The sequence below is a fragment of the Bufo bufo genome, chromosome 2 (genome assembly GCF_905171765.1).
Source record: "Bufo bufo chromosome 2, aBufBuf1.1, whole genome shotgun sequence".
Lineage (NCBI taxonomy): Eukaryota > Metazoa > Chordata > Amphibia > Anura > Bufonidae > Bufo > Bufo bufo.
In genome coordinates this window covers 220,766,139-221,054,496 of record NC_053390.1, presented here as the reverse complement: position 1 = coordinate 221,054,496, position 288,358 = coordinate 220,766,139, and the positions used below count along the sequence as shown (strand labels likewise).

General features: G+C 44.6%; 2 protein-coding genes across 2 annotated transcripts; both read right to left on the bottom strand.

The window, feature by feature from the left end:
• Positions 1–90,031: 90,031 nt before the first annotated feature.
• On the bottom strand, positions 90,032–223,118 carry AACS (acetoacetyl-CoA synthetase). The gene is made up of 18 exons (XM_040416232.1): positions 222,924–223,118; positions 215,392–215,495; positions 208,089–208,209; positions 197,291–197,404; positions 192,373–192,470; positions 173,980–174,094; positions 171,428–171,509; positions 161,252–161,402; positions 156,756–156,836; positions 156,291–156,415; positions 136,667–136,731; positions 135,298–135,420; positions 133,538–133,651; positions 125,014–125,139; positions 119,523–119,592; positions 105,190–105,248; positions 104,397–104,599; positions 90,032–91,877 (listed from the first exon to the last, which is right to left on the bottom strand). The coding sequence occupies exons 1-18, from the start codon at positions 223,051–223,053 to the stop codon at positions 91,740–91,742; spliced, it is 2,019 nt and encodes a 672-aa protein (XP_040272166.1). The 5' UTR covers positions 223,054–223,118; the 3' UTR covers positions 90,032–91,739.
• A 26,192-nt stretch (positions 223,119–249,310) lies between these two features.
• Positions 249,311–283,804, bottom strand: LOC120988639 (BRI3 binding protein). The gene is made up of 3 exons (XM_040416231.1): positions 283,463–283,804; positions 257,268–257,370; positions 249,311–250,986 (listed from the first exon to the last, which is right to left on the bottom strand). The coding sequence occupies exons 1-3, from the start codon at positions 283,640–283,642 to the stop codon at positions 250,568–250,570; spliced, it is 702 nt and encodes a 233-aa protein (XP_040272165.1). The 5' UTR covers positions 283,643–283,804; the 3' UTR covers positions 249,311–250,567.
• Between the last annotated feature and the right edge of the window lie 4,554 nt (positions 283,805–288,358).

The following is a 288,358-nucleotide window of genomic DNA, read 5'->3' as shown; positions in this document are numbered from 1 at the left end:
GTGTGCTTTTTCTTTTCTTTCTATTTTTTTTTAATAAAAACTGGGAAAAGGGGCGTTTTTGTTTTTTTACTTGAAACTTTATTTTTTTATTAAAAACACATTTTTTTTAAACTTTATTTCTGTCCCACTCTGGGACTACAACTTTTGGGGGTCTGATCCCATCTACAATGCATTACAATACATCTGTATTGTAATGCATTGCCTGTTAGTGTAGTACACAGAGGCTGCCTTGTCACACTTGGGGTCTCCGCCACAGCAGCACGGGGACCCAATGGCCTCCCTCACCCGCAGCAAACCCCTTCTATGTCGCAGTCAGCGCTAACCGCGGCATAGAAGGTGTTAATCTGCCAGCATCACTGTTTACAGCAGGGGACCGGCTATCAGGGACTGCCGGGCCCCTGTAGTGATCAGGCGGGTGCAGCTTCTGCACCCGCCTGATCAGCCCACTGTGCATGTACGGCGGAATGCGTTCTGGCAAAGCTTCCCCCGCCGTACATGTACGGTGTTTTGCTTTAAGGGGCTAATGAACTGCAGAGCACTCTGTAGTATGGTTATATTCTGCAGGTTGCTATGGGGCCAACAATGTCAGAGGGCCCAGCCTGGCACACAATTAGTCTAAAGAGTGGAGGATACACAGCATTACTTACAGAGTCCTCTTTTTCCTAAACTACCTGGAACTGTCGGGTCAGAGAAGAGGAGGAGGACACAGCCTGAAACAGCAAGTCAGGGCCCAGAAACTGTCTGCAGTGTCTGGTCTGTGCTGGGTCTCCCCCTCCTCTATCGGATTACTGCAGCTGGATCTCAACTGCATTCTTAGTTGCACTGCCGACCCCCTCCATGACTTCCCTGGTATTCGAGGGGGACGTCTAAGGCTGGTTTCACACGGGCGTTGCGGGAACATGCACGATTTTTCCGCGCGAGTGCAAAACATTGTAATGCGTTTTGCACGCGCGTGAGAAAAATTGGCATGTTTGGTACCCAAACCCGAACTTCTTCACAGAAGTTTGGGTTTGGGTTAGGTGTTCTGTAGATTGTAATATTTTCCCTTATAACATGGTTATAAGGGAAAATAATAGCATTCTGAGTACAGAATGCATAGTACAATAGGGCTGGAGGGGTTAAAAATAAATACTTATTTTTTTTAACTTCCCTTAATCCACTTGATCGCGCAGCCTGCATCTCTTCTGTCTTCTTCTTTGCTGTGCACAGGAATAGTACCTTTGATGACGTCACTGTGCTCATCACATGGTCCAATCACATGGTTCATCACCATGGTGAGGGACCATGTGATTGGATCATGTGATGTGACGTCACCACAGGTCCTTAGCCGGCAGCTCAACATTACAGAAGAAGACAGAGATCCACAACTACGCGATCAAGTGGACTCGGTGAGTTAATTTATTTTTTATTTTTAACCCCTCCATCTCTATTTTACTTTGCATTCTGTATTCAGAATGCTATTATTTTCCCTTATAACCGTGTTATAAGGGAAAATAATACAGATCGGGTCCCCAGCCCGATCGTCACCTAGCAACCATGCGTGAAAATCGCACCGCATCCACACTTGCGATTTTCACGCGGCCCCATTCACTTCTATCGGGCCTGCGTTGCGTGAAAAACGCAGAATATAGAGCATGCTGCGATTTTCACGCAACGCACAAGTGATGCGTGAAAATCACAGCTCATGTGCACAGCCCCATAGAAATGAATGGGTCAGGATTCAGTGCGGGTGCAATGAGTTCAACTCACGCATTGCACCGGCACGGAATACTCACCCGTGTGAAAGGGGCCTAACACAATCTGCCAAATGAGGAGACTGTCTGCAAGAAAGGTCATGAACAGAGAAGGTTGGTGTTGTTATAGTAGGAGCAGGGGACTTATAGGGAACCTGTCACCTTGATTTTGGGTATAGAGCTGAGGACATGTGCTGCTAGATCGCCGCTAGCACATCCACAATATCCAGTCCCATAGCTCTGTGTGCCCCGCATCTTCTGAATCTCCTCCTTGCTCCTCAACGTCACAAAGCTAGAGCGCCGTAATATCGCGATGCGTGAGCTAGCGCTAGATCACTGCTAGCACATTCGCAATATTCAGTCCCCATAGCTCTCTGTGCTTTTATTGTGTAAAGAAACCCGATTTTATATATATGTAAATGAGGCAAGTAAGAAGCCCAAGGAGTAACAGCTCCTTGGGCTTCTTACTTGCCTCATTTACATATATATAAAATTGTTTTTTTTTACACAATAAAAGCACAGAGAGCTATGGGGATTGAATATTGCGAATGTGCTAGCAGTGATCTAGCAGCCCATGTCCTCAGCTCTATACCCAAAATCCAGGTGATTTTGGGTATAGAGGGGTTGTCCGAGTTATAAATTTTTTTTATAAATAAAGCACTGTAAATCTGATGGTCAGCAATATATACATAAGCTAAGCAAGTTTTAGACAAAAAAAAATATATTTCCTCATTTTCCTGGTTCTCTTCTGGCCCTTTGTTTACCTGCAATAACAACAATCTGAGGTTTTTCTATGAATATTTGTGCCTCTCCTTCTGCTCTGCAAAGGGAGTGAATAAAAGTGTGGCCCTGAGTGACATGTCTGACTGCTGGGATACTCAGCAGCATGTTGTATGTGTAGGACTACAAGTCCCAGCTGTACAATGACACTGCTGATACACAGCATGTTGTATGTGTAGGACTACAAGTCCCAGCTGTACAATGACACTTCTGATACACACAGGATCTCTCCACTACCTGTTTTTGTGCAATGCTCTGCAGAACTCCTCTAGTCTCTCAGCTCTGTGTCTGCAGGATGAGGAGAGAAGATCCTGTCTCTTCACTGCCTGCAGCTGCTCAGCAAAGCCTCTACACCTGAGTGTGTGCTGCAGAAGGGGTTAAAGTTTCCTGAAGAATCCAGGGAGAGGGGAGACACAGGGCAGACAGGAGGAGCTCGGTCAGTGCAGGGGGCGTGGCCAGCGCAGTGACATCTCGTGCATAGACACAGACCTGCTCCCTCAGGCTTGTGCTCGAAACATCATCAAAGCAGGGAGAGAAGCTGACATCACAGTTCATGTGACCCTCTGTGAAATGTAAGAAAGGAGCCACTGCAGATGAAGTAAGTAAGTTGTAAACCCCTTACATTTGATTAGTTAGAAACATACAAAGGACAACAAAATAACTAGGACAACCCCTTTAACAGGTGAGTAATGGTTAATTTTTAAAACTTATTTTACAGATTTAGGCCTAATGCACACATCAGTGTACATTTTAGTGTGTTATATTCATGCTGAAGGGTAGGGGGCCATTTCAAAAGTTTGCTATGGTGGCCAGCCTTTTACACCTAGTTACCATTTTGAATGGTACTTTTAAAAACCCTACTCATACTATGAAGTTAAAGGGGTATTCCAGCACACTAAAAATGCTGCCCCATAGCCTGCAAAAGGTTTTTAAAAAATGAACCAGCTTATACTCATCTGGCCAATCCCCTAAAACTGCCATTCCAACAGTTCCCTCCCAGATCCCTGAAGTTCTCCACATCCTCCTCCTGTTGTTATCACAGCAGGAAATTATTGGGAATGCCGCTCAACGATTGCAGTGAGGATCTGCCTCAGAAAGTGACTTGCATTTCTCCATAGACATCTATAAAGAGGGGAAAAAAAGTACAGTATGCCAAAAAATGAGGGGAAAAAAGGCACAAAAACACTTGTATGCATTTCATAGCTGTCGTATAAAAAATAAATAAAAAAATGCAACAACAAAAAAATGTGTGAAGGCAGCCAATAACTGGCCTCAGTGGTGACATGCCCCCAAGCAGAACATGGCCAAACAATGATGTGCCACTTGGGCCACTTGGGGACGTGCTTGGGGACGTGCTTCCGCAGGTCCGCAGTGGTCATTGGCTGCAGGGGCCAAGTCCACAAGTCCAAGCTCATGCCGAAAGTTTAGGCTCCATTCAGTCCGTAGAATGGGTCCACATCCGTTCCGCAATTATCTAGAACGGGTGCGGACCCATTCATTCTCTATGGGGCCAGAAGAGATGCGGAGAGCACACTGTGTGCTCTCCGCATCCACATTTCCGGCATTTCTATGGGGGTGCTGGCCGGGTGTATTGCGGATCCGCAATGCACTACGGACGTCTGAATGGAGCCTTAGACACATTTGTCTAACTTGACAGCAACTTTTGTTGGCTTACTATGTGGCAAAGTTTTGAGCAAACATGTTAACACAATTTAGCTCAGTGTGGCATCTTAAGCCACACCTTTTCCTGCTATGTCAGGGATCAGCAACCTTCAGCACTCCAGCTGCTGTGAAACTACAACTCTCATCATGCACAATAATAACTCCCATAAAAGTGAAAGGAGGATTCCTTGGAGTTGTAGTTTCCGAACAGCTGGAGTGCCGGAGATTGCTGATCCCTGTGCTACGTCATGCCTGCTTGTGAAGTTAGGCTCTATGGATTTTTCCGTTGTTACTAAATATCCCAAATTTTGGAGCATTTTAAGACAATTTCTAGGTGTAATCACATTGGCAAATGTGTGCATTTGTGTATCAAGAACTCATGACTTTAAAGAGAACCAGAAACTGCAGTGTATCTGCAGACACAGTGGGCCAGATTTATCATTACTCTGATAGCTCACTCCACTTTCACATATGGCTAAAGTCAGATTTATGATCAGCCCTTTAAGACTGTAATAAATGTGGTTTGACGGTAGCAGTTTATCCGTCAGTAAGCAGCTTTACAAAAGTCGCACGTCTTTACGAAAAAGTCACATGTTCTATTAAAAAGTCTCATAAGATAAGCATGGTCCTCACTGGAGTGAAATTGTGCATTTTTTTGTGACTTTTTTGCGACTTTTTAAATAGTCGCAATAGTAAATCTGTCTAGAGATTCATTTACATAAGAAAACACGCCCACTTTCAGAAAACTGGCGAGCATAGTGCAGAGCACTGCAGTTTTAGCGAAATTTGCGACTTTTTCACTCCATTATTCTGACTTGAGCTAGTGATAAATCTGGCCCAGTATATCTGCAGACACCACAAAATGCAGTGAATCTGCAGACATGTTATAAAGCAGGGCCTCCCACCTGGGGCCTTTGGTTACCCCTATAGTTGTGCCCCTATGTGAACATCATATGACTAGTTCAATAACTACAAGCAGAAAACTATGAGGAATTGATAAACTATGCATGGAATAGCTTTCCTGCCGAAGTGGTAGCTGCAAATACAGTGAAGGAGTTTAAGCATGCATGGGATAGGCATAAGGCCATCCTTCATATAAGATAGGGCCAGGGGCTATTCATAGTATTCAGTATATTGGGCAGACTAGATAGGCCAAATGGTTCTTATCTGCCGACACATTCTATGTTTCTATGTTTCTATAACAACACTCACTGTTCACAAGACTGCAGAACTGGACTTCACCTATAGCAGTGGCTAAGATTACGATTCAGGTAAAACCAAGACTTACAGTAGGGCCAAAATTTGTAACAGCCACATAAAAACATTGTGAAGCATGTATCAACACTGGCAGTTAACAAATATACAAAAGTAAACTCACCAATAGATGACAGAATCCGAAAGATGATGGCACAAACGAATGAAGAAGATGTCAGTCAGGTAATGAAGGAGACAGAAGAAAGTAACATAGTAACTTAGTTTATAATGCTGGAAAAAAGACATTTGTCCATCCAGTTCGGCCTGTTATCCTGCAAGTATATCCAGAGGAAGGCAAAAAAAAACCCTGTGAGGTAGAAGCCAATTTTCCTCACTTTAGGGGGAAAAAATTCCTTCCCGACTCCAATCAGGCAATCAGAATAACTCCATGGATCAACGACCCCTCTCTAGTAGCTATAGCCTGTAATATTATTACGCTCCAGAAATACATCCAGACCCCTCTTGAATTCCTTTATTGTACTCACCATCACCACCTCCTCAGGCAGAGAGTTCCATAGTCTCACTGCTCTTACCGTAAAGAATCCTTTTCTATGTTTGTGTACAAACCTTCTTTCCTCCAGATGCAGAGGATGTCCCCTCGTCACAGTCACAGTCCTGGGGATAAATAGATGATGGGATAGATCTCTGTACTGCCCCCTCATATATTTATACATATTATTAGATCTCCCCTCAGTCGTCTTTTTTCTGAAGTGAATAACCCTAATTTTAATAATCTTTCAGGGTCCTGTAGTTGCCCCATTCCAGTTATTACTCTACTTAAACTCCACAGGCAATAAACAGATTTCATATGAGAACAACAAACTTTAAGGCTGTAAGCAAGGTAAGGTCGAGGACTACAAAAATCAAGCCACACTGACAAGACACAAATCTAGGCTTGGTACAAGATACAAGGAATAACAAGGATTCTGGATATAAATGCACAGAGCTCATGCTATACCCTGCAGCTTAGTACGGCTTGCAATATTTAAGGAAAGACTAACTGATCAGATCTCTTCCCTAAACTAAGCAAGGTGAGCAACGTGGTCAGCTCACCCAGACTAATAGATCAGATGTAATGCAGATGCATAGCAACTTCCAAAAACAATATAGGTAGACAGGAGAAGACAAGACAACATGGAAATCCCTGCTGCCTTGACACTCAGTGGAACTTTTAGGCCTCTTTCACACTTGCGTTGTTGGGATCCGGCATGCACTTCCGTTGCCGGAGGTGCCTGCCGGATCCGTAACAACGCAAGTGTACTGAAAGCATTTGAAGACGGAACCGTCTTCCAAATGCTTTCAGTGTTACTATGGCACCCAGGACGCTATTAAAGTCCTGGTTGCCATAGTAGGAGCGGGGAGCGGGGGAGCGGTATACTTACAGTCCGTGCGGCTCCCGGGGCGCTCCAGAATGACGTCAGAGCGCCCCATGCGCATGGATGACGTGATCCATGTGATCACGTGATCCATGCGCTTGGGGCGCCCTGACGTCACTCTGGAGCGCCCGGGGAGCCGCACGGACGGTAAGTATGCTGCTCCCCCGCCCCCCGCTACACTTGCCATGGCTGTCAGGACTTTAGCGTCCCGGCAGCCATGGTAACCACTCTGAAAAAGCTAAATGTCGGCTCCGGCAATGCGCCGAAACGACGTTTAGCTTAAGGCCGGATCCGGATCAATGCCTTCCAATGGGCATTAATTCCGGATCCGGCCTTGCGGCAAGTGTTCTGGATTTTTGGCCGGAGCAAAAAGCGCAGCATGCTGCGGTATTTTCTCCGGCCAAAAAACGTTCCGTACCGGAACTGAAGACATCCTGATGCATCCTGAACGGATTTCTCTCCATTCAGAATGCATTAGGATAATCCTGATCAGGATTCTTCCGGCATAGAGTCCCGACGACGGAACTCTATGCCGGAAGAAAAGAACGCAAGTGTGAAAGAGCCCTTAGGCTTGTAAAAAAAACACCATAAAATGCATGTGCTTTTTACAAGTTTACACCAGTGTACAAGTTTTTTTTATTTGGTCACACATTTTTGACATGGCGTCTTTCAGGTTTCTTTCCTATAGAGAATTCTATGTGAAAATGGCTGAAAAAATGTTATACCCATAGCTGCAGTTTTTACAAAATACTAACTCAAGCTGGATGATAAATCTGGTGTATGGCTAGACACTAGATTCAGTTTGTCTAATTAGCAAGAGTTCTTCACCTGTGAGGGACTGTCCCCACAGGTGAAGAAGCGAGATGTCCAGTCCTGTTAACAGGACTGGACAACTCTCCCGGTCTTGACAATCTCTCACCGGCTCCACTGTTGCGCTTCCAGAACAGCGACTGTTCAGTCTATGCACTTGTGCTGCTACTCGAAGCAGCAGGGCAGGCGTGAGATGGTCAGGACAGGGTGAGATGTCTGACCCTATCATTCTACAGGCAGGTGGGTGCTTTTTCACCTGTGGAGACAGCCCCTCACAGGTGATGAACTGTTGCTAATAAACAACTTGATTCATTATAATCAATTCGCTTATCCCTTCTAACCACTTTTGTCTAACTCGGTCCTACCTTTGGTTGGCTTTGCTTGAGACAAACTTTTATTGTGGTGAAAAATGTCACGTCTTAGACCACACCCAATTTTCCAAAAAACCACACCCCTTTCGGACTAGGTGCAGAAACTTTCTCTAAACCTAAATGCACCAAATTGTTCCTCTGTTTAGCACACTTTATACCATAATTTAGGTGCACTTTCATTAGTAATGCAGGCCAATGTCTAAAACCAGCCTAAAAGTGGTAATGGCTACAGAGTCACTTTTAATTAAATGGGCAAGTGGTAAAAATAACTTATCTATCTTGCTGTAGCTATTGGTTCTCCAAGCCAGCAGTTACAATAGCAAATTATTAAAATGTAGCAGTGAGGAAGGCAGCAGTGGAATAATGACAGTAAGGCCCCTTTCGCACGGGCGAGTTTTCCGCGCGGGTGCAATGCGTGAGGTGAACGCATTGCACCCACACTGAATCCGGACCCATTCATTTCTATGGGGCTGTGCACACGAGCGGTGATTTTCACGCATCAATTGTGTGTTGCGTGAAAATCGCAGCAAGCTCTATTTTGTGCGTTTTTCACGCAACGCAGGCCCCATAGAAGTGAATGGGGCTGCGTGAAAATCGCAAGCATCCGCAAGCAAGTGCGGATGCGGTGCGATTTTCACGCACGGTTGCTAGGAGACGATCGGGATGGGGACCCGATTATTATTATTTTCCCTTATAATATGGTTATAAAGGAAAATAATAGCATTCTTAATACAGAATGCATAGTCCAATAGGGCTGGAGGGGTTAAAATAAGAAATAAAAATTTAACTCACCTTATTCCACTTGTTCGCGCAGCGCGGCTTCTCTTCTGCCTTCATCTGTGAGGAAAAGGACCTGTGGTGACGTCACTACGCTCATCACATGGTTCATCACATGATCTATCACCATGATGCTGGATCATGTGATGGACCATGTGATGAGTGCAGTGACGTCACCACAGGTCCTTTTCCTCACTGATGAAGGCAGAACAGAAGCCGGGCTGCGCGAACAACCGGATTAAGGTGAGTTAAATATTTTTTATTTATTTTTAACCCCTCCAGCCCTATTGTACTATGCAGTCGGTATTCAGAATGCTATTATTTTCCCTTATAACCATGTTATAAGGGAAAATAATACAATCTATACAACACCTAACCCAAACCCGAACTTCTGTGAAGAAGTTCGGGTTTGGGTACCAAACATGCCGATTTTTCTCACGCGCATGCAAAACGCATTACAATGTTTTGCACTCGCGTGGAAAAATCTCGCATTTTCCCGCGACGCACACGCATCTTATCCGGCCCAAAAACATGACGCCCGTGTAAAAGAGGCCTAAGAATGTTTATATCACAGAAATAAGTGATACATTTTATATACTTTTGCCACAGTGTTGCTTTATTCAGTAATAATACTAGTTATCATTGTTGTACTACAGTCTGAAAACCGTGCGTGTCTATAAATAATGTTCATAAAATACATGCAAATTCACCTCTGAATTAAAGTGTCAATTCTCCTAATTAATGTAACTCATTATTCATTTTCCTAAGCAAAGTTCTTGAAATGTAGTTATTTATTTCTGAAGAATACAATAGAGGATGGAGACTGAACCACAAAGAGGCCATTGAGGACATCACATAGAACTTCTCGCTTCACAGATCTCATTTAATAAGCAGCTGAAACCAAATCAGTAAGAGACTCTAGAGATGTCTGCAAGATACATACCATACAATAATGAACTGCAGTACAAACCATTTCATTTTCACTTGTCACTTGTCCCTCTGCTTCCCCGTCACTCCTGGTTTACCTGAGAAAAGTGGCAAATGGGAGAATATTGTCTCTGTGTTACTCAAACCAGAGATCACACAGGAGATCTTTCACGCCGCTTCAGAAGGCTTCACCTGATATAGAGCCGAAATATCTTAATCATTTCACCTTCAGTTCATTTAAAGCATTGCTTAGTAATGGATCACAGACAATGAACTCTTCTCTCTAAACCTGTTACTTTAGTTAAAATAGCATTTTATAGGCAATGTATCTGCCTATTACAAACCCATTGTGTAATAAGCACTTTATGTCAAGCACTATTGATAAGATCAGACATTTCTATATAGGCAATGTTCTTATATCATTTTTGTATAAGTCCTATCATGGTTTTCAAAAAAATCTGCTTGAAAAGGAAAATTTAGTGGGCATTTATTATCCCTTGTACAAGAGTTCGATGCATGCCATGTTTGCACTTCTTGGGAGCTTAGAGCCGCGCCGAACACTTTTCCAAAAACTATGCATAGCAGGCCTGGCTTGGCTGGCCAATCACATTTGTTATAATCTATGACAAAAAACTGGCATAGATTAAAGAAGACATGTCCACCAGCTCCCTAGCCGTTGTTTGGATTGTGGTTGTGGTGCACAGATGTGCAACAATTATTAAAAGGCATGTGTTGCTTCATTTTGTGGCACATCTTACACCGGCAGGGGAGAGATTCTTTTTCTACAGAAAGGATGTGGGGATGTGGCTAATGAGCAAAAGTACTTGTATGTAGTCTCCATTACCACAGTCTGTCCTGTTCGTGCTCTCTGTACTTCATGTCTCCTCATGAACTCCATTCCTACAGAGATTCAGCTAAAGTTCTTATCAGCTGTATTCAGGATCATAATCCCTGACAAGTAGGAGAGGATGCTGAGGCAGCTCTTTAGCTCAGTGTTGTGAAGTAACTTGTCCTCCTGTGTGACGGCGGCCATTTTATTTCTCCTAATAATTGCTCCCCAGACAAAATGAGCCATTATAACTAATGAAAGATATTGGACTAATATGGGAATATATTTATAATAAAGTAATGTTTAAGGATTTTAATTTTCTTAATTCCCAGAGAACCCTTTTAAGGGGTTGTCTCACTTCAGCAAGTGGCATTTATCATGTAGAGAAAGCTAATACAAGGCACTTACTAATGTAAGTGGCTGTGCTTGCACAGTGTAGGAAAAAGCGCTAGTCTTTCCGTTGGCCGGGACTGTAGGTGCGCACATAGGCTGATGCTTTTTCCTATAGTACCAAATCATGGAAACAAGCAGTGTATAATGCGATAAAAAAACTAATCCAGCCAGCAAAGGAGGCAATATGGACAATCACAATACATTAGTAAGGGCCTTGTATTAACCGCCTCCGGACCGCCTAATGCAGGATCGCGTTCCGGAGGCGGCTCACCCAGGCAGAGTCACGCATCTATGCGTCATCTCGCGAGACACGAGATTTCCTGTGAACGCGTGCACACAGGCACTGCAGGTAAGCGAGTGGATCTACAGCCTGCCAGCGGCGATCGTTCGCTGGCAGGCTGTAGATGCGATTTTTTTAACCCCTAACAGGTATATTAGACGCTGTTTTGATAACAGCGTCTAATATACCTGCTACCTGGTCCTCTGGTGGTCCCTTTTGCTTGGATCGTCCACCAGAGGACACAGGCAGCTCTGTAATAATTAGCACCAAGCACCAAACTACACTACACCCCCCCTGTCACTTATTAACCCCTAATTAACCCCTGATCACCCCATATAGACTCCCTGATCATCCCCCTGTCATTGATCACCCCCCTGTCATTGATCACCCCCCTGTAAGGCTCCATTCAGACGTCCCTATGTGTTTTGCGGATCCGATCCATGGATCCGTGGATCCGTAAAACACATACGGACGTCTGAATGGAGCCTTACAGGGGGGTGATCAATGACAGGGGGGTGATCAATGACAGGGGGGTGATCAGGGAGTCTATATGGGGTGATCACCCCCCTGTGATTGATCACCCCCCTGTAAGGCTCCATTCAGACGTCCGTATGTGTTTTACGGATCCACGGATCCATGGATCGGATCCAAAAAACACATACGGACGTCTGAATGGAGCCTTACAGGGGGGTGATCAATGACAGGGGGGTGATCACCCCACATAGACTCCCTGATCACCCCCCTGTCATTGATCACCCCCCTGTCATTGATCACCCCCCTGTAAGGATCCATTTAGACGTCCGTATGTGTTTTACGGATCCACGGGTCCATGGATCAGATCCGCAAAACACATACAGACGTCTGAATGGAGCCTTACAGGGGGGTGATCACCCCATATAGACTCCCTGATCACCCCCCTGTCATTGATCACCCCCCTGTCATTGATCACCCCCCTGTAAGGCTCCATTCAGACGTCCGTATGTGTTTTACGGATCCACGGATGCATGGATCGGATCCGCAAAACACATACGGACGTCTGAATGGAGACTTACAGGGGGGTGATCAATGACAGGGGGGTGATCACCCCATATAGACTCCCTGATCACCCCCCTGTCATTGATCACCCCCCTGTAAGGCTCCATTCAGACGTCCGTATGTGTTTTGCGGATCCGATCCGTGGATCCGCAAAACACATACGGACCTCTGAATGGAGCCTTACAGGGGGGTGATCAATGACAGGGGGGTGATCAATGACAGAGGGGTGATCAATGACAGGGGGGTGATCAGGGAGTCTATATGGGGTGATCACCCCCCCGTCATTGATCACCCCCCTGTAAAGCTCCATTCAGGCGTCCGTATGTGTTTTGCGGATCCGTGGATCCGCAAAACAAGGACACCGCGGATCCACAAAACACATACGGACGTCTGAATGGAGCCTTACAAGGGGGTGATCAATGACCCCTGTAAGGCTCCATTCAGACATTTTTTTGGCACAAGTTAGCGGAAATTAATTGTTTGTTTTTTTTGTTTTTTCTTACAAAGTCTCATATTCCACTAACTTGTGACAAAAAATAAAATCTCACATGAACTCACCATACCCCTCACGGAATCCAAATGCGTAAAAATTTTTAGACATTTATATTCCAGACTTCTTCTCACGCTTTAGGACCCCCTAAAATGCCAGGGCAGTATAAATACCCCACATGTGACCCCATTTTGGAAAGAAGGCACCCCAAGGTATTCGCTGAGGGGCATATTGAGTCCATGAAAGATTGAACTTTTTGTCCCAAGTTAGCGGAAAGGGAGACTTTGTGAGAAAAAATAAATAAATCAATTTCCGCTAACTTGTGCCAAAAAAAAAAATCTTTTATAAACTCGCCATGCCCCTCATTGAATACCTTGGGGTGTCTTCTTTCCAAAATGGGGTCACATGTGGGGTATTTATACTGCCCTGGCATTTTAGGGGCCCTAAAGCGTGAGAAGAAGTCTGGGATCCAAATGTCTAAAAATGCCCTCCTAAAAAAAATTTGGGCCCCTTTGCGCATCTAGGCTGCAAAAAAGTGTCACACATGTGGTATCGCCGTAGTCAGGAGAAGTTGGGGAATGTGTTTTAGGGTGTCATTTTACATATACCCATGCTGGGTGAGATAAATATCTCGGTCAAATGCCAACTTTGTATAAAAAAATGGGAAAAGTTGTCTTTTGCCGAGATATTTCTCTCACCAGCATGGGTATATGTAAAAAGACACCCCAAAACACATTGCCCTACTTCTTCTGAGTACGGCGATACCAGATGTGTGACACTTTTTTGCAGCCTAGGCGGGTAACTGGGCCCACATTCCAAAGAGCACCTTTCGGATTTCACAGGGCATTTTTTACACATTTTGATTTCAAACTACTTCTCACGCATTAGGGCCCCTAAAATGCCAGGGCAGTATAACTACCCCACAAGTGACCCCATTTTGGAAAGAAGACACCCCAAAGTATTCCGTGAGGGGCATGGCGAGTTCCTAGAATTTTTTATTTTTTGTCACAAGTTAGCGGAAAATGATGATTTTTATTTTTTTCTTACAAAGTCTCATATTCCACTAACTTGTGACAAAAAATAAAAACTTCCATGAACTCACTATGCCCATCACGAAATACCTTGGGGTGTCTTCTTTTCAAAATGGGGTCACTTGTGGGGTAATTATACTGCCCTGGCATTTTAGGGGCCCTAATGCGTGAGAAGTAGTTTGAAATCAGAATGCGTAAAAAACGCCCTGTGAAATCCGATAGGTGCTCTTTGGAATGTGGGCCCATTTACCCACCTAGGCTTCAAAAAAGTGTCACACATCTGGTATCGCCGTACTCAGGAGAAGTTGGGCAATGTGTTTTGGGGTGTCATTTTACATATACCCATGCTGGGTGAGAGAAATATCTCTCTAAAAGACAACTTTTCCCATTTTTTTTATACAAAGTTGGCATTTGACCGAGATATCGTTTTTTTAAAATAAATATACAACTGAAAGTGAAAAATTTAATTTTTTTGCAAAAATTTTGTTAAATTTCGATTAATAACAAAAAAGTAATGTGTAAAAGTAAAATGTCAGCAGCAATGAAATACCACCAAATGAAAGCTCTATTAGTGAGAAGAAAAGAAGGTAAAATTCATTTGGGTGGTAAGTTGCATGACCGAGCAATAAACGGTGAAAGTAGGGTAGTGCAGAAGTGTAAAAAGTGGTCTGGTCATTAACGGTGTTTAAGCTAGGGGGCCTGAGGTGGTTAACTTTCTCTACATGATAAATGTTACTTGCTGAAGCAAGACAACCCCTTTAATGATTAATAACTGTGGCCTGCAGCTGCTCTGGGTGTCTAGATGCAGTGCAAAAACCCCAGAAATGGGGACAACTGCCAGCATAGTTGCCACTGGGCAGAAGCTACAGGCAGCTGACTGCAGAGGGGGACTGGGAACTCCCCCCTGCAACACAAGTCGCCATGTAGCCCCTACAAACGGGGATTACATAAAAAAAAATATTAGAGATGGGACGGGGGATTCGTCGAATCCACAAATCCCTCGAATTTTGCTGGATTCGTGGGATTCGTGGACTCGAATCCCGACGTAATTTACCGGATACGAAGCCGACGAATCCCGGTGGGGCCCAGATTGGCGGTGGCGGCGACAGGGCACAGCAGAAGATGAGCGCTTCGCTGCTGCGACAGGGGAGGGAGAGGCGTTTCCTTTCCCTGTTCCTCTGATAGGCTGCCGGCACAAGGCCCGCAGCCTATCAGAGGCCGGTGCAGGCGGCGCGATGACGTCATACAGCGCGGGACACAGGCCAGAAGAGGCCTGCATCGCAGCAGAGGTAAGTACGTTTTTTTTGTTTTTTTTATCTGTTACTGGCACATTGGCGAGGGGGAGAGGTGAGAGGCACTATGATACTACTGGCACATTGCGGGGGGGGGGAGGCACTATGATACTGGCACATTATGGGGGGAGATGACACTATGATACTGGCACATTATGGGGGGAGGTGGCACTATAATACTGGCACATTATGGGGGGAGATAGCACTATGATACTGGCACATTATGGGGGGAGGTGGCACTATAATACTGGCACATGATGGGGGGGAGATTGCACTATAATACTGGCACATTATGGGGGGAGATTGCACTATGATACTGGCACATTGGGGGAGATGGCACTATGATACTGGCACATTATGGGGGGAGATGGCACTATGATACTGGCACATTATGGGGGGAGGTGGCACTATAATACTGGCACATTATGGGGGAGATGGCACTATGATACTGGCACATTGGGGGGAGATGGCACTATGATAATGGCACATTGGGGGGGAGATGGCACTATGATACGGGCACATTATGGGGGGAGATGACACTATAATACTGGCACATTGGGGGGGAGATGGCACTATGATACTAGCACATTGGGGGGGAGATGGCACTATGATACTGGCACATTGGGGGGGAGATGGCACTATGATACTGGCACATTGGGGGGGGAGATGGCACTATGATACCGGCACATGGGGGGGGAGGAGAGAGGCACTCCGCACTTGATACTGGCACATGGGGGGGAGGAGAGAGGCACTTGATACTGGCACATGATTAGGGGGGCATCTATGGGGGGCACTGTGAGGCCACTTCTTATTGGTACATTATTGGGGGGCACTATGGGGGCATCTACTGAGGCCACAAAGAAGGGGTATTTTATATGGGGGGCTCTGTGTGGTACTAGTATTATCAGGGGTATTATCTGTTTCTGCAGTATAGTATTGGGGAGCACAGCAGCACAGTATTGGGGGTGGTAGGATGATTTGTCCAAAAGATGCGAGAATGATGGAAAAGTAGTAAACTAAGATTATTATTTTTTTGGTCCAACTGTAGAGATGAAAAATGGCTGAAAAATGGTGGTCTGGTCTGAAGGTCTGAAAGGAGAAGATGATGAAAGAGAACATCCACATCAAAGGAGACGTCACTGGATGTAAGAGGTATGGGGCGCTGTATTACCCTGTATGTTCTGTAGTGATAGGAGCAGGGGCGTAACTATAGCGGTCATAGAGGGTGCGACCGTGACGGGGGTGGAGGCGGAGGTTCAAACAAACTGACGCGGTCTGACTTTGTTTCTTACACCGTTCACACAATTATGTACAGGATTCGTAGGATTCGAGATTCGAAAGATTCGATATATTCGAGAACCTTTTCGGATTCGGATTGGAAAAAAATTGGATTCGTCCCACCTCTAAAAAATATTATGAAGCTTTTCTTTAAAGGGAGTCTTAAATTTCACTAAACTAGTAGATCTATTAACTAACTACCAGCGAAGGCCAGCAGAATTTTGTAAAAGCATTATACCCATACTTTTATGTCATCTGGGTGTTTATTCCATGTCCAGAAAAAGCATTTGTATTTCTATGAAAAATAGTGTCCAGCTGGGAGGGCTTTTCTTTTCAAAGTGCCCAAGCCCACCTATCTTCCGCGCTGTCTGCTTCTCCTCCTAACCTCCCAAGGATTCCTCCCTTATTCCCCTGACAACATAGCCATGCATGGTAGGAAGCCTTGAGAGGTTAGGAGGGGAGCAGACAGTGGAGAAGAGCCGCGAGCTTGGGCACTTTGAAAATGAAAATCTACCCAGCTAGACACTTGGGAGACATTTTTCATAGGAATAAAAATGCTTTTCCTGGACATGGAATAAACACCCAAATGACATAAAGGTTTGGTTATAATACTTTTACAATGTTCTGATGGCCATTGCTGGTAGTTATATCAAAGAAATTTACATGAAAGACTCCCTTTTATTCACCACTGTAACAAACTATACACCTATGCATCACATCCTGTGGATGCACACAATAGAGGTTCTTCTATTCAAAGACCACAAACTCTGGTCCAGGGTACAGACATCTATACCACCACCTCCTCCCTGAACAAGAGCATGTAAGACACCATTGTAAAATGATCAAGCTGCCTCACAACCAAACCAAGGACCCTTGCACACTGTTCGGGGGATGTGTTGTTCAATACATCTTCTTTTATTTTTTATTTTTTTTTAAATCTCAGTCGTAATCTGAGTCATAAGTGATCCATCAATGTACAAAGCAGCAAACGAATATCTTAAGCATAATACAAATAAAAATAAAAAAAACAATAGAAGTGTCTCGATAATACAAACCGGATTCCAAAAAAGTTGGGACACTATACAAATCGTGAATAAAAACTGAATGCAATGATGTGGAGGTGCCAACTTCTAATATTTTATTCAGAATAGAACATAAATCACAGAACAAATGTTTAAACTGAGAAAATGTACCATTTTAAGGGAAAAATATGTTGAATCAGAATTTCATGGTGTCAACAAATCCCCAAAAAGTTGGGACAAGGCCATTTTCACCACTGTGTGGCATCTCCCCTTCTTCTTACAACACTCAACAGACGTCTGGGGACCGAGGAGACCAGTTTCTCAAGTTTAGAAATAGGAATGCTCTCCCATTCTTGTCTAATACAGGCCTCTAACTGTTCAATCGTCTTGGGCCTTCTTTGTTGCACCTTCCTCTTTATGATGCGCCAAATGTTCTCTATAGGTGAAAGATCTGGACTGCAGACTGGCCATTTCAGTACCCGGATCCTTCTCCTACGCAGCCATGATGTTGTGATTGATGCAGAATGTGGTCTGGCATTATCTTGTTAAAAAATGCAAGGTCTTCCCTGAAAGAGATGATGTCTGGATGGGAGCATATGTTGTTCTAGAACCTGAATATATTTTTCTGCATTGATGGTGCCTTTCCAGACATGCAAGCTGCCCATGCCACACGCACTCATGCAACCCCATACCATCAGAGATGCAGGCTTCTGAACTGAGCGCTGATAACAACTTGGGTTGTCCTTGTCCTCTTTGGTCCGGATAACATGGCGTCCCAGATTTCCAAAAAGAACTTCAAATCGCTTCTTCTTTGCACTGTAGAATTTCAGCTGGCAACGGCGGATGGCACGGTGGATTGTGTTCACTGACAATGGTTTCTGGAAGTATTCCTGAGCCCATTCTGTGATTTCCTTTAAAGTAGCATTCCTGTTTGTGGTGCAGTGTCGTTTAAGGGCCCGGAGATCACGGGCATCCAGTATGGTTTTACGGCCTTGACCCTTACACACAGAGATTGTTCCAGATTCTCTGAATCTTCGGATGATGTTATGCACAGTTGATGATGATAGATGCAAAGTCTTTGCAATTTTTCGCTGGGTAACACCTTTCTGATATTGCTCCACTATCTTTCTGCGCAACATTCTGGGAATTGGTGATCCTCTACCCATCTTGGCTTCTGAGAGACACTGCCACTCTGAGAAGCTCTTTTTATACCCAGTCATGTTGCCAATTGACCTAATTAGTGTTAATTGGTCTTCCAGCTCTTCGTTATGCTCAAATTTACTTTTTCCAGCCTCTTATTGCTACTTGTCCCAACTTTTTTGGGATTTGTTGACACCGTGAAAATTGGAATCAACGTATTTTTCCTTTAAAATGATACATTTACTCGGATTAAACGTTTGATCTGTCATCTACGTTCTATTACAAATAAAATATTGACATTTGCCATCTCCACATCATTGCATTCAGTTTTTATTCACAATTTGTTTAGTGTCCCAACTTTTTTGGAATCCGGTTTGTACAATAAAAACATTAACATCTCAAGAACATGTTACAGAATCGCACAGGGAATCTCCATAGTAACCAAGACTGTGGCTCAAACCTCAGCCAGGGCTTCCAGACCTGTCTATACTTAACAGAGGATTTTGGTGTTAGAGCGCTAAGTTCTTACAACCTGGCTACTTGTCTAAGTTTATGCAGCCAGTAGAAGACCGGAGGGGTAGTCTGTTGTTCCCAATACAGAGGTACCATTGCTTCAGCTGTCAGCAACATTTTCATCCACAAAGAGCTGTTAAAAGGGATTGTGGTGGGGGGTATTAAGTTCAGGAACAGTATTTTAGGAGTAATGGCAGGGGATTTGGGGCATACTTTAGATACATTTTCTCCTACTTTATTCCAGAATGGTTTAATCAAAGAAAAATCCCACCATAAATGTATATAAGATCCAGAACCAGACATGCAGTGTCAACAAGTAGATGGCAGAGCGGAAATCATAAAATTTAGAGCCACCAGCGTTTTATACTGTCTGCTCACCAATTTATATGAGTTTTCCTGTAAGGTTATGCATCTGGAGGGACCACAGCAATTCTTATATACTCCAGAAACCTCCTCTGTAGATAGTGAAATATCTAGTTCTGTCTCCCAAGTCTTAATATATGGTAGTGGAGGATTGTCCAAAGGTGCTATTAGTGTCTTGTAGATTTTTTTAGATAATTTTTTTCAGAATTGGGGAACGCTGGGTAGCCAACTGTTCAAACCAGGACAGGTTTCTCTGAAGCACATCCCTAATCTGTAATCCCTTAAAACTTGTTAAGAGATGAGAATAGGTGAGATGGTCTACGCTGCACAGAAAGGCATCGATTTCAGGAAGGGCAGATCAGGGAAAGCTCCATCGACCAGTATATCACTCAATGTGTGATTATTTAGTAGTCACTGGGTAGAGGCCCAAACACAGTAGTAAAGGAATCATTTAGTACTAGGAGATCCCCTAGACTCAGTAAGATGGGTGATGGGTAAGCCCACATAGAACGTGTTGAGTTCAGCAATGACCATATACATAGTGGGGCCTTTATTAAATTATTAATCCCTGAAGGAGGACGTCTGCCGTTCTGAACCCAAACCAGAGATTACGTGAGGAAGAAACCTGCTATCTCCTCCTCTATGTGCAAATAGAGTTTTGTATAAGGACACCTATGCCAGTCCAACACTCTACTCAGCTGAAGTGATCTATAAAAGCTTTCAATGTCTGGGAACCCCACTCCTCCTAGGTGTCACGACTATGACTGATCCAAACAGGTCTGGGAGGAGAAGGTCGCAGCGACTTGCTACTCGCGATAGCTTGTGAGTTTGCTCCGTGGTTCAGGGTATGTCATCGGGGTTTTGCCTTGTGAACCTTTTTGTCCTGACTGGGAGTTTGTAGGCATCCTTCTCAGGTGAGTCCTGTCTGCCACTCCCAGCTACTATATTAGTTTCAGTTTCACTTGCAGTCATTGCCAGATATAGTTCTTACTTCCAGTGCTATTCTGACCTTTGAAGGAGATCGTTGGACGGTATTGCTGTGGAGCTCTTGTCTGGCGTGGACTGTCGTCATTGGGATCACCTTCTCTGCTCGTGACTGGATAAGTCTATCTCTGCTATAGATTGTTTGTTTGTTGCTGTCTTCCCCTGTTGTTCTACTAGACACGAGTGATGGTGACTAGTGCTCCCATCTGCCTTTCCCCAGTCTAGTCTTGTTAGGGTGACTGAGGGTTTAGGCATCCTGCTCGCCGCACGGGTTCACACCCCGTCTAGGGTATCAGGGCAGACAGGTGCCAGCTTAGTGTTAGTCAGGGGTGGCCGTTCTATTCCCCATCCGTAGATAGGGGTCCCCCTTCCCCTCCGTCTGGTGCGACACGACTGCTGCTGGGATAGCAGTCGTGACAGTATATCTGGCCTTTTAAAAAAAAAAAAAAAAGTGACATTTCTTTTTTTTCTTTTCTGTTCCACTATGGATCCGGTTACTATATTGTTCTGAATTCCGTAGGTGGGCTACTGATACATTATGGAACGACTCGGCCCTTAGGAGTCAGTTCTGCCAGGGGTTGTCTGAAAAATTAAAAGACGCGCTGGCGGTATACGAGGTCCCTGGGTCTCTTGAGGCTGCCATGTCTCTGTCCATAAGAATCGACAGACGACTCAGGGAGAGACTACTAAATTTGACAGAGGCCTCTATAGGGCAGGGATCGGTTTGTTATGATCCAGTCGAACCAATGCAAATAGGGGGCGCCACTAGACGGATGAATCCTCCTAAGGTCCGCCGTAGGTCAGAGGTTTGTTTTCGTTGTGGGGGGAGGGGTCATTTTGTAAAGGTATGTCCCTCAGAACCCAAGAGACCACAAACAAAGAAGCAGCCGGAAAACTAGAGTCCCCAGATTGTGCGGAGGATAACAGTCTGGGCGTATTCGTTTCCTCCATACGCATGTCTCAGTTTTTGTTGTCCGCTACCGTTGAGGCGGGCAATAAGACTCAGATCTGTTCCGTCTTTCTAGACAGTGGGGCGGGGGTCAACTTGGTGGATTCACGGTTTGCTCAGGCTCTGGGTTTTACTCCGGAACCGGTACGCAGAACTATTCCTGTTTTTACTATCGACTCCTCCCCTCTTACTCAGAGAGAGTTAACTCAGATCATCCATAATATCCATCTGCAGGTAGGGGACCTCCATAAAGAGCATATCTCTTGTTATGTCCCGGACGGTCTTCCGGCTCCTATGGTATTGGGGCTTCCCTGGCTGGTGACTCACAATCCAGTGGTGGATTGGCAGGCCGGGGAGATTGTGGAGTGGAGTGAACATTGTAAGGACAACTGCTTGAGTAGTAGGTGCTCTACACTCTCTGTAAAATCTCTACCTGCCTTTCTGTCAGATTTTATGGATGAGTTCTCTGAGAAGGGTTGTCAGGGGTTACCACCTCATCGTCCATATGATTGCCCGATTAATCTATTACCTGGGGCAAAACTACCTAAAACCCAGTTATACAATCTTTCCGGCCCGGAGAGGAAGGCTATGCAAGATTATATTTCGGAGAGTTTGGCTAAGGGACACATCAGACCCTCTTCACCCGTGGCTGCAGAGTTCTTTTTCGTTAAAAAGAAAGATGGGGGCCTGCGTCCTTGCCTGGATTTCCGGGAAATAAACCGGATAACTATCCGAGATCCCTATCCTCTTCCTCTCATTCCCGACCTCTTTAATCAGGTTGCTGGTGCTAAATGGTTCTCCAAAATGGATCTCAGAGGAGCCTATAACCTGGTTCACATCAAAGAGGGGGATGAGTGGAAGACGGCTTTTAATACTCCGGAAGGGCATTATGAAAATCTGGTAATGCCATTTGGTCTTGTCTAATGCGCCTGCGGTGTTCCAACATTTTGTCAACGATATTTTTAGTCACCTTATCGGGAGATTTGTTGTGATATATCTTGATGACATCCTGGTCTATTCTCCGGATCTGGTTACACATAAGATCCATGTGAGACAAGTGCTGCAGATATTAAGGGCCAACAAATTATTTGCTAAATTAGAGAAATGTGTGTTCGCCGTAAAAGAACTGCCATTTCTGGGGTATGTGTTGTCAGATTCAGGTTTCCGCATTGATCCAGAGAAAGTCCGGGCGATTATGGACTGGGATCTGCCTGAGAACCTGAAAGCATTGCAACGCTTCCTGGGGTTTGCCAATTTTTATAGAAAGTTTATAAAGAACTATTCCTTGGTGGTCAAACCACTGACGGACATGACCCGAAAGGGATCCGATTTTTCCAAATGGTCACATGCAGCCAAAACTGCCTTTACATCTCTGAAGGAGAGATTCACCTCGGCCCCTATTCTCGTACAGCCAGATGTCTCGCTTCCTTTTATTGTAGAGGTTGACGCATCAGAGGTGGGGGTGGGAGCGGTACTATCTCAAGGCCCATCCCCTGGTGAGTGGCGTCCGTGTGCTTTCTTTTCGAACAAATTGTCTACTGCAGAAAGGAACCTTGATATTGGCAACAGGGAACTTTTGGCTATTAAGTTGGCCTTTGAAGAGTGGCGTCATTTTTTGGAGGGGACGGTTCATCCTGTCACGGTGATTACTGATCACAAAAACTTATTATATCTGGAGTCTGCTAAACGTCTCACCCCTAGACAGGCTCGGTGGTCGTTATTTTTTACTAGGTTTAATTTTGTAATAACCTATCGCCCGGGGGCAAAAAATACTAAGGCGGATGCATTGTCTCAAAGTTTTCCTGGAGGGGGTGATATTGATGTACCAGAGCCTATTTTGCAAAAGGGGGTGGTGATCTCTGCATTACACTCAGGTTTAGAGGGGAGGGTGTTGGAAGCTCAGGGGGACGCCCCGGCCTCCTGCCCCTCGGGTAAACTGTTTGTGCCAGAAGATTTACGCCTGGAGATACTAAAAGAACACCATAACTCCACACTGGCAGGACACCCAGGTAGTAAGGCAACCTCTGAATTAGTGTCTCGTCGGTTCTGGTGGCCTAAGTGGCGCCAGGAGGTGTTGAATTTTGTGTCTGCATGTGCTACCTGTGCTCGTTCTAAGGTAGAACATACTCGTCCGGCAGGGCATCTTTTACCTCTGGCCATCCCCAACAGGCCTTGGACGCACCTATCAATGGATTTCATTACGGATCTACCAGTATCAGCAGGGAAGACTGTTATTCTTGTGGTTGTTGACAGATTCAGTAAAATGGTGCACTTTATTGCTCTTGCCGCATTGCCTAATGCTAATACACTGGCTCAGGTTTTTATTGACCACATCGTGAAGCTTCACGATGTCCCTTCCGATATTGTTTCGGATCGTGGTACCCAATTTGTTTCTAGATTTTGGAAAGCTTTTTGTTCTCGTTTAGGGGTTCATCTATCGTTTTCTTCATCTTTCCATCCACAGTCCAACGGTCAGACTGAACGTACCAATCAAAACCTAGAGACATATTTGAGATGCTTTGTTTCCGAAAATCAGGGAGAATGGTCATCTTATTTACCGTTAGCCGAGTTTGCCATTAATAATCGTCGTCAAGACTCCACTGATAAGTCACCATTTTTTGGTGCGTATGGTTTCCATCCTCAGTTTTGTACGTTTAGTGAGGGGGGGCCATCTGGGATTCCCGAGGAGTAACGATTTGCGTCTTCACTTTCTTCAGTGTGGCAGAGTGTGCAAGAAAGTTTGAAGAGAATTGGTGGTAGATATAAACGTGTGGCTGATAGGAAGCGCTCTGAAGGTCCGGACCTTGGGGTGAATGACTTGGTGTGGTTGTCTACCAGAAATATCAAGTTGAAGGTTCCCTCATGGAAATTAGGTCTGAGATTTATTGGTCCTTATAGGGTAATTAAGATCATTAACCCGGTAGCTTTTCGTCTGGAGCTACCTCAGACTCTAAGGATCCATAATGTTTTCCACAGATCTCTGCTTAAGAGATATGTAGAACCTCCTGAACCATTGCCACTACCGCCTCCACCGGTGGTTGTTGATGGCAGTCTTGAGTTTCAGGTAGAAAAGATTGTGGATTCACGATATGTTCGCCGCTCTCTTCAGTACCTGGTGCACTGGAGAAGTTATGGCTCCAAAGAGAGAATGTGGGTGCCAGCATCAGAGATAAAAGCGGACAGACTCGTTCGGGCTTTTCATAGGTCCCATCCGGAGAGGCCTGGTCTTGAGGGTCCGGTGGCCCCTCGTAGAAAGGGGGGTACTGTCACGACTATGACTGATCCAGACAGGTCTGGGAGGAGAAGGTCGCAGCGACTTGCTACTCGCGATAGCTTGTGAGTTTGCTCCGTGGTTCAGGGTATGTCATCGGGGTTTTGCCTTGTGAACCTTTTTGTCCTGACTGGGAGTTTGTAGGCATCCTTCTCAGGTGAGTCCTGTCTGCCACTCCCAGATACTATATTAGTTTCAGTTTCACTTGCAGTCATTGCCAGATATAGTCCTTACTTGCTACTCGCGATAGCTTGTGAGTTTGCTCCGTGGTTCAGGGTATGTCATCGGGATTTTGCCTTGTGAACCTTTTTGTCCTGACTGGGAGTTTGTAGGCATCCTTCTCAGGTGAGTCCTGTCTGCCACTCCCAGCTACTATATTAGTTTCAGTTTCACTTGCAGTCATTGCCAGATATAGTCCTTACTTCCAGTGCTATTCTGACCTTTGAAGGAGATCGTTGGACGGTATTGCTGTGGAGCTCTTGTCTGGCGTGGACTGTCGTCATTGGGATCACCTTCTCTGCTCGTGACTGGATAAGTCTATCTCTGCTATAGATTGTTTGTTTGTTGCTGTCTTCCCCTGTTGTTCTACTAGACACGAGTGATGGTGACTAGTGCTCCCATCTGCCTTTCACCAGTCTAGTCTTGTTAGGGTGACTGAGGTCTTAGGCATTCTGCTCGCCGCACGGGTTCACACCCCATCTAGGGTATCAGGGCAGACAGGTGCCAGCTTAGGGTTAGTCAGGGGTGGCCGTTCTATTCCCCATCCGTAGATAGGGGTCCCCCTTCCCCTCCGTCTGGTGCGACACGACTGCTGCTGGGATAGCAGTCGTGACACTAGGTTTAATCAAGGTGGAATGGGCAGCTCTGCACCTGCCATATCCCCAAGCATTTTTAAGAAGTTTACTCCGCAATCTAGCAAAAAAGGAGCATGGCAAGAATATTGGCAAGATTTGAATTAAACTACCGAAATAGATACCGTAACCATCAATTAAATACACATTAAAGTGCTAACCTAGCCTATGGCAACAAATATAATAAACCACCTACATAGAAAATGCCAGACCGCTGGTACTGAATTAAATCCTTTATTATAAATCACATTATACGACAAACATGGTTAAAAAGAAACAGTGCAGGAGATAAAAGCAAACATCACTGGAGGAGACATGCATGAACGGAGTCCCTATCATGAAAATATGTACAAAGGACATAGTCATGCATATAGAGAATCAGACATGATAAGAAAAGGGACATTTACCCGTGCAAAGAGTCTCCTCCAGGATGGCGCCAACCCCAACGCGCGTTTCGGCGTACCTTCGTCTGGGAAGGTACGCCGAAACGCGCGTTGGGGTTGGCGCCATCCTGGAGGAGACTCTTTGCACGGGTAAATGTCCCTTTTCTTATCATGTCTGATTCTCTATATGCATGACTATGTCCTTTGTACATATTTTCATGATAGGGACTCCGTTCATGCATGTCTCCTCCAGTGATGTTTGCTTTTATCTCCTGCACTGTTTCTTTTTAACCATGTTTGTCGTATAATGTGATTTATAATAAAGGATTTAATTCAGTACCAGCGGTCTGGCATTTTCTATGTAGGTGGTTTAAGATTTGAATTAAGTAGAGAAGCTTAGGTATTATCATCATCTTTAAAAGATTCACCTTGGCCAACCATGATATCTACGTGATTTTCTAGGATTTTAATATATCATCAATTTGATGGAGAATGGGGGTAATTCAGTGAAAACCAAGACACGGGAGAAGGTGACAAATGTAGGACCAAGTATTTTGATACTTTGATGAGGACCACACAAAATTTGCCAGATCTTTGGCAATTTGTACCATTCTGGAGAGGCAAGAAATATTTAATACTGTGGACTTAGTTGGATTAATATTTAAAAAAAAGTTTGGAAGTGATCAAATATGCGAGACAATATGGGGAAGGACACGTCAGGATTTAATGTGAAGATCAACAAATCATCTGCATATGCCACTGTAGAGTGACACCTTCCTCCCACAGTTTAGACCTTTAATATGCTGGATGAGTGTCTCCATGGTTAGGATGAACAGGGAGGGGAGAGGGGACACACTTGTCTAGTCCCATTGGATATAAGTAATCTAGAACAGACTGTTCCAGTCACTCGGACTGATGCTGTAGTGTTATTATAGAGAGCTAGAATGTTCTGAATGAAAGCCTTGGTAAGCCAAATTTTTCTAGAGTCAACATCATATATGACCAATGTATCCAGTCAAAGGCTTTTTCCACGTCAGTGGATAACAAGGCGAGAGTAACCTTTTAAAGCTTTGCATATAGGGTCAGGTGTAATACCTCTAGGGTGTTGATCTTCCCCTCCCTTCCCTTAACAAACTCCGCCTGTTCCGAATTGATCAAGGAGGGGAGCAGATGGCATATAATTTAATGTCTACATTAAGCAGTGATATCAGGCGGTAGCTGCTACATAGTTTAACATTCTTTCCCTCCTTGGGCAACACGTAAAATGTGCTTCTAAAATCTGCATGGGAAAGCTAGTATTGCAGGAAAAGGAGGTGAATGGGGCTGAGAGGTCTTCCCTTTGTTGTGTGGATAGAGATGGTAATTGTAAAGATTGTAGAAATGTCTGTATATTTTCATTTCTATGACAGGTTTTCTCAGCAGCGTTCTCTGCCCGCAAATTATATAGAGAGGCATATGGCAGGCGCGGCACTATGAAGTGCTTTTTGCGCTGTCGCATTAGAAGAATTTTGGTATCTCTGACTTTTAGTCTAACCAGACTGTCTATTACTCTGTAATTCCTCTAGCACCGTTCTATGGAAACAGTAGGTTTAAAGAGCACACCAAATGCTTGAAATAACTTCTTTATTAACTTTAACTTTTCTTCATATAACACTGCCGCCTCCACAGCAGATAGTCCATATACATAACACGTGTTGAAAAGATATCACAAAATGGCGGTATGATTAAGATGGTGGTTCAACTGTTCAATCTTGTCATTCAACATAATAAATTATATATAATATATAAAAATATGGTGGATATATTTCTCTCTTAAGTATCTGTACAATCACTTTAAGTTATTTAAGCACTTTATGATCTCTCTGAGAGGTATATCTGAGGTCTAATTAATAGTTCTGCTTACAGTATGCAGTAAGCAGTGACTATTTGCAGATTGGTTCAGTATGATTTGGTATGGTTGTATGCAATTTGGATTGCAATATGGAATCTGAATGCTTGCAATTTGTATTTGCAATTGTATGGTTGCAATTGGTGGAACTGTAAGTAAATACATATATATCTAGTTCAGTATACAGTTTTAAACACAATACTAACAACAGGAACATTATATAACTGTTTTAAATACCTATTTTGGCCTCTCCTGCTTCCATAAAAACACAGCTCTCAGTGGAGTGAATGTCTCTTCAGCTCCTGTCTCTGGTGAATAATGATTCTAGCAGCAGGAGCTGGGGGAATTCCCAGACGAGCTGTGTGTGAGGCTGGCTGTGATTGGTGAAAACTCTTGATGTGTGAGAAGCTGGCTGTGATTGGTCTAGACTTCTGCCCAGCAACAACAGATTAACACTATACTTTCTGCTGTTTCTGCTGTGTCACTGAGCTTACCTTTCATTACAATATGAATCTTAAAGGCATATTATCTTTTTATGCTTCTGTGAAAACAAAATATAACAGTTATATGACATCCAAAACATGATGTTACAGTAAATAACTCTGATTTTGTCTTCAACACATAAACATAGGAACTGTATTAAGGTTATTAGCAGGTTTAGCTGTATACACATATAAGGCTATACTAGCAACCTAGGACAGGTCTTAGCTGGCCAGCTACAAGGCATAAAATGCCTCAAATTGTGCAGCAATATTTCGAGTCTCCGTAACCAATCTCCCTGATGGTGACTGAATTTACCTGATGCAAGTTTGTTCCCGTCTACGTTTAGCCATTAGAGCTATGATCTAGGAGCCCTTATTGTCATGTATATACACTCACCTAAAGAATTATTAGGAACACCATACTAATAAAGTGTTGGACCCCTTTTGCCTTCAGAACTGCCTTAATTCTACGTGGCATTGATTCAACAAGGTGATGATAGCATTCTTTAGAAATGTTGGCCAATATTGATAGGATAGCATCTTGCAGTTGATGGAGATTTGAGGGATGCACATCCAGGGCACGAAGCTCCCGTTCCACCACATCCCAAAGATGCTCTATTGGGTTGAGATCTGGTGACTGTGGGGGCCATTTTAGTACAGTGAACTCATTTTCATGTTCAAGAAACCAATTTGAAATGATTCGAGCTTTGTGACATGGTGCATTATCCTGCTGGAAGTAGCCATCAGAGGATGGGTACATGGTGGTCATGTAGGGATGGACATGGTCAGAAACAATGCTCAGGTAGCCCGTGGCATTTAAACGGTGCCCAATTGGCACTAAGGGGCCTAAAGTGTGCCCAGAAAACAGCCCCCACACCATTACACCACCACCACCAGCCTGCACAGTGATAACAAGGCATGATGGATACATGTGCAGTAAGCCGGATTGGGACTGATGCACACTGGCGCAATATTAATGGTTTTTAGTTCGTGACGCCAATTGCAATGTGCGCAGGTTATAGTCGCAGGGCCCTTTAAGATGTTATAACTCACGTACCAGGTGAGGAATGCCAGAGGGGGATAATGTCTCTGTGTAATGTCAACGGTGTCTCCTACCTGGGTACGGCTGGACTCCTGGATCCTGGCTCACAAGCAATAAAATGAGTGTTGTTAATAGGAGCAACTGAGGAACTTGGGTAATAGTAAATGAGATCCAGACTGGTGATATAATCCAACTTGTCTTTACTTAATGCAGCTTTGAATCCATACAAGATACAGCAATAGTCTTTAGGTCCCAGCAGGTATTGGCAATGTATGGCAGGGGTTAATGCCTCTTCTGATCCTATACTATATGCCTAGTGAGTCTGGCAGGTATTTATCTTCTGCTCTGTCTGTCGTCTGCTTGATTTGGGCCTGACTAGCTGAGGAGGAATTTGGCTTCTGGACTTTGGATTAAACACTCACAGTTCTGCTCGCAGGGAATGGCTTCCTGGAGATCTGTAGATCCTGAGGTGGCTGCTTGCTTGTCAACCAGCACTGAGGTAGATGACTCAGGCTGGGAAGAGGATCTTTGGGCCTCAACCGAGGCTGGATCCTTGGTTGGGATCCCTGTTTCTGGGAGCTCCTACCAACACAGCCTTCCCCAAGAGGGGGGCTGGTACACACTGGATCTAACTGGTTTCTTCCCTCCCTTGCTGCAGGGCGTGGGACCAGCCCACTTCTGCTCCTAGAAGAGGGGGAGCTAAACACTGGAATGAACTATTCCAGTCTAGCTATGCTAAACTGAACTAAACACATTGCTGCCACTTGTTGGTGTACATGGAAGTTACAGCATAATATATGAAACAGGCATAGAAAATACATATAATGGAAAATGCAATGTTAGATTACACAAGATGACAATACATATGCACCTGACATGTTGTAGCAGGGAGAAAGAGTTTAGTGACATACTCTGGGATGTTACACATGTTCTCATTCTGTTTACACCAAATTCGGACTCTACCATTTGAATGTCTCAACAGAAATCTTGACTCATCAGACCAGGCAACATTTTTCCAGTCTTCAATAGTCCAATTTTGGTGAGCTCGTGCAAATTGTAGCCTCTTTTTCCTATTTGTAGTGGAGATGAGTGGTACCCGGTGGGGTCTTCTGCTGTTGTAGCCCATCCGCCTCAAGGTTGTGCGTGTTGTGGCTTCACAAATGCTTTGCTGCATACCTCGGTTGTAACGAGTGGTTATTTCAGTCAACATTGCTCTTCTATCAGCTTGAATCAGTCAGCCCATTCTCCTCTGACCTCTAGCATCCACAAGGCATTTTTGCCCACAGGACTGCCGCATACTGGATGTTTTTCCCTTTTCACACTATTCTTTGTAAACCCTAGAAATGGTTGTGTGTGAAAATCCCAGTAACTGAGCAGATTGTGAAATACTCAGACCGGCCCGTCTGGCACCAACAACCATGCCACGCTCAAAATTGCTTAAATCACCTTTCTTTCCCATTCTGACATTCAGTTTGGAGTTCAGGAGATTGTCTTGACCAGGATCACACCCCTCAATGCATTGAAGCAACTTCCATGTGATTGGTTGACTAGATAATTGCATTAATGAGAAATAGAACAGGTGTTCCTAATAATTCTTTAGGTGAGTGTATATTCTGTGTCGAGCATGTAAGTACAGTACACCTTCGATGGCTTGCATTTTAGCAGTTGATTAAGCTTCTCTGTGTGTGTTGTAAGTTCCGCCGAGCTTGTTCAGCGAGTCAGCACTTGTTTGCCCTCTAGTGTGGTTATAATATTCAAAAAGTCAGCTCTCTCTTTTTGTCTATGTTTTTTTATATAAATTGCCAGAGAGATAAATTCTACACTAACTATTGATTTATGTGCCTCCTAAATTGTCGTAGGGGATACCCGAGAATCATTATTCTCGGCAAAGTATTTCTTAAGGGCATTTTAAAATCTGCTGCCTATGAGATACATCTTTTAATAGAGATTTGTTAAGTCGCTACGAAAATTCCCTTTTTGGAAGGATGTTAATGAGCATAGCCATACTAACTTCATAGAAGAACGTATATTCCTTATCAGAAGGCTACAGTGTATGCAAGACATCACTAACCTTAAGGGAAACTAACACAGGTTTCAGGGCTCTAAGATTCCTATAGGAAATATAAAGTTTCCTGGAAGTGGAGTCAAATGTAGGTTTCAGAAAAACTTTAATATCCCGCCAACTATACAGATTCCATCCTAAAAGGAGTGGAGCTTCCAATGAGTACTAATCAACTAAGGAATCTGATCAGAATTTGGAGCATATAATCCTGCAATGGTAATAGTTGTGTTTGCAATGGTACCCTTTAAAAACAGGAGTCTACTCCCTGGATCAAGGGTAAATGGAAGAGATTTTTTGATGGCAATGTTTACACCTCTGGATTTGGATTCACCATAACAGGAGTGGAACCATTGAGAAAAGTAAAACTTAGGCAGCGCAGGGGTCTTACCTACAGGGAGTGCAGAATTATTAGGCAAGTTGTATTTTTGAGGATTAATTTTATTATTGAACAACAACCATGTTCTCAATGAACCCAAAAAACTCATTAATATCAAAGCTGAATATTTTTGGAAGTAGTTTTTAGTTTGTTTTTAGTTTTAGCTATTTTAGGGGGATATCTGTGTGTGCAGGTGACTATTACTGTGCATAATTATTAGGCAACTTAACAAAAAACAAATATATACCCATTTCAATTATTTATTTTTACCAGTGAAACCAATATAATATCTCAACATTCACAAATATACATTTCTAACATTCAAAAACAAAACAAAAACAAATCAGTGATCACTATAGCCACCTTTCTTTGCAAGGACACTCAAAAGCCTGCCATCCATGGATTCTGTCAGTGTTTTGATCTGTTCACCATCAACATTGCGTGCAGCAGCAACCACAGCCTCCCAGACACTGTTCAGAGAGGTGTACTGTTTTCCCTCCTTGTAAATCTCACATTTGATGATGGACCACAGGTTCTCAATGGGGTTCAGATCAGGTGAACAAGGAGGCCATGTCATTAGATTTTCTTCTTTTATACCCTTTCTTGCCAGCCACGCTGTGGAGTACTTGGATGCGTGTGATGGAGCATTGTCCTGCATGAAAATCATGTTTTTCTTGAAGGATGCAGACTTCTTCCTGTACCACTGCTTGAAGAAGGTGTCTTCCAGAAACTGGCAGTAGGACTGGGAGTTGAGCTTGACTCCATCCTCAACCCGAAAAGGCCCCACAAGCTTATCTTTGATGATACCAGCCCAAACCAGTACTCCACCTCCACCTTGCTGGCGTCTGAGTCGGACTGGAGCTCTCTACCCTTTACCAATCCAGCCACGGGCCCATCCATCTGGCCCATCAAGACTCACTCTCATTTCATCAGTCCATAAAACCTTAGAAAAATCAGTCTTGAGATATTTCTTGGCCCAGTCTTGACGTTTCAGCTTGTGTGTCTTGTTCAGTGGTGGTCGTCTTTCAGCCTTTCTTACCTTGGCCATGTCTCTGAGTATTGCACACCTTGTGCTTTTGGGCACTCCAGTGATGTTGCAGCTCTGAAATATGGCCAAACTGGTGGCAAGTGGCATCTTGGCAGCTGCACGCTTGACTTTTCTCAGTTCATGGGCAGTTATTTTGCGCCTTGGTTTTTCCACACGCTTCTTGCGACCCTGTTGACTATTTTGAATGAAACGCTTGATTGTTCGATGATCACGCTTCAGAAGCTTTGCAATTTTAAGAGTGCTGCATCCCTCTGCAAGATATCTCACTATTTTTGACTTTTCTGAGCCTGTGAAGTTCTTCTTTTGACCCATTTTGCCAAAGGAAAGGAAGTTGCCTAATAATTATGCACACCTAATATAGGGTGTTGATGTCATTAGACCACACCCCTTCTCATTACAGAGATGCACATCACCTAATATGCTTAATTGGTAGTAGGCTTTCGAGCCTATACAGCTTGGAGTAAGACAACATGCATAAAGAGGATGATGTGGTCAAAATACTCATTTGCCTAATAATTCTGCACTCCCTGTATTCTGAAATGGGTTTCTTGCAGAATTGGTACATCAGCGTGATGAGATTGTAAGGTTTGAAATATGCAAGATCTTTTCAAAGAAGAGTTCAATCCGAAAAAATATAGATTGTTAACTGATAATCCTGACTAATTATATAGAACTAATCAAGAAGACTTAAACATTTTTGAGAGTATCAAGAAAAAAGAAAGAGAATAATAGCAATACCTAACATGTATATTAACATTAGGGCAGGAGGTAGTGTGCCCCCTCTAATATAACTTTAGACACTACTGTAAGGTGACAGTATGGCGAGGTGAGAAGAGCTCTCTGTCTGGCCAGAATGCATATTCGTTGCAGTCCAGTCCGGCGAGAGGTCATCCATCAGACCAGGATCAAAAAAAGAAACCTGAAAAAATACTCTGATCTATTAAGAAAATAATGGAATCAAGCCATTATAGCCTAAACTGACTCAAGGAAAAACAATGAGCAACAGAACCATGAAATAACTCAGTCTGCTAGAATGACCAGCCATTTTCAAGGGTTACGGACCTTGGCTGTCTTCCATAGTATGACCACTGACAGTTTAGTCAGATCGGTGACATCAGTAATCTGTAGCTGCAAAGGAATTTCAGAGGGATTCAGACCTATGGCGACCTATGGCGACCTAAGACTTTCGCTCTGAGCACATCTGTAACAGGTTTCATCTGACAGCGATTGTTTAGGGTGATGGGAGAGATCTTGAAAAAAAAAGATAAAAGAACCCTTGTAGGTGACTTCTTTAGATTCTCTGGCTGCTTTCAGTAAGGGAATTGAGTACTTTACATATTATGTCCCTTAGTGACTCTCACTCATTAGGTTTGGCTCGTAGGGCCCTATGTGCTCTCTTCAAGACTAGATCACCCGCATGTTCTGGGCTCAGTAGTGGTCTCAAAATGTTTTTTTTTTTCTGTTTCAGTGTACAAGCCATCTCTGGTTTTCTCCCCTTCACATATTAGTAGGGATTAAATAGAAACATAGAAACAGAAACATAGAATGTGTCGGCAGATAAGAACAATTTGGCCCATCTAGTCTGCCCAATATACTGAATACTATGAATAGCCCTTGGCCCTATCTTATATGAAGGATGTCCGTATGCCTATCCCATGCATGCTTAAACTCCTCCACTGTATTTGCAGCTGCCACTTCTGCAGGAAGGCTATTCCATGCATCCACTACTCTCTCAGTAAAGTAATACTTCCTGATATTACTTTTAAACCTTTGCCCCTCTAATTTAAAACTGTGTCCTCTTGTAGCAGTTTTTCTTCTTTTAAATATTCTCTCCTCTTTTACCTTGTTGATTCCCTTTATGTATTTAAAAGTTTCTATCATATCCCCTCTGTCTCGTTTTTCTTCCAAGCTATACATATTAAGGTCCTTTAATCTTTCCTGGTAAGTTTTATCCTGCAATCCATGTACTAGTTTAGTAGCTCTTCTCTGAACTCTCTCCAAAGTATCAAATAAGGAGTAAAATAAAATATTGTAGAATGTATTATCCTAATATAATCAATGAGGGTTAACACACCACTTTCTGTGGGCCAAAGACCCTATCTAAGTAGATGGCATAAAGAAGCAGTAGACTCCAGATTGTTGCAGCCAAAAAAATTTGAGCTATGCTCCTATCTAAGTGATATGGCAGTATTGCAAAGGACAGGGGTAATGTGGCACTAGGGTGGTGTAAAGTGCCTGAGGTGTCTAAAATGACATCTACCTCAGTTAATGACCGACCACCATGTGGTCTGGAAGACAGGGTAAAATTTAATGGCAAAATCCCGCTGTATTTTTCATACCACAAAAATGGAATATTTTAAGGAGAAATGTGGGCCTCTGTGTGGCTGTGCTATGAGGATTGCCATGTCGACCTGTCAAACACCAGTGAGGTCTATCATATTCCTGGCTCAGAGTTTTATTTCAGAGCTAGCTGTGGGATTTAAGTCTGCTACTCAGTTATTGTGTATACAGTATGTGTCCTGGCTCTGTGATGTACCTGAACTCAAGTTCTCCTTGTTAACCCTCTGTGTACTGACCATGGCTAGTTTTCTAGATTAACCCTTTGTCTGCTGAATTGGCTTCTACTGACTCTTTTGGTATTCTGAACTTGACTCTAGTCTCTGGATTAATCCCTCATCTGCTGTTTGGGTCCTTTTCTCCTACTCTTTTCACCCCGGTCATTCTAGTAGGTCTGCTTCTAGAGAGTTTGTACCAGCTTTCTACTTCCTTACTCAACAAACATAACTTGGGTCCCTAGCAGTTAAATCCATACATTCTTGCAGCATGCTCTGGTGAAGAACCTAAGGGTAGTCTTAGCTTGCTACCAAATGGAGTGGTTAAGTATGACAGGTAGCAGTTTCTGAGTTGCTGACTGAGGTTCCAGGTGGTGACCACAGTATTTCATTACAGTGTTCCAACAGAAGAGCGAAATGGCAAATTAGGTGAATTGTGAAACTAGCATATCACAATTACTAAAGGGTTGCAAAAGAAGACACTAATTTTTTTCAAATTCATTTCTTAGCTGAATCATTGTAATATACATCCTATAACCAGGGGCGGACTGAGAAGCCTCAGGGCCCCGGGCAAAATAAATCAAGGGCCCCCTTACAGGCCCCACCCATGTTCTGCTGCAACCCCCACCCACGTGTACAGGACCAGGCCCATCCTGAGTTCTATCCTATACAGGTAAATATTATGATTCGCGACTAGGGTGGCCACTTGCTTCACCCCAAAAAGGAGGACATTCTAGCCCACACCCTCAACATGATAAACCACGCCCCTCTCCCAGTAAGTGCCCGGCAAAGGAAAAAAAATACGTCACTATAGCGCTTTTGCTTTACTGGACTCTGCGGGATGGAAAAGCGCTGTATTATTAACCTAGTTCAGCAGTCCTGAGTCCCCCATTCACAGTAGTTATTAACCCCTTTCACTAGTCCCCTCTTCAGTGAAGAGGGTACTGCTGAAGGGGTTAATAAATACTGTGAACAGGGGACATTTGAAAGGGGTTAATAATTACTGTGAAGGGCCTTCAATAGTTATTAACCCCTTTCAGCAGTCCCCCATTCACAGTATTTATTAACCACTTCAGCAGTCCCCCATTCATAGTATTTATTAACCACTTCAGCAGTCCCCCATTCACAGTATTTATTAACCCCTTCAGCAGTCCCCCCTTCACTGAAGAGAGGACGAGTGAAAGGGATTAATAAATACTGTGAATGGGGGACTGCTGAAACAGGTTAATAACTACTGTGAAGGGCCTTCAGTAGTTATTAACCCCTTTCAACAGTCCTTCATTCACACTGGTATTTATAAGACTTTTTTATAACTTATTTTTCTCCCCTTTTCCCCCCGGCCCTGCCACAGCCCACAGCAACAGCAGCGCCGCCAGCCCAGCACAGTCTTTCTATTTCTTTCAGACCAGACACGGCTGAGATGTAATGCTGCCTAGGCTACCACTTAACCCAAAACCACTACCTCAGCGAACTCTGTGCCACGCTCCTCAGAGTTCCCTTCCTTCTTCCGCGAATCCCGCAGCGCCAATGAGTGTGCGAACAGCGCTGCGGTGTGTGTGTGACGTCAGTCCACCCCTGGCAGTGGGGTGCCCCTATGCCCAGCTGGTAAAGGTTTACAGCTGGCACTTCCAACAGTGGCTGTGCCCCCTCGCCCAATACAAAGACTTGCCAGCAGAGGTCAAGGCAATGTATCAGCATGGCACTAGCGCCTCCATTATGACACAGCATGCAGCCACTCTGAACATCCATTCATGCAATACATATAGTAACATGGCGTGAGCTAGACGTGGGCTATCATTTAACGCGGCAGTCGTGCAGTTTTCGGCGGAAATTCTGCAGTAAATAGCATTAGCAGAAGGACTGACAGGAAACCAGGAGACGTCCCTGGATGCAGCAGTGTACATCACGCCACATCCATGATTGTTGCCCTTGGCAACTACTTACAACAGTATGGTGACGCCACACGGAGGGATTTCCTGGACACGCCCCTTCTCCTACCGACTCCCGAACGACCCACCAATCTCAGCAGGTGGAATGCTTCTACATCACAGCCCATCAGTGCACGGAGAGGCATGGCTTAGCGCGCGTCCTCTACTTACTCGAGTCTCATTAATCAGAGAGCCAATCAGCTATGTGGGCGGTGACCAAACGTCTTGTCTTCACACCCACATGGACGGACGGGGCGGGGCCATTAGTAGCGGCGAGAAATGAAGGCTCTAGACGTCTAGGTCCGTAAGCCCCGCCCTTTGTCAGTTCAGTGAAGGTAGCGCGGTTATGCGGGGTGTCTGTCAGGGAAGCCAGTGCCTGGCTTTTCTGGAAGCGAGTCCTCCTAATCGACTGACATTATGTGCACTGCTGCGGCGGGCCCCCATCCCGGCCGGGCCCTTGGACCACGTCCGAAGTGCCTGACCGCTCAGTCCGCCCCTGCCTATAACTGCTGTATCAGCCACTATCCTTTGTGTAATACAAATGTATCTGTATATAATGGTTTTCATTAGTGATGATCAAGCATGCTCGGCCATACACCTGCTACGCAGCCAATAAACGTGCAGGGAGGTACTGGCACGCACTGTAATGCTAAAGCCATGTTGGCTACTGGCATTACAGTGATTGGCTGGCTGGAACGTGTCATCGGGTGCTATAAAGCACCTGAAGACACGTGTTCGGCTCAGTCTTAGGCTGCATTCACACGTCCGTGTGTGTGGATCCGCAAAACACGGACATCGGCGATGTGCGTTCCGCATTTTGCGGTCCGCACATCGCCGGCACTTAATAGAAAATGCCTTTTCTTGTCCGCAATTGCGGACAAGAATAGGACATGTTCTATAATTTTCGGGATTGGAATTGCGGACCCGGAAGTGCGGATCCGCAATTCCAGGTCCCATAGAAATGAATGGGTCCACAATTCCGTTCCGCAAAATGCGGAACGAAATTGCGGACGTGTGAATGGACCCTTAGTCAGGGAGAGCTGAGCATAGGAAGGGAAAGACAGTGTAGGGAGTGTTAGTGGAAGATTTTCATTACAAAAACTTTTCAGAGACCCAAAAGTCCTTTTAAGGACTATTGTGTGTGACAGCAGCAATATGCGCAACCTGTGCTAAATTGCTCAGTCTTAAGGCCTCATGCACACGACGGTTGTGTGTTTTGCGGTCTGCAAATTGCGGATCCGTTGTTCCGTTTTTAGTTTCCGTTGTGTTTCCGTGTGTCTTCCGTTTTTTTGCGGACCACAAAAAAAAAAACAGAAGGAGGAAATTGTGTGATTTTACTATCCACACCCAGGATACAGGTATATATGCTGGTCATCTGAGTGTTTGGTGGCTATTTTCTGCAGTGTTTCCAGGTTACAGAGTTTTGTTTGGTTCCTTGGCTTTGCAGATCTCTGATTCTTATGTTTTGCGTCTTGGTTTCACCATGACGGATGACTCTGAGGATGAGGTCGTACTGCACTGGCTTATATCTCGGCGATGGGGACAGCGGTCCCTTCTGTTGGACGAGGAGATATTGGGTCCATCCCATTGTTTCCCAACAGTACAGGAAAGGACACTTCCATACCCTCTACACAGATCTTCGTCAGCATCCAGAGAAGTTCTTTGTGTTCTGTCGGATGTCAGTGTGTACCTTTGATTGCCTGCTGTCGTCTCTACGTACTGTCCTCAGCTTCCAGGACACCAACATGAGGCGCAGCATTTCTCCTGAGGAAAGGCTCATCGTCACATTGAGGTAACAATATGTTATTTATTGTTTAACAGTAATGTTCACTGCTTCTGTCATGAGTAAGGCTACTTTCACACTTGCGTTCGGGGTTTCGCTTGTGAGCTCCGTTTGAAGGCTCTCACAAGCGGCCCCGAACGGATCCGTACTGCCCCAATGCATTCTGAGTGCAGCGTTCAGGTGTCCGCCTGGCTGTGCGGAGCCAAACGGATCTGTCCAGACTTACAATGTAAGTCTGGACAATATGGTGCAATTTTCTAACGGATCCGTCCCCCATTGACTTTCAATGCAAAGTCTGGACGGATCCGTCTGACTAACTTTCACACTTAGATTTTTTTGTGAAATATAATGCAGACGGATCCGTTCTGAATGGATACTATCGTTTGCATTATAGGAGCGGATCCGTCTGTGCAGACACCAGACGGATCCGCTCCGAACGCAAGTGTGAAAGTACCTTGTCGCAGTAAGTGGGCCTATGCTCTTTGATCAAACTGTATACTAATTGCCTCTTTATAGTGCACAGCAAATGATTGATAACAGTGCTGTATAGCCATGTTTTATCAAAAGAAATGCTGATAATTGAAAACAGTTGTTATATCAGAAGCATAGGAATGAGGATGTGCGATTTAGATTCACTCTACATATTATAAGAATTTCCACTATAACTTCTTTTCCCCCCCTCCCCTGAATCAGCACTCCTCCCCATTTTGGCTCAGGTGCTTTTAAATTAGCAGAAGTCTGCAAAGGGTTTATAAATTCCTACCACATCTCAGTTGGAGTTCCTTCGAGGCTGTGAACAGGTGAACTTTTTGCACCAGTTCACATGCGGCGCTGGACGGCGGCCGTCGCTGCTTCTGTGCCCTGCCGGTGGAGTGATGGGACCTGGGGCCCAGGTGGCCTCACTGTACAGTGGGGCTGCTGTGCGGCTGCTGGGTCCCATTGCCTGCTGGAGCGGTGTGGAGGCGCGGTGGTCGCCGCACGGAGCCGCGCCATGATTAGAGTAGGTTCCCACTTAAACAAGAGGCAACCTTGTCGCGGTAAGTGGGCCTATGCTCTTTGATCAAACTATACTAATTGCCTCTTTATAGTGCACAGCAAATGATTGATAACAGTGCTGTATAGCCATGTTTTATCATAAGAAATGCTGATAATTGTACACAATGGTCATATCAGAAGCATAGGAATGAGGATGTGCGATTTAGATTCACTCTACATATTATAAGCAAGTGTGAAAGTAGCCTTACGTGTGAAACATGGTTCTTAAACTGGCTGGTATTAGACATGTGCTAATGTTAGCTGAAGTTATCAGTCTTTGTCCCTTTTTTATTTGTGCCATTGTCTATTTCCTCCCCCCCCCCCCCCCTTCCCCAGACAAATAACATGCAAAGATTAAAGGTAGTCCTGTCTTTAACCCCTTCACGCAACATCACGTACATGTACGTGGGGGAATGTGGTGCCTCACCGCATCCCCACGTGCATGTACGTGATCGGCTTTCACTGTTGTCAGCGCAGGGAGCGAAGCGCTGAAGCTTCAGTGAAGCCGGCGTGCTGGGGTTGCTAGGCAACCAGAGAAGCCGGCAGGCACTGTATAGGCGCTCTGACCCGCCCGCGATCGCTGTGATTGGTCCATTACTGCAGAGGGATCAATCGCAGCGCATCGGGGCAGGTAAGGGGGGGTTAGGGAGGGACTATGTGCTTCTCCTTCTCTGATCGCCCCAATTCCTGTCAGGGAAGCGATCAGAGAAGGAGATAGTGTGAAAATCTTCCCGACCTATGACGAGTATACTCGTCATGGCGCACTGCTACTTAGTGCGCCATGATGAGTATACACGTCATGGCATTTAACTGTCACCATGTCTGCAGACATGGTGACAGCGCTGAGATCCCGGCTGTCACACACAGCCGGGCACCTTGGGTCAATGCTGAGGGGGGTCCTGTGACCCCCCCCCCCATGTCGGCGATCGCTGCAAACCGCAGGTCAATTCAGACCTGCGGTTTGTAGCGCTTTCTGCAGTTTCTGATCGGACCGCGGGGATCAGAAACTTTAGTATGTCTAAAATAAAGCTTTTTCACCCCCCCTGCACCCCTGAATGATATTATGTGGGCGGGTGGTGCAGGGGGGGTGTCGCAGGCGGTGGGGAGGTGCGGTAAGGTGCGGGAGGCGGGCGGTGCGGCAGGCGGGATCGCAATCCCCCGCCCGCCTCCCCTTGAATGATCGTTGGTGGTAAGTGGTTATACCAGGGTGCCAGCACATTGCTGGCACCCTGGTATAAACGGCTGACATCTGCGATGCGATGTCAGCCGTTTAACCCTTTCCATACAGCGGTCCGTACGGACCGCTGTATGAGCGCAGGGAGCTCCCTCCCTCTCCCATCGGGGGGCTGCTGTGCCTTTGCAGCCCCCCGATGGGAGAGGGAGAGAGCCCCCCTCAGCCCTGTAGTTCTGACCAGTACTGAGCAGACGGGGAAGGTTCCCATGGCAACAGGACGCCTCTCAGGCGTCCTGCTGTCCATGGTGCTGAACAGATCTGTGCTAAAAGCATAGATCTGTTCAGTGTAAGTAAAATACAGTACAGTACAATATATATTGTTCTGTACTGTATTATACAGACATCAGACCCACTGGATCTTCAAGAACCAAGTGGGTCTGGGTCAAAAAAAAAGTTTAAAAAAGTGAAAGAAGTAAAGTTTCAAAAAAACACATTTATCACTGAATAAAAATAAAATACACTACACATATTAGGTATCGCCGCGTCCGTAACGACCTGATCTATAAAACGGTCATGTTACTTTCCCCGCACGGTGAACGCCATAAAAATAAAAAAATAAAAACTATGAGGAAATTGAAATTTTGCCCACCTTACTTCCCAAAAAAGGTAATAAAAGTGATCAAAAAAGTCGCATGTACGCCAAAAAAGTACCAATCAAACCGTCACCTCATCCCGCAAAAAATAAGCCCTTACATGAGACAATGGCCCAAAAAATAAAAAAACTATGGGTCTCAGACTATGGAGATACTAAAACATGATTTTTTTTTGTTTCAAAAATGATATTATTGTGTAAAACCCTGATAAATTATAAAAAGGTAGACATATTAGGTATTGCCATGTCCGTAAGAACCTGATCTATAAGAATACCACATGACCTAACCCCTCAGATGAACACTGTAAAAAAAATTAAATAAAAACGGTGTCAAAAAAGCTATTTTTTTGTTACCTTACATCACAAAAAGTGTAATAGCAAGCGATCAAAAAGTCATATGCACCCCAAAATAGTACCAATCTAACTGTCATCTCATCCCGCAAAAATTATACCCAACCTGAGACAATCGCCAAAAAACTGAAAAAACCATGGCTCTCAGACTATGGAGACACTAAAACATGTTTTTTTTTTTGTGTCAAAAATGATATTATTGTGTAAAACCTAAATAAAAAAAAAAGTATACATATTAGGTATCGGCACGTTCGTAAGAACCTGCTCTATAAAAATAGCACATGATCTAACCTGTCAGATGAACGTTGTAAATAATAAAAAATAAAAACAGTGCCAAAACAGCTATTTTTTGGCAAATTGTCAATTTTAATTCATTTTTTCCCATAACAAAGCAAGGGTTAACAGCCAAACAAAACTTAATATTTATTGCCCTGATTCTTTAGTTTATAGAAATGCCCCATATGTGGTCGTAAACTGCTGTATGGCCACACGGCAGGGCGCAGAAGGAAAGGAGCGCCATATGGTTTTTGGAAGGCAGTTTTTGATGGACTGGTTTTTTGACACCATGTCCCATTTGAAGCCCCCCCGATGCACCCCTAGAGTATAAACTCCAAAAAATGACCCCATTTTGGAAACTACACCCCTCAAGGTATTCAAAACTGATTTTACAAACTTTGTTAACCCTTTAAGTGTTCCACAAGAGTTAATGGCAAATGGAGATGAAATTTCAGAATTTCTATTTTTTGTTACTCTGCCTCACAAAAAAGTGTAATATAGAGCAACCAAAAATCATATGTACCCTAAAATAGTACCAACAAAACTGCCACCTTATCCCGTAGTTTCCAAAATGGGGCCACTTTTTTGGAGTTTCTAACCTAGGGGTGCATCAGGGGGCGTTAAATGGGACATGGTGTCTAAAAACAATCCAGCAAAATCTGCCTTCCAGAAACCATATGGTGTTCCTTTCCTTCTGCGCCCTGCCGTGTGCCCGTACAGCAGTTTACGACCACATATGGGGTGTTTCTGTAAATTACAGAATCAGGGCCCTAAATAAAGAGTTTTGTTTGGCTGTTAACCCTTGCTTTGTTACTGGAAAAAAAATATTAAAATGGAAAATCTGCCGAAAAAGTAAAATTTTTAAATTGAATCTCTATTTTCCATCAATTCTTGTGGAACACCTAAAGGGTTAACAACGTTTGTAAAATCAGTTTTGAATACCTTGAGGGGTGTAGTTTCTTAGATGGGGTCACTTTTATGGAGTTTCTACTCTAGAGGTGCATCAGGGGGGCTTCAAATGGGACATGGTGTCAAAAAAAACAGTCCAGCAAAACCTGCCTTCCAAAAAACGTATGGCATTCCTTTCCTTCTGCGCCCTGCCGTGTGCCCGTACAGCGGTTTACGACCACATATGGGGTGCTTCTGTAAACTACAGAATCAGGGCCATAAATAATGAGTTTTGTTTGGCTGTTAACCCTTGCTTTGTAACTGGAAAAAAAATATTAAAATGGAAAATCTGCCAAAAATGTGAAATTTTTAAATTGTGTCTCTATTTTCCATTAAATCTTGTGCAACACCTAAAGGGTTAACAAAGTTTGTTAAATCAGTTTTGAATACCTTGAGGGGTGTAGCTTCTTAGATGGGGTCACTTTTATGGAGTTTCTACTCTAGGGGTGCATCAGGGGGGCTTCAAATGGGACATGGTGTAAAAAAAAACAGTCCAGCAAAATTAGCCCTCCAAAAACCAAACGGCGCACCTTTCACTCTACGCCCCGCTGTGTGGCCATACAGCAGTTTACGGCCACATATGGGGGGTTTCTGTGAACAGCAGAGTCAGGGCAATAAAGATACAGTCTTGTTTGGCTGTTACCCTTGCTTTGTTAGTGGAAAAAATGGGTTAAAATTGAAAATTAGGCAAAAAAATGAAATTCTCAAATTTCATCTCCATTTGCCAATAACTCTTGTGCAACACCTAAAGGGTTAATGACGTATGTAAAATCAGTTTTGAATACCTTGAGGGGTGTAGTTTCTTAGATGGGGTCACTTTTAGGGAGTTTCTACTCTAGAGGTGCATCAGGGGGCTTCAAATGGGACATGGTGTAAATAAACCAGTCCATAAAAATCAGCCTTCCAAAAACCAAACGGCGCACCTTTCACTCTACGCCCCGCTGTGTGGCCGTACAGTAGTTTACGGCCACATATTGGGTGTTTCTGTAAACGGCAGAGTCAGGGCAATAAAGATACAGTCTTGTTTGGCTGTTAACCCTTGCTTTGTTAGTGGAAAAAATGGGTTAAAATGAAAAATTAGACAAAAAAATGAAATTCTCAAATTTCCTCCCCATTTGCCAATAACTCTTGTGCAACACCTAAAGGGTTAACAATGTATGCAAAATCAGTTTTGAATACCTTGAGGGGTGTAGTTTCTTAGATGGGGTCATTTTTGGGTGGTTTCTATTATGTAAGCCTCGCAAAGTTACTTCAGACCTGAACTGGTCCCTAAAAAGTTTTTGTAAATTTCGGAAAAATTTCAAGATTTGCTTCTAAACTTCTAAGCCTTATAACATCCCCAAAAAATAAAATATCATTCCCAAAATAATTAAAGCATGAAGTAGACATATGGGGAATGTAAAGTCATCACAATTTTTGGGGGTATTACTATGTATTACAGAAGTAGAGAAACTGAAACTTTAAAATTTGCTAATTTTTCACAATTTTTGGTAAATTAGGTATTTTTTTGTGCAAAAAAAATAAATAATTTTTTTGACTTCATTTTACCAGTGTCATGAAGTACAAAATGTGACGAAAAAACAATCTCAGAATGGCCTGGATAAGTCAAAGCGTTTTAAAGTTATTAGCACTTAAAGTGACACTGGTCAGATTTCCAAAAAATGGCCTGGTCCTTAAGGTGAAAATGAGCCCGGTCCTTAACCACCTCAGCCCCCAGTGCTTAAACACCCTGAAAGACCAGGCCACTTTTTACACTTCTGACCTACACTACTTTCACCATTTATTGCTCGGTCATGCAACTTACCACCCAAATGAATTTTACCTCCTTTTCTTCTCACTAATAGAGCTTTCATTTGGTGGTATTTCATTGCTGCTGACATTTTTACTTTTTTTGTTATTAATCGAAATTTAACGATTTTTTTGCAAAAAAATGACATTTTTCACTTTCAGTTGTAAAATTTTGCAAAAAAAATGACATCCATATATAAATTTTGCTCTAAATTTATTGTTCTACATGTCTTTGATAAAAAAAAAATGTTTGGGTAAAAAGAAAATGGTTTGGGTAAAAGTTATAGCGTTTACAAACTATGGTACAAAAATGTGAATTTCCGCTTTTTGAAGCAGCTCTGACTTTCTGAGCACCTGTCATGTTTCCTGAGGTTCTACAATGGCCAGACAGTACAAACACCCCACAAATGACCCCATTTCAGACAGTACACACCCTAAGGTATTCGCTGATGGGCATAGTGAGTTCATAGAACTTTTTATTTTTTGTCACAAGTTAGCGGAAAATGATTTTTTTTTTTTTTTTCTTACAAAGTCTCATATTCCACTAACTTGTGACAAAAAATAAAAACTTCCATGAACTCACTATGCCCATCACGAAATACCTTGGGGTCTCTTCTTTCCAAAATGGGGTCACTTGTGGGGTAGTTATACTGCCCTGGCATTCTAGGGGCCCAAATGTGTGGTAAGGAGTTTGAAATCAAATTCTGTAAAAACTGACCAGTGAAATCCGAAAGGTGCTCTTTGGAATGTGGGCCCCTTTGCCCACCTAGGCTGCAAAAAAGTGTCACACATCTGGTATCTCCGTATTCAGTAGAAGTTGGGGAATGTGTTTTGGGGTGTCATTTTACATATACCCATGCTGGGTGAGATAAATATCTTGGTCAAATGCCAACTTTGTATAAAAAAATGGGAAAAGTTGTCTTTTGCCAAGATATTTCTCTCACCCAGCATGGGTATATGTAAAAAGACACCCCAAAACACATTCCCCAACTTCTCCTGAATACGGAGATACCAGATGTGTGACACTTTTTTGCAGCCTAGGTGGGCAAAGGGGCCCATATTCCAAAGAGCACCTTTCGGATTTCACTCGTCATTTTTTACAGAATTTGATTTCAAACTCCTTACCACACATTTGGGCCCCTAGAATGCCAGGGCAGTATAACTACCCCACAAGTGACCCCATTTTGGAAAGAAGAGACCCCAAGGTATTCGCTGATGGGCATAGTGAGTTCATGGAAGTTTTTATTTTTTGTCACAAGTTAGTGGAATATGAGACTTTGTATGAAAAAAAAAAATATAAAAAAAATCATCATTTTCCACTAACTTGTGACAAAAAATAAAAAATTCTAGGAACTCGCCATGCCCCTCACGGAATACCTTGGGGTGTCTTCTTTCCAAAATGGGGTCACTTGTGGGGTAGTTATACTGCCCTGGCATTTTCCAGGGGCCCTAATGTGTGGTAAGTAGGTAAATGACCAGTGAAATCCAAAAGGTGCTCTTTGGAATATGGGCCCCTTTGCCCACCTAGGCTGCAAAAAAGTGCCACACATGTGGTATCTCCGTACTCAGGAGAAGTTGGGGAATGTGTTTTGGGGTGTCTTTTTACATATACCCATGCTGGGTGAGAGAAATATCTTGGCAAAAGACAACTTTTCCCATTTTTTTATACAAAGTTGGCATTTGACCAAGATATTTATCTCACCCAGCATGGGTATATGTAAAATGACACCCCAAAACACATTCCCCAACTTCTACTGAATACGGAGATACCAGATGTGTGACACTTTTTTGCAGCCTAGGTGGGCAAAGGGGCCCATATTCCAAAGAGCACCTTTCGGATTTCACTCGTCATTTTTTACAGAATTTGATTTCAAACTCCTTACCACACATTTGGGCCCCTAAAATACCAGGGCATTATACCTACCCCACAAGTGACCCCATTTTGGAAAGAATAGACCCCAAGGTATTCGCTGATGGGCATAGTGAGTTCATGGAAGTTTTTATTTTTTGTCACAAGTTAGTGGAATATGAGACTTTGTATGAAAGAAAAAAAAAAAAAAATCATCATTTTCCACTAACTTGTGATAAAAAATAAAAAATTCTAGGAACTCGCCATGCCCCTCACGGAATACCTTGGGGTGTCTTCTTTCCAAAATGGGGTCACTTGTGGGGTAGTTATACTGCCCTGGCATTTTCCAGGGGCCCTAATGTGTGGTAAGTAGGTAAATGACCAGTGAAATCCGAAAGGTGCTCTTTGGAATATGGGCCCCTTTGCCCACCTAGGCTGCAAAAAAGTGTCACACATCTGGTATCTCCGTACTCGGGAGAAGTTGGGGAATGTGTTTTGGGGTGTCTTTTTACATATACCCATGCTGGGTGAGAGAAATATCTTGGCAAAAGACAACTTTTCCCATTTTTTTATACAAAGTTGGCATTTGACCAAGATATTTATCTCACCCAGCATGGGTATATGTAAAATGACACCCCAAAACACATTCCCCAACTTCTCCTGAGTACGGCGATACCAGATGTGTGACACTTTTTTGCAGCCTAGATGCGCAAAGGGGCCCAAATTCCTTTTAGGAGGGCATTTTTAGACATTTGGATACCAGACTTCTTCTCACGCTTTGGGGCCCCTAGAATGCCAGGGCAGTATAAATACCCCACATGTGACCCCATTTTGGAAAGAAGACACCCCAAGGTATTCAATGAGGGGCATGGCGAGTTCATAGAAATTTTTTTTTTTTGGCACAAGTTAGCGGAAATTGATATTTTTTATTTTTTTCTCACAAAGTCTCCCATTCCGCTAACTTGGGACAAAAATTTCAATCTTTCATGGACTCAATATGCCCCTCACGGAATACCTGGGGGTGTCTTCTTTCCGAAATGGGGTCACATGTGGGGTATTTATACTGCCCTGGCATTCTAGGGGCCCTAAAGCGTGAGAAGAAGTCTGGAATATAAATGTCTAAAAAATTTTACGCATTTGGATTCCGTGAGGGGTATGGTGAGTTCATGTGAGATTTAATTTTTTGTCACAAGTTAGTGGAATATGAGACTTTGTAAGAAAAAAAAATAATAATTCCGCTAACTTGGGCCAAAAAAATGTCTGAATGGAGCCTTACAGGGGGGTGATCAATGACAGGGGGGTGATCAATGACAGGGGGGTTGATCAATGACAGGGGGTTGATCAATGACAGGGGGGTGATCAATGACAGGGGGGTGATCAATGACAGGGGGGTGATCAATGACAGGGGGGGTGATCAATGACAGGGGGGGTGATCAATGACAGGGGGGGTGATCAATGACAGGGGTGGTGATCAATGACAGGGGGGTGATCAGGGAGTCTATATGGGGTGATAACCACAGTCATTGATCACGCCCGTGTAAGGCTTCATTCAGACGTCCGGATGCGTTTTGCGGATCCGATCCATCTATCAGTGGATCCGTAAAAATCATGCGGACGTCTGAATGGAGCTTTACAGGGGGGTGATCAGGGAGTCTATATGGGGTGATCACCACAGTCATTGATCATGCCCCTGTAAGGCTTCATTCAGACGTCCGGATGCGTTTTGCGGATCCGATCCATCTATCAGTGGATCCGTAAAAATCATGCGGACGTCTGAATGGAGCTTTACAGGGGGGTAATCAATGACAGGGGGGTGATCAGGGAGTCTATATGGGGTGATAACCACAGTCATTGATCATGCCCCTGTAAGGCTTCATTCAGACGTCCGTATGCGTTTTGCGGATCCGATCCATCTATCAGTGCATCGGTAAAAATCATGCGGACATCTGAATGGAGCTTTACAGGGGGGTGATCAATGACAGGGGGGTGATCAGGGAGTCTATATGGGGTGATCACCACAGTCATTGATCACGCCCCTGTAAGGCTTCATTCAGACGTCCGGATGCGTTTTGCGGATCCGATCCATCTATCAGTGGATCCGTAAAAATCATGCGGACGTCTGAATGGAGCTTTACAGGGGGGTAATCAATGACAGGGGGGTGATCAGGGAGTCTATATGGGGTGATAACCACAGTCATTGATCATGCCCCTGTAAGGCTTCATTCAGACGTCCGGATGCGTTTTGCGGATCCGATCCATCTATCAGTGGATCCGTAAAAATCATGCGGACGTCTGAATGGAGCTTTACAGGGGGGTAATCAATGACAGGGGGGTGATCAATGACAGGGGGGTGATCAGGGAGTCTATATGGGGTGATAACCACAGTCATTGATCATGCCCCTGTAAGGCTTCATTCAGACGTCCGGATGCGTTTTGCGGATCCGATCCATCTATCAGTGGATCCGTAAAAATCATGCGGACATCTGAATGGAGCTTTACAGGGGGTTGATCAATGACAGGGGGGTAATCAATGACAGGGGGGTGATCAGGGAGTCTATATGGGGTGATCAGGGGTGATTAGGGGTGATCAGGGGCTAATAAGGGGTTAATAAGTGACGGGGGGGGGGTGTAGTGTAGTGTAGTGGTGCTTGGTGGGACTTTACTGAGCTACCTGTGTCCTCTGGTGGTCGATCCAAACAAATGGGACCACCAGAGGACCAGGTAGCAGGTATATTAGACGCTGTTATCAAAACAGCGTCTAATATACCTGTTAGGGGTTAAAAAAAACACATCTCCAGCCTGCCAGCGAACGATCGCCGCTGGCAGGCTGGAGATCAACTCTCTTACCTTCCGTTCCTGTGAGCGCGCGCGCCTGTGTGCGCGCGTTCACAGGAAATCTCGCGTCTCGCGAGAGGACGCGCCGGCGCGTCCAGGAGGAATGAATCAACCACCTCCAGGACGCGTCTGTGCGTACAGCGGTCCGGAGGTGGTTAAGGGGTTAAAGCTTTTAAATTTAGTGTATGCCAACGCCATCATCATGCAGAGTGTTCACATCATCCTACATTGCACATACATTCAGCATGGAAGTGGCGTGACCACAGTAGGCGTAACATTGCTTGTAGGAGTATGGCCCACACCCCCATTGTTGCAAGTCTTTTGATGATGCTAATCAATCTTGTGGATAAAATGATAGTATACAAAATGGACATAGAATGTTTAACACATGTCTACTAACAGCCATTATATGAACCATGTTTATGATGTAACAAATTTTTGGAAAATTAATGATGTCACCTTTTTTTTCAACAGATTCCTGGCAACTGGGAACTCATTTGCATCCCTGCATTTTGAGTTTCTTTTGGGAACCTCAACGATTTCTCGGATTGTGCGTCACACTTGCCATGTCATCTGGCATCAACTCCGAGAGACGGTGATGCCACAGCCCAAGGCGGACGATTGGGTTCGAATCGCTGAGGGCTTCAATCTTGCTGTGCAGTTTCCAAACTGCATTGGGGCAATGGATGGCAAGCACATTCGTGTGAAGAAGCCTCCTCACTCAGGGACCCGTTTCTTCAATTATAAGCATTATTTTTCAGTAGTGCTTTTGGCTGTAGCTGACAGTAACTACCGGTTTATAATGTTTATGGGAGAGGCTTAACTGTGATGAGTGGGTGAAGCGCTTCCCCTGACCTAGCTGGCTGTGTTGTGCCGGAAGCCAGGAGCGAGGGTAAGCCTAGTAGTGGGCGTACCCTAAGGGGAGTGTTTGAGAACAGGGGGGGGTCGGTGGGTGTGAACAGAAGCGCCCTGAGGAGCTGAGGGCTGGAGCTTAAGAAGGTAAGATGCCCCTCCCACAAATTCAGGCTGACTTTTCAGCCTTCCACTTATGGGAGAGGCTTAACTGTGATGAGTGGGTGAAGCGCTTCCCCTGACCTAGCTGGCTGTGTTGTGCCGGAAGCCAGGAGCGAGGGTAAGCCTAGTAGTGGGCAAAATAAACGAGGAGAGCAGAGTAGTGACCAAAAGCCTTTAATTCCACTTAGAGAGCAAGATTACAAAATGCCTGGGCAATCTCAACATGCGGGTTCGGGATGTATCTCGTGAAGCAAGAAGAGCGCCACCTACCCATGCACTTAATCACGTGCGCCGGGACCCCGTTTTTTGATGCTGAGGACGCGGCTCCGATTCGGAGCGAGTGTCCTGTGAAGGCCAGTGGGTTATAACCGAGACCTGAGGCCAGCGTTCTGATGTGGGACACAAACTGGATTGACGTCAGGGGCCCCCCACGCCAAGGAAGCAGCGGGGCCTCTGGGGAGGCATCTTGCAACAGTGCTAGCAATTGACGGAGGACCATGACTGGGCACCAATCGTTGGAGGTTTAAAAAAACCTGACCTCCGAGGGTGGTCCATGCTGGTTGGCCTTCGTGGAAGGGAGCCAGAGGACAAAATGGTCATGGGCCCAGGACAACTGTCGCACCTGCAACCCCTGACGTTTAGGGGAGGTGCTGGTGAACTCACCTGGCCTGAGGAACCCGTAAAACCCGAGATACATGGCTGCTTTAATAATCAAACTAGGAGAGTGCCCAAAAGGAAGTCCATCCAGCGCGGACGAGAGTCGCCTAAACATCTCGCCGGAGACAGGCTGCCTACGGGCGGGAGGGACGTCCCTGCACTTCTGGATCTCCCTAAGGGCAGCTTTTACCGCCTGCACTGAAAAAATGGAACCTCCATTCGGGTTATGAAGCATTGCGCAGTGCTGTATCCCCGCTAGGTACAGCTTGATGGTGTTGAATAACAGCCTGAGATTGCGGTGACAGTGGGCTATAAACGCCAGGGTGTAGGAGACATCGTCCAAGCCTCCTTGCAGGTGGGACCTGGCGAAACCTTCGTAAACCTTGACACCGGCTTGGTAGTTCCTGATGGTATTGGAGGAGAGGGAGTGCTGAACCAGGTTCCTGGCGTGAGCGAGGAGGGACTCTAGTCCATCACTAGAGACTGGAAGACCGGAAGGGGGAACCCCGAGGGGTCCGCTCCTGGCAGCACCTGAAAAAAGAGGGGGAAATTAAATCGGGACAGGGCATCTGCCGCCACGTTCTCGACCCCCGGGATATGACTGCAGAACACATGGAAATTATAAGTGAGGGAGAGCCAAACTAGTCTGCGCAGGAGGGACATGATCCTGGGGGATTTAGCCCGACCTTTTGTGATGATGTCCACCAACGCTTGGTTATCGGTGATGAACATCACCGGTGTGTTCGCCCAGCGATGACCCCACCTCTGGGCTGCCGCCACGATGGGGTAGAGCTCCAGGAGGGAAGATGAACTCAGATTTTCGGCGACTGACCAGATTTCTACGGGCCACTGGCCAGCCATCCAATGGGACCCAAAAATAGCGGCATACCCCCGGGACGCAGCAGCGTCCGAGAAAACGGTGGGGTATGACGGTGCCCATGATGGTACAAAAAGGGAGATCCCGTTCCAGGAGGATAGAAACAGGGACCACATGGCCAAGTCCACCCTGGCATGGCTGTCCAAGTGGACAATGCTGCTCTGGTCAGGAGCCGAAGGCAACAGCTGGAGCAACCTGGAGGTGAAAGCCCTGCCCTGGGGCATAATTCTGGAGGCGAAGTTGAAACGCCCCAGCAGGGATTGGAGCTCCACCCTGGACAGATAGCCCACGGACATGGCGTGGGAAATTGCCGCACGGCAACTCGCCAGTTTTTCCTCCGGGAGGCTGGCCTCCATCCGGATGGAATCCAGGGTGATGCCGAGGAACGTCACCCTATGGGCGGGGCCCTCAGTTTTTGCGTGGGCTATCGGGACCTGCAGGCTGGAAAAAATCTGAAGAAGAGTAGCCAGGTTGCCCGACCCGCCTTGTGGACCCTCGATGATCAGGAAGTCATCGAGGTAGTGGATGACCGTTGGTAATCCGCCATGGTGGACGAGGATCCAGTGCAGGGCCTTGGCAAATTGGTCGAACAACCAAGGGCTACTCTTCGACCGAAACGTGAGCCTGTTTGCGAAATAATAGTGATTGGCCCATCTAAGCCCGTAGTAACCCCATAAGTACGGTTTGACGGGGAGGAGCTTGAAAGCGTCTGAGATGTCCGCTTTTGCCAACCAGGAACCCCTGCCGGAGTTTACTATACCTTTAATCGCCTCGTCTATAGAGGAATATTTAATGGAGAACTCCTCGGATGGGATGAGCGAGTTGAGACTGGGGACGGCAGAGGCATGAGGCGCGGACAGGTCATAGATTAACCTTTTTTTATTTGTATTTTTTTTGGACACCAGGCCAATGGGATTGATGCGCCAGGAAGGAAACGGTATCGACTCAAGCGGCCCAATTAGGAACCCTTTGTAGACTTCTGCTTGGAGCAACTCCTCAACCGCTGCCGGGTCTTCATGTCACGGAACCATGAACCAGACGTACAACAAGAGATAAGTGAAAATAAGAAGGCTTTATTGAAAATAAAGCTGTAAAGCAAAAGTCCAAACGGATGGTGAAACCGAGCAGAGTCTTTGCGAAGCCAGAGGTCAGGAACCAGAAGGGTAGTCAGACGAAGCCAGGATCAGGAACCAGCAGGGTAGTCAGACGAAGCCAGGATCAGGAACCAGCAGGGTAGTCAGACGAAGCCAGGATCAGGAACCAGCAGGGTAGTCAGACGAAGCCAGGATCAGGAACCAGAAGCAGCAGCAGTCTTAGAAGCATGTGAACACAAGAGGACCAAGCAAGGAACTGAAGCCACAGACCTCCTATATATATGAGCTAGGCATCCAGCTCCTCCCAGGGGAAGGAGGAGCCGCAGGGTGGAAGGCTACAAGAAACCCAGAAACCAAGATGGCCGCCAGCACATGTCAAACGAAGGAGAGCAGCAAGCAGGTAAGACCATGACAGTACCTCCCCCTCAAGGGCCCCTCCTCCGCGGAGCACAAAACGGTTTCTGAGGGAAGCGTGCGTGGAAGGCTCGGAGCAAGGCAGGAGCATGGACATCTGCGGAGGGAACCCAGGAACGCTCCTCTGGACCATAACCACGCCAATGGACCAAAAACTGCAACCGACCGCGGACCAGGCGTGAGTCCAGGATATTGCTCACCTCATATTCCTCACGATTGCCCACTTGGACCGGACGAGGCCGAGGAACCGAGGAAGTGAAACGATTACACACCAGTGGCTTCAACAGGGAGACATGAAACACGTTGGAGATCCGCATGCCAGGAGGAAGCGCAAGGGCATAGGCTACCGGGTTTACCCTGCGAAGCACTCGGAAGGGACCAACAAAGCGAGGCGCCAGCTTGGGAGTGGGCACTCGAAGGTTGAGGTTGCGGGTGGACAACCATACACGGTCTCCGACCTGGTAGGAAGGAGCAGGCGCTCGTCTGCGATCAGCCTGGAGTCTCTGGCGCTGCGCAGAGACCTCAAGGGACTTCTGGATCTGTACCCAAGAAGCACGTAGGACGGAAAGGTGATCCTCCACAGCCGGAATATCCTGGGGAGAGAATACCTCCGGTAACACGGCAGGTTGGAACCCATAATTGGCCATGAAGGGAGACGTCCCAGAGGAAGAGTTCACCGCCGTGTTCCTGGCAAACTCAGCCCAAGGCAGGAGGTCAACCCAATTGTCTTGGTGGTCGGAGACATAGCAACGAAGGAATTGCTCCAAGGCCTGATTGGATCGTTCTGCGGCCCCATTGGACTGAGGGTGGTAGGCCGAGGAGAAGGAGAGATGAATCCCCAACTGGGAGCAAAAGGCGCGCCAGAACCTGGACACAAACTGACTCCCCCGATCCGACACAATCTCCTTAGGCAAACCGTGCAACCGGAAGACCTCCCTGGCAAAAATCGTGGCCAACTCTTGTGCAGAGGGTAACTTCTTGAGAGGAACACAGTGGCACATTTTGGAAAACCGATCCACAATCATGAGAATGACCGTATGGCCTCGGGATGCAGGGAGGTCCACAATGAAATCCATCCCCAGGTGTGACCATGGGCGCTCCCCGGTGGCTATGGGTTGCAGAAGGCCCAACGGAAGGTGCCGAGGGGACTTACTCTGGGCACAAACGGAGCATGCCGCTACATATGCGGCGATGTCGGAACGTAGGGAAGGCCACCAGAACAGACGTGAAACAGCCCAGGACAGCTGATTCTTTCCAGGATGCCCCGCGGTCTTGGAGTTATGGTAAGTTCGCAACAACCGAGTGCGCAACTCCTCAGGCACAAAACATCTGCCGTTGGGTCTCCCAGAGGGAGCACCAGATTGAGCCGCCAAAATCTGCTCACCCAGGGGAGAGGTCAGGCTGGTGCGAATGGCGGCCAGGATCTGATTCGGAGGTATGACCGAAGTCGGAACCGACTCCTCCCTGGACAGCTCGGAGTACTGCCGTGATAAGGCATCCGCCCTGATGTTCTTGGAACCGGGTAGGTAGGAGACCACGTAATTAAAACGTGACAAGAACAGAGCCCATCTGGCCTGACGTGGTGTCAATCTCTTGGCCTCAGAAAGGTAGGTCAGATTCTTGTGGTCCGTCAGGATGAGAACCGGAACCACCGAACCCTCAAGCAAGTGCCTCCATTCTTTAAGGGCCTGCACGATGGCCAATAACTCCCTGTCACCAATCTGATAGTTGCACTCCGCGGAAGACAGTTTCCGGGAGTAAAACCCACAAGGAAGCAGAGGACCCTCTGGTGTTCTACGCTGAGACAGAAGGGCGCCTACTCCCGTCTCAGACGCGTCCACCTCGAGGACAAAGGGCAACCCAGGGTTGGGATGCGACAGAATCGGAGCCGACACAAAGGCGGACTTTAGGGCCTCAAAAGCTCGGATGGCCTCAAGCGGCCAGACCTGGGAATTACTGCCCTTCCTGGTCAGATCCGTGAGAGGCTTGGCCAGCATGGAAAAGTCCCTGATGAACTTCCGATAATAATTGGCGAAGCCCAAAAAGCGCTGCAGGGAACGAAGACCACTGGGCTGGGGCCACTGTAAGACAGCGAAACCTTCTCAGGATCCATGAAGAACCCCTCAGCGGAAATGATGTAACCTAAGAAGGTTACCTGGGATCGGTGAAATTCGCATTTCTCAAGCTTACCGAACAGCTTGTTCTCTCGTAACCGTTGCAACACTCGTCTGACATCCAGAATGTGGGCCTCCATGGATTCAGAATATACCAAGATGTCATCCAAATAGACTACCACACACTGCTGCAACAGGTCACGGAAAACATCGTTGATGAATTCCTGAAAGACTGCGGGCGCATTGCACAACCCAAAGGGCATAACCAAGGATTCGTAATGACCGGTCCTGGTGTTAAACGCGGTCTTCCACTCATCGCCCGCCTTGATCCTTACCAGGTTATATGCCGCCCTCAGGTCGAGTTTGGTAAAGACCGTGGCCCCTTTAAGGCGATCGAACAGCTCGGAAATCAAGGGTATCGGGTAAGCGTTCTTGATCGTGATGCGATTGAGACCCCTGTAATCGATGCAAGGCCTCAACTCACCGCCCTTCTTTTTCACAAAGAAAAATCCAGCCCCTGCCGGGGACGAAGATTTGCGAATGTGTCCGCGTGAAAGCGCCTCCCTCACGTACTCCTCCATGGCCTCATTCTCCGCTACCGACAGTGGATAGACTTTGCCACGAGGAGGAACGGCACCAGATTGTAACTCTATGGCACAATCGTATGGGCGGTGCGGAGGTAGGGCAACCGCGCGCACCTTATCGAATACATCCCGGTACTCCTCGTATTCAGGAGGCAACAGAGAGTCCGAGGAAGTACACAGCAACTTGACAGACCCATGGATGCAACTAGCCCCACACTGCGGTGACCACGAGAGGATCTCGACCGATCTCCAATCGAAAGTCGGATTATGCTTCTGGAGCCAGGGGTACCCCAAGACCACCGAGTAGTGTGGAGACGAAATAACCTGGAGGCAGACCGACTCTCTGTGAACGGCACCAATGGCTATCCCCACTGGAAGGGTCTCATGAGTCACGTGTGGCGGCAGAAGGGGTCTGCCGTCTATCGCCTCAAGAGCCAGTGGGGAACCTCGAGCCTGCAGAGGAATGGAATTGGCGGCAGCGAACACACTATCAATGAACAAACCACCAGCACCAGAGTCCACCAACGCCTGGGTCGTCACCGAGCCCCCGACCCAGGAGAGGACAACAGTGATCAGTGGTTTGTCAACACGGGAAACCGGGGACAAGGAGACTCCACCCAAGATCTGCCCCCGACAGGATCTCAGGGTACGAGCGTTTCCCGGACGGTTCGGACATGCCAACCGAAAATGCCCACCGAGACCACAGTACATGCATCGGCCCTCGCGTCTCCGGAGTGCCCTCTCCCCCTCGGACAGGCGAGCAAACCCCAGCTGCATGGGTTCACCCCCAGACAAGTCATCCCCAGGAGGCGTGGGAGGAGAGGGAGGCACGGGTGGGACAGCAAACGTAGGCACCAATCTGTTAGAAGACCTCCGCAGGTTCTCCTTAAAGGAAGGTCTCTCCCTGAGTCTGGTGTCAATCAAAATCAGGAAAGAAATAAGAGACTCGAGCTCAACTGGTAGGTCCTTAGCTGCAACCTCATCCTTCAAGGCATCCGAGAGACCATGAGAGAAAGCAGCGACCAGAGCCTCATTATTCCAGCCCACCTCTGCTGCCAGGGTACGAAACTCAATGGCGTATTCAGCTACGGATCGTGAACCCTGTCTGATGGACATAAGGAGCTTCGCAGCAGAGGCAGCACGAGCCGGCACATCGAATACCTTCCGAAGAGAAGCAACAAAACCGGAAAACTTGGCAACCACCGGATTGTTGTTCTCCCATAAAGGGCTGGCCCAGGCCAAGGCCTTGTCCGAGAGCAGCGAGATCAAGAAGCCCACCTTTGATCTCTCAGTAGGAAAGGCATGTGGCAGCAACTCGAAATAAATGCCCACCTGGTTAAGGAAACCTCGGCACTGAGTTGGCTCTCCCCCAAAGCGCTGTGGAAGAGGGGCAGAACCGGTCATACCCCGAAACACCGCAGGCGCAACAACAGGTGTCGGGGTAGACTCTGGCGCAACAACCGGAGCGGCAGTAGGAGCGAGCCCAGGAGCGACAACCGACCCATCGGCAACGGGAGCGAAATGAGCCGTGCGTTCAAGCAGGGTTTGCAACGCCACAGCGAACCGACCCAACAGGTGATCCTGCTGATCAAGTCTGGCAACCAGCGTGGGTAGCGAGGATGGCCCTGTACCGTCAGAATTCATGGCTTGGTCCTAATGTCACGGAACCATGAACCAGACGTACAACAAGAGATAAGTGAAAATAAGAAGGCTTTATTGAAAATAAAGCTGTAAAGCAAAAGTCCAAACGGATGGTGAAACCGAGCAGAGTCTTTGCGAAGCCAGAGGTCAGGAACCAGAAGGGTAGTCAGACGAAGCCAGGATCAGGAACCAGCAGGGTAGTCAGACGAAGCCAGGATCAGGAACCAGCAGGGTAGTCAGACGAAGCCAGGATCAGGAACCAGCAGGGTAGTCAGACGAAGCCAGGATCAGGAACCAGAAGCAGCAGCAGTCTTAGAAGCATGTGAACACAAGAGGACCAAGCAAGGAACTGAAGCCACAGACCTCCTATATATATGAGCTAGGCATCCAGCTCCTCCCAGGGGAAGGAGGAGCCGCAGGGTGGAAGGCTACAAGAAACCCAGAAACCAAGATGGCCGCCAGCACATGTCAAACGAAGGAGAGCAGCAAGCAGGTAAGACCATGACACTTCAGAAGCCGACCTCAGGTTGCCGCCTTCCCAAGGCGTCTGCGGCAGGGCGATGAGGCCCGTGTGAAATCCCTCTGTGAAGCCGGACAGAAAGAACTGCACAAACCCCCAGTCGGGGTGGCCCTGCAGAAGGATTCCAAGGAGGTCGAGGTCAATGTCGGCTAGTCATAGCTGCTTCGCCGACCTCTTGGGACAGGCGGAACGCAGGTGAGCCCTGAAACACTGCGAGCAGATATGGAGGGCCCTGCAACTGTTGAAGCCGCAACCGTTCATGTTATAATTATTGCAGACCTGGCTCTTGCCCAGGTACACGATGGGCCTGCCCAGTTTGTCCACTCCGGACCTATCCTGGACAGGGTTTACCGCGTTCGGACACCAGTCCGCGGAATGGAAGATGGACTGGCACCCTGAGCAGGACGGGGCCCTGAGACCCGCGAAGTGGCGGCAGAACAATTCCATGTCTATATTTGCCCAATTGGTGACGAACTGGAATTGAGCCAGGGCAGCCGCAGCCTTCGCAGAGAAGGAGCGGTGATAGTCATAGAATGACGCGCCACCGTACTTATGCCCCAGATCGGTGACCAGATAGAGGTAGGAATCTAGTTCCTCCCTTCTTGTGGGCTGGGCCGAGCACACGATATCCCTGAACAGGCTGAACGCCAAAGCAAATTCCGGGATGGTGAGCTTTCGGTTCAGCCTTGCGTCCTTGGCCCTCAGGACAAGGGAGACGTCACCACAGTTGATGACCCTGTTCTCAGGGAGGTCCTGTGAGGCGATAAGGATGGACGCCAAGTTCACATCCTTTCCCGCCAGAATATCTTTCTTAATGCCGTCCGGGATGAAATGAGCCGGGGCCACCCTGGGAGTGAAAATGGCCGTACCTACGGAGGCCGTCTGAGGAACCACGGACTCGGCCGGAGGGTATGAAGCCTGGGGGGGTCGGGGCCCGGGACTCCAGTACCGAAACCCTGGACTGGGCATCAGTCACCATGCCGACCAAGGAGTCAATGCTGGCTTGCAGATGCCTCAAAGACTGTTGAGTGTCCGTGGTGCCCGGCTGGACGCCTGACGGACCCGGGGTGGTCATCAACCGCTTGTATGAGGGATGCCCCTTTTATTGAGTTCCGCGATGAGCCTGGGAACCGTCCAGCTTCTCAGGGACGTGTTGCCCGGCTGGCCTGAGACGGACGTTCCAGGGAGAGACATGGTGTCCTCTATGTCAGAAGCATGTGACATGCTTAAACCTGTAAAAAAAGAAATGGTCCCGAATGACTATATGAGATCGGAACGTAGTACGACTGGTGCCTACGAGAAGGCTTGAGTCGGTCTGGGCAACGTACCTGGCTTAGAGGCTACTACCTGTATCGATGTGTTGGGTCACCTGACCTTGATCCAAATGTCGCACAAGTGAACGATCAGGACACGTTCCTGAGAGGGCAAATCATAAGGTTCGGAAGGAAAAAGAGAACATAACTGAGGAGGGTGACGGGACTGGGTGAACCAGGAGATCGAGGTAGGTATGAGCCTGGGCGATCCAGGAGACAGAAGAAGGTGCGTGCCTGGGCGATCCAGGAGGCAGAGGTAGGTATGAGCCTGGATGAACCAGGAGACAGAGGTAGGTGCATGCCTGGGCGATCCAGGAGGCAGAGGTAGGTATGAGCCTGGACGAACCAGGAGACAGAGGTAGGTGCGTGCCTGGGCGATCCAGGAGGCAGAGGTAGGTGCGTGCCTGGGCGATCCAGGAGGCAGAGGTAGGTGTGAGCCTGGGTGATCCAGGAGACAGAAGTAGGTGTGAGCCTGGGTGATCCAGGAGACAGAAGTAGGTATGAGCCTGGCGAACCAGTAGATGAGACAGCAGCATATAACGTGAAGTACATACATATAACACATGGCACTGTCGCCACCATAGAATAGATGACTGCAGTGAGCGTTTATTGACCGCTGAATGGGTATGGCGTGCAATGATGACCTGGCCTACTCGTGGTGAGACCCCGGTTTCTTTGAACACCGTGCTGAAACTAGGTCCCTTCCACCCAGCAGGGACCCCGGGGCCCTCCCCCTAAATGAGGAACCGAGGATGACTTGCCTTCCTCCTGCTGCGGCACGGCGGGAGTGCGTATGAAATGGCTGGTGATTGGAACCTACCGATTTAATTGTATATATATATATATTTTTTTTATTATTATTATTATATTTTTTTTTTTGGCTGTTTGTGGGCATGGGCCGTCGTTGCCCAGGGGCTAGATACCCCTGCTTGCCGCGTGTGGCCTGTTTCGACGGGGGTGCCGGTCTGGGGGCCGTAGACCTAATAGTGAGGCCAGAATCGGGGTGTAATAGAAGAAGGGGAGGGACCCAGAGGGGACAGGGATGACCCAGGTAGGAGCCAAGGCACCGGAGCCGCCATGGCATGAATCGGCCGGGCCTGAATGGCGATTCCGGCGTGCGCTCCACCCTGGCGTGCGCTCCACCACCGGCTGAGGGACTCCGGCGTGCGCTCCAAGCTGGAACGCACGCCGACCACGTGACCCGGCTCATGCCTGGCGGCGAACTTCCGGCGTGCGCTCCACCCTGGAACGCACGCCGAACATGTGACCCAGCCCAGGCCCGACGGAGGCACTCCGGCGTGCGCTCCAAGCTGGAACGCACGCTGAATACGTGACCAGGCCCAGGCCTGGCTGAGGGACTCCGGCGTGCGCTCCAAGCCGGAACGCACGCCGACCACGTGACCCGGATCATGCCTGGTGGCGGATTTCCGGTGTGCACTCCATGCTGGTACGCACGTCGGCCTGCAGCGGAGCCCGAGGTAAGGACGGGGGAGGCCGTGTGGAGGGGGGAACCCGCGGGTCAGACCCTGTTCCCCCTGCTGTCTCGGGAGGGAGTTGGATGGGAAAAGACAGGGGAGAAACAAGAAAAGAAAAACAATTTTGGGCAGAAGTGTGTATCGGCACGCGTTCCACGCTGCAACGCACGCCGACTCAGGGAGCCGGAGGTATGTGACCGTCGCTGATGGAGCCCTTGTGGCGCATTGTTTGCACAGAATTACCTCACCTGAAGACGTGACGGCAGTGTATGAAAACGAAACGAAATGAACCAGATGAAAGCAACTCACGACGTGCACGGATGCAGTACCAGAGCAAGCGACTCCTTATCCAGACTGTGAACAGAAGCGCCCTGAGGAGCTGGGGGCTGGAGCTTAAGAAGGTAAGATGCCCCTCCCACAAATTCAGGCTGACTTTTCAGCCTTCCGCTTGATATCGGGGCCTATAGAAGCACTTTAGATGCTCACATCTTTAGTGCTTCTAGAATGGGTGAGCGGCTTTGTGCCAACCAGCTTGCCCTGCCCGAGTCTAGAAGACTGCCCGGATATGCAGGTCCACTGGCTCCATTTGTGATCGTGGCGGATGAAGGGTTTGCATTGACTCCCCATGTTATGCGGCCCTTCCCAAAGTGTGGTTTAGATGTCAGGAGGCGTATTTTCAACTAACGGTTGACTCGTGCCCGTCGGTATGTTGAGTGTGCTTTCTGAATATTCTCTAGCAAGTGGAGGGTGTTTCTGTCATCCATACAGATGGATCCGGAGAATGCTACCCTGGTGATTCAAGCTTGTGTTGTGATACACAACTTTACCAGGATTCACGAGGCTTCCTCTTCTGTTGACATGGAAGAAATTCCTGCGTCATCAGGTTTGGGTTTGGATAGGACCCTGCATAGACGAGCTGGGACTGCAGGCATTGCCATGGCAGTGTTTGATTTCTTCTGTTCTCGTTTTTTTTTTTTTTCAGATTATATGATATGATGTTTTCAAATAGATTTTATGTTGTAGTTGAGTGTAGGGACTCGCAAGAGAATGAGGAACCTTGACGTGGGCTTGCGGGCAGTGCTTTAAGTGGGCCAAAAGAGGTGCCGGTACTCTATTAGGCGCCGGTGCTCCCCCCCCCTGCACATCAGACCCCCCCATCACACACATATATATTAGTTCCTCTATGTACCAGTACAGTACCCCCCCCACCACCGCACATTCGTTCCTCTCTGTACCAGTACCCCCCTGCACATCAGACCCCCCCCCCCCACTCATCACACACACACACATTAATTCCTCTCTGTACCAGTACCCCCCTGCCAGGGGGGTACTGGTACAGAGAGGAATTAATGTGTGTGTGTGTGTGATGAGGGGGGGGTCTGATGTGCAGGGGGGTACTGGTTCAGAGAGGAACGAATGTGCGGTGGTGGGGGGGGGGGGGGGTACTGGTACATAGAGGAACTAATATATATGTGTGTGATGGGGGGTCTGATGTGCAGAGGGGTACTGGTACAGAGAGGCACTAATGTGTGGTGGTGGTGGGGGGGGGGGTACTGGTAAAGAGAGGAACTAATGTGTGTGATGAGGGGGGGGGGTGTCTGATGTGCAGGGGGGTACTGGTACAGAGAGGAAGTACCCCCCCCCCCCCCCACCACCACCGCACATTCGTTCCTCTCTGTACCAGTACCCCCCTGCACATCAGACCCCCCCCCCCCCCCCTCATCACACACATTAATTCCTCTCTGTACCAGTACCCCCCTGCCAGGGGGGGGGGGGGTACTGGTACAGAGAGGAACTAATGTGTGTGGGGGGAGGGGGGGTGCCTGTCACTCACCAGTACTCTTCAGAAGTTGGATTCCAAAGCAAAGTCGATGTTCTTTGCTGCACCGTCCGACTCCTGACTCCAAGGAGGACCAGTCACTGGTCGCCGCACTGATCGCTCCTCAGTCACAGGCGCGCGGGAAGGAGTTGACGTCACCTAACGTGAGGTCAACTCCCTGCCTGCGCCAGCCTGAGCCGTACTCTGCAACGACCCGCCCCCCTCCACTAGCTGCCCAGCCAACGACATTAGGGAGGAGATACTGCCAGCTCTCCGCTGCGCTCCGGTACCGGAAACCCACGTACTGGGCGCACGGAGAGGTGCTGGTACTCTCCAGGGCAATTTTTGGAAGTGGCGGTACTGAGTACCGCCGCGTTCCGGCCCACTTCAAGCACTGCTTGCGGGCTTAGGTTTTGGGCCGTAAAAATATTAAAGGTGAATATAATTAATAAAGATGCTTTTAAAAGTCGACTGTTTTAAACATCAATAATCGAGTTGATATATGGTCCTAAAAACCTTCTAATATGGAAAAAGTACACTGGATTTCCATAGACGGTGTCTGCTGCGGACAGTTAAATTATCCGCGCCACATCTCCTGTGTAAAGTGTGCGCATCCCTAATATCAGTGACATCCAGTGTACTTTTCCCGTAGATGGTGTCCATCCATAGACAGTGTCCGCTGCGGACAGTTAAATTATCCTCACCACATCTCCTGTGTAAAGTGTGCGCATTCCAAACATTTCCAGTGTACTTTTTCAATAGACGGTGTCCGCTGCGGACAGTGAGATTAGCTGCGCCACATCTCCAGTGTAAAGTGTGCGCATCCAAAAAATATCTGTGACATCCAGTGTACTTTTTCAACAGACGGTGTCCGCTGCGGACAGTGAGATTACCAGTGCCACATCTCCAGTGTAACGTGTGCGCCCCAAAATTTTATCTATCACATACAGTGTACTTTTTATGTACACGCTTTGGACAGTGACATTACCGGTGGTACCTCTCCTGAATAACTTTCCTCATCCCAAATACCTGTGGCATTCCCTGTAATCTTTTTATTAGCGGCTGGTGACAGCATTGACATTATCTGCGGGATATCTCCTGTGTGACATTTTAACATCCCAAATACCTTTTTAAATTTTTTTGCGCATACACTTCAAAATCCTACGCTACTGTACGTGTGACATACTTTCCAGAATATATCACATTTAAAATGAAGAAGGCGAGCAGCAAGGGACGGGGAAGTGGCCGTGATGCTGATGGTGCACGCAGAGGCCGTAGCCCTGGGCGCGTTCAAACTGTGCCTTCTGCCAGAGCACAAGAAAAACAGTCATCCACGTTACCTAGCTTCAAGTCACAGTTTGCAGGGCGGCGCAGGACACCAATCTTGAGGTCAGACTAGTGCGGTTGGTTGGATTGTAGCAGATAATGCTTCCAGTCGGTTAAACACCACCCTGTCCACCCTGTCTTCCACCAAGTCCAGTCTTGATACTCCTTCCTCCCACCATGGAGAATCTGGCCAAACAAGTGATCCCATACTCGGATATTCCGAGGACCTCTTTTCCTCGCCATTCCTTGATTTGGCCCTCTCGCTAAGCACGCTTGAAGAGGGACAGATCTTGTGTCCTGATTCCCAAACTCTTGAGCATCCACAATCACAAGAAGATGACGGTGGGGAATGGCAATTACTGTTTAATAAGGTGGATGATGATGAGACACAGTTCCCAATAACTCAACAGCAATTACTGTCTTAAGAGGTTGAGGAAGAGAATGAGACACAGTTGTCAATCACTGAGGTTGTGGTTAGGTCAACAAGTCAGGAGGATGAGCAGAGTGAGGAAGTGGAAGAAGAGGTGGTGGACCATGAAGTCACTGACCCAACCTGGGAAGGTGGAAAGCCGAGTGAGGACCGCAGTACAGAGGGGGAGGGATCTTCCGCACCGCAACAGGCTGGAAGAGGCAGTAGGGTGGCAAAAGGGAGAAGGTGGGCCACACCAAAAAGGCCCGCAACTGTTCCCTGAAGCACACCCTTGCGGAAATCTCCCTTGTCAAGGGGTGGTTGTTCCGCAGTCTGGCGCTTATTTGAGGAAAGTGCGGACTACAAAAGAATTGTAATCTGCAAACTGTGCCATACAAAAATAAGCAGGGGCGTGAACACTAGGAACCTCACCACCACCAGCATGATCCGCCACATGGCATCAAAGCACCGTAATAGGTGGGCCGAACGCCTGGGTCCAGAATCTGTGTCTGCGGGTCACACTACTGCCTCCTCTTCCCCTGTGTTATGTGCTGGCCAATCCCCTGTCGAAGGCGCATGCCCAGATGCCTCCCGCCCTGAACCTGGACCTTTGCAAGCACTATCAGCGACCATATCCACTTCCGTGTCCCAGCACAGCGTACAAATGTCCTTACCCCTGGCATTTGAACGCAGCTTTTCAAATTACTGGCCCTGGAAATGTTGCCATTTAGGCTTGTGGACACTGAGGCCTTCTGCGGCCTCGTGTCAGCGGCCGTCCCACGTTACGCAGTCCCCAGCCGCCACTATTTTTCAAGGTGTGCCATGCCCGCCTTACACCAACATCCTGTAACATCACATGTGCCCTGACCAACACAGTTACTGGGAAGGTCCACTTAACCATGGACACACGGACAAGTGCATTCGGCCAGGGATGCTACATTTCCCTGACGTAACACTGGGTGAATGTTGTGGAGGCCGGGAGCGAGTCGTACCCTGGGATTGCACAGGTGCTACCGACACCAAGGATTGAGGGCCCTAATTCCATCAGGGTTTGCGCCACCACCTACGTTAGTGGCTCCAACCCCCACTTCTCCTCCTCCACTTCCACCTCTGAATTATCCGCGTGTAGCACCAGTCAGTCATCAGTCGGTAGCTGGAAGCAGTGTAGCACTGCAGTGGGAAAGCGGCAACAGGCAGTGCTGAAGCGGATATGCCGCAGAGCTGTGGCAGGGGATAAGAGACCAGACTGAGCTGTGGCTCTTGCCACTCAACCTAGAACCAGGCATGGTTGCGTCTGATAATGGCCGTAACTTGGTGGCGGCTTTGGAGCTCGGAAAGCTCACACACATCCCATGCCTAGCCCACGTCTTAAACTTAGTGGTTCAGTGGTTGCTCAAAAGCTACCCCAATTTGCCTGAGCTACTGGTGAAGTTGTGCCGCGTGTGTGCACATTTCCGCAAGTCATCAACGATGCAGCAGCGCTTGAAATTGCCAGTTCACCGGCTGTTGTGCGACTTGAGCACGCGCTCAAATTCGACGTTCCACATGTTGGCCAGGCTTTGTGAGCAGCAGAGGGCAGTAGTGGAATACCAGCTGCAAAATGGTCGTCGCCTTTCCAGTCAGCTTCCGCTATTCACAAGTGAGGAGAGGGCATGGATGTCTGACCTCTGTGAGGTTTTAAGAAACTTTGAGGAATTAACACAGACGGTGAGCGTCGATTACGCTATTATCTGAGTAACCATCCCACTTCTGTGTCTACTCAAACGCTCGCTGTTCACAATTAAGGACGACGCTTCGCATGTGGAAGAGGTGGAAATGGGGGAAGACATTACACAGGGTGATAGCCAGACCACCCTCTTTTCATCTTCTCAGTACGAATTGGACGATGAATAGGAGGAGATGCAGGAGACGGTTGCCTCCGCTACAGAGGGCACTAACCACGGCGAACGCGGATTTCCGCAAATGTTCGCGAACGGGCGAACCACCATAGACTTCAATAGGCAGGCAAATTTTAAAACCCACAGGGACTCTTTCTGCCCACAATAGTGATGTAAAAGTTGTTTCAAGGGGACTAACACCTGGACTGTGGCATGCCAGAGGGGGATCCATGGCAAAACTCCCATGGAAAATTATGTAGTTGACGCAGAGTCGGGTTTTAATCCATAAAGGGCATAAATCACCTAACATTCCTAAATTGTTTGGAATAACGTGCTTTAAAACATCCAGTGTGTGTATACCATCAGGTACGATGTTGTATCGATCAGGTAGTGTAAGGGTTACGCCCGCTTCACAGTGACAGACCAAACTCTGACAGACCAAACTCCCCGTTTAACGCACCGCAAACAGTCCATTTGCACAACCGCAAACTCTCCATTTGCACAAGGTTGGATACCAAGCTAGCCATGTCCTGTTCCTTGTCCTCACTGATGTCATTGAAGGTCTCTTCCTCCACCCAGCCACATACAACACCAAGGGTCCCCGAAAGGTGACAACAAGCCCCCTGGGACGCCTGCTGTGGTTGGTCTTCCACCTCCTTAAAGCCACCTTCCTCCTCTGACTCCTCTTCTTCAGACTCCTCTCTCTGCGTTGCCGCAGGTCCAGCAATCGACGACGACAAGGCTGCTTCTGGTGGTGATGGTGACCACAACTCTTCCTCTTCATGCTCATCTACGGCCTGATCCAGCACTCTTCGCAGGGCACGCTTCAGAAAAAACGCATATGGGATGAGGTCGATGATGTTGCCCTGGGTTTGACTGACCAGGTTTTTCACCTCTGCAAAAGGACGCATGAGCCTACAACCATTGTGCATGAGCGTTCAGTAACGCGGCCAAAAAATACCCAGCTCCGCAGAGGCTGTCCTCTTTTTTTTAAATTAAAAAAAGCTGTTCTTACCAGTTTAATCTCTGTTTTGTCCCCTATCAGGGGCCGGTGTATGGAATAGATTTTAGGAACCGGGAGATGGAAAAAGATGGTTGGTCGGTCCTCTTACTTCCAATTTGGGGCACTGCGCGTGCGCCGTGCAATGTACTGTGCCACCCTATAGGAGTGGTGTGTTAAGTAGTACTATTCTTATCAGTTTAATCCATGTTACGTCCCCTATCAGGGGACGTGTATCGAATAGATTTTAGACAACCGCAAAGAGTTGTCAATAGTTGACACACTCATGACATAAATTTTATTCCTCTATGTGTCAATCTTGGTGTAGTGATGACTGTGCTCGTGCGCACGTTTGGGAGATTGCAGGCGATGGGGTTTTTTCAAAGCCTATGGTCGTGCTCAGGTAGTTCAGTGACAGTTAAGTGACCCAGAAAACAATGATTCTGCAGTGTGGGCCCATTGTTGGCCTAGTAGGCTTTAATGATCACCTTAGATGATCACAAAGAAAATTTATGTTTTTTCTATGCAAAATTTTCCAGCCGATCGCTTTTGGTCTGTTCACAATGAAGCAACGACCTTATCATCTGGGGTGTGCCAACATTGCCAACACACTCATAGAGGTGATCGCTTCATTGTGATACGCAAGCCCCTTCACCACAACAAGGTAACGATCACGAAGGGGAATTGACACATGTATGTGCCTTTTTTTTGTTTTGTTTTTGCAGCCCCAGTGCAGCACCAGAGGCCAGAAAAATTAGGCATGTACACATGCCTGAAAAATTAGGTATTGTTGCAGCTGCTGCTGTAGCAGCGGCCGGAAAAATTGATGTTTTCCAGGCAGAAAGTGCACTAAAACATTGCGGCTTGAACCCTAGTTGGTGGCGGAGAAGTCACGCAAGTCATCCGGCATGCAGAGATTAAATACAGCAGCGTGTGGACCATTTTTAGCCCAAGGCATCTCATCAGGCCTTTTTTAGTCAAATGCATCCCCCCACTGTCAGTCCCTTCGGGATCCATGCCTCATTCATCTTAATAAAGGTGAAGTAATCTAGACTTTTTTAACCTAGGCGACTCTTCTCAGTGACAATACCACCTGCTGCGCTGAAGGTCCTTTCTGACAGGACACTTGAAGCGGGGCAGGCCAGAAGTTCAATCGCAAATTGGGATAGCTCAGGCCACAGGTCAAGCCTGCATACCCAGTAGTCAAGGGGTTCATCGCTCCCCAGAGTGTCGATATCTGCAATTAAGGCGAGGTAGTCTGCTACCTGTCGGTCGAGTCGTTCTCTGAGGGTGGACCCCGAAGGGCTGTGGTGATGCGTAGGACTTAAAAAGCTTTGCATGTCGTCCATCAACAACACGTCTGTAAAGTGTCCCATACTTTTTAACTTGTTTTGGAACTGCTGCATCCTTTCCGACTTCCGGTAATTCGGTAACATTTCAGGCACTTTTTGCTTATAACGGGGGTCTAGTAGCGTGGCCACCCAGTACAGGTCGTTCTCCTTCAGCCTTTTTATACGAGGGTCCCTCAACAGGCATGACAGCATGAAAGACCCCATTTGCACAAGGTTGGATGCCGAGCTACTCATGTCCCGTTCCTCATCCTCACTGATCTCATTGAAGGTCTGTTCTTCCCCCCAGCCACGTACAACACCACGGGTACCAGATAGGTGACAACGAGCACCCTGGGATGCCTGCTGTGGTTGGTCTTCCTCCTCCTCAAAGCCACATTCCTCCTTTGACTCCTCTTCCTCATACTCCTCTTCCAGCGTAGTAGCAGGTCCAGCAAGCGATGATGATAAGGCGGTTTCTGGTGGTGATGGTGACCACAACTCTTCCTCTTCCTCTTCCTCTTCACGCTCATCTACGTCCTGATCCAGGGCACGCTCCAGGAAGAAAACAAATGGGATGATGTCGCTGATGGTGCCGTCGGTGTGACTGACTAGGTTTGTCACCTCCTCAAAAGGACGCATGAGCCTACAGGCATTGCGCATGAGCGTCCAGTAACGTGGCAAAAAAATACCCAGCTCTGCAGAGGCTGTCCTAGCACCCCAGTCATACAAATACTCGTTGACTGCTTTTTCTTGTTGGAGCAGGCGGTCGAACATTAGGAGTGTTGAATTCCAACGTGTCGGGCTGTCGCAAATCAAGCGCCTCACTGGCATGTTGTTTCGCCACTGAATATCGGAAAAGTGCGCCATGGCCGTGTAGGAACGCCTGAAATGGCCACACACCTTCCTGGCCTGCTTGAGGACGTCCTGTAAGCCTGGGTACTTATGCACAAAGCGTTGTACGATCAGATTCAACACATGTGCCATGCACGGCACATGTGTCAACTTGCCCAAATTCAATGCCGCCAACAAATTGCTTCTGTTGTCACACACCACTTTGCCCATCTCCAGTTTGTGCAGGGTCAGCCACTGATCCACCTGTGCGTTCAGGGCGGACAGGAGTGCTGGTCCGGTGTGACTCTGGCAAGTCAACCCCAAGACGGCGTGACACTGTCGTATCCGGGATGTGGAATAGCCCCTGGGGAGCTGGGGGGTGCAATTGATGTGGAGCAAGACGTAGCAGCAGAAGAGGACTCAGCCAAGGAGGTTAGCGAAGAGGATAGAGTAGGAGGAGTAGAGGAGGTGGCAGCAGGCCTGCCTGCAAGTCGTGGCAGTGTCACCAACTCCTCTGCAGAGCCACGCATTCCATGCTTGTCAGCCGTCAGCAGGTTTACCCAATGCACAGTGTACGTGATATACCTGCCCTGACCGTGCTTTGCAGACCAGGTATCAGTGGTCAGATGGGCCAGGTACCTTCCACTGCAGTGTCCCAATAGCAACAAATTTTTTGAAGGCCTCAGACTCCACCAGCTTGTATGGTAAAAGCTGGCGGGCTAAGAGTTCCGACAAGCTAGCTGTCAGACGCCGGGCAAGGGGGTGACTCTGTGACATTGGCTTCTTACGCTCAAACATTTCCTTGACAGACACCTGACTGTGGGCAGATGAGCAGGAACTGCTGAAGGTGAAAGGCGGAGGGGCGGGTGGTTGAGAGAGGGCAAGGAGGACAGCAGTGGTTGACGTCGCTGAAGATGCTGGACCAGGAGGAGGATGGTGACTTTGAGTTTGTGTGCTGCTTGTACTCATCATGTGTTGATCCCATAGGCGTTTGTGATGTGAGATCATGTGCCTTCTCAAAGCAGTTGTACCTAGGTGGGTGTTGGACTTCCCACGACTCAGTTTCTTTTGGCACAGGTTGCAAATGGCATCGCTGTTATCAGAGGCAGACACACACGAAAAATGCCACACTGCTGAGCTTTGCAATGATGGCATTCTGGTGGTGGCAACAGCATGCGTTGATTGACGTGCTGTCTGGCTGACCCCGGGTGCCGATACATGCTGTCTGACTGTGCCACTAGCTCCTTGCGACGACCTCCCCCTGCTTACAACTCGTCTCCTCCTCCTCTCTGTCTCCCCATCTGAACTTTCCCTCTGTTCTTCTTCTCTTCGAGCGGGCACCCACGTGACATCCACTGACACATCGTCATCATCAACCGCTTCACTTGTATCTGACAACTCAGCAAAGGAAGCAGCAGCGGGTACAACATTATCATCATCACACCGTACGTCCATGTGTGTAATGCTGCCTGACTGAGATATATCCCTGTTATCTACATCCTCTGGCAATAATGGTTGGCAATAATGGTTGTGCATCACTCATTTCTTCCAACTGATGTGTAAATAACTCCTCTGACAGATTAAGTGAAGCGGCTGTGGTGCTAGTGTTGGTGGTGGTGGCGGGCGGGCGAGTGGTAACTTGAGAGGTGCCCGAAGCTGAGCTGGAGGAGGATGGTGCGTCAAGGTTCCGAGCGGAAGCTGTAGAAGATTGGGTGTCCTGTGTAAGCCAGTCAACTATGTCCTCAGAATTTTTCGAGTTCAGGGTACGTGGCCTCTGAACACTGGGCATTATTCTAGGGCCAAAGGAAATAACAGCACCACGACCACGACGGCCCCTGCGGGGTGGCCTGTCTCTGACTGTCATTTTTTTTATTTTTATTAGTGGTACTATGCGTGCAAGGTACTGTGCCACCCGATATGAGTGGTTGGCAGTGGGCACAGTACAGTCTGTGGGCCTGACACTCACTGGCAGGAAACTGCAATTATATAACAGAGAAAAAATTAAATGACTTTATTATCTGCAAGGTACTGTGCCACCCGATATGAGTGGTGGGCACTGGCAGTGGGCACAGTACAGTCAGTGGGCCTGACACACACTGGCAGGCAACTGCAATTATATGACAGAGAAAAAATTAAATGACTTTTTTATCTGCAAGGTACTGTGCCATCCGATATGAGTGGTGGGCACTGGCAGTGGGCACAGTACAGTCAGTGGGCCTGACACACACTGGCAGGCAACTGCAATTACATTACAGAGAAAAAAATTAATGACTTTTTTATCTGCAAGGTACTATGCCACCCGATATGAGTGGTGGGCACTGGCAGTGGGCACAGTACAGTCTGTGGGCCTGACACACACTGGCAGGCAACTGCAATTATATTACAGAGAAAAAATTAAATGACTTTTTTATCTGCAAGGTACTGTGCCACCCGATATGAGTGGTTGGCAGTGGGCACAGTACAGTCTGTGGGCCTGACACTCACTGGCAGGCAACTGCAATTATATTACAGAGAAAAAATGTAATGACTTTTTTATCTGCAAGGTACTGTGCCACCCGATATGAGTGGTGGGCACAGTACAGTCAGTGGGCCTGACACACACTGGCAGGCCACTGCAATTATATTACAGAAAAAATTAAATGACTTTTTTATCTGCAAGGTACTGTGCCACCCGATATGAGTGGTGGGCACTGGCAGTGGGCACAGTACAGTCTGTGGGCCTGACACACACTGGCAGGCAACTGCAATTATATTAATGGGTAAAAATTAAATGACTTTTTTATCTGCAAGGTACTGTGCCACCCGATATGAGTGGTGGGCACTGGCAGTGGGCACAGTACAGTCAGTGGGCCTGACACACACTGGCAGGCAACTGCAATTATATTACAGAGAAAAATGTAATGCCTTTTTTATCTGCAAGGTACTGTGCCACCCGATATGAGTGGTGGGCACTGGCAGTGGGCACAGTACAGTCAGTGGGCCTGACACACACTGGCAGGCAACTGCAATTATATTAAAGGGTAAAAATTTTATGACTTTTTATCTGCAATGTACTGTGCCACCCGATATGAGTGGTGGGCACTGGCAGTGGGCACAGTACAGTCTGTGGGCCTGACACACACTGGCAGGCAACTGCAATTATATTAAAGGGTAAAAATTAAATGACTTTTTTATCTGCAAGGTACTGTGCCATCCGATATGAGTGGTGGGCAGTGGGCACAGTACAGTCTGTGGGCCTGACACTCACTGGCAGGCAACTGCAACTATATAACAGAGAAAAAATGAAATGACTTTTTTTATCTGCAAGGTACTGTGCCACCCGATATGAGTGGTGGGCACTGGCAGTGGGCACAGTACAGTCAGTGGGCCTGACACACACTGGCAGGCAACTGCAATTATATTAAAGGGTAAAAATTAAATGACTTTTTTTTATCTGCAAGGTACTGTGCCACCCGATGAGTGGTGGGCACCGGCAGTGGGCACAGTACAGTCAGTGGGCCTGACACACACACTGGCAGGCCACTGCAATTATATTACAGAAAAAAATTAATGACTTTTTTATCTGCAAGGTACTGTGCCACCTGATATGAGTGGTGGGCACTGGCAGTGGGCACAGTACAGTCTGTGGGCCTGACACACACTGGCAGGCAACTGCAATTATATTACAGAGAAAAATGATATGACTTTTTTATCTGCAATGTACTGTGCCACCCGATATGAGTGGTGGGCACTGGCAGTGGGCACAGTACAGTCAGTGGGCCTGACACACACTGGCAGGCAACTGCAATTATATTAAAGGGTAAAAATTTTATGACTTTTTATCTGCAATGTACTGTGCCACCCGATATGAGTGGTGGGCACTGGCAGTGGGCACAGTACAGTCTGTGGGCCTGACACACACTGGCAGGCAACTGCAATTATATTAAAGGGTAAAAATTAAATGACTTTTTTATCTGCAAGGTACTGTGCCACCCGATATGAGTGGTGGGCAGTGGGCACAGTACAGTCTGTGGGCCTGACACTCACTGGCAGGCAACTGCAACTATATAACAGAGAAAAAATTAAATGACTTTTTTTATCTGCAAGGTACTGTGCCACCCGATATGAGTGGTGGGCACTGGCAGTGGGCACAGTACAGTCAGTGGGCCTGACACACACTGGCAGGCAACTGCAATTATATTACAGAGAAAAATGTAATGACTTTTTTATCTGCAAGCTACTGTGCCACCCGATATGAGTGGTGGGCACTGGCAGTGGGCACATTACAGTCAGTGGGCCTGACACACACTGGCAGGCAACTGCAATTATATTACAGAGAAAAATGTAATGACTTTTTTATCTGCAAGGTACTGTGCCACCCGATATGAGTGGTGGGCACTGGCAGTGGGCACAGTACAGTCAGTGGGCCTGACACACACTGGCAGGCAACTGCAATTATATTAAAGGGTAAAAATTTTATGACTTTTTATCTGCAATGTACTGTGCCACCCGATATGAGTGGTGGGCACTGGCAGTGGGCACAGTACAGTCTGTGGGCCTGACACACACTGGCAGGCTACTGCAATTATATTAAAGGGTAAAAATAAAATGACTTTTTTATCTGCAAGGTACTGTGCCACCCAATATGAGTGGTGGGCAGTGGGCACAGTACAGTCTGTGGGCCTGACACTCACTGGCAGGCAACTGCAATTATATTACAGATAAAAAAGTAATTACTTTTTTATCTGCAAGGTACTGTGCCACCCGATATGAGTGGTGGGCACAGTACAGTCAGTGGGCCTGACACACACTGGCAGGCAACTGCAATTATATTAAAGGGTAAAAATTAAATGACTTTTTTTTTATCTGCAAGGTACTGTGCCACCCGATATGAGTGGTGGGCACCGGCAGTGGGCACAGTACAGTCAGTGGGCCTGACACACACTGGCAGGCAACTGCAATTATATTACAGAGAAAAATGTAATGACTTTTTTATCTGCAAGGTACTGTGCCACCCGATATGAGTGGTGGGCACTGGCAGTGGGCACAGTACAGTCAGTGGGCCTGACACACACTGGCAGGCAACTGCAATTATATTAAAGGGTAAAAATGTTATGACTTTTTATCTGCAATGTACTGTGCCACCCGATATGAGTGGTGGGCACTGGCAGTGGGCACAGTACAGTCTGTGGGCCTGACACACACTGGCAGGCTACTGCAATTATATTAAAGGGTAAAAATAAAATGACTTTTTTATCTGCAAGGTACTGTGCCACCCAATATGAGTGGTGGGCAGTGGGCACAGTACAGTCTGTGGGCCTGACACTCACTGGCAGGCAACTGCAATTATATTACAGAGAAAAAATGTAATTACTTTTTTATCTGCAAGGTACTGTGCCACCCGATATGAGTGGTGGGCACAGTACAGTCAGTGGGCCTGACACACACTGGCAGGCAACTGCAATTATATTAAAGGGTAAAAATTAAATGACTTTTTTTTTATCTGCAAGGTACTGTGCCACCCGATATGAGTGGTGGGCACCGGCAGTGGGCACAGTACAGTCAGTGGGCCTGACACACACTGGCAGGCAACTGCAATTATATTACAGAGAAAAATGCTATGACTTTTTTATCTGCAATGTACTGTGCCATCCGATATGAGTGGTGGGCACTGGCAGTGGGCACAGTACAGTCTGTGGGCCTGACACTCACTGGCAGGCAACTGCAATTATATTACAGAGAAAAAATGTAATGACTTTTTTATCTGCAAGGTACTGTGCCACCCGATATGAGTGGTGGGCACAGTACAGTCAGTGGGCCTGACACACACTGGCAGGCCACTGCAATTATATTACAGAAAAAATGAAATGACTTTTTTTATCTGCAAGGTACTGTGCCACCTGATAAGAGTGGTGGGCACTGGCAGTGGGCACAGTACAGTCAGTGGGCCTGACACACACTGGCAGGCAACTGCAATTATATTAAAGGGTAAAAATTAAATGACTTTTTTTTATCTGCAAGGTACTGTGCCACCCGATGAGTGGTGGGCACCGGCAGTGGGCACAGTACAGTCAGTGGGCCTGACACGCACACTGGCAGGCCACTGCAATTATATTACAGAAAAAAATTAATGACTTTTTTATCTGCGAGGTACTGTGCCACCTGATATGAGTGGTGGGCACTGGCAGTGGGCACAGTACAGTCTGTGGGCCTGACACACACTGGCAGGCAACTGCAATTATATTACAGAGAAAAATTATATGACTTTTTTATCTGCAATGTACTGTGCCACCCGATATGAGTGGTGGGCACTGGCAGTGGGCACAGTACAGTCAGTGGGCCTGACACACACTGGCAGGCAACTGCAATTATATTAAAGGGTAAAAATTTTATGACTTTTTATCTGCAATGTACTGTGCCACCCGATATGAGTGGTGGGCACTGGCAGTGGGCACAGTACAGTCTGTGGGCCTGACACACACTGGCAGGCAACTGCAATTATATTAAAGGGTAAAAATTAAATGACTTTTTTATCTGCAAGGTACTGTGCCACCCGATATGAGTGGTGGGCAGTGGGCACAGTACAGTCTGTGGGCCTGACACTCACTGGCAGGCAACTGCAACTATATAACAGAGAAAAAATTAAATGACTTTTTTTATCTGCAAGGTACTGTGCCACCCGATATGAGTGGTGGGCACTGGCAGTGGGCACAGTACAGTCAGTGGGCCTGACACACACTGGCAGGCAACTGCAATTATATTACAGAGAAAAATGTAATGACTTTTTTATCTGCAAGCTACTGTGCCACCCGATATGAGTGGTGGGCACTGGCAGTGGGCACAGTACAGTCTGTGGGCCTGACACACACTGGCAGGCAACTGCAATTATATTACAGAGAAAAAATTAAATGACTTTTTTATCTGCAAGGTACTGTGCCACCCGATATGAGTGGTGGGCACTGGCAGTGGGCACATTACAGTCAGTGGGCCTGACACACACTGGCAGGCAACTGCAATTATATTACAGAGAAAAATGTAATGACTTTTTATCTTCAAGGTACTGTGCCACCGATATGAGTGGTGGGCACTGGCAGTGGGCACAGTACAGTCAGTGGGCCTGACACACACTGGCAGGCAACTGCAATTATATTAAAGGGTAAAAATTTTATGACTTTTTATCTGCAATGTACTGTGCCACCCGATATGAGTGGTGGGCACTGGCAGTGGGCACAGTACAGTCTGTGGGCCTGACACACACTGGCAGGCTACTGCAATTATATTAAAGGGTAAAAATAAAATGACTTTTTTATCTGCAAGGTACTGTGCCACCCAATATGAGTGGTGGGCAGTGGGCACAGTACAGTCTGTGGGCCTGACACTCACTGGCAGGCAACTGCAACTATATAACAGAGAAAAAATTAAATGACTTTTTTTATCTGCAAGGTACTGTGCCACCCGATGAGTGGTGGGCACCGGCAGTGGGCACAGTACAGTCAGTGGGCCTGACACGCACACTGGCAGGCCACTGCAATTATATTACAGAAAAAAATTAATGACTTTTTTATCTGCGAGGTACTGTGCCACCTGATATGAGTGGTGGGCACTGGCAGTGGGCACAGTACAGTCTGTGGGCCTGACACACACTGGCAGGCAACTGCAATTATATTACAGAGAAAAATTATATGACTTTTTTATCTGCAATGTACTGTGCCACCCGATATGAGTGGTGGGCACTGGCAGTGGGCACAGTACAGTCAGTGGGCCTGACACACACTGGCAGGCAACTGCAATTATATTAAAGGGTAAAAATTTTATGACTTTTTATCTGCAATGTACTGTGCCACCCGATATGAGTGGTGGGCACTGGCAGTGGGCACAGTACAGTCTGTGGGCCTGACACACACTGGCAGGCAACTGCAATTATATTAAAGGGTAAAAATTAAATGACTTTTTTATCTGCAAGGTACTGTGCCACCCGATATGAGTGGTGGGCAGTGGGCACAGTACAGTCTGTGGGCCTGACACTCACTGGCAGGCAACTGCAACTATATAACAGAGAAAAATTAAATGACTTTTTTTATCTGCAAGGTACTGTGCCACCCGATATGAGTGGTGGGCACTGGCAGTGGGCACAGTACAGTCAGTGGCCTGACACACACTGGCAGGCAACTGCAATTATATTACAGAGAAAAATGTAATGACTTTTTTATCTGCAAGCTACTGTGCCACCCGATATGAGTGGTGGGCACTGGCAGTGGGCACAGTACAGTCTGTGGGCCTGACACACACTGGCAGGCAACTGCAATTATATTACAGAGAAAAAATTAAATGACTTTTTTATCTGCAAGGTACTGTGCCACCCGATATGAGTGGTGGGCACTGGCAGTGGGCACATTACAGTCAGTGGGCCTGACACACACTGGCAGGCAACTGCAATTATATTACAGAGAAAAATGTAATGACTTTTTTATCTGCAAGGTACTGTGCCACCCGATATGAGTGGTGGGCACTGGCAGTGGGCACAGTACAGTCAGTGGGCCTGACACACACTGGCAGGCAACTGCAATTATATTAAAGGGTAAACATTTTATGACTTTTTATCTGCAATGTACTGTGCCACCCGATATGAGTGGTGGGCACTGGCAGTGGGCACAGTACAGTCTGTGGGCCTGACACACACTGGCAGGCTACTGCAATTATATTAAAGGGTAAAAATAAAATGACTTTTTTATCTGCAAGGTACTGTGCCACCCAATATGAGTGGTGGCAGTGGGCACAGTACAGTCTGTGGGCCTGACACTCACTGGCAGGCAACTGCAATTATATTACAGAGAAAAAATGTAATTACTTTTTTATCTGCAAGGTACTGTGCCACCCGATATGAGTGGTGGGCACAGTACAGTCAGTGGGCCTGACACACACTGGCAGGCAACTGCAATTATATTAAAGGGTAAAAATTAAATGACTTTTTTTTTATCTGCAAGGTACTGTGCCACCCGATATGAGTGGTGGGCACCGGCAGTGGGCACAGTACAGTCAGTGGGCCTGACACACACTGGCAGGCAACTGCAATTATATTACAGAGAAAAATGCTATGACTTTTTTATCTGCAATGTACTGTGCCATCCGATATGAGTGGTGGGCACTGGCAGTGGGCACAGTACAGTCTGTGGGCCTGACACTCACTGGCAGGCAACTGCAATTATATTACAGAGAAAAAATGTAATGACTTTTTTATCTGCAAGGTACTGTGCCACCCGATATGAGTGGTGGGCACAGTACAGTCAGTGGGCCTGACACACACTGGCAGGCAACTGCAATTATATTACAGAGAAAAAAAAATTATGACTTTTTTATCTGCAAGGTACTGTGCCACCCGATATAAGTGGTGTACACACAGTAGAGTCTGTGGGCCTGTGGCCTCTCACACACGGGCAGGCAACTGCAATATATATATGTAAAAAAAATTAAAAAAAGCAGACTGATGTACCAGCCCTAAAAAGGGCTTTTTGGGGTGCTGTCAGGGTGCTGTCCTTACAGCAGATGAGTCTTTGAGGACTGGAGTGGACACAGATTACTGGCCTAGCTAACGATTTCCCTATTAATTCAGCAGCAGCAGCACTCTCCCTGCTCTAACTAACACTGCAGCTTCAGAATGAATCTAAGATGGAAGCTGTCCTTGCTTTTTGATAGGAGGTGGGAGGGTCTGGAAGGGAGGGTATGCTGATTGGCTGGAATGTGTCTGCTGACTGTGAGGTACAGGGTCAAAGTTTGCTCAATGATGACGTATAGGGGGCGGACCGAACATCGCATATGTTCGCCCGCCGCGGCGAACAAGCGATGTTCACGGGCGAATAGTTAGGGACATCTCTAATTGAGAGTGATCCTCCTGATGATGACAGCGAAGTCTTGCCTGTTGGTACTCTGGCACACATGGCTGACTTCATGTTAGGCTGCCTTTCCAGCGACCCGCGCGTTATACACATTTTAGACAACACGGATTACTGGTTGTTCATCCTTCTCAACCCCCGCTACAAAGTGAACTTCTCATCTTTCATTCCTCTGGTGGAGAGGACGAGCAAAACAGTGCAATACCAGAAGATACTTGTTGACAAATTGCTCCAAAAATTTCCATCTGACAACGCTGGCAGCAGAGTCCGTACTTCCTTGGCCATCTGAGGAGGAGAGACAAGGGAAACACACAGCAGTTCCAACAGAGGCAGGGCAACACTCTCCAAAGCCTGGGACAGTTTCATAACACCACGCCAGCACCCTCACGCGCGGCCTAGTGTCACAAGGAGGGAAAAATTTTGGAAGATGGTGAAGGTGTACATAGCAGACCGTGTAAGTGTCCTCAATGATCCCTCAGTGCCTTACAACTACTGGGTGTCCAAGCTGGACATGTGGCACGAACTGGCGCTCTACACCTTGGAGATGCTGGCCTGCCCTGCCGCCAGGGTTTTGTCCGAGCGGGTATTTATTGCTGATGGTGTCATTATAACAGATAAGCCTATCCGCTTGTTAACTGAAAATGCTGACAGGTTGACTTTTATAAAAATGAACAAGGCCTGGATTGACCATGACTTCTTGACTCCACCAGAGGAAAGCTGATGAACATAAAGGCACTTTAAATGTGTTGTTTATAATGTACTGAATACACTGTATTCCCATGCACCTCTTCCATCACAAACAAGGGTAGATAGTTGAATCTTCCTTTTCTCATCCTCCTCCTCCTCCTCTTCCATCATATCAACATGCTTATTCGTCGCATATATGCCCTTCACATATAATGTTTTACAGGGTCAGCTCAGCTGCAGGCCCTTGTATATAATTTTTTAGAGGGTCAGCTCACCAGCAGGCCCTCAACTACAATGTTTTACAGGGTCAGCTCACCAGCAGGCCCTCGCATATAATTTTTTAGAGGGTCAGCTCACCAGCAGGCCCTAAAATATAATGTTTTGCAGGGTCAGCTCACCAGCAGGCCCTCGCATATAATTTTTTAGAAGGTCAGCTCAACAACAGGCCCTCGCATATAATTTTTTAGAGGGTCAGCTCACCAGCAGGCATTCACCTACAATCTTTTACAGGGTCCGCTCACCTGAAGGCCCTCGCATATAAGTTTTTTGAGGGTCAGCTCACCAGCAGGCCCTCGAATATAATTTTTTACTGGGTCATCTCACCAGCAGGCCTTTACCTACAATCTTTTACATAGTCAGCTCACCTGAAGGCCCTCACATATAATTTTTTTTAGAGGGTCAGCTCACCAGCATGCCCTCGCATATAATGTTTTACAGGGTCAGCTCACCAACAGGCCCTCGCAAATATAGTTTTTACAGGGTCAGCTCACCAGCAGGCCTTCACCTACAATCTTTTACAGGGTCAGCTCACCAGAAGGCCCTCACATATGATTTTTTAGAGGGTCAGCTCACCAGCAGGCCCTCGCCTATAATGTTTTACAGAGTCAGTTCACCAGCAGGCCCTCTCGTAGAATTTTTTAGTGGGTCAGCTCACCTGCAGGCCCGCACCTACAATCTTTTACAGGGTCAGCTCACCAGAAGGCCCTCACATATAATTTTTTAGAGGGTCATCTCACCAGCAGGCCCGCACCTAAAATCTTTTACAGGGTCAGCTCACCTGCAGGCCTGCACCTAAAATCTTTTACAGGGTCAGCTCACCTGCATGCCCGCACCTAAAATCTTTCACAGGCTCAGCTCACCTGCAGGCCCGCACCTAAAATCTTTTACAGGGTCAGCTCACCTGCATGCCCGCACCTAAAATCTTTTACAGGGTCAGCTCACCTGCATGCCCGCACCTAAAATATTTTACAGGGTCAGCTCACCTGCAGGCCTGCACCTAAAATCTTTTACAGGGTCAGCTCACCTGCAGGCCCGCACCTAAAATCTTTCACAGGGTCAGCTCACCTGCAGGCCCGCACCTAAAATCTTTCACAAGGTCAGCTCACCTGCAGGCCCGCACCTAAAATCTTTTACAGGGTCAGCTCACCTGCAGGCCTGCACCTAAAATCTTTTACAGGGTCAGCTCACCTGCATGCCCGCACCTAAAATCTTTTACAGGGTCAGCTCACCTGCAGGCCTGCACCTAAAATCTTTTACAGGGTCAGCTCACCTGCATGCCCGCACCTAAAATCTTTCACAGGGTCAGCTCACCTGCACCTAATAGGTAATTTGCACGCATGATGCCTTGTTTGGATGTGGTAGCCGTAACCGTTTCTCAGGCTCCCTCTCTGGAATAACATCGAAAGTTAATATGCCAGACATCCGAATGGATCATCGCCGTCACGGGGACATGTGATCAGCCCCAGGTTATCTAGGGTCACCAAAGCGGCAGCAGGCCCTCACCCATAATGTTTTAGATGGTCAGATCAGAAGTCCCTTGCTCCAAATGATTTTGAGGAACACCAGCAGGCCATTAATCATAATTTTTGAAGGATGTGTATGATGCCCTCATTTATCCGTAACAAAGGGTGTATTGGAGTGCCGGTTCTTTGTAATTTTTAGCAGCCCTTTCACTTAGTGCATAGGCTTTATGAGTGAAGTCCGACTACATGAACAATTGTACGACAATGTGAATGAGGCCCTCCTTTATGTGATATACAGGTTGCATCGGAGTGCCTCTTCCTTGTAATTTTTGGCAGTTTATATACAAGTACATATACAGGAAATAATGTTTCCTAACAATTTTTCCTCTAAAATCAATATTTTTTTCTTCGGTTTTGTGCGTATTATTGTCAGTCTGTAAAAGTGGCATACTACTTGGACAACATCAGTCGAAGATGCATCCAGACATCCTCCCCATGCTGTTCCTGAACCATTTCGGTGGTGTTTCCATCAATTTCTGACCTTTTCCTATGAAAAGGGCACCTCTGATCCTCCTTTTCCATCATATCAACATGTTTATTCGTTGCATATAATGTTTTACAGGGTCAGCTTTCAAGGCTGTGTATGATGCCCTCCTTTATGTGTAACAAAGGGTGTGTTGGAGTGCTGGTTCCTTGTAATTTTTGGCAGCCCTTTCACTTAGTGCATAGGCTTTATGAGTGTAGGAGTCCCACTACATGAACAATTGTACCACAATATGAATGAGGCCCTCCTTTATGTGATATACAGGTTGTATCGGAGTGCCTCTTCGTTGTAATGTTTGGCAGTTTATATACAAGTAAATATACAGGAAATAAAAAAAAATTCCTCTAAAATAGTTTTTCGGTTTTGTGCATATTATTGTCAGTCTGTAAAAGTGGCGTACTACTCGGACAATATCGTTCCCAGCAGCGACCTGGGAGTCCAAGATGCATCCAGACTTCCTCCCCATGCTGTTCCAGAACCATTTTGATGGCGTTTCCATCAATTTCTGACCTTTTCCTATGAACCAGGCACCTCTCATCCTCCTTCCTCCTCTTCCATCATATCAACATGCCCTCCCCTCTTCAGAGCAGTGGGTGCCTGGTTTAATGCTCGGGTTCTCCCATTGACTTCCATTATACTCGGGCTCTACCGAGCACCCTGATGTGTTCGGCCCGAGCCCCCGAGCACTATGGTGCTCGATCAACACTAGGTTTCAAGATTTCTGTTTGGAGTCAAATTGTCCTTTATGCAAGAACCTAAATTCAACAAAGTAAATCACATTCACCACTTTGTAGCTAGATATGTACTCAACACGTCTTTCTACTTACAACGCACAGGTAATATATGCACAGCTACTGTTTTGACATTACAGTAATTCAGAAATTAGAGCATGACGTAAGTCATTGAAGCAGCTAAGTGAAAAATGTAACATTTGGCACCTTAAAAGGACTAACATAATGACAAAATAACTGTTTCACTAACTAAAAAAGCCATTAGTGAACGGCAAGGAATAACATCCCAGTTTTGCTGATATTACCGTAGGCACAATTTGCAATTTGTTAGGGCAAATATAGCATGCTAATTTTCTCTTTATAACTTAGCTCTTAGGAAATGCAAATATTGATTGTGTTCAGTCCTGTATCCAGGGAAAAATTTTCGCACTCATGCACAATTTTCAGCCTGGGGCCACGTGCAGCCTGTGATACGGCTATGTATCGATCAGTGGCAAGATTGAGCAATGTCATTTTCGTTACATGTACTGCAAAAGAGAAGCTCACATCAGGAGGACGGCCGGGAGGGAAGGACAGTACAAGCAGATGGGGAGCTCACCTGTAGCAGTTGTGCTGGAGGCACAACACTCTGCTGCACGTATCAGTGTAAACCACCACGGGCTGCTGCTCACACGATCGCGGTCAGAGAGCTGACAGAGCATAAAATCTAGGAGAATGATGAGAAAATAGTGGCGCTGCTCATCTCGGTGAGTCAGAGGAACAGAAATCGTTATGTAAGGCCTCATGCACACGACCGTTGTTGTGTTCCGTTCCGCAAAATGGGGTTCCGTTGTTCCGTGATCCGTTTTTGTTTCCGTGTGTCTTCCTTTATTTTTGGAGGATCACCAGACATGAAGGAAAGTAAAAAAAAAAATGTAAGTCAAGTTTGCCATGCAAATGATGGGAAAAAAACGGACACGGACGACAATCTTGTGTGCCTCCGCGTTTTTTTAACGGTCCTATTTACTTGAATGGGTCCGCGAACCGTTTTCCGTGAAAAAGAATAGGACAGGTTATGTTGTTTTGACGGACTGGAACCACGGATCACGGACGCGGATGACAAACGGTGCATTAGCCGAGTTTTCAACGGACCCATTGAAAGTCAATGGGTCCGCAGAAAATCACGAAAAACGGAACAACAGACACGGAATAAAACAACGGTCGTGTGCATGAGGCCTAAGTTAGGGATTCTTTATTGGCAATAATCTTGCCAATAAAGAATCTTTAACTTACACAAGAATCTCTGTTCCTCTGACCCACCGAGATGAACAGCGTCACTATTTTCTCATCATTCTCCTCAATGACATCTTCTGGCATAATGAAAACTGGCATTCATTTATAAAGTACCCTCACCTTCTTTTTCAGAGACCTGTGATTTCTTTTTTCCTGTGTTGGAATAGGGATGTGACTTATATTTCAGTTATTCAGTGGCACATGCTACATTCCCCAACAGTCTTAGGGCATGTTCACATCTGCATTGGAGGTTGCATCCAGGGCCTCCATCACAGATTTTGTCAAGAACAGCAGAGAGAAAAGTCCAGCAAGCAGTGATTTATCTTAGCTAAAAAGCTTTCACCTGGCTGGAAACCAAACTGATCCCATTATAGTCAATAGGAACTCTTTGGCTCTGTTCATGTCCGTTATGTACCAAATTTGGCACTGCTCTTATTTTCATTGTTCTGCTCCTATACTGGTATCAAAGAATCCTTACACTGTGCTGAAGAATATGGTGTGTGTTTCTTAATTTTTTCACTTTAGCATATCATGGGGTACAAGACCAAAAGGTGGCTGTTGTTCTAAAATAACATCCCTGGCCAGCTACGGAGAGGCTATAATTCCATTAGAAATGAAACTGAACTATATTTGCAACAATTCGCTGAGACCTCAGTCTCTACGACCCATGGACCCAGGAAAGAAGAGGGGTTGTTTTAATGGCAGTTACAAGCCCTACCTTTGTTTATCTCCTGCAGCCAAGTTAAGGTGACTTTTACATTTAGGGCATTGTGATCCAGCCGCCAGTTCTGGCAGAGAATGCGGGAATTGTCCAGACACAAACCATGCAACAGTTTCTGTCTGGCCATTTCAGGATTGCGGAAGGATCTCCGCCGGACCCCATTATAGTTAATGGGGTTGGTGGGCATTCCGGTTGCTTCTGGCAGTGCCGGATCCGGAGACTTCCGGACAGGTGTTCTCTGCTGGAACAGCCTGCCAAAATAGCTGCTGCAGATGTGAAACTAGCCTAACAGTGGCAAGCAATCCAGCCACAGAAATGGGACAGCTTATTTGTAGTTTTAGTTGGTCCCACTTATGATAGCATGTGTCCTATTGGCTACAGTGTCCCATTGTGTTGCTGCTCACTTGTTTGTAGACTGATGTGACGCAATGCTTAGCATGAGATATCCCTATAGGAAAGAGGTATCTAATCTTTACCTTTTGAGCCACATTGAAATTAGACATCATTACATTCAATTTAAAGAAAAATGGAGAAACATTAATCATGGAGAAATTTGCACAGATTTAGTTTAATATTTGACCTACAGATATTATACCAACCACACTTACACTGTTAGGGTCCATTCACACGTCCGCAATTTCATTCTGCATTCTGCGGAACGAAATTGTGGACCCATTCATTTCTATGCGGCAGCACGATGTGCTGCCCGGATCCGGAATTGCAGATCCGCACTGCCGGGTCCACAATTCCGATCCCGAAAAATATAGAACATGTCCTATTCTTGTCCGCAATTGCGGACAAAATTAGGCATTTTCTATTAAGTGCTGGCGATGTGCGGTCCGCAAAATGCGGAACGTACATCGCCGATGTCCGTGTTTTGCGGATCCGCAAAACACACACAGACGTGTGAATGGACCCCTATAGAGTTCTAGGTTGGCAATATATTGTTAGTGTGGATGGGCTACTGAAACCCAAGCATATAGCCGTATCTGAGAGCTTCTATGGTGAGCCTTATGTGGCTCTTGAGTCACTGGCTGGGGTCTACTGCCATCCTAGGTCACCATCTTGCTTTGGATTGCTCAAAAATCCAAAACAGCCATAAAGGAAATTTTATGAAAAATGTTCATTACCCTAGAACTAAATTAATGCAAAGAAAGAGCCCTATACATGCTCATTGCTCAATGTACACTGTAGTCCTTTAACCTCCTAACAGTCAGTTAAAATTGGAAAAACCCTCCCAAAAATGTTTTTTTTTTTTTTTTTGTAGACTTTAAATATGTGTCTGCAGTAAATCTTGTTTACGCACAACTCAGGGGACACAATTGACATAATTAATTTTAGCCTTAAAGGGGTTATCCCACTTCGCCTTTTTATACTTACCTGCTGCCACCACGCCGTTCACTTCCTGGATTCTGGCTGGGGACGGGCTTTATCTTGATTGAAGTCTTCTCCTGGCCAGGCCGCGCGCTGGACTGAACGCGCACGCCGCCGCGCATGCGCCATGGTGACTTATTTATGGCCAGTATAGTACAGAGCCGGCGTGCGCGTTCGCAGCTCTGTACTATTCTGGCCGGGAAGAAGTCACCGTCGCGCATGCGCGGCAGCGTGCGCGTTCAGGACAGGGATTCTGGAGAAGAGCGGTGGCCGTAACCAGGGGAGACCGAGTCACAACAATAAGGTAAGTGGGGATGAACTTTATCCTAAACGGTGGGAATTTGTTAATCAAGTATATTTACAAAAATCTACAACATGTTGCATAAAATTCATACATTCAATCAATGTTAAAACTCAGACTAAAAATTACACTTCTATATACTAAAAGTCCTTAGGGGGGGAAGGGGGCTGTTGAGCCAATAAGTCCAAAGGCAATAATAACCCTAATATGTATTAGCAGCTATACTTGTGGGAGAGCACAATGTTCAATGGAGCAATGTCCAAAGAGATCAATATCATCCCCAGATTTTGACAAGTTGCAGTAATCCAATGCTATACTTTGTATAGGATATATAGAGTACTTTACCCCTCCTGTGTTCGGCCCGTTTGTGCACCAGTTTGTCAGATGCGGTGCTTTAAGCTTCCAGGACCTGTCGGTAAAGTCTATGGGGTTTACACCCTTGCCTGAATAGCAGTGTGATTTCTTTGCTCTGCTTTGACCTTCCAGGACCTGTGGCGTCCCACGTGGTTGGCTGGAGCGGTCAGATGACTTGAATTTCCAGGCGGGGTTTTCAAATTAGAGAGTTGAAAAGTTGAAAACAGACGATTTCCAAATGTTGTTCCTTGATGTTCCCTCACTGTCTTTACCATACGCGTTTCGGGGTAACAGGCTGAGGAAGGGGCCTGTTACCCCGAAACGCTAATACATATTAGGGTTATTATTGCCTTTGGACTTATTGGCTCAACAGCCCCCCCCCCCCCCCCCCCCCAAGGACTTTTAGTATATAGAAGTGTAATTTTTAGTCTGAGTTTTAACATTGATTGAATGTATGAATTTTATGCAACATGTTGTAAATTATTTTAAAGTATCGTATATAAAAATTATTTCTGATATACCAACCAACTTGTCTGTGTTGCCTGATAAAGAGTGACGCCCAATTTAATTCATTACCTTTTTACTATACCAGCATTAGGGAGTGCTGTCGGGCAGTGCACCTACCCAATAGCGGACCAGAGAGTGAGCCACCAACCTTGTGCTATTTATATTTACAAAAATGATCACTGTCAAATCATTAACAGATTTAACAGTGATCATTATGATGGGATAACCCCTTTAAGGACTAATAACATTTTCCCCCTTTGTGTTCCAGCAGTCATAACTTTTTCATTTTTTTAGGAACCACTTTGGGGTATATGTGTAGTAAGTCACTTATTATTTTATTTTTAGGGGGAAAGATAAAAAAAAAAACTGCAAATTTAACATTTTACAGTGTTCACTGTGTGGTAAAAATAATTTTATTATGTAGGTCACTACAATGATGATAATGATAATTGAGTGATGACAATCTCATTAAAAGCGCTACAGACTATTTTTTAGCGCTATATAAATGAATGAAGACAATATACTGTATACCGCTAAAAGGGTGCAGTATGTAATCTCCATGTACTGTATGTATCACACCCTATATGTAAAAGAGGATGTCCGGTTTCCAATATTGATAACATATCCTCAGGACAGGTCACCAATATCAGATTGTCGGGGGGTTCGATACCACCATTGCTGTGAGTGCTGCATTCTCTTGTTTATCTGCTCGCCGTCGCTATTGCAGCGATTCACTTGAAATGGGACGGGAGTGTAACAACAACTGTTCCTTCCCATTCAAGTGAATGGAACAGAGGAGATGTAATCACATCTGCTAACCGCTAAGATGCTGACGGCGAGCAGGTAAGTGTGCCGAGAATGCAACGCTCCTACAAGCGCCATGTTCTCTTCACACAGCTGATCGTGAGGATGCTGGGAGTCAGACTCCTGCTGATCTGATATTGATGACCTATCTTCAGAATACGTAATCATTATCGGAGACCAGACAATCCCTTTATAAAACTAGTGTATTTGAAGTGGTGAGCTGTAATACAGAGTAGATTCCAATGTTCTCACACATCAATAAGGAATTAGAAATCACTGCTGTGAGTACAAAACGACATAACGCAGAACATTGGAGGTAGGCTTATATCGGATTTATTAATTGCAAGAACAAAAAAGAAAACAATGAGAACTGCTCACTATATACAGGAGAAGCAGGGACAATGCAATATACACAGTTTAATGTACATACAATACATTCTCACACTGTAATCAAAACTCGTAAACGTTACTATCTACACAGAATTAAAAATACAATGGTTTGTAACACTTAAATCATATCTTGTTATAAAGAGCAATGCAAAGAATAATATACAACATCAGTTTAAAAGCATCCAATATCATGGCTTTGACCTGATATTTCCATTGTCAAAATATGACATTGCATTGTTTTGCTTCATGTTATGGTTTTTGGAATATCCTAGAATGTATCCTAAAAATTGTTTTTCCAGTATCTAATTTGTTGCGTCGGAAGCTATTCACAAACTTGCCCAATTGACGCCATGTTCAAACCAGGTTATTGCATCTTGTTTTTTTTCTTTGCCACAGGGCACAAAGGTGATAAAGGCTTCTTTTTTTGTCTTTTGTATCCTAGACATCAAAAGCAACAGGATAGCCAGATATTTATTCAGTAAAGTTGGGAAAAAACATTACCTTTTAACATAGAAACATAGAATGTGTCGGCAGATAAGAACCATTTGGCCCATCCAGTCTGCCCAATAATTAACAGGATGCAAATAAAGTGGTGTGAAGCTAGACAATAAAGAGTGCAACTGCAAACTGTAACAAATGCCTTGAAGCGGCTAGCCGATCGGCAGGACTGACCAATAAGTGGCAGGATGCAGGGGTAGTGCACTTGTGTTTGGCATAGGAAGATTCATCCTGTATTACCCACATTATAGAGGTTCAGTTATATAAAACCTGTAAACAATTCTCACAGTAAAGCAAGCACATCAGTAACCAGAGGACATGCAAGCTCTTTGGTAAAAACAAAAAAATAAAAACATACAACCAAAGCATTGCACTTCCTCAGGTTGGTAACCAGATATTTAAAGGTATAAACAAGACGGAATTGAACCATATAGTGCGGCACCAAGGAGTGCAGTCCCTCTTCTCCATTTAGAAAGGAAACAGCTAGGCCACCTGGCAGCTGACATATTATACAAAAGGGAATGTACTGTAGAGGTTCCTGTGATACAGGAATAGATTCCTTGAAATATGCAGACTATTTAATAGTGGCAACAAAAGAAATACTGTTTATGGTCATAAATGTAATCTGCTATAGAGGTCTACATCAATATAAGGTGAAATGTGAGAGCAACCCTACCAGGACAGCAGGGCATTCATCAGACAGATCAGATTTACTCTGTCTTACAGCTTAATTACAAAACAATCCCTAAAAGGAGTTTTCCAGAACTTAGACATTGAAGACCTATCCCCAGGTCATCAATATCAGATCGCTGGGGGTCAGACACCGTGCACAACCACCGAACAGTTGATTCGGGCAGCCAAAAGCGCTGGAAACCATGCAGTCTACAGAGCATGAAGCAGAAGGCTCCATCCACTGTGCAGTTTCCAGCGCTGGCATGCTGGAGCTCAACTCCCCGTCACTTGGATGGCAGCTGAGCTGCGGTACCCTGGCACACCCTCTACACAGTGTATGGAGGCTCCTGCTTCCAGCTCTGTACACTGTAAAGTTCCCAGCGGCAGGGGCTGTCCGAAACAGCAGATCGGTGGCATGCTTTACAATATAAACTATGTATAATTATAGTAGGAGATGGCCGATCTTCTTAAATGATCCGAGATAGGATTTTCTTGAGCACTAAAAAGTTGTGACATTATAAGATGTAAAAGCTAAACTTTAATATCCAAGAGGTAATTAATTTATTATTACCACTGCCATAAAAAGCTAGGTGTCACACAGCAGCATATAGTCCTTTATGTGTTCTTTAACCACATTGTTGAATTACCTAAGGGGACGTTCACATGGCACCTTTTGCAGATAGAATTTGGTTTGGATTCAGCACCAAAAAGCTGCAGGTCGCTGCACGGACTCTCCCTCCCACTGCCTTCATTGGGAAGTCACGCTACTGTACATGAGGCCACGGTTTATAGCCAAGAAATGACAAGACTTTGTTGGCGCAGTCGTGGCCGTAAACTGCAGTCTCCCATTGAAAACAATGGAGGGCAGATTCCACGCGGCCAGTACGCGAGCGCCCCTTTATAAATGTAATTTTTACCATTTGAACAGGAAGTATGCCAATGACCTCTGAAATGCCTTTAACATGACTTAAGTGATAGATAGAAAGATTGATAGAATATATTTTACTAGAGTTCCACATTGAAGACCAAGCCGGATCCATTTACACACACAGTGCATGTACATTATCGCCACGAGCACGTGCACACTACACACAGCGTCTCTTATGGACAGGGCTTAGTAATTCTGTAGCTCTGGAATATTGCGATACAAATCCAGAGATTGCGGGTTAGAGAAAGCGCCACGGTGAGCTACTTCTTTGCCGGCGATTGTTTGTTTAACAGCAACTTCTACCTTCTTCCCGCTAATAGTATACTGGAAAAAAAACAAAAAAAACTAAGTTAGTTCATATTGCACAACACATGAGCATTTTATATCTTTATATGTCCTATGTTTTACTACTGTAGCAGTTTTTAGACACATCTATGAACGGACTGTCACATGAGCATGTCAATTACAAAGTAGAGCCATGATAACTATTAGATCACTGAGGGTCCTACCTCTGGGACCTCCACTGATTATAAGAACAGGGAATCTCTACTGGGGTTCCCGAAACAGCCGAGTGCAATGCTCACCTATTTCCAGAACTCCCATAGAGATGAATGGGGTGGAAGTGCATATGCCCAACTTGCTGCTCAGCTCATTTCAGAGGGCTCTGAAGGGTGTGGGGTAACCATCCTCGAGATCAGTCAGGGTCCCAGCAGTAGGATACCAACCATTATCAGGTGGATAGTGAATAACTTGTCACAACAGGAATTCCCCTTTAAAGGGATTTTGTCAGGAAACATATTCCAGCACCTGGATCTGAATACTTATGTAATTGCACGTAATAAAAAAATGTAGTATAGCCAGTGAGCTAGCCAATAAAATATATCTGTATAGCGCTGGTCGAATGTGCTCAGTTTAAATCTTCAATTGCCACCAGCCATATGTTTTGTTAGAAGTTGTGGCATTTACAGGGAGAGAGCTGCAGCAGAAAGGACTAGTGTTGGGCTCCATTATTCGAATAGCGAATATTATTCGCGAATATCGGCACTTCGAGAATTCGCGAATATTTAGAATATAGTGATATATATTTGCACCGTATTTTTCGCCCTATAAGACGCACCGGCCAGTGGCGTAGCTATAGGGGTCGCAGCGGTCGAAATTGCGACCGGGCCCCTATGTCAGGGGGGCCCACGGGGCCCCCTCCAGGAAAGACAGAGAGTAAAGCCCTATTTAACTATACCTGCACGGCCCGGGCTGCGGGCGGCTTCACATAGGGGGGCGGAGCCTGGCAGAGCTGTGCGTGCAGGAGAGGGAGAGTTGTACTGGCCGGAAGAGGACGAGTGAGCAGTGAGGTGAGGGCAGTGCGGCGACTTCTACTAATAGGAGGCAGACAGCACCGGAGACAATCATCAGCATGTCAATGTAATAGTTAATTCCATTACATGTGAGCTGTGAATGAAGTGGGGGTGCAGTGCTGGGGCATTTACAGGTCTGTCCTAAACTAGGGACTGATCACTGCAATTTCTACAGTATATGTGCTGGTATGGTGCAATAATAAATGCAGTGACGTCAGAAAAGCGTGATAACACACACTGTGATGTCACCATAGTAAGATGCACAGTGATGTCACAATAGATGGATAATAAATAATGTCACAGTGGTGGAATAATACATACAGTGATGTCAAAATACAATAAAAACAGGCACAGTGATGTCACAATAGCGGAATAATGCACACAGTGATGTCACAATACTGGAATAATGCACACAGTGATGTCACAATAGTGGGATAATGAACACAGTGATGTCCCAATAGTGGGGTAATGAACACAGTGATGTCCCAATAGTGGGATAATGCACACAGTGATGTCCCAATAGTGGGATAATGCACACAGTGACGTTACAGCACAGGGGTGCTGCACCCAATGATGAGACAGTACAAAGATAATGTACAAAGTGATGTTACAGCACAGGGGTGATAGAAACAGCCATGCCACAGGACAGGGATAATGCACAAACCACGGCACAATAATCATATCCAGGGGTGTAGTTACAGGGGGTGCAGAGGTAGCAGTCGCTACTGGGCTCAGGAGCCTGAGGGGGCCAAAAGACCCTTGTGCCACCTAAGAAGACACCAGTATTATAGAAAGTGCATGCTGGTCAAGTTAGGGTACTTTCACACTAGCGTTTTTCTTTTCTGGCATAGAGTTCTGTCCTAGGGGCTCAATACCGGAAAAGAACTGATCAGGCATATCCCCATGCCTTCTGAATGGAGAGTAAGGCTACTTTCACACTTGTGACAGAGAGATCCGGCAAAACGTATGCCAACTGATGGCATTAGTAAGACTGATCAGGATCATGATCAGTCTTAAAAATGCCTGATCAGTCAAAAAAATGCATTGAAATGCCGGATCCGTCTTTCCGGTGTCATCCGGCAAAACGGATCCGGCATTTACTTTTTTCACCTTTTTTTTTCGGTCTGAGCACGCATTACTCTCCATTCAGAATGCATGTGGATATACCTGATCAGTTCTTTTCCGGTATAGAGCCCCTAGGACGGAACTCTATGCTGCGGTTTTATCTCCGGCGAAAAAAACGGAAGACTTGCCTGAATGCCGGATTCGGCATTTTTTCCCATAGGAATGTATTAGTGCCGGATCCGGCATTCAAAATACCAGAATGCCGGATCTGTCCTTCCGATCTGCACATGCGTTTGTGAGACGGATCCGCATCCAGATGCGTCTCACAAATGCTTTCAGTCACATCCAGATCGGCGTATCCGGCGAGCAGTTCCAACAATGGAACTACCCGCCGGCCGCAAGTGTGAAAATACCCTTAGGCTGGGTTCACACGAGCGTGTCCGGATTAGTTCCGGATGCGTCCCGGTGTGTTGCGGCAAACCCGCGCGAGTAGGAATGCAATTGCAGTCAGTTTTGACTGCGATTGCGTTCCGATGTTCAGTTTTTATCGTGCGTGTGCAATGTGTTTTGCACGCGCGTGATAAAAAACCGACTGTGGTACCCAGACCCGAACTTCTTCACAGAAGTTCAGGTTTTGGTTCGGTGTTGTGTAGATCTTATTATTTTCCCTTATAACATGGTTATAAGGGAAAATAATAGCATTCTGAAAACAGAATGCATAGTAAGTAATCAGTTGAGGGTTAAAAAAAATAAAAAAAATTAACTCACCTTCTCCGTTTGTTCGCGTAAGTCCCGGTCTCTTCTTTACTTCTCAAAAGATGAACTATGGGCTAAAGGACCTTTGGTGACGTCAGATCACATGCTCCAATCACATGGTCCATCACCGCGGTGATGGACCATGTGATTGGAGCATGTGATCTGACGTCACCAAAGGTCCTTTAGCCCATAGTTCATCTTTTGAGAAGTAAAGAAGAGACCGGGACTTACGCGAACAAACGGAGAAGGTGAGTTAATTTTTTTTAACCCTCAACTGATCACTTACTATGCATTCTGTTTTCAGAATGCTATTTTTTTCCCTTATAACCATGTTATAAGGGAAAATAATACAGTGAATAGACTGTCCCCTAGCAACCATGCGTGAAAATCGCACAGCATCCGCACTTGCTTGCGGATGCTTGCGATTTTCACGCAACCCCATTCACTTCTATGGGGCCTGCGTTGCGTGAAAAACGCAGAATATAGAGCATGCTGCGATTTTCACGCAACGCACAAGTGACGCGTGAAAATCACCGCTCATCTGAACAGCCCCATAGAAATGAATTGCACCCGCGCGGAATACTCGCCCGTGTGAACGCAGCCTTACACCGCTGGCTGGAGGAAAGGAGTTAGGTCCAAAATTTGGCATGGGAGGGTGGGTGCCGTTTCCATTTTTGCCTTAGGCAGCAGGAAGGCTATGTGCTTCCCTGCCCCCGGCCACAAAGCACTGAGGGAAGGGGGGCCCAAGCTGAACTCCTGCATCGGGGCCCAAGAGCCTTTAGCTACGCCCCTGGCACCGGCCCATAAGACGCACCTTGGTTTTTGGGGAGGAAAATAAGAAAAAAATATTATGGGGGGGGGATCTGTGGATGACAGGCACTGTTATGGGGGGGGGATCTGTGGCTGCCGGGCACTGTTACGGGGGGGATCTGTGGCTGCCACTGTTACAGGGGGATCTGTGGCTGCCACTGTTACAGGGGGTCTGTGGCTGCCACTGTTACAGGGGGATCTGTGGCTGCCACTGTTACAGGGGGATCTGTGGCTGCCACTGTTACAGGGGATCTGTGGCTGCCACTGTTACAGGGGGATCTGTGGCTGCCACTGTTACAGGGGGATCTGTGGCTGCCACTGTTACAGGGGATCTGTGGCTGCCACTGTTACAGGGGGATCTGTGGCTGCCACTGTTACAGGGGGATCTGTGGCTGCCACTGTTACAGGGGGATCTGTGGCTGCCACTGTTACAGGGGGATCTGTGGCTGCCACTGTTACAGGGGGATCTGTGGCTGCCACTGTTACAGAGGGATCTGTGGCTGCCACTGTTACAGGGGGATCTGTGGCTGCCACTGTTACAGGAGGATCTGTGGCTGCCACTGTTACAGGGGGATCTGTGGCTGCCACTGTTACAGGGGGATCTGTGGCTGCCACTGTTACAGGGGGATCTGTGGCTGCCACTGTTACAGGGGGATCTGTGGCTGCCACTGTTACAGGGGGATCTAATATAAAATGTCTTATTCATTTAATAGTTATTAAACATGCCCCCCCAACTCCTAATACTACCTTACATCCTAACCGCTTCAGTAGAATGCAGGCAGGCCGGGCGGCCGGCGCGTCACTCACTGACGTCACTTGCCTGCGCCGCCTGCTTCATTCATAAAGTAGGCGGCGCAGGCACGTGACATCAGGGAGTTACGCTGCCGCCCGCCCGACCTGCCTGCATTCTACTAAAGCAGTTAGGATGTAAGGTAGTATTAGGAGTTGGGGGGCATGTTTAATAACTATTAAATGAATAAGACATTTTATATTAGTATATCGGAGCGGCGGGGCTATACTACACTGACTGCACCGCCCTGCCGCTATTGCCGGCCCCCAGCTGCTCCTCCTCCCAGTCCCTCCCCCGCTCGCTCATACATCGCAGTTTGCGATGTAAAACTGACAGCATTCGCCCCATAAGACGCAGGGGCATTTTCCCCCCATTTTGGGGGGAGAAAAAGTGCATCTTATGGGGCGAAAAATACGGTAATTTCGAATATTCTAGATATTTTTTTTTATCAGTAACCTCCCCTCTTGCTTGTGGGCCAATGAGAAGGCTGCAATGTCTTTGTCTAAGCTTAGCAACATCCCTAGCAACCAATAGGAACGTTGCCTACACCTTTACTATATAAGAACCTCCCCTGCAGCCCTTGTATGCAGTATTTTGCAGATCTGAGAGAGACCGTAGTGTTATTGCTGTGCTCTCTGCTTTCCTGTGTCATTACATTAGATAGTTAATTAGCTTTTATATATATATAATACAGATAGTTAGTGGGAGATAGTCAGTGTAGGTTAGATAGTGATATACGGTTCGGCTGTCCATACATACATGCTACATACATAGTGCTGTGATGCCACAAGTTCACGACAATGCTTAGTGCACCAATCAGTAATATGTAGTCAGACCTGTTAAAATGTGAAGTTGCACGTATTGCACCAAAATATTCACATCAGTGGTGCCGATTTTGCAATCGTGAACATATTGGAGCACTCTATCTGCATATAAAGCTATTGTAATGTTCTGCCGTGCCAACCATTTTCTCCAGTCTCCGGAAACTTCTAGCAGCTTGAAAAATGTAGCTATAGTGACCGATGCCTGTATTTCGAGCGCATTACACGAATATTACATTGACGATTTTTCGAAAATCAAGAAAATAATCTCGAATATATGACGAATATTCTACCAAATATTCGCGAAATATCGCAAATTCAAATATTGCCCCTGCCGCTCATGACTAGAAAGAACATGCCTTCTGAGCTGCCAGGCTGAAGATAATATAGCAGAGCAATTGGAGCAGTGAATGTGGAAATCTCTGGATCCATTTGAGGTACAGGGATTGTTCTAGCTTTGTTAGGAAGGTATTGTCATGTACTAGATGATGTCTGATTTTCATTTTTTACATCAATCATGGCATAACCCCTTTAAAAGCTATGTACACCTTCGGGGCCTTTTTTAATGATTGCATTTTACTCATTTTGGGCTAAAAAAGAAAAAATTTTCAATTGGTCTTTATTGAAAAAATGTAGCAGTTCTATCACAAACTGGTTATCTAGCTGTGTGAATGGTACTTTTTTACTTTTACTTTGTGCTGTCATCTAATAACCCTTACCTGTAAGGGTACTTTCACACTAGCGGTTTTGTTTTCCGGTATTGAGTTCCATCACAGGGGATTAATACCGAAAAAAAACTGATCAGTTTTATCCCAATGCATTCTGAATGGAGAGCATTCCGTTCAGTATGCATCAGTTCAGTCCCTCTTACGTTTTTTGGCCAGAGAAAATACTGCAGCATGCTGCAGTTTTCTCTCCGGCCAAAAATCATGAACACTTGCTAGAATGCCGGATCGGCATTAATTTCCATTGAAATGCATTAATGCCAGATCCAGCCCGAAGTGTTCCGGAAAAACTAATCTGGCTTTGCGGTCTGCGCATGTACAGACCTTTAAAGATGAGAAAAAAAAATAAATACCGGATCCGTTTTTCCGGATGACAACCGGAATCCTCTGCCGCAAGTGTGAAAGTACCCTAAATTACTAAAAGGTCAAACACTTATTTAAGCCACATTCTTATCAGTAAAACTGAGCTATAATGATTGTTTATAATCATAATCATCAGAGATAAGGAGCCTGTCAGCTCCCTGCTTGACAGAGCAGAGAGAAAAGTGAGAACCAGCTACTAGATAAACTCAAAGCTGTGCAGGGAAAACAGCTCAATATTTTTAACAAAGACCAACAAAAAAAATGATTTTTAGCACAAATTGCGTACAATGCAATAATAATTAAAAAAAATGCCACCAAAGCTGTACATAGTCTTTACGTTTCTATTGTCTGGTTCATGGGCTTACATGCAACTCTACAGAACAAGTGCAGGCTTAATAGACAACTGACACTGAAGATACTCGGGTGGCATTCCATGTACTGTAAGACATAGTAAAGGCGGATGTACCAGCTGATAGACAGAACCAACCACTATCAGGTTGTTCATGGTTTGTAGAGTGAAACTAAATCGCACCTCCTCATACCTATACTATTGACTACTGTATGTAATAAGCAGCATTTCTTATGATAAAACATGGCTATACAGCGGTTATATCAATCATTTGCTGTGCACTATTAGGAGGCAATTAGTATACAGTTTGATCAAAGAGCATAGGCCCACTTACCGCGACAAGGTTTCCTCCTGTTAAGTGGGAACCTACTCTAACCGTAGCGCAGTGCCGTGTGGCGATCACCGTGTCTCCACACTGCTCCAGCAGGCAATGGGATCCAGCAGCCAACCAGCCGCCCCGCTGTACAGCGGAGCCACCTAGGCCTCGGATCCCACAGCTCCACCAGCACAGCACAGAAACAACGACGGCCGCCATCCAGCGCCGCATGTGAACTGGTGCTAAAGGATCACCTGTTCACAGCTTCTCAGGAACTCCAACTGAGATGTGGTAGGAATTAAAACCCTGTGCAGACTACTGCTAATTTAAGTACAGAGCACCTGTGTCACATGGGGAGGAGTGCTGACTTAGTATGGGGGGAGAAAGACTATAGAACGAATAAATCATGGTTTGTAGAGTGAAACTAAATCGCACCTCCTCATACCTATACTATTGACTACTGTATGTAATAAGCAGCATTTCTTATGATAAAACATGGCTATACAGCGGTTATATCAATCATTTGCTGTGCACTATTAGGAGGCAATTAGTATACAGTTTGATCAAAGAGCATAGGCCCACTTACCGCGACAAGGTTTCCTCCTGTTAAGTGGGAACCTACTCTAACCGTAGCGGAGTTGTATATCAGAAGCATAGGTATGAGGATGTGCGATTTAGAGATTCTCTCCACATATCCATACAATTTATGCTATAAACTTCTTTTTCCCCCCTCTGAATCAGCACTCCTCCCCATGTGGCTCAGGTGCTTTTTAATTAGCAGAAGTCTGCAAAGGGTTTATAAATTCCTACCACATCTCAGTTGGAGTTCCTGAGAGGCTGTGAACAGGTGAGCCATTTGCACCAGTTCACATGCGGCGCTGGACGGCGGCCGTCTCTGCTTCTGTGCCGTGCTGGTGGAGTGATGGGACCCGGGGCCCATGTGGCCTCACTGTACAGTGGGGCCGCTGTGCGGCTGCTGGATCCCATTGCCTGCTGGAGCGGTGTGGAGGCGTGTCGGTCGCCGCACGGCTCTGCACCATGGTTAGAATAGGTTCCCACTTAAACAAGAGGCAACCTTGTCGCGGTAAGTGGGCCTATGCTCTTTGATCAAACTGTATACTAATTGCCTCTTTATAGTGCACAGCAAATGATTGATAGCATCGCTGTATAGCCATGTTTTATCATAAGAAATGCTGATAATTGAAAACAGTTGTATATCAGAAGCATAGGTATGAGGATGTGCGATTTAGAGATTCTCTCCACATATCCATACTATCAGGTTGTTAGTATGTGGAATAATCTACAATCTCAGAACAGGTCTTTCCGATATTGCAGTCGACAGGATCATGTCACTGGCAGCGATGTTCTGGAGACTTAGTCTTCATTTAATAATGGTGGCCAGGAGAACAGACCTTAACACCAGTGTGAATGAAGCCATATGCCATCACAAAGTAACTTATCAATCAGAGAACAAGCACTGTGTCCCACGTCCAAAATATGTTTTTAGAGCACAATGACCCTATCATAGTGCTAGATTCTGGCCCTGAAATATTTGCCTTGGGCCTCATGCACACGATCGTTTTTTTTTTTGCGGTCCGCAAAACGGATTTCCGTTGTTCCGTGATCTGTGACCGTTTTTTCTTCCTTGATTTTTGGAGGATCCACGGACATGAAAAGTGAAAAAAATAACTAAGTCAAGTTTGCATTGAAAATGATAGAAAAACAGACACGGATCACGGACGCGGATGACTATCTTGTGTGCATCCGTGATTTTTCACGGACCCATTGACTTGAATGGATCCGTGAACCGTTGTCCGTGAAAAAAATAGGACAGGTCATATTTTTTTCACGGACTGGAAACACGGATCACGGACGCGGAAGCCAAACGGTGCATTTTCAGATTTTTCCACGGATCCATTGAAAGTCAATGGGTCCGCGAAAAAAAACGGAAAACGGCACAACGGCCGCGGATGCACACAACGGTCGTGTGCACGAGGCCTTAGAATAAGCTGTGGCTCTACGTATGGAAGATGAACAATTCAACAACAATCAAGTCGCACGTTCATCCACGGTCCCCAAACTCATCTAACAGGGCGCATTCCTATGAAATTAAGGCTCATTTTCTACCAATTATCCTTTCCGGCAGACATGTAATGTTCTCTTCACTGTTTAAAACAATATTGAAAATAACGCTGGAAAAAACCCTCTTAAAATACCATCTAGAAGTAAAGTAACAAATTTAACACGCGCACATAATTAGTTTTCAAAAGAGAAATGGTAAAAGCCTGCAAAGAAATCAACATGTGAATACGGAGAATTCACCTGGGACCTCCCCCCAAAGTGAATAAAATAAAATAGGAAGTTATGAAACAGGCAGAAATAAAGACATTTTCCATCCCACAGATACATTAAAGAAAGCTTAAGAATGCATATCAGTCCCCACTGTTCTCTGCCAAACTCATAGTTCCTTACATTAAATCTAGTGAGGCAGCATTATGTTAAATCCTGTTTTTCAGATGCTTATGACTTATGGGAAGAAAGACTCAGATCATGATGAAACTTGGCAGTTATATAACCATTCAAGGTCACAATTCTTTTCCAAACTTTCCTAACATTATACTTGGTAGTTTTTTATTCTTTTATTCTCCCTTTGACATATTAACACTATCAGAGCTGGTAGGCAGTTTGCAATAAAAAGAAAAAAACATTTATGACTATAATTAACAGGTTTAATTATGCACTACAATTTTATTTAGAATGTCTAATTTAAAGGTTGGACTTGATGAACTGGTGTCATATTCAACTAAGGCTAGTTTCACACTAAAAGGCAGGGGAGTCCGTCACGTGTGCCCTGGGACTGCCACTCGCCGTGCGCTGCCATCGGAACTCCGCCCCCGCCCCCATTATAGTCAATAGGGATGGAGCGGCAGTCCAGGGGCACACGTAAACTAGCGGCAGGACGGACATGAGAGGCTGTTCACCCGCTGGAACAGCCTGACAGACTCCCCTGCCGCTAGTGTGAAAGTACCCCAAGTAAAGAAACCTGTGCAAGTAAAAAAAAAAAAAAAAAAAAAAAGCCACCTTGGGCTGGATGCGGATACCCTTCCCATGTATACTGGCCAGTAATTTGAATTGCAATATAAAGGCTTTATAGTGTATAAATAACAGTGCCAAGAAATATGAAGTGCATACATAGCAGCACTGCACAGAGTCCAAAGAAAACCTCTGTACAGTGCCAACCTTATACCAACACAGTGGCCAATAATTAAAGGGGGTTTTCTGGGACTTTAACACCGATGCTCTACTCTCTTTACTACAATAACTCGCTACAATGCTAGCCTTAGGCCTTGTTCACATGAGCTAGTTTTCCGCACGGGTGCAATGCGTGACGTGAACGCATAGCACCTGCACTGAATCCTGACGTTTCAATAGGTCTGTGTACATGAGTGTTTTTTTTCATGCATCAGTTCTGCTTTGCGTGAAAAACGCAGCATGTTCTATATTCTGGGTTTTTCACGCAACCCTGGCCCCATAGACGTGAATGGGGCTTCAGTGAAAAACGCATTGCACCTGGAAGCAAGTGCGGATGCAATGCATTTTTCACTGATGGTTGCTAAGGGATGTTGTTTGTAAACCTTCCGTTTTTTAGCACCCGCATTAAAAACGCATCAAAACGCATTGCACCCGCGCGGAAACAACTGGACGCAAATCTCAGACAAAACTGACTATATTTTCTTGCAAAATGGTGCGAGTTTCCCTGAACGCATCCGGACCTAATCAGTCAAAGAGGCCTAATACCTACATATACAGTGCCAAATAATTAAAAGGGTTTTACAGGATTTCCTCAGTTTTTAGTTAGCCCCCTAGCATGGCTGACCTAAAGAAGGAATTATACGCAGCTGCTCCAGTCCTGCACCCTGGCTTAGTATGGGGAACTTCCAGTCCCAAGATGGACATTTCCAGCCGGTCTATGGAGCAGGTGACGTGCATAGCTGTAGCCAATGACTGGCCTCAGTGGTGATGTGTCCCCAAGTGGCACGTCACTGCTAGGTCACACGTCATGTGGAAAAACATCACTATTACGACTAGTCATTGGCTGCATTGGCACACGTGACCCTGTCTGTAGCATGGCCAGAAATAAACCAGCCTGGGACCACAAGATCGCTGAACGCAGCCAGGGAGCAGGACAGGAGTGGACCAGCTGAGGATGATTCTTTCATTAGGTCAAACACAGTAGGGGCCAAGTAAAAGCCAAGGCAATCCTAGAAAACCCCCCTTTAATATTGATACTGTCATACCTAAAATACCTCCATACGGTGCCAACCTTATACCTACACACAGTGGCCAATAATTAAAGGGGTTTTCCAAGACTTTAATATTGATGATCTATCCTTATGGCAGACCATCAATATCAGATCAGCAGGAGTGCAACCCTAAACATCCTCAGTGAGCTCATGAGCTGTCTGCAGGAGCTGTTGTACGACGGTTACTCTTGCTGCAACTGAAAATAAAACCCTTTACTCTGCTATGTAGTGCGTAGAGCAGGGCTTCTCATCTTTTTGTACTGGGCCTCACCAGCCAGAACATAGTAATTGCCTGGGCCTCAGTGGTGGACGAAGGGCACGTCAAAATTACAAATGTCACAACTTTTTTTCCTAAACTAAGTATAAACACATAAAATGGGTTGATTATGAGTAAAAATTTCTTCCATCAAAGCTGCCTCCTCAGCCGAACCTTATATCAAGGTCGTCAATATCAGATCAGCGGAGGTTTGACTCACGACACCTCTGCCAGTTAGGGTCCATTCACACTTCCGCAATTTTGTTCCGCATTTTGCGGAACGGAATTGCGGACCCATTAATTTCTGAATCCGTACCCGCACTTCTGGGTCCGCAATTCCAGTCCCCAAAAAAATAGAACGTCTTATTCTTGTCCGCAATTGAAATTAGGCATTTTCTATTAAGTGGCGGCGATGTGCGGTCCGCAAAATTCGGAACGCACATCGCCAATGTCCATTTTTTGTGGATCCGCAAAACACACACGGACGTCTGAATGGACCCTCAGCTGTATACGGTAGATGTTGCAGGAATGATAAAGGTTCATCCTCTGTAATGGGAGTAGCACTGTAGTAACCAGGCATGGCCGCTACACTGTCGACGGAGCTGTGCAGTTTCAGTGCCTGATTCCGGCAACACAGCTCCTCCAAACAGATGATTGGGGTGCCAGTAGTCGGAATCCCGCCGATCTGATATTAAATGACCGATCTAGAGGATAGGTCATCAAGAACCCCTTTAAGCATCCCAAAAGATGGTGCTTATTTCCCTGGTGTGTCCAGTGGCTCAGTACAACACTGTAGAAAGGAGGCTGGTATTCTGGACTTGAAAACGAGAAAAAGCCAAAATGTGTTCAAATTATGATTTTAGTCCACAAATTTTAACACACTCCTCTAATCCGTAATGGGGTTTGTTACAATCTAGTCAGCAGTGATCTACTTACCGGAATGTCTTTTGTTTCGAGGATGAGGGCTGGCACGTGTCTGGCAGACAGAGCTACACGGATGGAATCCCTTATCCTTTTCACCAGATCATTGTTAAAGGTGTAGTTGTTGTTCATTTTAATGAAGAGAATCACTCTTTCCTCCCCATCTTTATTGTACTGGGGGACGCACAAGCTGTCTGAGACATCCACAAATGATTCGACTGCAACAAGACAAAGTCAACCTTGAATACAGATCCACACAATTCCAGCTCATCAATATATTGGACAGTAGGAACATGCTCTATGTCACCATATTTTCACTCAAACCTTCCATTATTGCAAACGATTTTCTTATTGCATTAGTGTATTCTCTTCTTCCATGCGTCTGAACTTTTGTACGCTGGGCTTTCCCACTACTTAGAATGCGGTTGCAGCTCAATGAGGTTTTTCCAATAATGACTGTATGACCTGATCTATCCTCTAAGCCCCAGTAATAAGCAGCAGTTAATGTCTGATGGAGACGCGTAAAAGGGAATTGGAGGGGAGCAGTGGGAGTCTAATCTGTATCCATTCAGGAGACGTAATAATGGCTGTTAGTACAGCCAGTCAGCAGCCGAATGTTGAAAATGTGTTTAATTAGCAAGTCCCAGTAGTGAACTTCTGCATTACAAACCTAGGCTACACATTAGTCATTTCTTCCTACTTAAAATCCTGACAGTTTCTTATTTTACAACCTCCTCTTTACATTATGTAGAAAATTAACCTATTCACAGGCTGGAGGGTCTCAGATTGTTAAGACAGATCATTTTACCTATATTGTAGATCTCCGAGCTCCCAAATCGTACCCCATTTGGATTCAGTGTTCCATCACTGAAAAGTAAAAGCATTGAGCTATTAAAACCTTTATACTATACAGAGAAAGATGTACAATATTTGCACTGTGGCAATTATTAAGACATTTTTGTTTCCACTGTTGAATGCATTTCTAAAAACTGGAAGCCTAGTTAGGCTGTGACTCAGCTACCGGAGACCAGGTGTATCACTGCATACTATTGTGCTTTTTCATAAGTGTATATAACATTATGTAAAATTATCCTAATTATAGTGGATTTGGTATATAATAGGCCATGTGTGTTATATTCACCATTTTGTATGTATTTTAAAGATGGCCGAGAGAGGGTCATGGGAAGGACGCTGTTAATCAGATTTCTTCTCAGGGATGTACCAGTCTGAAAAGAGGCCTTCTTGTCTCCTTATGGATTTATGACAGGAGATAAGAATGTTCTCTAGAAGCAGCTGGTATAGAGTTGTTGCGATACCAAATTTTTGATTCGGTTTCGATACCATGAAAAAGTATTGCGATACTCGATACCATTCGATACCACGCGAAAAAAATAAACAAAAAAAGCCACGTGCATTCCTCATTTTTAAAAATGGCGAATCGCGCAGTTTTTATTTTATTTTTTCTGTTCCGGCATTCACCACCTAGATTTTTTTTTTATATTTTAATAGTTTGGACTTTTCTGACGTGGCGATGTAATATGTTTATTTATATATTTTATATGTGAAATTGGGAAAAGGGGGGTGATTTATACTTCATATTTTAGTGTTTTTTTTTTTTTCACTTTTTATTTAATAACTATTTCCCCCCTTAGGGGCTAGAACCTGGGATCTTTCATCCCTTTTCCTATTCACCCTGATAGATCTCTATCAGGGTGAATAGGACTCCACACTGTCCCTGCTGCTCTGTGCTTTGTGCACACAGCATCAGGGATGTTACCATGGCAACCAGGGCTTCTGTAGCGTCCTGGCTGCCATGGTAACCGATCGGAGCCCCAGGCTTACACAGCTGGGGCTCCGATCAGAAGCTGCCACTGCACCACCAATGAGGGGGAGTGGAGAGGTCCCTGTGGCCACTGCCACCAATGATTTTAATACTGGAGGGTTGAGAGGGGCCGGCGCACTGTGCCACCAATGATTTTAATGGGATGGGGGGATTGAGGGGGGGGGCACACTGCACCACCAATGATTTTACCCCTTTATACAGGAGGCGGGTACTAGCAGATCAGCGGCAGTTAACTGCCGCTGATCGCAGCTCCCTGTCAGGGGCAGGGTGCCGGCAATGCGATTCTGCTGCCGGCACCCGCCTCCTGTATGTGTTAAAGACTGACTACTGTATATGAGTCCAGACTTTCACTATTAGGCCACACAGAGCGGCGCCCAGCGATGTCTCAGCACTCACCATTTAGTCCTGGGCGCCGCTCCGTTCGCCCGCAGTGCCCCATTACTGTCTCCTCTCCTGCTCCACATGCTGCTGATTACTATCGGAGCGATGGGAGGAGACATCAGCTTCACTAGTGGGCGTTCCTTCTCCCTGGCTGTAGCGCTGTCCAATCGCAGCGCAGGGAAAAGGAACGCCCACTAGTGAAGCTGATGTCTCCTCCCATCGCTCCGATAGTAATCCTATCATTGGGGGCGCAGTGCGCCCGCCCCTCCTCCGCCCCTCTCTTCTCATTGCCGCCCCTCCTCCACCCCCTCTCTTCTCATTGCCGCCCCTCCTCCACCCCTCTCTTCTCATTGCCGCCCCTCCTCCGCCCCTCTCTTCTCATTGGTGGCAGCGGCAGCAGCACAGGGGGAGGGAGGACAGCTTCCTTCTCCCCGTGCTGCTGAGAGAGAACATGAGCGCGCCGATAGCAGCGCGCTCATGTTCAGAGATACTAGACTGCGCAGAAGCGCAGCCCAGTATCGAAAAAACGGAAATCCCGGTATCGTATCGATACCGGGACAAAAGTATCGATTGGGTATCGAAATTTCGATACCCGCAACAACCCTAAGCTGGTAGTAATTACCTCTAAAGTTTGGTATTTATTAATACGCTTATAATCAACCTTAGTTTTCCTTTTGGCTAAGATCAAGTGTAGTATCTGTTCTTATCAGTCCGGTGGAGCCTGGCTCCTGGACTGTAAACTCCTGCCGTATATTGTGGTCTGCGGGCTTGCAGTACGGTATGGAGGAGAGCAGTGAACCACACAGCATCCCTAGCGTGTACGGTATGGGCTTAAAGGTGCCCAGCTAGGTGACGAAGGGCTCTGCTGGATCGAAGCCAAGGGGCTGAGTAGTTTGGAAGCCCGAAGCGCAATAGTGCCCCAGGAGTAGTGACCCTGGGGTGCCGGAACTCACTGGGGGTGGGAGCCCTCTGGGTGATGGCACATTAGCACGCACTTCTACTTTCACACTTTTTAGCACACCACTCTTCTTGGCTCGGCTTCGGCCCTGACAAGAGAGGAATTTTTATAATTCCGGCCGAATGACCGGGCCTTAATGGCACTCATTCACTTATTTATTTTTATGTCACTGTGTGCACTTTTACACGTTTGTTTGTCTCAGGACCTTTTCAAGGTTGCGGCGCCCTTACGGGTACCCCCTCCTTGTGGTCTAGGGGGGGTGTGTGTGGCCATATTGGTTCCTCACCCCCCTGCCAAACCCCCTGGGCTCCCCCTCCGGGGAGAGCCCAGACCTTGTGGAAACTACTGGCTGACGCCCTGGGTGGCAGCCTAGGCGAAAGCCGGGAGTATAGATTGGCGTACCCTTGGCTTCGGCTGAGGGCGGCCTTTTGTCTCAGTCCCTTGCAGGAGCTTGACGGCCCCGGAGGGATTGGGAATGGTTTGTGGGGGGCTCTTCTCTTCGGGGAGGGCCTGCGATAGACCGCGACCTGAGCACTATTTTTGTGTAGCACGCTGCACGATTTTGATGCACGGGTGAGAAAGCACGCTCTTCGGGCTTCGGAAAAAAATCTTAGTTTTGTATAAGAAAATCAATAAGACATATGTATCGTTTCATATTGTTACGTATTCTTAAGGACGTTTATGTATCTGTCATCATATATATTTCTCAATAGGAACGCATATATTTCTATTATATAATGAAAACAGTTTAAGTATGGACTTGGTTAAGGAGTATCTGTAACGATGTTATTTTAACTAACCATCAATCACCTGTTGGTGTAGCAGAGGAGGCACAGATATCTCTGTGAGAAAACAAGGCTCATCATATTATCTATAACATAAATCTAGGAGTATAGGAAACATTCAATTGGTGCCCAAATGTCTGTGTTTTAATTGGTAGAAGTGTCAGAATGAATCCCTCTAGCTTTGATTTAGGTTCCAGAGGTCATGTGAATAGAATGTGAGATAAAGTCATACTTGGATATTTAACCCTTAACAGAATGATACTAATAGCTTAGGTAAGAGTGTCACCTAGGGGTAAATGAGTAACATTACACCAACAGCAGAAGTGCATTTTGGGTAATACAATGACATCACAGTCCTTATCATATGTACACGCCTAGCCGACAATAATTGGAAAACTCCAAGCTAGGAAGGTGTGTCTAACTGATAAGTTTGTGATCATACACCACACACACACACACACACACACGAGGGAGGGAAGAAGAAAAAAGGGGAAAACGCAGAGAAACAAAGAAAACCCAGGAGAAAGATCCTAATGACCAGATCGTACCTTAGAGCTGACTTCCCTTAGTCTCTGCACATCATCTGCATTCTCGGTAATGTATAACTAACTATATTTTGTGTAGTATTGATCTAAATTATCAGCCTGATATTCAGCAAATTCCCGCTGTTGGTGGATGTATAGTTGTTAAAAGTGCTACATCAATATTGTCACTATTCAGTAATGATGCATATTAACGAATAAAAGACCTAAATATTGATTTCAGAGGTAACTCTATGATTGGAATAATTTCATTCCAAAGTCAATACCAGGCTTGATAATCTATATTGCTACCCCATTATCCGAGATTTGTCATAGTTTGTGCAGAGCAAGGATTTGTATCTGTTATTAACATTATTGAGTTTTTATATCTGAGAGGTACTGTGTATGCGCTGGTATTTGTGTTGGTGGCGAATTTAGGGTACTGCATATCACTGTGTATCATTGCAGATTATCGAGTTTCACATTGATTAATCTTTGATTGTATTTTAAATTATTGTATAATAAATCATTTATATTTTTGCATAGACGCTTGTACCTTGTTTTACTGATTGAACAATATAATTAAATAACCGATCAAACTCTTTTTGAGGCGTTATATATGTCCACCTCAAGGACCAATAATCTTTTGAAATATTTTCTTTGATCTTTTCTTTTATATAAAGCCTTTTGCTTTATATCCCCGACAATACACTGTAGAACAGGGGATCTGTGGGCTGCAGACGGTTTGCGGTCCCAGTCCTGCTAGACAGAAACAAAGCTGATCATGTCTCTGACCAGACCGCTGGATTGAAGGTCCTGCTCCTGCACTCTAGGAGACAGAAGAGGTTTAATACCACTTCTGCCTTCTCCTCAGATAGGTTCATAGCACACAATGAGCGCTATGCAGTTAATATTGGAAGCTGCTGTGCTGCTTCCTTGAATGCACCCGGCGGTAACGTGATTACCAGCTGTCTCAGGGGGAAGAGCAGAGATGCAGGGTCTTAGAAAACCCTGATGGGCTCTGCGGTAACGTGATTACCAGCTGTCTCAGGGGGAAGAGCAGAGATGCAGGAGACCCCATAGGGTCTGTTTTACTCTGTAACTGGTTTAATTTGAATAGAAAATATGAAAAAAAAAATCAGGGTCCCTCAGAGGTGTTTCAAATACCTCTTGGGGGACATATTATGTGGAAAATATATATATTAAAAATAAGTGAAAACAAAAAAAAAAAAAAAAAAGATAAAATAATAAAATGTCAAAAAAATAATGCCTAAGCCAACCAAAACCATCTGTCTGAACGGATGGTGCTTAAAGCCATGTTAGCTCCATTCAATGGCATTCAAATTCCGTGGCATTCAAGACTGGCAGTTTCTGAGGTGGAGTACGTGGTGAGGTTTGACAGCGCCATAATCCACTGTGTGAAGGTATCCCAATATGCTTTTTAACCTGTAGGATACCAGCGCTGTACATGTACGGCGCTGGAAACAGGATCACAAATCCCAGCGCCATACAGATAATGCGCTCTGATCAAGCAGGCGCAGGAGCTGCGCCCACCCGATCAGCTGCAGGGGTCCGGCAGTCACTGATAGCCAGACCCCTGCTGTATGCGCTGGCATCAGTGAAAACACTGATGCCGGCGCATTAACCCTGCCGGCACGTGCAGTATCCTGCCACTGCCGTTATTAACAAAGAAACTCTGCCACTGCACAGACGCTCTACAAGGCACAGATTGTTCCCTGATGAGCAATTTAAGTATGGCGAAACGCGTTGAATGGTGCTTGTAGGTAGTCGAAAGAGAGGGACGACTAGATCAGGCCCGAGGTTCCTGCGGCTGGGGGGGTGGGGTCACTCTTTTCAGGGCGAGTGCTCCGACTACAGCCAGTCAGCCAATCCCCCCGCTCTAGACGATGAGGCTGAGCTGAGAAGACAGTAGGGAGCACTCTATAATGCAATACTTATCTAGAGAAGCTACCCCCACCGGTAAACCATCAACATCTGAGTAGGGCATAAGACCATTCAAATACCCCCTCCTCCTTCCAAAAGCAATGCGCAGAGCAGTGCGTTCAGAAGAATTTTTACACTAACTTTGTCTCATTTATTTTAACGAGAAAAAAGGAGATTTTTTGTGAAACTCACCTGTAAAATCTTTTTCTCGACTTTTCCATTGGGGGACACAGACCATGGGTATAGCTTAGAGGTATTAGTAGGAGGGACACTATGCAAATACAAAAGAGCTCCTCCTCCTCGGGCTATACCTCCCGACTCCACCAGGAGAAGCTCAGGCGTTGCAAAAGCAGTAGGAGAAGGAGACAAGAAAAAGTAATGGAAGCCATCGGACCAAAGCCTATGAGGTCCAACCACAACATAAACCGAACTGAAAACCCCTCCTGCAACAGGCAGAATGGGTGGGAGCTGTGTCCCCAATGGAAAAGTCGAGAAAAAGATTTTACAGGTGAGTTTCACAAAAAATCTCCTTTTCTCGTACTTTTTTCCATTGGGGGACACAGACCATGGGACGTCCTAAAGCAGTCCATGGGGTGGGAACAATATCAGCACCGCCAGGAGGAACATCCAACGGATGAACAGGAACCACCGCCTGTAAAACCCTGCGGTCAAAGACAGCATCAGCCGAAGGGAATTTTGCTGATAAAACTTCTTAAAGGAATGTAAGGACGACCAGGTGGCCGCCTTACACACCTGAGACGCAGAGGCACAATTGCGCCTTGCCCAGGAAGCCCCCACCTCCCTAATGGAGTGAGCGGTATCCGAGCCGTGGGAACCCTACTACGAGCGCGATCAGCCGCGGGAATAGCCGAACAGATCCATTGCGCCACAGAGACCTCGGAGGCCGCCAGACCCCTACGAGGTCCCTCGGGAAACACAAAGAGGGAATCCGAACGGCGGACGGAAGCGGTAGCCATGAGATACACCTACAAGGCCCGGACGACATCCAGGGAATGCATAGCGCGTTCCTTGGGGATCGCCGGAGAATGGTAAAAGGAGGGCAGGACAAGATCCTCGTTAAGGTGGAAAAGAGATACCACCTAGGGCAAAAAAGAGGGAACCGGACGGAGCACAACCTTATCCTGGTGAAAAAAACAGAAAAGGCTCCTGGCAGGAAAGAGCGGCCAGCTCCGACACCCGTTGATGGAAGATATGGCCACAAGGAAGACCACTTTCCAGGTGAGAAAAGTCAGGAGACCTCTCTCAGAGGTTCAAAGGGGGCCGTCTGCGGAGCGCGCAGAACCAAATTGAGATGACCAAGGAGGCAAAAGGGGAACATACGGGGAAACCGAATGTACCACCCCCTGAAGAAAAGTCTGCACAGGACCTATAAGAGCAGGGGACCTCTGGAAAAAGACGGCCAGCGCCGAAACCTGAACTTTCAGGGAACTCAGCGACAGTTCCATCTCAAGCCCGGACTGAAGAAACGACAGCACCATCAGGATGGAAAAGCGAAGGGAAGGAACCCCGAGTTCTCACAAAAAGCCAGGAAGGCCTTCCAGGTACGATAGTAAATCCGGGAGGAAGTCGGCTTAACTGAATCCGAGAACCCCCTCTTCTCCAGGATGGCGGTTTCAACAGCCACGCCGTTAAACGAAGAGACCGTAAATTACGGTGAAAGAGCGGGCTCTGCGACAGTAGGTCCTTTCTGTCGGGAAGAGGCCATGGGGCGTCCGCCAGCATCCGAGCCACGTTCGACAACCATGCGCGGCGAGGCCAATCTGGGACGATGAGAGCGGTCGGAATCCCTTCTGCCGCAACCTTGCGTAGACGGCTTGGGATCTCGTGCGCGAGTCAGGAACACCGGGAGCTTGCTGTTGAGCCTGGACGCCATCCAGTCCGCGTCCGGACAGCCCCATCTGTGGGGGACGTCTTAGAAGACATCCAGATGCAGAGACCACTCGCCTGGATCCACCAAGTTGCGGCTTAAAAAGTCCACTGTCCAGTTGTCTATCCCTGGAATGAACACTGCCGACAATATCGGAACGTGCGACTCTGCCCACAGCAGAATTCTCGTCACCTCCTGCATCACCATCCGACTGCGGGTCCCGCCTTGATTGTTGATGTAAGCCACGGCCGTGGCATCGTCCGACTGAATCCTCACCTGGTGTCCCGCAAGAAGAGGAGTCCATTGGGAGAGGGAGTGGAAAATCGCCCTCAGCTCCAGAATGTTGATCGGGAGGCGGATTCTGGCGTCGACCAAACCCCCTGACCCGTGCGTGCTTGGAGAACGCCGCCCCAACTCAGAAGGCTGGCATCGGTGGAGACGACCGTCCAGGAGAACGGGAGGAAGGACCTTCCCGACCTCAGGTTCAACGGAAACAGCCACCAAGAGAGAGCTGTCCGAACCCGCTGAGACCGGCGGATGCGATCGTCCAGACCCCGAGAGGTCTTGTCCCAGAGGGAAAGTATCTCCTGTTGCAGCAAACGAGTGTGAAAACTGGGCATATGGAACGGCCTCGAAGGAGGCTACCATAAGACCCAGGACCCGCATGTACTCCCAGATGGCGAGACACCAGGAGCGCAGCAGATGTGACACTGCGTTCTGGAACTGGAACGACTTGGAGACTGGATCAGAATGTCATCCAGGTAGGGCAGCAAGGAAAGCCCCTGGTATGAAGAAGCGCCATGAGCAAGTCTAGGATCTTGTAAAGACCCGAAGGGCGGTTGCTAACACGAAAGGAAGGGCGACGACTGATAGAGTCGACCACCCCCGGCGAAGCGCAGGAATCACTGGTGAGATTCTGCGATCGGGACATGCAGATAGGCGTGTTGAACAGTTTTAGATCCAGGATCGGAAGCACCGACCCTTTCCTCTTTGGGGCCACAAACAGGTTAGACCAGAACCTGTGCCCTGTTCCTCTGGGGAAACTGGGGTAATAACCCCCCGGTCCATAAGGGAATAAACTGACATCAAGAAGTCCCCTTCATGCGGAGGACTGCTTAGGAGCAGCAGGGCGGGTTGACTGGGCCCTCTAGCGCCAGGAAGGCTGGTGCCACGAAAGGACTAGTACCGGAGCCGGATGACCTGGTCCGAAAAGTGCGCTTGGACCCTGGTTGGGGAAGATGAGTGCCCTTGCCCCCAGAGGCGGCAGAGATGAACTCGCCTAGCTGAGCCCCAGAAGGTCTGGAACCCCCAAAGGGGAGATTAGCGAGGGAACGTTTGGAGGAGGAGTCGGCGTCCCACACTTTTAACCAGACCTCTCTGCGCTGAATGACCGAGATGGCCAACATGCGGGCAAAGAGGGAAGCAATGTCCCTAGAAGCTTCGCAAAGAAGCTTAGAAGCCTGAGACATCTGGAGAACCAAATCCAGTGTGTCAGTAGACGCATCTCGTTCCGCCAGTTCTTGGTGGTGGCACTGTAACCACACCGAGAGGGCTCTGGCCACCCCTGCTGAGTCAAAGGCAGGTCGCAGGGACGCGCCTGCCAGTGAAAAATGGACTTGGAAAGAGAGTCTATGCGCCTGTCTACAGCGTCCTGCAAAGAGGAGCTGTCTAAGACAGGGAGGGCCGTATAATTGGCTAGTCTGGCCACCGGGGGATCCACCTTAGGGGGAGAAGACACCTCTCCTCGCCGTCAGCAGGGAAAGGATAAAGTGTATTCATGCGCTTGGTGGCCGAGAACTTTGTTAGGATGGACCCAGGCCCTGGATATGACCGCAGAAAAATTCCTCATGGACCGGAAATGCGGTAGCCTCCGGCGTCCTGGACGGAAAAAAGGGGGAACTCCCGACTAGTGGAAGGAGGAGAATCCCCTTGGAGATTAAAGGTGTCTCGGACAGTCGCCACTAAGTCAGCCACCATGGTGGAGAGCTTAGGCGAGGGGTCCCGCTCCATGACCTGGTCCGAGTCGGACAATTCCCCTTCAGACTTGCGCTCCCTGGGGAGTCGTCCGAATGCGCCACTAGGCGAGGGGGGGGGGGAGAGACGGAGTCATCCGAGGTGGGATGCTGCCGCTCACGCTGCCTCTTCGTAGTCAGGCGTCCACTGGTGGTTGGCGCCACAGGATTTGAAAATGCCCTATATTCCAAAAGGAACATGGCTCGTCCGAGCCGGATAATTCCCCTTCAGACTTGCGCTCCCTAGGGAGGGGGGAGAGTCGTCCGAACGCGCCTCTAGGCGAGGGGGGGGGGGGAGAGACGGAGTCATCCGAGGTGGGATGCTGCCGCTCACGCTGCCTCTTCGTAGTCAGGCGTCCACTGTGGGAACCACTGAGAGGATAAGGAATGGTTGGCGCCACAGATTAAAGGACATGACTGCCTTGGCGACTAAGACCAAATCAGCAGCCGCGCTGCAGGCTCCGCAGGGACGGGGGGGGGGGGGGGGGCTGAATGAGAGAAGGAGGAGAAGGATGAACCTGTCCACATGGGGCAGGGCAGGAGCAGGGCGGGCGGCACAAATACCAGAGACAGAAGGCGCAGAAGACACCTCATACAGGACCCACTGGATCTGAGAAGAGGTCTTGGCCGATTGAGAAGAGGACTTGTGGATTTAAGTAGGGGCCCAGGCTTAGGCATGATGGCCACAACAACAATGTCCCTAGAAGCTTCAGCAAGAAAAAAGAGCTAACAGGTCCTACCATACATGCAATAGCAGCGACATCCACCGGAGGAGCAGAGAGCAGCTCAGAAGCTTCTCAGGAAGCAGGAGAAAAAACACCAGAGCGAAGCGCGAGGGCAGTAAAAAAAGGAAGAAAAAAAGAAAAAGTACACATATTAGTAGGTATCGCCGTGTCCGTATTTCTGCTGTAGCGCAGAGCTCACAGCCTTGGAGGCTATTTTCTCCCAGGCTGTGAGCTCTGCAATGCGATTGGCCAGCGCTACAGCAGAACAAGGGTAGACTCCGCCTACCATAACTTAGTGACTGAAATCTCCGCCTACCATAACTTTGTGACCGAAGATACCGGAGGGCATAGCAGGAGAACGGAGCGGCGCCCAGGGATAATAGTAAGTGCAGTGAGATCCCCGGGCGCCGCTCTCCATGTCTGTATACTTAGTTTACAATGTCAATGGGTGAAAGGTCCTCTTTAAACAGTGCCAAAATAGCAATTTTTTGGTCACCTTGTCTCACAAAAAGTGTAATACCAAGTGATCAAAAAGGCGTATTTAGCCCAAAAATGGTACCAATCAAACCGTCGTCTCATCCCCCCAAAAATTTGACCCTACCTAAGACAATCACCGGAAAATAAAATATATATGGCTCTCAGAATATGGCAACACAAAAACAAGATTTTATTCTGTTCAAAAAGGCTTTCACTGTGTAAAACTTAACAAAAATAAAAATGATAGACATATTAGGTAGCCGCATCCATAACAACCTGCTCTATAAAAATATCACATTATATGCCCCCTCAGGTAAATGCTGTAAAATTTGTTAAAAAAAAGCCAAATCAGCCATTATTTTTCACCTTGCCTCACAAAAAGTGTAATGCCAAGCGATCAAAAAGTCTTATCAACCCGAAAATAAAGCAGACATATGGAGAATGTTGATAACTATTTTATGAGGAATTACTGTCTGTTTTAGGGCTCATGCACACGACCGTGGTTGTTTTGTAGTCCGTTTTTCACAGCTCCGTTGTTCCGTATCCGAGTTATTTTTTTTTCTCTGAATGAAGTCCTCTTCCGTTCCGTTTTTCCACAAAACATATCCATATGGTTTCCGTATGCGATCCGTTTTTTGCGGATCAAAAACAGAAACAGTAACTTATTAATCGCAATATGGGCTGGGCATAGCATTTCTTCAGTATGGATCCGCAAAATACGGATGAAATACAGAAGACATACAGGTGCGTTCCGTGTGCGTTCTGTATTTTCATTGACTTGAATGGGGCCTCGGACCATGATTTGGACATGCACTACTTTTTTGCGGAACGGAAATACGGAAACGGAATGCACACGGAGTACCTTCCGTTGTTTTTGCAGACTCATTGAAGCTAATGGTTCCGCATACGGTCCGCAAAAGAAAAAAAGGAATGGAAGCAGAAAGAAAATACGTTTGTGTGCATGAGCCCTTAAAAGTAGAAAAAGGCTACTTTCACACTCGTGTTTTGGCTTTCCGTTTGTGAGATCCGTCATGGGCTCTCACAAGCGGTCCAAAACTGATCAGTTTTGCCCTAATGCATTCTGAATGGAAAAGGATCCGCTCAGAATGCATCAGTTTGCCGCCAATCAGTCTCCATTCCGCTCTGGAGGCGGACACCAAAACGCTGCCTGCAGTGTTTTTCTGTCCGTCATGGGATGTGGAGCTAGACAGATCCGTCCTGACACACAATGTAAGTCAATGGGGACGGATCAGTTTTCTCTGACACAATCTGGCACAAAAGAAAACGGATCCGTCTACCATTGACTTTCAATGGAGTTCATGATGGATCCGTCTTGGCTATGTTACAGATAATACAAACCGATCCGTTCATGACGGATGCATGCGGTTGACTTATTGTAATGGATCCGTTTTTGCAGGTCCATGACAGATCCGCCCAAAACGGGAGTGTGAAATTATCCAAATTGAGATTTAAAAAATTATACATTTTTCCAAATTTTTGGTAAATTTTGGATGATTTTATAAATAAAGGTGAAATATATTGACTCAAATTTACCACTGTCATGAAGTAGAATGTGTCACGAGAAAAACTCAGAATGGCTTGGATATGTAAAAGCGTTCCAAAGTTATTACCACATAAAGTGACACGTCAGATTTGCAAAAATCGGCCTGGGATTTAAGGTGAAAAGTGTCTAGGTACTGAAGGGGTTAAGGAGTTTGGCTCAACACCACCATATAAAAGGTTGGGGACCTCTGGTAAATAAATAATAAAGGGGAGGAAAAATTTGGGAGACATCAAGTGAGACACCTGTCCACTCAACATTCTTTGAAAAGTCACGCAGATACCCCAAAACAGCAGTACAAACAGCTTCTAGCTGCATTTAATATACATCTACAGATGCCTAAACAATGAAAGTGCTTCTGTAGAGTGCTCGCGTTTCATAGCGACTAGGGGTGCACCGAAATTTCGGCAGCCGAAAATATCGGCCGAAAATGCACCTAATCCACTTCGGCTGATATTGTTACATATCGGCCGAAAATATGGGGTGTGGGATTTGTCACCCACCATCTGCGGGCGGGCGCCGGGCGGGCGGTTTACTTTGTCACTGCATCTTTATTTTACCTTACAATCGTGAGGCTCCAGTAACTAACAACTCTGCAGGCAGAGCGGAGGCCGGCGTAACGTCACTTACTCACGTGACGCGCCTGCTCCGCCTCCTTCATTCATAAAGTGGGCGGAGCAGGTGCGTCACGTGAGTAAGTGACGTTACGCCGCCCTCCGCTCTGCCTGCAGAGTTGTTAGTTACTGGAGCCTCACGATTGTAAGGTAAAATAAAGATGCAGTGAGTGATGCTGTGAGCAGCAGGGCCGGGGCTGTTATGGGTAGGGGGATCGGTCTATGGCACTGCTATGGGGAGGGGGGATCTGTGCACTGTTATGGGGAAAGGGATCTGTGCACTGTTATGGGGAGGGGGGATCTGTGCACTGCTATGGGGAGGGGGGATCTGTGCACTGCTATGGGGAGGGGGGATCTGTGCACTGTTATGGGGAAAGGGATCTGTGCACTGTTATGCCCATAACAGTGCACAGATCCCCCTCTCCATAACAGCGCCACCCACAGATCCCCCTCTCCATAACAGCGCCACCCACAGATCCCCCTCTCCATAACAGCGCCACCCACAGATCCCCCTCTCCATAACAGCGCCACCCACAGATCCCCCTCTCCATAACAGCGCCACCCACAGATCCCCCTCTCCATAACAGCGCCACCCACAGATCCCCCTCTCCATAACAGCGCCACCCACAGATCCCCCTCTCCATAACAGCGCCACCCACAGATCCCCCTCTCCATAACAGCGCCACCCACAGATCCCCCTCTCCATAACAGCGCCACCCACAGATCCCCCTCTCCATAACAGCGCCACCCACAGATCCCCCTCTCCATAACAGCGCCACCCACAGATCCCCCTCTCCATAACAGCGCCACCCACAGATCCCCCTCTCCATAACAGCGCCACCCACAGATCCCCCTCTCCATAACGGCGCCACCCACAGATCCCCCTCTCCATAACGGCGCCACCCACAGATCCCCCTCTCCATAACGGCGCCACCCACAGATCCCCCTCTCCATAACGGCGCCACCCACAGATCCCCCTCTCCATAACGGCGCCACCCACAGATCCCCCTCTCCATAACAGCGCCACCCACAGATCCCCCTCTCCATAACAGCGCCACCCACAGATGAATTTCATTCATGAAAAAGAATTATTAATAAAATCATTAAAAAAAAAGTATTTTAAAAGTATTTGGGCAAAAAGGCAGTTTCGGTTTCGGTTTTCGGTCAAGGGCATCCTGAATTTTCGGTTTCGGTTTCGGACCAGAATTTTCATTTCGGTGCACCCCTAATAGCGACATATCAAAGGTTTTATTGGTGGACGTCAGAATGCTGAGACCCCTACTGATTGCTAAAACAAGCCCTCTTTCCTCTCTGCATGAGATGGACTCAAGACCAGGTCACAGACTTTCATTTTAGACAGTCTTCAGCAGCATGGAGAGAGCGCTCTATGTGAGTGCTTCTTTCTGTGTGAGAGCAAGACAAAAATACACACCTGCGTCCCAGCATAACAATTCCTCCCGATTTAGGATTTATTTTGCAATAGTCTCCATGCGCCCAGATACCTAAAATACAAGACATGGTTGTAGGAACTGTTCAATCTAGTTCTAAGATATTAATAGGTATGTTCTTGTCAAGATGGCTCCCCTGTCTACTGACGTGGAACAGGTGCACCAATCAATGGTGACTCACCCGGTCACCGATGGGTTAACTTTAAATTATACAGTAAATGATGGGCACTCACTATCTGGAATCACCTCAAGCTCGCAATATTTATTTCTATTTAAAAAATTAATTAATTAATTAAAAGGCCATCACACTTACAAAGACAAGTGCTAAAATATAATTAAATAAAAAATATAAAAAATGAGGATAGTAAGTAATCACCAAAAGGATAAGGCAGTACTAATATGATTCTCTGATGATGGCCAAAAACCTATTGGAGAATTACCACCATAGATTGGACAATATCATAGCGCATATATTCACATCACAAATATTATGGCCCTGGAATAGCTCAAAATAGTTCCTTAGGTGCAGTCTATTGTGTACAATTTGTTATAATACTTATATGGTCCTTGATATTCCAATGGACAACTGCTTACTGTCCATAATGCTGTAAAAGTAATATAATACTGTCATGTTATACAGAGTGTTGAGATTGAGTCGCAATCTTAGTGATAGTACTGGACAAAGATGCAAGGTAATTAGATATACACTCACCTAAAGAATTATTAGGAACACCATACTAATACGTTGTTGGACCCCCTTTTGCCTTCAGAACTGCCTTAATTCTACATGACTGATTCAACAAGGGGCTGATAGCATTCTTTAGAAATGTTGGCCCAGATTGATAGGATAGCATCTTGCAGTTGATGGAGATTTGAGGGATGCACATCCAGGGCACGAAGCTCCCGTTCCACCACATCCCAAAGATGCTCTATTGGGTTGAGATCTGGTGACTGTGGGGGCCATTTTAATACAGTGAACTCATTGTCATGTTGAAGAAGCCAATTTGAAATGATTAGAGCTTTGTGACATGGTGCATTATCCTGCTGGAAGTAGCCATCAGAGGATGGATACATGTTTTCATTCTGTTTACGCCAAATTCTACCATTTGAATGTCTCAACAGAAAGCGAGACTCATCAGACCAGGCAACATTTTTCCAGTCTTCAACAGTCCAATTTTGGTGAGCTCGTGCCAATTGTAGCCTCTTTTTCCTATTTGTAGTGGAGATGAGTGGTACCCGGTGGGGTCTTCTGCTGTTGTAGCCCATCCGCCTCAAGGTTGTGCATGTTGTGGCTTCACAAATGCTTTGCTGCATACCTCGGTTGTAACGAGTGGTTATTTCAGTCAACGTTGCTCTTCTATCAGCTTGAATCAGTCGGCCCATTCTCCTCTGACCTCTAGCATCCACAAGGCATTTTTGCCCACAGGACTGCCGCATACTGGATGTTTTTCCCTTTTCACACCATTCTTTGTAAACCCTAGAAATGGTTGTGCGTGAAAATCCCAGTAACTGAGCAGATTGTGAAATACTCAGACCGGCCCGTCTGGCACCAACAACCATGCCACGCTCAAAATTGCTTAAATCACCTTTCTTTCCCATTCTGACATTCAGTTTGGAGTTCAGGAGATTGTCTTGACCAGGACCACAACCCTACATGCATTGAAGCAACTGCCATGTGATTGGTTGACTACATAATTGCATTAATGAGAAATAGAACAGGTGTTCCTAATAATTCTTTAGGTGAGTGTATATCAACAGTGTCAAAGCATAACAGGTTCGTTATTGCGTCTGTTCCACTTCATTTGCATAATTATCTTTCACTTCACTATTTGTCTCGTACCGTGATTTCAGACCCCACTGTTCTTGAATACAGAGTTCAATATTACGTAAATGTCCGTGATGAACATTCGATCCTCCTTACTGATTAATCACACTTTTACTCACTGTTTTATGCAGGAGCGGAGTAGAGTGTCGTCTGTGGTGTCCCACGTGGTGTTCAGCACAAACTGATCTTACCTCTGTGTCATCTGCTAGTGGCGAGTATTACCAATCACGCTGTTTCTTGTAGATGATCAATATGGTTTATTTGTAACATCACTATTGGGACATATTTATGGGCCCAAAATAGGCATGCAAACGCATATTAAGCGCATGCGTTTTGTGTGCGATTTCTGATAGAGACCTTTTATTCAATAGTTGGATTTTTCAGTTATTATGATGTTTCACAGTTTATATCATTCATCAAAGGTATTACTGATTAACGCAATATAGACACTACTGATTAATTACTACTGACTAATCAGTAATAGCTTTGATGAATGATATAAACTGTGAAACATCATAACTGAAAAATCCAACTATTGAATAAAAGGTCTATCAGAAATCGCACTCAAAACGCATGCGATTAATATGCATGCCTATTTTAAGTGGGGAAAATTGGCTTCTACCTCAGTTTTTTTTTTTGCCTTCCTCTGGATCAACTTGCAGGATAATTTTGCGGAAAGGGTGCGGACCCATTCATTCTCTATGGGGACGGAATGGATGCGGACAGCACACAGTGTGCTGTCTGCAGCCGCAATTGCGGAGCGCGGCCCCGATTTTGGGTCCGCAGCTCCGCAAAAAGATAGAGCATGTCCTATTCTTGTCCGCAGCTTGCGGACAAGAATAGGCATTTCTATGGGGGTGACGGGCTGGTGTGTTGCGGACCCGCAATTTGCGGGTCCGCAACACACCACGGACGTGTGAATGTAGCCTAACAGGCTGAACTGGATGGACAGATGTCTTTTTTCAGTCTTATAAACTATGTTACTATGTAGAGGGTATTTAAGGGTACGTGCAGATAGTCCAAAGGTCCGAAACGCATCTGGATGTGAACACCCCCCAATTGCAAGTACCCTCATAAGTACATTTAAAATTTGCAATAAATGGAGTGCTCCAAAACCTATATGTTCATGATTTGAAGGACTAACTATCAAGAGCATTTACATGCAGCCGGCTGTTCAGCTCCGGACCCATTGAACACGTGAGACGCCGACCGATCCCCCAGTTCACACAAGGAAGCAGCGAGATTGTAATACTTACCACTAGCAGATAACACAGAGGTAAGATCAGTTTGTGCCGAACACCACGTGGGATGCCACGGACGACACTCAACTACGCTCCTGCAAAAAACAGTGAGTAACCGTTACATTGCGCAACAGTGTGATTAATCAGTAAGGAGGATCGAGTGTTCATCATGGACATTTACGTAATATTGAATCCTGTATTCAAGAACAGTGGGGTCTGAAATCACGGTACGAGACAAATAGTAAAGTGAAAGATAATTATGCAAATCTAATGGAACCAACGCAATAACGAACCTGTTATGCTTTGGCACTCTTGATATATATCTAATTACCTTGCATCTTTGTCCAGTACTATCACTAAGATTGCGACTCAATCTCAACATGACAGTATTATATTACTTTTACAGCATTATGGACAGTAAGCAGTCGTCTATTGGAATATCAAGGACCGTATGAGTATTATAACAAATTGTACACAATAGACTGCACCTAATGAACTATTTTGAGCTATTCCAGGGCCATAATATTTGTGATGTGAATATATGCGCTACGATATTGTACAATCTATGGTGGCAATTCTCCAATAGGTATTTGGCCATCAGAGAATTATATTAGTACTGCCTAATCCTTTTGGTGATTACTTACTATCCTCATTTTTATTTGATTATATTTTAGCTCTTGTCTTTGTAAGGCCTCATGCACATGACCGTATTTTGTTTCCGTGTCCGTTCCGTTGCTCCGCAAAAAAAAGTGCATGTCCTGTTATTTTCTAGTTTGCGGACAGGGATAGGCATTATTACAATGGATCCGCAAAAAAAAACGGATGCCATACGGAACGTCATCCGGTTTTTTTGCGGATCGCAAAACACATACGGTCGTGTGCATGTAGCCCAAGTGTGATGGCCTTTTAGTATATGTTGTTGTTTTTTTAAATAGAAATAAATATTGCGAGCTTGGTGATTCCAGATAGTGAGTGCCCATCATTTACTGTATAATTTTAGTTCTAAAATAGTGACATTATCTGCACCATTAGCTTCCCACATAGAGAACATACAAACTCCATGCAGATTTGTCCCTGGTCGGATTCGAACCCAGGACCCCAGTGTTAACCGCTGAGCCACCGTTCTGCCCACAATTCATCATTTGCCATTCGGGAGGCCAGCGTACACAGTAGAGGGTTAGCCAAACCTGTCAAAATTGGAGCTGAACATTTCAAAAAAGCCTAAATGGGTTGTGCAAGAATGGTGGGATTTGGGGGGGGAACAAAGTCCCCCACCTCCACTCCACACACTTTACCAGCGCTGGCTCCCCATTCCTTATCCTCCCGGCCTACGATGCTCTGCTGGGCTATCTGAATGTAAACATCTGTTTTGACATCGCCGCAGCCAATCACTGCCCACTGCGCAAGAAGAGTCGCTCACTGCAGTAGCCAGTGATTGGCTGTGGCAATGTCAAACCAGATGTTTACATTAAGGGAGCCCAGCAGAGTTTTGCAGGCCTGGAGGAGAAGGAGCAGGGAGTCAGCACTGGAAAGCAGGTAAGTAATTTTCCCTTTACAGGTCCGGCAAAGTGGAGAAGAGGGGTGCCAAACCCCCCGCATTCCTGCACAAGCACTTTCAAGGTCACATCAGTGCAGCAAGATATTACACTGCAGTCTAAAGGAATTAATAACTATCCCATTCACACAATGTATAAACAATTGTGGGTTTTTTTTATGAAAATTGTTCCCCACCAGCTAACAGTGCCACTGGTAATAAACATTCTGGGAAAACCCATGTAAAACTAATCACTACAGCTCCCACAATCCTATGGGCCTTTTTGTATCTCGTATACTAGACTCTTTTTGCCTGCAGAAATAACAGCATCACACGCTTAACTGAAATATGGCCATTTCTATTACAGAACCAGCTAAAGAAACTGGAAGATAAATAAGTGGTGGAGAGACCCTGTCCAGATTTTACACGTTCACAGCGCCTCTAGCTCCACCGCAGCAGGGGGGCTTCTACAGAAAGAAGAAATCTGACACATTTCACACCCTGAAGGAAACTGATCTGAAAGCATGATGTTTTATAGAGCATAATAAATGCATAGTATGCCACATAAAGGACACAAATAAACAGCAGAAGAGAACAGAACAAATAACAATGCACGACTTATGTGAAATATAAAAGCACTTTGTCATTATAAAACCATTCTATTCTAACCCCTGCCCATTTGTCTTAAGATTATGAAGTCACCCACTTGCTCTATTACAGTAGGTATGCCTGCTTCACGCCTCATTATGTCTTCCACTGCCTGTTGGTCCGATACGACCACTCACTGCCTCCATAGGGATGCTACAGTAATTACAGACAATAGCCCGTGTTTCCAGCATGTGTTTAGCCATTACTTTCCTATGCTAATGTGATACCTGGGAATTTGGAGAAATAAGCTTTCTGGTATTTGCTGCCATCTTCATCGTTCCAGAAGTGCGTGGGCTGAGATGGTAATGGAATCATACAAACCAGCTCCCCGCTTTCTCCCCACACTGCTTTTCCTGAAGAAAACAGAAGACATTAACATCTATCTGCATAATTAGATGATATATATATAGCGTTATACTGAAAAGAATAAGAAGGATACAGATTATCCACTTACATGGCAGACCTGCTGAGCACTGGTCTACAAGTTTTAACTCTTGTTTTTCCCCTAGTAACTACTAAATTAAAACCACACAAACTTGCTTTATTTATTCAGCCGTGTCTGTGTGCTATGTAAATTTGGTGGCAAATGCGTATCTGATTCACAGATTGAAGGTTCTGAAGATGAATGTTTAGTGTGACCCACTTAATTAAGCGTATTCACTGCAAACCTGGCGTTAACACCTTCACAGGGGAGTGGAATGGATTGACACAACAAACGCAAAACTATCACAATGTGCGCTGTTCTGTCAGAGAGGCAGATTATTAACTGTCTGGTCACCAAATTCTTTTATCTTTGGCTCAATTAACTTTTTAAGGCTGTTTATCTTAAGGGCCCGTCACACGGGCCAAGAATACTAAAGATAATCGCTAACGATCGTTCATAGGAACGCTCGTTAGCGATTATCTGGCGGTGTAAATGTACCTGAAGGAACAAAATGCTTGTTCATCGGGTCATCCAATCGTTTGTGCACACACAAAAATTGTCATTTGCCGACAGCAGTTATCAGAATCTGAGTATGGGGAAGAGCGATGGCGTTAGTGATCACTAATACCCATACAGCTGTCTCCGCCTCCAGCAAGCCACAGATTGTCAAGAAGGAACGCTTCCTTCCCGACAATCAGCTGTTCTGTCGTCCGATGTCCGAGGGGTCTTAAAGGAGCATTCCGGTTGTAAGAAGTTAGCTCCTATCCAAAGGTTAGGGGATAACAGAGATTGGTGGGGGTGCTACCTCTGGAACCCACACCGATCATGAGAATGGGGGCCCCGTACCCCCTACCCCTGAAATTAATGGAGAGGCTAGTCAGGCGCATGCTCCATTCATTTCTATGGGAGTTCCAGGGTCTCCAGAATTCCCATACAGATGAATGGAGCGGCCACATGCATGCCTGAATGGCTGCTCCATTCATTTCAGGGGGGGAGGGGGCCCAAGCTCCAGTGGTAGGATCTCCACCAATCTAATAGTTATCCCCTATCCTGTGTATAGGGGATAACTTCTAACAACCCCTTTAAGGATGGGTTCGCATCAGTGCTTTGATTTACACTGTCCTGTTCAGATATAGGAGAAGACTAACAATATTAATGGAAACAACGGAGACATCAAGTAACGGACGCTAACAGCACCTGTTGGACCCCATTGACTATAAATGGGATCCACTGGGTTCGGTTACAAAACCCAGCTACCGTGCAAAATAGTGCAGCACACTGCATTTTTTATGTTAACAAAGCATAAGACATATATATATATATATCTATCTATCTATATATATTATGCATAAATATATATACCAGTATATATATATATATAAATAATCTCCAACAACACTTCAAAGTCTGTGAAATATGCTATATGTTTTACCAACGTGTCGAATGCAACATTTCAGCTTGCCTTAGATTTTTCGAAAGAAAGGCCCAAGACGGTGGGCTGAAACAGTTTACTGTCAGACTTTTGCCTGAAGCAACCCCTTGGATCTGCACTTTGTTTCTTCTGTGCGAATTGTGCTTTGCTGCTGTGTTTCATATATAATATATATATATATATATATATATATATATACACACAGTACAGACCAAAAGTTTGAAAACACCTTCTCATTCAAAGAGTTTTCTTTATTTTCATGACTATGAAGGCATCAAAACTATGAATTAACACATGTGGAATTATATACATAACAAACAAGTGTGAAACAACTGAAAATATATGTCATATTCTAGGTTCTTCAAAGTAGCCACCTTTTGCTTTGATTACTGCTTTGCACACTCTTGGCATTCTCTTGATGAGCTTCAAGAGGTAGTCCCCTGAGATGCTTAGCACTTGTTGGCCCTTTTGCCTTCACTCTGCGGTCCAGCTCACCCCAAACCATCTCGATTGGGTTCAGGTCCGGTGACTGTGGAGGCCAGGTCACCTGGCGCAGCACCCCATCACTCTCCTTCATGGTCAAATAGCCCTTACTTTCAAAGTTTTCCCAATATTTCGGCTGACTGACTGACCTTCATTTCTTAAAATAATTTTCTTGCCATAATACAAATTCTAACAGTCTATTCAGTAGGACTATCAGCTGTGTATCCACCTGACTTCTCCTCAACGCCACTGATGGTCCCAACCCCATTTACAGTCTTGTGAAAAAATTAGGACACCCTTTGAAAGCATGTGGTTTTTTGTAACATTTTTAATAAATGGTTATTTCATCTCCGTTTCAACAATACAGAGAGATTAAAGTAATCCGACTAAACAAAGAAAACTGAAGAAAAGTCTTTTCAAGATCTTCTGTAAATGTCATTCTACAAAAATGCCTATTTTAACTGAGGAAAAAGATAGGACACCCTTGCCCCTAATAGCGAGTGTTACCTCCTTTGGCTGAAATAACTGCAGTGAGACGGTTCTTGTAGCCATCTACCAGTCTTCGACATCGGTCTGAGGAAATTTTACCCCACTCCTCAATGCAGAACTTTTTCAGCTGTGAGATGTTTGAGGGGTTTCTTGCACGTACAGCCCTTTTCAAGTCACCCCACAGCATCTCAATGGGATTCAAATCTGGACTTTGACTTGGCCATTCCAGGACTCTCCATTTCTTCTTTTTCAGCCAATCTTTGGTTGATTTACTAGTATGTTTTGGGTCATTGTCATGTTGCATGGTCCAGTTCCGCTTCAGCTTTAATTTTCTAACTGATGGTCTCACATGTTCTTCAAGCACCTTCTGATACACAGTAGAATTCATCGTGGATTCTATGATGGTGAGCTGACCAGGTCCTGCTGCAGCAAAGCAGCCCCAAACCATGACACTTCCACCTCCATGCTTCACAGTTGGTATGAGGTTCTTTTCTTGGAATGCTGTGTTTGGTTTACGACAAACATGTCCTCTGCTGTTGTGTCCAAATAATTCAATTTTGGACTCATCTGTCCAAAGAACATTATTCCAGAAGTCCTGGTCTTTGTCAACTTTATCGCTGGCAAATGTCAGTCTGGCCTCGATGTTTCTCTTGGAAAGCAAAGGTTTCCTCCTTGCACACCTCCCATGCAAGTTAAACTTGTACAGTCTCTTTCTGATTGTAGAGGCATGTACTTCTACATCAACAGTAGCCAGAGCCTGCTGTAGTTCTCGAGATGACACTTTAGGGTTTTTGGATACCTCTTTTAGCATCTTGCGGTCTGCTCTTGGGGTGAACTTGCTGGGGCGACCAGTCCTGGGCATGTTGGCAGTTGTTTTGAAAGCCCTCCACTTGTAGACTATCTTCCGGACAGTGGAATGGCTGATTTCAAAATCTTTTGAGATCTTTTTAAATCCCTTCCCAGACTCATAGGCTGCTACAATCTTTTTTCTGAAGTCCTCTGACAGCTCTTTTGCTCTCACCATGGTGCTCACTCTCACTTCAACAGTCAGGAGCACACCAAACTAAATGTCTGAGGTTTAAATAGGGCAAGCCTCATTCAACATGCAGAGTAACGATCTACTAATTATGTGCACCTGGTGTGATATACCTGTGTGAGATCTGAGCCAATTTAAGAGGGAATACATGTGAGGGTGTCCTATCTTTTTCCTCAGTTAGAATAGGCATTTTTGTAGAATGACATTTACAGAAGATCTTGAAAAGACTTTTCTTCAGTTTTCTTTGTTTAGTTGGATTACTTTAATCTCTCTGTATTGTTGAAACGGAGATGAAATAACCATTTATTAAAAATGTTACAAAAAAACCACATGCTTTCAAAGGGTGTCCTAATTTTTTCACATGACTGTATAAGGCAAGAAATCCCACTTAATAAACCTGACAGGGCAAACCTGTGAAGTGAAAACCATTTCAGGGGACTACCTCTTGAAGCTCATCAAGAGAATGCCAAGAGTGTGCAAAGCAGTAATCAAAGCAAAAGGTGGCTACTTTGAAGAACCTAGAATATGACATATTTTCAGTTGTTTCACACTTGTTTGTTATGTATATAATTCCACATGTGTTAATTCATAGTTTTGATGCCTTCAGTGTGAATCTACAATTTTCATAGTCATGAAAATAAAGAAAACTCTTTGAATGAGAAGGTGTCTAAACTTTTGGTCTGTACTGTGTATATATATATATATATATATATATATATATATATATACACACACAAAATATTCCTCTACTTAAAATTGCAACACCAAAACAGAAGGTTATACAAATCAAGGATGTAGCAGGTGTCACCAAGATCTGCAGATGATCAAATGTGGGAGGGACATAAAAGCCAGATTGAATGCAAAATTTTTAGCCACGTGAAACCTCAAAAATCGGATCAAGTCGGATGATTGTGCGATGCCTCCTTTGATGACCATAATCGTTGTGTTCACCGTCTCTGCTCTTTAACATCACTCTATTTTTGTCCAGTTGCTTCACTTGGCTCATTACCCTTGTGCTGTGATATCACTCATTTTATTATTTTCGTACAGAGATACCAATTTCTATTAGATTTGTTTTGCGGCATTATTGTACTTTTTATAGCTGTACTGTCATATCACTGTGTGCATTCTACCTCTGATGTGACATTCTACTACGGGGATAATAAACACAGAAGATATTATTGTGTGTATTATCCATGTTCTTTTCACAGGATAATTCTGTGCATTGTGTTCATTTTGGATGTGTGCAGCGTGCACTAGGAACGGACACATGCCACATGGGAAGGAATCGGTACTATAGACTGCATGGAAGCTGGGGGGACCCTATTACAAGGCTTTGCATCTGGACCTAGGAATTTTCAAGTTATACTTCTGGTTCTCATGCAGTGGGCCAATTTACCTGCATCAGATAGCCACGTACAGAGAATGAAGCATGGTTTTGAAGGTAATTCTTCAGCTTCCCCCACAAAACCTTGCAGCTACTGGCCAAGGCACGTGGTTGGGTTTCTTCTGCAGTGTAGCAGCCATCTATTCTTAGCACTAGGCTGAAATCACAATTGTAGTTTTTGAGGCCAAAGCTAGGAGTGGACCCAAAAGGAATGATACTGTAAAGATTACGCCGTCCTGTTCAATCCACGTCTGACTATGGCTGGAAAAACTGCTTCAGAAACAGTATTGTGTGAACTAGCAAAGAATACTGGGAGATTTCAGCAGTGAAGTCAGCAGAAGGGTGAATGCAGCTCTGGACTCAAGAACTGTACAATAAACCGTACGTAAAGCAATGTATTAAAATAAAGAAACTCAACTGAGTATTTATCTTACTCTCAGCTCAAAGAGTGTTCATCTTTGTAAAGTATGTATGTAAAAAGGTAACGCATGGAATGAACAATATGAAAGACTATTTTATAGAATGTTGCACTGCATGGTACAAACTACTGCAAACTATGAACAGTCACAAGCACCTTGACTCTTGCTCGGTAATAAAGCGTACGAGCATCCTGAAATGCACCTAGCTTAAAAATCAATGCAAAGCAAACTTTAATGAGAGGGTCTTCATTAACATGGATGTACAGTTAAAAGTACCTGTCACTGCTTCCTTGGGGATAATTAATTTGCATTCCTTACAATCTTACCAATCAGGTTAAAATTATTCAACCTCCATTAAAAACCTAATTTTAATCAAGTGAAAGTGCTTTATAAAATAAATCGTGCCTAGAAGCAAGACCTTCAGCATTAGGGACTCAATTACCAGGCCAAGGGTTATCAAGCAATTTATTTAAACACTCTAAAGATTGGCCAAACGTCAGCTCACAGTTTTCATATATTAGCAGCAGCGGACGCAGACTCTACCATAGATCAACTATTCATAGAAGAAGCTGGGGATATATATGGAAGTGGAAGACCCTGTATGTGCAAGTATGGCGCCTAATACATGATGGGCCACATCCCAAGATTTGGGTTATAGGTGTTATCCTTGTGCTGTGATATCACAGTGTGCATTATCCCTATACTATGGTATCACTATACGTGTTATCCTTGTGCTGTGATATCACAGTGTGCATTATCCCTATACTATGGTATCCCTATATGTGTTATCCTTGTGCTGTGATATCACTATGTACAGTATCCCTATACTATGGTATCACTATGTGTGTTATCCTTGTGCTATGACATCATAGTGTGCATTATCCCTATACTATGGTATCACTATATGTGTTATCCTTGTGCTATGACATCATAGTGTGCATTATCCCTATACTATGGTATCACTATATGTGTTATCCTTGTGCTATGACATCATAGTGTGCATTATCCCTATACTATGGTATCACTATGTGTGTTATCCTTGTGCTATGACATCATAGTGTACATTATCCCTATACTATGGTATCACTATGTGTGTTATCCTTGTGCTATGACATCATAGTGTACATTATCCCTATACTATGGTATCCCTATATGTGTTATCCTTGTGCTGTGATATCACTATGTACAGTATCCCTATACTATGGTATCACTATGTGTGTTATCCTTGTGCTATGACATCATAGTGTGCATTATCCCTATACTATGGTATCACTATATGTGTTATCCTTATGCTATGACATCATAGTGTGCATTATCCCTATACTATGGTATCACTATGTGTGTTATCCTTGTGCTATGACATCATAGTGTACATTATCCCTATACTATGGTATCACTATATGGGTTATCCTTGTGCTGTGACATCACTATGTACATTATCCCTATATGTGTTATCCTTGTGCTATGACATCATAGTGTGCATTATCCCTATACTATGGTATCACTATGTGTGTTATCCTTGTGCAGTAGCATCACTGTGTGCATTATCGCTGTATTACAGCATCACTATTAGTGTCGAGCGAATCGAGCTTCGGATGCTTCATCCGAAGTCGCTTAGTTCAAAACTTCGGAATAATACTGTACGGAGAATCGTCTCCGTACAGTATTAGAATGTATAGGCTCAGATGAGCCGAAGTTAGTTATTCACGAAGTTGCGCGTGACTGTTGAAAAACTTTGGTAGTTGATTTTTTTAAGTGGAAAACCACTTTACAGCTTGAAACCGAACTTAACTTCCGACTAGTACACTTTAAAAATCAACTACCGAAGTTATTCAACAAAGTCACACGCAACTTCGTGAATAACTAACTTTGGCTCATCGGAGCCCATGCATTCTAATACTGTATGGAGACGAATCTCCGTACAGTATTATTCCAAAGTTTTGAACGAAGCGACTTCGGATGAAGCATCCGAAGCTCGATTAGCTCAAAACTAATCAATATATGTATTATCCTTGTGCTGTGTCATCACTGTGTGCATTAGCCCTATACTATAGCATCACTATATGTGTTATCCTTGTGTTGTGACATCATTGTGTGCATTATCCCGATACTGTGACATCATTTTTTTCTGTTGCATTCTAACATCACCATCTGAATTGTGCTGAAGCTTTGACATCACTTTTCTGACAAAGTACAACATGTGTCCCATTAATAGGGAGCTCCTAAGTGACGGCATCTTTACCAGTAAAGAAAGGGAATGCTCGTGTACATGGCTTACGCCTCGCAGATTACCCGCATAGCACATAGGAACATTACATGAGCATCTTATGGCATGTCTCAGATACTTTATGAATGAAATCAACTCTTCCATTCTCAAGGTCATTCTTCTCATTGCTCAAGAGAAAAATGTCCAGTGTAAAAGTTCACAATCATTCCTTATGACAATAAATCAATGGTAAAGGTCGGTCACAATGTTCTCATGGTAGCAGTGGGAAGCTGCAGGAGAACAGAATTTAAAGACTGAATAAGAAAGAAAAATAGAAAACCTGTGCCTGTCCTCAGAAAAGAAATCCTGAAATTTGCAGGAAGTTACCCCAGCAATGAGTATACTCGCGAGTACACTCGCTAAAGGACTGGGAAAGTTACTGCTGACGACTGCAATATTATACCTGTATGATCCGGCAGAGGATTTCAATACCGGAATTAAACGGATCCATTTTGATTTTGCACATCAGGATGCATCTGTTCCTTTAAAATGCGGTTGTGTGAAATTAAAACGAAAAAATTTATAAAAATACATTGAAAGTCACTAAATACATTAAAAGTCAACGGGTGACTTGCATTGTTTTCAGTAGTGACGGATCAGTTTTTTTCCCCCATTTTTATGACCAGACAAAACAGCAGCTTGCAGTGGTCTTGTGTCTGGTTACAAAACGGAATGCCGATGGAAAGGAAGACAACCTGACGCATCCTGAACGGATCTCTTTCCATTCAGAATGCACGAGGACTAAATGGAAATGTTTTTTTTTTTACGGTATTGAGATCCTCGGTCAGTGAACGTAGCGTGAGAAAAATAATCACCTTCTTCATTCCATGCTTCTATCCCCATTGCTAGATTCCGGGCCTGGATTTCTCCTCTGTAGACTGGAATGCTGACGTTTTGTCCCATGAAACAAGCTATAATATCGGTGCCACCTTGAAAAGAATACACAGTCATTTACCTGGCATACATAAAATAAATAAAAAAGGTATATAAAACTTTCAATTATTATCATATCAGAAACACACAAAGAACACTTAATAAGTGTATGTAGGCAAGTATGAGATGTCTGGTCTATCAGGAGACCCCTACACTGCATAGTCTCATAGACCTACATTATTAGTAATGCATTTTCACCAGGGCTATTGTATGGAAAAAACTCTTTGTGAACTACCTTCCACTGACCCACATGGCCAAGCATGTATGTTGTCACATAGAGGAATAAGCCACGGCCAGATGCCTCTAGTAGCAAGCTTACCTCCTATGAGAAATCCAACATGCTCAATCCTTCTATTCCCCAACATCTATGGTCAGGGAAGGGTCGGGAAACTCAGATGATCGGCCAGTCCCACCAAAATTAAAATCGGTTTGTGGATGTTTTTGTATCTTACAAAAGAGGGATGCGCCTAATTATATTTGCTGTGCAGCTGAATGTACCAGCATTGTGTCCGCCTTGTAAGTGGCCATTCCAAGCTGACTCCAATGTTCTTGATACTATGGTCAGGAAATCCAGAAACATTCCTTACCCCCATGCACAAATATCTACATACACATAAATAAATTATTTTGACTGCTCTTGTTAGAAGCTGTACTTTTATATGCTACGTTATGTTTTTCACTACTTACCTTGATTACATGACAATTTGTAATTAAATTTTAGAAATTGTATTTATTGTAACCAAATCTCTTTTATATCCTTGCATAATGAGCAAGAGAAACTCACGGCTGCTTTTAATTAATGCACTTTTACTGGTGACAAAAAAACATCCAAGTGAAGAACTAATTTCCCAGTTGGAAACGGTTACATATATCCTAATTAATCAGGGGATTTTATTGGTTTTGCTTATAAAGGTTGTCTACACGAAAACTGGAGCAACCAGAGTGTACAATTAAGAGGAGTGGAAAAACTCATTTGTGTGTATGTCCTAATAATTAGACATTATGGGGTCATTTATTAGAAATATGCCAATTTTTGGCGTATATCTGTTGCCAGATAAGCCGAATCTGTGACTTTTCCACGCTCACGCCAGGTCCCAAAAAAAGAGGGCGTGGTGTGGACAGAGAAGGGGACGGGCTGGCCAGCCGGCCCATCTCAGTTATCATTTTCTATGCCTGAGAATCTTCTCAAGATGACTCCTCTACCAGTTCTCCGAGGCCAAAACTGCCTTTCCTCACTACACAAATACACTTGCTGTAGCCAGCAGCTTCCTGCAAGCCAATCAGATTTGATTACTGAGACACGCCTCCGCACTCTGAAGCCTAATGCAGGCATGCAGAGTGGAGGACCGCTCATTCTTCTGTTTACACTAAGGGGAAGACAGACAAGCCCTGGCAACGATCTTTTAAGGGACATTAATGAAAGCTGTTATTATAAGGCAATAACAGATCTTTTGATAATCATTGACAGAGTAACTCAGGTATACATGCCTAGCTCTAATAAACTAGCAAATAAAAAAAAAAAATATGACAGTTACACGTTAAGATAAGAGGACTTTAAACCTTCAGAATATGTTGTAGCCATATATGCAATGCAAAACCTACACATTTGTATGAAAGTGTAAGAAAACATCTTCTCACTCACCAGAGATGGAGCCGAGGAGAACAGTACTCTTTATATGTTCATAGACATAATCATAGCTTTGGGGCTTTAATGGCGATCCCGTTGACAATAATGTATGAAGAGTTTGCAGACTGTGTGTTTCACCTGGTAGGAAGCCATGTAAGTTTATATTACTTCATGCTCGATTACACTAAAAGTGCTGTTAGCAAAATTATTGTAAACCATTAATTTCAAATGCAAGTCCTTGCGTTGCCATCCTATATGTAGACTGAAAGTATCCCCAAGACGTTCCCTATCTTTTCTATTGTTGTGAGAAGCAAATGTGCCTAGTTATACAATGTTAAAGGGGTTATCTCATCATGGACAATGGAGGCATATCGCTAGGATATGCCGCCATTGTCTTATAGGTGCCACCGCTGGGACCCACACCTATATCGAGAACGGAGCCCCGCAATTGAAGGAGGGCGCACTGCACATGCGCAGCAGCCCTCCATTCATTTTCTATGGGGCCGGTGAAAATAGCCGAGCGCTGGCTCGGCTATTTCCGTCGGCCCCATAAAAATGAATGGGAGCGGGGGCCAAGCATGCGCGGTATGCTCTTATTCACTTCTATGGGGAGCCGGCTTGGTGGTGGCCGGACTGGAGTCCTCCAGCCACCACCTTGTGGGGCTCCGTTCTCGATATAGGTGAGGGTCCCAGCGGTGGGACTCGCACCTATAAGACAATGGGGGCATATCCTAGCGATATGCCCCCATTGTCCATGACGAGACAACCCCTTTAAATGTGTCCCTCCAGTATCTTCTGGATTACATCCACATCTAGTCTAATAAATACGGTAGCTGCTGAAACTAGTCCCCAAAAAATAATAAACAGCATAATAAAACTGCACAAAACATTGTTGAACATTGTTGCATTTCAAACAAACGCCTACAGATATGCCTGCAGTTCTCTAACATTTCAACCACTTTATGTTTTTTTAGTTTTTTTACCAGTCTTGACTTTGTGTTCAGTTCAAGATTTTTTAACACTAGCATGCACTGCAAATAAAACCAGCTTTAAAGTCATATTAGAGCATATGGACATTGTAGAGAAGGGATGGCCAACCTGCGGCTCTCCAGCTGTTGTAAAACTACAACTCCCACCATGCCCTGCTGTAGGCTGATAGCTGTAGGCAGTGTGGGCATGCTGGGAGTTGTAGTTTTGCAACAGCAACAGCTGGAGAGCCTCAGGTTGGCCATTCCTGTAGTAGAGGGTCTTACACCCTCTGACACCCACCATCAGCAAGAGTTGGGAGGCACCACGAGCAGCTCAGACTCTGGCGGGCTTAGCACTTCCATACTTTACATGGTCAGCCATGCGTCTGTGAAATATAAGAAAGGAAGAAACTTACGCGGTTTAAGGTTTTTCTCCTCTAGAACTGCCAACCACTTGGCACCAGTCCCCAGAATGGTTATCCTGTAAAAACGAAAGCCAGACAAATCTTGGTTAACCAACTATAGCAGGTCATCAGGAAAGAAAGCATTCCATTTGTGGGCCAGATCTTGTTATATAATACAGGTTCTATCATTATATTGAGACAACACATTTAAGGGACATCACAAAAGTATTACATGCATGTGATACCATAAAAACCTCAGGTCTCCTGTACAGAAAAGAGGTGAGGAGCACCAATTCTGCCTGAAGAAAATAAAGCTTGCTTCTTTAATTTTGTGAAACCACTTTAGACATACAATGGAGGTAAGTTTACTCAAAATGTTATTTCAATTTTACATGCAGAGTGATAGAATTATCTGACCAGCAATTGAGAAGTGACACACATACACTTAAAACTGAGATAACTGGTTCAAGGCTACAAAGCAAACCATTAAAGATTTAGCTTTAACCCCTTAAGGACTCAGCCCTATTTCACCTTAAGGACTTGGCCATTTTTTGCAAATCTGACCAGTGTCACTTTAAGTGCTGATAACTTTAAAACGCTTTGACTTATCAAGGCCGATCTGAGATAGTTTTTTCGTCACATATTGTACTTCATGACACTGGTAAAATGAAGTCAAAAAAATTATTTTTTTTGCACAAAATAATACCTAATTTACCAAAAAATTTGAAAAATTTGCAAATTTCAAAGTTTCAGTTTCTCTACTTCTGTAATACATAGTAATACCCCCAAAAATTGTGATGACTTTACATTCCCCATATGTCTACTTCATGTTTGAATTGTTTTGGGAATGATATTTTATTTTTTGGGGATGTTATAAGGCTTAGAAGTTTAGAAGAAAATCTTGAAATTTTTCAGAAATTTACAAAAACTCAATTTTTAGGGACCAGTTCAGGTCTGAAGTTACTTTGCGAGGCTTACATAATAGAAACCACCCAAAAATGACCCCATCTAAGAAACTACACCCCTCAAGGTATTCAAAACTGATTTTTACAAACTTCGTTAACCCTTTAGGTGTTGCACAAGAGTTATTGGCAAATGGGGATGAAATTTGAAAATTTCATTTTTTTGCCTAATTTTCCATTTTAACCCATTTTTTCCACTAACAAAGCAAGGGTTAACAGCCAAACAAGACTGTATCTTTATTGCCCTGACTCTGCCGTTTACAGAAACACCCCATATGTGGCCGTAAACTACTGTACGGCCACACAGCGGGGCGTAGAGTGAAAGGTGGCCGTATGGTTTTTGGAAGACAGATTTTGCTGGACTGGTTTTTTGACACCATGTCCCATTTGAAGCCCCCCTGATGCACCCCTAGAGTAGAAACTCCATAAAAGTGACCCCATCTAAGAAACTACACCCCTCAAGGTATTCAAAACTGATTTTACAAACTTTGTTAACCCTTTAGGTGTTGCACAAGATTTAATGGAAAATAGAGATACAATTTCAAAATTTCACTTTTTTGGCAGATTTTCCATTTTAATATTTTTTTTCCAGTTACAAAGCAAGGGTTAACAGCCAAACAAAACTCATTATTTATGGCCCTGATTCTGTAGTTTACAGAAACACCCCATATGTGGTCGTAAACCGCTGTACGGGCACACGGCAGGGCGCAGAAGGAAAGGAATGCCATACGGTTTTTGGAAGGCAGGTTTTGCTGGACTGGTTTTTTTACACCATGTCCCATTTGAAGCCCCCCTGATGCACCCCTAGAGTAGAAACTCCAGAAAAGTGACCCCATTTTAGAAACTACGGGATAGGGTGGCAGTATTGTTGGTACTAGTTTAGGGTACATATGATTTTTGGTTGCTCTATATTACACTTTTTGTGCGGCAAGGTAACAAGAAATAGCTTTTTTGGCAGTTTTTTTTTTTGTTATTTACAAAATTCATCTGACAGGTTAGATCATGTGGTAATTTCATAGAGCAGGTTTTCACGGACACGGCGATACCTAATACGTATACAATCTTTTTTAATTTATGTAAGTTTTACCCAATGATTTCCTTTTTAAAACAAAAAAAAGTTTTAGTGTCTCCATAGTCTAAGAGCCATAGTTTTTTCAGTTTTTGGGCGATTATCTTAAGTAGGGTCTCATTTTTTGCGGGATGAGATGATGGTTTGATTTGCACTATTTTGGGGTGCATATGACTTTTTGATCGCTTGCTATTACACTTTTTGTGACATAAGATGACAAAAAATGGCTTTTTTTACACCGTTTTTATTTTTATTTTTTTACGGTGGTCACCTGAGGGGTTAGGTCATGTGATATTTTTATAGAGGCGGTCGATACGGACGCGGCGATACCTAATATGTATACTTTTTTTTAATTTATGTAAGTTCTACACAATGATTTCATTTTTGAAACCAAAAAAATCATGTTTTAGTGTTTCCATAGTCTAAGAGCCATAATTTTTTCAGTTTTTGGGCGATTATCTTAAGTAGGGTCTCATTTTTTGCGGGATGAGATGACGGTTTGATTGTTACAATTTTGGCGTACATGGGACTTTTTTGATCACTTTTATTACCTTTTTTTGGGAAGTAAGGTGGGCAAAATTTCAATTTCATCATAGTTTTTTATTTTTTATTTTTATGGCGTTCACCGTTCGGGTAAAGTAACATGAACGTTTTATAGATCAGGTCGTTACGGACGCGGCGATACCAAACATGTGTAGGGAATTTTATTTTTTTCATTTTTATTCAGTGATAAATGTGTTTTTTGATTTTTACTTTTTTTCACTTTTTTTTACTTTTTTTTTTTACCCAGACCCACTTGGTTCTTGAAGATCCAGTGGGTCTGATGTCTGTATAATACAGTACTGTACTCTATATAGGGTACTGCACTGTATTTTACTTACACTCTGCCTTCAGCACAGATCTGTTCAGCACCATGGACAGCAGGACGCCTGAGCAGGCGTCCTGTTGCCATGGGAACCTTCCCCGTCTGCTCAGAACTTCGCAGACGGGGGAAGGGTGAGCACGGGGCTGCGGGGAGCTGTCTGGGGGCTCTCTCCATCGGGAGGCTGCAAAGGCACAGCAGCCCCCCCCTGATCGGAGAGGGAGGGAGCTCCCTGAGCTGTTAACCTTTTCCGTACGGACCGCTGTATGGAAAGGGTTAAACGGCTGACATCGCATCACGGATGTCAGCCGTTTATACCAGGGTGCCAGCAATGTGCTGGCACCCTGGTATACCCACTGAACACCAACGATTATTCAATGGGAGGCGGGCGGGGGATCGCGATCCCGCCTGCCGCACCGCCCGCCTCCCGCACCGCCCCCACTGCCCGCAACCCCCCCCCTGCACCTCCCACCGGGCTAAAATCATTCAGAGGTGCAGGGGGGGTGATAAATATATATTTTTGCCACACTAAAGTTTCTGATCGCCGCGGTCAGGGACCGCAGCGATCAGAAACTGCAGAAAGCGCAACAAACCGCAGGTCTGAATTGACCTGCGGTTTGTTGCGATCGCGGACATGGGGGGGGTCACGGGACCCCCCCGCGCATTTAGCCGAGGTGCCTGCTCAATGATTTGAGCAGGCACCGGGTTCCGATCACTGCCAGCCGCACGGCAGTGATCGGAACAACACATGACGTACCGGTACGTCATGGGTCCTTAAGGACTCGGGAAACATGCCGTACCGATACGTCATGCGTCCCTAAGGGGTTAAAGGGGATTTCCCATGAATAATATAAAAAATGAAATCAGATATCATATAGTACATGACAATCTCTTTCTAACAAACCTAGAACCAGCCCTGTATCACATGGATCCAGAGATCTCACTGTACATTGCTCTGAAACTGGCGGCAGTTGAAGGATGGATCTGAGCATGTGCTTCTCTCTCAGTGAGCCGGGCAAAGAATTTTAAAATAGAGAAAACAGCAGGTGGCGCTATATAGACAGATTCCAGTGAATAACTCGCTATACCAAATTCTTAATTACATGAAAGTGCAAAAGTATTCAGATCCAGTTGCTGTTTTTAAAAACACAGAAGGTTTTTCGTGGGACAACCCCTTTAATGTATAAAATGTACAGTACATCGTTAAAAAAAATGTAAGAAACAGATACTGTACATAGTGGTGTGCAAAACAGTTACGAAAATAAAAGGATGCCGACTTATAAATGTGGGGTGTTTAGACTCCCTGTGACGCCCACGTTGTACCAAATGCAATTACTACAATTAATAATATGTGCATTGTACCAGAAATGAGTTACAGCTTATGATATATTTTTTATTCACCCTCTGGTACTTAAAGGGAGTCTGTCATCACAGTTTCACCTTTTTAACCCTTCCCATAGCTTTCTAGCAGCATTACAGTTGATAAAAACGTTACCTTTATAAGCAAAAATCATCTTAGTAGGATATGCAAATGAGGGCTCACAAGTGCCCAGGGGCGGCGTCAACCTCGTAGGTGCCCAGGCAGCTCTGCCTCATCGTCGCTTCCCCCCGCCCAGTCTTTCCCTCTGCCCGCCCATCTTCTTACTTCTTCTCTCGCCGAGATCCCGCGCCTGCGGCTGAGTCCGTCGGCCGGCACATGCGCACTGCGATGTCCATTCCTGGTACGGCATCATAGTAATTAATGTGCATGCGCCGGCTAACGGGCGGGGGGGAAGCAACGATAAGGCAGAGCTGCCTGGGCACCTACGAGGTTGATGCCGTTATACGAGGTTGACGCTTATAAAAGGTAACGTTTTTATCAACTGTAATGCTGCTAGAAAGCTATGAGAAGGGTTAAAAAGGTGAAACTGTGATGACAGACTCCCTTTAAAGGGGTTGTCTCATCTCGCCGTTACAGAGGACTCCAGCCAGGAGGTGGTCGGAATGGTGTCTCATCTCTTCTTAGTAACGGCGAGATGAGACAACCTGGGTGCTACTTTCACACTTGCGTTCGGGGCTCCGCTTGTGAGCTCCGTTTGAAGGCTTTCACAAGCGGCCCCGAACGGATCCGTACTGCCCCAATGCATTCTGAGTGGATGCGGATCCGCTCAGAATGCATCAGGATGGCTCCGCTTGGCCTCCGTTCCGCTCAGCAGGCGGACACCCGAACGCAGCTTGCAGCGTTCGGGTGTCCGCCTGGCCGTGCGGAACCAAACGGATCCGTCCAGACTTACAATGTAAGTCAATGGGCACGGATCCGTTTGAAGTTGACACAATATGGTGCAATTTCAAATGGATCCGTCCCCCATTGACTTTCAATGTAAAGTCTGGACGGATCCGTCTGACTAACTTTCACACTTAGAATTTTTTCTGAACTATAATGCAGACGGATCCGTTCTGAACGGATCCCAACGTTTGCATTATAGGAGCAGATCCGTCTGTGCAGACACCAGACGGATCCGCTCTGAACGCAAGTGTGAAAGTAATAAGTTGAAAAACTCCTGGACACATGCTGTGAGAGAGTGCCGCCGTGTCTTATGTATTTCCATGAGGCTTCAGTGTACAAACCCAGAAAACATCTTGTTACCAGATCTAAAGCCAGCCTCATTCACTACCAGTTGCTCCTTTCTGATAGGTTGAGGTTAGTTGGATTACTGGAAGAGTGAATTACAAAGGAGATGTATAGCGGAGGACACTCTTAGCACCTTTAAAGAGGACCTTTCATGGGTCCAGACATTATAAACTAAGTATCAGGATACGTAGGGCATAAGTGCAGGGATCTAACTGCACTTACTAGTTTTTCATTCTCCCGCCTGGTATGCTAATTTTAGCATCAGAACAATGAGGAGGAGACTGAGTCTTTCTCTGTGGGCGCCTCCTCCTTCTGGCTGTAGCGCTGTCCAATCGCAGCAGAGAGCGTCACAGCCACGGAGAAAAAAAACTCACCTTCTCCTTGACTGTGACGCTCTCCGCGGCGATTGGACAGCGCTACAGCCAGAAGGAGGAGGCGCCCACAGAGAAATGGTCTGTGGGACCATAAATCCCTTTAGGGGTCCCTAACTAATATTTAAAATCTAATCTTTATTGGTTCACTTCAGAACATCACCCAAAAAATATGTATGGGGGAAAAAAGAAGACAATTAAAATTTTCAGTTGACAGTGAATTGTGAGGTAATTGTTATTGCTACTGGTTGCTGTCTACAACCAATACTTGCATATTGATGTCAGTGGAATGCAGAGTGCATGGGGATATGTATTCTATATTTAGTCGTGATATATTCACTTTTTTTCTGTGAGGGTCACAGGTTAGTGTATTCCATCCAACTCGTCCTTTAATTAATGTAACCACAAGTGTTGTGATTTCATTTATGCACTATGGCGTATCCTATTCACAGAGTCACAACCCCATAGTAATTGTGTCAGAAATGCAGAGAGTTGCCACTGTCCAGCCCCTATGCTAAGGGCAATTTGTTGACAGTGTTGCCACCCTGTTGGAACCGATAAAATTGACATCTATGATACAGCATTGATGCAAAGATGTTCCTTGATATCTGGAACTGAATCCGCCCTGGTCTGCTTGATATGCAAATGAGGACCATCAAAGGGTTCTTGGGGCAGGACACTGATGAAAGGAAGATCTGCCAGGACTGTCGCATCCTGGGGAAAGCCCGACCCCCCTGCTGGTATTTACTGCCCACACCTGTGTCAGCAAGGACATACATGCTGGGATATGGCAGGGGTATATGATATAACTTTCTTCCTGTGTAATTACCTGCAATAACCTAGCTTACAAATAGGAACAATGGTGACCTTGGTGACCTCTGGGACAAGACAAGTCTTCCTGGACTCTACAATTAGGAATGTGATTCGCTGAGACCTGCTGGAGAGGAGTGTTCTGAGTACAGAGAAAAGCCCATGGCATGTGTGACTGAGAGAGAGAATGGTGTAGCTAGCTAAAGGATCCTGACCCCCTCCAATCCCCTTTCCCATTCCCTTAATTGTATTTAGAATGTAGGTATATCCCTATTTGTAAATAAATCCAACACTGAGTTAAGATACAGTTGTTCTTCAGTAATTTAAGGCACCCGCAAAGCAGAGCACATTCTACACACCCCTTAGGGCTGACACTATTGTAGCAATCTGCAGATGGACACAATTTGCTTATGCGGTTTATACTGTTACCTCCATTTGTGTTTATGGAGGTCACCACTCTGTATCCAATCCCTTATTATATGCGGCTCTGTCTCACTATGCTAATGTTGGAGCACTAGGGGTCAGCGTGACGCCACTCTGTATTTGATCCCTCACTGTATTCAACTCCGACTCCCCACGCTACTCATGAGGCATCCACTAGACTTTTCTCACTTTCTCTGTAACTGTCTAAAATGAATCGCACTATACCACCCCTCCCGACATGTTTCGCCACAGGTTGTGGCTTCGTCAGGGGATGTGGGGTATGAATAGGCGCGCGCGCTCGTAAAGACCTCCCTTTATATTTGTCAACGTCCCTCCCTCCTGTCTCTCCCAGCCAATCACTGACCGTTCGCTTCGGTCAGTGAGTGTGTCCACTGACGTACATCCTCTGGTCAGTGCATGTGTCACATCGTATGACCTCTCTTGTTCCGTCCCATCGCAGATGACGTGAGGTACTCAGTACCCAGTTTTGTTTATATAATAGTATCAGTATATTAACAGCGATTCCGTGCCATCGCAGATGACGTGAGGTAATCAATACCCCGTTTTGCTTAAATGATATTCATATCAGTATGTTAATAGTAAGGGCGATCACCGATGATCGCAGATAATATGAAGTGATCAGTACCCAATTTTGTTTACATGATATTCATATCAGTCTCTCAATAAGAAAAGCGATCACTGATGATCGCAGATGACATGAGGTAATCAGTACCCAATTTGGCTTATATTATATTCATATCAATATGTCCATAAGAAAGGGGGCAATCACAGATGATCACAGATGACATGAGGTAATCACTACCTAGTTTTATTTACATTATATTTATATCAGTCTGTCAATAAGAAGGGCAATCACGTTCAGATTTGCTCCCCCATCAGTGACAGATCTCTTACATGACGATCAATCTGTCGTTCGATCATAGTCATTGTAATCATGTCACTTTTTTATCAATAGACGGATGCATATACAATTGGCTGATATTCTGCTCTCATGTTTAGGGATACATCTATAATTATGCTCCAATTCATTTAGATGACATACATTTTATCTGTCTATACCTACTATTCCACACTGTATGTTTATAATATATCATGTACGCTCTTATAGATAAAATGTTATTAATCTTATAGAGATTACAGAATTGCATGTGATGCATATAATACTAACTAGGGTTACTGTTTTTATTTTAAGATCACCATCTGCAGGTTGCACATGACGCATTGAGATCTACAAGGATTAGATTATATTATGACTGTTTTTTTATTTATTTATTTGACATGGGATAACTCCCATGTATTCAGGGGGTTAGGCTACTTTGGGAATATATTGGGGTCTCTTTATTAATTTTTCCTCCTTTTTATTTTTTCTTTTGTCATATTTTTCTTTCTACACTCTTCTTAATATTGTATATGCTAATTAGATAAAGGCTATATACGAAAAGCCTTCATTTAGGCCTCTTGGGCTTAGGGTCTGCAGTTTGTGTATCCATCTGGCCTCTTCTTGCAAAAGTTTCACGTCTAAATTGCCACTTCTAGGTCCCAGAGTTTTTTTCGTCAATCCTCAGAATTTTAAAACTTCAAGATCTCCCCCATGTACATATGTAATATGTCTATATAGTGACGTGTCTTTACCTGTGTTTATGGCACTCACGTGTCCAGAAATTCTTCGCCTCAACTCGTGTATGGTTTTGCCCACATATAATTTAGGGCAATTGCAGGAAGCGATATAGATGATCCCACTGCTTCGGCAATTAAAATGTTCTCTTATTATGTACTCACGTCCATCTATGGGGTTTTTGAATTTTTTGACTCTGGGTAGATATTTACAAAAAGTGCAATTACCGCAAGGAAAAGAACCAGTAATACTAGATTTTAACCAGGTTGTATTTATTGTTTCTTTTGCAGGTAAGAAACTATGAACAAGCTTATCTTTTAAGTTTTGTCCCCTCCTATATGTCACGCTGGGATATGATGGTAGCACGGATCTCAACTCTTCGTCACTGGTGAGTATCTTCCAATATTTGTTCAGGATTTTCATCACCTGTTGATTGTTGCAATCATAGGTACCTATGCATCTAATCCTTTTTTCCTCAATTTTCTTTTCTTTCCCATAATTATTAGATATCAGATCTTCCCTATTGACACCTTTAGCACGATTAAATGCCTTTTTAAGACATTTACGTGGATAACCCCTGCTTCTGAATCGATTGTAGAGCTCATCAGCCTCCATTTTAAATTGCCCTTAGCATAGGGGCTGGACAGTGGCAACTCTCTGCATTTCTGACACAATTACTATGGGGTTGTGACTCTGTGAATAGGATACGCCATAGTGCATAAATGAAATCACAACACTTGTGGTTACATTAATTAAAGGACGAGTTGGATGGAATACACTAACCTGTGACCCTCACAGAAAAAAAGTGAATATATCACGACTAAATATGGAATACATATCCCCATGCACTCTGCATTCCACTGACATCAATATGCAAGTATTGGTTGTAGACAGCAACCAGTAGCAATAACAATTACCTCACAATTCACTGTCAACTGAAAATTTTAATTGTGTTCTTTTTTCCCCTATACATATTTTTTGGGTGATGTTCTGAAGTGAACCAATAAAGATTAGATTTTAAATATTAGTTAGGGACCCCTAAAGGGATTTATGGTCCCACAGACCATTACAGTATAATTAAACGATATCCCGAGGGTCTCTAAAAGGGACCTTGATAATAACGCCCACAGAGAAAGACTCAGTCTCCTCCTCATTGTTCTGATGCTAACATTAGAATACCAGGCTGGAGAATATAATGGGGGCCACAGCGGGCGAACGGAGCGGCGCCCAGAAAAAAATAGTAAGTGCAGATAGATCCCTGCACTATGTCCTACGTATCCTGATACTTCGTATATAATGTTTGGACCCGTGAAAGGTCCTCTTTAAGACCTAGTACTGTCAAGATCAGTATCACACAATAAGGTAAAAAATATAGAATCACCTAGTATATATTTATAAAAATCACACAATAGATAATATAGACAATATCACACAAAATTTGCATTAAATCATACACAAATGGAGACTATGAGGTAGGACTATCACAATAGGGAACAAGCATTTCTACAAACGCTCATCCCCAATAATCAGCCTGATTATCGGTCGGTGTATAAGGACCTTTAGTGATCCGTTGCTTTGTTATGGAGAAAACGTACTTTTAATGCATATACAAATGACCAGTTAAGTGCAAAAAGCCACTCCGTGCACCCTGGCTCCTCCTGCCAGTTCCTCCCTCTTGATTGACAGGGCCAGGCAAGAGGGCTATGCTGGCCCTGTCAATCAAAAAGGAAGGGGAGGGACTGGCAGAGGAAACAGAAGGAGTGAGGGTGCACAGAGCGACTTCGGCTCACCCTTGGTGCACTTAACTGCCCATTATCATATGGAATAAAAGTACTTCTCCAGAATAAAGCACCAGCTTGCTAAATAAAAGCTCTCATTACATTCAATAGTCCTAAAAGGCATTGTGCTTGGTTTAACAGTGAATTTCCTGATGACAGACTCTTTAAATCTAAGCGAGAATGAACCTACGCTTTAAATTATTGGTTTGCACCTGGTTTACTTGTAATCAATAAAGAATTATGACCATTGCTACCTAAAGCATGCCTGCAGCAATCAATAAAACCATGCCACCAATTTATCCTCAATGGTACCAGTATAGTATGTCTAAAAGTCTCAAAGGCCTTATTTCCTTGATGTCTAATAGGAAGCTGGGATGGCTCCATTTATCTTGCAGACAACCTGAAGCCTCTGTAGTTACTACAGAGATTCAATTAAACCAGTCCAGGAAGTTAAAGGGAATGTGTCATCAGAAAAAGGCCTATTTTTTTAAAAAACACGTATTGTTTAATGCATTTTTTTTAAAGAACTTTGATGATGATATTTTTAATACATGTTAATATCTATATTTAAACAAAACCCATAAAATCCTGTTTTTGCACTGGCCACTAAGCCTAATAATAGCGCTACCTCTTGGTCTATGCAGATCGCTTTCCTGCAGTTATGTGCTTATCTGTCATTCTAATCCTGCCTGTAATGATATCACCTTTGAGTATAGATAAGACAAGATCCACTATTCACTATAGATGACTGTGAAAGCTTATCTATTCTTTCATAGTACAATGACCTCCGCACAGAAAACTGCCTAGAGAACTCTCCCATAGAAGTAATGTAATAACCATTCTAGAGCATCTATTCTTATGACTGTGTTGTGAGATTCCTTACTAACAGTCTGCAATGAAGGTCCAGATAGGGGTCACGAGACACCGGCAACACTAACTGGATAGTGTCACTTTGCAGGGACACGTCCCTAACTGGTAAGGCTACTTTCACACTTGCGGCAGAGTGATCCGGCAATCTGCATGCAAACGGACAGCATTTGTAGACGGATCCAGATGCGGATCCGTCTCACAAATGCATTGCAAAAACGGATCAGTCTCTCTGTTTGTCATACGGACAAACGGATTCGTTTCTATTTTTTTCACATATTTACCGATCTGCGCATGCGCAGACCGGAAGGACAGATCCGGCATTGCAGTATTTTTAATGCCGGATCCGGCACTAATACATTTCAATGTAAAGTAATGCCGGATCCGGCATTCCGGCAACTGATCCGGAATTTTGGAAATTTGGGCATGCTGCGGTATTTCCTCCGTCCAAAACGCCATTCAGTGACTGAACTGAAGACATCCTGAACGGATTGCTCTCCATTCAGAATGCATGGGGATGAAACTGATTAGTTCTTTTCCGGTATTGATCCCCTAGGACGGAACTCAGTGCCGGAAAAGAAAAACGCTAGTGTGAACGTACCCTAACACCCGTCTAGACCTTAATTGCAAACTACTAATTCATTCATAACTTCTTACTGCAATAATAAAGGAATGGCACCAGAATGGATGCTCCAGAATTGTTGTTACATGGGAAATGCAAGTGGTTGCTACAACAGACATGTCAGGAGAGGCGACAGCTCCTCTTTGAGGGATAACAGAACACTAGCATCACATTACCCTGGCGACTTGTATCTCGCACACTCGCCTGCCAAAAATCAAGCCAATTGTTTCTGAATGCCCCACTGTGATATAACTCTGCGATCCTTTGGCCATATATTGAACCGGATCATTTACCTGATGGCACATTACACCTCAGTTATTATAAAACGTCCACTTTCAGAGGAAACCGACAATTTGAGAAAGTAAGATTTGGACTGCTATGGTTAACCTAACAGCATTTTTAAGATTCAATTAACCTTTACTAGAAAAGCCAGCTCTTTAGGACATAACTTTTCATCCAATCTCTCAGTTAAATGTCACAGGGAAAATACGGCAAAGACATCAGGGCAAAACTAAATAAGCACAATGACGCATTTCCTAAACACTTACCATGTGCCGGATGATCATATGGGGAGAAACTTTCTGCGCAGCCCCCAGCACACTGGCTAGTGGTCGCTATCTAAGGGCTCTTTCACACCTGCGTTGTTGTGTTCCGGCATAGAGTTCCGTCGTCGGGGCTCTATGCCGGAAGAATCCTGATCAGGATTATCCTAATGCATTCTGAATGGAGTGAAATCCGTTCAGGATGCATCAGGATGTCTTCAGTTCCGGAACGGAACGTTTTTTGGCCGGAGAAAATACCGCAGCATGCTGCGCTTTTTGCTCCGGCCAAAAATCCGGAACACTTGCCGCAAGGCCGGATCCGGAATTAATGCCCATTGAAAGGCATTGATCCGGATCCGGCCTTAAGCTAAACGTCGTTTCGGCGCATTGCCGCATCCGACATTTAGCTTTTTCAGAGTGGTTACCATGGCTGCCGGGACGCTAAAGTCCTGGCAGCCATGGTAAAGTGTAGTGGGGAGCGGGGAACAGTGTACTTACCGTCCGTGCGGCTCCCCGGGCGCTCCAGAGTGACGTCAGGGCGCCCCAAGCTCATGGATCATGTGATCACATGGATCACGTCATCCATGCGCATGGGGCGCTCTGACGTCATTCTGGAGCGCCCGGGGAGCCGCACGGACTGTAAGTATACCGCTCCCCCGCTCCCCACTACTACTATGGCAACCAGGACTTTAATAGCGTCCTGGGTGCCATAGTAACACTGAACGCATTTGGAAGACGGTTCCGTCTTCAAATGCTTTCAGTACACTTGCGTTTTTCCGGATCCGGAGTGTAATTCCGGCAAGTGGAGTACACGCCGGATCCGGACAACGCAAGTGTGAAAGAGGCCTTACCTGAATTCAAGGTATGATTAGACTATTGTAATTTGTAGATAGCGGCTCACCCCACTCAACTAGTGGACCTAGGTGCTCATGTTCCAGGACTGCCCCACAGTCCTCTCAAAGAGTAAAAATGTAATAGATTATGGTGGAACACGCACTCTATCACCCGGAGCTGTTAGTAGAAAATTTATATTTTATTTCAATTGTTGCTATAGTTATAACCACAGTTAAAATTCCCTAAAAACATGAAGTATATAAAAATATATATAACATAAGTGCATGTAGATATAAAGGATATAATAAGGCTGGATGTATTCCAACAGACACCTCCCGATGGGGGCTGTGTCTGTGGGGATAGAGACAGCAGATAGGTCAGTTCAAATGTTGCAGATAATATCCTCAATAAACATAAAAGAGTCAAAAAGTATAAAAATAATAGATTAAAAATACAGGATACCAAATACAAAAGTCAAACATAGTAAGTTGTCAGTCCTGCGAACCCCTAGGATCATAGAATATTAGAACATGAATCCATATAGTCTATACAATAGGTGTGGATGATACCAAATATAAGCTGGGTTATTGAATTATGTCCCAATGGTCCTCCTTTATAGAGGAGTTATATCATGCCACTTTTCTGTATAGTGCAGGAAACAGGGTGCAATACATTGTGTTGTAGGATACCAAGAACAATGTAGGGTTAATTGATCAGTCAGATCTACTGTGGCCCAATGTGCCCTGATCTGTATCTATTTTAGTAGTGTTAGCAGTTTCACATAGTCCATTAATTAGTGCCGTTTAGTATAATGTACGGTTGTATAAATATTCCTCCTTGTCCAACAAGATTGTGGTTTGTAGGAATAATCTCAACAATGGTTAATTAGTTCGGTTTTACCGTGTCCTCGGCGTCTATTTCAGCAGATATCGGCCGGCTTAGTAGGACTCCACTCGCTGCAATAGTCGAAGGCTTGTCTCGCGGTCTGCGAGTCTCTTCCGAGTGGCAGGTCACGTGTTGTCCGGCGGGTTCGTATGCCGGGATTCAAGTTTTTCAGCGCGCTGTTGCTGGTTTGTAGATAGTATACTTAGTCATAGTATTTACATTAGATGTCAAAGTTCCTCAGGATAACGCAATTTTCTATACGCGTTTCAAAGCTGCCTGCTTCTTTATCAGTGACTATCAACGTTATCCCACATAGTTGCGTCTTTTTATATCCCCAATGGGGTTGTTGACGAATTCCCAATTGGAATTGGATGAAAAAATTGACCGGATTCCCATATCATCATAGATCCCTTATTGTGTATATAATAGACATAGCTTGAATCACACATTGCCTAATGTTTACAACATGAGGGATGGAGTGCTCAGGTGGGTGGGGGTGGGCGCCTCCCCTCGAGGTGACATAGAGGTGCTGATAGACAGCCAGACACTCTGTCTCATCAAGAGAAGGCACCCGAATAACTCCAATTCTGCATTCAGACCATTCGGGATTAGGGTCTCAAACTCATAAATCCTTCTAGATTCTAATCTGGACATTGCCGCTATCGGGTTTCCGCCACTCCAAGGTTTCTTTACCGTACATTATACTAAACAGCACTAATTAATGGACTGTGTGTCACGGTGGGGAGTGGGGAAAAAACCCCACCGTACGATGAGTGGGGGATAATGAAAGCAACTAGTCCTGAACACAAGGATAAGGGAGCAGGTCACTTCCTAATGCATCCCTATACCTAGCCCTAACTCCTCACCGTATGAGCGGACCTGGATGGTAGGACGGCTCATACCCTGGATACCTAAGGCCCTGAGAATCCCTCACAAAGGAGCTGAGGTGAGGCGCCCTGTTCTTCCAGGACACGGAAGAACAGGAGTCTCAAAAGGCCTAGAAGCAGGGAAAGGAAAAGACAATATGCAGCAAGAGAATCGGCAGGTAAGAAAACAAGACAACACACCCACCTGCCGCTGCCACCACGACTGGAACCCGTGAATACGTACCGGAGCCCTAACACCAAACAGGACACCGTACAAGCAACTCACAGGTATCCAGCACACCAGACTCCGCCAGGATCCCCATGCCGCAAGGTGCATGGCAGCCCCAGGCGGCACTGCATTCAGGCTAGGAAGTCAAGCAACCATGCTCGAAGATAACACCAAGCTAGACATAACAACACACCAAATCATAACCCCACACCAAACATACAACACATGTAAGGGAGGGAAGACATCGCTGAAGACCTCGATGTCCCACTAGGAGGCCCCTTACTCTGGGAGATGGAACATGAAGACCAGGAGCATAACTCCAACACACACCATGGCTGGAGTACCACTGACTCCTGGCCTCAAGCCACAGGTAACATGAAGCACCTAGTGACCACGCCCAACAAAGTGGTTAACCCCTCCAGCACCAGACAGAGGAGGAAACAACTGAAAGGGGAAGTGCACACACCAGCATAAAAAGCTACAGGTTGCCGCAGGCAACAACATGCAAGGCAACCATGTCACGGCACACACCACAAAGGCCGTGACACTGCCCACGCATGCTGAAACAGCTAAACGTTGCCACAGGCAACAGCAAGCGTGGCATAAGTGTCACAGCGCACAACAAAGTCCGTGACACTATGTGAAACTGCTAACACTACTAAGTCTAAAATAGATACAGATCAGGGCACATTAAGCCACATTAGATCTGACTGATCAATTAACCCTACATTGTTCTTGGTATCCTACAACCCAATGTATTTCACCGTTTCCTGCTCTATACAGAAAAGTGGCATGATATAACTCCTCTATAAAGGAGGACCATTGGGGCATAATTCCATAACCCAGCTTATATTTGGTATCATCCACACCTATTGTATAGAATATATGGATTCATGTTCTAATATTCTATGATCCTAGGGGTTCGCAGGACTGACAACTTACTACGTTTGACTTTTGTATTTTGTATCCTGTATTTTGAATCTATAATTTTTATACTTTTTGACTCTTATGTTTATTGTGGATATTATCTGCAACATTTAAACGGACCTAACCTGCTGTCTCTATCCCCACAGACACAGCCCCCATCGGGAGGTGTCTGTTCGAATACATCCAGCCTTATTAAATCCTATATATCTACATGCACTTATGTTATATGTTTTTTAATATACTTCATGTTTTTAGGGAATTTTAACAGTGGTTATAACTATAGCAACAATTGAAATAAAATATAAATTTTCTACTAACAACTCCGGGTGATAGAGTGCCTGTTCCACCATAATCTATTAAATGATTAGACTATTGGAGATATCTGCAGTGGATCCCGGGCTTGATTTGTGTACCATTTGCCGAAGATTAAGCGCCCTTTACACGGGCCGTTTCTCGGCCAAATGATAACTAATAAGCGTTCATAGGAAGGCTTGTTAGCAATTATATGGCGGTGTAAGTGCGCATTTCGCTTGTTCATCGGGTAATCACATCATTCATGCAGTCACAAAAATTGTCATTTGCAGGCAGCAGCGATTGCTGTGTAAATAGCATCTTCTGCTGGCAAACAACGAGTCTGTATGGGATAAGCGATTGCATTAACGATTACTTCTCCCCATACTGTGGAGGAGATCGCTGCATGTAATAGCAGCGGTCTCCTCCACTGACAAGTAGGCGCTTGTTGGGAAGAAAAGCTTCCTTCCCAACAATCATCTGCAAAATTGGCCTGTGTAAAGGGGCCTATAAAGGGTTGCCTGGGATTGGGATCCTTAGGATTGGGAATCAAGATGATGAGCACAGGTGCCAGGATTCAGATCCCTATCTCCTAAGGATAGGTTATCAATATTAAAATTGCGGACAACTACTTTAAAGTAGCACTCCCATAAAAAAAAAAAATCTCTGGTCCATTAGAAAGGTGCATGTAATCTGTAGTGAATGGAATCTTACCAGTGACTGTATTTGTGACCTATCCCATCCCTTCTAATTTTTTGCTGTCATGTGACCAACTCAGTGATCGCCAACTGACACAGGACAGGAAGTCAGTTACTTCTCTATTCATTCCTATGAGACTGACATTGAGCCTCCCATAGGAATACATAAAGAAACTGACTTCCTGTCCACACATAAGATGCTGGTCACATGACACAGCTGAGAAGCAGAAGGAAGGGGATAACTCACAAATGTACTCACTGGTGAGAAGATTACATTCACTACAGATTACATCATGTACCTTTCTAGTAGGTCAGAAAATATTATTTTTTGCGGCAGTTCTTCTTTAATATATGTAGCTTTAAGGTGCATTTACACTGCGCAAACGCAATTATCATGAAGGAACCTTCCCAACAATTGTCTGCTCATCAGTGGAGCAGAAGTGCTGCATTTACATGCAGCAATCACCTTCACTGTATGGCATGAGTAATGGCTACTGTCATCGCTCGTCCTCATACAGGTTCATAATTTCTGGCCAGCAGTTCACTGATCACACAGCACAATCTGCTGCTTCTCAGAAACAATGACTGAGATGTCTGCACCATTTAACCCATTCAACCCAATGAACAAGCGGTTTGCCCGATGATGGGGTGATCAGGCACCTTTTCACAGGCCGATTATCCGGAACGAGCGTTCATTGCTAATAACAAGCCTGAAAATTGAGCCATGTAACCCCGACACTACTTTCTGTTACCTTCAGACCTAATATTTGCCTATGTCTCTCAATGGATGTGTTATATCTAACAGCCTCATTTTAAAGGGGCCGCCGCTGCTTCTCCCCGTGCGTGGATGAAAACATCCGGTGTCAGAGGGGGGCAGCCAATGACGGGGACAAGCCTCCCCTTCACTGCCTGCCATTGACTGACCAGAATCTGCCGCACGGGGAGAAGCAGTGGTGGTCGTTTGAGGACCACAAGCGGTGCAGGGATTGCAGGGATTATTATAGCCAGGTAAGTAGAATCATTGTGAGGGGCCCAGGCGTATGGGGAAGGGGGGGCATTTCCAGGCTCGGATAACCCCTTTAAAGATAAAACAGGCTGTGTAATCAGATTGCATTAATTTTTCTGTGTGAAGTGAACTTCTATGCCAAATAATTCCCCTAATTCTGCATCTGTCGATCAAATCACAAGACATTGGGCCAGATTTATCATTCCTCTGACAGCTCACTCCACTTTCACATATGGCAGTTTTAGCCAAGTCAGATTTATGATCGGCCCTTTAAGACTGTAATAAATGTGGTTTGACGGTAGCAGTTTATCCGTCAGTAAGCAGCTTTACAAAAGTCGCACATCTTTACGAAAAAGTCGCACGTTTTTATGAAAAAGTCGCATGTTCTATTAAAAAGTCTCATAAGATAAGCATGGTCCTCACTGGAGTGAAATTGCGACTTTTTTGCGACTTTTTTAAATAGTCCCAATAGTAAATCTGTCTAGAGATTCATTTACATAAGAAAACACGCCCACTTTCAGAAAACTGGCGAGCATAGTGCAGAGCAGAAAAAAGTCGCAAATTTGTGCGCAGTTTTAGCGTTTGGGACTTTTTTTGGGACTTTTTCACTCCATTATTCTGACCTGAGCTAATGATAAATCTGGCCCATTGTGTCTCAGTGTCCAAAAAAGGGGACATTTATCAAGACTGGTCTTCCCATACATGAGTATTGATCCCTGTACACTGGAGTAAGAGGCACCTAATTTATTAAGAGGCAAACGTCTCTTCATAAATTGGTCACATCTCTGGCACTCACGTGTACACCAGACAGAGGCTGGCACAGACTTGAGATATGACGTACGCCAGTTACTGGTGCAAGTTATAGTAAATTAGGATGGGTTATGGGAATGCCCACCTTCTTTCTCTCCTTTCTTTGGCCATAAGTTGCGACTTTTTAATGCCACAATAGTGGTATAAACAAATAAATTAGGTAGGAGCCCCTAGGGAACACTGGGGCCTGAGTACAGAGAACGTGGCAGGGAGGCTCTACCCATAATGCCAGTAACAACATGAATTAGGAGGGTATACGCTTGAACTAGAGCAGGGATCAGCAACCTCCGGCACTCCAGTTGTTGTGAAACTACGACTCCCAGCATGCTCCATTCTCTCCTTTGAGAGTTCTGAGAGCAGCCAAGGAGGTGTGCATGCTGGGAGTTGTAGTTTCACCACAGCTGGAGTGCCGAAGGTTGCGGATCCCTGAACTAGAGGTTGGTCAAGTGGAGCTTTAGTAAAAGCAGTTGTACAGTCTTGGATTACCGTATGTACAGCGTATACAATCTGTAAAAGTAGTGGTCTTATCTACTTTACCCCAATCTGTCCACAAGATCCCATAGCACATTTGGACTTGGTACAAGAGGGGAGCCGTCATACAGCACCACAGAGGCTCCAGTGGCAAGTGCTGACACCAGCCAGTTCCACATCATCCAGCCAGCCTTCAGGGAAAGAAACCGGAATGCAAAAGTTAAAAGTGAACATAAGTCACTAACGTAAGTCGCAAATGTCACAAATTAATATCTAAGGTCAGTGCAGAGATTAATGATCTTCTTACACCCTAGAACAAAGGGGCATCCAACTGTTCTAGAGGAAAGGTTTCTACACCAACACAGAGGGGATTCTTCACAGTAAGAGCAGGGAGAATATGGAACTCTGCTTTCCTTGAGTGCAATACTACATGTTATATGTACTAGACCGATGGGTATTAGTTGTAGACCATAGACAGATACATAGATAGACAGACAGACAGATGTGTTGGGTTGTTTAAGAGATTATTACCGTTGTATAATACATGATGACATCACTGCTGGTAGTACTGCCATGCAAAATATGCTCTGATAAATGTTTTATCAGTGTCCCCTAGAAGTAGAAAAGAATAAAACAAAAATACTTAATACAATGTCAAAAAAACTACGATATCCAGCTCACCCATATAATCTAAAGCAGCTGTGCACAGCACCTCCTGGATTGTCAACCGCCGTTGTTTTAGCCCGCATCAAATCCGCATTTTTTGCGGGTCTGATACGGACCCATTTACTGCACACCATCTGCTGTCCACATCTGTGTGTCCGTTCTGTGACACCCGCAACAAAATAGAAGTGGGGCGGACATTCCCTTCTGCAAAATGCGGAACGCGCACAGTATCCGTGTTTTGCAGATCCAATATTTGCGGACCGCAAAAATGGCAGTGTGCATGAGCCCTAAAAGTAACAGCCAAATATGCAGTCTAGCACTCGCAAAGAGAGATATGTATATATCCACAACTTTATTAATACAAGCACAGAGCCTCCTTCCCCAGTCTACGTGGTTTGGATATTCAGCCATAGCCATGAATGAGGAAAAATAGCCAAAATGCGTAGACCTGGGAAGCAGACTTTTTTTGGATTTTTGTATGTATATTTTCTACTAAGGCTACTTTCACACTTGCGGCAGAGTGATCCGGCAAAACGTATGCCAACTGATGGCATTTGTACCTGATCAGTCCGAAAAATGCATTGACATGCCGGATCTATCTTTAAGGGGTCATCCGGCAAAACGGATCCGGCATTTATTTTTTTCAGTCTGAGCATAAGGACGGATCCGGCATTCCGGTATTTTGAATGCTGGCACTAATACATTCCTATGGAAAAAAATTCAGGCAAGTCTTCAGTTTTTTCGCCAGAGATAAAACCGTAGCATGCTGCGGTTTTATTTTTTGCCTGATCAATGAAAATGACTGAACTGAAGACATCCTGATGCATCCTGAACGAATTGCTCTCCATTCAGAATGCATGGGGATATACCGTACCTGATCAGTTCTTTTCCGGCATTGAGCCCTTTTGACGAAACTCAGTGCCGGAAAAGAAAAACGCAAGTGTGAATGTACCCTAATAGTGCTGTAGACTTTTATACATTTCTTTGCATTGAGCGCTGGACTGTATACAATGTCGTTAAACACATATCCAAGAAAAATGTTAAAATATAACTAAGGCCTCTTTCACACTACCGTATTTTGCGTTCCGTATACGGTCCGTATACGGAACCATTCATTTCAATGGGTCCGCAAAAAAAACGCAATGTACTCCGTATGCATTCCATTTCCGTATTTCCGTTTTTCCATTCCGTTGAAAGATAGAACATGTCCTATTATTGCCCGCAAATCACGTTCCGTGGCTCCATTCAAGTCAATGGGTCCGCAAAAAAAACGTAACACATACAGAAATGCATCCGTATGTCTTCCGTATCCGTTCCGTTTTTTTCTGAACCATCTATTGAAAATGTTATGCCCAGCCCAATTTTTTCTATGTAATTACTGTATATGCCATACGGAAAAACGGAATGGAAACAAAAAAACGGAACAACGGATCCGTGAAAAACGGACCGCAAAACACTGAAGTAGCCATATGGTAGTGTGAAAGAGGCCTTAACGAGCATGCAACCATGTATAGGACATCACTTAGCTCACAGACAGACTGCCTCGTCAGCCTATCCCCTGATTCCTCAACTACTGACGTGCAGAGAAAAAGGAGGAGGACTGAGACAGAGACATGGCTATTTATATGCCATTTGTGACTGCTCCTAAGCTGTCATGAGTGATCATCACTTTGCACCAGTTAAATGTAGATAAGACCACGATAACCGACTACAATATTTATAAGGGCTTCAATACAGACCCAGACCCTATTACCAGTACCTTATAGATTATCCTCATTCTGTTTCAATGCATTCTTGTGCCGCTTTCCTGGGATGTATATTCATGAAAAAAACGACTTATAAAGTCCTCGTCTCCAGCTCCTGAAGCCACGGTAGAAGTCAAGGGGGTAGCCCTTTCCTCACTCCAGGCTGTAACTCCCCTGCCCTAACCTCTCCTCTAAGCAGTGTAACTGACACCCGGCTCAGTCGCCGGGACCGCGCTTGTACAGGCGGCGCATGCGCCGTCGGACTCAAGCGCGATCCTGTAACTGAATCGCGCGTGAGGAAGAGAAGACAGGCAGGCATCAGGGACGGCGCATGCGCGATTCAGTTACAGGATCGCACTTGAGTCCGACGGCGCATGCGCCGCCTGTACAAGCGCGGTCCCGGCGACTGAGCCGGGTGTCAGTTACACTGTTTAGAGGAGTGGTTAGGGCAGGGGAGTTACAGCCTGGAGTGAGGGAAGGGCTACCCCCTTGACTTCTACCGTGGCTTCAGGAGCTGGAGACGAGGACTTTATAAGTCGTGTTTTTTTCATGAATATACATCCCAGGAAAGCGGCACAAGAATGCATTGAAACAGAATGAGGATAATCTATAAGTTACTGGAAAAAGTTTATTAAGTGAAATCCAGGTGAAAGGTTCGCTTTAAATTAAAAGCTACTGTCCTCTTCCCGAATGTTTGAAAGCTTCTGTGACTCTGTAAGTAATGACATGGTTAAAGTCACCCCTGCCGTCTCACACACCACGAGCACCTCATGGAAGTGCTGAAGACACAGCAGCTCTGTAGGTGAGACTGCACGTTGCAGTCAGCAGACTCGTGCGCTTTTCACACATCGTCTGCTCTGCTGACGTTATAGTAAGGCGAGTAAATGGTTGTGATAAACTGTTTGTTTCTGCGTTCAAAGATCTCCAATACAATGGGAATAAGCTTCAATGGCTACGACAGATACAATAAGACGCTGTAACAGAGTCCACAGATACATATACTAGCATATACCTCTGCTCGCTAGTGCTCTCCCAAGTCTTAGATTAGGGGGTCATTTGACCTATTTCAAATCTCAACAGCTAATTAAGAAAGCATATCTTACATCTACTTATTTAATGGGTTGTTGGGGACCTTTAAAAAATAAAATAAAATACACAACAACGGCTGGGCATGGTGCACGAATACAAAAAAATCCCACTCACCTGCTCTTGCCATCCTGGTTCCTGCGGTGCGTCTCCATCCCCGTAGGATCTGGTCCCTGCCGGAAGGGATGCAGGTGGGGGACTGGAAGCAGCGGGGATGGAGCCACACCACAGGAACCAAATCAGGTGAATTTTTTGTATTTTTTATTCACACACCTCATTTTTTCAGGGTCTCAGACAACCCCTTTAGGGTTTTTTTTTTTGTCACCATAACACAAGGGTCAGCCACCCTCAACACTCCAGCTATAACTACCCACATACTCAGTTTACTTCTGTGGCATCTCAAATATCAGCAAAGCAAGTGTGTACGCTGGAAGTTGTAGTTTCACAACAGCTGGAATAGTGGAGGTTGGTGACCCTGCCATAAAATGTGAACAGGGTGGCAAAGGAATTGTACTTGGAGATACCACATTTGTAAGTGGGATTATTCAAATAATTCATAGACTTCAAATCTGGAAAAGAATCTAAAAATCTACTCAAGATGACTTTTCCAGTAATGGAACTGAATAGCAAAGAATACGCCCCACATTAAACCATAATCATCTGAAAGTGTTGCAAGTGTAACGGAGGGCAAAAACCAGTGTATTTATCTAACCTGCAGAGGGCGCATTTCTTCTGCTGACCCCGCGGGGGAAATCATTCTAAGACCGCTCTGAAACAGGAGGTCTTCATATTTCCATTATGACAGCTATGAGGTAATATTATCTTTAGTGGCACCCCTACAGCTGCATTGTCCCTTGCTGCCCAGATTAACACTTCATAATAATCCTCGCCAATGACATTGTCCAACAAGTTTGCTTCACTTTAAGGCCTGGTCCACATGAGCCTACACTTAATGGGGGTCTATTAATATTTAAGAAGACCAGCCTTTTTCGGCTGATTTATGACGAGGTGTGAGTCTCATCATAAATTAGGCAGGCGGCAGACCGTGCGCCTGCCGTAAAACTACTCTTTTCGCCAACATTACGTCTGTTTGCAGGTGTACATCTTAGTAAATTTGCTGGAGGGGTCCCTACTCTACCCCCGTCCCACCCAATTGTCGAACACAGAGTAAAACCGACCGAGCAACTGAATATTGTCACATGGCCAGTCAAAAAAAGAGATATGCAACTAAAAAGGTCACAAGTCCCTTAATAAATGACTCCCAATGTGTGCACACAACTCATCCGTATTTTGGATGATTCTTCCAGCCCAACCACGAGTTTACAGGCCTGAAAGCATCAAAGGGGTCTATAACCCTGTGAGTTCGGGTCAGTTCAAGTTGTGATTGGGCTGGGTCACACATCTGAGATAATGACCTCCAATAATACACTCATGTGGACCTGGTCTCACAGAATAAACGTCGATCAGCTGGAGACAATTCTTCTCCTCCATGACTGACACCTATGTTTCGATAATAGGAACTTTACTTACCCCTGCAGAATGCACCATACACTTGGGGGCACCTGTTGTGCCAGACGAATACATAATATAAAGAGGGTGGTTGAAAGGCAGCTGCTCAAATTCCAGCTGAGGAGATTGGTCTCCAATTTTTCCAGTTGCCAAGAAGTCATCCAGAAATACACTGGTAAAAACATAAGAATATTTATATGATTACACCAGTCTGTGGAGCAACATGTACAAAGACCAGTCAACTCAAAGATCGAAAAAGTTTACCCCAAAAAAATCTGATTTGTGGTCAAGATCAACAAAATATACTAAATCTGCATAAACCCAACTATAAAACATCTGGTTATTAATAACAAGTACTGGAACAGAGAGCCGTTAACACCATACAAGGTGCAGATCTTCTATTCTGTAGGTCCTCTTGTTCTGGCAATTTGTACAGAGAAACGTAGCCTTTACATCAGGCAGTGTACCGAAATCTAACACTGACCCACTCCAGTACAGAAACTCAACCAAGACTGTTCACATCTGGGATGGAGGATTGGAGCAGTGTTGCTGGAGCAGGCTTTAAATACTAAGTATAATTTTTTTTTATATTATTTTAAAACCTTCTCTGCCTTTTACAATTCATTTAAAGGGAATCTGTCACCTGGTTTTATCATTTTAAGCTGTCACCATTGCCATGTTCCATAAACGACCTTATTTCCTGCAGTGGTCTTCTTCCTTCATTTCGTGTTGTCATTTTGATTTTAAAAAAAGCTCTTTTTCTGTTATGCAAATGAACCTCCAAGGTGCCCAGATAGGCGGGGGGTTTTTTCATCTCCGGAGCCCAGTAACGCCCCCCTGCAGTGCCCAGCCCGCTTTAATTTGAAGCCCAAGCACGCCTCCTCATCAAGAAATATCCTCCCACAGCCGAGGCAAACGGCGGCGCCCCCTCCGCTACGTCATCTTTAACCTTGCAGATACGCCCCGTTATTCTTCTTGTCTGCCGCCGGAAATCTGGCGCACGCGCAGTGCAGCCAACAGCCTGCGCGATCATAAAGCTCCTGAGGGCAACATCCTCAAAAGTGTCACTGGGCATGCGCCGAGCCCAGTGACGTAATCTGAGCGCTGTTGCCTCCGGAGCTTTATGATCGCGCAGGCAATCGAAGAATAACGGAGCGTATCTGCAAGGTTAAAGATGACGTAGCAGAGGGGGCGCCGCCGTTTGCCTCGGCTGTGGGAGGATATTTCTGGATCAGGAGGTGTACTTGGGCTTCAAATTAAGGCGGGCTGGGCACTGCAGGGGGGTGTAACTGGGTTCCAGAGATGAAAAAAAAAACACCCCTCTGGGCACCTTGGAGGTTCATTTGCATAACAGAAAAAGAGCTTTTTTTTATCAAAATGACAACACGAAATGACGGAAGAAGAGCACTGCAGGAAATAAGGTAGTTTATGGAACATGGCAATGTTTACAGCTTAAAATGATAAAACCAGGTGACAGATTCCCTTTAAGTATATATCTGAAAATAAGTGACACCCAGCACAAGTGTGAAGGCACCTGCTGGACTTTGGTACAGACTGTCATCAATCAGTACAATACAATGCAACATAGTTATGAAGGAACAAGACGTTAATTTAGATTGAATGAGGACAAACACTTTAAAGGGAACGTAGGCAGAGTGGCCATAGACCCTACAGGGAAATTTCCTGGTAATCCAAGCCCTCCTCTTGGTCGCCAGCCAGGTACATAAAGATTAAATAAATGTAGGAGCAATTATGCTCTTGGCCGGCGGCCACAGGTGTCCTCCTGAATTCATCTGTATTACCGTCCTCAGGGTGAAGATCTAGTTTCATACTGTGGCACAGACGGCAGTAGTTTATGCTGCACTGTGATGGTTAGTTCTGCTGAGGCAATGTATTGTGCTGCATGGTGATATTTGGTTCTGATGGGCGGTATTTTGTTCTGCACGGTGGTATCTGGTTCTGCTGCGGCAGTCATTTGAGCTTCACTGTGGTATTTGGTTCTGCTGGGCGGTATTTTGTCCTGCACTACGGTATTGCTTGCCCTGCCTACTTCTGTTGCCCGGTATTCTGTCACTTTGGACCAGCCCTATAACATGGGGCTAACTTTTAGTTTTCTTTCCAGGGCCACTTGAAATACCCAATCCGCCCCTGAAAGGGGATCTGTCACCTCCACCAAGGCCTGTGATGTGCAGTAGAACACGAATAGTACTGCTGCCCCTGACTCTGGATCACCCCTATTCCCACGAGATGCACCCACAAACTGGCACTGGAATACATCACGAGTACTCATCCTACAGTCCTCTCCATTATATCTTCATGCTCATGAGTCCTTGCAATGTATTCAGGCTCCAGTTTGCAGGTACACAATGAAGGAAAGGGGGCGAGTATGGATATATATAAATTGGTGATGTGGAGTCAACTATTCATGTAGCACTGCGCTTCATGGGGCTTGGGGGAGGTGACAGACTCCATTTAAATAACGGCAGAACACACAGATCGCATTTTCGGATTTACCGTGCATTAAACACAGAGCAAATACTTTAGGGCTAGAATCCCTTTTAGATCTAAGGAAAAGGAGGAAAATGATCTATCACTATGACTTCTACAACAAGACTAAAGACACCGGGCATCGCTCAACTACATACATAGCCCAAGTGCCATCAAATACATCACCTAGAAGCACCGTGAATTATAAAAATGATCCATGAACGCTTCCTCTCCCCCCCCCCCCCATGGCGCCATGATGATAACTCCACCACTTCACGATTACCATCAATACAAATGCCTGACACTCTGATGTCCTTTTTTTGTGAGAAACGTTCCCACTTGGCAGCTGCCAACACAAGGCGTGTACAATGAGAGATGTTATGTAACGCCAACATTACAGTTAATAAATTCTGATATTGTACGCTGCGTCGCCCCCGACAGGCATTGATTGTTTCAGCCGCAAATGTGACTCAGATATAAATTAAACATTTCATTATTTCAACAAAGTGCATTAGGAAGGACAATTACAGAGATAAAAGTGCAAGAAAGAAAAGGTCAGGCACAAGTTCAGACCATGCAATAGGTTGGCAGATTTATGAAATGCATTTCATTTGGCAGATGGCAGAGCACAATCGCACGGAAAACGGGAGACAGATTGTGAATACAAAGGAAGGCTGCATCAAACAGGTTTTATACCAGATGAGAAAAGAATAGCCTAGAAGGTGCAGGGCGCCCTACGCCACAGTATAATGCTCCCTAATATCCACTGCGCCCATTTATGCGCCACGGAATTGCCCACCGTGACCTATGTCTGCATCAATGCACTGAAAAAATGGAGCTTTTTCTATCAAGTCTGCAAGAGGATGAATTATAAATGGGCACGTGCCAAGCACGCTATGAAAAATTACATTTAGAGGGAAACTAATCAAACAAAAAATAAAAACAAGAATACAAAAGAAAAAGAGGGAAAGGCGCACACTGTAATATGAATTTCCATTTTCACTCATTATGAAGAGATAAATCTTCTCCTCCAGACGTTCAAGTGAATACTTGTCCCAGAAATTTACATGAAAAATGTCAATGCATTACCATAATTTAGCAGCTCCTGAAAAATCTGTTAACTGCTCGGTGACCAGGGGTGGAGCAGACAGTATGTGTTCTGGGCTCCAGCGTCCTGGGATTAATCTGTTTCTGCAACTTTTCATACATTATATTTACAACTTTCCACATCAATACCGTCAATGACATGAAGAATATAAACTAGCAGGAGTGATGTGCACGTGTGTTACTGCACTAACAATATAGTTCATCATGGCTTGTCAGAATACACGCAAGAAACTATGGGGGGGCTCCGCGTCTACAAGGCCCTAAGACTTCTGCTGATGGAAAACTGTACACTAAGAGCTAGAAACTATTACATAAAATGATATCCATACACATACTGTACGTAATACAGCCAGCGCAATCTGAAAACATTAAAGGTCTGGTGTCTTGGAAGAAGTTTTACTAAGGTCTACGCCAGGGAACGCCAAAACCATAAAATGAACAGTCTCTGTTTGGTACCCAAACTTTGGATCGGTGTTCTGTAGATTGTATTATTTTCCCTTATAACATGGTAATAAGGGAAAATAATAGCATTCTGAATACAGAATGCATAGTACAATAGCGCTGGAGGGATTAAAAAAAAAGATTTTTTTTTAAACTCACCTTAATCCACTTGATCGCGGAGCCGGCATCTCCTTCTGTCTTCTTCTTTGCCGTGTGGAGGAACAGGACCTGTGGTGACGTCACTCCGGTCATCACATGATCTTTTACCATGGTGATGGATCATGTGATGGACCATGTGATGACCGGAGTGACGTCACCACAGGTCCTGTTGCTCCACACAGCAAAGAAGAAGACAGAAGGAGATGCCGGCTCCGCGATCAAGTGGATTAAGGTGAGTTAAATTTTTTTATTTTATTTTTTAACCCCTCCAGCGCTATTTTACTATGCATTCTGTATTCAGAATGCTATTATTTTCCCTTATAACCATGTTATAAGGGAAAATAATAATGATCGGGTCTCCATCCCGATCGTCTCCTAGCAACCGTGCGTGAAAATCGCACCGCATCCGCACTTGCTTGCGGATGCTTGCGATTTTCACGCAACCGCATTCACTTCTATGGGGCCTGCGTTGCGTGAAAAACGCACAATATAGAGCATGCTGCGATTTTCACGGAACGCACAAGTGATGCGTGAAAATCACCGCTCATGTGAACAGCCCCACAGAAATGAATGGGTCGGGATTCAGTGCAGGTGCAATGCGTTCAACTCACGCATCGCATCTGCGCAGAATACTCGCCCGTGTGAAAGGGGCCTAAGTGTCCAACATCCGGCAACTGCACTGATCAGCTGTTTGAAGAGGCCACGGTGCTCAGGCGAATGCTGTGGGCTTCTCACAGCATACCAATCACAGTGCCGTCCATTGCAAAGTGGCTGTGCTTGGTATTGCAGCTCAGGCCCATTCATTTGAATGATACTGAGATGTGCCTTAGCCTTGTGACCGACTTAAGTGATGTAATCTTTTTAGCTGCAGATCCGCTAATTCTCAGGCTCCTGTTCTGTCATCCAAGATGGCTGTACCGCTACTCAGACTACCTGATGCACACTGTGTTTTAGTAGCCCAGGACACTTCCTGCTTGCCCAGCCGCCCTGCTCTTGGATTGGCCAGCATTGTTCATGTGAGCAGTATGGCTAATCCAAGAGCAGCAGGAAGTGTTTTGGGCTACCAAATGCACAGTATGCATCAAGCAGTCTGAGCAGCAGTGCGGCCATCTTGGCTGGCAAAAGAGGAGACCAAGAATTGTCAGATCTGCAGCTAAAAAGATGAAAGAGAGGTCACCAGGTAAGTGTTCTGTTTGTTAATGTGAATTTTTTTTGTTGAACTGGAGGATCGCTTTAAACCCTTTGCAACATCCGCCGTACATGTGCTGTACTAGCGTGAATGGCATAATGGAAGAAAATTGCCGATTAGCTGTTTTTTCATCACTTTACCTCCCAAAAAAATTCTATAAAAAGTGATCAAAAAGTCAGGCACATCCCAATATGGTATTAACAAAAACTACAGATCATCCCACTAAAAATGAGCACTTAAACATCTCCGTAGACATAACTATAAAAAGTTATGGGGGGTCAGAATATGGCTATGAAAAGAAAACATTTTTTTTTATATTTATTCTTTAACATATGTATGTGGTATCACTGTAATCGTAATGACCTGGAGAATAAAGAGCACAAGTCAGTTTTACGGCATAGGAAACGCCTTAGGGACAAAACCCGTAAACCTGTGGCAAAATTGAATTTTTTTTTCCAATTCCACCCCATTTGGAATTTTTGTTCCAGCTTCATACTACATTCTATGCAATATTAAATGGTGGCATTAGAAGTGCAATTTGTGCCGCAAAAAATAAGTCCTCATACGGCTATGTGAACTGAAAAATAAAAAAGTTACGGCTTAGGGAAATCAGAAAATCACTGCGTCAGGAAAGGGTTTAAACAAAAAGGGCTACAATCCCCATCTGTGGGAAGTTTTAGGATGTTTGGGTTAATGTAGGGAATGCTATAAGCCAGTGGTGGGGAACCTATGGCACAGGTGCCAGAGGCGGCACTCAGAGCCCTCTCTGTGGGCACGCACGCTCTGGAAAAAGTGTATGGTGTACCAATATGCCTTAGACTTCTCCTGCCATTCATCAGCGCAGGGCGCACTATGAACGGCACAGGCAGCGCATTGAATGTAGGCAGGCTATTACCGTATTTTTCGACCCATAAGACGCATAAGTGGGGGGAAATGCCCCTGCGTCTTATGGGGCGAATACTAATGAAGCGCTTCCATTTTGGAAGCGCACATTAGTACTGGAGGACCGAGAAGAGGCGAAGGCTCTGTACTCACCGCTTCCTGGTCCTCGGCTGTCGGCTGTGAAGGCTGCGCACAGTGTGAGGGAGCGCTGTGACCTCACGCTTTGCAAGCCGGATCACAGCACAGCTGACAGCAGGAATAAGACAGAGCGCGCTGGAGGTGAGGAACGGCGGCGTCCAGGAGCAGGAGAGGTACTTGGGTTTTTTATTTTATTTGCTCTGTGGCACTGGGGCTCATACTGGGACCATAATAAATGGCACTGGGTGCATAATAAATGGCACTGGAGATCATAACTGGCATGGGGGCAAATAATGGGGCTCATAAATGGCATGGGGGTGTGATCTGAGGTCTTACTGGGGTCTTATTAACATTGGGGGTCTGATCTGAGGTCTGATTAAGGGGCTTATTAACATTGGGGGTCTGATTGGGGCTTTCAGATGAGGTCCGATTAACATTGGGGGTCTCTTTGCTGGCCTGATCTGAGATCTAATGAAAAACATTTTTTCTTATTGTCCTCCTCTAAAACCTAGGTGCGTCTTAAGGGCCGGTGCGTCTTATAGGGCGAAAAATACAGTATAGCTAAATGATAAAGTACATACTATATTGGTATTCAGGTAAATTGCCGTTTTGGCACTTTGCAATAAATAATTGGGTTTTGGGTTGCAGTTTGGGCACTCGGTCTCTAAAAGGTTCCCCATCACTGCTATAAGCCAATAATAATATGAACAGCTATGGCTTACAATTAGTGATTAGATGTGATAAGGACGTAGCACATACAGCGATGGCAAACACAACTCTGCAGTGCTTTTGTCATGAAATCTTCTCTATCTGTTCCTGTTTGTTTCCCTAGAAGAGATGACGCTGTCATGTCTTCATTCATGTATACAACATGCCGCACCAAAAAAAATAAAAATTTAGGAAACAGACTCGTCAAATGAAATATTGCTGCAGATGTGTTAATGAATACTTAACGTGTTGCCAAGAAGTGTCCCATCTCCTCTTAGTCACCGCAGAACCACAATGTCATTTTATATAAATACGTCATTTATCCCCTAACTAGACAAGACACGCAGGCATCGGATACCATTCTTCTGCTCTATTTCCCTCCTCGCTCAGTCAGACTGGACCAGAGAACAGAGATGAAAATGAACATCCACAGCCTTTTATGAGGACTGCATTTTAATACCTGTCATTCCAATAGAAGTCTACAAGAAAGACGGGGAGACAAACTAGGAACTAGCATTGGTAACCTCAGGTAGGCACTTCAATACGATGCCACGGGAAGGGTTCTCTGAACTGCTTTATATGGTGCTGTCCCAGTATTTGCTCCCTGGTTTACATTTGGGGGCTGGTAGTAATGATGACCAGCGATTTCCCGGATTACTTGTTCCACTGAAACCCCAACAGACAACTTTTAGAAAACTCATATAAGACTTAGGAGTACTTCATGCAAGCTCAAATATGTTGGTCTACACAAAATCACGTGTTAAATGGGTTATCCAGGTAAAGATAATGAAGACCTATGCTCAGGTTATGTCACCATTATCACAATGGTGGGGATCTGAGTACTGGCACTCCCAACGATCAGCTGTTGATCAGGGCGTTGGCATGCTCCCCTGAACTCTGGGCAGAGCAGTCAGCTCCTGAGAGCTTTTCAAGGACAGCACCATACAGAGTATAGCGGCACTGCTTGGTATCTCAGCTCAGCCCCATGCAATTCAATGGGGCCCAGCTGTAACTAGGTTGTGTGACCAATGAACGGTGTCGTCACTTGGCCTAGGAAGAGGCCGCAGCGCTCACGGAGCGATGGCCTCTTCTAACAGCTGATCAGCAAGGGTCCCGGGTGTCTATTCAGATGATAGGCCATCAATATATATTTCCGGATAACCCCTTTAAGGCCTAGTTAGGACTTCAGTGATTTCCATCAGTGATTGTGAGCCAAAACTAAATGTGGGTCAGAAACACAGAACAGGAGGAAATTTCTCCTTTATAGCTTTCAGTATCTCAGTAGGATCCACTCCTGGTTTTGGCTCACAATCACTGGTGGAAATCACTGACCAAATAACTGAAGTGTGAACTAGGCCTAAAAGTGACTTAACCCAGCCCAGTACTTCAATGCTGCGATATACTTCCCTGCCACAAAAAAAAAATAAAACAAAAAAGTGCATGTTCAGTTGCCATCACACACAAGACATGTTACAATAGCACACTTAGGCTACATTCACACGTCAGTATTTTTCTATAATCCGATTTTCTGTCCGTTTTTTGCGGATCCGTTGTTCCTGAAAATGTTTCCGTATGTCATCCGTTTTTTGCGGATCCGCAAAAAAACGGAAGAATGTATAAATTTCAATAAGCAAATAAAGTTGTTTGGATTTCTTGGAAAAAAAATAATAATTTAAATGTCATTTCCAGGAACGGATTCCGTATAAAACGGATAACATACGGAATGACATCCGTATGTCTTCCGTTTTTTGCGGATCCATTGAATTTGTATTGTACCAGGATCCGATTTTTCAGGAAAAGAATAGGACATGTTTTATATTTAAACGGACATGCGGAACGGAACAACGGAAACGGACAGCACACATTGTGCTGTCCGTTTTTTTCCAGGACCCATTGAAAATGAATGGGTCCAGATCTGTTCCAGAAAAAACGGAACAGATCAGGAAAGAAAAAACGGACGTGTGAATGGACCCTTAAAGGGGTTGCCCAGCCTTTACTAAGTGATGGCTTATCCTCAGGATAGGCTGATCGATGGGGGTCCGAAACCCTGCACCCCCAACAATCAGTGTAGCTGCATCAGGAGAAGTTGGCTCCAGAACTGGAGCTGGTTACTACAGAGCTGCTCCCATTGACATGGGTACGGGCTGCACAAATTTCCAGGCGGATTTCTGTGCATTTCCGCATTAAATCTGCACAAAAACCTGCATGTGTTAACTGCGGATTTGATGCCGCACAGAGTATTGACATGTTGTGGGCTTCCAAATTCTCCTGGCGGGTCAATTACCACACAGAACCAAAAAGCAAAGTGTACATGACATTTGGCTAATCTCATACACTTTGCTGGTACTGTATTGCGTTATGGTTTTTCTGCACGAGAATCTGAGTGGAAAAGCCATGTTAATGTTTATGGTAAAATATAATGTTTTTTGGTAAAATATACATCCATTATTAAAGGGGTTATCCAAGAATTGATAATGATAACCTATCGTCAGGACAGATCATCATTATCACATTGGCGGGGGTCCGGGACCCCGCACCCCCGTCAATCAGCTGTTTCAGGCAGTCGCCACACACAGAAGCTCTGGTGAGTGTAGCCGGCTCCCTGATCGGCGGGGTCCCAGGTGTCGGACTCCTGCCGATCTGACATTGAAGACCTATCCAGAGGACAGGTCATAAGTATATATTCCCAGATAACCCCTTTAGGCCTCATGCACACGGCCGTTGTTGTGGTCTGCATCCGAGCCGCATTTTTTGCGGCTCGGGTGCGGACCCATTCACTTCAATGGCGCCGCAAAAGATGCGGACAGCATTCGTTGCTCCGTTCCGTGGCCCCCCCAAAAAAATATAGCATGTCCTATTCTTGTCAGTTTTGTGGACAAGAATAGGCATTTCTACAATGGGCCGTCCGTTCCATAAATTGCGGAAGGCACACGGGCGGCTTCCGTTGTTTGCGGACCGCAAAAAACTGAACGGTCATGTGCATGAGGCCTTAAAGAGAGGACTGGATTTAATAATTGGCAGTCAGTACACGACTACCACTGGAAAGAAACCCAGTATAATGGATTGCAGCCCTCATCCCAACCAACCTGTTAGGAATCTTGGAGATGTCTATTTTATCTTTAGGAAGAACATAAGGGATGACAACAACTTTCTTCAAATCTGGTAATCCTGAGTAAAGAAGAAGCAGAATGGACTTCAGAGAGTGGAATAAGCATGCAGAAAAAAAGACGACACAGTAGGTATTGCATTGTTACGGTATATTCTACTTTCTACCTATAAAAATAGCAAAAACGTACATTATTTTATTGTAAATCAACATTTCTTATGTGCGAGTCACTCAACCGTGAATGTACTCTGGCGGCTCTTTATACACCCCAGCTACGGACAATATAACATCATAAGACCCGGGAATTGGATTTGGATCCAGGAAAAGAGAAGCTTTCCTTTACAGTTTTCATGTTTTCATGATCCAATCCCGGTTTTAGCTTTTTTAAAAAAAAAAAAGTTGCATAAAGCTGCACTGCGTACATTTGACCACAGGCCTCTTTCACACATCAGTCACTCACGGACTGTGGTCTCCACAGACAGCACACGTCCTCATTGACACCGTGGGTCTGTGATGACACTACAGAAGTATGCCCTAATTATGTCCGTGATTACCGCTCCCTCACACACAGATGTTATCCATGTTTGGTTCTTGGTTTTAATAGATTTTTGCTAGGAGATGTTCTGGAGACCAAGTTTCAGCCTAACACGGATTTCACTCTTTACAATGCAGAGGGGGAAATCTGCAGCAAACCAAAGTATGTACGCTATTAATTCCACACCTAAATCCTCACTATATGGTACAGACTTTGCTGCCAAGAAAATTGTAGCAGAAATGCTGTGGATTTTCTCTCCTGAGTAGAGGTATCTTTAGGCTTCTTTCACACCGGCAAGTTTTCCGCGCGGGTGCAATGCGTGAGGTGAACGCATTGCACCCGCACTGAATCCGGACCCATTAATTTCTCTGGGGCTGTGCACATGAGTGGTGATTTTCACGCATCACTTGTGCGTTGCGTGAAAATCGCAGCATGCTCTATATTGTGCGTTTTTCACGCAACACAGGCCCCATAGAAGTGAATAGGGCTGCGTGAAAATGACAAGCATCCGCAAGCAAGTGAGGATGCGGTGCGATTTTCACGCATGGTTGCTAGGTGACGATTGGGACCCGATCTTTATTTTTTTCCCTTATAACATGGTTATAAGGGAAAATAATAGCATTCTTAATACAGAATGCTTAGTAAGATAGGGATGGAGGGGTTAAAAAATAAACTAAAAATATTAAACTCACCTCATCCACTTGTTCGCGCAGCCCGGCTCGTCTTCTTTCTTCTTCTTTAATGACCTGGGAGGAAAAGGACCTTTGGTGAAGTCACTGCGCAGATCACATGGTCTATCACCATGGTGATGGATCATGTGATGGACCATGTGATGAGCGCAGTGACGTCACCAAAGGTCCTTTTCCTCCCAGTTCATCAAAGAAGAAAGAAGAGAAGCCGGGCTGCGCAAACAAGTGGATGAGGCGAGTTAAATTTTTTAATTTTTTTTTTTAACCCCTCCATCACTATTTTACTTGTTATAAGGGAAAATAATAAAATCTACACAACACCTAACCCAAACCCAAACTTCTGTGAAGAAGTTCGGGTCTGGGTACCAAAAATGCTGATTTTTCTCACATGCGCGTAAATCGCATTAAAACGCTTTGCACTTGCGGGGAAAAAAAATCGCACATTTTCCCCATAACGCACCCGCATCTTTTCTCGCACATCACCCGCAACGCCCGTGTGAAAGAGGCCTTAGTGTATAATCCCACAGCAGATTTGTTGCACAAGTTTCTGTGACTACCAGCCATCTGAAAGTGGCTTACAGAAATCCATGCTGCAGAAACAACCCCATGCAGGTGTATGGAAATGATTATTCATTATAACACCTGATCCACCCTGTCTGGGTGTTTGATATCAATGACTAATCCTCAGGATAGGTCATCAATATCTGATCAGTGGGAATCTGACTCCTGGCACCCCCAAGCTGTCTAAAGAGGCTGTGGAGTTCCATGAGCACAGTGGCCTCTTCCTAGGCCAGTAACATCACATTCTTCAGTCATATGGCCAAGGCCCAGCTCAGTCCCACTGAAAGGATTGGGCCTGAACTGTGATACCAAGCACAGCCACTAGCCAATGAACGGTGCGGTGCTTGGTAAGCTGTGAGGAGGCCGTGGTACTCACCAAAGTGCCGCGGCCTCTTCAAACAGCTGATGAGCGTGGGTGCTGGGTGTGGAACCCTCACCAATCAGGTATTGATGACGTAACCTGACGATAGGTCACCAATATTAAACACCCAGGGAACCTCTTTAAGATGCAAGAGTCTGGCCATCCTTGATACACAGATGGTTCTGCAATTGACAACATGACCTACTTACTTACTACAATAATGTGATAGACAGATTGCTGTACTGCGATGGTGGCATGCAGATTACCACACATCACTGCAGATGTGTGGCTTAGCTATAGATCACTGTAGATGTTTCTTACTATTATCCTAATTTCTCTGTACAGTAAACTGATGTATGTAAAGCCAATGGCAGCCAGTACTGTACCTTTTACTACACTGTGCAGTTTCTCCAAATGAGAATGTTCCTTCCCGTTATAGACTACGGCCTCCACCGAGAAGATTAACTTGGGCTGAATCTGAGAAAATCTGTCCAGGACTCCCTAAAGAGAGAAACAGAAGCCTGTAAGTTAGAAAGACAATGAACTTTATGAGGAAAATTTCATAAATGTACCAAAGTACTGTGGTTTCAGGTTCAGTGGCAGATTAAAGGGGTTGTCCCATGACAACAACTTATCCCATATCCATAGCACACATACTTTAATGTCTCCAGCAGTCCCATAGAATTGAATGGAGCATACCTGCTTGCCGCTCCATTCACCCGAGGAACATGGGCCCCCATTCTAGTAATCGGCAAGGGTTTCAGAAGTTAGATCCCTGACAATAAGACATTTATCTCCTAACCTGTGGATGCAGGATAAGTTGTTGTCATGGGACAATCCCTTTAAAGAGGCTGTCCAGGAATAACTAACTTATAACTGAAGCAGCCTATTGATTCATACTTACCTGCTCTCTGTTGCTCCTCCTCTTTCAGTCCCCAGCTAGTTTACTTCCTCCTGAGTATGGTCACCTACTTTGCTGGAGCCAAGGACTAGCTTTAGTGGTGACGTGTCCATAAGAAACCTGGGGACCATCATGGAAGACCAGAGCAGGGGAGTAGACAAGTATGATTCTTTCATTAGTGGAAGGCATCAGTTTGAGGTTAGCTATTCTCAGAAAACCCCTTTAAAGGTGTTGTCTCATCTCATACATTCATTGCATATCACTAAGAAATGCCACCAATGTCAGATAGGTGCAGAGAGCAGCTACACATGCAAACGCTGCCTTGGCTATTATCCGCAGTCCCATAGCAGTGAATCCATAGCACGCTTTAGTGATGAATGGAAAACATGTTGCGCATTAGCGGTGTGCTCTCCTTTACTTTTAGGTGGGACGTACACCCATCTGACATTGATGGCATATCCTAACCTTATGCCATCAATGTATGAGATGACCCAACCCCTTTAAGGGCATGTTCACATGGCAGAAAATACACAATAAAAAAAATCTGATTTGTATTCACTGCAGAATACAGTACAGAAATCCAAGACTGATCCTTGGATTTCTGTAGCAGATTAGTAGTGTCACAGATCAGACCACGGATTAGCTCAATTCAATGGAACAGCAGCGTGAATTTCCATTGAGGAAAAATAAGAGGTAGAATACTGGTTTTGGGTGCAGAACACATGCCAAAATTAACATGGGAAATCTGCCATGTGAACATGCCCTAAGTCTGTTAACAGTAGTGACTTCTCAAAACTGCTGACAGCACCTATAGAGTGCCAAGAAGAGTGATGGTCATGCAAGCATCCCCCCTGAGGGCACATGCCTAAGAGATACTTCATTCATGTTCAGTGCCCGGTCCCTCCCCCTTTGCTCTGTGACCGCTCTAGAGGACTCCTGATTGGATACTAGAACTGTCACTCAGAGCAGAGGGCCTGAGAAGAACCAGTACAAGTTTAGTCCAGTGTCAAAATCCGCCATGTGACCATAGCCTTTGGCCTCTCTCAGAGGAGCGTGTCCAGTGTAGAAAACACTGTGTGTGGGAGCGTGATTTCCTGTTATGGACACAGGACCGCAGGCATTAGAATGATTTATAATGCTGTGTGTCTCTGTCCAACCGTGCATACACTGAATTATACTGTAGAAGTAAGGTCATGCAGAGACACACACTATTATAAATCATACTAGTGCCTATGATATGAGGGGTGTCCATAACAGGAGATCACGCTCCCACACGCAGCATGTTTCCGCTCTGGACACTGCCAGTAGTTAAGCCACACTTCCCTACCCATTCTCCTCCTTTAGATAGAAAAAAGCTAGTCAGTTCTAAACAGACTTTTTTTTGGAAAATATTTAAAAAATTATGTCTGTGTCAAAACCTTATTCTCCCAAATTAGACACAATAGGTCTACTTGGTCCAAAAAAAATTATTAACACTGTGTAATAAAAAGTCTGCATTGAATTGCTCATATTTGTCCAAGAACTCTTCTTGCTGTTAGAGAATGGGAGCACTGTGTTCATTCACAGACTGAAAACCCGTCTAGATGCAAGTAGAAAGGTCGCTCATCAGACGTGAGCGCTGTAATACACTCAATGAGCCGTACAATCATTTCTCCAGGACAAGTCTTTACTTTGGAATGTATAATATGAACAGTTCCATTTACTGACAGCAGACATCAGTGAAATCCTGAAACAAAAGTATATTAGACATTTAAAGAGCACCTGTCTGCAGGATCAGCCCAATCATACAAGGCATACTGCCCGGTAGGGTTGATCCTGCTGATTAAAATGATACCCGTTTTGTGAAAATGGGTTGCGGTGTTCCTGAAAAAAAAAGGACTTATGGGTTCATTTATTAAGACTAGCGTTTTAGTCGCCGGTCGCACATCCACCGCTGGCCTCAATCTGCGCCAGCTCCCCTGCCAGGGTATATTTCGTTTATTTTCTAAAATTAACTAAATCTACGCCGGCAGGGGAGCTGGCGCAGATTGAGGCCGACGGTGGATGCGCCGGTGCCTCTACATAACATAGATGGATGGGGGTGCCAGGGAGCAGGTAAGTATGCTCTAGAGGAGGGGCACAGGCATTCTGGGGGTCATTATAGGGAATAAATAACCCCTTTAAGCCAGCTTTCCCACAAAGGATAAATGTCTGCTCACTGGGGGCTCGACCGCTATCACTAGACTGAAGCCCCTCGTTCCTCCTCACTGCATGACCACAGTGAGGAAGAGATTGAATGGAGCAATGGTCAAGGTTAGGACCCACTGTTGTAGTGTTCGTTGGGGGTCCCAGCAATCAGCCAGTGTGTACATTGATGGCACACATATCAGCCATTATAAGTACTAGCTTTGAAACTCATAAAGTATCCATGTTAGACAGATTGGCACAGCCCCAACATTAACAGCGATGCATTAGCCCATCAATAAAACATCACGGCAGACAGGAACTGTATTACCTTCTGTGCCAATGTCACCAGGAATCTACAGCCACAAATAACATCCTGCTGTAAATGAGCCATCATTTACACATCAGTCGCTGCCAGGTAGCACCTATAAAAATACCTCCCTTATACAACCCAGCAGCTGCTTATGTCATGCCAGGCTAGAAGACATGCGCATGTATGGGTTACAAAACTGAGTCAGGAAGACAGACAGATAAGGAACCAGTAATAAATGGGGTTTAGAGGCTAAACATCAGTGCCAATTATAGAGGCTGCAATTCATGCTGATGACTTCTGTGTGTGCTTTCTGCATCTGTACGTCCGTTCCGAAAAAAGATAGAACATGTCCCATCAGCAAAATAAGGACCTCGGACCCATTGAAGTCAATGGGTCTGCAAAAAAATGCAGACAGAATACAGGCCACAAAATGCTTAGGCTACTTTTACACTAGCGTTTTTTGCGGATCCGTCATGGATGTGTAAAAACACTCCCGTTACAATAATACAACCGCATGCATCCGTCATGAATGGATCCGGTTGTATTATGTCTTCTATAGCCATGATGGATCTGTCTTGAACACCATTGAAACTCAATGGGAGACGGATCCGTTTTCTATTGTGCCAGATTGTGTCAGAGAAAACGGATTCGTCCTGGCACACAATGTAAGTCAATGGGGACGCATCCGTTTTTCTTCGTCAGGCGGACAGCAAAACGCTGCAAGCAGGGGTTTGGTGTCCGCCTCCAGAGCGGAATGGAGACTGATCGGAGGCAAACTGATGCATTCTGAACGGATCCTTTTCCATTCAGAATGCATCAGGGCAAAACTGATCAGTTTTGGACCGCTTGTGAGAGCCCTGAACGGATCTCACAAACGGAAAGCCAAAACGCCAGTGTGAAAGTAGCCTTACAGTCGTGTGCAGGAGGCCAAATGCAGGGAAGATGAGTTGCTGCCACACTTATCTGGTGCTGCTTATCGAAGTAGAAAATCACACATCTGACCAAAGGCTGGAGTAGGGGCGGGCGATATGGCCTAAAATCTATATTGCGATATAATTTTATTTTATTTTTTTACTTTTTATTTAATAACTATTAGCCTCCTTAGGGGCTAGAACCCTTGTCCTATTCACCCTAATAGAACTCTATATGGTGAATAAGACTTCACACTCTCCCTGCTGCCCTGTGCATAGTGCACACAGCAGCAGGGAGCTGACTATGGCAGCCAGGGCTTCAGTAGCTTCCTGCCTGCCATGATAACCGATCGGAGCCCCGGGATTACACTGCTGGGGCTCCGATCAGAAGCTGCCACCCTGGGGCCACTGCCACCAATGATTTAATCGTGTGGAGGGGGGGGGGGGGGCACAATTAATATAAAATACCGTATATGCCGGCGTATAAGACGACTGGGCGTATAAGACGACACCCAACTTTTCCAGTTAAAATATAGGGTTTGGGGTATACTCGCAGTATAAGACTACCCCTCCAACGCTATTTACTTTGGCATTAAGATCTGCAGGTAATTGTTGTGCAATTTTCGTCTTTTGCCTCAGTACCATATTATGCCTTTCCAAGAATCTGGTACACCAGGATACAGTGACCTTAAATCTGTTGCTGTGATCTGGGTTAGATTTGGCCCACTGAAGTGCAAACAAACTTATTTTATTTTGTGTCACTACATAACCGTTTTGGCGATGCTCATTCAACATGTCTGCTACATGTTTTTCGAGTGCCTCTTCTTAATGCACACTTACCCCTTGGTATACTCTTTAATGCTTTTTAATTTGCTTTCCAGTCCCGAACCATCTTTTCTGTTACTCCATATTGTCTTGCAGCAGCGCAGTTATTATGTTCCCTGGTATAGTTTACAACTTTAAGTCTGAAACTGGCTTCATATTTCTTTCTTCTTGCTGGTAGAGCCATGATGGGGTCTTGACTGTTAGCCATTTGTATACTGTACTGTGTATACTGGTGCTGTACTGTATGAACCAGTAGAGATACTGGTGCTGTACTATATGCATAGATACTGGTGCTGTACTGTATTCACCACCACATGTATCTGCTCCACAGATAGACTCTGTTTTTTCACCACAGATAAGATGCAAACCAAACTTCATTAGAGATCCGCCGTTCCAACATTAGAATTGGCTGCAGTGCAGATGCTCCTGCTTCCCCCTGCCTTCCCTCAGAATCGCCAATCCAACCCAGTATACAACAACCAGCCAATCACGGCAAGCGATGTACCGGTATTTTCTGTGCACACTGCATACAAAGCCTGCTTGGATTGGGTGAGTCAGCTCTCCCTGCCTGCCCAGCCCTCCCTGTCTTCAAGATGATCTGAGCGGTAGTGCGCAATGTGATACTGCCGGCACGAGAAAACCACTGAGAGCAGGGAGAGGGGGCTGCTTCAGGAGCGGCTGGCTGGGATGCAGCGCACGGTGGCTCAGCTAGAGGGTGCCTGTCCCTGAAGTTGGAGAAGGACAGCTTCTCCAGTCCGGCTGGGAAGTAAGTTTCAGCATGCCGTATACCGACATATAAGACAACACCCGGCGTATAAGACGACCCCCGACTTTTTAAGAGATTTTCATGTGTTAAAAAGTAGTCTTATACGCAGGAATATACAGTACTTAGAAGAGGGGGAGTAGAAGGGAGGGTCTGTGGCCACTGTGCCACCAATGAATATAGGTAATATGCCTGAATACAAACGTAGCCTGCATGTGCCGGCCATATCCCATACCTGGACTGTATTACTGCACGCCGTGATCTGCCGCAATTAACCCCTCAGGACCTGAGGGGTTAATTGCAGTGGATCACAGCGTGCATGCCATGTTCTACCGCGATATGGCTATATAAACGAAATCTCTATCGTTGGCCAAATTTATATCGTTTATATTGCATATCGTCTATATAGCCCACCCCTAGGCTGGAGCACACGGGATTAATGGCTTAGGCCGGGTTCGCATTGGGGTTATGGAATTCTGCTATACGGGTTATAACAGAATTTTACAACGGTAGCCATCAAGGCCTTATTCACACGTCCGTTGTTTTTTTCCTGATCTGTTCCGTTTTTTGCGGAACAGATCTGGACCAGATCTGGACCCATTCATTTTCAATTGGTCCTGAAAAAAAACGGACAGCTCAATGTCAGATTTTTTTTCAGGACCCATTGAAAATGAATGGGTCCAGATCTGGTCCAGATCTGTTCCGCAAAAAACGGAACCGATCAGGAAAGAAACAACGGACGTGTGAATAAGGCCTAAGAGGCATTTCGTTTTGCTCAGTCCTAACACGTCTAAAAAAATAGTCCTGTCGACAGTATAACTCTGTTATAACAGAACCTATAATGGAATTCTGTAACGCCAAAAACTCTGTAAAAACTCTTGGCAACTAGAGTCCACAATTTATCTTCCCACCACAGTTTGCCGCATATATGGACAATAAGAACATGTCTTTAATATCCAATTTCTAAGTACACCCACTATCTGTCTACTGGGATGCGTCCAGCCATATATAACCGTACAGGCTCTTAGAAAATACAACCGCCACACACTGCTTTCTCAGGATCATCAAATGCAGGGACGGAACTAAACTGCCATACCAGAAACTGTCCTTGGAGCAGCGCTGTTTCTGCAAGAAAGCAACTATGATTTCTTAATTTCATTCAACTTCTGATCATCGATCTAGGGTAACTTCCAAAAATATCTCACAGAATGAAAAGGCAAGAAAAATCCAATTCGGAAAGACCAATTAAAGGAATTAGGTCTATAAATTTTTTTCCCCTACTTAATATCGGAGAATGATTCACATCTCCAAACTCTCTAGGCTGTTTTTATTTTAGAACTGTAGATTTTTTTTTCTTTTCTGTATATGATTATGGGAGCAGTCATCTTGTATGTACTCTTATTGACAGAAAGCTAAAAAAAAAAGTATGACAGCACAACATTTCTCACATATGTGCAATGTTGTGCTGCCATACTTTTATTAGTTCTCTATATGCTCGCTTTATGGATATGCACCTGTGACCATGAATGTGCTAGTCTAAATTTTCTTGTAGTAGATATTGAGGGTAGCGGCCTCTTTTAGACTGAGCAACGGCCATCTGCCTGGGGCTTCTGAGCAGAGTATAAATGTAGCGGGTTCCTAGACTGTAGGCTTAGGTAAGTCCAACAGAGGCAGTTGTGTTAGTGTTAGGTACCCATCTGCAGAAGCCACCTTGACACCTGGTAGATGGGCCCGACACGTTTGAAAAAATAGAAGCTCTTTGCGCACATTTTTGATCATTTATAGTAGGTATAATACCACGTTAATTTAGAATGATCCCCATTTCTCAGTTCTATTGTTTGTATGTGAAATGTTGTGCTGCCATACTGTTATTAGCTTTCTGCATGCTCACTTTATGGATATGCACCTGTGACCATGAATGTGCTAGTCTAAATTTTCTTGTTGTACTCTTATTTACAGCAGCCAAATGGACCACAGGTAAAATAGACAGACAGTACATTAACATCTATGGGAGAATTGTCTCGGCATGCACTTTGACCTGTGCAGAAATCACTGTGCAGGGAAGGGGAGTAGATAAGCTGTGACATCACCTATTGTGAATGTTGGATTCTGTATTATCTACTGTATATATAGATGATACCTTTCTGTGTAATCCTGACTGTGATGAAAATGAGATGACAACTGAAAAGTGATCTCTATTGAACAGTAATTGTCTGCATATTATGCCTAAAAGGGTTTTCTGAGATTTTGATACTTATGACCTATCCTCTGAATAGTACCAAGCAGAGTAGACGGGGCAGCATGTCCTTCAAGGGTTCTTTATTCAAATTGTGTCCATCAAAATGTACAAAAAAGTGCCAAAGATTGATAGTCAAAACGTTGCACTATCAATCTTTGGCACTTTTTCCACATTTTCTGGACCCAATTTGAATAAAGAACCCTTGAAGGACATGCTGCCGTCTACTCTGCTTGGTACTGTATATGGAGCGATCCATGGTTGCTGACAGGCTGAGACATTCCTGAGGGAGCCTAGAAGGAACGTTGGTGCTGCTTTTACTGATCCTGATCTAATTGGTGGAGATCCGACACCCGGGACCCCCGCCTATCAGCTGTTTGAGAAGGCACCGGCGCTCCTGTGAGCACTGCAGCCTTCTCACAGCTTACCAACCACAGCGACGTACATTGTATAGCGGCTGTGCTTGGTATTACAGCTCAGCCTTATTCATTTGACTGAGCTGCGTCTAGGCCACGTGACACATTAACGTGTCGTCACTGGCCTAGGGAAAGCTGCAAGAAGGTCACGGCGGCGTCTCAAACAGCTGATCGGCAGGGGTCCCAGGTGTCGGACCCCACTGATCAGATACTGATGACCTCTCCTGAGAATAGGTAATCAGTATCGAAATCTTGGAAAACCCATTTGAGGTACCCCCCTCCCCGAACATAAGAGTATTGTTGGACAGTCCCACCATTTTTAACGGTGTCCAGCTGACAATCTAAGGTGTATAGGGAGCTTCTGACTCTCTCCCCTGTCCCAGTTGAATTTCAACCCCCGATCCTTGCGTTCTTCTGGGAAATAAGCTGCTGCGGGAGGTGCCTGGCAGAGGCTTTTTTCCGGTCTTCTGAGAGTGTATGTGTATGGAGGAGTTGGAGCGATAGATGTTGGCCAAACAGGCGCTCAGCCAACCCCTACTGAAAGTGTTTGGATCTCTAAGGTCCAGAGTAAAAACTGCAGATTTTATTTTATATTTTTAAATACATATGGACACATGGAAAAGTTAGAAAAACATCACAAAAAATTCTTAAACTATGTAAAGCATGAAGACAGTATTTGAACAATAGGTCATTTTTTGATGACACTTTCCCATTAAGTGACAGAAAGCTGGAATATTGTATCGTTGACGTGTTTTCAGAAAATGCTCAGCAAAGCAAAACTTTATGTAATCACCCTGAAATGCGTACTCCGAAACCAATAATTTGTTGCTAAAACCTATGTAATCTAGCTTTCGGCCCAAACTGCAAGACTCCTTAAGAGCCTTTTTATGTCAATCAAGTAGCTGGAGTATAAACCTCTACAAAGACAATAGTTAAATTAAGAGCAATGACGCCAAAAGAACACAAAATTATACAGTCAGAACCGATACTGTGATGGAACATTACTGTGTAATTGTAGTCTAACAGATGATTTAGTGCAATAACCCCAAGTTGAGTACAAGTGACTGGCCGGCAATGAAGGATTATGGGAAGAGATTGATTTTTAATGAAGTGAGAATTGCAGAACAAGCGAACATTTACAACATATGAAAATCTGGAAATGGGGTTAACACTTTCATGTACGTCTCTGCGAGGAAAAAAATTCTAATAGATTTTGTAAAAGAAAGGAAAATCTCATGCGAGTAGCAAGAAAAGAGTTACAAACTGTGAGGCGCTGCTGCTCTCTGGTGGCCAAATGGAGAAATGCAGGGGAGAAATTAAGCTACGACTGTATATGGGTTTAGAAGAAATATTCTTTGGATGGCCAAGTGGCAGGAGATATAAAGAATAAACTGTATTGTATAATATAGTATAGAATACTTCTGAGCATGATGCCACAAGGGTAAACATATAAATAATTAACATTGGCATGTAGCGCGTTTATTCTATTATATTCTAAGGCTACATCCACATCTGCCTTTTAGCATTCTGGCGTTCTGTTCCGGCAGATGCCAGACAACACATCATATGGGTCTCTCTGATGCCTGGAAATGCACCTTTTCGGCAGGGTACACAAATTATGACTCAATGAAATCAGACAGTTTGAGAGCACTATTCAGTGTTACCTAAAACAAATCCAATAATTAAAGGTTTCATAGTACATGATAATCTATTTCTAACAAACCTAGAACCAGCCCTGTACCTCACATGGATCTACAGATCTCCCCATTCATTGCTCCAATTGCTCTGCTACATTTACAGGTGAAACTCAAAAAATTCGACTATCGTGCAAAAGTCCATTTATTTCAGTAATGCAACTTAAAAGGAATTGCATTAATGCAGCTTAAAATTAGAATTTTGTGAAAAGGTTCAATATTCTAGGCTCAAAGTGTCACGCTCTAGTCAGCTAATTAATCCATACCCCCTGAGCAAAGGGTACCGGAGATTGTGACTTTGGGGTTTCATAAGTTGTAAGCCGTAATCATCCAAATTATAACAAATAAAGGCTTGAAATATCTCGCTTTGCATGTAATGAGTCTATCTCATATGTTAGTTTCACCTTTTAAGTTGCATTACTGAAATACATGAACTTTGCACAATATTCAAATTTTTCCAGTTTCACCTGTATTTCAAGCTGCCAGCTAAAGGGGTGTGTCCTTTCTGCTGCAGGCTAGAGTCGGTGTCCTTCTCATGGGGCATGTCGTTTCTGCTGCTAACTCTCACAACTTCACATGGCTTGTGACAGATGAAGGATGAACCCAAGCATGTGCAACCTCCTATGGAGGAAATGTATGAAACAGTCTTTGTTGCCCGAAGCAACCAATCACAGCACAGCTTTAATTTTCTATTCTTCTCTAGAAAAATGAAGTTGGCACTATGATTGGTTGCTATTGGCAAAAAAGGGTTTTTTTTTAGACAGTTTTCATAACTCTAATGCTATATTGTACGTTCACTTTTGAACAACATTTTAGTAAGTTTGCAAATGTATAGTATTATTAGCTGTGCACAGATACTAAGCACTAATTTAAAAAAAAGCGTACTATTTACTAAAAACATACCAGAATAGACCAGAATTTAGATGGTCATTTATCAATTAAGGGGGCTCCTGCATCACTCCTGAGGCCCGCTGCAAGTGACGCTAGGTGGGCTCGTCCCGTTGCGGCCTGGTGTTGGCTGCAAATCAACCCCCCACCCCCACCAGCGCCGGTTGTTTTGATCCACGTGACGGGGAGATGCAGCGGTGGCTGTGTGGGCATCAGGAGCGACGCAGGTGCTGGGGAGCAGGATAAGTATAATCTGTGTGCGGTGGGGGCCATTATAGGGGTAGGATAACCTATGACAGTTTTAAGTCTAACTTTGCTTTTTGTGGTTGGACCAAATTTATGAAATGATGCACTTTAATAATATATCTAGTATATAATATACTAAATCGCACATAGTAAATGTTTCATAATCCAGGTCTAATCTCACTTTTAGCTCCTAAACAAAGACCACTGTGAAAAGTGGTGAGGATCACGAAATGTCGTAAAAAAAAAAAAAGCTTACAGTTGCCATGACTTGCGACTTTTTTTACACCGCAAAACAGGCATATCTGATTTCATAAATGACCTCCTTAATCTGTATAGCCTTGAGGAAAGAAGGGAAAGGGGGGAAATGATAAAGCTTTAAATAAGGTTCAGGAGGGAAGTTGTCTCAGTAATAAGCTAAACACAAGAACAAGGGGACACAATGAAAGTAGCTGGGGGTAAGATCAGGGGCAATGTCAGGAAATATTTTACTGAAAGAGTGGTTGAAGCTTGGAACAAACTTCCAGCAGATGTGGTTGGGAAATCTACATTAAGTGAATTTAAACAATGTCTGGGATAAACATGTCTATCCTAAGATGACAAAGAAATAATATGAGGGCAGACTAGATGGACCAGGTGGTCTTTTTCTGCCATGACCCCCAGAATATTTAAAATCTTGGCCATTTTATTGAAAAGGGAAAAACTAAAACCTTGCATTGACACAAGTATTAACCCAAATACTCAGTTGTAGACAGTGATCACAGCTGGATTTGGGAATTTTCTTCCATTCTTCTCTGCTTATCCTCTTAAGCTCTGTCAGGTTTGATGTAGGGCTGCAGCTATCGATTATTTTAGTAATCTATCGATCAATCCAACGATTAATCGAGTACTCTAATAAGAAAAAACTAATAAAAAAAGTTTTTCTTTATAAAATGTCATCAGCTCCCCCATGCCATCAGCTCCCCCATGCCATCATCACCCCCCATGCCATCAATCCTCTGTGCCAGTCCCATCAGCTCCCCCAATGCCATCAGCCCCCTCAGTCCTCTGTGCCATCACCATCCGCCAGTGCCATCAATCCTCTGTGCCATCAGTCCACCAGTGCCATCAGTCCACCAGTGCCATCAATCCTCTATGCCATCAGTCCCCAATGCCATGAGTTATCTGTGCCATCATCCCCTCAGCTCCCCCAGTGCCACCATCTCCGCTTCCAGTCTCCAGCAGCCCTTTAATACTTACCTCTCCTGTAGGGGCGCCGCTCAACAACTCTGTCTTCTTCTACGCGCGTTGCACTGTCGTCCTGACGTCATGCAGCGTAAGGTCATAGCGCGTGTAAGCGTGCACTTATGTGTTGTCTTGGCTGTGTGTTGTGCACTTAGGGTCATTGTTTTGTTGGAAGGTGAACCTTTTACCATTGTGAGGTCCAAAGCATTCTGCATCAGGATTTCATGAAGAATATCTCTGTACTTTGCTCCATTATGCTTTCCCTCAACCCTATCCAGTCTCCCTGTCCCAGCTGCTGAAAACCACCCTCACAGCATGATGCTGCCACCACCATGCCTCACTGTAGGGATGGTATTTGGCAGGTGATGAGCAATGCCTGCTTTCCTTACATGACGCTTAGAACTGAGGCCAAAAAGTTCCGTCTTAGGCTACATGCACATGACCGTATGTGTTTTGCGGCCCGTTTTTTTTTTTTTTGGCGGATCCATTGCAACAATGCCTAAAACTGACAAGAATAGGATATGTTCTATTTTTTTTGCGGGGCTACGGAACGGAGATACTGATGCGGACAGCAGACGGTGTGCTGTCCGCATTTTTTGCGGAGCCGTTGAAATTAATTGTTCCGAATCCTATCCGCAAAAAAAAAAAAAATGAACGGACATGGAAACAAACAACTTTCATGTGCATGTAGCCTTAGTTTCATCAGACCAGAGAATCTTGTTACTCCCAGTCTGAGAGTCCTGTGGGTGCTTTTTTTTTTTGTTGCCAATTCCACGCAGCTTTCCTGTGTCTTTTACTAAGTAGAGGCTTCTTCCTGGCTACTCTCCATAAAGCCCAGATTGACAGACTGCTGCAGTGATTGTTGACCTTCTGGAAGTTTCTCCCATCTGAACACAGGATCTTTGGAGCTCAGCCAGAGTGAGCATTGGGTTCTTAGTCAACTCTTTTACCAATGCCCTTTACACCTGATTACTCAGTCAGGTGGGGTAGCCAGCTCTAGGAAGAGTCGTGGTCATTTACACATTTAAAAATTATGGAAGCCACTCTGCTCTTGGGAACTTTCCGTGCCACAGATTTTTTTTCCCTTTCTCCACATCTGTTCCTCCACACAATCCTGTCTCTGAGCTCTACAAGCCTTTCTTTCCTCCTTATGGCTTGGTATTTGCTCTGATGCACTGTCAACTGTCAGACCTTATATAGACAGGGAAGTGTCCAAATCATGTCCAATCAGCTGGATTTACCACAGATGGACTCCAATCAAGGTGTGGAAACATCTCAAATATGTTGAAGAGATATGGGAGGCCCCTGGATCTAAATTTCAAGTGTCCTAGTAAAGGACACTTATGTCAGGGTGAAATTTCAGATTTATTGAATTTTTTTTTATTTTTATAAATTATCAAAAATGTCTCATTATGGGGTATTGACTGATGAGGGGAAAACATTTTATTATATCACAAGGCCACAACATAACAAAATGTGAAAAAAGTGAAAAGGTCTGAAGACTTTCTGAACGCATGTACCTCTGCTGTGTTTTCAGGTCACTCCTTGTTTGGGCTTACAAATGCTGAAGCAAAATGCTGTCGGTGTGAAATGGCCTAAGGCCTCCTTCATACACATTTTTGTGGCACTTTTTTGGGAGTTTGTAAACAATACAATCTACGATTCTTTATTGCTGGTCATCTTGCCCCCCCCCAAAAAAAAACAATAATAATTATCAAAAAGTCATATGTACCCCAAAATGGTACCTATAGGCACTACAGTTCGCCCCGCGAAAAAACAAGCAATCATACAGCTCTGTAGACAGAAATATGGGTGTCAGAAAATGGAGATGCAAAGAAAATGTGTATTTTTTTTCAAAGGTTTTTATTTAGTTGCGCCTTAATCGTACTGACCTGCAGAATAAGGACGTCCTGTCATTTTTAGTAAGTAATAAATGCCGTAATAACAAAACTCAAAAAATCCTGGTGGCATTGTGTTTTTCTTTCAATTTCACCCCACATAGGATTTTTTCCCACTTTCCAATACAAAATATGGTAAATTAAATGGTGCCATTAATAAATGCCTCATGAGGTTTTTTTGCCTTCCTCTGGATCAACTCAGTCGGATAGCAGGCTGAACTGGATGGACATATGTCTTTTTTTAAACCTTACAAACTATGATGGCCATTTACAGATATTGATTGGTGGCGTATATCTGGTGCAGATTCTGTCATGTTGCAGCAGAATCTGCGACTTTATCCCTGCTCACAACAGGTCTATAAAAGGGGACATAGAGTGGGAAGGGGCCGACAGGCCTGTTTCATTCATAATTTTCTATGCCTGTTAAGGCGTAGAAAATGGTCTAAATGTATAGCAGCAAGCTGGCTTACATTTAGAATCGGCGGTGGATACGCTGAAGATCGGCGACCACCACCAGCGCAGAGTCTTATTAAGACCAGCGTCTAAAAATGTCCCTATGTTACTATCTATTCGGGAAAAAAAAGACTGTAAAAAAAATGCCTTTTTTCTTCAGTATGATCTGTCTCGCAGTACACATTTTTGTGCAGCTGCCTGCTTGATTACAGGTATTCACATTGACAATATGTACTATACTTTATCTCTTTTTTGCAAAACTGGAAAAGCATACAATCCGCACAAAACACCTGTAACATATTGACTCTGGCTGTTTCTTACCTACTGACCACACCACACCTCTGTTTAGAGAGCGAACACAGATGTTTACTGTGAAAACCAAGGTGTGCTAAAAGGACCTCCTACACATGCAAGTGAGCAGAAGTGCCAGAACCTTACCAGTAAATTCACACATGGTTGATTGGTTACAAGAATTTTTTTTTACATTTTTGAATAGCCATTCTATACATTTGAATAGGGTTGTTTCTGCAGCATGGTGATGTAGTGGGAAGGAGGGCTTAGTCTATAAAAGAGAGAGGAAAGCTGGAGCAACTCGCTACTGCCTCTCTGAATAGCCATCTTACACAGACATAGCTCCATGTACTCCGATCCTGGCGAAAAGCATTGGAGGAGAAGCACAATATGGTCTACAACTAGAATTAGGGTTCAGACAGGCTAGGGTTTGGTTTGAGTACTGGCTAGGGTTACCATTTTAACGGCGGGTGTTCCACTTCGTCTGTGCTAGGGCAGACTTATGCATGTCCCCCGTAGCCATATTGTGGCCCGGATACGGGGGGGGTCTGCAATACACGGATACCTACCACTGATGAAGGAGCTAGCAGCCCCGAAACGAGTTTGGTTTTGGTGACAGTACTATGGACATTGTTCCGAATATCGAATATTGAACAATAGTTACTTATCCACATTATAACAAATAGGAGCGCTTCGGAGCCGCCAACCAGCTGATCCAACCAGGAAGCATCGAAGGTCCCGTGACACGTAGGACGCCGAGCACGCGAAAACCCGGACATAACAGAGACTGCAGGGATCGATTCAAATGCAGTGTTTACGGCCAGCGATTGGTAAAGTACAAATCTAAGCTGCGAGCAGGCGGAAATCTCGATATACGCAGAGGCTGCAGAGATCGTCTCCAGCACAAAGCCGTCGTGGCCAGCGACTGGTAACGTACATATATAAGCTATATATCTAAGCTGCCATTAACAGCAATTGAATGTGGTAAGTTACACAGTGATTTATGTAAAATTACTAACATCTATCGGCTTGATAAGACCAAACGGACCCCATGTATAGATAAATTGAATTGAACAACTATACATGAACAATCAGCTAAAATATACTATCTTGATGCGCATGGAGACAAACATTGATTCATTTATTTATTTTTATTAATTTATTATTTTTTTACTAACTATTTTGAATAAAATAACTTTTAATATTTATCTGTATAAGGTATAACTTCATTACAACTACCAGATAATTGAGTGCTCTTCACATTATATACATTCTCTAATTTATGAAGTTATTACGCAAAGTCTTGTGAGACTTTGCGAAGCAATAACTTCGACTCATCGGAGCCAATACATTTTAATACAGTATGGAGCTCCTGCTCCATACAGTATTAGGATGAAGTTTTATGCGAATTGACTTCGGATGTTTCATCCGAAGTCGATTCGCTCATCCCTAGACTCACAAACCTTGAGTTTTCAACTTTTTAAATGCTACTTGTGACAAATGTTATCACAAGTGGCTCCTCTGTGCAGGCTTCGCCATTTTCTTAAAAGGGTGGCATGGAGCGGGCAGGAGGTGAGCAGGGCCAGAGGAACCGCCACACTTATCTTCTTTTGCACCAGTTTTCTGGCACAAATGAAGACAGAAATCTATGATAGCTCCGAACTGCCATTGTTGAATGCTGCCATTAAAGGGGTTATCCAATCCTATACAATGCCGGGCCCCCCACGCTGAATATACTTACCCGGAACCCTGCACTGCTCTTGGTCCCCGCACCGCCACTGCTGCTTCTCCCTGTGCACAGATGAAAAAATTCCGGTGTTGGGGGGGTGGGGCGATAGCAGCAAATGGCAAGCTGGGACAAGCCTCCCTAGCATCGCGGGTGACACTAGGGAGGCTCATCCCCGTCCCCACCTGCCGATGGCTGCCCCCCTGACACTGGATGTTTTTTATCCGGGCATGGGTAGAAGCAGCAGCGGCGGTGCAGGGACCAGGAGCGGCGCAGGGAGCGGGACCTGGGTAAGTATATTCAGCCTGGGGGGCCCGGTATATGGCGGAGCATTTTTTAGGATTGGATAACCGCTTTAATTCTGGAGCATGGACTGCCAGAGGATGCACCTCTTCATAAATTAGGCACGTCCTCCAGCAGCACAGTAGACCCTCATTCTCTTTTGATAAATCTCCCCTTTAGTGCGCAACTAAACCAATCATCAGACAACTATACTCTGCTCCCTGCATGGTCTACTGTCCAATATTCAATTGTGACTGACACACATAGTTATAATCAGCAATGTATTAAAAAAATACAGACACAATAGGATAAATAAGACATGAGGATTACACACCATTTTACAATAAATACTTGTATCCCCCATGAAATAATTCTGCATCCTCTTTTATTAAAGCTCTGTATTGTGCAATTCCTCTGTCATCCCTCATGGAAACGCACAAATAAATTGACAACCGAGAACTAACACTTCTCGTCAATTGGGTGTGTCCCCCACTACAGTGTGATACGGTCATTGTGCAGGGACAGGCTCCATTGACAAGGAGAATGATAACACCCAGTTGTAAATGTATACACACCTTCCAGAAATAACAGAATAAAGGCTCATTCACATGAACGTTTTTTGCGTTCCGTATACGGGACGTTTTTTGCGTTCCGTATACGGAACCATTCATTTCAATGGTTCCGCAAAAAAAACTGAATGTACTCCGTATGCATTCCGTTTCCGTATTTCCATTCAAAGATAGAACATGTCCTATTATTGCCCGCAAATCACGTTCCGTGGCTCCATTCTAGTCAACGGAACACATACGGATTGTACTCTGTATGTCTTCCGTATCTGTTCTGTTTTTGCGGAACCATCTTTTGAAAATGTTATGCCCAGCCCAATTTTTTCTATGTAATTACTGTATATTGTATATGCCATACGGAAAAACGGAATGGAACCGGAAACACTACTGAAACAAAAAACGGATCCGTTAAAAACGGCCCGCGAAACACTGAAAAAGCCATACCGTCGTGTGAAGGAGCCCTAACAGAGGGACGGCACAAGGCAGAATTCTAAGAAAGGATGTCCAGAATTGTTATTTCATGGGGCCTGAGAGGATTTACTAAAGCACACATCAGGAGAGGTGACAGACCCCCTCATTTATCACAAGGCATTCTGCAATTGTGCATCATAAAACCTTAACCCTAACCCTAAGTTCACACTTGCGCGTTTTACAGCGCGTTCGAACGCGCTGTAAAACGCATAACCGATGCAAACCAATGCTTCCCTATGGGACTGGTTCACATTTTCGCGTTTTACAGCGCGTTCGAACGCACTGAAAAGCGCCCGACGCATAAACAAGTTCTTGAGCTTCTTTGGGGCGTTTTGTCGCGCGTTTGCGGCCATAGGACACTGCTGTCAATCACACAAACGCGCGTAATACGCGCCTTGACTATGGACAAAAACGCGCACAAAAACACGCGACAAAAACGCGCGTTAAACGCGCATATCAAATACGCTCAGGTCTGAACCCAGTGTAACAGAGCTTCATCGCCTCTTTTAACTTACATTCACTCCAAAATCTGGAGATGTGGCACTCCAAATTGCACCAATACTTGCCGCAGCCAACATAGCTTCCACTGTCTGTATGCAGTTTGGGAGGTAGCCTAAGGAAAAAAAAAAAAAAAACATTGCGTTTGCTTTAAGTCATTTAGTCTTAAAAATAAACTAACAAATTTATCTGCTGGAACTGACCCTGTTGGCAGAATTGAAAAATAATATGCATGTTAAGGCCTCTTTACATGACCAAATGGAGCAGACGATTGTCAGGAAGGAAGTGTTCCTTCCCGGCAACAGCCTGCTCGTAAGTGAAGGAGACTGCTGCTATTACATGCAGTGATCTCCTCCACAGTATGGGGAGGAGTGATCGCTAATGCCATCGCTCGGCCCCATACAGAATCCTTGTTTGCCGGCAGCAGAGGCTGTTTAGATGGCATGATCTGCTGCTGGTAAATGATTTAGGTGACCGCACAAATGTACTTATTACCCAATGAACAAGTATTTTGATCGTTCATCAGGTAATCTGTGGCTCGATAACAAGCGATGTCACCGAAACTGCCACTTTTTAACCTCACTTGAGCAAATAGCATTTATCATGTAGAGAAAGTTAATACAAGGCACCTACTAATGTATTGTGATTGTCCATATTGCCTCCTTTGCTGGCTGGATTAGTTTTCCCATCACATGATACACTGCTCGTTTCCATCCTGCAGTCCAGCAGTGGTGGCCGTACTTACACACTATAGAAAAAAGCACTAGCCTAAGTGAGCTCCCATGGTTCCCAGCCACTAGAGAGGCCAACGCTTTTTCCTATAGTGTAGAAGCACGACCACCACTGATGGATTGCAAGGTGGTCATAACCATGGAAACGAGCAGTGTATGATGTGATGGAAAAATAAATCAAGCCAGCAAAGGAGGCAATATGGACAATCACAATACATTAGTAAGTGCCTTGTACTAACTATCTCTACGTGATAAATGCCACTTGCTGAAGTGAGATAACCCCTTTAAGGACCAATTTACATTTTAGTTTTTTCCTTCCTGCCTTGCAACAGCTATAATTTTTCAACTTTTCTATTCACATTTTAATTTTTTAGGAGACGTTGAATTTTTAATGGTACCATTTAAAAGGGTTTCCCATCTCAATATTTATGACATAATCGCTAGGATATAACTAGGTTGGAACCCACTCCTATCTCCAGAGCAGGGCTCCCAAAGTGAAGGGAGAGCAGTACGTATGCGGTCACCCTGCATTCACTGCTCTGAGAGCTCCGAAAATAAGAGCCTTGGCTCATGTCAAAAATGTTGAGATGGAACAACCAGTTTAATTTACCATATCTTGTATTAAAAAAATGGTAAATAATTATTTGAGGTGAAATTGAAAAAAAGAAAATTCCACCATAGATTTTTGGCCACCCCCGCTGATCAGCTGTTCAAGGAGACGGCACGTCTCCCGTCTCTCTTCCTGTCCGCTGCTGCTGTGCCATAGACATACAACAGAGCACAGGAAGAGAGAAGGGAGACGGCACGTGAGCACTGTGCGTGCCGTCTCCTTGTACAGCTGATCAGCGGGGGTGCCGGGTGTCGGACCACCGCCCATCTGATATTGATAACCTATCCTGAGGATAGGTCATCAATAGAAAAAGCCCAGACAACCCCTTTAACAGGCAGTTTTCTATGGCAGGACTGGGAGCCTTCACAAGGCCCATGGTCGCCATAGCAATTGATCGGAAACCCATGATTTTCTGCAGGGGGTCTGTTAGGAGGAAAGAGCCCCCTCCTTCTGTCTAACCTCTCAGATACCATGGGCTCTTTTTTTTTTTTTTACTGAAAACCTTTCCTAATATATCTGATCGCCGGGGGTTCGAAACCTCGCATCCCCACTGATCAGATGTTCCACAGTAGTTCCTGCACTGGAACTACATAGCTCTATGAAGCACTGCACCCATTCACTTCAGTGGGAACAGTGCTGCAGTAATCAGGGCCGTCCACTACACACAATGGGTGAGTTTTATCAAAACTGGTGTAATGAAAAACTGGCTTAGTTGTCCATAGGAACCAATCAGATTCCACCTTTCATTTTCAAAAGGAGCTCTGAAAAATGAAATGTGGAATCGGATTGGTTGCTATGGGCAACTACACCAGTTTTCCTTTACACAAGTTTTAATAATTCTCCCCCAGTGAATGGAGCTGTAGGGACTATAGTTCAGATACAAGGATAAAATAGGACCAGAAAAGATGGGAGCGATCTCACTGTGACAGGGCGTCAACTGCATTAAACATCCGGCAACTGCCACGTACATCACTTTGGGGTAATATAATGATGAATGCGGATTGTGGGGCAATATACAGAATTTCATATAGTAAGACTAGATCTTTTCACTAAAGATACTTTGTAACCTAATTTATTTGCAGATTTGGTCCTTGAGCTGAGCTATTGATAACCACCTCAATACAGATAGCATATCCATACAGATTAGTCTATGGACAAGCTGCACATATTTATCCAGCAGATGCTCATTTTATTACACTCATCTGGCCAATTCTGTAAACCAATTTCTGAAGAGAAACGACCCTTGATGGCAGTATTAAGGCTTATTAATAGGATCCCCGGAGAAGAAATGCACTTACAATCTGTGCCTGAGTTCTCTTTTTACAGAGAGGTTTCCATATTCTGACCAAGAACCTGTAGCTACTGTACGGTACTGTCCAACCTTACTGAAATCTCGTGACAAGATTACCAATAGTCTCAATTAGGATTAAAGTGTTTTTCTCAGGGATCAGGATACTGATGGTCTATATCAGGATAGGCCATCATTATTAGATTAGTAAGGGTCTGACTCTTAGCACCACCGTCAATCAGCTTTTTAAAGGAGCCATGGCACTCGCACTGTGGCCCCTTCAAACAACTCATCGACAGAGGTGCTGAGGGTCGAACCCCACCGACCTGATATTGATGGCCTATCCTGAGGACAGTCCATCAATATTCTGAGCCCCAAAAACCCCAGTTATAAGCTTGGTCTCGTAGGAGCAACCATTTGAGATCTGGTTTTTTAAAGACTGACATGTGACTTAAAGGGGTTGTGTCACTTCAGCAAGTGGCATTTATCATGTAGAGAAAGGTAATACAAGGCACTTACTAATGTGTTTTTAATGTTCATATTGCATCCTTTTCTGGCTGGATTCATTTCTCCATTACATTATACACTGCTTGTTTCCATGGGTTACGACCATCCTGCAATACAGCAGCAGTGGTCGTGCTTGCACACTATAGGAAAAAGTGCCAGCTTCTCTGGTGGCTGGGACCGTGGGGAGCGCACATAGGCTGGTGCTTTTTTATAGTGTGCAAGCACGCCAACTGCTGCTGGATTGCAGGGTGGTCATAACCATAGAAATGAACAGTGTATGATGTGATGGAAAAATTAATCTAGCCAACAAAGGAAGCAATATGGACAATCACAATACATTATGTGCCTTGTCTTAACTTTGTCTACATAATAAATACTATTTTCTGAACCCCTTTAAGTCTAACAATATGTTACATAAGTCCTTATATGTTTTATAGCAGTGGTGGTCAGCCAGCATATAGTGGGGGCCTCAAATGTAGCCCATGATGCCATCAAATATATTAATTTAGGGCCATGTGAGGAGGTTTTCACTGTGGAGAGAGGACTAAGCTGCGGTGACACCTTATCTCCTGGAAGAATAAAGTATCAGATGTCGAAATTCAATGCACCCAACACTTCTCTCCCCTGATGTTATCAGTCAGAAGTGGGAGTCTGGAGGGGGGGTGGGGGGTTTGATAAAACAAGTTTGAATTAAATAGGAAAAAAAAAATCCAAAAACAGATTCTCTGAGTTTCTGGCACAATTTATATGGATGGACCACAGACTAACAGGGGGGAAAAAGGTGCTGCTCTTTTGGGATTATGCCTGAGCATTATCCTAAGAAAGACTGCTTTACCATTTTTCAGGGAGCCACGTGTCAGGCATCTGGTTGCCTGTTGGGCATCATGCTTTGCGTTATACAAATGGGGGAGATTTCTCACAACTGTCTTAGTTGCCCATAGCAACCAATCTGATTCCACATTTCACTTTTCATTTTCCTTTGGGAAATGAAACATGGAATCTGGTTGCTAATGACAACGAAAACCGCTTTCCTTTACAACAGCTTTGATAAATTTCCCCCTGTCTGATGGATTAGTTTAAAGGGATCCTGTCATTCTGAACTCATGAGATTTATCAAAACTGATGTAAAGGAAAACTGGCTAATTTGCCCCTAGCAACCAATCAGATTCCACCTTTCATTTTTCAGAGCTCCTTTAGAAAATGAAAGGATCAATCTGATTGGTTGCGATGGGCAAGTAGGCCAGTTTTTCTTTGCACCAGTTTTGATAAATCTCCACCTTTGTTTCTAATCTGCAAGCAGCATGTTATAGAGCAGGAGGAGCCAAGCTGATTATTATGTAGTTTTATGGGAAAAGATTCAGTAACACTTGTATACATTTAAAGCTCTGCTCTTTCTGAGCTCAAGATGGCTCAGTAATTGACAGCATCCTCTGTGTAAATGTGTATACAGAGATAGTTCTCAGTCACTGAAACATCTGAACTTAGAAAAGATGCATAAATTACAAGTTTTATTGCATTTTGTTTAGGATTTAATATTTACTTTGTTATTTATTACTCTATATCCCTCTGCTTTCTGTGGTTTGTGCACTAAAAATAAAAGGTAGTGACGTTCTGATATTGATCGTTGTAGAGGTCATACACGTTCTTGGCTGGGAAAAAGTAAAGCATTAGAATATAGGAGATTTTAGTGAGCAAAACACAAATTATTAAAGCCTGGTAGCTTTCCTCTATCACGGCCACTTTATATTCTGGAGTGCAGACTGCTGACTGCCACAATGCAAGAAACTGTAGACAATTACCAACAACACGATCTCCAGCTTCGACTCCCATCTTCCTCATGGCAGCTGCATACAAAGCAACATCTCTTCTCAATTCTTCAAATGTCACTTTTTCCGCATTCTCCCTGCCTTCCCCTGAGGAACATAATGAGATACAACTCAGTATAATCACCACGGGAATGCCAAGTGCCTGGCAGAGACTGGCTTTAATAAATAGCTAATAATGGGAAAGCTGCAGCAGATAAACACAGCAAGAAGTACACCACAAGACACTGGAGAAAATCAGCACTAGACGGGCATACGGCGGCTTAACCCGACAGTAATTCTTATTTTTTTTTAAATAACATAAAAAGTTTTTTTTTTCTTAAAACAGATAGAGCCATACTTACCTCACTGATCCCCCAACTGTGACCCACCTCAGCCAATGATTGCCACAGTGGGGGATTGGTGAGGTATCACTGTTTTTTTCTAATGTAATTTTCACCCTTTTCAAAAAATAAAAATAAAATAATGTTGTGCCTTTTCATAGGTAAATGCATTGATATCCAATTCATTATTGTCAAAATGGATGTCCATTGCCTTTAAGAGCCATGCTCGACTATAGTTGCAATTTTGTATGTCTTGAGTAGGCCAAATTAAGGTCAAACAAAGCTTAATGTTATCCTTCTCATGAATATACCAGTCTGAGAAGAGGCATCCTTGTTTACTTACTTAAATTTATGACGGGAGTAAAAGATAAGCTTTATGCAGCTGGTGATAATTACCTATACAATTAGGCGTTTATAAATGAAGCAAAATATATAATATGTATGTATTCATTTATTGAGCCTTAGTTAGTCCTTAGCATAAGACAATCAGTAGGACATATATATATATATTTGTTTATATTATATTGTTATATGTTACGAAGACAACATGTATCCAGTATATTGTATATATTTCTCATTAGAAGAGTGTCTGTGAAGATGTGTATTTTGTAACAATTAATCACATCTTTGGTATGACAGAGGAGGTACTGATATCTCTGTGAGAAAACAAGCCATTTACGATCCATAAATTAAGTGTGAGAAACATTCAAAAGAGACGCCTAGAGGTCTGTCTCTAATTGCTACAAGTGTCAGAATTAATCCCTATGGCTTTGAATTAAAGCTTCTAAGGTCAAAATGTATATTCAGACTTACATAAGTTAACCCTTTATACTATGATGCAGATAGCTTATACAGCAGTGCCACCTAGGTATCAGTAGGTGACATTACAACAGTAGCAAAAGTGCATTCTGGGTAGGGTTATGATGTCACAATTTTTATCAATGGTCACGCCCATCCGACAATGATTGGAAAGATCCAAACTAGGAAGGTGTGTCTAACTGATAAGTTTGTGATCATAAGCCATACACAGTAAGAAAAGAGGAGAAGGTAAGAGAAAGTGAGAAAGGTAGAAGGAAGGAGAGGAGAAGTTGAGGTCTATCTAGATGAAAGCCATGATGAGATGTGCTATGATGGACCACCCAGCTTTCCTAGGAGCAGAAGTGAGATTCCTACTAGGACTTGGTAAGAGACACAGGAAATAATATTTAATTTTATTAAGACTAATTTGATAGTGTGGGTGAAATTATACCATCTAGATTGGCGAATAAATAAATGATTAAATAAATTGATCATCTCCACATTGAGATGTAGTCTTAGGATATTGTGAGGCTTCATTCTACCTGCAGAAGAATCAAGACTCATAATCTAGCAAAGCATTAAATGATTGCTTTTATATATGCACACACACATATATATATATATTATATTGATAGAACATTCTTCGCCAAGCTAAGTGATGGATTCCCACAGGAAGGACTTTTTCAAATCCTTCCCATTTAAGATATGGTCTAGCAAAATCCTAGATCCCTGTTATTTGTCTTAATAGTCTTACCAAAGTTATATGTGTGAAAATAGTCCAGGATGAGGCGGAAGGATACAGTTGTCTCTTCTAAGGCTACTTTCACACTAGCGTTCGGAGCGGATCCGTCTGATGTTTCATCAGACGGATCCGCTCCGATAATGCAGACGTTCGCATCCGTTCAGAACGGATCCGTCTGCATTAAAACTTAGAAAATTTTCTAAGTGTGAAAGTTGTCTGAGCGGATCCGTTCAGACTTTACATTGTAAGTCAATGGGGAACGGATCCGCTTGAAGATTGAGCCATATGGTGTCATCTTCAAGCGGATCCGTCCCCATTGACTTACATTGTAAGTCTGGACGGATCCGCTCGCCTCCGCACGGCCAGGCGGACACCCGAACGCTGCAAGCAGCGTTCAGGTGTCCGCTCACTGAGCGGAGCGGAGGCTGAGCGCTGGCAGGCGGATGCATTCTCAGTGGATCCGCCTCCATTGAGAATGCATCAGGGCCAGACGGATGCGTTGAATGCATCAGGGCAAGACGGATGCGTTCGGGGCCGCTCGTGAGCCCCTTCAAACGGAGCTCACGAGCGGACACCCGAACGCTCGTGTGAAAGTAGCCTTAGTTATATCCTTGAATGGATTTGCCCATCTTGAAGTCATGTGATGTGTAGTTGGTTAGAAGGGGGCAGAATTTATTTAGCATTCTATATTGATGTCTAGGATTAGACATGCCCATCCTGATATCATGAGGTTTTCTCTGAACAGAAGTAATGAATATAACTTATGTCCTATTTTGATATCCTAACCTAATAATAGCTTTGTTATAATGTGACAAGTTATTTCCACTCACATGTATTGTTAAGCTTGTAATGCTTTATATCAACGATATATATATATTCATTAGCATATATGATTGTGTTTATTTACTTATATATGTTTATAACCTTGTAACCAATAAATCTGCATATTTTTATAATACCTGTGTATTATTGTATAATGAAGAACTACATTTTATCATTAACGTCATCTCACGTCAAAAAGAACTTATTTATCTGAGGAAATAGTCGGACTCAGATGTGAATTGTATCAATTAGGTTGTCTACAACTCACCAGGTCATGATTTTAAGAATTTATGACAAATTTTAAAAATTTAATTTTTTTATGATTAATTATTTTTATGACCATAATTAATAATTCATAATTGAATTATTACCCACCGACAATAAATATTATAATAATAATAATATTATTTTTATATATATATATATATATATATATATATATATATATATATATTCACTTTTACACCAGTATAAAAATAAAAAAAAACACAGAATAAGGGCTCATGCACACGAACGTTGTGGTTCCGTTAACTTAAATGAGTCCGTGATCCGTCTGTTCCGCAAAAAGATAGAACAAGTTCTATTTTTTTGCGTAACAGAAGCACAGATCGGAACCAATCCGTAGTGCTTCCTTCCGTGCTTCCATTCCACACCGCATCTCCGTATTTGTGGACCCATTCAAGTGAATGGGTCCGCATCCGTGATGCAGAATGGACACAGCCGGTGCCCCGTGTATTGCGGAACCGCCGTATGCGGCCCGCAATACGGCCATGGGAGCACAACGGCCGTGTGCATGAAGCCTAAGGGCTCATGCATACGAACTTATTTTCTTTCTGTGTCCATTCTGGTTTTTTTTGCACACCGTATACAGAACCATTCATTTCAATAGGTCCGCAAAAAAATACAGAAGGTACTCCGCGTGAATTCAGTTTCCGTATGTCGCCTATATTGTATATAGAGATATGCTATCTGCAACTTCTCCCCGCTCACGTCGGGTCTAAAATTGTGGGCATGGCGTGAGCAGGGAAGAGGACGGGCCCGTCTCATTCATCATTTTCTACGCCTGTTTTAGGCACAGAAAATGGTCTAAATGTAAGCTCACGAGAGGTCTTACATTTAGAACTGGCACTGGATGTGCCAAAGTTATGGAGAAGCCTGCGCCTCTTCATAACTTCAACGATCCTCCTCCAGCTATAGGGCTTTGAGACCGGCGTCTAAAATGCTGGTCTTAATATTCACAAACGATCTTTCTTTAAATGAAAGATCTTACGTCTGACTATCGCATGAAAGTATTGAACATGGCTGACTTCTTTTCAGCTGATAACCGATAAGACCCCTTTACACTGGCTGCATTTGCAGGCGATTGTCAGGAAGGAAGCGTTCTTTCTCGGCAAGCGCCTGCTGGTCAGTGAAGGAGACTGCTGCATTTACATGCAGTGACCTCCTCCACAGTATGGGGAGGAGTTGTTTGCCAACAGGAGAGGCTGGTTACAGCGCACGATCTGCTGTCGGCAAACGATGATTTAGGTACCTACACAAACAAGCATTTTGCTCGTTCATCTGGAAATTGGCAGCACCTTTACACCGCCAGATAATCGCTAACAAGCGTTTCTATTAGGGCTGCAACGATTACTCGAGTAAATCGACAAATTCGACACAAAAAAAATCCTCAATGCAAATTTTTTGCATCGAGGATTCGTTTGTGTCATGTGACCACGGAGCGGGAGTGAAGCGCTTGCCATTACTCGCGCTTCGTGGTCCCCCGCCAACCCACACTGAACTGGACCCTTTAGTCATCAGTCAGCAAAAATGATCATTAAAGGAGTATTGCTATCTCAAACAATGAGGGCATATCCAGTGGCGTACACAGAGAAGTAAGGGCGCCATAGCAAGGATCAAACCAGGCCCCCCACACAGGACAGAAGGGTTTCTGCCTAAACCCATTTCAATTACCCTTGGGCCATTTTTCCACTGCCTCCTTTGCGTGTTTTACCCTCAGTTGTGTCTTTAGAAGGTAGCGTCCTGACCAAGTTTTCACCTCCAGTAGAAGTGGAGATAATCCCAACTAAGACTGGGCCCCTTAGAAGTCTCATGGTCTGCCGCCATGGTAGTTATGCCCCTGGACATATCACTATCTCTAAAATGATGCCTAAAATGAAGTCAGCAAAGTGGTGGCTGACAGTGCCATGTCCAGCCACCACCAATCGTTCCTAGTGGCCTGCTGAAAATATCCGAGTAGTGCGTATGGCTATTTTCAGAATCCCCATAGAAATTATTAGGAGCGCACTGCGCTTGCATGGCCACGGCTTCTATTCACTTCTATGGGGCCGATGGCTCGGCTATTTCCGGTGGCCCCATAGAAATGAATGTGCGGTGAGCCCTTCTTCACTTTGCCGGCTGGGTTTTACGAGATAGGTATGAGTCTCATTGTCTGAAATGAGAAAACCCATTTAAGGCTGGACAATTCCTTTAACACTGCTGTCTTATCAAACAGACACTATAGGTTGAAAACTAACCATCAGAACACTAGGATAGAATATATGTGCTCTTCCATAAACCTCATTTACCATTAAATTAGGTGTATTGAAAATGATATTGTTAGAGTCCACTATCATAGGCAAATTTTGTAGCCTTTTATCGGCTATTGTTGTTGAACGGCTGTTCATCCCCATGCAGAGCAGATGATTGCAGCTAAACAAGCGGGCAATAGTCAGGAACAAAAGCTTCACTCCTGATCCCTGCCCTGTGTATCAGCCATTAGCAGGGGAAGAGACATTTTAATTACAGTGCTGCACAATGGATAACAATGCATATAAGAACTATTACAAATAAGAGGGGGGCCCATAAGGTATGGTTACCTTACACTGGACAGGCTGGGGGCATCAACATGATCTAATGACAATCTAATGTGCACAAGGACAGCCAGCACCACTATGCTGGATTTTAACAAGCCTAATGAGTGTTCAGAGAGTTAAGCAAAGTAGGGTTGTTTCGATACCGGGATTTTATGTATAGAGCTGAGGACATGGGTTGATAGATGGCCGCTAGCACATCCACAATACCCAGTCCCCATAGCTCTGTGTGCTTTTATTGTGTAAAAAAAAAAACGATTTGATACATATGCAAATTAACCTGAGATGAGTCCTGTCCCTGAGATGAGTCAGGGACAGGACTCATCTCAGGTTAATTTGCATATGTATCAAATCAGTTTTTTTACACAATAAAAGCACACAGAGCTATGGGGACTGGGTATTGCGGAGGTGCTAGCGGCCATCTAGCAACCCATGTCCTCAGCTCTATACATAAAATCCCGGTGACAGGTTCCCTTCAATAACTATTTCCCCCTTAGGGGCTAGAACCTGGGATCTTTTAATCCCTTTTCTATTCACCGTAATAGAGCTCACTCTCTCCCTGCTGCTCTGTGCACACAGCATCAGGGATGTTACCATGGCAGCCAGGGCTTCAGTAGCGTCCAGGCTGCCATGGTAACCGATCAGAGCTCCAGCAGTGTAATTGCGGGGCTCCGATCAGAAGCTGCCACTTCCACCAAAGAGAGGAGGGGAGGGGACTCTGTGGCCACTGCCACCAATGATTTTAATACTGGGGAGGGCGCACTGCGCCACCAATGATTTTAATTCTGGGGGGGAGGGCGCACTGCGCCACCAATGATAATTAACGCTTAATATACAAATACAGCCGGCAGCAGAAACACATTGCCGGCACCCGACCTCTGACAGGGCACTGCGATCAGCAGCAGTTAACTTCTCAGGTGCAGCACCTGAGGGGTTAATTGCCGCAGATCGCAGCGCCCTGTCAGAGGCAGGGTGCCGGTAATGTGTTTCTGCCGCCGGCTGTATTTGTAATGTATTAAACGTTAGTTATCATTGGTGGCGCAGTGGCAGGGATGGACTGGGACAATAAAGTGGCCCTGGACTTCAGCCAGACCGGCCCACTTTATTTTTCCCAAACACACTCAAAAAAGGGGTTATGTCTCTTCAGCAAGTGGCATTTATCTTGTAGAGAAAGTTAATACAAGGCACTTACTAATGTATTGTGATTGTCCATATTGCTTCCTTTGCTGGCGGGAGTCATTTTTCCATCACATTATGCACTGCTCGTTTCCATGGTTTTGACCACCCTGTAATCCAGCAGCGGTGGTCATGCTTGCACACTATAGGAGTAGCCGGGATTGTGGGAGTGCACATAGTTTGGTGCTTTTTTCGACCACCAATGCTGGATTACAGGGAGGTCGTAACCATGATGACGAGCCATGTATAATGTGCTGGGAGACATTTTGTCTCTATGGCACTATCTGCCCTAATAGTGATACAGTGCCCACATAGAGCACGATAGTGCCCTCCTATTCACAGAAAAATAGCGCATTTGTACCCATATAGTACCTACCTAGGTGCATAGAAAGTGCCATACTTTGGCTCTATGTCGGCACTGTATGACTGTGGCCAAAGTACTGTAGGTTTTCACTTTAGGTAGGTACTGTATGGCACCATAAGCAAGAAATACACCATTTATCTGTGCATAACATGGCGCTATCTGAGCACTGTATGACCGTGGGAAGACCTGGGCATACTATGCTCAGATAAGTTGTGTATTTAGTGTCTACAGTGCCCACAAAGTGCCATATCATACCTACCTAGAGCTAAAACGTGGGCAGAAAGTGCCATACTTTGCCTATAATTATACTCTGTCTACACAAGTATGGCGCTTTCCGAGTATGGGTTCTATATGGCACTATGTGGGCACGACAGGCACTAAATGCGCCATTTATCTGTGGATAGTATGGCACTATCTGCCCACAATCATACAGTGCCCACATAGAACCAAATATCGCCGTACCCAAACTATTATATGGCAGTGCCCAGAGCGCCATATGTTGACTATGTGGGCAGATAGTGCCCTACTATGCCCAGATAAATAGTGCCCTTAGTGACTGCAGTGCCACACTGTACCCACCTAGAGCCAATCTGTGCACAGAAAGTGCCATACTTTGTCCACAGTGACAAAGTGCCCTTTCTGTGCACAGTCTGGCTCCAGGTAGCCGGTAGGTATTCTACTACACGTGGGGGCACAGCGCTCATCTCTTTAGTAAAGAGTCTTTACTACCTTACATTCAGCTCCCGCCTCCAGCCTCCAGTAACAAGTGCGGGCGGCAGCACTCACTCACTGACGTCACGCGCCTGCGCCGCCTAGTGGGAGGAGCAGGCGTGTGACGTCAGTGAGTGAGCGCCGCCCCCACACTGCCTGCTGTTACTGGAGCTTTACCCCCCTGATGGCGGCCCTGGCCGGCCCATAATTCGATCGGCCCACCGGGATTCTCCCGGTACTCCCGATGGCCAGTCCATCGCTGCGCAGTGGCCATAGCCCCTCTTCTCCTCTGCCCCTCTGCGCTCTCATTGGAGGCAGCGGCAGCACAAGGGGAGGGAGAGACTGCGTCCTTCTTCCCTGAGCTGCTGAGGGAACATGGCGCACAGCCTAGTATTAATAAAAGACAAATTCCGGTATCGTATCGATCAGGGCTGTGGAGTCGGTAGATAAATGTTCCGACTCCGACTCCTCAGTTTTATGTACTTCCGACTCCGACTCCCCGACTCCTCTGTATTAATATGCGAATGTATTTTATACATTCCTTGAGGGAAAGAAACGCAACCTACCACAGGACTACTGGCTGGGAAGCCAACAGTCTACTGTATTGCACAGTTTAAGCAAAAGACAAACACAATGAAAACAAAGGAGGATCCAGGAAGGGGCATTTATTCTAAAACATGATTTTCCTAGGAGAATCCCATAGTCATGTTTAAAGTTTAAGCTAACAATCGGAGTTTACAAGTTTTTATAGCCTTAGCTAAATGACAGCAGTTTTTCCAATGGTTTACAGCTTCAGTCTTGAACTATTGGCTATCCATTCCCTTCACTTATACAAGTGTCTCTAGTCCTGCAAAAAATTTATTTAATCCCTTATCAGTGAGAGGCTAGGTTACACATGGACGCTGTGTGTAACACAACACTATGGAAAGTATAAGTATTGCAGCTCCTAATTGTGCGTTGCGTGCCATATAGTGAAGCACATGAAAAGCATGCTTCTTCACGGTCACTTAACGTGTTCGTTTTGCGGTTACGTGAGGCACTGCATGCATTGGTCTTTATTCTTACAGTAGAGAAGTCATTAATTATAACTTTTTGTGAATTGGGACATTTAAACTTGCTTTTTTTTTTTTTATTATTCCAATCTAAATTTAGTAGGAGTCGGAGTCGGAGTCGGTGCATTGTTTGCCGACTCCGACTCCAGGTACCCAAAATTTCCCCCGACTCCGACTCCTCGACTCCGACTCCACAGCCCTGGTATCGATACCGGGCTAAAAGCATCGTTTGGGTATCAAAAGTTCGATACTCGAAACAACCCTAAAGCAAAGTCATATGTGTTTGGCAGTTTCTCACCCCATATTCCTATGCAGTCTTTGCACTAGTTCTTCTTCACATGTGAGTTAAAGGGCATCTGTCAGCAGATTTGTACCTATGACACTGGCTGACCTGTTACATGTGTACTTGGCAGCTAAAGGCATCTGTGTTGGTCTTATGTTCATATGTGCCTGCATTGCTGAGAAATATGATGTTTTACTATATGCAAATGAGCCTCTAGGAGCAATAAGGGCTTTGACATTACACCTAGAGGCTCAGCTCTCTCTGCAACTGCACATTTACACTGCCTGGTCCTGTCAATTAAAGTGGAGAGGACGCAGAAGTTGTAGAGAGAGCAGAGCCTCTACAAGTAACAGCAACAACCCCATTGCTCCTAGAGGCTCATTTGCATATATTAAAACTTCATTTTTCTCAGCAATGCGGGCACATATGATCATAGTCCCAACACAGATGCCTTCAGCTGCCAAGTGCACATGTAACAGGTCAGCCAGTTTCATAGGTACAAATCTGCTGACAGATGCCCTTTAAAGGGATTTTCAAGCCAATCAAAATTAAACACAGTGGTAACCCGCTAGAGCCCTTGATTGGCTGCAGGAGTCACATGTCCATGACCAGAACAACCGGGAAGTACAGAGACTGGCGAGAGACTTGTGATGCATTGATATGGGAGCAGCGTGTTATTGGTAGGGCAAATATTCAATTTTTTTTATTACTTTACATTCATGTTACGGACGTCCAGAACAGAGCTTCCAATGAATATGTGAACACAGTCTAAGCAGTCTTATGGTCACCGCCAGTTCTGTGAGAAGATCTGGCAGACGTTCTTCTCTACCTCTTGTATGATGTTCTTTGTTTTGGTTTCACTTTCTCATCTCCTTTCCTTCTGCCAGGTGTCACTTATTTCGACTAATCGTCTTCCTTTATAATCCCTCCCATACTGCCTCACTTTGCGGTTTATACTACTTCCTGGATGAGGTGTTCACTGCTGGAGGCTGCTTCTGCTGTTTGTTCAGATAAGTCATTTACTTTATTGTGTTTCCTTGCTGGCTTGATTCTAGGTGACCCTGACTCCATCCGTATTAAGTGCAGGGAGTTGGTGGTCGTGTCCCCTCACTATTATAGGGTTTTCAGGTGTCACACAGTATTAGGTACGCGGGCATGCAATCGTCTACCATACAGACCCTTGCATGTGCATAGCAGTCAGGGAGAGCTCTTAGGGTTTTATAGGGCTCACCTATAAGCTCCTTAGTTTGAGATCAAGCCAGTCGCTCGTTTATTTATATGTTCCAGCTATCTGCTAACTTCATCCGTGACACTTATTTTAAGTGGCTGGACAGCCCCTTTAATGTAAATAATATGTCCAAAGTTGAACATTATGATTATTAAAGGAAAGACAAAAAGGAAACTGTAACCACATATTTCCATCTGGGATCTTCCCATTTCCCCATGCTCTGAGAGAAAACATGATTTGGGGACTTTTCGAAACGTCTCTATTTCGATGTTTGTTTACTCCACTGCAGGATTCCTTCACTACATACATGCGTAATAATTGTAGTGCTGCAAAGCATTCAGTGGGTCCGTTTCATGCTGTGCCAGTGACTTGGGACAAAAATAAGTGTCCCCACATTTAACTATTGCTTCAGTGTGTACTTACTTATGGCGTACAGAGCAATTTTATCATTGTCCTTGTGTTTCAGAAGGTTTTCTGCATAATTCAGGCGACTCCCGTGAAACCACTCTGGAATGTCAGCTATCCCTTTGGATCGGTCAATTATCTGGAAATAAATGTAAAAAAAAAGTCAAATCTGTCCATTCGCATTTATTGGTAAGTATCACATCATAAGCACCGTTGCCTTATATAACATCAGACTCCAACATTTACAGTATGCAATGACTACCTTACTAAGGGCGAGTCTGCATGTCGGGGACAACTGCAAAAGGTGCTAAACTCTTATGTCATCTGTCATTCACCCCACCTAGACTAGATTTTGCTGTAATGTATTCATAGTAGAGTTGTTGCGATACCAAAATTTGGATTCGGTTTCGACACCATAAAAAAAAAAAGCGATACTAGATACTATTCGATACCACGCAAAAAAAAATAAAACACCAAAAAAGCCATGTGCATTCTGCATTTTTAAAAATGGCGAATCGCAGAGTTTTATTTTTATTTTTTCCTGTTCCGGCATTCACCGCATAGATTTTTCTTATATTTTAATAGTTTGGACTTTTCGGATGTGGCGATATGTTTATTTATTTATTGTTTATATATTTTATATGTAAAATTGGGAAAGGGGTGATTTCTACTTGGTGTGAATAGGACCTTACACTCTCCCTGCTGCCCTGTGCACACAGCAGCAGGGAGCTGACTATGGCAGCCAGGGCTTCAGTAGCGTCCTGGCTGCCATGGTAACCGATTGGAGCCCCAGGCTTACACTACTGGGGCTCCGATCATAAGCTGCCACTGCCACCAATGAGGGGGAGGGGAGAGGGGGACCCTCTGGCCACTGCCACCAATGATTTTATTACTGGGGGGGTTGAGGGGGGGGGCACTGCGCCACCAATAATTGACCTTTAATACAGGAGGCTGGTGCCGGCAGCAGATCAGCCGCAGTTAACCCCTCAGGTGCCGCACCTGAGGGGTTAACTGCCGCTGATCGCAGCTCCTTGTCAGAGGCAGGGTGTCGGCTATGTGATTTTGCTGCCGGCACCTGCCTCCTGTATCTAAAGTTAAAGACGACCTTTCATGAGCAGGCTACATAGAGCGGCGCCAAGGGATGTCCCTGCACTTACTATTATTCCTGGACACAGCTCCGTTCGCCCACTGTGCCCCCATGACTGTATCCTGCTCTGTATGCTAATTACTACTATCGGAGCGATGGGCAGGAGACATCAGCTTCTCTTCTGGGCGTTCCTTCTCCCTGGCTGCGATTGGACAGCGCAACAGCAGGGAGAAGGAATGCCCAGGGGAGAAGCTGATGTCTCCTCCCCATCGCTCCGATAGTAGTAATTAGCATACGGAGCAGGAGACCGTAATGGGGGCCACAGTGGACGAATGGAGCGGCGCCCAGGAATAATAGTAAGTGCAGGGACATCCCTGGGTGCCACTCTATGTAGCCTGCTACTTAAAGTCCGGACCCATTTAAAATCCTCCTATCATTGGTGGCGCATTGCGCCCGCCCCTCTCTTCTCATTGGAGGCAGCAGCAGCACAGGGGGGAGGGAGAGACTGCTTCCTTCTCCCCTGTGCTGCTGAGGGAACATGAGATACCAGTATCGAAAAAATGGAAATCCCGGTATCGTATCGATACCGGGACTAAAGTATTGATTGGGTATCGAAATTTCGATACCCGCAACAACCCTAATTCATGCATATTGAAGACCATTTTTTTGAGTTGTTGTCTCAAAAACAATTCCTATTAACTACAAAGAAGGTGTTATAAATCCACATGCAGTGAGCTCCCCCTAGTGGCAACTGTAATCAGCAATAATTTTATCACTTTTCAGCTGTGTGCAGGGAGGATATGTCAAACTCTAATCCCTATGAAGTTATGAAATTAAATTAGCACATTTGTGACCTAACCGTATATACGTGACCAGAAAATCCCACCTTGATATAATTTTTTTTTAAAAAGGCCAATGTTGCTTGATACAATTCTGCATCTGATCCAATTTAAAAAGTGCTCATAAATGGCATTACAGGCACACAGCAGGAGCAATATAAGGCTTTTGGGCAGATAATGCTGGAATGGTTTTTAGGTCCCGTGTTGCATTTGAAGAGATAGTACTTACAGTGGAAACTCCCAAAAAGTGAGCACATTTTGTAAACTACACCCCTCAAGGGGAGTAGTGGGCATACTGACCCCAGAGATGTTTTATAGAAGTGAATGTGTAAGCTGTGCAGAGTATATCAGAGTGTAGTAAGGTGATAAAATGACAGGGTACTGTGGGGATTCGCTCTGGTAGACAGGACAAGCGGACGCAGTATAGAGGCAAAGACCAGTTTGTAATTCAAAAAACTTCAGCGTTTTATTCACACTTATGGCAACAAAACAGTACGACAGTCTATTTGCAGTTTTGGTGTTCGTTCACACCTAGACAGTTCATACAGCAACACAGTCACCTGTTATCCTAGGTGTTAGTTCACACCCGATCGGCATTACTCAGGAAAGAGCATACCTTCCAAACTCAGGCCTCCAGCCTAGCACACGGCTCAGATTCCAATCCAGCGATTGCCAGAGCTCCTCTGTCAGAGAGAGGTAATCACACCCAGCTGACACTGCTGGCTGTTTTTTTTTATAGGCCAGTCAAGACCCAACCTGGAACGTGGGGAGTAGTCACTCACCCAGCACTTTGACTAATCCCAGTAAGAGCCATCCCGGATCAGCTATACAGCTATACTAAATAGTTAGGTGTCAAACAGCAACTGCTGCTGACACATGAAAACTGGCTCTTACTCCACCGAGGCCAGGAACTTTGGTGACACATACCTTCCGTCAACAACGGACCCTTGCGCCTTCCTACGGTACATAAAGGATAAAATACTGCATGGATGAGTGGTACGTTTTGAAGCAACCCTTTATGTACAGGCCAGGTTTTTCAGGGCAGTGATAAATGGTGTCCTTTTGTATCCTGCTTTTGGAACAACACTCAATTTTTTTGGGGTCCTTCCCTTCCTTGCTGTTCAGGGGACTTCACCAGGGAAATGTTGACCTGGTACAACATGGGCACTATAACTTCCAGAAGCACTGGAGCCCTCCCCTTCCTGGATTTGAAAAAAGACCTTTATCACCACATCTTGAAATCGAAGGTATGTTCCCGCTCAGCCTGCAGATCTAAATAACACGTATGCATTATACAGTGCCATCTGTACAATGCACATGGCCAGCCTTTTGTATATCAGGGATCTGGAACTGCTGCAAATAAACAAAAAAAAAAAAAAGAAATCCCTGATCACTACAGTAGTTCTACAAAATCCTCTTTTTCACCATTACACAGGAGATGGTTGTGGTGGTGCACCACAAGTCCCAACTCACAATACGGAGGGGCACAGATTCTTCCTGCTCCCTCTGCCTCTCTAGCGCTGCTATTGGCTGGTAAAAGCATATCAGGTAATCTCAGTGCTAACAGGAGACGCCAAACACTGGTGTCCCCTGTCCAAGCTTGGGGGTGATTGGTACTGTCCATTTCTGCACCAATCACCGCCATTGGAGCCCACCTGCACTGACTGGCCAATCTCAGCAATCCGGCTGCAGGGGTTCAACCTCCCTGGGCCCCTAACCTGTCGGGCAGAGCAGCCATCTTCGCCAAGTCACTGTGCAGTTATGCACAGTGACTGGTTTTCACTACGTCTAGACCGCTAGACGACCAGCACCGTGATTTATTTAAAAAATGGTGGATGATTTCTTTACCTCTTTAATTGGGTCCAAGATAAGAATGAGTATTTCTAGGTAAGAAATAGCATTAGAAGATCCTTATATAGATAGATGTACACCTGGGCTATGATGGGTATGTACTTTAGCACATAAATGCCCCTGACCACATTTGCAAACAGTGTCGAGAAGGTAGCTGGAATCTGCATATCACTGTTCCTGCCTGGAAATGTGACAAGGGATCCATAACCTTCACTTAACAGCAAAACGTATCACACACAGATTACTAAAATGGCCATTTACACTTGAAGACAACACAAGCAATTAGAAATCCTGCCCACACCATTATTTTCTATGGTAACCAACTGTTCGAGAACTAAAGGCCCAAGCTGAGGATAATGAGTCAAGATAGGGCCTCATGCTCATGGCCGTATTATAACTCTGCTTTGTACATCCATGGAGGACCATGGGGCCCTACTGTACTTCCACGTGCCTCAGATTTCATAGATTTTTTTTTTATAATTAAGAAAAACAAAAAGATATGGCATGGTCCATAGAAAGTCGCACTGTATTTAACTCCTTAGTGAACAAGCAATTTTTTTTCATTGTCACAGTCTAAGGCCTCATGCACACGACCGTTGTTGTGTTTTGTTCCGCAAAATGGGGTTCCGTTGTTCCGTGATCCGTTACCTTTTTTGTTTCCGTGTGTCTTCCTTTATTTTTGGAAAATCACCAGACATGAAGGAAAGTAAAAAAAAGTCTAAGTCAAGTTTGCCATGCAAATGATAGGAAAAACGGACGCGGATGACAATCTTGTGTGCCTCTGCGTTTTTTCACGGTCCCATTGACTTGAATGGGTCCGCGAACTGTTTTCCGTGAAAAAAATAGGACAGGTTATATTTTTTTGACGGACTGGAACCACGGATGCGGATGACAAACGGTGCATTAGCAGAGTTTTCATCGGACCCATTGAAAGTCAATGGGTGCGCAGAAAATCACGAAAAACGGAACGGACACGGAATAAAACAACGGTCGTGTGCATGAGGCCTAAGAGCTATATCTTTTTTATTTTTTCACTGATGTAGCCGTATGAGGGCTTGTTTTTTGCTGGAAAAGTGGTTGGTAGGCACTATTTTAGGGGTACATCTAACTTACTGATTCACTTTTATAAACTTTTTCTGGGGGGAGGGTACAACAATACCACCATTGAGTTTTTACTTTATAAATATTGCAGAGTTTATTTTTCTGGATAAATAGCATACGTTTTTACATATAGTTTTTTTAAATTTTTTTACATTACTTTTGCACAATTTTTAGAAAAATGTTTTGGCATCGCCGCATCCCAAGACCCATAACTTTTTACATTTTCTTTCTACAGATCTGTGTGAATGCATTTTTGCGGGATGACTTGTACTTTTCAGTATGATTTTGGAGTACATCCTTTTTTTTGGTGGTAAATAAGCAAAAAACAGCATTGTTGTTACATGTTAATTGTGTAGTGTGGGTCATTTTGATTGCGGATTGGGGGGATTTTATTTTTGTATTTTTTTCTATTAAAAAAGCATTTTTTTTTTTATGGAAAACATGCATTTTCTTTTAATTAGAATTTTTTTGATTTAATTTTTTTTTAACCATTTGCTAGTCCCATAATGGGACTTTAATAAGCAATCTTTTGATCACTTCTGTAATATATTGCATTGATTTTGAAATGAAATGTATTTTTGTGCTATACTGACATCCACCAGCAGGCAATGCCATAGAGGCGCAGCCTGCTAGGGAAACACTGAAGGCAGGCTTGAGCCTTCATTGGGTCCCAACCTGCCCTGCACAGATATCAGCACTCCACAATGTCATTCATGGGGTGCCGATAGGAGAAAGGGGGAGTCCGCTCCCTCTGTAAACGCTTAGAAGTTGAGGTGGTTAATGTCGGTACTCATGTAAGAGCCAAGTCCCTGCACTCCGCTTAGACAGGACCACCGTAAAAAGGCCTCTTTGTGACTGTCGTAAAAAGTTATCTTGGTGGTAACTAAGGTGTTAACATTTAGTTATCGTGACCATCATGAATTTTCACCTATAGGGAAAAATTTTTAGCAGAGTTCTAAAGATCATGTTAAGATTTATTTTTTTATTGCAGAGAGTAGATGGGGTTTTGTAAAAACACATTCCCAGCACCAGGCTCAATGTGTTTCTTCAGTAATGTTAATAAAACGGCTCCGCGGACATCTCTGAGGGGTCATAACGTAATTCTATGACGGAATGCATAACGGAATACCTTTAGAGGAATTCCATTATTCATTCCGTCATAATAGAAGTCTATCGGCTGCAAAGCGGATCACAGAGACACATTCATCTCCTGACACCCGCTTCTTCTGGCAAAGTGACCTCCGATGGCTGCATCTAGGCAGCTGAAGTGTAATCAGCCGTTTTCATGGTGTGGTGCATTATGTTACTGGAAGATCCACTGTTATAATAATCTTCTGTTACCCGAGAGTACCAGGACACATTGGAAAAGAAGAAATAACCTCAGATACTCTACTCTTCTGTGACTATTGTGTGGTCATTGTATTTGGAAAGTGTATAACCACCCTCAGCATCATTTCTCTTCTCCGCTCCTTATCCCAACATTGACATGCCATGAATTTAGCACTTGCCGCAGTTTCTAGTTCTACTATGAAATAAATCTTTCAGAGCTTGTATTCACCAGAACCTGTGACATTGTCTTACCTGGGCATTGGCTTAGGGACTTAGGCTACTTTCACACTAGCGTTTTTGCGGATCCATCATGGATCTACAAAAAACGCTTCCGTTACAATAATACAACCGCATGCATCCGTCATGAACGGATCCGGTTGTATTATGTCTTCTATAGCCATGATGGATCCGTCTTGAACACTACTGAAAGTCAATGGGGAACGGATCAGTTTTCTATTGTGCCAGATTGTGTCAGAGAAAACGGAACTGTTCCTATTGACTTACATTGTGTGTCAGGACGGATCCGTTTGGCTCCGCTTCGTCAGGCGGACACCAAAACGCTGCAAGCAGCCTCCAGAGCGGAATGGAGAGCGGATCCTTTTCCATTCAGAATGCATTAGGGCAAAACTGATCCGTTTTGGACCGCTTGTGAGAGCCCTGAACGGATCTCAGAAACAGAAAGCCAAAACGCCAGTGTGAAAGTAGCCTAATTTGTTAATCCAAAGGGATTAACAGGTAAAACAACATCCAATCCTGTCTCATGCACAAGTTTGGCAATCAGATCTGTTTTCAAGAAATCTGACTGTCCAGATCCTGTATGACCCTATGTCTGATACTGAAATATAAATGGGCCTAGAGAAGCAAAATTCTAGCACCTTATCATCCAATTTTGGAGAATAATGAACATTTCTAAAACACATGACGAAGCATTCTGCCAATATTTGGACCTTCATAGTTGTGCCAGAAGAAGCTTCATTTAGATGCAATAGAAAAACTGCTCTGATGTGAGCCTTACGTTATTATCCTTTACTACATGTAATAATTCATTTCCAAAGTAGCGGGTTTTCCTTTAGAAAAATCGTCAGGGTGTTAACATTTTAAAGAGAAGGCATACCTCATCGTACATACGAGAGAAGACGATGCCACTGAAGTTCCAAAATTCTCCCCAAAATTCTGGATAGAATTCCACTGACCACTGGTAAAGTTCATTGTAGTTCGCTAGAATAAAGAGAGCGATTACATTTTTCAAAATAATTGCATGCATCTAAGTATTGTGTAGACGATTAAAAAAAAAAATATATATATAGGGCCCCATAGAAATAAAAACTTTATTTTAAACTAGCTTTTAACTCTTAAGTTTATATTCACTTGGGTCTTCTAAAGTCATCCAATACACTGGAGAGGGAATAGCTGCCTCATTCAAAAAGATTTCTATTCCTGAAAATTGGACAAGTCCAGTATTCCTGCATACAGTAGCTCCGATGTGTCATCTGCATAATTTAGATCTGACCGGTCATTACACCTCAAACTGTTAATTGTTCGATCTCCACTGTGATAGCCAATGGCTCAACTATTAAATAATACGAATAACATTGAATACAGTGTAATTGTGCTACACTGCCAACATTTTGTTCATATCAGCAGAGTAAACCGGAATGCCTTTAGTCACGATGCCTTCTAATCTAATAGGCTCTGTGCCTTCATTCCTACTGTTTGTGGTATAACTTTTCCCATACTTCGAGGCGTTATCTGAGGTCATGTGGCTACAGCATGCTCAATCTGTATAAGTTGCAGACGGACAATAGAGTTTAGTCTACTAATAGGGAAAATGGGTTGTTGAGCTGACATTTCCAAAATTATACTGGATAAATGTTGGTCAAACTCTCAAGGTCAAGGTCTCATAATGACCTCAAATGCAGCCCTGAAGAAAGTTTAGCCAAGGCTGGGGAGGGGTGGGATGACTCAGCCATAGAAGTGCAAGGAAGCGTGCTTCACAAGCTCCGCTGCCACAAGTTCTTGTCTCACAGAATACCACCATTTATGTCACTTGGTGATACCTAGTAGACAATGTGAGGGCACTGCTAGAGCTCCCCTTCCGTTCAGTGCATCAGCAGCCTCTTCAGGCCTGGAACCCATGGTTCCTCCTTACACATGGTGGTCTGCACAAAACTTCCACCCGGAGGAGAGCAGTCAGGGGTTTCCAGGGCAGGCCCATGTCTACATGCAGCAGGCCTCCTTCCCACCCTCCTTCACTGCTTCAGGCAGATTAAGTGGTCTCCCTAACACCATCTCATCCAGAACCCTCTGTGCAGTCAGATATACAGATGCTGAAATAGTTAAAGGGAATGTGTCATCAGAAAATATTTGAGGCTACAAATTTTTTTTTTTATTCTGAACAATCTTGGGTCTTTTAGACCCATTATTTGTACAGAATTGCTCATTTCTTATGTTCGCCTGCCACCTGCTGGTCAAAATAAGATTTGCAGCTTCAATACCCTGGGTCTCTTCAGAGAGACCCAGCGCATTGAAATCAATTACCGGCATTCTCATTGGCTGCAGAGGATGCCGGTAAGAAGCCCAGAAGAGCAAACTTCTAGGTTTTTCACCCTTTAGATGCCGTGATCACACTTGATCACTGCATCTTAAAGGCTTTAATGACCGCAATCGGCATTATTGCCGGTTGCCGTCATTAGCCGTGGGTCTCTGCTATTTGAAACAGCAGAGACCCGCCGGTCATGACGCCCGCTGCACTCCTAGCCGGCGCCACGTTTGCACTTCGCTCCAGCAGGTGCAAAGTGCAATGCTCCCATAGCGACGATACCACCAGCACTGTGCCTGCACAGCAATTATACTGAGGCCTATGCCTTTACTATATACTGTGACAAGCAGGCCAAGGCACAGCGCAGAGAGCCGAAATCACCAGCAGAAGGGGGCATGCAGTTTAAAGCGCATGAGGGAGGTACTGGGCTTGTGCTCTCAGAAAGTTTGGAAACGCCCTGCTGGGCAAATTGCACTCTAATTTACATATAGAATAAACATAGTTTTCTGAACATAGAAAATCCACAAAGGAATGACAAAGGTATGCTTTAAACCAATGATGCCCAACCTGCAGCCCTCTAGCTGTTGCAAAACTACATGGCCTTAGTACATTTTAGCATGCTGGAGGCACGCCATCCTGCCTCCAGCATGCTAAAATGTACTAAGGCCGTGAACAAGGTCTAGGTTAGACCAAAACGTTGGCCAGTGGCTATAAATAATTTCCAGGATGGATTAAATAAAATAAAATACAAAAAGTTAATACAACGTATCTATTGAGTGCCGTGGTCTTTGAATACACTAAATGCGGAATGCACACGGCCGGTATTTGTGTTTTGCAGATCCGCAATTTGCGGACTGCAAAACACCCAAAGGTCGTGTGCATGATCCCTAACTTGTATTAGTGTGCATACAGAGTTCGCTATTAATCTAGGAGAAAGGCTCCTAAACCCAAAATAAAAATTATACTAAATCCCACAAAACTATATACAATCTACTCGACTCCTCCTGTTCTAGAACTGTCATGCTTCGGTGTGGGAGGGAAGGGGGAACAGGGAATCAGGCCTGAGAACTAGGGAAGGAAGATGAACACCTCCTAGTGAAAACCCTAACCAAAATCCTGACTGACTACCAGTATGAATTGCGGACCTCAATTAGCGATCCGCAAAAATGGATACGGTCGTGTGAATGAGCCCTAAGGCCTCTTTCACACGGGCGTCATGGTTTTGGGCCGGATAAGATGCGGGTGCGTTGCGGGAAAATGCACGTTTTTTCCGCGCGAGTGCAAAACATTGTAATGCGTTTTGCACGCGCGTGAGAAAAATCGGCATGTTTGGTACCCAAACCCGAACTTCTTCACAGAAGTTCGGGTTTGGGTTAGGTGTTGTGTAGATTGTATTATTTTCCCTTATAACATGGATATAAGGGAAAATAATAGCATTCTTAATACAGAATGCATAGTACAATCGGGCTGGAGGGGTTCAAAAATTTAAAAAAATAATTTAACTCGCCTTAATCCACTTGTTCGCGCAGCCTGGCTTCTCTTCTGTCTTCATCTTTGTAGGATGTAGGAATAGGACCTTAGTAGGAAAAGGACCTGTGGTGAGGTCACTGCGCTCATCACATGGTCCATCACCATGGTGATGGATCATGTGACGGACTATGTGATGAGCCCAGTGACCTCACCACAGGTCCTTTTCCTACTGCACAGCAAAGATGTAGACAGAAGAGAAGCCGGGCTGCGCGAACAAGTGGATTAAGGTGAGTTAAATTATTATTTTTGTTTTTTTAACCCCTCCAGCCCTATTGTACAATACATTCTGTATTAAGAATGCTATTATTTTCCCTTATAACCATGTTATAAGGGAAAATAATAATGATCGGGTCCCCATCCCGATAGTCTCCTAGCAACCGTGCGTGAAAATCGCACCGCGTCCTCACTTGCTTGCGGATGCTTGCGATTTTCACGCAGCCCCATTCAGTTCTATGGGGCCTGAGTTGCGTGAAAAACGCACAAAGTAGAGCATGCTGCGATTTTTACGCAACGCACAAGTGATGCGTGAAAATCACTGCTCGTGTGCACAGCCCCATAGAAATGAATGGGTCCGGATTCAGTGCGGGTGCAATGCGTTTACCTCACGCATCGCATCAGCGCGGAAATCTCGCCCGTGTGAAAGGGGCCTAACAGTAATCCTGAGCATCTTCAGTGCAGCACTGAACACGGATTAGGGACAAGTTGAGATCTAGTTTTTTTGTGAAAAATTTAAATCAGCTAATAAAGTATATTGCAAAAGTAATCATAATCACTTCACCTACACATTTAAAAAAATAAATAATTTAATGACAGTTACACTTTCACCCCTTCGCGAAATCTGATGGAAATGTACATGTCATGGAGCTAAGGAAGTGTAATAGCTAGTGGGTGCCTGCTGTTTCATGCAGCAGACACCCACGGCTAATGTCCGCGAATAGCAGTGATGCTGACTGCGAGCATTTAACCCCTCAGATGGCCCATCCGAGAGGGCTAAAACCTGGAAGCACGCATTTCTGAGACAGGAACGGCGGAGATAGGGGAAAGCGTTCTATGCATGTAATGAGCCTAAGCCTGTACTAGGCTTCCAGGCTCATTACTTTTATATTACAGTTCAGGACAGCAGGTAGCAACACTAAACTGTAATACAGTGATTTCAATATAGGATAATACGGCAAATTCCATTATTTTATACCAATTGCAATCTGATGTTGGGGTCCACTTGAGGACCTAAAAAAAATAAAAATAAAATATATATATATATATATATATATATATATATATATATATATATATATATATATATATATATCCAAATCAACCCCCTTCCCCCAAAATCAAAATAAACAATAAAAAAAAAATGACATCATGGGCATCACCGAGTGCAAAAATGTCGTAATGGAAAAAAAAAAAAATGGCTGATTTGGTATTTTTTCATCACTTTACTTCCCCAAAAAATTGAACAAAAAGTGATACACACTTTATGTAAAGGGAGGCAGCTACTGGGGGGAACATTACATGTAAAGAGGCTGCTACTGTGGGGCATTATATGTAAAGAAGCCACTATATGTAAAGAGCCTTAGGCCACCGGCACATGAGTGCGGGTGAAAGCATATAAGATCCGCACAAACTTCCATGGTCATTTATGTGCATTTCTGCACCATATCCACACCAAAATCTGCAATTTCTAACAGTGTTTTTGGGTGCGGATTTGATGCAGTTTTGCTGCAGATCTCACCCTTCATTCGAAATGAGTGAAATCCGAAGCTAAAACCACAAACATAACGGACATGCTGCGGATTTTAAAATCAGCAGGTCAACTTCTGGGCAGAATAAAATCCGCAAAGTGTACATGAGATTTGTATGATCTCATACACTTTGCTTGTGCTGTACTACATTGTGGATTTTCTGCATGGGAATCCACACAGAAAAACCGCACGTATTGCGCAATGTGTGCAGGTTGTCTAAGGCCGCTTTCAGACGGGCGTTGCGAGAAAAAGTGCGGGTGCGTTACGGGAACACCCGCGATTTTTCAGCGCGAGTGCAAAACATTGTAATGCGTTTTGCACTCGCGTGAGAAAAATCGCGCATGTTTGGTACCCAAACCCGAACTTCTTCACAGAAGTTCGGGCTTGGGATCGGTGTTCTGTAGATTGTATTATTTTCCCTTATAACATGGTTATAAGGGAAAATAATAGCATTCTGAATACAGAATGCATAGTAAAATAGCGCTGGAGGGGTTAAAAAAAAAAATAATAATAATTTTACTCACCTTAGTCCACTTGATCGCGGCCCGGCATCTCCTTCTGTCTCTTTTGCTGAATAGGACCTGTGGTGAGCATTCATTACAGGAACAGGACCTGTGATGACGTCACTCCGGTCATCACATGATCCATCACATGATCTTTTACCATGGTGATGACCGGAGTGACGTCATCACAGGTCCTATTCAGCAAAGGAGACAGAAGGAGATGCAGGGCTGCGCGATCAAGTGGACTAAAGTGAGTTAAATTATTATTATTATTATTATTATTATTTTTTTAACCCCTCCAGCGCTGTTTTACTATGCATTCTGTATTCAGAATGCTATTATTTTCCCTTATAACCATGTTATAAGGGAAAATAATAATGATCGAGTCTCCATCCCGATCGTCTCCTAGCAACCGTGCCTGAAAATTGCACCGTATCTGCACTTGCTTGCGGATGCTTGCGATTTTCACGAAACCCCATTCACTTCTATGGGGCCTGCGTTGCGTGAAAAACGCAGAATATAGAGCATGCTGCGATTTACACGCAACGCACAAGTGATGCGTGAAAATCACCGCTCATGTGAACAGCCCCATAGAAATGAATGGGTCGGTATTCAGTGCGGGTGCAATGCGTTCAACTCACGCATCGCATCCACGCGGAATACTCGCCCGTGTGAAAGGGGCCTAAGGGTGGTTGCACACGGTGCAGATTTAGGCCTCGTCCACATTTTCAGTTTTTCACCCATTGATTTGAATGTGTCTGTTTACACATCAGTATTTTATTTATTTTTTTACTGACCATGGTTCAGTATAAAAAAATAAAAAAAAAATCATGGAGACATGATGTGGACCAAACACCCATTTAAGTCTACGGCTCCGTCAAAATCACAGACAACACAGATGGACGCAAAAATATGCATACAAATTTGGCTAGCTCACAGTTAATTTACATATGGTATTTTTACTGTATTACAAGACAATATTTCAATTAAAACAGTAAAATCAAATTAACATATATACTCTCGATCCCTTTAAATATTTCTACATGCGGAGCTCACGCATAAAAATAGAAATATTTAAAGAGCTCCGCATGTAGAAATATTTAAAGGGACCAAGAGTATATATTTTAATTTGATTTTACTGTTTTAATTGAAACATTGTCTTGTAATACAGTGTCATTGATTTAGTAAAAATACCATATGTAAATTAACTGTGAGCTAGCCAAATTTGTATGCATATTTTTGCGTTTTGTGCCATAATCACCAATCGGTAGTTGGTGGGCCAAGCTTCAGTATATACTGGTTGACCTTCTCTAATACAGAATCTGGTTGTTTTTTTACAACACGGATTGAATCCGTGTTGCGTCCGTTTTTCACTGAAGACTGAAAGGAGAAGCTCTGGAAATTACATTTTCAGCTAAGCAACGTCAGTGGATTACGGATGACACATGAGGGTAAAAACGGACATATGGACCAAACACGGATCCTTAACGGACATCTTTACAGATGAAACTGACTTTTTTTTTTTACGGATGTCAAACTGACACTTAAATGTGGACGAGGCCTTACATGCACAAAATCTGTGGTTATCCAATACTATAAAAATGTCCCCCAAATGTCGGGCACCTCACAGTGAATATACTTACCCCGCTCCCTGTGCCGTTCTCGGTTCCCGCACCGCTGCTGCAGCTTCTCCCCGTGTGCGGATGAAAACATCCGGTGTTGGGGGGAGCAGCTAATGGCAGGCGGGGACGAGCCTCCCTAGCATCGCAAGTGACGCTAGGGAGGTTCGGCCCCGTCCCCGCCCCCGCCTGCCATTGGCTGCTCCCCCCAACACCAGATGTTTTCATCCACGCATGAGAAGCTGCAGCGGCGGTGCGAGGACCAAATAGCGTTATTTTTTAGGCCAACTTTTGGTGTACACTCACCCTTATATAGCCTTACATAGCATCTGACCACATAAATAAAACTTCTAAACTTCTATACCATCACTATAGTGATTTTGTGTCATTCCCATGCCAGTGATCATCGCCAGTCCTCGGCTGTACGCAATGTCCATGTAATGTCACTGGATCACAGCATCACCACCACATGATGACGTCAGCACAGACAGATCGGCTGCCACCACCACATGGAGTGATGTCACATCATTGCATCCAGCTGATAAACAAGGGTACCGGTGACACACAATACATAAAGGAGAGTACAGGAATGAGACTGATATGCACACCTAGCACTCATAGGAGATGTCTGCAGTCCCTGGGACTATTCCTCTGTACTGTAGCAGAGGTGTCCCTGCAGTGACACTGTCACTCTGCCCAGGATCACTCACCCAGACTGAGCCCATGATTCGTGTTCACCCTGGCTCTGAACTGGTCCATCTGGGTGACTTTCTTGGAATCAGGGTACCACATCACTTTAGACTCCATGATCTCCTCCATGGGCTCCTCCTTCTTAGACATGCTGGATGTGCCTGGGAGTCTCTAGCTCTCTGCTTCTCTCCCCAGCTTGACACGCTTCTATTTACTCGCTGGGAAATGACATGTATCCTTCCGCGCACTAATTGTCAAATAGTCCCTTGTTCCTGAGCTGACAGTTTCTGACCTTTTGAGTCCAGGTTTTTTTTATTTTATTTTTTTTATTAAGTTAAATGTGAATAATTTTTAACTGATGAAGGTCTTCGCTTGGGAAATAGTTTGTAAAAAGTGACATTTAGTAATAGTATTGCACAGGGGGAGATGAGGTGACACTGGAAGTGGGCAAGGATTCTAAAAAAAAAAATGTGCCACTCAGTCTATGCCTTGTGTACTGAAGGCAGTGACATAATTACATAGCAAAAAATGAATAAATAAAAAATAAAAAGCTAAAGTATATATTCTAGGCAAATTGTATTACCTCTAGGCAATACTGGTCCTAGACCTGACAAAGGAGAACATCTACATGGAGGCTGTATGTTCTGCAGTCCTTAGGATTGGGAGCCAAAACAAGGTGCTCGGTTGATAAGGGTTACCGTAGAGCCTGTTACCGTGGTAATACCATTTATGGTGGATTATGTGGAACAGAACGTCCAGCCCATAATAGAACTGTCCTATTCTTGTCCGTTAAATGCACATGGAGTAAATTCCGTTTTTTTATGCAGACCCACTAAAGGGAACGGATCCGCATACGGGCCACAAAAAAAGGCACAGAAACAGAAAAAAATACATTCATGTGCAGGAGCCCATCTGCTGTGACTGATGATGTCACAGGTGTCCTGTAAAAGTGGGATAACACACGTGAGCCATATACCCTCACGCTGGCCTGAGTCAGAGGACAAGGTAGTGGTTACGCCTAGGACGTTTCTGTATCTAATAAATGATTGTGCTGTGTTCAGAGGGCATCCTGAGCTGCCGTGATGGACAGGACCAGTCGCACTGAATGGCAGTTAGCTAACAAGTGGGAGTGAGTGGCGCATGTCAACTGGTGCATCACCCTTGGGACCCAAGTAGGAGCCACAACCTTTGCTGCAGGGGGGGAGCCTACCATAGTGCTTCCTATCCCTCACACCTGTGAGTGTTCAGAGGACTTCTGAACAGACCAGTCAGCCCACTGTAGTAAGAAATGACTGTGTAGAGAATGGCGGACTTTACTGTACTTACATTGCCGTAACTAGAACCGATTGGGCTCCCCACTCAATGCAGACCTCACACCAGACCCAAAAAATAAAAACTCACCTCTCTTCTCCTCCTACGGGCAGCATGGTCAGGTCATAGTCCCGCTCTGAAGCGGTGCGCTGCCAGGACTTCGTGCAGTGCAGGGAAGACCAGGGAGCGGTGAGTAATACCAGTGCTAGGACTAAGAGCACCATACTCACCGCTCCCTGAAAATAAATCCATTTTTCCCCATCCAGGGCCCCTTCCTGAGTTTGGGCCCAGTAGCAGCCGCTTCTCCTGCTTCAACGGTAGCTATGTCCCTGTGTACTAGGGATAGACAGTCAGCCTGAGCAGAGAGCTGTGGCAACATTTCCCATTTCCATAGGTTCCCTAGCAAAATCATCCGTTTTCTGAGAGTGGCTGGAGCGGGGAGCTGTGCCGACTCCAATTTGAAAGGGGACATTGGTGTTAAGACAACCCTTTTAGTTTATAAAAATATTAGTTCAATATTTAGTTCAAAAATATTAGATCTCTATTGGCTGGCTCCTCTATTGTTTCGGCCTCCTTCGGCATGTCTGCTGCAATCACTGAGCCCAGTGGGTGTTCCCAGTAAAGCAAGTTTTCTCTCATCCCTTCTCTTTTTTTAATAATGTGCTCCCGGGATGTGCAACCTGCTGCCTGGGGGTGAGGGAGCACGTGACCCTCAATGAGAACCTGCAGGAGAAGAGCGGATATAACAGTCTGTGTCATCGGAGCCCCTGCAGCTAGGTTCACAAGGGGTAAATTTGTTCAACTCTCCCATTCGGGTTTGCAGACATCCATGTGCTTGCCGACGAAACAAGCCCGTTCATTTGGTATGGGGCGGGGGCATGTCTGGCTGTATGAGGTCTATTTTAAGGGACTTTTAGGAGCAATCCATACAAAACTGTCATTATGTTATGCCTTGTGCAAACAGGAGGTGGCAGTGCATAACTGGCATTCTGACTTTGGCACTCTTTAAATTCATGTCTCATGCGTGACCAGTGTCGGACTGGGGTACTTCAGGCCCACCAGTAACATTTATTTTGGTGGCCCACCGGATGGATACATTCAAATATAATAAATAATCTAACAAGTTTTTTATATGAACATAGGCTGGTTGAGGTGCGGTACATTGAATATATATATATGTAATGCAGTAAATCTAATGTGTTATGTGCCACTTGGGCAGGGAGTGGGAGACAAGGGGCCCACCTTGCTCAGGGGCCCACCGGGGGATTCCCCTGTAACCCTGTGGGGCAGTCCGAGCCTGTGCGTGACTCCTCAGATGCTGTGCAGGGCACAAAGATTGGTAGCGAATCCTATGATAGAAGGAGTAAAACAGAGTTAAAGAGGACCTTTCATCTGTTTTAGCCCTAGTCTAATTAGGGTCTTACCTTTATAGGGCGGCCCCCACTGATGTCATCGCACTTTTTTATTTTTTTCAACAGTTAGTCCGCTGTTGTCCACCGTTGATTTTGGCGCCTTATATTCTAATTAGCCGACAGCCGGGGAGAAGAGAACCGCTCCAGTCTCCGCCTAGTATAACCAAGTCGGCTAATTAGAATATAAGGCGCCGAAATCAACGGTGGACAACAGCGGACTAACTGTTGAAAACAATAAAAAAGTGTGATGACATCAGTGGGGGCCGTCCTATAAAGGTAAGACCCTAATTAGACTAGGGCTAAACAGATGAAAGGTCCTCTTTAAGACAGTATGTTGTCATGGGCAGGTACCTGAACAATGTCTATACAAAAATGGAAAGACAAGAAATAAACATCCATAAACCCAAAGGAGAGGGGATTTAGGAAACCCTACCCTCCAGAAAAAAAAAAAAGTAAAAAAAAAAATTGTGGTGTAAAGAAACTAGGGTAGTTCTTTGAGACAAAGGTATTTCGGCTTAAAAGGGTTGTGCAGTGTCAGGACCACTGAGGGCCCAGGGCTGCAAATAGGCCACGTGTCCGATGAACGTGACATCACTGGCCTAGGCAGAATACTAGCAACCCATGTAGTATTTGGCGTGGAAACACACAGAAATCCACAGGTAGCCTAGGGCTGGAATCACATATGCAGTTTTTGATGCAGATTTTTGAGCCAAAACCAGAAGTGGAATCAAAAGGAAGGAGAATCCACTTCTGGCTTTGGCTAAAAAAAAAAAAAAAAAAAAACATGATCTTTTACCATGGTGATGGATCATGTGATGACCGGAGTGACGTCACCACAGGTCCTTTTCCTGCACACAGCAAAGATGAAGACAGAAGAGAAGCCGGCTGCGCGATCAAGTGGATTAAGGTGAGTTAAATTATTTTTTATTTATTTTTAACCCCTCCAGCGCTATTGTACTATGCATTCTGTATTCAGAATGCTATTATTTTCCCTTATAACCATGTTATAAGGGAAAATAATAATCATCGGGTCTCCATCCCGATCGTCTCCTAGCAACCATGCGTGAAAATCGCACCGCATCCGCACTTGCTTGCGGATGCTTACGATTTTCACGCAGCCCCATTCACTTCTATGGGGCCTGCGTTGCGTGGAATACGCACAATATAGAGCATGCTGCGATTTTCATCGCCGCTCGTGTGCACAGCCCCATAGAAATGAATGGGTAGGATTCAGTGCGGGTGCAATGCGTTCACATCACGCATTGCACACGCGCGTAATACTCGCCCGTGTGAAAGTGGCCTAAGGCATAAAGCAATATAACTGAATTCTTAGATATCCCAAAAGCTGGAGAACCCCTTTAAAATCCACAAAGCATATCACGTTTCGCTGGTACTGTGAACACTGCAGGTTTCCATGTGCAATTCTGCTGCCATACACCCATAGCAGTTTTTCTACCTGAGACCATACACTTAGGCCTCATGCAAGTGACCATGTCTTTTTGTCCTGAAACCACAGAACCACAACATACGGATACCTTCTATGGTTTTCTCATATCCATCAGCAGAAATGACTATTCTTGTCCACAATGCAGACCAGAAAAAGACGTCAAAACTATAATTTGCAGAACGGCCACGTGGATCTGCAAAAAATACAGGTGTATATGGCCCCAAAGAAATGAATGGATCAGTGTGCCATCTGCACATAGATTAAAAATATGGTTGTGTCCATAAGGACAAAGGCTCCTTTCAAACGAACGAGTTCCACACTCCGGACTTGCAGAGCAAGTATGCAGCAGCTCACGGGAGCTTACATCCCAGCACTGACGGGGGTCACATAACATTATATTAAAGTACTGTATAATGCTATGTAACCCTTAGAGGTCTGGAATGTATTGGATAACACAGACAGCATTATGTTAGTGTTATCCAATACATTCCAGAACGGTAAGGGTTACATAGGATCATAAAGCAGTATAATGCTATGTGACCCCGGCAGTGCTGGGAGGTCAGGATGGGAGCGGTCTTATACTCACGCTGCGAGTCCGCAGTATGCCACAGCAGCCTGCCAGGAACCAGTGACCCGCATGCAGTTACCACAGTGGTGCCACCCTTACCAGGTTTTGCTTCCAGATAGTTCTATATCAGACTATATAATAAATTAATCTCTACACTAGTCAGGTACTGCACATCCCTGATAACCTTATCTCTGTTAGGGCTCATGCACACGAGCATATTTTCTTTCCGTACATTTTTTTGCGGACTGTACGCAGAACCATTAATTTTAATGGGTCCGCAAAAAAAAAAAAACGGAAGGTACATTCCATTTCCATATGTCTGTTCCACAAAAAAATAGAACATGTTCTACTATTGTCCAAGGATAGCACTGTTCTATTAGGGGCGAGCTGTTCCGTTCCGCAAAATACGGAATGCAAACGGACGTCTTCCGTATTTTTTTACGGACCCCAAATACATATGGTCGTGTGCATGAGCCCTTAGATAGCACATACTGTGAGCTCGATTGGGGTCAGCAAGCAATGAAAATGTCTGTAAAGCACCTCAGACTATGTAAGGGAGTAAATACCAGCACTAATAAGATGTACTCTGTGTTATCCGCCATCCTGAAGTAATTAACTAAAACTACAGACCCTGCTCTCACACACACAACCTCCCACTCGCCCATTCAGACGAGCACTGAGAGGCGGAACACGGTGTGTGACGTTCCCTGTGCGGCGGAGGGATATGAAATTCACGCAACCGCCACACAAAAGCGCTGATTGGCTGACGACTCTGGCTCCACATCAGCCGAGTGCTTGCGGCGTGCTTGTGGAGCTGTCAGTGAAAGGAACCAATGGGGTGAAAGGCGAGCCTGCGTCTCAGCCAATCGCGCTGTCTGCTTTGGTGGGGCACGCACTGCCGAGTGAAGCGTCATTTTTGTGTCGTAACAGGAAGAGGGATTGAAAAAGAGGGAGACAGGCAGTGCCGCGTGTAATCCAGCCCGCCGGGGGCGGGGCAAAGCGTTAACCCTGTGTAGCCCGTGCTGCGAGGAAATGCTACACAGCAGTTGGTGAAAAAAAGCACACAGAACTAGGAGGAAGTAAACATTCTGCATATAAAATAACGTAACGCTGCCCTAGTGCATTTCTGTGTAAGCGTGCAGCATGTTTCATTGACCATAGTATCATCATAAAATGCAGTTTTTGAAAATAAGTACACCTCTTCTCAAACCCCATGGTTTAAAGGGTTAATTCCAAGAACAACATTTATCACCTATCCCCCAGACCGGAAGATAAATGTCAGGGAGTCTCATGAGGTCTCCCCAGGTCCCCTCGCTGTGAATGGAGTGGTAATGCGCCTGTCGGTTCACCGGCCCAATCATATGGGACCATCCTAGACCACAGTCCCATAGAAGTGGACGGGATGCCCCCCTCACAGTCTCAGGATTGCTGGGGGTCCATCGCCTATCCAGTGGAATAAGCCCTTTAACAAACGTAACAGATATTCTGCCCCAAAGTTACCCACAGTTGTGCCCCTTAGAATACTTTCACATCCGGATGGGATCAGCAAAAATGCTTTCGTCAATGAGCGCCAGATCCGTTTTCTTTTATGTACGAGAAAATGGATCCGGCACCATTGACTTATAGGTAGTGTTGAGCGAACTTGTGTTTTCCAGTTCGGCATACAGTTTCGGGTTATCTAAGAATTCCGTTATGGATTACGCTATATGGTCCATAACGGGATTCTTAGATAACCCCAAACTGTACTCATCACTATTTAGAGGGTGTTTCATGCCCAATCCGTCTTGATCAGTATCCCATGACACACACAAACACTGCTTGCAGCGGTTTTGGGAGCAGAACAGAATGAATTCTGGTGCACTCCGTTACGTTCAATTTTGTCCCTATTCACAATGAATGGAGACAAAACGTAAGCGTTTTCCTCCGGTTTTGAGATCCTATGACGGATCTTAATACTGGAAAGGAAAGCGCAGATGTGAAAGTAGCCTTATAGCATCTGTCCCTGGTGAGCCCCTTAGCGCCTCTGCTCCAGGTACCACCTTAGTCTACTTTCACACTGGCGTTTTGGCTTTCCATTTCTGAGATCCATTCAGGGCTCTCACAAGCGGTCCAAAACGGATCAGTTTTGCCCCAATGCAATCTGAATGGAAAAGGATCCGCTCAGAATGCATCAGTTTGCCTCCGATCCGTCTCCATTCCGCTTTGGAGGCAGACACCAAATTGCTGCCTGCAGTGACCCTTGAGCCATTTTTCCACTGCCTCAATTGCTAAAAGTTATTCCTTTAGACTTTAGAGGGTAGAGTCCTGACCAAGTTTTCACCTCCATTAGAAGAGGAGATAATCCCAACTAAGGCTTATTGCACATGAACGTGTGTGTTCCGTGGCCGCATTGCGGACACGCAATACACAGGCACCGTTCCGTGTGCATTCCGCATCATGGATGCGGACCAATTCACTTCAACAGGTCCGCAAATCCGGAGTGGTGCGGAACAGAAGCACGGAACGGAACCCTACGGAAGCACTACGGAGTGCTTCCTGTATTTCCGTTCCGCAAAAAAGATAGAACATGTCATATCTTTTTGCGGAACTTCCGGATCGCAGACCCATTGCAGCCCGCAATTTGCAGGTCGCAGCACGGCCACGGGGCGCACACGTTAGTGTGCAAGAGGCCTTAAACTGGGCCCATATCAGTCGCATGGTATGCCGCTATGGTAGTTACGCCCCTGGCCCCCATTATCATGGTAAGGAAATATAAATTATAATAAATAAAAAAAACGGATTAGAAAAAAGGATAGGTGTCACTATCTGGTATTAACAGGTAGAAAAAAATTATAGATGACACATTCCCTTTACGTCTGAAGAGCACAAAGGAATCCAAATTTTGGTCCACAAACGATGGATCCGCAAATTACAGATACCTTCTGTGTGCATTCCGCATTTTGCTCACTCCCATCAGTAGAAATAGGATTGTCTGCATGAGGCCTCAGGTATATGTCAGCTGATAGCATCATGAGGGTTCCTGTCAAGATAGCTCTGGGACTTCAGTAGAGCACCACAGGTCTGGTGAGGTCCTAGCTCACAGACCTGCAACCATGCTATCAATGAAACAGAGAAAAGCTTAGGAAAATTACACAAGAGAAAACTAGTTACTGACTTTTGAATACAACTAAATACAAAAATATGTGCACTCAAGGGCAACGTATAGTCAGAAGTGAGAAAAAGACACATGTACTGTGACACAGCGAAAGGTTTTGTCTGGGAAAACAGGTATTTTCCTCCCAGCATGTGATGCTGGGATGATTTACAGGTGAGGTCAAGCACCTGGCTGTCCTTAAATAGGCAGCTGGGCTCAGAAGCGTCCGCTAATCCTGTCTACCAGAGCAAAACCCCACAGTACATATTAAATCAGTGGGTCACTAATAGTGCTAGACTGGCAATTGCTATTGTGATCAGACCGTCATAGCATAATACAGCAACAAAGTCAACAAGCAGTGTACATATACGACACACATTTAGGATTACTATCTACTTTGTATGTTTGGATTACTTTACTTTTTCTGTGCTATATATTTACATTGTCTCACTGTACACACATTCAAGCCTCAGGTTTAGTGCATGTATGCCGTCCATCACCAGTAGTTCATTACCCTTTGTATAAACACACTATGCTTAAAGGGGTTCTCCGGGAATGATTTAAAATAGTCGCCAGCAGCCTGTCCTAGAAGGTGAGCAGGATAGTTTTCCTCCACTTGCAGAGCTGCCTAGGGTGGTGAGGAGCAGAGCCTCACTGCACACGTGGACAAAATTGTTGGCACCCTTCTGTTAAAGAAAGAAAAACTCACAATGGTCACTGAAATAACTCAAAACTGACAAAAGTAATAATAAATAAAAATGACTGAAAATCAGCTAATGAAAATCAAATATTTCTTTTGAATTGTGGTTCAAAAAAATTATTAAAAAAGACAAACTAATCTAACTAACCTGTAATTAGCATCACAGGTGTTTTCAAACTTGTAAGGGTACTTTCACACTTGTGTTTTAAAGATCCGGCAGGCAGTTCCGTCGCCGAAATCCAGAAATCCATGTCTGAAAACAGATAGAATTTGTAGACGCATCCGCCTCAATCACTTGAAATCCAGCCCAAAATCCGTTAGGTGGCCCCCATATCATTTAGATTTTCGGCAGTCTTGAATTTTAGGCTTCACTTCCATGTTTAAATGTGGAGATTTTTTTTAAAAAATACGTTAGCAGTCATTTACCATTTATCATGGTCTTTACATGTGGCACTGCAAATAAAAAGCAGCTCTAGAAACATATCCTATAACTGAATAGAACCAAAATAATAGCAGTAATTCACTCGTTACTAAACCATCAGCATCGATGTCCGATGGTTTACTAGTAGTTCCTCTTACCTGCAGGCCGGTGGTGTGATCACAAAAAGGCCGCTGCTGCAGGGTCATGTGACCAGTTCCATTGATCAGTGGTATCCATTAACTGCTTGGATACTGGAGTTTTTTTCGTTTTTGTTTTTCTTCCCTGTTTTTCCGGAGCCATAACTTTTAGATTTTTCAGTTCATATAGCCATATGAGGGCTTATTTTTGTTGTACTTTTTAATGCCATCAATTAATGTAGTGGGAAGCGGGAACAAATTCCAAATTATGATACCAAATATGTGTAGGTTTTTTTTGTGTTTTAATACTGAAAAAATAATAAAAACTTTGTCCAAATATTTTTTTTTTTACATCGCCATATTCCGACCCCCATAAATTTTATATAGTTATGTCTACTGAGCTGTGGGGGGTTCATTTTTTTTGCGGGACAATCTGTATTTTTTATTAATACCATTTTGGAGTGTGTGCGACTTTCTGTTAACATTTTATTACATTTTTTGCGAATTAGCCATTTTAATTTTTTTCCGTAACACCATTCTCCATATGGGATAAATATTTTTATATTTAAGGCTACTTTCACACTTGCGTTCAGAGAGGATCCGTCTGGTGTCTGCACAGACGGATCCTCTCCTATAATGCAGACGTTTGGATCCGTTCAGAACGGATCCGTCTGCATTATAGTTTAGAAAAAATTCTAAGTCTGAAAGTTGTTCAAACGGATCCGTCCAGACTTTACATTGAAAGTCAATGGGGGACGGATCCGTTTGAAAATTGAGCCATATGGTGTCAACTTCAAACGGATCCATCCCCATTGACTTACATTGTAAGTCTGGACGGATCCGTTTGCCTCCGCACGGCCAGGCGGACACCCGAACGGTGCAAGCTGCGTTCAAGTGTCCGCTTGCTGTGCGGAGCGGAGGCTGAACGCTGGCAGACTGATGCATTCTGAGCGGATCTGCATCCACTCAGAATGCATTGGGGCTGGACGGATGCGTTCGGGGCCGCTTGTGAGACCCTTCAAACGGAGCTCACAAGCGGAGCCCCGACGCTAGTGTGAAAGTAGCCTTAATAGTAAAGGAATTTTCAGACGTGGTGATGCCCATGATATTTATATTTTTTATTGTTTATGTATTTATTTTTTTCTTCTAGGGAAAGGGAGGTGATTAAAATTTTTATATATTTTTTTAATTTTGTTTTTAACTTTTTAAAACTTTTTTTTATAGCCCCTCTAGGAGGCTACAATATACAGTACTGTACGACTTGTGTTGTTTTCCAATAGAATGACAGTACAAGCTGATTTTACAGATATCCTATGTTGGCCTGCCACCTGCTGGCCAATATAGGAACTGCAGCTCTAATAAGCTGGGTCTCTTCAGCGAGACTCAGCGTATTAGAATTTGGGCTCATGCACACAACCGTATGTATTTTGCAGTCCGCAAAAACAGATCCACAAAAAATACGGATGACGTCCATGTGTATTCCGTATTTTGAGGAACGGAACAGCTGGCCCCTAAAATAACAGTACTATTCTTGTCCGTAATGCGGACAATAATAGGACATGTTCTATCATTTTGCGGAAGGGACATATGGAAACGGAAACATATTTATCCTGAACAGTGAATGACGTAATGTAAGTTATGATGAAAAAAAAACTAAATGGCTTCCCCTCCTTAAAACTTTTTTTAAAAAAGTGTTAAAAAAATCATACAATCTCCAGAACTGTATAAGTGAAAAATACAAATCAACCTGAAAAATGGAGCCTTGACACATTTCTGTAGACAGAAATAAAAAAGTAATAGGGGTCAGAATATGGCGATGCAAAGAAAAAACAATAAAAATTTTGTATCACTGTAATCGTTCTGACCCAGAGAATGAAAGTTATGAGTCCGTTTTATAGGGAAATGGCTGCATCAGGAAGAGGTTAAACCAGCCCCAATGGTTTGGTTTGTCATATGCAGCAAGATATATATAGCAGCCAAACGCTTTAAAGAGGACCTCCTGAGGTATCCTTATGACTCTGTTGTACCATTCATTTATTATTCCTTCTAGAATTTCTCAATGAATTGCTAGCAGTTTCCATTGAAGGTCCAGCTGGGTGCTACCAGTTGGGAGGTTGGGGTCCCTGCACAATGACAGTGTCAGGGCTCATGCACACAACTGTATGCCCTCAGAGACATACAGTCCTTGAGCGGGCCATATGTCCCGGGGCAGCATACATCGTGCGCATGGGAGCGCACAGCATCATAGGTAACTATGATGCTGTGCGCATTGGGCCGCCCGCGGGGCTATTGTCCCGCACAGCATCATAGTTGCCGCTCCGAGACATATGGCCTGCTCACGGACCGTATGTCTCGAAGGGCATACGGTCGTGTGCATGAGCCCTCAGACTGTGCTGGCACACACCCTTGACTGGCAACACCTGGCAAACTGCTAGCAATAAATTCTTAACTTCTAGGTGTACTATTGGCATGATACAAACTAGAGTCATAAGAATAGATCCAATAGTTCCAGAAGTGTTTTTTTTTAACTCTGGAATTATACTTAATTGCACTTTATAGTGCCCCCCAATGTTTCCGCAAAGCTCCTTTCAGTGTGTCCACCTTCTCCACTGGTGGACACATGCATTATTTGAGTCCTAGCTTCCCGTGTCCTCAGCAGAGGAATCCCTGATGGCCATTGACTAGCAGCAGCTTCTTCTCTGCTTGTCAGGAACCAGAAGTTGCGGCATCTTCAACTTCTGTGACAAGTTGAGAAGCTGCTGATGCACTGCGATAAGAGCAAACGCTGTTGTATCTTACATAAGAAGTAAAGCTGTTTAAACGCTATCTGCTGCATGGAAGAAAGGATATATAGTTTGTATAGATGCTGCTTCAGGGGGCAGGCTACAGATAGCAGCCATGCTGAACTGAACATGACTAGCTCCCTCTCAATCACACCTGGCTCATGGTTTCACCAGTTGTTCAAAGTTTAGCGCATGCGCAGTACATTCCATAGAGGCCAGGCCAGAACTCAGCGCTAATCTGCGTACGTGCCAAAGATTAAACAATAGTTTCAGAGCCAGGAGCAATCATACAGGGGCATTACCTAGTCAATAGAAGCAGAATGGAATGTGCTGAGCGGTGAAAGCGGCAGTCATGATACACCAAATTGCATGGGCCCGTCCACAGTGCACCATAGGGCTCATGTACATGACCATAGCCTGTTTTGCAGTCTGCAAATCACAGATACCAGCCGTGCGTGTTTTGCATTTTGTGGAACAGAACTGACTGGCCTCTATAGAACAGTCCTATCCTTGTCCATAAAACGGACAAGAATAGGACATGTTCTATTTTTTTGCGTGTGCCACTGAACGGACAGCACATGGTGTGAAGTAAATGGGACCATATCTGACCCGCTCAAAAATGCCGTTCAGATGCAGACCAAAAATATGTTTGTGTGAATGGGCCCTTAAACCAAATTAGAATAAAGACAGGAAGAAGTATTTCTCTGGATAGAGGACGAAATACACAAGAAAAAGAAAATGTTTCAGGGCACTGACCCTACATGCGGGCTTACTTTTACAGGCGACAGACTCCATTTAATTTTAAACAATTCTGGATAATGAAAGGATCAGCAATTTTGTAATGTACTACGAGTACGAATTTCTCTCCGTTTTCAGAATCTCTGCTTCTAGTGATTGAATACTGGTAGAAGAAGACAATCTGTCCTGGACGTGTGATCACACAGGTAAACAGCTTATTACAGGGGTTATCACAGATCCGCCTCATAATAAGACCTGTATCACGTGACCAGGGCAGATTTTTGTCCTCTGAAGAAAAGAATAAAGATTTCCATTCAATGCTTGCAAGCAAATTCTTGAATACCATGAAAAACTGAAGCATGAAGTATACAGTGGTCCCTCAAGATCCAATATTATTGGTTCCAGGACGACCATGTTGAAACCATCGTAAGTTGAGTAATCGGTTCCAAAGCCCCAAAATGTCATCCAAGATAAGAGAAAATAAAGATTTAATAAAAATAAGCAGATAACTACAACAGATAAAACAAGTCCTTACATATAACAGTCAGGAATAGCTGATAACGAACAACTAATCCAGCTATTTTACCAGAGAAGTGACCTTGATTGGTTGGATCTGAGGCTGAGACATTGTATGTCTAGTTTCAACTTACGATGGGTCAGAACCGACCATTGTACGGTATGTTGAAAATATTGTATCCTGAGGCCATTGTATCTTGAGAGATCACTGTATTAGAAAAGTCTTGGTATCTGGTGGTTTGTTTTCTTGTATTAGGTGCTCCCAGTGAGTATGGAGTGGATTTGGTCCTTGCTGTCCAGTGGCTTGTTGCCTCCTGTTGTAACCTCTGTTCGATGCCCCCTGGTGTCCAGTGGATGTTGCCCCAAGTCCAAACAGTGAGTACATTTTATTCTGTAAACCTGGAATCACAACTTACAGGGATTTTCCATGACTTCAATATGGATGACTTATCCCTCTGATAAGTCTTCAATATTACACCAGTGGAGGTCCAACTCCCTGATGATGTTCTATTTTTCGCAGTGCGGAGTCACGGACCGAAATCCATAGTGCTTCCGCTCTGTATCTTGCGGACTGCACACGTTCGTGTGCATGAGTCAGAGGCCACAGGGTTTTGTCCAAGCGCCACAGCCACTTAAAAAAACTGATTGATGAGGTTCTGATTTCTGGCACCTCTACCTATGGAGGTAATGATGGCCTATCCCGAGTCTCGGAAAACCACTTTAAGGTGGGTGTCGCACGTAGGGTCCTTGCGGCATTGAGGGGTTTGTGGTTTTTAATTTTTGCTTCATTTATTTTTAAAGGGGTTGTCTCATCATAGACAATGGGAGCATATCGCTAGGATATGTCCCCATTGTCTTATAGGTGCGGGTCCCCTGCTGGGACCCGCACCTATGTCGAGAATGGAGCCCCGCAAGTTAAGGAGGGAGTACTGCGCATGTGCAGCTGCCCTCTATTCATTTTCTATAGGGCCAGCGAAAATAGCCGAGCGCTGGCTTGGCTATTTCCGTCGGCCTCATAGAAATGAATAGAAGAGGGGGCTGCGCATGCGCGGTACGCTCCCATTCACTTCTATGGGAGGCGGATTGGTGGTGGCCGAACCGGAGTCCTCCAGCCCCCACCTTGATGGGCTCCATTCTCGATATAGGTGCGTGTCCCAAATGGGGGCATATCCTAGCGATATGGCCCCATTGTCTATGATGAGACAACAATCTCGATACAATTCAGTTGTATATAGCTCTTAGCTTACATGTATGAGTGAGGAAAAATAGCTACTCACTTTTTATGAAGTGCTTGCACTTCCAGTCCTTTATATGCAAAACTTTAAAAGCAGTTTCTAGGCTTGCAGGCCTGTGTTTCTGAGAACCTACTCCATCATGTTGGAGTGAGACTCAAGGTCAGTTGTTATCCACTAGTGGGAGTAATTTGATATTTTGCTATGATGAGCACCCCCTTTAAGGCTATTAAAAAACAAAAAAACAGCTCCAGCTGCTGAATGGAAGTCTGTGGTTGAGTTTTTTTTATTTTTTATTGCAGCATCCTCTGGGTGTGGCATTTTTGTCACATAGAGATCTATTGGTTTTGTTGCCCTACTGGAAAAACAAAAGTGCCAGCGTGTTTTGGGTTTTTCATCACATTTTTGCATAGATTTTTTTGTAATACCATTGCATTTTCCCCCAAATTCTGTGTATGGAGGCAGAATCCCACATCCCTGTACACTGGCCATTCTAAGGTACTGCAACAGATGCTCCTATTTAACCACTTAAGGACCACAGGTTTATACCCCCCTAGTGACCAGGCCCTTTTTTACAAATCAGCACTTCACAACTTTAACGGTTTATTCCTCGGTCATGCAACTTGGCACCCAAATGAATTTTACCTCCTTTTCTTCTCACAAATAGAGCTTTTTTTGGTGGTATTTGATTGCTGCTGAGATTTTTAGTTTTTCTGACATTAATAAAAAAGACCGCAATTTTCTCCAAAAAATTGTATTTTTAACTTTTTCTGGTAAAATTGTTCAAATATAATTACATTTCTATACAAGTTTGTGAGAATTTATTGTGCTACATCTTTGATAAAAAAAAATCCAATAAGTGTATATTTATTGGTTTGCGCAAAAAATTTGAATTTCCGCATTTTGAAGCAGCTCTGACTTTCTGAGCACCTGTCATGTTTCTTGAGGTGCTAGAGTGCCAGGATAGTATAAATACCCCCCAAATGACCCCATTTTAGAAAGAAGACACCCCAAAGTATTCGCAGAGGGGCATGGTGAGTTCATGTATGATTAAAAAATTTTTCACAAGTTAGCGGAAAATGACACTTTGAGGAAAGAAAGAAAATAAATAATAAAGTTTCCATTTCTGCTAACTTCTGGAAAAAAAAAAATATCCCACGGACTCACTATGCCCCTCAGTGAATACCTTGGGGTGTCTACTTTCCGAAATGGGGTCATTTGTGGGGTGTGTTTACTGTTCTGGCATTTTGGTCGGGGCTAAATTGTGAGCAACCCTGTAAAGCCTAAAGGTACTCGTTGGACTTTCGGCCCCTTTACGCACCTAGGCTGCAAAAAAGTGTCACATGTGGTATCGCCGTGCTCAGAAGAAGTAGGGCAATGTGTTTTGAAGTGTATTTTTACATATACCCATGCTGGGTGAGAGAAATATCTCTGTAAATTGACAACTTGTTTTAAAAGAATTATACAAATTCTTTTAAAACAAGTTGTCATTTACAGAGATATTTCTGACACACAGTATGGGTATATGTAAAAATACACCCCAAAACACATTGCCCTACTTCTTCTGAGTACGGCGATACCACATGTGTGACACTTTTTTGCAGCCTAGGTGCACAAAGGGGCCCAAATTCCAATGAGTACCTTTAGGATTTCACAGGGCATTTTTACGCATTTGGATTCCAAACTACTTCTCACGCTTTAGGGCCCCTAAAATGCCAGGGCAGTATAAATACCCCACAAGTGACCCCATTTTGGAAAGAAGACACCCCAAGGTATTCCGTGAAGTTAGTGGAATATGAGACTTTGTAAGAAAAAAATAAATTAAAAAAATTTCTGCTAACTTGTGCAAAAAAAAATAATATATCTTTTATGAACTCGCCATGCCCCTCACAGAATACCTTGGGGTGTCTTCTTTTCAAAATGGGGTCACTTGTGGGGTATTTATACTGCCCTGGCATTATTAGCGATGATGCTAATCAGCAACTAATCAGTGACTGCGGTGCGGTGGGTGCTAACTACCTAACAAGTAGCTAACTAACTGGCAGTGATAAGGGACCCTTACAGGGGGGTGATCAGGGAGTCTATATGGGGTGATCAGGGGTTAATAAGTGACAGGGGGGGGTGTAATGTGTGTGTGGTGCTTGGTGCTACTTACAGAGCTGCCTGTGTCCTCTGGTGGTCGATCCAAGCAAAAGGGACCACCAGAGGAGCAGGTATATCAGACGCTATTTACAAAATAGCGTCTGATATACCTATTTGATTGGTTCTTTTAAAAATCTACAGCCTGCCAGCCAATGATCAGCGCTGGCAGGCTGTAGTTAAACTTGTATATTGCGCAATCCTGTGAAGCGCGCGTTCACAGGAAATCTCAGGTCTCACCAGATGACGCCAATAGGCGTCACTGAGACCTGAGAGAGCTGCCGTCCGGACGCCTATCGGCGTTACCGTGACGGCAAGTGGTTAAAGGGGTTCTCTGGGCTATAGATATTGATGATGTATCCTCAGGATAGGTCATCAATATCAGATCTGTGGGGTTACAGCACCCCTGCGATAAGTCATTTTGGGCTGCCGTGGCACCAGACACTATATAGGATACAGAGCTAAAGGCAAACAGCTCCGTACATTATGTAGTGGGAGTCCTGGGGTACTGCAGCTCAGCACCATAGTCAAGGGACCCACACCAATCAGACATTGATGACCTACCCTGAGGATACATCATCAATACCTATAGCCCGGAGAACCCCTTTGAATAGGGGCAACGGTTACAGTACCTGAGAACCACTACCATGTAGAGAGTGGTGGGATTTTGTCTCCATACAGTTTACTTCCGGAACCTGCTGCTGCTACTAACAGCTGCTCAGTGGGGGTGTCACCCCCCATCAATATCATATTTGTGACCTATACTAAATATATATGATCAATATTAAAGTCATGGAAACCCCTGACCCCCTGGAGCAGATAAGTACAGACCTCTTCACAGGTATTGCCAAAGGGACAACTCCTTTAAGTTATTAAAACCTTTATATATGGCTCAATAGATACAAAATATACCCAGATGATAATAGCGGAAGACTGCAGCAGACAATGTAATATAGAAGAAATAAGACACCTTACACGTTGCTTTTCACATAAGTTATTATTTATTAATACCATCTTTTTATTGTAAAGTATCCCACTACAGCAAGTCGATTCATCGACAGAACACATGGGAAGTATTCCATTTAAAAATAGATTTCCATAGTACAGCAATTAATCTAGTATTTCACCCAAGAATTACAATGAAACACATATGGTAACATCATATACATCTGTAAAGAAATGTAGAAAAAGCTCATGTGCATGCTGGGAACTGCCAATACTTTGCCAAATACTCTTAGAAGCCATAAGTGTAACTACACACACAAATATTGTATTTTGCAGTCACGGCTGTAACATACAGTATCCATTTAGTACAATACAGTCAGGTTAACCACATACAATTAATACAAGTGTCAAACCACCAAGGGTAGTCCTTAATAAGCGGTTTTACAGCGGAACATGGAGTATTATAGCAATGTGAACACAGAGGAGAAGAAAAACCCTAGGAATTTAAAGATTAAGAAAAAAGGGCATTTTTTCCCCTGCTCGGAACAATGCCACCGTTGTCCAATGGCTGTGTCCAGTATTGCACCCTATACCCACTCAAGTGAATGCAACTGGACAAGAGTGGTGCTGGAGACCCATGACCACACTTCTTATTTGGAACATTATGCTATTTTTTGCCATCATATTCTCAACCGAGAGTCTCCAAGAGAGTTGCTGGTGTGAAATTTTGCTTCCAAAAATTGGCCATGCATCTTAAAGGGGTTTTCTGGTTTCCCATATTGATGAACGATCCTCAAGTTAGGTCATTAATATCAGATAGGCGGGGGTCCGATTCCCGGCACAGTCGCCCATCAGCTGTTTGAGGAGACCACAGCAGAGAACATTGCAGTGGTCGTGCTGAGGAATTATAGATGCTAGAAGTAAACACTGAAGTGACCACAGCACTTGTATGAGTGCCGCTTTCTCTTCAAACAGCTGATCGGCAGGGGTGCCGGGAGTCGGACTCCACCGATCTGATATTGATGACTTATCCTGAGGATTGGTCATCGATATAGGAAACCGGACAACCCCTTTGAGCATAAACGTCTATGGCAGTCATAAGCTTATGGACATTTGTACAGCATCAGTAAATCCTATGCCGCTGCTTGCTTTGCTGGTAGAACGGCATTGCATCCATGCACTGTTTGGACCCTTATAGGCATACATAGATATCCATCCACCTCAATGGCAAATGGAGACTGACATCTATTCTTCAGAAGTACTACGTAACATCTAAAACTACACATACAACTACAATTTTGCTGGTAAACATAGAGACTTCCATCTTTAAGATACTTCATTTGAAGGACATTTCTAGATAAGTTTACATATTTAGTTTAATATATTGTCTTTATTGGAGAGGGTATGAGCTGTCACCAGTGGGTTAGTTTGAGTTTCAGGAGGATTAACCTACCTTTAGGGCTCGCTCACACGAACGTTTTTTGCGTTCCATATACGGGCCGTTTACTGCGTTCCGTATACGGAACCATTCATTTCAATGGGTCCGCAAAAAAAAAAACGGAATGTACTCCGTGAGCATTCCGTTTCCGTAGATTTTGAGTCTTGTCCTATTCTTGTCCGCAAATCACGGTCCGTGGCTCCATTCAAGTCAATGGGTCTGCAAAAAAAAACGGAACACATACGGAAATGCATCCGTATGTCTTCCGTATCCGTTCCGTTTTTTGCGGAACCATCTATTGAAAATGTTATGCCCAGCCCAATTTTTTATATCCAATTACTGTATACTGTATATGCCATACGGAAAAACGGAACCGAAACGGAAACAAAAAACGGAACAACGGATCCGGAAAAAACGACCCGCAAAACACTGAAAAAGCCATACGGTCGTGTGAAAGAGGCCTTAAACATACCCCTCCACTACCACCAGTATAAGGTCTTGTATGTTTCTACCCCATGAACAAGGCAACAGTCAAACAACTGCTGTTTAAAATTAATATTTGGTACCAGCGCTGGAAAAAAAGGATGGATAGTTTGTATAAGGTTCCGTTATACTAATTAACAGTTACCTTATTCCGGCAACACGATGACTCAATATCAGGTAAAGTGTACGGCGGGTATCCGATCCAACGATGTGGTGGGGTAACGCACAGTGCTTCTTGCTCAACCTCAGAGCGCGTATGCCGCCCCGGCCGGTGGCTGGCGTGCGCGCGAAGGAGCTGTGTTGGTATGAGGTTCCGGGGCGTGTAGCGTGACGTCACGACAGTCCTACGGAGAGATCCAGAGACCAAAAAGCGATCCTACGCGTTTCGAAGCCTACGTTCCCTGACGAAGAAGCCCGTAGGCTTCGAAACGCGTAGGCTCGCTTTATGGTCTCTGGATCTCTCCGTAGGACTGTCGTGACGTCACGCTACACGCTCCGGAACCTCATACCAACACCGCTGCTTCGCGCGCACGCCAGCCACCGGCCGGGGCGGCATACGCGCTCTGAGGTTGAGCAAGAAGCACTGTGCGTTACCCCACCACATCGTTGGATCGGATACCCGCCGTACACTTTACCTGATATCGATTCATCGTCTTGCCGGAATAAGGTAACTGTTAATTAGTATAATGGAACCTTATACAAACTATCCATCCTTTTTTTCCAGCGCTGGTACCAAATATTAATTTTACTATCTTTGCATGTTTTTTTGGATCGGAGCAGCCGATATCCATCTAGGTGCCTAGCAGCGGCCCGATCTGCCTAGTGCATATAGAGGTAATTATTCAGCGACAGCGCAGGCACAACTATATACTTATATAACTGCTGTTTAAAGCCAAGGAAAATTAAAAAATTAAATAAAATCCAGAATGGAATCACGCCATTCAGAAGGTTGACTGAAGAAACCATGAGTATCCTGTGGGTATTGGGAGCTCTGCGCTTGGCATTCCCACACTGATCAGTCTAGGACCTCAAATAATAGCATCAAAGACTGCGATCTCAATGCCTGCATATGTGGAATAAGCCGACCCATGCACATGACCGTATTTTTCATCCAAGTGCCATCCACCTTTTTTTTTGCGGTGGGCACACTGACCAATTAATTTCTATGGGCCCATGCATACATACATTTGGTGGATCTCTTGTAGGGATTCACAGATGATAGAACATTTCCCATTCTGGTCTGTAACACAGGCAAGAATAGTCTATTTATGAGGGTGAGAAAAATGTGGAATGCACAACGCACGTTGTTTGCGGACTGAAATACGGACACAGTTGTGTGCAGAAAGCATTAAAGAGATACTCCTGGAGATTTTGCAAAGTCTTGCAGAACCCCTTGGTGAAAATACTTTGTGGGATACATTTTATGGAGATAATGCAATTTCCTGATTTATAGTATAGAAAGTCAAGTGCAGGGTAGCTGTGAAGATTAATACATTACTAGTGAAAACTGCATTTTTTACGATTCATAAACATTACACCTACAGATCATGAAAAATACTGACAATAGCAATACGCTCAGTTTCACGAAACTCTAAAAACAAAAGCACAGGAAGGTTGTAAAAGAACATCTTAAAGGACTGCAGTCCTCGTCCTAATCTATACTATAGCAATCAGTGCAAATATTCCCTATAGTGCAGAACTTGTACTTCCCAATGGCGCTATATCACTCATACTTAGGTTATGTGCAGTTCATGTGATGCCTCCCATTACAGCAGCAAAATCACCAAAGCACTAGGAGAAAGAGGATCTAGGCTTCATACAGCCATGTTTCCATGGACCCTTACTTAAACATAATCAGACACATATAGCTTGGTACATCATTTTATACTCTTGGACATATATACAGGTAAACTTCTGCACTACAGGAGTAGTAATAAGGGGACGAGAATCTTTAAATCAAAAGAATATTCGTCAAACTTTTATCATGTAAATTTAGAACTATAGAACACCAGGAAGTTCCACAGCTGTAAAATATATTTTATATTAGCATGTATATACTGACTACATTTGAATATTTCTACTTTTTCATATGGAAAAAGCAAATGCAAATGATGCGGTGTTCTGACTCACCATTGCCACTAGAGGGAGCCTGCATACAAAAAGCTGTAAAGAGGGCCATACCATCTCTAACCCAAACTCACAGCGTCATAAGGTAACCTGTAGCAGAGTGCCAATATCACCAATATAGACCGGTAGCAGTCTTTTCTTCGGCTAGAGTTAGACCATCAATTAGAGGGAGTAATTATTATTATTTTTTTTTTTCAATGCTCAACATCCTGAGCATTGAGCTTTGTTGTATAGATAAGCGTGTCTAACATAAAGGAGGACTTGTAAGGTCTCCTGACATGTATGTCTTAGCAAATTCTTGTATTCCCCCATTAATAAAAATAAATAACTAATTCTGCAGCATTGTGCTATTCCTCAGCTATTGACAAGGGGAGTGCGGGAAAAAATGGTCGTCAAACACACATTACCCATTCAGTGCTGACAGTATTAGACTGCCCATTGACAGTGGAATATGGATTCATACAATTCCAGGAAGAATAAGAGTAATGTCAACGTAAAGAAGCTGGAGTTAGTACCACCAGCTCCCTGCGTTTCCTAGTGTGACCAAACACACAAGATATACTAGAGAAATGGGCCACAGAACAGTACACAGGTCCGATATTTTCCTAGGCATACGCTATGTTACTACCTTCCACATGAGCACTACAGGTGCAGGTCTCACATCTAGACTACGTATATCTCACACTTTTAAAGACCCACCTAAAAGCGGTAATAAAAAAAATAAAGCAACAGTGGTAATCTAATCTCCCTGAGTTACAGAATGTATATCTATCACCTACGGATAGTGGTGGCAGCCATGTTATGGTACGATTAAGAATCCATTTCTATGAGAAAGCAAACCTTCTGCAAGGACCAAGGGCAGTGCTGGTCAATAAGTGAGCAAGTCAGCGGAAGGGACTGTCTACAAAATGGCTGCGTTTCCTACGTGAACGTAAATAATGCCGATAAGAACAGGAATATCTTCAAGCTGTAATACCAGATTGCCAACTACCGGTATGTATCCCTCAAAGTCTGCTGAACAAATTAAAGGGAATCTGTCACCAGGAAAGTCACTGATAAACCTGGCACAAAGCCTTGTAGGGCTAGCGCCACTGAATGTAGTGATACTGTTCACTTCGTGATTAACAGGCCAGCTTCCTGCAGTCAGAGGGGCTGGCAGAGGAGGCAGGAGGGCCAAAAGTGCACAGAGTGGTTTAGGCCTGCCCTCACTGCACTTAATTGCTCATTTGCATATGGATTAAAATTGCTTTTCTGTTTTGGTTAGAGAGTCTAACCAAAAGGCCTTGAAAGTGGACAACCCCTTTAAAACATACTTTTCATTGATTTTAGTCAACAAGTATCTATGGACTGACTTACCTATCACCTAATAGTGCTGGGGTGCCCGTGGGACTGAGTGCGGGACAATAGCCCTGCGGGCGGCCCGATGCGCACAGTATCATAGTAACCTATGAGGCTGTGTGCTCCCGATGTATGCCGCTCCGGGACATATGGCTCGTTGACGAACCTTATGTCTCGGAGGGCATACGGTCATGTGCATCAGCCCTAACGGTGATTTTCCTGGTCACACACTCCCATTTACTGGCCTGGTGGCATCTGCACATTTCATTCCTATTTATTAGTGCCTGACTTGAACATGCTGGACAATATATTGCAGAATCCTAGATAATTTCTTGCAGCACAGTACTGGTTTAACACCCCAGCACTATTAAGTGATAGTTAAGTCAGTCCATAGATACTTGTTGACTAAAATCAATAAAAAAGTATGTTTTAAAGGGATTGTCCACTTTCAAGGCCTTTTGTTTAGACTCCCCACCCCCCCCCTCCCCAAAGTTGCTAGACCTGCGAAGGAAAGCATGCTTACCTACTCCCCACTGAAGGGCTCCAGCACTTTCGGTCCTGCAATTCAAGCTTTTGTCCCAATCGTCCCTAACCAGTGTGTTGCTGCACCCAATGACTGGCTGTAGTGGTGACATGGATTGCACCGCTAAAACCAGTCATTGGGTGCACACATAACCGCCATTATGCTAAAGAACAGGACCAGAGCACGGCAGCAGGGGACTGAAGGTGCTGGAGCCCTGCGGTGGGGAGCTGGTAAGGTCCAGCGACATGGTTAGGGGAGTCTGGCTGAAAGGCCCACCAAACAGTTTTTAAAAAAGCGCCCATACACCTTCAATATCGTTTGGCCAACAGTCATCTTGCCTGACTCCCCTATAAAAACACAATTTTGGCCACGTTTTCAAAAGGAGAAAGCGGCTGCCAAGCACCTCTGGTGGTGGCTTATCTCCCAGAAGAACAAAAAAAACAACAACTCATCTTTCGGGAATTGAGTCAGGAGTTCCCATTACACATTAGATTGTCTGCCAGCCCTGGCAAACATGGCGGGTTTGTCTGACAATAGTCTAATGTGTATGGTGGTTCAACCAAGGTCTTGTAGTCTGTGAGTAAACACCTTTTACTGGGAAAAGGACCTAAACTAGATCTCAACATTTAATATAAGCAGCCAATTCATTTTTTTTTCATATCCCGCATTGTACCTCTCACATAAAAAAAAGTGAACCAGTCACGTGAAAATCATAATCAAACATATAACCATTGATGTACCCATATTAAAGGTACATTGAGTCTATATAGTAAAGCACACGCTGTGACTCAAACGTGAAGATTTCTTTTCTGTCTTCATAGTATTCGATCAACAACAAATCATCATTTCTAGATGCAAGTAGCACACAAGAGAAAAAAAAGTGAGAAACATCAACCAAGAATGAGCCCTAAACATTCAGAGGTCTGCTGGTATCTTACATCATAAGAACAACTGCAATAATCTATGAACGTCTAACTATAGATGGATTATTTAATACAACTAAGGAGTACACTGGAATTTTGTGGTTCCTTATTTACGTAGGCGACATTTCACCTAGTAAAATGGTCTTTGGACCAGCCTCTAAAACAACTAAATGACAAAAACCAAATATAGCACAAAAAGGGCAACATGTGCAAAAAGAAAGCGATACACATATGGATTGTAAAAACAGTGCGTGAAGAAAAGCTATATTCAAGCACACAGTCATATTATAGCGTTCTCTATAATGGAAATAGTACTTGTATTTGGGGAACATGAGGGCAGCATCCCACTTAATGGTCAGCACGCAGCCCTAAGTGCAGGCGGTTTGCTAATGAACTAAACTTTTACCGGCTGCGATTTGTTAAAAGGACTTTCCATAGGTCATAATTATCTGATCTGTTGGCGGCCGACTCCCAGCACCCCTGCAGATTTGCTGCGAGCAGTGGTATTTGTCCGGCAGCTTCTCTGCATATTTGCCGCGCTGCAGCCGGATCGCCACCGGTCCCCGTTATAGTGAATGGGGGCTGGGTGGACTGTAGGCAGCGCACGCTAGTTACAGATCCGGCAGGGGAACGAGTAAAGTCAGTGTGAAACAGGCCTTACTCGAATGGGACTGAGCTGCACCTAACCAATGAACGAGGTGTGACGGGCCTAGAACAAGTCTAGTGAGCGCCGCAGCCTCTTTAAAACAGCTGGTTGGTGAGGGTGCCAGGAATCAGACCCCCTTCAATCAGATATTATAAATCACAAAATCCTGGAAAACTCCTTTAATGGAGACACTGTTTTAGGCAAACTATGCAATCTAGATGCCGTTATGTCGGATATCACCCTGAAACCAATAAAATAAAAAAAGCCATCTTGTCATCGCAATGAGCACACGGAACACAACTACGCTAGTTTATTGCTGCTTATCAAACCCTGAGAAAGATCTAAGCAGCAACAGGTGCGGTGACATTTGGCTGCTAAATATCCAAGCAAGTAGAATTTGGAAACTAAATTTCAATCCACCCCCTACACCCCAAGACAACACATATTAAAAATAACACTACAATATAAACTTGACTAATAAAACCCGCTATTCTACAAAGTGTAGTACAACATAAACCACGGCTCTAACACATAGCACATAGAATTGTCTGTATAGATTCATACCGAAATAATCCACAGAACCATGTACACGCACAAGCAAAACAAAGTTAAAAAAGGTATAAAAACACAACTGTAATTACTTCCTATTTTAAAAATATTAATCTTGACCACTGCACACATCTAAAAAAAAAGCAGACTTAAAATCCATTACAGATTTTATACATATTAACATCCTTAGCAAAGGCGAAATTTTGGGCCAGTTCACACGACTGATTTTTAAACACACGCGTGCAGAATACACGTGTCTTTTTCAGCGCAAAAAAAGTGTTCACTACAATACAAAGCTGAATTTTCAGCTTGAGGTTTTTGAAGCAGATTTGAAGCATATCTGCAAAAAAAAAAAAAAAAACACATGGACTTTCATGGAGCTGCTTTTTTCTGCTTCTTATTTATTTCGATGATTCAGCGCTGATCCTGCCCTAAAATAGGGCATTCTGCTTCTTTACAAGTGTAAAAAAGGAAGCAAGTGCTGCTTACCATTGAAATGAATGGGAGACTGATTTGAAGTTGATTTTGAGGCAGAAACGCTCTAAAATCTAAAAAAAAACCTGTGTGAACTGGCCCTTAGGCAGTGAGCTGCTCTGGAGGATACACAAAGTAAACACTTTTTCCAACTGATATTTTTCCATCTACTTTTCTTCCTTGCAAAGATGTAAGAAGAAAAAAAAAAAAAAAAAGATCTCGGGGTCATTTAATAATTGGGCTTTCACTTAAAGGGGGTTATCCGAGCCTGAAAATACCCCCCACCCATATGCCCGGGCCCCTGCCATTCGCCGATTGGCTGCACCTCCCCCCCCCCCCCCCCCCTTCCTCAGACACCGGATGTTTTCATCCATGCAAGGGGAGAAGCAGCGGCGGGGAGCCAGGTAATTAGAATCAGTGTGAGGGGCCCAGGCATATGGGTGGGGGGCATTTCCAGGCTCGAAAAAATACCTTTAAGAAACCAATCCAATGTGTCTGGCCTGGTGCATCACAGCATTAAAGGGATTCTCTGAGAAATTGATATTGATGGCCTATCCCCAGGATAGGTCATCAATATCTGATGGATGGTGGTCTATCTGCATCTGTAACGTTTTTCTTTTTTCCTCTGGGCTAGGGGAAGAGGAAAGGGAAAACAGACACTAAAAAGTCATTGGAGGAGATTTACTAGTCAAAGGCGCCAGTATTCTGGCACAATTTGTGAGAAAAAAGGAGTATTCCAGGTACATCAGGGTATCCCTCCAAATGAATGGAGTGACAGGTGCAGCATGCACACTACTACTCCATTAGTCTCTAGGGCACCTGTACTCTGCTATCTCTGGCAGTCCCATACAATGCACTTGCTCAATCTGCCTCTCCATTCATTTCAGTGGTCTCTGCAGAGTACAGGGCCCCTTGTTCTTGGTAGGGATCCCACTGATCAGCCCCACATTTATCAAATAGTTATTCCTCATCAGTGGATAAGGGATAGCTTGATGTAACCAAAATACTCCTTTTAAGCATTTTTGACACTTTTTAACCTTGTGCGACAAGGGAGCAAGTTTTAGCGGGAAAGGAGCGTGGCACAATATATAGTATTTAAACAGGATAAGTAAATCTGCTCCACTGTGCACCAGTTTCTATTTGTGCAGGCTACCTGCCTGCTTTTCCAATGATCAACTGACACCACCAGCCAGAACAACTGGCCATTTTTTTTTTTTCTAATATATTGGCATTAGCCAAATTAGTTACTACGCATTTAAACTGAAAAGCCACTGAGAATTCAGAATCCTCTAATGTTTAAAGGGAAGCGATTTGGCTAAGGAATTGCAAATCACCTGTATTTTACTAAAAGTATCTACAGAAATGTAAAGGACACTGAGAGGTCGCCAATACATTTTAGCAAAGTCTACATCATCTTCAGTTTTAAAATTATTTGAAACCTCTGATAATCGTGGTATGGAGACGGCAAAAAAAAACAACTCAAAATTATAAGATGTTTTTGTAAAACCTGAACATTACGTTGGCAATCTCTTTTTTTTTTTGCCTATTGCATTAACATTACATTATTGTTTTTCTACTACAAAGAATTTCTCAATCCAATGACATTAGAGATACACATCAAATACTATAAAGAGTGCTTTATGTGCTAGAGGGAGCTGGTGTGATCTACCCAACAAGAGGACTACTGGTCATTGGCTCTATCCAAACTTTCTATGACCCTGGTAAGGCGGATATTTAATAGCCTGATCTGATTGTCTAAGTGATCGATCTTGTCTTCCAGGTGGTTGTTGTTATTCCTCCTCCAGTAAACTCCAACCGGCCCGGTCATAAAGTAGATGGCTACAACAAAACAAAGAGGAAGCATGGCGTGTTCCGGTTCTCCTTCATACTTCTGGAGGATATAGACGCAGGAGAGTGCAAAGAGGCACACTCTGACCAGCCAGAAAAAACGTCCAAAGATAAAATGTAAAACATAGAAGAAAAATCCCAGGAAAAGAGAGGCAAACCAATAGGCCAGGAGAACAGCCAACACCAGCATCAGGACCCGAGTGGGGTTACTGGCCACTGAAGTCGGACTAAAGTAGTGAGTGAGGTTGGATGCTGGAACGAAAAAAATAAAAATAAAATTAAATATATATATAAAATTAGTTTAAAGCATGAGAAACAAAAGTCAATAAACAGATTTTTTTAATGAATTGAACAAAATTGATGACTAATATGATAATCTGAAATGACGACAAGTTACAGCACAACATTTAGTAAAAATGGTTGGAAAAACTATACTTTGTCCCACAGTCTATTGCAGAAGTTCTTCAACTTAGGCTAGATTCTGCTCTACCAGCATAGGCACAGAAACTTGGAATTGGGCTGTATCTGGCATATACTGGACAGCGACAGTGCCCGACGGATCCAATTGATTATAATGGAGTCAGTCAGGTCTCCAGCATGAATGCAGGAATTTTTTTATATTTTTTCTGCCAAAATCTGCTTTTGAATCTCCTGCTGGAACCTCCAACGCTGATGTGAACCCAGACAGAGGCCTCTTCAGAGGAGACATTCCTTTTTTTAGGGAAAATTCCTAAGCCTAAAGGGCCTTTTACAGGAGCGATAATCATCCAAAAGATGATTTGACTGTAGAACTCTCCTGGGATCAAACAATGAATGATAATCCGCTTGTTTGTCCTAAAGGGGTTGTTGTCTCATTAATAAATCTAATAGGCCCTTTACACAGGCCGAGAATCTCAAATATAAATGACTAATGAGCATTTATAGGAACACTTGTTAGTGATTATCTGGCGGTGTAAATGTACTGCCGATTACCTGATGAACGAGTGAACGATCTGCTACTGGCAAACGAGTTAGCATTGGGAAGAGCGATGGCATTAGCGATCGCTCCTCCCCATACTCTGAGTCTCCTCCACCAGCGAACAGCAGATTGTTTCCTTCACGATAATCTGCTGCTCTGTCGTCCCATATAAAGAGACCTTTATCCTCTATGCACAGGATAGGGAATAAGTGACTGATCAGTGGGGGTCTATTCCATTGAGATCATCTCAGATCGTGAGAATGGGGACCCGTGCTCCTGCCTGCTGTTCCATTCAACTTTATGGGACTGCGAGAGATAGCGAGTACAAGTGCTCAGTTTGTACTGCGTAACCAATGTTCCCCATTTAAACTGGGGAGCATGGGGCCCTGTTTTCATGATTGGGGAGGGCCATAGCATTTAATGACCACGGCAGCTGAGGAGGCTTTCCCCAGGAGCGCTGCACTCCTGAGGCCCAAACTGCTTCCCTGTACTGAGATCAGAAAGCAGTTCATTGGTGGTGGTAGCCTTCAGGCTGCTCGAGGCTACCATGCCTTCCATAGTTATATTCTTATCAAGTAGAAAAATATGGATGGGCACTCATATATGAAGATATAGGACGCAATTTATTCAAACATATAATGTATAACAATATAATAAAATACACTAAATTAAAAATATATAAATAAAAAGTTGCAGATAAAAAATTGATGTCTTTTGGATGGAGGTGAAATAGCACAAAAATCCTCACTGAATTTTCCCCATATAATTCTGTGATTTTAGAGAAGGGGGGAGGACAGTTGTGCAATTGGTCTCAATCCAAACAGATGGTAATTCTCCTCCAAAGCTAGTAAATCAATTTGATAAAAATGGCGTAAATATCCAATTCATATGAACACATTAAATATTGCATATATATCCTATATCCAAATATAAAATGCACGCATGTGCTATATTGCCACTGACTGATCTTAGTTGTTAAAAGTGTGTCAAAAATTAAAAATACACAGATAGCGCTCCACATATATGACTTTTCTTTTATACTTGGTAGTCTTTCTACACTATTTGATAAATTATTTAGGAAATGTCATATATCCCCTATGAGAAAAACCTTTTTTTTCCAAATATTTAAGACATCTTTATGAAAAAACACTAATAGGAGACAAAAATGCAAGCCATCCAAAGAAAACGCAACAAAAACGCAGATACGTTTTTTGATGAAATCGATTCAGAAGAGATCCATTTAGAAGAAAACTACCCTCCATATTTAGAAACTGTAGAAATTTGCAATTAATCTGCATATGTATACATTATATATATTTTTTATGTCATTTTATATGTACTTTCATGCATATATTTTTCTTATACACACGTTTTATACATTTTTATGTCAATTTATTGTATATTTATATCGATTTAATACATACGTCTTTGGTAGTAACAACATACCATGAATTATAACTTAAGAACGAAATGTCCTATTTAATTAATTATAAGTGGACCAAAATATAAACACAAAATTGCAAATATAACAGAGAAAACGCATCCTTATGAAAAAAAAACGCATTAAAAACGCAAGTAAGCTATAAAGACAGAAAATGACATCCAGAAATTTGAGCCAGATTGGCCTTTTGGTGGAATTCTGGGTCCAGACCGGGTTTTGAGTAAGACCCAGATCTAGTATAAATTACATTGATTCACAGAATCGGGGTATACCACTGAGGAAGGGGAAAGAGTCTCCCCGAAACGCGTCTGGTGTGAAATCTTTGACAAATACCCCGTTTCCTATGGATACAAGTGCACTACAAAGAAGAAGATAAAAATTTTCCTGCTACCTTAGAAAGACCTCAATACGTCATTGACCTGCGCCTAAAGCTGCAAGTGCGTAACTCTCATATCGAGCCAGCCCTTGAAACCAGCTGGGAAGCACACGTGGGACGCAACAAACTCCATAGCCGGGACGCCGGCACTTAATACGGAGTAGCAACTTATTCGCAAGCCCCCACAAACAAAGAACCAGGCAAAGGTAAGCCCAGATACTGGGTAGAAAACTTATGAGGCAAAATACTAAGCTATTTTAAGGAGAAATAACGAATTGCACTTAGTAACATACTAAGGACTCTTTATGCTAACAACCTCCATTTGGTTGAATCGCAACATCACTCTGTGGATATAACAGAGACTGGATACATTTTGCAAAAGACTACCAAGTATAAAAGAAAAGTCATATGTGGAGCGCTATCTGTGTATTTAATTTTTGACACACTTTTAACAACTAAGATCAGTCAGTGGCAATATAGCACATGCGTGCATTTTATATTTGGATATAGGATATATATGCAATATTTAAGGTGTTCATATGAATTGGATATTTACGCCATTTTTATCAAATTGATTTACTAGCTTTGGAGGAGAATTACCATCTGTTTGGATTGAGACCAATTGCACAACTGTCCTCCCCCCTTCTCTAAAATCACAGAATTATATGGGGAAAATTCTGTGAAAATTTTTGTGCTATTTCACCTCCATCCAAAAGACATCAATTTTTTATCTGCAACTTTTTATTTATATATTTTTAATTTAGTGTATTTATTATATTGTTATACATTATATGTTTGAATAAATTGCATCCTATATCTTCATATACGAGTGCCCATCCATATTTTTCTACATTTTAATCCAATTTTGAGGGGTGTCTCAAATTTTGGTTGTGCACCTGCCCTGAGAGAGCAGAGGTGAGCGGATTTCTGAACTTTATTTATATTCTTATCAAGGCCTGCAGGTGGCAGAGCTCCATAAGAATATATTGAATCTCCCATGAGCTGCATTCTTAAATAAATGCAGTTTATAGCAGAAATGATCTAATGATCTCATGTTAACATAAAAAAAGTAAAAAAAAAGTTTGTTTTTAAAAATAAAAATTCAAAATCACTCCCCTTTCCACATAAAAGAAAACAAACAAACATCATTTGTACCTCCTCGATTAAGAGAATGAAAATACTTGAATATTACTATATTATAAATATATTCCAAAATACCTCTCATTAGTTATAATGGCTCGTTTAGTCTGAGGAACAATAAAATGGCCACTGTCCTACTAGTACACACAATACCTGTCCTAATCTCACAGGAGAACAAGTTACTTCAGGACATGGAGCTAAGCTAAAGAGCTGCCTCAGCCTCCTCTCTGATCTACTTGTCATAGATTATGATCCTGAAAAGCGTTGAGCGAATCGAGCTTCAAATCCAAGATCAGAAGATGATTCGTTAAAAACTTAGTTTTCAAATGAATGGGCTCTGGCGAGGTGAAATTAGTTATCACCCAAGTCTTGCAGGTTTTTGGTGAATAACTTTTGCCATTGATTTTTAAACTTGAAAACCATTTTAAAACTTGGATCCGAAGTCTGCTTCCGTAACAGCTGGTACCTTGGTACCAAAGCCGACTTCGGATCCAAGTTTTAAACAGTTTTTTAAGTCTGAAGTTATTCACCAAAGTCTTGCGAGACTTGGGTGATAATAAATTTCTCTCACCGGAGCCCAGACATTTGAATGCTGTAGGGAGACAAATCTCCGTACAGCACTCAAACGAAGTTTTGACTGAAACGACTTCGGATCTAATATCCGAAGCTCGCTTCGCTCAACACTAGTCCTGAGCACTGTTCAATATTATCTTCAGCTGAATCTCTGTAGGAATGGAGTTCATAAGGAGACAAAGCACACAGAAGAGGTGGGGATGTGGCTGATGAGCAGCAGCACTTGTATGCAGTCTCCATTACCACAGTTTGCCCTGTCCGTCCTCTCCGTACTTCATGTCTCCTCATGAACTTCAACAGGATTCAGCTAAAGATCTTATCTGTATTCAGGATCATAATTTCGGACAAGTACCGTATTTTCCCCCCCATAAGACGCACTTTCCCCCTCCCAAAAGTGGGGGAAAAATGCCCCTGCGTCTTATGGGGCGAATGCTGCCATCGCAGACTGCGATGTATCAGCTGGAGGGGGAGGGGCCGGTGTCATGCAAATGCGGCGGGGCGGTCACTGTACTCCGGCCCCGCCGCTCACTCACTGCTTTATTGCTTAAACATTTTATAATAGCTTTAATTGACGTTCCGATCCCCAGCCCCATCTGTACTACCGTACTTGCTAAATGTCCTGTAGCAGGCAGAGCAGGGCGGCGGCCTGCCGTAACTCACTGATGTCACGTCACATGCCTGCGCCGCCTAATTCATTCATAAAGTAGGCGGCGCAGGCACGTCACGTGACATCAGTGAGTTCCGGCCGGCCGCCCGCCCTGCTCTGCCTGCTACAGGACATTTAGTAAGTACGGTAGTACAGATGGGGCTGGGGATCGGAACGTCAATTAAAGCTATTATTATAAAATGTTTATTCAATAAAGCAGTGAGTGAGCGGTGGGGCCGGAGTACAGTGACCGTACCAGCCCCGCCGCATTTGCATGACACCGGCCCCTCCTCCCTCCCCCAGGTTTAGCTATGGTATATTAGGGCATCTGTGGATGCCACTATTATGGGGTGGGGGATCTGTGGGTGACACATATATAGCAGTGCCATCCACAGATCCACCCCCATAACAGTGCCATCCACAGATCCCCCATAATAGTGTCATGCACAGACCACCATTAGTTCAAAACCCACCAAAAGCACACCTTTTGGTTAAAAAAAAAATCTTATTATTTTCCTCCTCAAAAACCTAGGTGCGTCTTATGGTCCGGTGCGTCTTATAGGGCGAAAAATACGGTAGAGCAGAGAGGAGGATGAGGCCGCTCTTTGGCTCAGTGTTGTGAAGTAACTTGTCCGCCTGTGTGATTAAGATAGGTTTTGTGTGTACTAACAGGACAGCGGCCATTTTATTTCACCTAATGATTGCTCCCTAGACAAAACGAGCAATTATAAATAATGAAAGCTATTTGGGAATGTATTTATAATAAAGTAATATTACAGTATTTTCTCTTTTTCTTAATTCCCGGAGAACCCCTTTAAACAAGTGACAATCAACTTGATATACCATCGACCAGCACTCTTTACTGGCAATTTATCTGCCCATGTAAAAAGAACCCTCGGCTATTAAACAAGTTCGCTAATCCAAGCAGCTGGCCAGTGTACTGTCAGTGTAAAGTCTCTCCAGCACCACTATTTTCAAGAGTATTGGTAACAAAGGGGCTGTCAGGAAGTGTATAATATATGGAACAGTTCTCATTTGCAGTTGTTAGCCTCAGTGCACATTGCACATTCGTTGGTGGTATACAATGGGAGATTTCGTCCTCTGAGCATTAGAGCAAGTGTTTTTTGAATTCAGAGATTTTTCTAATCTGGTGGAAAGGAAAACTCGCTTAGTTGCCCATAGAAACCAATCAGATTCCACTTTTAATTATTCAGCTCCTCTGGAAAATGAAAGGTAGAACCTGATTGGTTGCTATGGGCAACTAAGCCCATTTTCCTTTTCACCGGTTTTGATAAATCTCTCCCAAACTTCACATTGAAATATTTGTTACCTCACTAAGCAGCCTTATCTAGAATATGTTATCGGTTGTAAGAAGGCAGGCTGTAAATAACCTACTCACCATCAATCCCAAGTACATCCAGGAGGTCTGTCCATATTCTCCACAGAGTGTCCACCAACACGTCTACTCCATACACAAACCTCTCAGTCAGTCGTGAAAAGAACTAACAAAAGAACAAAGAATTTAGATGACAAACTGTCAGGAAGCAACAGAACCTATTGTGTTCTATGTTAAATAGAAAGTGACAGTGTGACTACAAAAATTACAATGATCTTCTGCATGATTAGGCTTTGTGCAGAGAGGACAATTATGAAGTGAATACTAATGATCGATTTCATTATGGAAGTGGTCAGTAGTATGCAGGAGGCTCGGGGAGCAGTGAATGTAGAGCCACTAGCGCTGGCTGTACTCACCGCACCCTGGTCTTCTTCCAGGCAGCGCGCTGCACTATGTACTTACTGTGCATAACATCAGGACATAGTGCACGCCTATGTGCACTATGACCCGACACTGTGCGATGTCCGGTAAAAGTGCAGCGTGGTGTTGGCAGAAGACCAGGGAGCAGTGAATACAGGAACAGCGGCTGGATCTGCACAGTGGTGGCACATAGCAGGGCATAGCAACTGTAAATGGGGCACATGTGGGCACAGCAACTGTAAAGGGGCATAACTACTGTGAAGGGGGGCACAATGTGGGCATACTACTGTTAAGGGGGAGCACAATGTGGGCATAACTACTGTTAAGGGGGAGCACAATGTGGGCATAACTACTGTTAAGGGGGAGCACAATGTGGGCATAACTACTGTTAAGGGGGAGCACAATGTGGGCATAACTACTGTTAAGGGGGAGCACAATGTGGGCATAACTACTGTTAAGGGGGAGCACAATGTGGACACAAAAGGGGGAATAATTATTATGTGGGGACATTAAAGGGGTTCTGCAGTTTGTTTAAAGTGATGATCTATCCTCTGGATAGATCATCAGCATCTGATCGGCGGGGGTCCGACACCAGGAACCCCCGCCGATCAGCTGTTTGAGAAGGCAGCGGCGCTCCAGCAGTGCAGCGGCCTTCTGACTGTTTACCGCTGGCCCAGTGACGTCACGACTAGTATCAACTTGCCTGGGCGCGGCTAAGCTCCATTTAAGTGAACGGAGTTTAGCCGCGCCCAGGCAAGTTGATACTAGTTGTGACGTCACTGGGCCAGCGATAAACAGTGAGAAGGCCGTGGCGCTGCCTTCTCATACAGCTGATCAGCGGGAGTCCCGGGTGTCGGACCCCCGCCGATCAGATGCTGATGATCTATCCAGAGGATAGATCATCACTTTAAACAAACTGCAGAACCCCTTTAACTCCTTAACGACCCAGGAACAGAATGTTCATCCTACAGAATGAATTGTACTGAATTGAAACAGAGATCAAACCCTGAAAAGGTGAAGTTCCACAGTGGGACAAATATAAAAAGTAAAAAAAAAGTGAAAAAAATTGTTTTCTTTTATAATAAAAAAAATAAATGTAAAAGTTTCAAGTAAAAAAAAAAAAAAAAAAAAGTCCATAATAAAGTAAAAAAAAAAAATTGTACTAATCTAACAGTCACCACATCCTGCAAAAATTTAGCCCCTACCTAAGACAATCGCCCAAAAAAAAAAAAATTATAAATAAAAATATGGCTCAGACTATTGAGACTAAAACATGATATTTTTTTTTTTGGGCTTCAAAAATGCTTTTATTCTGTTAAATGTAAAAAAAAATAAAAAAGTAGACATATCTCCTTGTCCGTAACAACCTGCTCTATAAAAATACCACATGACTTACGCGCTCAGGTGAACACCGTAAAAAATAAAAAATAAAAACTGTGTCAAAAAAGCAATTTTTGACACAGTACATAATAAAAAAGTGTAATAGCAAGCAATCAAAGAGTCATATGCACCCCAAAATAGTGCCCAACTGTCATCTTAGGCTCCATTCACACGTCCGCAAAATGGGTCCGCATCCTTTCCGCAATTTTGCGGAAAGTGTGCGGACCCATTCATTCTCTATGGGGACGGAATGGATGCGGACAGCACACAGTGTGCTGTCTGCAGCCGCAATTGCGGAGCGCGCCCCCGATTTTGGGTACGCAGCTCCGCAAAAAGATAGAGCATGTCCTATTCTTGTCCGCAGCTTGCGGACAAGAATAGGCATTTCAATGGGGGTGACGGGCTGGTGTGTTGCGGACCCGCAATTTGCGGGTCCGCAACACATCACGGACGTGTGAATAGAGCCTTATCCTGCAAAAATGATACCCTACCTAAGACAAATCTCCTAAAAAAAAAATAATAGGGCACTTAGAATATGGAGACACTAAAACATGATTTTTTTTAATTCAAAAATTCTGTTATAGTGTAAAACTTAAATAAAAAAGTATACATATTAGGCATCGCCGCGTCCGTAACAACCTGCTCTATAAAAATATCACATGACCTAACCCCTCAGATGAACTCCGGATAAAATAAAAAAAGTGTCAAAAAAGCCATTTTTTGTCACCTTACATTACAAAAAGTGTAATACTAAGCGATCAAAAAGTCATACGCACCCTAAAATAGTACCAATCAAACCATCAACTCATACCGAAAAAAAAATTAGACCTTACATAAGACAGTCGCCAAAAAAAAAAAAAAAAAATGGCTTTCAGAATATGGAGACACTGAAAAAAATAATTTTTATAGTCGTATTTGGTATTGTCGCGTCCGTAACAACCTGCTGTATAAAAATAGCACACGATTTAACCTGTCAGATGAACATTGTAAATAACAAAAAATAAAAACAGTGCAAAAAACAGCTATTTTTCTTACCTTGCCTCACAAAAACTGTAATATAGAGCAACCAAAAAACATACAGTGGCGGAAATAATTATTTGACCCCTCACTGATTTTGTAAGTTTGTCCAATGACAAAGAAATGAAAAGTCTCAGAACAGTATCATTTCAATGGTAGGTTTATTGTAACAGTGGCAGATAGCACATCAAAAGGAAAATCGAAAAAATAACTTTAAATAAAAGATAGCAACTGATTTGCATTTCATTGAGTGAAATAAGTATTTGAACCCTCTAACAAAAAAAGACTTAATACTTGGTGGAAAAACCCTTGTTTGCAAGCACAGAGGTCAAACGTTTCTTGTAATTGATGACCAAGTTTGCGCACATTTTAGGAGGAATGTTGGTCCACTCCTCTTTGCAGATCATCTCTAAATCCCTAAGGTTTCGAGGCTGTCTCTGTGCAACTCTGAGCTTGAGCTCCCTCCATAGGTTTTCGATTGGATTAAGGTCCGGAGACTGACTAGGCCACTCCATGACCTTAATGTGCTTCTTCTTGAGCCACTCCTTTGTTGCCTTTGCTGTATGTTTTGGGTCATTGTCGTGCTGGAACACCCATCCACGTAGAGTTGTTGCGATACCAAATTTTTGATTCGGTTTCGATACCATGAAAAAGTATTGCGATACTCGATACCATTCGATACCACGCGAAAAAAATAAACAAAAAAAGCCACGTGCATTCCTCATTTTTAAAAATGGCGAATCGCGCAGTTTTTATTTTATTTTTTCTGTTCCGGCATTCACCACCTAGATTTTTTTTTTATATTTTAATAGTTTGGACTTTTCTGACGTGGCGATGTAATATGTTTATTTATATATTTTATATGTGAAATTGGGAAAAGGGGGGTGATTTATACTTCATATTTTAGTGTTTTTTTTTTTTTCACTTTTTATTTAATAACTATTTCCCCCCTTAGGGGCTAGAACCTGGGATCTTTCATCCCTTTTCCTATTCACCCTGATAGATCTCTATCAGGGTGAATAGGACTCCACACTGTCCCTGCTGCTCTGTGCTTTGTGCACACAGCATCAGGGATGTTACCATGGCAACCAGGGCTTCTGTAGCGTCCTGGCTGCCATGGTAACCGATCGGAGCCCCAGGCTTACACAGCTGGGGCTCCGATCAGAAGCTGCCACTGCACCACCAATGAGGGGGAGTGGAGAGGTCCCTGTGGCCACTGCCACCAATGATTTTAATACTGGAGGGTTGAGAGGGGCCGGCGCACTGTGCCACCAATGATTTTAATGGGATGGGGGGATTGAGGGGGGGGGGGGGCACACTGCACCACCAATGATTTTACCCCTTTATACAGGAGGCGGGTACTAGCAGATCAGCGGCAGTTAACTGCCGCTGATCGCAGCTCCCTGTCAGGGGCAGGGTGCCGGCAATGCGATTCTGCTGCCGGCACCCGCCTCCTGTATGTGTTAAAGACTGACTACTGTATATGAGTCCAGACTTTCACTATTAGGCCACACAGAGCGGCGCCCAGCGATGTCTCAGCACTCACCATTTAGTCCTGGGCGCCGCTCCGTTCGCCCGCAGTGCCCCATTACTGTCTCCTCTCCTGCTCCACATGCTGCTGATTACTATCGGAGCGATGGGAGGAGACATCAGCTTCACTAGTGGGCGTTCCTTCTCCCTGGCTGTAGCGCTGTCCAATCGCAGCGCAGGGAAAAGGAACGCCCACTAGTGAAGCTGATGTCTCCTCCCATCGCTCCGATAGTAATCCTATCATTGGGGGCGCAGTGCGCCCGCCCCTCCTCCGCCCCTCTCTTCTCATTGCCGCCCCTCCTCCACCCCCTCTCTTCTCATTGCCGCCCCTCCTCCGCCCCTCTCTTCTCATTGGTGGCAGCGGCAGCAGCACAGGGGGAGGGAGGACAGCTTCCTTCTCCCCGTGCTGCTGAGAGAGAACATGAGCGCGCCGATAGCAGCGCGCTCATGTTCAGAGATACTAGACTGCGCAGAAGCGCAGCCCAGTATCGAAAAAACGGAAATCCCGGTATCGTATCGATACCGGGACAAAAGTATCGATTGGGTATCGAAATTTCGATACCCGCAACAACCCTACATCCACGACCCATTTTCAGTTTCCTGGCAGAGGGAAGGAGGTTGTCGCTCAGGATTTCACGATACATGGCTCCGTCCATTTTCCCGTTTATGCGAATAAGTTGTCCTGTGCCCTTAGCAGAAAAACACCCCCAAAGCAAAATGTTTCCACCCCCATGCTTGACGGTGGGGACGGTGTTTTGGGGGTCATAGGCAGCATTTTTCTTCCTCCAAACACAGCGAGTTGAGTTAATGCCAAAGAGCTCTATTTTGGTCTCATCAGACCACAGCACCTTCTCCCAGTCACTCTCTGAATCATTCAGGTGTTCATTGGCAAACTTCAGACGGGCCTGCACATGTGCCTTCCTGAGCAGGGGGACCTTGCGAGCCCTGCAGGATTTTAATCCATTGCGGTGTAATGTGTTTCCAATGGTTTTCTTGGTGACTGTGGTCCCTGCTAATTTGAGGTCATTAACTAACTCCTCCCGTGTAGTTCTAGGATGCTTTTTCACCTTTCTCAGAACCATTGACACCCCACGAGGTGAGATCTTGCGTGGAGCCCCAGAGCGAGGTCGATTGATGGTCATTTTGTGCTCCTTCCATTTTCGAACAATCGCACCAACAGTTGTCACCTTCTCTCCCAGCTTCTTGCTAATGGTTTTGTAGCCCATTCCAGCCTTGTGCAGGTCTACAATTTTGTCTCTGACATCCTTGGACAGCTCTTTGGTCTTTCCCATGTTGGAGAGTTTGGAGTCTGCTTGATTGATTGATTCTGTGGACAGGTGTCTTTTATACAGGTGACTAGTTAAGACAGGTGTCCTTAATGAGGGTGACTAATTGAGTAGAAGTGTCTAACCACTCTGTGGGAGCCAGAACTCTTAATGGTTGGTAGGGGTTCAAATACTTATTTCACTCAATGAAATGCAAATCAGTTGCTATCTTTTATTTAAAGTTATTTTTTCGATTTTCCTTTTGATGTGCTATCTGCCACTGTTACAATAAACCTACCATTGAAATGATACTGTTCTGAGACTTTTCATTTCTTTGTCATTGGACAAACTTACAAAATCAGTGAGGGGTCAAATAATTATTTCCGCCACTGTATGCATCTAAAATAGTACCAACAAAACTGCCACCTTATCCCGTAGTTTCCAAAATGGGATCTTTTTTTGGAGTTTCAACATCAGGGGTCTTTAAATGTGACATGGCAGCTTAAAATTATACCAGTGAAATCTGCCTTCCAAAAACCATATGGCGTTCCTTTCCTTCTGCGCCCTGCCGTGTGCCTGTACAGCAGTTTACGACCACATATGGGGTGTTTCTGTAAACTAAAGAATCAGGGCAATAAATATTGAGTTTTGTTTGGCTGTTAACCCTTGCTTTGTTAGTGGGAAAAAAAATATTAAAATGGAAAATCTGCCCAAAAAATGAAATTCTGAAATTGCATCTCTATTTTCCATTAATTCTTGTGGAACACTTGGGCCCCTTTCACACAGGCGAGTATTCCCCGCGGATGCGATGCGCGAATTGAACGCATTGCACCTGCACTGAATACCGACCCATTCATTTCTATGGGGCTGTTCACATGAGCGGTGATTTTCACGCATCACTTGTGCGTTGCGTGAAAATCGCAGCATGCTCTATATTCTGCGTTTTTCACGCAACGCAGGCCCCCTCCAGCACCATTTTACTATGCATTCTGTATTCAAAATGCTATTATTTTCCCTTATAACAATGTTATAAGGGAAAATAATACAATCTACAAAACACCGATCCCAAGCCCGAACTTCTGTGAAGAAGTTCGGGTTTGGGTACCAAACATGCGTGATTTTCCTCACCTGAGTGCAAAACGCATTACAATGATTTGCACTCGTGCGGAAAAAATCGCGGGTGTTCCCGTGACGCACCCGCACATTTTCCCGCAACGCCGTCTGAAAGAGGCCTTAAAGGGTTAACAAAGTTTGTAAAATCAGTTTTGAATACCTTGAGGTGTAGTTTCTAAAATGGGGTCATTTTTGGTGGTTTCTATTATGTAAACCTCACAAAGTGACTTCAGACCTGAACTGGTCCTTAAAAAGGCATTTTAAATGAATTTTTAAAAAAAATCCAAATATTTACAAGTGGTTATTGAAGGAAAATAAAAACACCTCAAACTTCATTACATAATTTTTCCCCAACGACAATATCCCCTATGTGTTCATAGACTGAGCATACTGCAGGGTTCAGAAGAGAGCACCATGTGCATGATGCCTTAAAAACTTGGAACTACATACCACACAGACTTTACCAAGGGGTGTAATGAACATTTATACTGCACAGGTGTTTTGCAAAAACAAATGCACAGCAGATGGTGCAAAGTGAAATTTTTACACGGATATGCCTTTTCAGTAGCCAATATGTTGTGCCCACAATGCCAGTGTGAAAAGTAAACCCTCCAAATACTATGTGTAAGACTTGAGAATATTCCAGCACCCAAGTGTGAAAAATGTATTCAAAACAAAGATTTATTCCAAATTAATGAAATGTTTCCCCACAGCCCAGATGGCATCTCCAGGAGCACCGAGTGAGACTACACAAGATATGGCATGAATATGAAGGCTAGGTGAGCGGAACTTTTTTCCCCCTATTAGATCGTTGCCCCATATTATTATGCTGTGTTTCCTGGTTTTACAAACACACTACATGTGGCCCTATTCTTTTACTTGAAAATATGACTGGGCTCAAGAGTAAAATGAAAATCATGTGCATATTGAGGCCCAATGTTGTGATTTACAGCACTTGTGCCGACTACTGTAGAGGCTCTGGAGTGAAATAATAAATGGAACCCCTGAGAAACTGCTCCATTTTGTAAATTTGCTATAAATGAAATTCTAATGCCCAGCTCATACCCAGTGGGAAACATGAAATGTTATCTTTATTCTGCTGGTCAGATTACAAAGATACCAATTTCATATCCATTTTTTTTAAGTTTTGCTATTTTTCCTCTGTGTCGCCATTTTCTGAGAGCCATATTTTTATTTTTCTGGCAATTCTCTTGTGTGACACTTGTTTTTTGCCGGATGAGTTGATGATGTTTTTCATTGGTACCATTTTGGGGTACATAAGATTTTTTGATCGCTTCACATTCCACAGTTTTTTGCAGGGTGAGGTGACCAAAATATGGCTTTTCTCTCATAGAATTTATTATATATATTTTTTTTTACAGCATAAACGTAACTGGGTAGATCATGTGATTTTTTTTTATAGAGCAAATTGTTATTGAGAGATATATATATATATATATATATATATATATATACACATATACATATATATATACACACACACACACACACACAAAACTCAAAAAAATAAAGGGAACACAAATACAACACATCCTAGATCTGAGTTAATTAAATATTCTTCTGAAATACTTTGTTCTTTACATAGTTGAATGTGCTGACAACAAAATCACACAAAAATTAAAAAATGGAAATCAAATTTTTCAACCCATGGAGGTCTGGATTTGGAGTCACACTCAAAATTAAAGTGGAAAAACACACTACAGGCTGATCCAACTTTGATGTAATGTCCTTAAAACAAGTCAAAATGAGGCTCAGTAGTGTGTGTGGCCTCCACGTGCCTGTATGACCTCCCTACAACGCCTGTGCATACTCATGATGAGGTGGCGGACGGTCTCCTGAGGAATATCCTCCCAGACCTGGACTAAAGCATCTGCCAACTCCTGGACAGTCTGTGGTGCAAAGTGACGTTGGTGGATAGAGCGAGACATGATGTCCCAGATGTGCTCAATTGGATTCAGGTCTGGAGAACGGGCGGGCCAGTCCATAGCATCAATGCCTTCATCTTGCAGGAACTGCTGACACACTCCAGCCACATGAGGTCTAGCATTGTCTTGCATTAGGAGGAACCCAGGGCCAACCGCACCAGCATATGGTCTCACAAGGGGTCTGAGGATCTCATCTCGGTACCTAATGGCAGTCAGGCTACCTCTGGCGAGCACATGGAGGGCTGTGCGGCCCTCCAAAGAAATGCCACCCCACACCATTACTGACCCAATGCCAAACCGGTCATGCTGGAGGATGTTGCAGGCAGCAGAACGTTCTCCACGGCGTCTCCAGACTCTGTCACGTCTGTCACATGTGCTCAGTGTGAACCTGCTTTCATCTGTCAAGAGCACAGGGCGCCAGTGGCGAATTTGCCAATCTTGGTGTTCTCTGGCAAATGCCAAACGTCCTGCACAGTGTTGGGCTGTAAGCACAACCCCCACCTGTGGACGTCGGGCCCTCATATCACCCTCATGGAGTCTGTTTCTGACCATTTGAGCAGACACATGCACATTTGTGGCCTGCTGGAGGTCATTTTGCAGGGCTCTGGTAGTGCTCCTCCTGTTCCTCCTTGCACAAAGGCGGAGGTAGCGGTCCTGCTGCTGGGTTGTTGCTCTCCTACGGCCTCCTCCACGTCTCCTGATGTACTGGCCTGTCTCCTGGTAGCGCCTCCATGCTCTGGACACTACGCTGACAGACACAGCAAACCTTCTTGCCACAGCTCGCATTGATGTGCCATCCTGGATAAGCTGCACTACCTGAGCCACTTGTGTGGGTTGTAGACTCCGTCTCATGCTACCACTAGAGTGAAAGCACCGCCAGCATTCAAAAGTCACCAAAACATCAGCCAGGAAGCATAGGAACTGAGAAATGGTCTGTGGTCATTACCTGCAGAACCCCTCCTTTATTGGGGGTGTCTTGCTAATTGCCTATAATTTCCACCTGTTGTCTATCCCATTTTCACAATAGCATGTGAAATTGATTGTCACTCAGTGTTGCTTCCTAAGTGGACAGTTTGATTTCACAGAAGTGTGATTGACTTGGAGTTACATCGTGTTGTTTAAGTGTTCCCTTTATTTTTTTGAGCAGTGTATATAAAATCTGTGACATTTTCTGGGAGCCGTATTTTTTTTCTGACAATGGTCTTGTGTGAGGGCTTTCCTTGCAGGATGAGGTGATGTTTTCATTGATACCATTTTGGGGTACATATCACTTATTGATCGCTTGATATGATCGTTTTTGGGGGTGAGGTGACAAAAAAGGAAGTTCTGGCATAGTTTGGCTTTTTTTTTTACGGTGTTCACCTGACAGGGTAAATCATGTAATATTTTTAGAGTGACGGTTGTTATGTACACGGTGATACCTAAAATGTCTACTTCTTACAAAAGTAAATGGCTTGATGAGAGGAAAGGTGACAATTACTCTTACCAGTAATTTGATTTCCCGTAGCCTCCACAACAGCACTGGCAGGAGCTTGATCCCACCTCCCAGCGACAGGAAACAACAGCGGAAGCCCAAATAAAAAGACACCTGCTCCTACATACTCCAATTAATGACAGAGAACCTAAGATAAATCATACCAACAGAACATCTCAAACACACCGTGAAAAATTTTTTTTTTGGCGAGCAAATTTACCCACAATTACCAGTAAGAGTAATTGTTATCTTTCCCTAACGCCTCCACACCGGCAGGAGATTTTCAGAGAAGAACGTTTAGGGAGGGACTACAGCCGAAAGGACCTTACGTCCAAATGCCAGATCCTGGTTAGACATAACATCAATTTTATAATGCCTGGAGGTGGTCATGGGGTTAGACCATGTGGCGGCCTTACATATCTGATCTACCGAGGCTACCCCTCTTTCAGCCCAAGATGTGGACAACGCCCTAGTGGAATGGGCCTTCAACCCTAAGGCCTCTTTTACCCGGGCGTTGCGGGAAAAGGTGCGGGTGCGTTGCGGGAACATGCACGATTTTTCCGCGCGAGTGCAAAACATTATAATGCGTTTTGCACGCGCGTGAGAAAAATCTGCATGTTTGGTACCCAAACCCGAACTTCTTCACAGAAGTTCGGGCTTGGGATCGGTGTTCTGTAGATTGTATTATTTTCCCTTATAACATGGTTATAAGGGAAAATAATAGCATTCTGAATACAAAATGCATAGTACAATAGCGCTGGAGGGGTTAATTTTTTTTTTTAACTCACCTTAACGCACTTGATCGCGCAGCCCGGCTTCTCTTCTGTCTTCTTTTTTGCTGTGTGCAGGAAAAAGACCTGTGGTGACGTCACTCCGGTCATCACATGGTCCGTCACATGATCTTTTACCATGGTGATGGATCATGTGATGACCGGAGTGACTTCACCACAGGTCCTTTTCCTGCACACAGCAAAGAAGTAGACAGAAGAGAAGCCGGGCTGCGCGATCAAGTGGATTAAGGTGAGTTAAATTTTTTATAATTTTTTTTTAACCCCTCCAGCGCTATTTATTATACTATGCATTCTGTATTCAGAATGCTATTATTTTCCCTTATAACCACGTTATAAGGGAAAATAATGATCGGGTCTCCATCCCGATCGTCTCCTAGCAACCGTGCGTGAAAATCGCACCGCATCCGCACTTGCTTGCGATTTTCACGCAGCCCCATTCACTTCTATGGGGCCTGCGTTGCGTGAAAAACGCACAATATAGAGCATATAAGTGATGCGTGAAAATCACCGCTCGTGTGCACAGCCCCATAGAAATGAATGGGTCAGGATTCAGTGCTGGTGCAATGCGTTCACATCACGCATTGCACCCGCGCGGAATACTCGCCCGTGTGAAAGGGGCCTAAGGGAGGAGAGACTTTCTTTTCTTCATAACAAAAGACGATTGTCATTTTTATCCAACGGGCTATAGAAGCTCCAAGTCCCTTATTTTTTCCCTGAAATTGGACGAGGAGATGGTCAGACTTCTTAAAAGAATCTGTGGCTCTAGGCTAAGGTATGCTAGAAGACACTTCTTGACGTCTAAATGGTGAAACATTTTTTCCTGATCTGAACATGGGGATGCACAAAAGGAAGGTAATATAATTTCCTGCTGGCAATGAAACTTTGAAAAAACTTTTGGCAGAAAAGCAGTGGAGTGCCTAAGAATCACCCCATCATCCAGAACAGTGAGGTATTGCTGTTTACAGGAGAAGGCCTGGATCTCCCACACCCTCCTGGCCGTGGTTATAGCAATAAGAAAGGTGGTTTTTACAGTCAACATTTTTAGGGATATATCTGAAAGAGGTTCAAAGGGCAAGGACATGAGAGTCGACAGGACCAAGTTTAGATCCCAAGGGGGGACATTAACAAAAAAAGAAGGACGTAACCTGCTTGTACCCTTTAAGAATCTACTAACTAGGGGCATCTCAGCCACTTTGATATCTAGAAAGGCGCTAAGAGCAGAAACCTGAACTTTTAAGGTAATGGTTCTAAGCCCCTTATCAAATCCACATTTTAAGAACTCTAAAATCAGGCCTATATCCAAAGTACTCCGAGGATCCCACCGGTCACCTGCAAATAATAAAAAAGTATTCCAGGTCCACAGATAGACCTTTAAAGTAATCTGCTTTCTACTATGTAGTAGGGTAGATATAACTGCCTCAGAAAATCCTCTTTTTTAACCAGCCCCGTTCAATTTCCAGGCCGCTAAATTTAACTGTTGCACGTTGTAGCGGAAACCAGGACCTTCTCGGCCAAAACGGGGCAATCACTATGATCTGTGCCTCTTCTTCTCGAATCTTCATCAGAGTCCTTGATATTAGAGAGAAAAGGTAGAAATGCGTAAAGGAGGCCCCTGGGCCATGGTAATGAGAGAGCATCGATTTGATTTAGATTTTTCCAGGGGCAGATTGAATAGAAATGTTCTACTTTCCTGTTCTGCCTTGAAGCCCCCACATCAGTGAGATCTGATTGAATATGCCCTGATTTAATGACCATTCTCCTTCTCTGAGAGACTGTCAGCTGAAAAAATCAGCTAAGGCATTTTCCTCTCCTTTTAAATGAACTGCTGAGATGAACTATAGGTTATTTTCTCCCCATTTGAATATTTTTCTTGAGACAGCCGCCAAAGACCTTCTCCTCGTCCCCCCTTGACGATATAGGTATGCCACGGTCGTCGCTTTGTCTGAAAGAACTTTGACATGGTGGTGCTGTATAGTTGGTCTCAGGCTTAGAAAGGCTTGAAAGACAGCTGTCAATTCGCTCAGATTTGAGGAAGCTGAGGACATCTGGAAATTCCATGTCCCCTGTACCAGTTCTTGTAGAGCTAGGGCTGCAACGAGTACTCGATTAAATCAAGTAATTCGACACAAAAAACAAAACAAAAAAAAAGCGCTTGCTATAACTCCCGCTGGCCCGAATGCGCTCTGAATACTCACCTTTCCAGCAGGGGGCCTTCGGACGTCCGCACGCTGTGACCTGACGCGCTGTGCGACGTCAGGCCCAGAGCAGCGCAGAACGATGGAGAGTTGGCGGCGGCGCCCCTGCTGGAAAGGTAAGAGGGTGAGCTCTGTACACAGTGGCACTGTTATCTGCCAGGATGGCTCCATGTCACTGACATTAAACATTTACGTACACTATGACCTGCAAAATGGCCGTCCTGTAGATTGGAAATCCAGCTCAAGTAAACAATCACCGCAGAAGGCTTACTAAAGCACTGCATTACTAACTTACTTATGATGGAAATTTAGACAGCAAATACGGAGCTGTCAGCAACCGCTGGATAAATAGTCCTGACAAGCATTAATAACAGCGGAGGATGAGCGCAGTTATGAGACGTAAACTGCACGCCTGGATTGTATTTACAGTTCTCTCACTTCTGGGGGACCCCTGCCAAATGGCATATCTCAGATCTTCAATAACGCAAATCGGGGTACAAGGTAATAACATTACAGACACTTGGAGGGGCAGGGCACTGGGGGTAACGAAGGGTGTTGGAGACTGATGGCAGGGGGTGCACGCCCTTTTTTTTATTTTATTTTTTTATAGATGCTTCTCCACCATCTTAGCGATTTTTTCACTTGGTGAAGGACCTTTATTTTCTTTTCCAAGGAACTCTGTGTATTGTCCCAAGATGAAAGAAGGAAAGACTGCAAGATCCTGGTGTGGGCCTGAGACCAATTCACAGAGAGTATTGTTGATATTAAAAGTCCCAGCAAGCGCATGATGTCGCTTATCGATGCTGTCCTCTTGGAACAGAAGCTTCTTACCTGATTTACCAGGTTGATCTGTTTTTCCTGGGGCAAAAAAGAAGATAGACATTAGGTGTCCAGAAGTACTCCCAGAAATACTCTCTGCCGGATTAGTTTTGACTTTTCCTGGTTGATGATCCATCCTAAGGAACCCAGGGTCTCCTTTTACAATTCTGAGATGGTCGAGAAGACAAAAATAGGAATCTGCAGCTATCAGAAGGTCGTCCAAATAGGGGCCACCATTATTCCTTTCAGATGCAAGTAACCTACTACATCTGCCATTATCTTTGTGAAAAGCCATGGTGCACTGGAGAGGCTGAAGGGTAAAGCCTGATACTGGAAGTGGCAGAGCTCTCCTTTTATGTAGACAGCGAATCTGAGAAACTTTTGACTTTCGCTGTGGATAGGAACATGATAATAGGCATCTGCCAGATCGATTGTTTCCATGTAAAAATCCTGAAAAAGGAGATTTACTGCAAACATTATGGGTTCCATTTTGAATTTTTTGTAAATTATAAACTGATTTAGGTATTTCAGATTGAAGATTGTCCTGAACTTCCCATTTGGCTTTATTATCAGGAACAAGGGAGAGTAGACCCCCTGACCTTGCTGGTCTATCGGAACCTCTGTGATGACGCATTTTTCTAAAAGGGAAGAGACCTCTGATTCCAGAGCCTCCTGTTTGACAGGATCTGAAAAAAGCTTGTTTGTTAGGAATTTTACAACTCCTTTCACTGGAAGAGAACAAAACTCTAATATGTGACCTGATCTTATTCGATCTAAGACCCAGGGAGAGGCTCATATAGACTCCCAAGCTTGGATACATTTTGAAAGCCTGTCCCCTACCAGACATGGCATCATTGGGTCTTTTTGGAGGAGGAATTAGGATTGAAAAAAAAAAATCCCTTCCCCCGGCCTCTAGAGGATTGCCATCTACTTGCTGACTCTTTTTTGTTCTGATTTTATTTAAACCTGGTTTGGAAACGAAAAATTTTCCTTTGATGAAAAAAACAAAAACTGGATTCAGATGGAAACCCCTTCTTTTTGTCAGAGGCTTTGTCTAAAATATCGTCCAATGCGGATCGGATCCAAAGAGCCTATCCCCCTCACAGGGGATAGAACAGAGGCGGCTCTTTGAGCCCGGCTCTCCGGGTAGCATTTGAAAGAGCCGTAGACCTGGCCGAGAGCCTCACCAGGTCTGCTGAGGCATCTGCCAAAAAACTTGTAGCCTGTTTCAAAACTGGGAGAGAGGAGATAATTTGTTCCCGGGGAGTACTGGCTGCTAAACGGCTTTCCATCTGGTTAATCCATACAGACAGTGATCTAGCAGTGCAGGTCGCCGCAATAGATGGTCTAAACATAGCCGCCCCCGTCTCCCAAGATTTTTTGAGGAACCCTTTCCATTTTTTATCCATGGGGTCCTTCACTAACCCCATGTCTTCAAAGGGGAGGGAAGACTTTTTAGAAATTCTAGCCACCGGGGCATCAATTCTAGGCATTTTTTCCCAGGTTTTACAATCTGCAAACGGGTATTTACGTTTGAAGGCTTTTGAAATAACGGGTCTTTTTTCGTGATCCTTCCATTCCCTAGATATAATGTCCCTAATATTATCATGAATAAGGAATACCCGTCCTTTCTTTTCCCCTAATCCCTGGAACATCTGGTCCGGGATAGATAAGGGGGTCTTAACATCTAACTTCATAGTAGCCCGTATAGTTTTTAACAAAAAATCTGTATCCATCGCACTGGCAAGGCTTCCACCTGTCCTGAGGGACAGGAAACAACTGGAGCATGTAGGAGGAGGTGTCTTTATTTGGGCTTCCGCTGTTGTTTCCTGTCCCTGGGAGGTGGGATCAAGCTCCTGCTAGTGCTGGTGAGGAGGCGTTAGGGAAAAGAGCTTATTTTTTAAAAGAAAAAAATTTTTACTTTTCATTTTAGTCCTACTACTATGTAACTTCACGTTTTGAGGGTGTGATTGCTGTTTCAAAGCCTCCTAGGCTTCTATACATTGCGTGGAGCCGATGGGTTGAGAGACCCCTCAATCTGTGAACCCCTTAGATGTCAGGGTCAACCTTGACCATGGTATCTAAGGGGTTAATATACCAGCATTGGAGTTTTTAGTGACGCCAGCGGATACAGCAGGGGCCTAGAGGTCAGCAACAGCCAGGCCCCTGTCCGTGATCAGTCAAACAAAACTCCTTTTCCTGCCCAATCAACGATCTATACATGTACAGCGAGTGTCTGGAAGGGGTTAAAGAGCCAGTGCAAGAAGTAGTGAAAAACCATCCACCCATAGATATATATTCACATATATCTTGAAAGTTGCAGTTTTACCACAGCTGGAGTGCCGGAGGTTAGCCATCACAGGCCTAGAGTACTCCAAACACTGCATATTTTTGCCCATCACTGCATTCTGACAGTATGTTTACATGCAGAACTTCCTGTTTTCATCAGCTTCCTACTTTTAAATTTCTAGCTAAACCCAGCATGTTTCTCAGCGCTTGCCCAACCTGCCACACTCTTTCCTCTGCAGTAGTCAAGCCACCCTACATCTCCCGTCTCCATATAGACTAGGAGGAGCAAGCCCTGAGAAACATTACAGAGCAAAGCAGGCTGGGTTTAGATGGAAAAAGCCCAGCAGGAAGCTGATGAAAACAGGAAGTTCTGCATGCCAACATTCTGCCAGGGTGGAGTGATGCTGAGAAAAAGGGAAGAAAAGTGCCGACATGGTATATGGGGTAAAAAGTTTGCAGTACTGTAGACAGATAAAAAAAAAAAATGCAGGAAGTTAGACCTCACCAGGAAGCACAGTTAGGGTCCATACACAAGACTGTATGGCAGTGGTGCCTGTTTTGCGTCTACAATTCACAGGCACCGGCCATATGAACTCCGTGCTGTGAATGGGGACCCATTGACTTGAATGGGTCCGCAATCCGCAAAAGATAGGACACGTCGGAAGCCCACGAAAACACTCAGAAGCCCTTCTGTGGGCTTTTAGGCCCGTGCCTCCGCACTGCAAAATATAGGACATGTCCTATCTCTTGTCATATTTTGCGGATCGCGGACTAATTTAAGTCAATGGGTTCGCACCGCAGCACGGAGTTCACATGGCCGATGCATTGCAGACTGCAAACAGCGATCTGCAGCACGGGCACGGCAATCATATGGTCGTGTGAATGAGCCCATATGTTGTGGTGCGGGAAGGGGTTAAAGGAGCTGCACCTGTATAGAGATTGGAGCCCCTAAAGTGAAGGAGGACTCACTGCGCATGCGCAGCTGCCGTCCGTTCATTTTCTATGGGGCCGGCGAAAATAGCCGAGAACGGAGCCCGGCAAGGTGGTGGCTGGGACCCGCACCTATAGGACAATGGGGGCATATCCTAGCGATATGCCCCATTGTCCATGATGAGACAACCCCTTTAAAGAAGACTTATCACATCCTTACACAATGGCTGCACTGCACACCTTTACAGCAGTCTCTGATTCTGGCACTTTTTTTTATTGGACCAATGAGTTGTCAGATAGGCGGCCTCCAACGTCCAGAGTCAATGAAATGTCACCGTAGACACGGACAATTCCCTAACATGGGGCCCTGAGACCAATGGACTGGGTGAGGGTGAACAGGTGGGAAAACATGCCGGCTGTACAGATATGGTGACCACTTAAATTGTGGAAGGACGTGGTAAGTCTTCTTCAAGCCGTTTCAGTTGGGTGAGAACATGACACAAGACTCTTACAAATAACCCACAATTCACAGGAAATAAGCATATAGTACGCTGGTTTATAGATGCAGAAAAAATAGACTTCTGCTTCATTATGGTAAACCACCCTCCTTCAAAAACTGGGAACTCCAAATGTAAATCAGATCTGAAGAAACCACAATTAGTCCAGTTTCCTACTAACCAGTATCATTTTTAAAGAAGACCTGTAAACTCTCTTGACATGTCCGTTTTATTAACCACTTGCATTCCGTGTGTATTAATGATGAAGCATCTATTCTTATGACTGTGTTGTGCCAATCCTTTATTATTCCTGCTAGACGATATGAATGAATTGGTAGCAGCTTGCAGTGAGGGTCCAGGAGAGTGTTAACAGTTGGGAAGGGGGGGGGGGGGGGGGCCCTGTACAGTCTGACACCAGCAGCACTGATTGGATCGTTTCAGACTATGTTGGGACCCCCCCCCCCCCCCCCCCAACCAGTAACACCCTGCTGGACCTTTATTGCAGACTTTTGGCAATTCATTCATACACTTCTAGCAGGAATAATAAAGGAATGGCAGAACAGACTCATAAGAATAGATGCTCCAGAATTATTACATGGGGAATCAAAGTAGTTACAAAACCAGGGGAGGTGACAAGTTCTCGTTAAAGGGGTTAAACTGTAACTAGTTTTAAACTTTTAACACATCCTGCTGAAATTAGGTCTGATCTTGGGATGCTGTTGCTTGGAGAGGTAAAGACATCCGTTTATACATAATGAGACCCACAAAATGGGAGAAAAAGTTCACACCACTTTGGTCACAATCATTGCCAAAAAAATCTATAAAACATGCATGCGGTCTCCATAGACAACTATTAGGCTGCATTCACGCAGTCATAATACAGCCTTGTTTACTACAGGCACCAATTGTGTCCAGACCACGGGCTAATGACCAGAACTTACAGCGCCATAGAGCCTTATGAAACTGGTCATCCGGGTAGTTTTTGCTCCTTGCTCGGCAAGTAGGCACAGCTTAACAGGAAGAGGGTCCTTCTTAAAGGGGCATTCCATTATGAAAAAAATGTTATAATGCAGGGGTCACACGTGAACCGCAATACTATTTTGTGCGGCCCCTAACTATCTAGTAACAGACATGTATGTCTACATCTTGTGGCTGCTCACATGTCATTTTCATGTATTCTCCCGCCATATGGGAGTTCTGGCAGTGTAACCAAACATTTATGGAATATACTGCACGTTCTATGCCGTAAATACAGTATTTCAGTTGGTAATACCCGTTTAGGTTTTATTTTCAGGATTGTTTCAGCCTGACAATGTTGCCCCCAACAAAAAAAAGGTTGTGCACCCCTGTTGTGCACTGCTTAAAGAGTAAGGCTACATGCACACGACAGTGAAAAAAAAGTCCATTAAAAACGTCCATTTTTAACGGACGTTTATTTCACTGATGCCTTTCTGAGAAACGGACATTAAAAATGGACCCATTCAATTGTATGGGGCAGTCTGTCAGTGCAAAACGGACAATATAGAACATGTTCTATTTTTTTACTTCCGTTTTTCACTGACAGTCAAAAAAACTGCCGTGAGAATAACCCCATAAAGTACCATTAGTCTTAAAACAGACGTGTGATGGTCGTTAAAAAATTTACATCATGTCAGTTTTTCACTGTCGTGTGCATGTAGCCTTAGGCCCCTTTCAGACAAGCGAGTGTCACACTCCAGACGAAGCTCCGGTCCTGACCTCTTAGCACTGCCAGAGAGTCACATAGCATTATATTGATTTATGATGCTATGTAACCCTTAGAGGTCTGGAATGTAAGGGTTACATAGCGTCATAAATCAATATAATGCTATGTGACCCCTGGGAGGACGGGCCGTGGGTCTCGCTGCGAATCTGCACCGAGACACTTGCTCGTCTGAAAGGGGCCTAACAAAAAATTTTGGCAAATTTTAAAATGTCCAAAATGTTCTAAGAATAACTTTTGTAATGTACTTTATTCATGTACTAGCAGAAGGACCCGGTTTTGCATGGGTATATTTCATCCATTTCATTTAATGTTTGTGTGTGTCGTTAAAAGATATCGACAGTATCCACTATAACAGTGACATCTACATTCCCCCGCCCCTTTAACAGTGACCTCCACAGCGGCCTGCCCCCTTAACAGTAACATCCACAACGCCCTCTCCTTTAACAGTGACCTTCACTAATAAAGGGGTGGCAGCTGTGACCTCCACAGTACCCCCTCTCGTTAACAGTGATTTCCACAATAACCCGACCCCTTAACAGTGACCTCTACAGATCTCTGTTCCCTTAAAAAGTGACCTCCACAACACCCCGCCCCCTTATTAGTGACCTCCACAGCGGCCGCCCCTTTATTATTGACCTCCACAGTACCCCATCTCCTTAACCGTGATTTCCACAACACCCCGTCCCCTTAACAGTGGCCTCTACGGCAATCTGCCCCTTAACAGTGGCCTCCATAGCGGACCATCCCCTTAACTGTGACCTCCACAGCAGCCTGCCCCTAGGGTGGCCAGAGGTCCGGTTTTAGGCAGGACAGTCCGGCTTTCAGACTCCCTGTACTCCGTCAGGCACAGGGTCTGGACGGACACAGGGATGTCCTTTTGAACAGCTCACTCTCAGACAGCAGCACTGTGCTGTCTGAGCGTGAGCTGCAGGGAGAAAGTCATCCTCCCTCCCAACCCTGCAGTTGACTAGGGCTGCAACAATTAATCGAAGTTATCGATAATATTCTATAACTGGATTCGTTGTCAACGAATCCAGTTATCGAATAATCGGACGATTCGTTGCTATGCGGGGCGGGAGCGGGCGGTCAGGGTCCTTAACCAGCAGTAACTTTTACTTCAACTTTAAATCAGCGCATCTTTACTAACTTACAATGAAGCTCCGGTAACAGGCAGAGCGGGCGGCGGCACGTTACTTACTCACGTGATGCGCCTGCTCCGCCTGTTACTGGAGCTTCATTGTATTTGTAAGGTAATAAAGATCATAGAGCTGATTTAAAAGTTCAAGTAAAAGTTACTGCCAGTTAAGGAATAGTCTGAATACTGATGTGGCCGGTGTATTGGGAGATCTGTGGATGGTACTGTTATGGGGGAGATCTGTGGATGACACATATAGCATACGATGCTATATAGTAGGGATCGACCGATATAGATTTTTTTTAGGGCCGATACCGATAATTTGTGAACTTTCAGGCCGATAGCCGATAATTTATACCGATATTCTGTGAAATTTCATTTTTGAAAAAAAAAAATCCTACACAAATCTGCTGAAAATGAATATTTTTATTGTTAATGTGTTTTTTTTTTTTTTTTTTGTAAATCTTTCTTTTTTATTTATACTTAATATTTTGGTGTTTATTTTTTTACTAACTTTTAACCCCCTTAGGGACTAGAACCCTTGTCCTATTCACCCTGATAGAGCTCTAGCAGGGTGAATAGGATCTCACACTGTCCCTGCTGCTCTGTGCACACAGCAGCATGGAGCTTACCATGGCAGCCAGGGCTTCAATAGCGTCCTGGCTGCCATGGTAACTGATCGGAGCCCCAGGCTTACATTGCTGGTGCTCCGATCGCAGGAGGAGGGGAGAGGGGACCCTGTGTCCACTGCCACCAATGATTAAAACTGGGGGGGCTTTGGTGGGGGGCGCACTGCGCCACCAATGTTTTTAATACGGGGGTGGGGGGCGCACTGCGCCACCAATGATTAATACTGGGGGGCTTGGGGGGCCACACTGCGCCACCAATGAACATAAATCTCTCATTTATTCATATACAGGAGGCGGGAGCTGGCTGCAGAATCACATAGCCGGCTCCCGACCTCTATGTGCGGTAGCTGCGATCCGCGGCACCTAAGGGGTTAACTACCGCAGATCGCAGCTACCGCTCATAGAGGTCGGGAGCCGGCTATGTGATTCTGCAGCCAGCTCCCGCCTCCTGTTCAATTTGAATGAATGAGTAAGTCAACATCATTGGTGGCGCAGTGGCAAAAGCCCCTCCCCTCCTCTTGTCTTCTCTCCTCTCATTGGCGGCAGCAGCATCACAGGGGGAGGGAGACACTGCTTCCTTCTGCCCTGTGCTGCTGAGGGAACACAGAGAGCGCTGACAGCAGCACAATCTGTGTTCCCCATACGTTATCGGAATATCGGCAAAATAGATGCCGATAAATCCTGAATATCGGCCGATAATATCGGTAAAACCGATAATCGTCGATCCCTACTATATAGTGGATACAATATGTGAGAGTGAATCTAAAATCGCACATCCACATGACTATGCTTTTGATATAACAACTGTTAAAAAATATACAGCAAGATAAAACATGGCTGTACAGCACTATTGTCCATCAATTGCTGTGCACTATTAGGAGGCATTAGTATACAGTTTGATCAAAGAGCATAGGCCCACCTACCGGGACAAGGTTTAAAAGGTAAAACCGATAATCGGTCGATCCCTACTATATAGTGCCATCCACAGTTCCCCCTCCCCATAACAGGGCCATCCACAGATCCCCCTCCCCATAACAGTGCCATCCAAAGATCCCCCTCCCCATAACAGTGCCATCCACAGATCCCCCATAATAGTGTCATCCACAGATCCCCATAACAGTCTTTTTTACATTGTAATGCAAAATTTTAATAATTATGTAACTCCTTGTTTTAATATGGCCTTTGAACATAATTTTTCAAGTAAAATCATATAAACCCCTTTTCTTGTCATTTTGGTGTTTTTTCCCAATTAATCGATGAAATTATCGACAACTAATCGATTAGCTGCAGCCCTACAGTTGACAGAAGTTGATTTTTACCTTCATTTTTTCAATCCCCGTCGGCTGCGGAGTGGGAGGGTGCATGGCTTAGCGGGACCTGGGGGAGGGTTTTTAAGTCCATCTTTTGAGGGTGGCCTGAATGGCCACCCTACCTGCCCCTGAACTGTGACCTCCACAGCACTCCGCTCCCTTAACAGTGTCATCCACAGCGCCCTGCCCCTTTAAAGCTGACCAGCAGTGAAGAAAAATGGCTGGGTTGTTATGGAAACCTGGTGTAAAACTGTGTGTATGTGGAGACTAAGGGCCTGCAAGCTTCTAATGGCTGATGCATTTTTTGGGGAATATCTCAGGCAGGGATGTCCTTTTGAACAGCTCACTCTCAGACAGCAGCACTGTGCTAAAATATGGGTGGACAGCACTCCTAAGTAATGATGTGTCGGGTGCTCGTCTCCAGGAGGGGTGGTAAAAAGCCCCTATGAAGCAACTTGTAGATTTCCAGAAAAAATAAAAAAATGGAGACAGCACATCCAAAAAAGGTGCAAAAGGTGGAATTTATTCCGGGTGCAACGTTTCGGCTGTGTTAGCCTTTTTAAAGTGAAAAAGGCTAACACAGCCGAAACGTTGCACCCGGAATAAATTCCACCTTTTTTGGATGTGCTGTCTCCATTTTTTTTTTTTTTCTGGATATCTACAAGCAGCACTGTGCTGTCTGAGCGTGAGCTGCAGGGAGAAAGTCACCATCCCTCCCACCCCTGCAGCTGACAGAAGTGTGGCCTAACCGAATCGGGGGCGTGGCTTAGTGGGACCATGGGACGCGGTTTTTAAGTCCTTCTTTTGAGGGTGGCCTGAATGGCCACCCTACCTGCCCCCGGAACTGTGACCTCCACAGCACTCTGTTCCCTTAACAGTGTCATTCACAACGCCCTGCCCCTTTAAGGCCTCATGCATACGAACTTATTTTCTTTCTGTGTCCATTCTGTTTTTTTTTCTGTAAACGGAACCATTCATTTCAATGGGTCCGCAAAAAAAAAAAACGCTACTCAGTGTGCATTCTGTATGTCCGTTCCGCAAAAAAATAGAACATGTCCTATTATTGTTAGCATTACGGACAAGGATAGCACTGTTCTATTAGGGGCCAGCTGTTCCGTTCCGCAAAATACAGAATGCACACGGACGTCATCCGTATTTTTTGCGGACCGCAAAATACATACGGTTGTGTGCATGAGGCCTAAAGCTGACCTGCAGCAGTGAAGAAAAATGGCTGCGTTGTTATGGAAACCTGGTGTAAAACTGTGTGTATGTGGAGACTAAGGACCTGCAAGCTTCTATTGGCTGATAAAGGACATGTGACCGTGTGTAGGGCAGTTGGGATTTGAAGAGAAAGACCTGCAGGCTTCTATTGGCTAATGTAGGTCATGTGATGTGCCATATTTTCATTTTTTGGGAATATTTCAGGAACGGTACGTGCTAGAGAGCAGAGACCTGGTCTGAAACCTTCCCGGACACCTGATGTACCTGTGTGCCCCATTTCGTGATTGTAAATGCGACGGTCCGGATTCCTTTAGCGCACATACATACACTCAGCTTTATATATTAGATTTACAATGTTACTAAAGAAATAGACGTCCCCTGGGTACCCATCGAGATAGTATAGTATAGTCTTACACCGCTGGCATGTCAGCGGTGTACTGACCACGAGAGGCTGCTGCAAACGCTGTACAGGCAGGGGCACGCATCACTGCTCCTGCTTGTGCCCCCTCAGCTTGCCAAATCCTGGTAGAGTACAGGGTGCTGATGTGCTGTGCCAGGATTTAGCCAAGCAGGGGGGGGGGGGGGGGGGCACAGGCAGGAGCAGCGATGCGTGCCCCTGCCTGTACAGTGTTTGCAGCAGCCCCACAGAGGAATCCGTACACCAGTACAGCGCTGACACGTCAGTGGTGTACGAGTATACTGAACCTAAAGCTCCATAGACACCCTGGTCTTTGGGGGCCTATTTCTTTAATACAACAGTGAAATACATTGAAGGGTTTTTCCAGGATTTTATTCTATCCTCAGAATAGGTCATCAATATCAGATTGGCAGGGGTGACACCCCTGACGATCAGCTGGTTGAAAAGAAGGTCATGCTCCATGTGAGCGCAGCCTTCCCTTCATTGTTTACTTGCTCGCCATCAACATCGCAGCGGTGAGTGGGTGCAATTACAAGCTGTCCCATTCACTTCAACGTACGGCTCGTTCCTATACACTTCAAAAGGAAGGAGCCATCCCATAGAAAGAGGTGAACTTAGGTAGAATTACACCCGCTCACCGCTGCAATGTCGATGGCAAGCAATGAAGGGAAGGCTGCGCTCACATGGAGTGAAGCCTTCTTTTCAACCAGCTGATCGGCGGGGTGCTGAGGATAGATCATCAATATTAAAATCCCAGAAAAAAAAAACTTTAACTGTTGATCTATGAAAGTGACATCACATGTCCTAGGGAAAGTTGTGAGAAGGCCGCGGCACATACAGAAGCGCCAATGCCTTCTCAAATAGTTTGGCGGAGGTCCGTACAGTCAAACCCCCACCGATCAGATAATGATGACCTATCCAGAGGAGAAGTCATCAGTTGTAAAGTCTCGGAAAACACCTTTAATGAAGTATGTTACAAAAATTATTTTTACAGCATTTAGAACACTTTTAAATAAAGTTGTGTAAAAGTTTAAATATAAAGCCCCCACTACTCCTGTGCTGACTTGTACTTCACTTGAATGGGGGGGGAATCCGTTGTAATGCCACAGTGCCGCCGCTACATCCAGGTAATGCCCGCATGAGCCCTGTCAGCACTGTCATTGATCGACTGCGGTGTCGGGAGTCGGACTCTGATGATAGGTCATCAATATTATGCCACACTACCCTTTAAGGCCTCATGCACACCACTAACCTTTCATCTGCGTGATATCTCCATTTTTAGCAGATAGCGCACTGACCCATTCACCTCTGTGGGTCCTTGCCACATCTGTATCGTTTGCACATCTGTGTGGCTGTTCTGCAAATTCTAGAAGATGTCCTATTCTGGTCCGCATTGGCGGGACTAAGAAAAATACGGCAATGTACACGCAAGGTATCTGTATTTTGTCAGAAGTACAGACACGGCTGTGTGCATGATGCAGGGGTATTCCCATCTTAGAGCCCAGAAAGCGCCGGGAGGGGGCAGCGCGCATGCTTGACCACCCTCCATTCATTCCTATGGGAGCGCCAAAAATAGCCGGCTCTGCCAGCCCCATTGAAGTAAATGGAGCGGTGGCTGTGCTTGCACGGTGCACTTCCCATTCATTTCAATGGGACTGACGAAAATAGTCAAGTGTGCCGCTTGGCTATTCTCAGAGCTCCCATAGGAATGAATGGCGGGCGGCCACGCATGCGCAGTGTGTACCTCAGCACTTTGCAGGCTCCATTTTAAGTATAGGTGCAGGCCCCAGAGGTGGGACTCGCACCTATCAGACATGGGGGGGAAGGGCATACCCTAGGGATGTCAGACATGGGAAAACCCCTTTAAATAAATCAATAAATCCCATCCTCACTTTTGGGCACAGCCCAGGGCCTTTTTGGTTTGGATTCTGGGTTTAGTGTCCCTGTAATCCGGCACTGAAGCTCACAGCCACTCCTAAAGCAGTAGAGAGTGGTACACCATGAGGGTGGCACTGACACTGGTGCAGACTAGCCGTTTCTAGCTACCACTACCGCAGTGTGTGTGCTGTGGGCACCGGAGGTGCAATAGGCAGGAGAGTGTGCTCGGTAGAAGCATGCCCCCCACCACGTCCCACCTTCTGCACGGCTCTCACGTTCTCCTCGCCGAACGTGCCGCTCATGGTCTGGTAGAAGCCGGTGGCCGCCTTGCGGAAGGAGTTGTTCTGCTTGTCATGGCCCCGGTTCCTGGTGGCCCGGGCGCCCAGCAGCAGCAGCAGGGTGAGGAGCCAGGGGAGCTTGGAGCGCAGGAGACCCATGTCCGGCGGAGAGAAGCAGATGGCAGCAGCCGTCTTCACAATGTGAGGTCCTACCTTCTGTCTCCTCCCAGCACCGGAAGAGCGGCCCCTTCCTAAGCTCGGTCACCAGAGAGGGGCGGCTGGAGCCCTCAGCTCTCCCCCCTAGGAGACCAGGCCACTTCTGTGCCATGTCCTTCACCCTGAAGACATCTGATGGCCACAATTCTGGCACCATAGATCTAGATGGCTTCAAAGGTCCTGCATAGAAGGGATACTCCCATCAAATGAAGTGATGGCCTATATCGCCACGTTATGATCATGGACCCCCACAGTATCTACAGTCAGAAGCAAGTTATTTTCCATGACAGATTTAACCCTACGTATTAAAAAATATTAAAATCCGCAGTGAACATCTGCAGCTTTTCCGCAACATTATGACCATGCCGGGGATTTGAACGTCTACCCCATGCAGGCTCGGACTGGCCCACAGGGGTACAGGGGAATTCCCCGGTGGGCCCCTGAGCAAGGTGGGCCCCTAGTCTCCTACCCCCTGCACAAGTGGCACATAACACAGTAGACTTACTGCACTACATACATATATTCAATGTACAGCACCTCAACCAGCCTATGTTCATATTTAAAAATTTTTTGATTATTTATTATATTTGAATGTATCCGTACGGTGGGCACCCAAAATAAATTTTACTGGTGGTCCCTAGGTACCCCAGTCCGACACTGACCCCATGCTCGTGTTTTCATGCACATTGCTCTACTACCTGCAGGTGACCAGGAACCGCTTTTCATTTGGCCAGCAGGGTAATAGACTCCCCTGTCACTGGCGCCAGATTCCAGTGCCAAGCTCTGGTTCCCTGGGCAGACAGAAGTGTGACATTCCATCCCTACACTTGCCACCACTGACGGCCACAGTGGCCTCCACTGAGTCTATTTTTTTCTAACCTCTGAACCCTGCCCGACCATATGAAAAGGGTTTGAGATCGTGGTCATCCACAGGTAGCAGAAATATCTGCCAATTGATTGGCGGGGGTGTCGGGAGTCGGAGCTTTGCCAATCCATTATTGATGGCCTAAGGCCCTAAACTAAAGATAGGTCAGAAGTATTAAAATCTTGGAAAACTGATAAAGAGGAACACAAACTACCACCAAGCCAGAAAAGTGGCACTGGGGCAGCAACTACAAGCTGGTACAGTCTATGCCACCAAAGCACCATGCCAACCTCTGCCTGATAACCCCTGGTTAGTGTCTATCAGAAGTCCATGCCAGCCAACACCTGCCACTCCCTGGCCATGTCTATCTTTACTTCTATGCCAGCCTCCACCTGCCACCCCTAGTACTCTCTATACTTCAAGCAGAGGGCCAACCTTCCTCTGCCACTTCCTGACCAGTCTCCTTGAACTCCATGCCAGTCTCATCCTGATACACCCTGGGTAGTGTCTATCAGGAGTCTATGCCAGCCTCCACCTGCCACCCCTAGTACTCTCTATACCTCAAGCAAAGGGCCAGCCTTCCTCTGCCCCTTCCTGACCAGTCTCCTTAAAACTTCATGCCAGCCTCATCCTAATACACCCTGGTTAGTGTTTACCAGGAGTCTATGCCAGCCTCCATATGACACCGTAGACTATAATGGCCGTGATTGATCTGTAAACACGGACCATGCTAAAACACGGATGTGGGAATACACACATTAACATAAATGTGTGAATAAGGCCTTACTGGGTCCCTTTCCATGTAACACAACAGTGACTAAAGCTACTCTATGGTATTTCAGGCGTTGCAGGAGAACGCCAAGATAATCTGAATTATTGGAGAGGAAGAGGACGACCAAAGACAGGTCATTGGCCCCATAGCACAGGTCAGACCTTCTGCAATACTTTTCTGAGTAGTACAGTGGAGGAGTTTTTCAGTACACAAGTTGCACTCTAACACCAACCTACACTGGCTCCTATAGGTAACCACTGTGTATGACCAATTCGAATCTACACACCGAAATTATAAATACACAGCATATTAATAATCAAATCATTCTTTATTAATTCCTTACCAATCATGTACAATTTTAAAAAAAAGTCAGCAGCAGCGGCATATACAAAGAAAAAAAAGCCACAATATATGTTATATCAGTAAAGAGAGGAAATCCCAATAATGAGCCCTCATATTATACAACAATAATATTCATTCCTGCATAGTGCAAACCCATCCATGTAACCTTCAATACAAGGGGGGGGCAAAAATGCTATGTGCAATAAATAACATTTAAAGGGGTTCTGCAGTTTGTTTAAACTGATGATCTATCAGCATCTGATCGGCGGGGGTCCAGAGGATAGATCATCAGTTTATACAAACTCAAAATCAGCTGTTTGAGAAGGCAGCGGCGTTGGCAGTAGAGCCGCGGCCTTCTCACTGTTTACCGCTGGCCCAGTGACGTCACGACTAGTATCAATGGCCTGGGCAGGGCTAAGCTCTATTCAAATGAACAGAGCTTAGCCCCGCCCAGGCCAATGATACTAGTCGTGACGTCACTGGGCCAGCGGTAAACAGCGAGAAGGCCGCAGTGCTACTGCCAGCGCCGATGCCTTCTCAAACAGCTGATCGGCAGGGGTCCCGGGTGTTGGACCCCCGCCAATCAGATGCTGATGATCTATCCAGAGGATAGATCATCAGTTTAAAAAAACCGCAGAACCCCTTTAAATGTTATTTATTGCACATAGCACTTTTGCCCCCCCCCCCCCCCCCCCCGTTTCCCATATTGAAGGTTACATGGATGGGTTTGCACTATGCAGGAAAGAATATTATTGTTGTTTAATCCCTTTCAAGGGAGGGCACCATACTATAATATAAGGGCTCATGCACACAAACGTATTTTGTTTCCATGTCCATTCAGTTTTTTTTGCGGACTGTATACAGAACCATCCACTTCAATGGATATGCAAAAAAATCATAAATTTCTCAGTGTGCATTCCGTTTCCGTATGTCCGTATTTCCGCATTACGGACAAGGATAGTACTGTTCTATGAAGGGCCCGCTGTACCATTCTGCAAAATACGGAATGCACACGGACGTCATCTGGATTTTTTGCAGATCTTTTTTTTGGGGACCGCAAAATACATACGGTCGTGTGCATGAGGCCTAAGGCTCATTATTGGGATTTCCTCTCTTTACTGATATAATATATATGGTGGCTTTTTTTCTTTGTATATGCTGCTGTTGCTGACTTTTTTAAAACTGTAAATGATTGTTTGGTAAGGAATTAATAAAGAATAATTTGATTATTAAAATGCTGTGTATTTATAATATTGGTGTGTACAAGTTGCACTGTGTAGCACGCTGACTTCATAAATATGGCGCACAGTGTGAACACCCTACTTTTCAGACGAGTGGTGTAAACACATAATTCTCCATAACGTTTTAAATGTTCTCGCTGTGGCCGATTTCACCAGAACGGCAGACCCCTTATGTTTGGCTGTTGCCTCAATGGCTTTTCCATGTGTAGTCCATTAAGATGAACATGCTCATTTCCCGCGTTCATATACACTAGCATTGGATGCAGGATGTTAGGGGATGCTTTGATGATTGAACATGTGAACAAACTCTTATGCAGAATTTATCTCACATAACGTGTGACAAGGACATAGTGTGTTAGTCTCATTTACCACAGAAATATACCAGTGGAAGAAGGTAGAATGGAGTGGGTAAAAGGAGATGTGACGTCACAGGGCACATGTTGCCGATGCTTACATGGTACAAGATATGATTATAATAGATTAGTATGTACAGATATATAGTATATACAGCAGTGTACTGATATGTGAGGTATAATAGATGCAGTGTGTACAGATATATAGTATATACAGCAGTGTATTGATATGAGGTATAATAGATGCAGTGTGTACAGATATATAGTATATACAGCAGTGTATAGATATGAGGTATAATAGATGCAGTGTGTACAGATATATAGTATATACAGCAGTATACTGATATGTGAGGTATAATAGATTAGTATGTACAGATATATAGTATATACAGCAGTATACTGATATGTGAGGTATAATAGATGCAGTGTGTACAGATATATAGTATATACAGCAGTGTATTGATATGAGGTATAATAGATGCAGTGTGTACAGATATATAGTATATACAGCAGTATACTGATATGTGAGGTATAATAGATGCAGTGTGTACAGATATATAGTATATACAGCAGTATACTGATATGTGAGGTATAATAGATGCAGTGTGTACAGATATATAGTATATACAGCAGTGTATTGATATGAGGTATAATAGATGTAGTATGTACAGATATATAGTATATACAGTAGTGTACTGATATATGAGGTATAATAGATGCAGTGTGTACAGATATATAGTATATACAGCAGTGTACTGATATGTGAGATATGAGGTATAATAGATGCAGTGTGTACAGATATATAGTATATACAGCAGTGTACTGATATGTGAGGTATAATAGATGCAGTGTGTACAGATGTATAGTATATACAGTAGTGTACTGATATATGAGGTATAATAGATGCAGAGTGTACAGATATATAGCAGGGATCTCAACTCTCCCGGAGGTTCAGGGAGTCTCCCGCTATTAGATAGCGGCTCCCTGACACCCCCATGTGAGACAATATATCCAGGGTTCACTGATAGCAGAGCAGAGAGATAAGAGAAGTGACAGGACACAGAGTTTAGATTACAGGTTGAATTA

What these genes read in the sequence shown, in the direction of transcription:
- AACS (XM_040416232.1), bottom strand. Translation starts at nt 223,053, where the DNA reads ATGTCTAAGAAGGAGGAGCCCATGGAGGAGATCATGGAGTCTAAAGTG. An exon ending in ACTGCACAGTGTAGTAAAAG is followed by an intron (nt 171,510 to 173,979) that starts GTACAGTACTGG and finishes TTCTTTACTCAG; the next exon opens with GATTACCAGATTTGAAGAAA. An exon ending in GATCTTGTGGACAGATTGGG is followed by an intron (nt 136,732 to 156,290) that starts GTAAAGTAGATA and finishes TCGTTTTTACAG; the next exon opens with GATAACCATTCTGGGGACTG.
- LOC120988639 (XM_040416231.1), bottom strand. Translation starts at nt 283,642, where the DNA reads ATGGGTCTCCTGCGCTCCAAGCTCCCCTGGCTCCTCACCCTGCTGCTG. An exon ending in ACGTGAGAGCCGTGCAGAAG is followed by an intron (nt 257,371 to 283,462) that starts GTGGGACGTGGT and finishes TTCTTTTGTTAG; the next exon opens with TTCTTTTCACGACTGACTGA. An exon ending in GGATGTACTTGGGATTGATG is followed by an intron (nt 250,987 to 257,267) that starts GTGAGTAGGTTA and finishes TTTTCGTTCCAG; the next exon opens with CATCCAACCTCACTCACTAC.